Source organism: Podarcis raffonei, chromosome 3, assembly GCF_027172205.1.
Source record: "Podarcis raffonei isolate rPodRaf1 chromosome 3, rPodRaf1.pri, whole genome shotgun sequence".
Classification (NCBI taxonomy): Eukaryota; Metazoa; Chordata; class Lepidosauria; order Squamata; family Lacertidae; genus Podarcis; species Podarcis raffonei.
The window spans coordinates 34,537,304-34,800,347 of NC_070604.1; the positions used below are offsets into that span (position 1 = coordinate 34,537,304).

The 263,044-nt window shown below is 42.8% G+C and overlaps 4 protein-coding genes and 1 long non-coding RNA gene across 14 annotated transcripts; 3 read left to right on the forward strand and 2 right to left on the reverse strand.

Moving 5' to 3' along the window:
• Positions 1-12,229: 12,229 nt before the first annotated feature.
• KLHL31 (kelch like family member 31) lies at positions 12,230-30,540 on the reverse strand. 3 transcript variants are annotated; one of them, XM_053381055.1, is made up of 3 exons: positions 30,485-30,540; positions 24,770-25,973; positions 12,230-14,354 (listed from the first exon to the last, which is right to left on the reverse strand). In XM_053381055.1, exons 2-3 carry the CDS (start codon positions 25,939-25,941, stop codon positions 13,622-13,624), a joined length of 1,905 nt encoding a protein of 634 aa, XP_053237030.1. In that variant the 5' UTR covers positions 25,942-25,973; positions 30,485-30,540; the 3' UTR covers positions 12,230-13,621. The 3 variants fall into 3 exon arrangements, with proteins under 3 accessions (XP_053237030.1, XP_053237029.1, XP_053237031.1); XM_053381054.1 differs by lacking the exon at positions 30,485-30,540 and adding an exon at positions 30,380-30,478; XM_053381056.1 differs by lacking the exon at positions 30,485-30,540 and adding an exon at positions 28,381-28,532.
• A 32,401-nt stretch (positions 30,541-62,941) lies between these two features.
• Positions 62,942-138,983, forward strand: LRRC1 (leucine rich repeat containing 1). 3 transcript variants are annotated; one of them, XM_053381049.1, is made up of 19 exons: positions 62,942-63,373; positions 81,320-81,437; positions 88,839-88,917; positions 91,589-91,678; positions 97,644-97,700; positions 97,958-98,021; positions 100,676-100,750; positions 102,390-102,534; positions 105,791-105,909; positions 107,935-108,018; positions 115,911-116,026; positions 116,945-117,117; positions 117,820-117,956; positions 131,056-131,262; positions 132,023-132,277; positions 135,083-135,172; positions 135,806-135,883; positions 136,705-136,800; positions 138,812-138,983. In XM_053381049.1, exons 1-19 carry the CDS (start codon positions 63,215-63,217, stop codon positions 138,962-138,964), a joined length of 2,295 nt encoding a protein of 764 aa, XP_053237024.1. In that variant the 5' UTR covers positions 62,942-63,214; the 3' UTR covers positions 138,965-138,983. The 3 variants fall into 3 exon arrangements, with proteins under 3 accessions (XP_053237024.1, XP_053237026.1, XP_053237027.1); XM_053381051.1 differs by lacking the exon at positions 135,083-135,172; XM_053381052.1 differs by lacking the exons at positions 131,056-131,262; positions 132,023-132,277; positions 135,083-135,172; ... (1 more) ...; positions 136,705-136,800; positions 138,812-138,983 and adding an exon at positions 120,784-122,138.
• A 2,393-nt stretch (positions 138,984-141,376) lies between these two features.
• LOC128411621 (uncharacterized) lies at positions 141,377-143,764 on the reverse strand. Its single transcript, XR_008329849.1, has 3 exons — positions 143,550-143,764; positions 143,108-143,426; positions 141,377-141,848 (listed from the first exon to the last, which is right to left on the reverse strand). It is a non-coding gene; the product is annotated as an uncharacterized LOC128411621 (long non-coding RNA).
• Positions 143,765-146,375: 2,611 nt separating this feature from the next.
• On the forward strand, positions 146,376-198,374 carry MLIP (muscular LMNA interacting protein). Of its 6 annotated transcripts, XM_053381079.1 has the most exons (16): positions 146,377-146,696; positions 163,972-164,115; positions 165,996-166,346; positions 169,666-171,252; positions 175,602-175,673; positions 176,784-176,849; positions 178,832-178,915; positions 179,019-179,078; positions 180,310-180,354; positions 182,686-182,730; positions 186,377-186,505; positions 187,218-187,406; positions 193,311-193,364; positions 194,517-194,676; positions 196,221-196,258; positions 198,058-198,128. In XM_053381079.1, exons 1-14 carry the CDS (start codon positions 146,631-146,633, stop codon positions 194,673-194,675), a joined length of 3,051 nt encoding a protein of 1,016 aa, XP_053237054.1. In that variant the 5' UTR covers positions 146,377-146,630; the 3' UTR covers position 194,676; positions 196,221-196,258; positions 198,058-198,128. The 6 variants fall into 6 exon arrangements, with proteins under 6 accessions (XP_053237056.1, XP_053237060.1, XP_053237058.1 ...); XM_053381081.1 differs by lacking the exon at positions 194,517-194,676 and having other exon boundaries at positions 146,376-146,696; positions 198,058-198,374; XM_053381085.1 differs by lacking the exon at positions 187,218-187,406 and having other exon boundaries at positions 146,376-146,696.
• A 4,028-nt stretch (positions 198,375-202,402) lies between these two features.
• Positions 202,403-231,272, forward strand: TINAG (tubulointerstitial nephritis antigen). The gene is made up of 11 exons (XM_053381086.1): positions 202,403-202,854; positions 206,470-206,533; positions 208,586-208,675; positions 210,768-210,882; positions 211,954-212,077; positions 216,950-217,100; positions 225,615-225,792; positions 226,493-226,538; positions 227,149-227,272; positions 229,605-229,650; positions 230,989-231,272. Exons 1-11 carry the CDS (start codon positions 202,524-202,526, stop codon positions 231,103-231,105), a joined length of 1,386 nt encoding a protein of 461 aa, XP_053237061.1. The 5' UTR covers positions 202,403-202,523; the 3' UTR covers positions 231,106-231,272.
• The last annotated feature ends 31,772 nt before the right edge of the window (positions 231,273-263,044 follow it).

The following is a 263,044-nucleotide window of genomic DNA, read 5'->3' on the forward strand; positions in this document are numbered from 1 at the left end:
GGCAATGGCTGCTTTGCAATATGAAGTGTAAAGGTAAAGGTACCCCTGACCATTAGGTCCAGTCGTGGCCGACTTTGGGGTTGCAGTGCTCATCTCGCTTTACTGGCCGAGGGAGCCGGCGTACAGCTTCCGGGTCATGTGGCCAGCATGACTAAGCCGCTTCTGGCGAACCAGAGCAGCGCACAGAAACACTGTTTACCTTCCCTCCGTAGCAGTACCTATTTATCTACTTGCACTTTGACGTGCTTTCGAACTGCTAGTTGGCAGGAGCAGGGACCTAACAACGGGAGCTCATCCCATCATGGGGATTCAAACCGCCGACCTTCTGATCGGCAAGCCCTAGGCTCTGTGGTTTAGACCACAGCGCCACCCGCGTCCCTAATATGAAGTGTAGCTACCTACATTTCCACCCCTGCATTTCTCAAGGAGTTGTAGTCTGATCATCGATGAGAGGCAGGGCTCAGACAGGAACCAGACTAAGCTCAGGTTGAAGAAACAGCATCGGTTGTGGGGAGGTCTTGGAGAAAGGAGAAACAGGGTAGGACTTCTAGGTCAGCAAGATTACAGCTTCCCTAGTTTTGCAGTGTGGTTGGGAGGACCTAACAGACTTGCATTGAATTCCTCCAGGAAAATCAGTGTCTGCTGGGCTAAGCCCTGTGAACTGCCCTGAGACCTGTGGGTATAAGGTATACAAATTTAATAAATAAATAATAAAATAAAGTAAGCTGGGAAACTAAGTGGTGCACCAGCTGCTCTCTTTCCCTGCAGAAACAAAGAAGCAGCCACACCCTACCAGCCTGGGTTTAAAGTGGGAGACTTATCTGGCGGCTAAAGAGGGGTGAAGGGAGGTGACACAAAGCCTTGATTTCTTGGCCAGTGGCTTCATAGCAGCAAAGGATGCGATTCACTACCATATCTGTATCAGAGCAATTCCTGTTGAACTTCGGGGCACTTAACTTCCAAGTAAATATGAATCAATTTTGGGGTGTCAGGATGTGCATAAATTTCAATAATGACCTACTTAGGAAGTTTACTTTCTTTGATCAGTGTTTACTCAGAGCCTGGTGTCCTATGAGTGAGATTAGTGGTATTTGGAGAAGTTAACCCATAGTTTTCTCTTCTGACTAGCAGCTTGGCCTTTTAGGCAGTGCCAAGGGAGAAATCATTTCAGTACAGAATGGCTTTGTGTAGTTAGCGAGAATGCCTTCCTGAAAAGAAAGTCCAAAGGGTGAGTTCTGGAATGCAGGCTGAAGGTCATGTGAGTTAGCTCTCATATTTGGCTAATGGATATCTGAAAAGGACAATCAGCTCATTTGAATTTGGCAGAGATGAATTCATGGATAAAGTACTTGGGCTCTTACCTTTTGATCAAACCTGCAACATTTCAGTTCATGGGGAAACCACGAAAACAGCTTTCACAAAATGCTGGCAGGTTGTTCAGTGAGAACGAATGCATTTTTTGTTCAATGTGGTGGGTTGATAGGTAGCTACAAAGACACATAGCCTTGTGTCAATGCTCTTTGAGTGCGGCAGCTGGGGGTGCACATCTATACCTGCAGCCAGGTATGCACAATAGTGATCTGACCAGCCATTTTGTATCCCTTTAGGATGTCAGGCTGCAATGCTGCATGAACAAGGGAAGCCTCAGTTGGCAGCATTTCCCTGTCAGGATCGAGACCTAGCAATGCTGTGTTTCTTTGGCTTCCTGGTCTACAAACCACAGCTTTCCAAGCTCCCAGGCTCACCCGCCACAGCTCTTCCTGTCTCTAAGGCTTATGGTCAGTTTTGCCCCCCAGTTCTGTGTTCTTCTGATATTCTACTCCTTCAACTCAAAGTTGCCACCACAGTTTATTTCCTAAGGTTCTTGTGTTTCAGATAACTCTGCCCCTCTTCTGTTAGTCATTCTGTTGTTCCTTGGCCAGTTTCTCTAGTAATCAACACGGCCATACCATACAGTTCTTCCTGATCTTAAGCACAATGAAGTTTGATCAGAGTCCCTTCTCAGATTACACACTTCTTGCCTCAATGGAACATTATTTGATATTTGACATTTAACTTTCCTCAAGTCTCGTTCATCCAACCATCTTTTCTCGCACTCTCAATCCATCACGCACCCTCAGCGCTTCAGTTCCTCTGGCCTAATTGTTTGCTAGCTTCTTTATATCCCAGGAACCTCTTTGCCAATCCTCAGTCTGTCTCGTAAGGTTTTACTTTCAGCCATTCTGACCGATTTCCCTTCCCTCACAGAAGATGGACTTTGAACTGTTTGGTTCCCTGAACATGCCATGTGTGCGTGGCCCCAGCCAATGCATTTCAAAGGATTCTCTGCCGCAAGTAGAAATCGCTCGAATCCCATTGCTGCCCTCTAGTGCCAATTTCAGCAGAGACTTCGCAGCACATTTCTGTGGAAAGGAGTGCCATGCGTATTCATAGCACAAAGGGTTATTTGAGGTTAATAATCTAAAGGTCAGGCTCCATGGTAGAGGAGGTGCTGCTGACAATATGCTCTCGAACATGTGAAAGCTGCAACTGGCTTATCTTCATTATACGTTTTGCAGCAAACTTTTTTCCTTAGTGAAGGACAGACAGCAGCTGTCTAAGATGGCAGTCATCAAAGAGAAGAGCCATACCATTACGCTGCAACACGAACACAAATTTGTTATGGTGAACGAAGGAGAGGTTGCATTCAGTGATTGTGTCTCTTAAATGATGTTTTCCATAATAACCATTTAATGAATGGACCACGCTGGATAGCTCAGTTGGTTAGAGTATGGTGCTGACAATGCCAAGTTTGCGGGTTCAATCCAGCTGCATATTCCTGCATTGCAGAGGATTGGATTAGCTGGCTCTCAGGGTCCCTTCCAGCTCTAAAATCCAATGATTCTTTTCATTCTATCTTGAACAATGTTGGGGAAGCTCTGGCCAGAGCTGTCTTTCCCATAGGGCTTAGTGGTGCATCGCGCCAGGGTGCAGGCCTCCCAGGGGCGCCCCAGCGAATGGGGGAGCTGCGTGGCTTTGCTGGTGGCCTCCCCTTTTCCTGCACACCCGCCAACTGTGCTCCACTTACCATAAGGCTGGTGGGCATGCAGCTTCCCTCCCAAGCCTCTGCACAGATCGCTGTCCCGCAGCTGCATGGGGGAGAGTTGTGCCCCCCGGGATGGCAGGCAATGCGCAGCTACAGCCACCCCAACACTATCAGTGGTAATTTGGGGGCGCTGGGCGGATATTTGCACCCTGCCTCCACATCTGCTAAAGATGGCCCTGGCTCTGGCCTTCTCATAGTGGCTCAGACTGTTAGTCCATCCAGCCCAATATTTTCTACACTGGCTGGCAGGGCTCTTCAGACATGGGGATTTTCCAGCCCGAGTTGGAGATGCTTGGGATTGAACCATGTGCTCTACCACTGAGCTATGTCCCACTTGTTCTAAGAGTCCCAGATCAGAGGGATAATATTCTCTGTAAAATAAACATGTGGCTTTAATATTTTGAAGCAAAACATTGATTTTGGGTCAGAGAAGAGAGTATTTTCACACTTCACCCGTGCAGAAATGTTTGCATTTGTACTGCAAGGAGATCCAAAGTTCTTACAGCATCATGCGCCCCCAGGCATGTTTTGTTCTGTTGCCATTGGTGATGTGCAACTCCACCTCTGCTTAGGCAACATTCCTTCACTGCTCCCTGCTTAAAACCTGTTGTATGAATGCCCAGCCATTGGGGAAGAGGTTATGCGCTCCTATTGCTATTCATTCTTACTTTCCAGGACATGTACTCTCCTGTTTATGTGCTGAATCTATCCCCTCAATAATTCCCTCCCCCAATTGTGCATCATCACTCATGCATTCAAGCACTCCCCCCACCTCAGGCATGCTTCCCCAAAACATTATCAAGATGTTGTTGTGACTCCCCAGCAAGGCCAATGGTCAGAGATTATGGGTGCTGCAGTCTAACTACATCTGAAAGTCCATAGATTCCCCACTCCCGTTTTACGGAATGTATTGGACATAGCCTGTTGAGGCAGGTGACCCTATTCTAGTCAGGAAGAATTGGAACAAAACTGCATTTCAAGCTCTAAGAGAGAATTTACTGCTTTTGTCCTATACACAATTGGCTTTAAGTTCAAGAAGAAAGTGTTGTATTCTTGGTGTGAAATTCAAGAGCGTGTCTTCATGTCCTCCAGTTCCTTTATTCCGTCAGTTGTAATGTTGCCCCCACCACCACTGCAGTCTTTAAAAATTGGTTTAGACTGACAGTGTTCGGATTCATTGAAATTATACAGCTTGCTCTTAACATTGCAGGCTTGTGGTACCCTACCATTCCAAACACGGTCCAAGACGTAAGGTGGCCTGATTGCTCACTCTCCCATTTTGGCAGTCAATGAAAATCACCTCTCCAAAGCTGCTATTTGCATTTTAAGGGAAGCTCCCATTGATGCCAATGGAGGCTTCCATTGAAATGAAAATAGCAACTTTAGAGAGGTAGTTTTTTGTCAGCACTGGCAGAGAGAGAAGAACTCCCCACCCACAACCTGCAGGTGGCTCAAGAATCACGCCCCCCCTCTTATTTACATAACAAAACTGTGAAGATTAATTTCACACATGCAGTTAATATCACATCCCCCTTGCTCCCCCACCTAGGCAAGCAGCAAAACCCAGCAGGTTTAGCAAGCTCCTGGTGAGCTGTGTTCAGCTCAGCAGGTCAGATAGCTCAGGCAAACATGATAATTCACCTGAGTTGCTACCACATTTATTAGCAAATCACTTTACTCATCATAAGCATATCCATTGGTCTGATTTCAGTGGGATTTACTTCCTGGCAATATATTTAGACTTGGAACCCTATTAGGCTTCTCACGAAAGGAAAAGCCTGGTTGTGTGAATCTTATTTCAGCCAGAATTGTGTAAATTTGGATGACATTTTTCTCTCTTACAATTTCAGCCCTTGGCTGATACTGTATCTTTCAAGTGCACATAATGTATACTTTGTGTGTGTGTGTGTGTGTGTGTGTGTTTAAAAAATACAATATATATTTCCAGTTTTAATTACAATAGCATTTCTTGATTTGGTTTTCCAATGTGTCGGAATCATTTTACTCCTTTGCAGAGTTGTAGCACAGTCTCATCTTCTTTGTTTACCCTTCTTTGAAAGAGAGTTAGCACAGAAGCGCAAAGAATGTACAAAAAAAGTTAATATGAAAACATCGCTTGAGGATTGTATAATCACGTGGCTTATTGATGCGTTTTAAAAGAAGAAAATGCACGCATTTTATGTTAACAGGGCACTTTTAAGCCGAATACATATTTTAAAATGCAGTACAGGGTCTATTGCTCCCTAACCTGCCTCACAGGGTTGTTGTGAAATAAAATTGGGGTGGGAGAGAGAACCATTCATAATCTGAGCTCCTCAGATTAATAAGGTAAAGGGACCCCTGACCATTAGGTCCAGTCGTGACCAACTCTGGGGTTGCAGCGCTCATCTTGCTTTATTGGCCGAGGGAGCCGGCGTACAGCTTCCGGGTCATGTGACCAGCATGACTAAACCACTTCTGGCGAACCAGAGCAGCGCACGGAAATGCTGTTTACCTTCCCGCCGAAGCAGTACCTATTTATCTACTTGCACTTTGACGTGCTTTCGAACTGCTAGGTTGGCAGGAGCAGGGACCGAGCAACGGGAGCTCACCCTGTCGCGGGGATTTGAACCACCGATCTTCTGATCGACAAGTCCTAGGCTCTATGTTTAACCCACAGCACCACCCGTGTCCTATCCCCTCAGATTAATGGTGGTATACAAATATGACATCACTGGTAGAGAATCTGCTTTACCTGCAGAAGATCCCAGGTTTAATTCCCAGCATATATAGGTAGGGCTGCATCTTCAATTGTCCATAGTGGAGACATGACCTATGTCAGAGTTAGCCAGAGTGTTACCCTCCAGATGTTCTGGAGCTCCATCTCCCATCAGCCCTAGTCTGTATCCCAAAGCCTCGAAACAGCAGAAATGATGGACTGTACTTTCATGCAAGGAATCACAAAATTAAGGACTTAATTGACAATCAACACAGCTTTCCATAAAGTACACAGGGTGTGAAATAAATATTCCAAGTACTACATAATGGAGGGAAAAAATCACTGAGTGGAATAATACAAAGAATATTTTATGGTCAGAGTACTTATATTACTTCAGTGGAGATGGGTTTCATTTCAACAGACTTCACAATTTCCTTGAAGGTTTTATGAGTAAATAGAGTGGCTGGATCTAGACACATCAAAGAAGCGTTTCAGTTAAACACGTAAATTTAAACAGGGAAAACAAGTAGCGAAAAATGGGACTCCACTTCGCCATCTGGTGGCACATTGTTATATCGCACATATGGCGCATATAAATCGCTTTTCTTTTACCAGTCTAGCTCAGTCCGGTGTTTGCTGTGCTAGTAACATATTTACTGTTCCACCATAGTGCATCACATTTTTAAGTAGTAAAGTTCTCAAACTAAATTTGTGCACTGTCCATTAAGAAAGGTATGTGTTCCCTTGTCTAGCCTGAAAGTGTTTTCATTTTATAACTTCATCTTTTGAAAACAAGGAAACCTGAGCCCCTCCAAAAAGTTGTTGGACTCCCATCAGGTCCAACCAGTGGTCAGGGGTGCTGCAAGTCCAACAAAAACCTGGAGTGTTAGGTTTCTCATCCCTGTTTTTAAAGCACGTCTGTGGACGTCACAATATTGGAAACTGCTCAGTGTCGTTAATCTGTTAACTTAGATCTATATCTTAAGTGAAGCAGAGAAGAAAGAGGAGACGAGCAGATGTATACCAGACAACGTGTTTTCCCCATTCATATTTGTTAGTGAGAATATGAAAGCTACCATCATTTTATTCCTTACAATCTAATAAATCATAAATCAGCTGAACCATCAATCAGTTTATTAGTATAACTTTAGATTTTCAATGACAGCAATCTCTCTCTCTTTGTCTCTCACCGTACAATGTGGATCCAGGTATTTTGTCCAACATTCACTTACCCTTAGACTCGCTCATGTTTTTCCAGAGATAATAGTGCAAACGGCATCCCACTGTCTTATTGTGAATGACACCTTCCTATCCTCAGGCTTTATTACCATGCTTCAATCCTGTCAATGCATTGCAGGCTTAGTCTCTGTGGCAAGGTTTACCAACAACCTCCTTTTACTGCTGCAGCTACTGTGCTTCAAGCTCTAGAACAGGGGAAATGTGGCCCTCCGGGTACATATTGGATTCTAACTGCTGCCACACGCACAGAAATTAGCAGCTGAAGCGACTAATTATCTCCATGCCACTTATTTCAATGCCAGGAAGAGTATGTCAGGTTTCTGTTAATGACACAGAAACAGGGCTTGCATAGGAGGTAATAACCTTTAGTAAACAGTAACACACAATTATTTTTCCTTTTTTACATTTCTTTTGCTACAATCTCAGTTTAATTGAGAAAAGTATTATTAACTCCGCTGGGACATGGGTGGCGCTGTGGGTTAAACCACAGAGCCTAGGACTTGCCAATCAGAAGGTCAGTGGTTCGAATCCCCACGATGGGGTGAGCTCCCGTTGCTCAGTCCCTGCTCCTGCCAACCTAGCAGTTCAAAAGCACGTCAAAGTGCAAGTAGATAAATAGGTACCACTCCAGCGGGAAGGTAAATGGCATTTCCATGCGCTGCTCTGGTTCGCCAGAAGCGGTTTAGTCATGCTGGCCACATGACCCGGAAGGTGTACGCTGGCTCCCTTGGCCAATAAAGCGAGATGAGCGCCGCAACCCCAGAGTTGGTCACGACTGGACCTAATGGTCAGGGGTCCCTTTACCTTTACCTATTATTAACTCCAGTCACATGACTCTGGAGTTGCACGGACTGAAGACTGCTCATTTGGAAATTATTAGCTCCATGGGTGTTTTGGACTACCATGCCCATGAGTCCCAGCCAGCACAGTGAGGAACGTGATCATGGCCATGCTGGCTTGAGCAGATGAGAGTTTTAGTCCAAAACAAATGGAAGGCAAAGGTGGCCCGCACATGAGAAATTTTACACCATTTGTATACCTGTTGAAACTGATGGGACCAAAGGCCCATCAACACTTCTGCTTGTCTGTTGTCTAGAAAGCACAGGCCCAAGCAGTTTTCCTCTTGATCCACCATTTCTAGGCATAGGTTGGAGCGGTTTCCCCCCTTGACCCACTCCTTTGCCAGGGAAAACCCACTCTTTAGTGGTAGGTAAAGGTAAAGGGACCCCTGACCATTAGGTCCAGTCGTAGCTGACTCTGGGGTTGCGGTGCTCATCTCACTTTATTTGCTGAGGGAGCCGGCATACAGCTTCCGGGTCATGTGGCCAGCATGACTAAGCTGCTTCTGGTGAACCAGAGCAGTGCAAGGAAACACCGTTTACCTTTCCGCCAGAGCAGTACCTATTTATCTACTTGCACTTTGACGTGCTTTCGAACTGCTAGGTGGGCAGGAGCAGGGACCGAGCAACGGGAGCTCACCCCGTTGCGGGGATTCGAACCACCAACCTTCTGATCAGCAAGTCCTAGGCTCTGTGGTTTAACCCACAGCGCCACATGCGTCCCTCTCTTTAGTGCTAAATGGGAGCAAATGTCAATCTGGAGCAAATGTCAATCTGATTGCGACATCACGCGCAGGAAGTCGCTTGACTTCCTGACGTTGCAAGGAGCCAAGGGGTGGTGCCAAACTGCATCTGAACTTTGAGGGGGTCCAGCTCCCTCAAAACAAAAACATGTGGGTGGGGTGGACAAAAGTGCCTCGGCCATTAGGAGCTGGCACCTATGATCTGGAGAAAAAAGCCGAATTGTCATTTGCTCCAATTAAGCTATAAAGAATGATTTTCCCTGGAGGACAGCATCAGGACAAGAGGAAGCGAGGGTGAGTCCTAAGTGCAGAATCAGCAAAAGATGCCACCACACCTGTAGTAGCCATTAATACAAGACTCCTGGAGCCATGAACCTGTCACATTGGTTCTACAGTGGTACCTCGGGTTACATACACTTCATGTTACATATGCTTCAGGTTACGCACTCCGCTAACCCAGAAATAGTGCTTCAGGTTAAGAACTTTGCTTCAGGATAAGAACAGAAATCGGGTTCTGGTGGCTCGGCGGCAGCAGGAAGCCCCGTTAGCTAAAGGGATGCTCCAGGTTAAGAACAGTTTCAGGTTAAGAACGGACCTCCAGAACGAATTAAGTACTTAACCGGAGGTACCACTGTATTTCCATGTGGTCTCCCATTCATTGTTTTCCAAAATCTTACATTATGACACTTTAGGTGGCTTGGAGTTTTAAAGGGCCACTTGTTATGATGAGACGTAGGCTAAGATCCTAAGAAAAACTTGTGACGTTAGACCAGTAGTCCATCTAAGCCAGTATCCTGTTTTCCACAGTGGCCAACCAGATGCCTGCAGTCACCCACTGCTGTTGTTCCTCAGCAAATGGCATTCTGTGGCATATTGTCTCTAAACGTGGAAGTTTCATATAGCCAGCAATAACGGCTAATAGCTATTGATAGATGGGTCATCCACAATGCTAGACTTTTTCATCTGTTACTTTGAACACAGGTACAAGCCATCTCCATTATGCCTATACAAATTGTTTTGTGCAAAAAAAAAAAAGGTGTACACTTGTTTATTGGTACAGCGCCACTATTCTGTACACTGGTACACAGATTGTACATATTTTGAATTTAATGTGTATCTCCCACTGAAGTCTAATCCCCATCTGAGCCAGTAGCCATAACTATGTATTGTGGTTGCAAATTCCATATTTTAAATGTTTAATATTTTAACTACCGGTATGTGTTGTATGAAGAAGTACTTTCTTTTGCCTGTTTTGAATCTCATCAGAGTCAAAGTTGAGCAGATGCATCTCTGACTGAATTCCCTCTCATGCTTCATAACTGCATATCCTGCCTCAGAGAAAGCCACAACCCTACTAAACTTCAAACAGGATGAAAAGTCCTTCTTAAGGGCTCCACTTTGTGCAAACGGAGGCCTTGGCCAATTAGTCGAAAACTTGGAAAATAAAACTTTCTTCCTACCTGACAGACTGCCTTCTGTTCAATATTTCCCATCTCCTAATTTTTCATCCAACAACATGACCTCTGCAGGCAACTACCATCCTTTATATTAATGAAACTGCTATCTGGAAACAAAAGAGCCCAGTGAAAACAGCATCTTTTATAGGGTCAGGAACTGGACTGCGAAATTGACAGTGACAAAAAAATAAAAATGACAACATGCGTCGCCAAACTCAAGACCTAAACACAAAATCCAGCTTCCTTAACCTTCACTTTATCTCAATACATTCTTCATGTGCACAGAGGACCTATGCGCACTCTTCTCCCTCCCAGCTTGCATTCAATGTCACATCCAAGGGAGACAAACATGCGCTCATGTTTAATAACATGCAATCATTACCCCTCCGAACGAGGGAGGGTGTGGGAAATGGTGTGCTTAGGCCTTATACCTATACATCCCATTTAGATCATAGGCAGGCTGACCTGAATGGCCTACTTTTGGGGGGGGGTGAGGGGGTGTAGAATCCCCTTGATATGTCAATCACACCAAGCAAGTGTGTATACAGTGGTACCTCAGGTTACATACGCTTCAGGTTACATACGCTTCAGGTTACAGACTCTGCTAACCCAGAAATAGTGCTTCAGGTTAAGAACTTTGCTTCAGGATGAGAACAGAAATGGTGCTCCAGCGGTGCAGAGGCAGCAGGAGGCCCCATTAGCTAAAGTGGTGCTTCAGGTTAAGAACAGTTTCAGGTTCCATTAGCTAAAGTGGTGCTTCAGGTTAAGAACAGTTTCAGGTTCCAGAACGAATTAAGTACTTAACCCGAGGTACCACTGTATTCAGAAAGACCTCGTAACACTGAAGGAACAACTGGATTGTAGAAGTGACCCTGAGTCTGCATTCTTGCCAGGGCTGGACGCCACAATTGCCCACAGAGCCTGAGTTATGTAGTGTTGCTGCAAGGCATTGTGGGAAAACTACAATGGCAGCTGCCATAGGAACCAACTCCTAGTGGCAGAGAGGGCTTTGCCTCCCACTCCGTAAAACATTTGAGGGGCCTGCGCCCCGCCTCCCCAAGTTGATGGGCTTTGCCATTCAAATTGTGTGCGTGCACCATGTCATGTGATCGATTATGCAGGGCGGGGCTTACCTGCCCCCCCATATTTTATTCAAGTTGGCACCCCTGGCAGCTGCCCATCACTCATCCGTGTACTGAAAAAGGGGGCAGGGGGAAGTGATGTCAGCCACTGCTGTGCTTGACTTTTGTGTAAGAAATGCCTTGATGGGTCAAACAAAGGTTCTAGTCCAGAATGTTGCAAGAATCCCAGCAGACACCAGAAGGCCCACCAGGCTTGGGATGGCAGCCTGAATAATAATAATAATAATAATAATAATAATAATAATAATAATAATAATTTATTATTTATACCCCACCCATCTGGCTGGGTTTCCCCAGCCACTCTGGGCGGCTTCCAACAAATTATTAAAATACAGTGGTCTGTTAAACATTAAAAGCTTCCCTAAACAGGGCTGCCTTTAGATGTCTTCTAAAAGTCTGGAAGTTGTTTTTCTCTTTGACATCTGGTGGGAGCACATTCCACAGGGCGGGTGCCACTACCAAGAAGGCCCTCTGCCTGGTTCCTGGTTCCTAGCAGCTCTTGATTTTAAACCTATCAGAGCCTACGGTCCCAGCCCCCCGGCCATGATACTTAGCTTGGGGACGGTCTGCCCATAGAGCCACTCCTGATTTATTCTACTCCCCCCCCCTCTCTCTCTCACACACACACACCACACACACAAAAATAAATAAACAAAAAACCCAAAACAATTTGGGTCATTTTTTTCTTGCAGATTGTGAAGAGACAGAGATTATTTCTATTTTTTACATTATTGGTTTGAAATATGACTCAGCAACATGGATAGGGCCATTCAAGTATATAAACGGGAGGGGGGAAGCTTTTCAGACTCATCTAGTTAAAGCTGGCTATTCTTTTTCCATACTACATAATATAAGCAATTCAAGTGGTAATGCTTTATTAAATTAACAATAAGGTGTTGGATTCCCAAAGTTCCCCCTGTCATTCTACCCTAAACAATACTACTTAAAACTACCTTATTGGACCAAAGTGTTTTTTCCAATTTCAGCTTACCTATTACTATGAGCCATTAAGCTTATATTTTAGTTTTTGTTTTTTTTTAAAGTAATGTACAAACCTTTTCTGTTGTTGTTATAGATCTAATGCAGTAGTGTTTACAAAAATGCTGTAATCCCCCCCTCCCCCCCCCCAGTTTTTGGATTTTAAAAAATAGCTGAATGGTATGACCAAGATGAATTTCAATTCAAGCTGCAATCCTCTGCTCACTGCAACAGAAGTAAGCTCCATTAAGCTCAATGGAGCTTACTTCTGAATACACAGGTAGAGCATTGAGTTCTTGGAATACAATCAGGAGCTGTCAAGATCAATGGGGGCTTTGCCATTAACTCAGTAAGGGGTGTGTGTGTTGTATTATTACATTCCTTCACAGTGAAAAGGCTGTTTTTTAATAGCAGCTCCTACCTACTCTTCATCCTATGGCGTGGCCTTCCTTAACTTGGTGTTAAGGAAGATCCAGTTTCTCAGTCCACCAGATTTGCAGCCCAGCCTGGTGGCCTGTGCTGGCAAACTCTTTGTGGTACAGCCCTGGGGGCGCCACCTATGCTCCTCCTGCCCCAATATCAACCAGGGAAATTCTTCCAAAAGTGGCCCAAATTTGAGCATAAAGGCGCATGAGCTTAAGCCTATTTCCCCCCCCCCCAAAATAGCTCAACAACTCTGGTCAATCCAATGAGTATATCATTGCCAGTTTATTAATAGTGGGAGTAGATCATAGTCTCTTGGAAATTGGACGTGCCTGATCTATGTTAATTAACCTAGAGCAGAACTTTTATGTGTGAAAATGATGTTATTAAACTGGAGAAAGCTGGCCAAAGTCTAGAAATGCCAGAGTTGAACTTCTGTAGGTCTGCTGCCTCGCCCCTGCATGGAAATTATTGAAGGAAGGAAATCTAATGCATATGCAGGTAACATTTTGGGGACTCTGAGATGTTTGACATAGCCCTATGCATTGCAACCCAAAGAGACTTTAAAATATTAAGTGGGATACAAATTGATTAAAGAAAAGAATAGTCCTGGGATAACGGTGTGTTAGTTTTACATAGCAGGTGATTACTATATTTTCAAATATACCGTATGTTGGATGTCTTTGCCTATTCTCTTTTAGGCCGAAGCTCCAACTCTTGAGAACTTTATCCAAATAAGCTGTGCAACCTGGGAAACAGCTCTCGAAAGAAGCAAGGTGCTTTTAATGTTTAAAGGCAGAGGCCTGTGCCTTTGTCCTGACGTGGCAACTGCCTTACATTTTTTAAATTTCTCAGGTCACACCATGCATTTCCAATGACATGAAAATGGGCTGGTTTTGCAGAACCGAAATTCACCGGCAAGCAAAGGTCGCCTCCCCCACCCCGCCCCCACCCCTTCCTATAGGCACGTAAAAAAAGGGTTTAACCTAGTCTTTCTAAGCCTACGTTTTAAAATACTTAAATACTGACTGGCACTGAAGATACTGAGCTAGCCCTGGATTCCCGGGTTTTGGTATTGGGCATGGCAATGGTACAGCACGACACTCCGACAGTGGCCTCCGGCAACTCATCCTCCTCGGTCCATTCATTAAGACCAGGGTTGTAGCACTGAATACATTTCTTGTATTTCTTTTCTATTTCGTTCCAGCCTCCCACCAAGTAAATTTTCCCATTGAGGATGGAAGCGCCGGCGGTGCTCACGCCGGTTGGGAGAGGAGCGGCGTAATTCCACCGGCCAGGGTAAGAACTGTAACACTCCACAGGAAGCACGTCTACCCTTTCCCCTCGGCCTCCCAGTTGGGACCCTCCCATGACATAGACCTTTTCCCCAAGGGAAGTGGCGCAGTGCCACCCTCTCGGGGTACTCAGGCTGGGCTTGTCTTGCCAGCTGTCACTAGCCGGGTCATACATGCAAACCGAGCGGGAATAAGCGTTATTGATGTAGCCTCCGGTGACCAGGATCCTACCATCTATGACCGCACTAGCATGGCAGCACCTAGCCACCTCCAGAGGGGCCTTCATTTGCCATTGATTAATTGCCGGGACATAACATTCGACGGAAGAGAGACACCCTTCCGAGTTGCGGCCGCCCACTGCGAAGAGGAGACCATTGAACACGTTCAGGCTGAAATGGGTGCGCTTTTGATTCATGTTGGCCAGGTGAATCCATGTGTTGAAACGAGGGTCATACCTGAAAGAAATAGGGAGGGGGGAAGGATTACTGGTGCAATCCAGATACGAACTTAGTCTACAGTTCTAAGTCACAACATTTGTATTTGCTGTAGCTGCCACTCTCTTGTTTGCTACTTTTCTCAGAAATGAAGACTCCCAAACATTACCATTATTAAGGGCTAAACTAGATGCAAGACCATCATCGGATCTTAGCTTTTCCCAAAACTAAAAGCAACGATGAGCCCAAAGTGAATCATAATAATAAATAAATAATAATAATTTATTACTTATACCCCACCTATTTGACTGGGTTTCCCCAGCCACATTGGGCAGCTCCCAACAGAATATTAAAAGCACAACAAAACATCAAACATTAAAAACTTCCCTAAACAGGGCCACCTTCAGATGTCTTCTAAAAGTCAGATAGTTGTTTATTTTCTTGACATCTGATGGAAGGGCGTTTCACAGGGCGGGCACCACTACTGAGAAGGCCCTCTGCCTGGTTCCCTGTAACCTGAGTTCTTGTAGCAAGGGAACCTCCAGAAGGCCCTCAGTGCTCAGTCTCAGAGTCTGGGCTGAACAATGGTGGTGGAGATGCTCCTTCAGCTATACTAGGCTGAGGCCATTTAGGGCTTTGAAGGTCGGGGCCATGGTGTGGGCCAAAAAGGCTGTGTTACTCTCTTATCTCCTGTACAGTGGTACCTTGGGTTACAGACGCTTCAGGTTACAGGCGCTTCAGGTTACAGACTCCGCTAACCCAGCAATAGTACCTTGGGTTAAGAACTTTGCTTCAGGATGAGAACAGAAATCGTGCTCTGGCGGCAGCGGGAAGCCCCTTTAGCTAAAGTGGTACCTCAGGTTAAGGACAGTTTCAGGTTAAGAACAGACCTCCAGAACGGATTAAGTTCTTAACCCGAGGCACCACTGTACTGTTTTCCTAGTTGAAATCACCCCCTCCCCAAAACTGCTCATTACTTATATGTCAAACCGTCCAACTTTTCCAGAGCCCAAACAAAAAACGAGCATCTTCCAGAATGTGCTCCTGAGGGAGTCATGTGACCTACATTGTGCTCTCAACATGAAAATTCCCTTTTTTCCGGAGTAAGGTCTCACAGGGCATCCCAAAAAACCATGTTTTTGGACACCGTGGGAGGTCACGGCCCCCAAAAGTGCTTTTTCAGAGTGACAACATAGCATGAGATTGCAGCACCCAAAATGGTCGCTGCGATCTTGTGTGGGAAACGTGATGTCCCATTTTTTTCCTGGGGAACTTGGGAGGTATGATATGGCAGCTGGATGTTTCCTGCTATGGAGCAAATAGAAGTTTCAGGCAGGAGAGATGGTCGGCTGGAGCCCTGCACTACCACGTCTTTGCTCTGCCCCCCCCCCCCCCGCAGTTGGCAGTCGGTTGGGTAGCCAGGGAAGGGGCGGAGCAACAGTTAGCAACTAACGGGGTGTCACCCTGACATGGGAAGCTTGTGCAGGGTCACAATCCCCACCCACTGCTTTGATGAGTGAGTGGTAATTACATCCAGAAAGTAGCGTGTGGGAGAAGATAAAATCTTCCTTGCCTGGTAAAGGACCCCTGACCATTAGGTCCAGTTGTGGCCGACTCTGGGGTTGTGGCGCTCATCTCGCTTTATTGGCCGAGGGAGCCGGCGTACAGCTTCTGGGTCAAGTGACCAGCATGAGTAAGCTGCTTCTGGCGAACCAGAGCAGCGCATGGAAACGCCGTTTACCTTCCCGCCGGAGCGGTACCTATTTATCTACTTGCACTTTGTGCTTTCAAACTGCTAGGTTGGCAGGAGCAGGGACCAAGCAATGGGAGCTCGCCCCGTTGTGGGGATTCGAACTGCCGACCTTCTGATCAGCAAGTCTAGGCTCTGTGGTTTAACCCACAGCGCCACCCGCGTCCCTTTCCTTCCCTGGTACTGTGGTCCTATTCATGCTCCTACATGCATCCTCATAAGAAAGGCCCTTCTGGAACAGACAAAAAGCCTATCTACTCCAGCTTCCTGTTTCCCACAGCAGTCAACCTGATGCTAGGCATGAAGGCAATAGCTGTCTCCAGCTGTTTGATGCTCAGCAACTTGTAGTCAAAGGCATACTGCCTCTGATCTTCAATACGGTATGTATATAGCCATCGGGACTTGCAGCCATTGATAACCTTGTCCTCCAAGAATTTATCCAACCCCATTTGAAAGCTGTCTAACTTGGTGGCCATTTATCTTTGGGGAAACAGAACTTTCTACATTGGGGGGTCTAGTTCATAACCGCTTGTACCTCATGAAAGATGACTCATATCTCAGCTGGATAGCATTACCATGGTTTCAGGCATGGAGATACGTAAAAACAATGGAAAAGGGAGTTGGCAATGATAGAATGATCCCAAGGAAAGCATAAGAATTGCAATATTGGCTGAGCTGCTTGCTCAATAGGTCCATAGTTTAATCAACAAACAAAATGGGGAGGCAATGAATGACATTAACCATTTGACATCGATTGTGTTAAATTATTGTTGTACTAGTAGCAGGCTGGGCTCAGTAAGATGTTTGAATCTCACTTTGTAATAGCTCTGTAATAAAACTAGGTTTAATTATATGCACATTTCTTATTATTTATTATGTACTTCATTCATTACATATTCCCCCCCATTATGTTCCAGTGAGCGATACCTAATTAAGTCATACTCAGATTAGATATATTAAAATCATTGGGCTTCCTCTGAGTATGACTAATGTAGGGTATCACCCAGTAATGAGTTGCGTGTGAATACTGGAAAAAGCTTGAGTTTAGTATGCATATTGTATCTATTCTTTTGATTCTGGCATGTGGAAAATCAAATGCTAGCTCACTAATAAAACCAAACTGAATGGACATTTAATATAATCTACCGCTCTTAGTAAACTGATTTCATTTGTCCCTAGTTATTTCCCAGAAATGTTTGAAATACCCAGTGACTATTGTACATGAATGCTAAGACAAAACATATGCATATACACATACAAAAAGAGAGATGGAGAAAGAAAACTTCTCCCTTGGAGAATGTTCTTACTATTTGTTAATGTAGTTAAAAGTACATGACTCAAAATCTAATATTGGAAATGGCCAGAAATGGCACTTTGTGGAGTAACATAGTCTAGTTTCATTACATTTTATTATATTCTCTGTGAAATGAGCCCATCTGTTATTTGTATGTAACTACATAGAATTTATGTATTTATTTATTTATTTATTCATTTAATTTATAATAATAGTAATAATAATAATAATAATAATAATAATAATAATAATAATAATAATAATAATAATTATTATTTATACCCCGCCCATCTGGCTGAGTTTCCCCAGCCACTCTGGGCGGCTCCCAATCAGTGTTAAAAACAGTACAGTATTACATATTAAAAACTTCCCTGAACAGGGCTGCCTTAAGATGTCTTCTGAATGTCAGGTAATTATTTATCTCTTTGACATCTGATGGGAGGGCGTTCCACAGGGCGGGCGCCACTACAGAGAAGGTCCTCTGTCTGGTTCCCTGTAGCCTCACTTCTCGCAATGAGGGAACCGCCAGAAGGCCCTCGGCGCTGGATCTCAGTGTCCGGGCTGAACGATGGGGGTGGAGACGCTCCTTCAGGTATACAGGACCGAGGCCGTTTAGGGCTTTAAAGGTCAGCACCAACACTTTGAATCGTGCTCGGAAACGTACTGGGAGCCAATGCAGATCTCTCAGAACCGGTGTTATGTGGTCCCGGCGGCCACTCCCAGTCACCAGTCTAGCTGCCGCATTCTGGATTAATTGCAGTTTCTGGGTCACCTTCAAAGGTAGCCCCACGTAGAGCGCGTTGCAGTAGTCCAAGCGTGAGATAACTACAGCATGCACCACTCTGGCGAGACAGTCCGCGGGGAGGTAGGGTCTTAGCCTGCGTACCAGGTGGAGCTGGTAGACAGCTGCCCTGGACACAGAGTTAACCTGCGCCTCCATGGACAGCTGTGAGTCCAAAATGACTCCCAGGCTGCGCACCTGGTCCTTCAGGGGCACAGTTACCCCATTCAGGACCAGGGAATCCTCCACACCTGCCCGCCTCCTGTCCCCCAAAAACAGTACTTCTGTCTTGTCAGGATTCAACCTCAATCTGTTAGCCGCCATCCATCCTCCAACCGCCTCCAGGCACTCACACAGGACCTTCACCGCCTTCACTGGTTCTGATTTAAAGGAGAGGTAGAGCTGGGTGTCATCTGCATACTGATGAACACCCAGTCCAAACCCCCTGATGATCTCTCCCAGCGGCTTCATATAGATATTAAAAAGCATGGGGGAGAGGACAGAACCCTGAGGCACCCCACAAGTGAGAGCCCAGGGGTCTGAACACTCACCCCCCACCACCACTTTCTGGACACGGCCCAGGAGGAAGGAGCGGAACCACTGTATGACAGTGCCCCCAGCTCCCAGCCCCTCTAGACGGTCCAGAAGGATGTTATGGTCGATGGTGTCAAAGGCCGCTGAGAGATCCAGCAGAACTAGGAAACAGCTCTCACCTTTGTCCCTAGCCCGCCGGAGATCATCAACCAGCGCGACCAAGGCAGTTTCAGTCCCATGGTGAGGCCTGAATTCTGATTGGAAGGGATCCAAATGGTCCGTTTCCTCCAGGCGTGCTTGGAGTTGTTCAGCAACCACCCGCTCAATCACCTTGCCCAAGAATGGCAGATTTGAGACTGGGCGATAGTTGGCCAAATTGGCCGGGTCTAAAGATGTTTTTTTAAGAAGCGGTTTAATGACCGCCTCTTTCAGTGGGTCTGGGGAGGCTCCCTCACAGAGGGAAGCATTCACCACCCCGCAGAGCCCATCGCCCAGCCCTTCCCGGCTCGCTTTTATCAGCCAGGATGGGCAAGGATCAAGGAGACAGGTGGTCAGTTTCACTTGTCCAAGCAGCCTGTCCACATCCTCGGAGGTAACAGATTGGAATTGATCCCATGTAACAGGACCAGACAGAACTCTAGCACTCTCCCGCCCTGGCACTGCTCCCACGGTGGAGTCTACCTCCTTCTGAATCTGAGCAATTTTATCTGCAAAAAACTTTGCAAAAACATTGCAGGAGATCTTGGGGTCCCTACCAGGCCCCGGTGGTACACGTGGTTCTGATAGATTGCGAACCACCTGAAAAAGTCTCCTGCTGCTGTTTTCTGCAGATGCAATGGAGGCGGCAAAGAAGGCCCTCTTCGCCGTTGCCATTGCCACTTGGTAGGCTCGACGTTGAGCTCTAACCCGTGTCCGGTCTGATTCAGAATGAGTTTTCCGCCACTGGCGCTCTAGCCGTCTCAACGATTGTTTCATCACCCTCAGCTCCGGGGAAAACCATGGGGCTGTCCGGGCTCCATGCAATCGGAGAGGGCGCTTTGGAGCCAGACAGTCAATAGCCCTGGTTAACTCCGCATTCCAGCGTGCCACCAGGGAATCAGCTGAAAGGCCATCAACTTGGGATAAAGCATCCCCTACCACTCTCTGGAAGCCAATTGGATCCATTAAGTGGTGGGGGCGGACCATCCATATCGGTCCCACCTCCCTGCAGAGGGGAAGGGTTGCGGAGAAGTCCAGTTGCACCAGGAAGTGATCTGACCATGGCACTTCTTTTGTTTCGCTTTTAGTTAGTGTCAGATCACCAACATCCATAGAGGTGAACACCAAGTCTAAGGCATGCCCGTGGCTATGAGTTGGGCCAGACTTATTCAGGGACAGCCCCATGGAGGCCATGCTTTCCACGAAGTCCCGAGCGGCCCCTTGTAAGGTCGTGTTGGCATGGATGTTAAAATCCCCCAGGACAACCAAGCTAGGTGTCTCCAGGAGCATATCTGCCATGACCTGAAGCAGCTCGGGCAGGGAATCCTTGGTGCAGCGGGGAGGTCGGTACACCAGTAGGAATCCTGTACTGCCCCTATTGCCCAACTTCCAGAACATGCACTCAGAAAACTGGGTCTTCCCAATAGGACGCCTGGTGCAGACTAATGACTTCCTAAAAATCACTGCAACCCCCCTCCCCGCCCACATGACCTGGGTTGCTGTGCGTAAGAGAAACCTGGTGGGCAAGCAGCAGCAAGGACAGGCCCATCTGCTTCACCCAACCAGGTCTCTGTCACACATGCCAGGTCAAATCCTCCATCCACAATCAGGTCATGGATGGCAGTGGTTTTATTCATCATTGACCTGGCATTGCACAGCAACACTTTCAGGTCATGTGGGTTTCCCTTGCTGATTACTGTATCCTTCCGGTCAGGACCAGACCTGGAGACAGGGATAGTCCTCAGACAATGACTAAACCTGCCTCCTCGGTAATGACATGGTCTGTTCTTAGCATAACTCCTCCTCCTGCCCGTGATCACTGAGATCGGGTGTCCCAATACATCCCCCCCTGTGGAACCTGCCCCACCCAATCTATTGGCTGAGGCCCACTCCCAGGCAGCCATGACCCTTCTCCTTAAAAAGCAAAATACAAACTATATAATAATTTAACAGAATAATAATAATAAAACAGAACAGAACAGAACAGAACAAAGCAAGAAACAATAGCGCTGACTAAATGCTTATCCCACCCCAAGCAAAAATAAAATAATGAAATAATATAATATTATAAAAAACAACAACCACCATTTAAGGTGCTGCAAATTAAAAGCGATTAAAACATTTAAAACCATTTTGTCCATTGCTGCCGGTAGCTGATCAGGCCTCTAAACTGTAGTGGTAGTGCAGGCCCCGCCCCCTAGGCCGGATGGAGTTGGCAGGAGAGGGAGCGGTCTTCCCAGCACTCACACAAGCAGCAACAGCCGTGTCCCGGAGGCCTTGATGGAGGCCCTCAAGCTGTATTTTATATGCTGTATTTCTGCCAAGGCACCTAAGGTGGTTTATAATTTACTGTAAAATTGGGAGGAGGGGCAAGAGAAAGAGGCTGTCTGGTTGGATCACACAAGAAATGAGGGAGTGTTTTCTGTTGACTTTCTGGGATCAGAACTTCAGTCCTGGCATTCTTGTGGCCACTGTAAACAAGTTCTGGCTTCTCAAGTCGTATTTACAATACCTTCATCCCTTTCCTAAAATGTCCAATAGCACTACTCATAATGCTTCAGATAACAGTGAGGAAATGGTAGGATTAAAATCTTGGCTTTATAGTAACTTTAGCCCAAATGTTTAGAATTTGGGTAACAGAATCTTCCAATTGCAATATAGTTGCTGCTAGCCAGTCTGATTTGTAACATTTGCAACCTACAAAAACTTAGGTTGCAATGAACCTGTTTGTTATTAAAGGGGCCACAAGATGGTTTGCTGTTTTCTTGGCAACAGATTAATATGGCTACATCCTTAGAATTTGCCCTGTGAGAATAGGAATATTTGTTGCACTGCTATATGTTGCTAATTCTAAGAAGCAGGAAAGAAAGTATTAATTCAAAAGAAAATAATATCAGCCTTGTTGTTTAGTTGTCTTGCAAGGGCCTACAACTCTGTAATACTATAAAATAAAATAAGGTTCCTCAATCTCTGTATTCCTCTCTTTTCTGATTCTGCTTTCAGCTACAAAAAGAAAAAAAGTTTGTGACCTGCTTTAATTTGGACATAGTGGTTGTTTCCAGACAACCTGTTTGCCAAGCATTTGCCAGATTTGTTTATACAAAGTTGATCAAGAGGTTAGACTATGTCAGCTATTTATTGAGTGTTCATTCTAAGTTGCATGTGGGGAGGTTATACAGGGTTGCATCAAGCAGTTGCTATCCCATGTTTCCAGGGCATTTTCCCATCACTTTTTATAATCACAAAAAGTCTGATTCTGGGGAGAAGCAGCAGTTCAAATATGCCAAATGAACTTTACTTGCTTAACGTGCATTTGACAGTATGTGACTGAATCCCCCCCCCAAAAAAAAATACTCTGGATATATAAGCCTATAAAGTATTCTAAAGCATATAAATATATTTGCAGGTTCAAGTTACGAAATATATTATTTATATCCTGTAGCCACAATTCAACAGAGATGTTAACATTTATAATTATATGTTTTATACTGGATTTACAAAATTAAAATACGGAGCGTTCTTTTAATGCTTCATCTTTAGTGCCTATTGAATGATAATTTTACGACCAGAAGTAAATAATTTAATTTCAAAATTATCAAGCCTAAGCCTGGCTTTGGGACTGATATAAAGGAAGAGCAATTTGATTGCCATTATATTCCCCTCAGTACATGATAATACTTAAGATTAGTGCTCACTAGTCCTTTCAACAACCCTGTAAGGTATGCCAATATTATCGTCCCCATATTTCAGAAAGAGGCTGAGACAGAGAGCCTTGTCTAACCATAACAAGTGAGTGGATGGCATAAACTCAGTCTGTGAGCAACTGTGCTGCAGTTGCTGAAATGAATAATGGCCATGACAGAGAGATCAGCTTGCTTCAAGTTACCTGTTGAACTAATGGCTGAGGTGAAATTTGAAGCACAGATGGCCTGCTAAACAATCCCATCTCTCCTGTACAGTTGCTATTCATGTGCCACTGCCCCATCCCAGCAGACCTAATAACAGCTGGAAGTGTGTGACTTACAGTGCTGGAAATGGCATGGGAGCAGCACTGGATGGTTTTCATGTTAAGATTAACACAGTAGCATCCCAGCTGACTGGATGCTGTGCTGAGTGGTTGGCCAGGCTAAGTAGATGGCCATGCGCCGCCCCCCCTGGGCCACCACGGATTGGCTCATTTGAAGGACGGGTTAGGCGGGAACCCGTGAGCCTCAGCGGCTGCAGGAGCAGACAGGGAAACAATCTAAATCTACTCATCTGGGGTAGAGAGGAGATGTCATGCTGGGCTGCAACCGCCGCTCACTGGCAAAACAGTAAATGGCCATTCTGACCCAGCTCTGGCTGCCTGTTCATAAGAGGCTCCCAGTGCAAAAATTTCCACCGTACACCATATGACCATCAATTACAGAAACATGATATATAGACCACAAAACTATCTGGGAAACACAGCCATTTCTACACCCTGTACAGTTCCCAGTTTAGTGTTGATGCAGTGCATGTTGGGAAATCAGTGAGGCCATCACACGATCACCACCCCTCACATTTGAGAAACCCAGATGCACTAACCCCACACCTCTGTTATCATCGGATACTGGCTCCCAGTGTGTTTGCGGTTTTCTGTGCGTAAAAGATTGTGTGTGTTTATTCTCCTGAGCATGGCCCAATGACAACTTTAATATTGGCTAGATAACCCAAAGAGAGAAAGAAGATAAAGGGTCCTTATCCATGTTGTAGGCCAGGTGAGGGGTACCTTTGTCCCTCCACAGGTTGCTGAACTCCCAGCACCCCTGTCTTGATTGGACTAATGGGATAAACATCTGCAGCCCCGTTCCACACCCCAGTTGTAGGGTAATAAAGCAAATGCACTTGATACCTTACACCATTTAGAATTGTAGAGTTGGAAGGGACCCCAAGGGGCAACGCAATCTTTTGCCCAATGTGGGGCTCAAACCTGTCACTCTGAGATTAAGAGTCTCATGCTCTTACATATAGGCCAGTAAATATATTACTATGACAAAGAAAAGGAAAACGTGCCTGTCTAATCCTATTTCAAATTAGTATGCCAACTGTGAAGCACCAACAGCTCTCGGGTGGAGAAGCATTTGAGTCTTATCCAACATGCATATCATCCGAGACATTTGAATTATTCAGGCATTCATAAGGGGACTTAAACACACAACGAATGGGGAGCGTGCATGAGCCTGCTTGCGTTGTCCCCATTGTCTTCCATGGCTGCAGGAGGCTTTCCTGCAGGAGACAGTCACCCTTGAACATACAAATGTCAATGGAAACAGGGAGTGGAGCTAGCATGCTTGTACCTGTTTTTTCCTCTTTGCAACATCCCTGTTGTAAACATATAAATAGGGACGCTGTTAATCTAACTTTGTCACAAAGGCAATTTTTTCTGGCTGTTTTTTTCCTTCCAAAAATAACAATCGACCTTTGCAGATACAGTGGTACCTTGGTTTAAGAACAGCTTAGCTTATGAACAACTTGGATTAAGAACTCTGCAAACCCAGAAGTAGGTGTTTTGGACTGTGATCTTTGCCTTGGAATCAGAACATGTTTTACTTCCTGTTGAGTGTGTTCCATTTGTAAATTGAGTCCCCCGCTGCTATGGGAAAGCATGCCTTGGTTTAAGAACGCTTTGGTTTAAGAAAGGACTTCCGGAATGAAGTAAGTTCGTAAACCAAGGTACCACTGTATTCCCTTTCGGCATGGCTTGGATGGTGTTTGTCAATCACAGGCACCTATGCTAAAAACAACAACCTCAATCAAGATTGTTCTTCCGTTGCTGTTTATGCATCTGCATCTCCCTCTCCCTCCCTCTCCAGAGCTGTTATGTGCTGAACATACTACCTCTATAAATAACCAGTTACCTGCAGAAATTGCTGACCGCATGCTTAGCCTGATTCCTGGCATCATTCTGGTCTTCTCCACCTGCCACGTAGAGGAATCCATCCATCACGGTGACGCACTGGTTGAAGCTTTTAGCAGGCATCTCAGTAAGCCTCTTCCATCCATTGTCAGGGTCTCTGTATAAAATGTCTCTGCTAAGGGATTTCTCTGTTAAAGCTGGGCGTCCCCCAACCGTAACCAGGACCCGTAATCCTCCACGAATCCTTGTTCTCCTAGACTGCAATGTATTCTGGTGGTAGGGAAGCAAATGGTAATTCATGGCATCTACTAGAAGTCTATGGCAATCTGCATCTTGCATCATTCTTGGTACAGTCTGAACATAATTCACCAGGTCTTGGGCAGAGATGGTACCAAAGCGAATGTTGCTCAACAGATCCGCAGCATATTTTGCTCTTTTTTGGTCAAATTCCAGCCATCTCGTTGCAATTTGGAATGCAACGAGTTCAGAAGGCAACTGCAAGTCATCGTCTGCAAGAAGTTCATTGATCCGGTCAAAAGTGAGCTTTAAGAACTGATCCGATTCGGAAAACTCAATGAAGTTGTCTCTGATGAATTTCTGAGCTGCTTCCTTGGTGGTTTTGAGTCCATATGTCTCTGCGATGTTGGCAACATACATGCAATTCTCCACGTTGATTTCTTGCATCAAAAAATCACTGCACATCTTCACAAGGGTATGAATCTGAAGGTAGATGGCTGTGGAGATGATGCTACCTATAGTATACAGCGAGAGAGTGAGCTTTCCTGTGTAGGCATATGCAATGACAGTAGCTAGGCCCAGGGGAGATACATCGTTGAGGTCCACTCTCTGAGTTGATGGATCTTTCTTCAAGATGTTGTGGAAGTAGTCACTGCAGGAAGCCATCACCACCTTGTGGACATCAAAAGACTTTGTTTTGGTACCGATGACTAAATCACAGAGAAAGTTCTCCAGTCTCATCCTGCACAGCCCTTCCAAAAGGTTGGGGCTGTAGAGAGCATCGGAAACCTCAGTCGAGACACAGCTGAAGCCATTCCCCCCTTCCAAAAGGCCGTTCAAGCCGTTCAGCTTGCTGAGAGGACCATCTTCCACGATGATGGTCAGCTCATTGATATCCACCTTGCTCTTTTTGACGTTCTTCTTCTTGGGCGCCATGACTGCAATATAATATCACAGCCAGGAGCTAGCTAGAAGAAGGAGAAGGAGAAAAGGACAACTTTTAGACCTGTATTTCAGTGCATTGGTTTTCAGCATCTCACTGAAAACGACTGCAATGCATCCTTGCAGGGGGCAAACGGAAACAGAAAAATAAGAAAAGTGGAACAGCAGGAGATTACGGAAAACTCCGCAATCACACACATCTGTAACCTCATGCAAGGTGAATAAATATTGCTTGGTAAATGGTGGTTTGTATCTACTCAGTGTCTCGTGTCAAACTCGTACTCCCCAAGTGGTTTGTAAAAATATAATGCCAAAAAGAAAAACCAGCTGAAGTTACAAAATCAAACATCAATTTAAATGCCTGCTGAAATAATAAAAATATATTCAGAAGTTCAGTAGGGAGTGGGCCTGTCTGACCTCAACTTGAAGGGAGTTCAGTAAGCTATGATGCTTACTGAAAGGCTGACACACCCCAAGTTGGACACTGAGATCATGGCAGGGAGCCCTATTAGTGGTTTGCTGTGGGCCAGAATCTGACTCACATGTTGAGCTTTTAGTGTTGTGGGTCCAACTCAGCGGAACTCCCTGCCACAAGAAGTTATACATGGGCACTATCCCTACAGAGCTTCAGATGCCTGGTGAAATCAGGTTTTATTTTGGGAGACTTTTGAAACCTGAATGCTTCCGAGATGTTTTGCAGCATTATTTTATATAGGCGGTTTCAAAATTAGGTTTAATTTCTGTCTTATGTATATCATATATCATGATTGTAAGCTGCTTTGGGACCTACATAAAGAAAAGGGGGTATATAAAAATTTAAAATAAATAAATAAATCTCTCAGACCAATCTGCTTCACAGGGTTGCTGGGCCCATAACACGAGAAAATTGTGCATTGTCCTTGAGCCCCATTTTTTTGTTTTTTGTTTTTTTGTAGTGTGGACAAGCTGACCAATAGATAGGATTCACAGCCCAATCCTAAAGCACATTTAGTACGAAGCAAGTCCTACTGGCTGAAGTTCCAAATCAGTATGTTTCGGGATTGGGAGTGTGAAGACTTATTCACTTAAACTGGAGACTGCCTCTGTCCTTCATATGTAAGAACAGACTGCTCTTCTCTTTTGTAGATAGATTCAGTGGCCTGCTAAAGCCTGAGGGAATTATTTTCCTCCAAAACAGCATGACTAGACTAAGAGATAACAGTGAAAAAGGAACATACAATTTTGAAATAATAAATCAAGTTGAAAGTTGTGGCTCTTTTACACCTAACTACTACTGAATTAGATAGAACAGGCCCACTGTAGTCTTTCAATCTGTTTTGTTGTATATAAAAAAGAGTTTATTGTATTTTTAAAAAATTGCCTGGGGAGAGGGGAGATTATTGGGGTTTTTTGTTTTTATTATGTATTTTGTGTTTTATATTGTGTAGGGCAGAATACAAATTTACTTACTTACTTATTTAATAATAAAAATAATAACCTGTTTTAATTATTGTCAGGACATTTTATATACAGCTTAACATCTTTGGTCAAAATCCTTAAGCAATTTACAGAAATTATGAAACCAAAATATAGTAAATGGTATACATTAAAATAAGGTGCAGAAAGATAGTAATACAATAAAAGCACTGTAAGAAATCCAATAATAATACAAGAACAGCATAGATGAATTTTTAAGATGGGTTCACATGACAGTTTTCCTCATGACAAGTAATGGTTCTTCACTCCTTGCCCATGTGGCAAGTGCCATACAACACTGAGTACAGCACATGTTTAATTTGCATTCAGCTGAAATCGACAACCTCCCTTCTTTTCAGACCATGTAGTATTTGGGGATCTGAAATGGTATTAAATTATATAGAGCTCCACCAAAGGAGCAGGAGTAAAGGTAAAGGGACCCCTGACCATTAGGTCCAGTCGTGGCCGACTCTGGGGTTGCGGCGCTTATCTCGCTTTATTGGCCGAGGGAGCTGGTGTACAGGTTCCGGGTCATGTGGCTAGCATGACTAAGCCGCTTCTGGCGAACCAGAGCAGCGCACGGAAATGCTGTTTACCTTCCCGCTGGAGCGGTACCTATTTATCTACTTGCACTTTGACGTGCTTTTGAACTGCTAGGTTGGCAGGAACTGGGACTGAGCAACGGGAGCTCACCCCGTTATGGGGATTCGAACCGCTGACCTTCTGATCGGCAAGTCCTAGGCTCTGTGGTTTAACCCACAGTGCCACCCGGAAAGCAAAACCAAATCCTACTTGTAATGGCAGGAGAATGGTTATGGATGACCTCCATATTTATTTACATCTGCCACACTGAAATCAACAGGATTTATCTTTTGAGCAATTGCAGACAAGCCTAATTTACAGTTTGTCCCCACAAAGAACTTGCAGATTTGTGCATTCTGGTTTTCACCAAACCAGCTTTCTGGTCAAAACTCTCACCATGAATTGATCCAGACTTTTCCAGCTGAGTGCTCTGTCATATGACATAGGAAAGTTTCCTGAACAATTCAGCCGCTTCTTCCTCCTCATAAGACAAGTGCTATGCCAACCTCAAACAGCACTGAAGGGCACCAGCCTGGGTGAAACTGTTGTAATGCCAAAAGCAGAAAGCCAGCAACCCACATTATCACCCACAACTCAGGCCTGTAGGGTTGGTAGAGGACCAATGAGAGAACAACCCTCCAAGTGTCCCTATTTTCCAGGGCTGTCCCTGATTTAGAGAAGTCATCCCGGTTTCTGATTTGAACCCGGAATGTCCCACTTTTCCTTGGGATGTCCCTATTTTCACTGGAGAAATATTGGAGGGTGTGGAGTTATGCAATCCCTGAGCTGTCTGAAGACAAGCCTGTATAGGTAAGTTTTTTTAAAAAAAAGTTTAATGTTTTATTTTGTTTTTATATATGTTGGACGCTGCCCAGAGTGGCTGGGGAAACTCAGTAAGATGTGTGGGGTATAAATAGTAAAAATTATCATTATGGAATGGGACATCCCTATTTTCACTGGAGAAATGTTGGAGGGTATGTGACAGAGTGAAGCACCACCTACAGGGATTTGGATGCTCTAGATAAGGTAGACTAGGACCTGAGTTTAAATCCTCTCTAAGCCATAGAGTATAACTTTGGACTCTGTCTCAGCATAACCAAACTCCAAGAGTCAGTCCAGAGGATAGACTAGCAAAGGGAGAGGACATTGCTGTATACCACATTTGATCTGCTTGGAGGAAGAGGAAAATCAAGATGTAATGAACATCTTAGATCAAGCGAGTGCATCAGCAGCCTGAAACAAGCCCCTGCGAGTCCCCTTCAAAGAGCACTGCCAAATGTTAAAACAGGCAAGGGTTAAGGAATGCTGTATAGTGGAGTACCATCTGCATTAGCTCTTTCTTGCACAGAGTTTTTAAAAAGCATGAACCATTCAGCATTTTAAGTATAGAAAGGAATGGTTAGTTCCTCTTTCAGGGGGTATGGCGTCCACCTGTCACCCAGTCCCTCCTGCTAGGTGGCAGCTATGTGCAAGCGAGCGAGATGATTGTGTGTGTGTTAGAAGCATCAGCCATCGCCTGCGTACCAGAATGAGCAGAGGTCCCAGAATGTCACTTTGCCAAAGTGGCGGGTCAGCTGCTCCCCCCCCCCAAGCTGCATTCCTCAAGCTGCATCTGTTGAAAGCTATCAGGGACGTTTCCAAGAATAGCATCGCTCTCTGGGGTCTCTCAAAGCCACTTGCCATTTTAAGGCAGGTCCAATTTAAAGTGCATTTCGTGCTTGGGGTTTTAATTCTTTTTAAGGGAGAAAAAAAGAAATATTGCCAGGTATACATTTGCAGCCCTTTCTGTTCTCCATTACTAAAAAAAAAATTCTGTTTATTTCACCGGTACAGGTTGAAAATAGCCAGCATGCTTTGGATATGTATCAATTCTCTCTTAGCTGGCTATGCCGATATTCCTTTGGCAAGTGCAATGAACATTTAAAGACAGCCAAGTATCCTTTACATATTTAAAGCTTAATATGAGATCTATGTAAGGATTTGTAGCTCAGGTTTTTTAAAAAATAATAATTTAAAAACAAATTTTATCAATATTTAAAACCGTTGTTTTTCTACGACATGCTAGCAGGGAAGTGCCGCCAGCCCTGTGAAATTTTAGCAGCAAAAGTCCTTGCGGCTTTTTCTTGGAGCAAACTTTCACCACGTTACTTGTCAAAAACTGTACAGGAAAACACGCAGTTAAAGGAAAGCCTTTGCCAACTTCATTTTCCTTCGGGCCTCCACCCCTCCCCATAGCTATAGCTGGCCACGTTAAGTTTGTAGCCTGGAGGCAATTCATCCCAGGGCATTTTCAGCTCTTAAATAGAAGGAACACCACCACCCCACCGCCTAGGAACGCTCAGAAACCCAGAAAGCTAATCAGCTCAATAAGAACAGGATTAGAGAGCAGTCTTACCCTTCTCAGCAACAGAGCCTTCCCACGACTGACCAGCACAATGTCTACGAGAATATTTCTTGAAAAGAATGAGAAAAGGCAGGGGGAAGGGGAAATGGATTTCACCTGAGAAGTCCTAGCTAGCCACAGAAGTTTCAAGTGTGACCCTGCTGCCACTGTGGATGAGAGAGTCTGGAGCCTGCGCTCTGGGGCACTTTAAAAATGACCCCTCCCTCCCATCCTTTCCTGTCACCCAAAAGGGTTTATGTTTCCTCTGCTTGCTTGGCTTTGAATCTGAAGTCAACTTAACTGGACGTCTACAGGATAATAAAATGAGGGTTAAGCTCCTAGAAATTACATTCCTTCCATCGCTGCTGTACTACGGCAGGGTTACCGTTCCACCGTAAATGACTAAAAACATTGTCCTTAGAATAACTACATTTTAAAAAAACCTTTACCCCTCTGAACTTTGGTTAACTCCTGCTGAAAGTTTTCCCTGCTCCTCCCTTCCAGCAGGTTTTCATATACACTGGTACCTTGGGTTAAGAACTTAATTCGTTCCGGAGGTCCGTTCTTAACCTGAAACTGTTCTTAACCTGAAGCACCGCTTTAGCTAATGGGGCCTCCCACTGCCGCCGGGCCGCCAGAGCACGATTTCTGTTCTCATCCTGAAGCAAAGTTCTTAACCCGAGGTACTATTTCTGGGTTAGCGGAGTCTGTAACCTGAAGCGTCTGTAACCCGAGGTACCACTGTACAGTCTGTAACCCGAGGTACAGTGGTACCTTGGTTTAAGAACAGCTTAGTTTATGAAAACTTGGATTAAAGTTTGTGAACTTTGCCTTGGAAGCAGAGCATGTTTCGCTTCCTGTTGAGTGTGTTCCATTTGTAAATTGAGTCCCCTGCTGCTATGGGAAAGCATGCCTTGGTTTAAGAATGCTTTGGTTTAAGAAAGGACTTCCGGAACAGATTAAGTTCATAAACCAAGGTACCACTGTAGACTGAAAGGCTGTAAAACTTTTTATGGGTTTCGTTGTAAATTGGTGTGTATAGGGTATTAGGGTATGGGTAGTATCTCTGGTGAGGGACACATCATGCTTCTCAAGTCCCCTTTTGGTCCCCACCCTGCACTCAGCTCTCACCTGTGGCTACTAGAAGCTGTCAGCATGTGACAATGGCCACACCCGGGAATGGCTTCAGCAGGCTGGCTAAACAGGGTGAGGGCAGCTGATGGGTCTCAAACCCTTGGTGAGTTAGGGGCTGGATCTACAGTGATTTGTAAAAACACTAAAAAAACCCACACATGTAATATAGCTCTCAATGAAGTTTTACATTGGCGACCGATCACTGCTCTACAGCGCCCTCTGGTGCCACATTTTTATAAAACATTTTTATCATTTTCACTGACCAATGTAGATTAGCCCAGGACTTTCTCTGCATGTAAAGACAAGCTCCGACAGATTGAGCAGACGAGACCAAAAGTGGGTCCAATGGTCAAGAAGGTGGTTTATGCACATGCTGGAGGAGAAAGTGAGGGGGAGATGGGGCCTGTCAACCTAGGAAGGTAGCCCATCTAGGAGAAGGAAAACTCTGATCCTAAACCTCTGATGACTTGTGGGATATATTTTGGAGAAGAAGAGGCTATGGAGAAAACCCTACACAAAGTTAGAGTGGAATCCCTAAGATCGTGGGTAGGCAAATTAAGGCCCGGGGGCTGGATCCGGCCCAATTGCCTTCTAAATCTGGCCAGCGGACGGTCTGGGAATCAGCATGTTTTTACATGAGTAGAATGTGTCCTTTTATTTAAAATGCATCTCTGGGTTATTTGTGGGGCCTGCCTGGTGTTTTTACATGAGTAGAATGTGTGCTTTTATTTAAAATGCCTCTCTGGGTTATTTGTGGGGCATAGGACTTCATTCTTCCCCCCCCAAAAAAATAGTCTGCCCCCCCACAAGGTGTGAGGGACAGTGGACTGGCCCACTGCTGAAAAAGTTTGCTGACCCCTGCCTAAGATGGATGCATGGTGTCCCCTTCTAGCAACTCCTTCAGTCAAGCTAGTGTCAAATGTATTGCTCTGCTTTCCTTTGGACCACATTAGCAAGGCCAAGATATAATCTGGGCAGCCTTTCCATTGCAGACCATTTGCCCTGAACACTTTGCAAACTGTTCCCCTTCTGCAGCATTTAGCCCCATACCCTCTAACATGTCCAGCCCCCAACCCAGGCTGTGTGTCTTCCGGGCCATGTTCTCAGGGGAGTCACGTGACTTGCACGTGAGCCCGGAGCCAAAAAACAGGACGTCTCAATTTAACCAGAGCAGTTGAGGGGTATGTAGTCCTCCATTTGTTTGTGTTCCCAGCTCGTGTAGAAGAATTCGGCCTTGAACCACTTTAGTTCTGATTCTGAAAACGTTAAGCCAAAGGGAGGTTTATTTATTGACAACTGTTGGTGGTGCTGGAAATTGTTGGCGCATGATGCCAAGGCCTAAGCAGCTAACAGAAGCCATTAAGATATAATCACGAGGTCTCTCGATAGCCAAGGGTGTGAGCCAGCCCTTAAGTAGGTCTTGGCAATGCCTTGTGTTTCATAGGTCAATATAGGTCAACTGCACTTTTTCTCAGTCCACAACCGGTTTTTTGCGAGCTACTGAGGACTGTTTATTTTCTCAGCAACGGCTGTAAACTGAATTGGATTTCCCGTGCGGACATGCGTCTGAAACATAAACAAAGCGCACTTAGAGTTGACATCAGGCAGCAGTTTTGTACACTGAATGGACAGAGAATCTCTTCACCCAGAACATCAGTCCTCAGAGTAAGAATGATTTTGCTTGTCAGAGAAATGCTGGTTGGCCCGCCATGTCCCCACGATGAGAAAATAAACTTCCTTTCCTTCTTATAACTAGGTTTGTTGTTGTTGTTGTTGTTTAGTCATTTAGTCGTGTCCGACTCTTCGTGACCCCATGGACCACAGCACGCTAGGCACTCCTGTCTTCCACTGCCTCCCACAGTTTGGTCAAACACATGTTGGTAGCTTCGAGTACACTGTCCAACCATCTCGTCGTCCCCTTCTCCTTGTGCCCTCCATCTTTCCCAACATGAGGGTCTTTTCCAGGGAGTCTTCTCTTCTCATGAGGTGGCCAAAGTATTGGAGCCTCAGCTTCAGGATCTGTCCTTCCAGTGAGCATTCAGGGCTGATTTCCTTAAGAATGGATAGGTTTGATCTTATAACTAGGTTTACTATGCCTAATTTTTCCTAGTGGTCTCTTGTGCATTTTAGAGCTGCATCCCTCACAGAATAAACATAGTTCAAAAAGGATAATGTGAAGCCGGGGGTAGGCGGCATATTGTACATAAGGATATGGGGGAGGGGGGGAGGGAGAAGGATTAGCAACAAATGAGGAATGCCTTTTGAAACTGATGGACTATGCTGAAATGGCGAAATTCACTGCCGAACTAAGAGGACATAATGACGAAGTGTTTAAGGAGGAACAGAGACCACTGATGGATTATCTATCAAAGTATCACCCATACATGAAGTTGTGGGCAGGATTTGAAATATAAGCGGTGGATTACTGATGTGATCACCCTCTGTTCTCTGGCAGGGAGGGAGGATGACATTTGGTGGTTCGCCTCAGGTGCCAAAATGTCTTGGGCTGGCCCTGCCACTAGTCAATGTGGCCTCCAAGTTCAAAGGCAGCGAGTTCCAAGGTCCTCATGCCCAGTTTGTGGGCTTGCCATGAGGCATCATACAGTCATACCTTGGGTTGCGTGTTTTCGGGTTGCGCTCCGCGGTGACCCGGAAGTAAAGGAACGCATTACTTCTGGGTTTTGCCGCTTGCACATGCGCAGACGGTCAAAATGATGTCACGCGCATGCGCATAAGTGGGGAATCATGACCCGCACACACGCAGACGCACAGACGCAGGTTGTGTTCACTTCAGGATGCGAACGGGGCTCCGGAACGGATCCTGTTCATATCCAGAGGTACCACTGTATTGTCATATTGTCTACAGTAGGAGACCAGGTGCTTGAGTCAATAGGCTGGTCCGGTGGGCTTTTTCTTATGTTCTTATCAGCACCCGGAATTGCACAAATGCTCTTCATAGCAAAGAAATATAGGAAGGTTTCGCCTGTCAAATGTCTGGCCGTCATACAGCTCATAAAGCAGGGGGAAAACTGAAAAGAATATGAAGTTGATGCTGAATGTCGGCATAATACATCAGAGAAAATTGCACTATAACCTTGTTAGGGAGTTGTGCCCCAAAATGGTATATTAGCTCATGCAGGAGATACGGTAGCCTAATAAGCCCATCCACTGGGTCCCTGGCCTTCCCAGGTTGATCAGGGAAGGTCTAGAGGGAGCATCTTCCTGCATTTCCTTGAATATGAATATAAGTCATCATTTGATTGGAGATCCTGCTCGATCAGGGTTCCTGGTCATGCACTGGGTTCTTCTCATATCCAAGCAACACAAGAGGGCCAGAAACAGAGAAGGCAGGCCTGACATATTACAGAGATGTTGCTGTGTAGCTGGTGTGCATGACCCCTCACCTCCAAGTGTTGGTGCTGACCTTTAAAGCCCTAAAAGACCTCGGCCCAGTATGCCTGAAGGAGCATCTCTGCCCCCATCGTTCAGCCTGGACACTGAGGTCCAGCGCCAAGGGCCTTCTGGTGCTTCCCTCACTTACAGGAAACCAGACAGAGGGCCTTCTCGGTGGTGGTGCCCGCCGTGTGGAATGCCCTCCCATCAGATGTCAAGGAAATAAACAGTTATCTGACTTTTAGAAGACATCTGGAGGCAGCCCTGTTTAGGGAAGTTTTTAATGTTTGATGCCTTATCATGATTTAAATATTCTGTGGGGAGCCACCCAGAGTGGCTGGGGAAACCCTGCTGGATGGGCGGGTTATAAATTATTTTTTATTATTATTATTATTATTATTATTATTATTATTATTGTTGTTGTTATTATTATTATTATTATTATTATTATTATTATTATTATTATTACTATCATCACCTCCCACATTTATATATATCATTGTAGAGTCAGAAGGGATCATGAAGATCATCAACTCCCTACAATGCAGGAATTTGCAGCTGTCCCTGACGGGGATCGAACCTGCAACCTAGGCGTTATCAGCACCAACTGAGCTATCCAGGCTTGCACATGGGCAGAGATTTCTTGTAACAGGGACTTGTGCGGAAAATTATCGCCACGGGGAAAGTCATGTTGTCGTGACTGAAAGCTCTTTCAGAGGACTCCCAACAGCACCACTATTATTCACAGCCCTGAAGTGCTCCTAGTTCTCCAACAACTGTATAGGCAGCCAAATGCCTTATCAGGGATGAAGGTCCATGGAAGGGCTGCATGCAGTTCCCTGCAGGGAAGTGGGTTTCTGTGTGGGGAATGCCTGTGAATTGCTGTTGATTGTGTTCAGGCTTTGGCCTCTCCTGTGTGTTGGGAGAGTGAGGTCAGCCTTTTTTTCGCCCAGTCTAGCTACTGGCATTTACACTGCCCATTTATAGTACAATGTAAATGGAGCTGTCTGTTCTATGGTATTCCCATACATAGCAACTGATCTCATTGCCAACTCAGCTATTCCATGCTTTCTAGAGAGAGAGAGACTGCGCACAGGAGGCACTTTCCATAAAAGGATGGCTAGGGAATCTTGCATTATTCTGTGTGGGGCTTACTGATTCAACTAGCAAATCAGTGTGATTAATGAGCCAACTGGGTATAATAGTGGGAAAAGATTTTTCTGGCCCACCACAAACCTAACTGCAGGAGAGGTGGTAAGGACTGATTATCAGGGGGTTTAAGTCAATGTGCTCAGGGAACTCTGATTTCAGGAGAGTCATAGAATTATAGAGTTTGTAGGGACCCGAAGGGTCATCCAGTCCAACTCCCTGCAATTTAACAGGGCAGGGGGGAATGTTTATATTCTAAATAGCTTTGTTCCTGCTCTACCTGCCTCTTCGTTTTGCTGGAGGGTTGCTTTGAGAAAGGAGAAAGCAGCAGGTGTCAAAGCCTTTCCTTCCCACCTCGACAGACTGTTGCCAATAATGTTATTATTAATAATCCTCCTCTTCTTATTTAAATATACAAAAAGATAACCAACCATTATTCACACGGCCACAGAGTGAATACAATGAACAAAATGATCCTAATAGACCTTCTGCAATTTTTATCTCTGGGTTTGGTAGTTCTGGGGGACCAGATGAAGCTCATGGGCTCCCAGTTGCCGATTCCCTCATATCTTCTGACCTCAAGCATGTTTCGAAAGAATGTGCTGATTTTCCAACTAATCTTACCAATAGCACTCTTTCTGTCTGCTCAAAAACTAGCAGCAGCACACATTGCCTGCTATTACTTTTTAGAATGCAAGTTGCATACCTTCCTGCTCTAAAATTAAATTGCCATCTATACCTGGCACTTCTGCTAGCTCTGGGAAAATTGTATTTATATACTGGAACTAATTAGAATTTCGGCTTTGTTTCTGCAGCCACTGCAAAAGTAATTGCATCCAGGAAATGCTGGTTCCTTTTATGAGTCTTGACTCAGCAGGCCTTGAAATAAATGCAGGTATCTCACCTCCCCCCCAGGCTGCTTGCTTCTGACATTTTATACAAGTTGTTTTTCTGGGGTTGTTTTTTTCTGCCTGCCTTTATTTTCATTCTTTATTTATTGTGTGTTAGGGAGTTTGGGAGGGGGAATCTATGCAGAAAATATTCTTCTTGTGTATCACTAACCCATTTAAAAATAGCTATGCAAAAATATGATCAGGCTGAAATACTGAGCAAGCTGCGAATATTTCCTAATACTGTACATGGAAACTGGTATTCCAATTAAAAATATGGGGCTTTGTGGATCTCTGCTCCTGAATTCCAGCAACTAATAAAGAAACTTTATTTTAGCATGCTGGTGCCAAAGTTTAGGGGCTTTGTTTTTGATAGACACCAGGTTTCTGCCATCTAGATCCTGCAAACTGGCATTCTCTTGGGTTCAAAATACAGTCGTACCTTGATTCTTGAACAGAATCCAATCTGGGAGCCTGTTCAACTCCCAGAACCATTCAAAAATCAAGGCGTGGCTTCCGATTGGCTGCAGGAGCATCCTGCAGCCAATCGGCAGCCACAGAAGCCACATTGGATGTTGGGCTTCCGAAAATAATTCATAAACCGAAACTCTCACTTCTGGGTTTCGATCATTTGGGAGCCGATTTGTTTGGGAGCCAAGGTGTTTGAGATCCAAGGTACGACTGTATGAGATAGGTAGAAAATACAACTTTAAAATCTGAATGAGTTGGTGACATTCCATGTAACCCATCTAAATGATGGTGACAATAGCCTTGCTTAAACCATACCTATAGGTAAAGGGTAAAGGGGACCCCTGACCCTTTGGTCCAGTCACGGACGACTCTGGGGTTGCGGCACTCATCTCGCTTTATTGGCCGAAGGAGCCGGTGTACAGCTTCTGGGTCATGTGGCCAGCATGAATAAGCCGCTTCTGGGGAACCAGAGCAGCGCACAGAAACGCCGTTTACCTTCCCGCCGGAGCGGTACCTATTTATCTACTTGCACTTTGATGTGCTTTTGAACTGCTAGGTTGGCAGGAGCAGGGACTGAGCAACGGGAACTCACCCCGTTGCGGAGATTCAAACCGCTGACCTTCTGATCAGCAAGTCCTAGGCTCAGTGGTTTAGACCACAGTGCCACCCGCTAAACCAAACCCAAAACTGGCTTCAGGGCAAATTGTCCTCTCGAAGGCCTCCTCCACTCTTGGTGTGTCCAGTGGGTCCTGGTGTCAAGGAGCCAACAGGGAGAACAGGTCATTTACAGAACAGAGAAAGACAATGACACGCCAGCTAACTTACAGTTGGCTTCTTTATTAAGGAAGCAGAATAGAGTACACACACAGACCTCTGAGGGTTGCTCCTGTCTAGATGGAGCAGTTGCCCAGACTGTCTTCACTTCTTATCCCTCTGTGTCAGGCCACTCCCTCTGTCTATGGTGAGCCCCAACCACCCCCTCTGTTTCTGCCTGGCTCTCTGCTCTGTGACATGCAATAGATGCCTCGTTCTGGGAGTAGCATCTTGCAGGCTGTCAGCAGAGAAGCTGTCAAGGTGACTCTGTGGTGGAGCTGCTAAGTCTGATTCCTGCTGCTGCGCTGTACTGGGGCACCTGCCTGTCTCCTCCTCTTCACCCTCCTCCAAACTCCCAGCCTCCAGCACTTCCCAGCTCTTCCCCTCCTCTGGGATGTAGCTGATTTCCCACCACCAAGAGCCCAGATCCAAATCCTCTCACTCTGTGCTTTCCCTGGGGGACTCTTGGTCAGGCACCCTCCACCACTTCTCATCCTGCCAGTCCCTGACATCTGGTAGACTTATACCTAGCTTTGTGGGCAGTGCCCCAAGCAGTTCAGAGTGGCTGTCTCCAGCCACCCTTTGAATTTCACAGTGTCTGTTATGTACTGAGTTGAATAGGATTCAGAATGCAGCAGTCTGATTGGTCCTAGAACAGTAGGATTCAGAATGCAGCAGTCCGATTGGTCCTAGAACAATAGGATCCAGAATGCAGCAGTCTGATTGGTCCGCAGGAGCCACCCAATCCAACTCCAGGTGGAAGTGAATCCGCAACCTGATTGGCCTACAGGAGAATCCCGGAATTCGCCAATCACGTGGGGCCCATTGTGTAAATAATGTATTTAAAGCAGACATTTCAGGGGAACTTCCATTCCTCCTCACTACTATGAGCTGAATAAAGAGCATGAAATACACACTCGACTCCAAGTATATTTCAGTGTCCCAATCTGGTTTCATTCTAGGGAAACTTTCCCCAAACTGGCTGTCTTCTGGCTGGGGCCATTGGGAGCATTGGGGGAAATGTAAATTGTGCTTTTAGCTCTCCTCTGTAGCTGCATCTGGGTGGTGGGCCAGAGGGTGTGAGGTTGTTTTTTTTCTAAAGGAGGCCCAGGCTGGGATCAACAGTATTTGGGGCCTTGGCAGCTGTCAAAGGATGCCAGGTGTGGATACTGGCCCTGACCATATTCTCCGACGTTTCAGAGTTGAAAATAGGGACACATCTGCTCGCAGTATCTCTGTCCTCACAGCAAAGATCATTGCTTGAGCCACCTGTCCCGTCCTTGCAAAGTTGCAGTGCCTCTCCTCTGCTGGCAGATTATGCTGCAGCAGCTTGCAATTTATCCCGCAATGGCTTCAGAAGCCGGGCATTGCGTTAAATTACTCATAACCTTTTTTTCTTTCTTTTAAGAAAGCAGCAACCTCACATGTTAGCCATTTTTAATCGAGCAAATACTTGCAACTTGCACCTTCCCATGTTTACTGGGAGTAAACAGAAGAGTACAGTGGTGCCTCGCAAGACGAAATTAATCCGTTCTGCGAGTCTCTTCATCTTGCAGTTTTTTCGTCTTGCGAAGCACGGCTATTAGCGGCTTAGCGGCTTAGCGGCTATTAACGGCTTAGCGGCTTTAAGAAAAAGGAAACAAACTCGCAAGAACTCGCAAGACGTTTCGTCTTGCAAAGCAAGCCCTTAGGGAAAATCGTCTAGCGAAGCGACGCAAAAACCGAAAAACCCTTTCGTCTTGCGCGTTTTTCGTTTTGTGAGGCATTCGTCTTGCGGGGCACCACTGTAAATATTGCATACCTATTAGTAAGGGACGCGGGTGATGCTGTGGGTTAAACCTCAGAGCCCAGCACTTGCCGATCAGAAGGTCGGTGGTTCGAATCCCTGCGACGGGGTGAGCTCCCGTTGCTCGGTCCCTGCTCCTGCCAACCTAGCAGTTCGAAAGCATGTCAAAGTGCAAGTAGATAAATAGGTACCGCTCTGGCGGGAAGGTAAACGGCATTTCCGTGTGCTGCTCTGGTTTGCCAGAAGCGGCTTAGTCATGCTGGCCACATGACCCGGAAGCTGTACGCCGGCTCCCTCGGCCAATAAAGCGAGATGAGCGCCGCAACCCCAGAGTCGGCCACGACTGGACCTAATGGTCAGGGGTCCCTTTACTTTTACCTATTAGTAAAACAGGAAGTGTCATGATACCTTCTTCACTCCAAAATTAGGCAGCCATAGATGTAACATCATTCTTTGGTCATCTGTTGCATTTTCTCCCAGTCCTTCCTGCCAAACGAGCCCAGGGGGGAAGGACGCAAATGATAAAACAGTAAAAACATCAAATAAAATTATTCAATGCTCTCGCAGACTGGGAAGTAACATTATGCCTTCTTGCTTTGGGAATAAATCCCAAAGTCTCTCCCTTTAATCAATGGACTGGCAACATGACAACACTTCCAACTTATGAACAGACTGCTTATAGATGTAGACTTCCTTTGGATAAATATGACAACATTTAGAAAGAGTTTATACAGAATGTAGTAGGGTATTAACATCAATATATGTATTAGGATAATAACACTTTATCAATTTATATACGTATGTATGAGAGTATATTACATTGCATTTTTGTATATTTCCCCCTTTCTTATACACATATTTGCTCTCTTTTTTCCCTCCTCACTTCCCCCTCTTTTTCATTTGTATCACTTTATTTCTTTATAATTGTAATTCTTTCAGTAAAAATATTAATATTAAAAAATGTCTTCTTGGTGCAGCCTTATTTTGGGGTACAAGCTTGGCGAGTATTCCATCGCAAGAGATGGACAAAGGACAACCTCTGTAGAACTTATATAGTCTATTAAAAAACCTCGACAAAGGAATCACAAAGAAGACCAAGTTGCTGGTGGTGGCAGCAGTGTCATTTTCTGATGTTCCCCACCCTGCAGAGAATATATGCTTATAATTTATAAAACGCCAAACCTTAGGTGCTGTATAAAAATGAATGGAACTGTTCCCAAGAGATAGCAAGAGAAGAAAATGAAAGGATATTATCAGACTAATGTTGAGGAGATCACAGTATGAAAAGGCTTTAGGTTATTAGTGGCTTTGCATTGCATGATTATATTATTATCTAGCAAGTGAATAAGCACATGGTGCAATAAACCAGATTAAAACAATGGAGGTTTGTCCTGTTTCGTTCCTATGGGAATGAGCAATGGGTATATGGCTGTAGCCAGAGGGGCAGGGGGGCAGCTGCCCCCCAATTAAGTAAAACAAAATAAATACTTAACAAACTGACCAATCACATTGGTTCTGCGCCCCCTGCCCAACAAAAGTCCTGCTGCCCCAACAAAAATCCTGGCTAGGCCCATGAAGGGGTAAGTGCATACTTGTTACCATGAAGCCCTAAAGTTACAAGCTCTTGCTCCTTCTCAAAGGCTGCTTTCAAATGGGGGTTTTACATTGCAAACAGGTTGTTCAGATGTGCCACTGGCAACAGCTTTTCAAAACTTTATTGGATTTTTCCTGGAAAGGGAAATGCCAGATTCAATGGGGGTGGGGTAAGGGATAAAGGTAAAGGTAAAGGTACCCCTGACCATTAGGTCCAGTCGTGGCTGACTCTGGCGTTGTGGTGCTCATCTCGCTTTACTGGCCAAGGGAGCTGGCGTACAGCTTCTGGGTCATGTGGCCAGCATGACTAAGCCGCTTCTGGCGAACCAGAGCAGTGCACGGAAACGCCGTTTACCTTCCCGCCAGAGCGGGACTTGCACTTTGACATGGTTTCGAACTGCTAGGTTGGCAGGAGCAGGGACCGAGCAACAGGAGCTCACCCCGTCGCGGGGATTTGAACCGCTGACCTTCTGATCGGCAAGTCCTAGGCTCTGTGGTTTAACCCACAGCGCCACCTGCATTCCTTGGGGTAAGGGATAGGGGCTGGCATTTGACTGTGTGGATGCTTGTGAAAAACTTGCATGCACAAGTAGCACCGTACTTTAATAAACAACCACCTGAAAGCACCCTTGGACTGTAATCCGAACCCCATCTGCCTGGGAATAATTCCCATTTGATTCAATGGGATTTATTTCTGAGTAGACATAGTTAGACTTGTGCTGTTACTTACCTTGGTCACTGCAAAGACTGCACTGAGATTTGCAGAGATCAGGTAAGGATATAATTTAACGGGAAGCTCTACTGATTCTTGATAATTTTGTACCACTTAAAGGGAATATATTTGTTTTTCCCCAAATTTCAACATTTGCTTGATTTATTTTCTCTCTCTTATTGTTAAATTCATGGAATAGGGTGGCGTTTTTTGCGAGAATCTTATTTTGAGCAAAATAAGAGATGACAGCAATAATTTGTGTCAATCACATTTACAAAAATATCCTTGCTCAGAACAACTCCATCTGGTGTCTCCTCTGCTAAATCTTTAAGGAATACTCTATGAGGAGAGGTCTAGATCAACCATGAGAATGAGCTTGTAACTGACTTTTACATATAAAGAATGGTTTTCATCCATGCTGTTTTGTCAAAAGACAAAGTTGTCGGGACTGCCTGGTCGGGGCATGTCAGAACTATATACTCTAAAGCTCTGTAGATGCCATAAACATTGATCTGTTTATCAATGCATGTTGCACACTCCGCATGAGTCAGAGAATAGGAGGAATTTGGCTACTAAACCTATAAAGCTGCAGCTATAATGAACAGCAGATACTACTTGGCCACTGCTGCCCTCTGTGGGAAATAACTAATTTTTGCCAGACTTTCCCTAAACATCTCCTCCTGCGCTGTGGGGCCTCCATTGGGAAGGTCAGGATGAGGTTTCCTATTAAGCCACAGCTCAAAAATGCAAATTTTTCCCACAGGCATCAGGTTGGTCACTGTGATAACAGGATGTTGGATAAGATGGACCATTGTCCTCATCCAGCAGCAGCTTCTTCTTATGAATGAGAGTAGAACCTTCTCATTAATTACACCCCATGCTTTGAACTCTCTCTCTATTTCTGGAATGTTTGTGCTGTTCTGCTTTAAAGAAAATTGTAGTTGGGCTTCAGAGTAGGGTAATGGATTCCCCCCCCAGTGGCTTGAATATATGGAATGGCTTAAACTTTGACCCTAGTGATTTCTAGCTACATGGACTTCTTTGCTTCCTAGATTTGTTGTTGTTTAGTCGTTTAGTCGTGTGCGACTCTTCGTGACCCCATGGACCAGAGCACGCCAGGCACTCCTGTCTTCCATTGCCTCCCGCAGTTTGGTCAGACTCATGCTGGTAGCTTCGAGAACACTGTCCAACCATCTCGTCCTCTGTCGTCCCCTTCTCCTTGTGCCCTCCATCTTTCCCAACATCAGGGTGTTTTCCAGGGAGTCTTCTCTTCTCATGAGGTGGCCAAAGTATTGGAACCTCAGCTTCAGGATCTGTCCTTCCAGTGAGCACTCAGGGCTGATTTCCTTCAGAATGGATAGGTTTGATCTTCTTGCAGTCCATGGGACTCTCAAGAGTCTCCTCCAGCACCATAATTCAAAAGCATCAATTCTTCAGCGATCAGCCTTCTTTATGGTCCAGCCCTCACTTCCATATATTTGGCTGCAAACACACCATACATTTAAAGCCCATGGCTTCTTCCAAAGAAACTGTAGTTTTCACTTCACAGAGCTACAGTTCCCAGCACCCTTAACAAACTGCAGGATTATTTGGGGGCAGTCATGCATTTTAAGTGTACACAGCAACCTCAAAAAGTGCAAATCAACTCTCATGTCAAGACATCTTATTTCCACCTAAGCAGATCGTAAATTGCCATTCCTATGGAGCAGAGAAGGGAACTCCTTGGTTTGCCCTTAAAATCCACAGCGAGAAGTTGGGGGTCAAGCTTTTGTGCTGTAGGGAACTTGGTTCAATTTTTATAGCTGGTGTGCTGATCCATCCTTCAGCACGACTACTGCTGGATCTGCTCCAACACGTGCCTCACATTGCCACAAGATGTCGCCGTTTCCAAGGCTCACCAAATTTGCTTTATTGTTAACTAACAACGTCTACACGGTTCCCTGCAATGGCAATTAATTTGGAAAGATTTGTAGCTAAAAAATTAGCAAAAACTGAGCAAGGCCTGGTTTCATTTATTTATTTTTTGGCCACTTTTAAATGAAATATCTGAGCAGGAAACAATATTGAAGCACGTTACCATAAGAAACTCATTTTAAAACAAGTAAGAACCGTAAATAAAGTCACGAAACAGTTCAGTGAATCTGAAAAGCGCATCATTAAATAAATCAATGACATGCCTGGGCAAATTAAAATGTCTGCAAAAGATGCCTAGCACCCACTCAGGACCACGCCAACCAGATCTGTGAGGGGAGGCCACATGAAACTGTGGACCATTAACATCAAGCAGGACCCCTGCAGACATATTTTTAATTTTGCATCCAGGATGATTTCTGCTCATGATGGTACTGGGACTGCCAATTCGGCTTGTGCCTCCAAAACTTTTGGGACATCCACACCTACAGCCTTTCTCCTTAGCTGATCCATGCAGGGGAAGGGGTAATTAATTAATTAATTAATTAATTAATTAATTAATAATCCCCAGCCACTCTGGGCAGCTTCCAACAAAATATTAAAAATACAATAAATCATCAGACATTAAAAACTTCTGTAAACAGGGCTGCCTTCTGCATCCACCAAATGTTCCCCTGTCACTTAGGACAAGGGGAAATTGCAGCTGAAATTGCATCTGAACACTAGGCTCTGCCTACCTCAGAACTGTCTACTCCTTTATTTCTTAATTATTATTATTGCTGCCGCTGCCAAAATCAGTAGGGATTTTTTTTGGGGGGGGCAGCAGAAACATTTTCTTGTGGGGCCTGACCTGGGTTAGCTACCCCTGCTGTATAGGATCCAAGTTCTTGAATTACTTGAATTACTTTGTGAATTTGGCACTTTCTCGTGCACAGAAATGTGGGGAGCTGCTTCAGATCCAACTACTTCAACCAGCTCCATCTTGCTAACTGTCTGCGACTCTTTCGAGTTTCAGGTGGGTCTTTTGTAGCAGAGGTAGATTTAGGGCAGCACGACCGGTTCCACCGTACTGGGTCTAAGCAGGGTGTCACAACTATGGTGAGCAGAATGGAAGGTGAGGGGGGCATCAAATTTTGGCCTTGTACAGGGTGCTGCTGAAATGTGAAAGTCCATCCCTCTTCTCAGTCATCTTCAGAGATGCCAGGAATCCATCCTGGGGTCTGGTACGTGCCAGACATCTGCTCTGCCTGGTTACAAGGCCCTGCATTGGTTAGACAGGCTTTTTCTCCTATTGGGCATTCCCCTTCTGTGTTAACAGCAGTTCCATTGTGAATGATTGTGCCCTCCATTCTGAGGCCCTTTGAATGTATTCAGTGCAGGGATTATGCTTAAGCACTGATTGTGTCCCAGGTCAAAAGAAGGTTCTGCTGAGTCAGCAAAGTGACTGGTCAACAAAAGCATGTGTAGAATTCCTTTTAATACTGCAGCCATATAGCTGAGCCGGGCGGGGAGGAGGAAGGAGGCAGTATTCATAAGCAGGAATGCCGTGTAGCCTAGGGTTGCCATATTTCAAAAAGTAAAGAATCAGGAAAGTTGTTGAGCTTTTTGACTTGTCCTGGTAATGTCTGGGAAAATCTGGACATATGGCAGCCCTACTGTAGCCCTGTGTTATGTGTTGCTGAAGGATGTGCTAATTGGAGGAAGAAACCCCTGAATGCTAAAGTTCCCTCCCAACACATTATCAGGTAACTGATAACTATAGGTGAAATGAAGGTTTGGGAGCAATTGGCTTCCATGCCTTATTCCAGGGCTGAAATGATGGAGGTATCGTATTTTTCGCTCTATAGGACGCCCTTTTCCCCCTCCAAAAATCAAGGGGAAATGTGTGTGCGTCCTATGGAGTGAATGCAGGCTCCTTGGCTTCAGCGATAGCAACGCAAAGCCTCCAAAGTGCAGAGGGAGCGCTCCCTCCGTGCTCCGGAGGTTTCGGGTTCCTTTTGCTGAAGCCGTGAGAGCAAGACTCTCCTGGCTTCAGCGAAAGGAACCTGAAGCCTCCGGAGCACAGTGGGAACTCGCACTGCACTCCGAAGGCTTCGGGGATAGCTGCCTGAAGCCTCCGGAGCACAGTGGGAGGTCCCACTGTGCTCCGGAGGCTTCAGGTTCCTTTTGCTGAAGCCAGGAGAGCAAGACTCTCCTGGCTTCAGCAGAGAGACAGAGCTGAGCAGCGTCCCTTCAGCGAAACAGGAGGAGAAATGGAAGGGGCTCCGTTTCTCCTGCTGCTTCGCTGAAGGGGTGCTGAGCAGAGAGGGGGAGATTATTTTTTTCTTGTTCTCCCCCTCTAAAACAAGGTGCGCCCTATGCTTGGGTGCGTCCTATAGAGCGAAAAATACAGTAAATGTTGTGGGGAGCGCAATGAAATCCACATGCCCCTATCTTCTGATTTCTCCTCAACTTTAGTCAAATCACACCCAACCTGCAACTTCCCAAAATATAACCTGCTGTAACAAAAGGTGAGGAGCGTGAGTCTCCTTTGTCCACCCCTCCACCCCCCAAAACCTTTGCCTTGAGCTATCTAGATGCTTGTGAGCATCGCTCAGGGATCCCACTAGCGTTGATAGTGCTGGTTGGGCTTCTGATACAGTAGGGATGGAGGGAGCACTGTCACTTTCAGGTTCTTTCAGGTTCGAGATCTGGAGGTGGTGCCCTGCCTCTTCCCCCCTTCCATTTAAGAGAGCACATGATCATCTGTTCAACTGCAGGAATGAATCTCAAAACTTCATCTGGAAAATAAATTCCACCCATTCTCAAATGGCGTTCACATACACCTTAAGACAGACCATAAGATTCAGGTAAATAAAATCTGAGTATCAGAATCTGGACCCCACTGCCCTGCTTTGCCAGTAATCTACATTTTTATTCCTGCTGTTTTTAATTGTTTTTAGGGTGGGGGGGCTCTGCTATTTTTTGCCTGTTTCCCATCCGCTTCCCCTTTTCATGATATCATAGCTCTTTTCTTATTTCTGTTAGCTGCCTAACAGAAAACTGGTCCTAACTGCTAAAGGACCTTCCCTCAACAAGCATTTTGCACCACTGTTGTATACATCGTTATTCAAAACCCAAGTCCTGTTGTGTTCTATGGGGCTTCCTGTGAGGTAAGTGGGTGTAGTATTGCCATCTCAAATGAAAAGCATCAGAAGTGGCCCTGATTAGGGGCTACGAACTGCTATTTCTGGTTGAAACCCCAATTAATCGCAAACACTAGTCAAGGAAAACTGAGCCTTGCCCCCCACCTCTCAGTTCCCACGCCCTTTGACAACTGTTCATATCATGGCTAAATATGGACTCAGATATTATTTAACTGACAGGTAATAATCCTACGTAGGTTGCTTCTTTGTTCCACATAGAACATATTCATGACTAATTTGAACACTGCTGATTGTAGTTCCTGTAAGGCAACAAAGCAGCCATAGTTTTCTTAAGGTTGTGGGATTCCCACCCGCCACCCGCCCCAGGAATTGAGAGGCTTGAAGGAAAACCAGGACAGGAAAAAAGCTTTAGTGGTGATACACTGGCCCTTCACAAAAGGATCAAGGCTTATACCTGCACCGGAAATGGGGTGAATATCTCAGCATATTAAGCAGAGAAATGAACAACCTTTTTGCCCAGGCAGATGGCCTCTTCACTTCTCCCTTTGCAGGAGCCAGCGAACAATCAATGAAGTCTTCATTGCTTCAGCCAAACCAGGAAACTGTAGCTAATGGCTTCAGAAACAGCCACAATATTAAACCCCAGTTTATAGTGGGTTTAGAATCTTGGCTAATTCAGACACAGCTAACCACAGTTTCCTGGTTTGTATGTGATGGGAAACTAGACTTAATGGAATACTTCCTGGTTTGTTCCCTCACCTGCACAAAGGGCCGTGTGAGGACAGAAGGCTTGTCCATATCTCAGCTTATTATAGTGAGACATGGTTATCCAAATGTTGCTTCTTTCCAGGTAAGTGTGTATAAGGTTGCACACCCTTAGAGTCAGTGCTGTTTTTCTAGGGGTGAGGAAAAGGTGCTGGAACTCATCACGAATGCCTCCCTTGTTTTCTTAGAATGACAATGTCGCCCACCTGAGAGGTTCTGGAACTAAGTTCTGGTGAGTTCTGGCTGGGGAAAAAAAGCCCTGCTTAGAGTGTCTTTAAGTCATTTATTTGCCTCCCTCCTCATTAGACTCAAGGCAGGAGTTGTGGAGGTGGTACCTCAGGCTCCCTGGAGAGAATTCACCACCCTTCTTGTGTCTTAAAATCATGAGCATTCCTGTTTTGCTTTCACAGCCATTCAGCTGAAAAAAATGACCCTTTAAAAAAAATAAATGCAAGCAATTTAACGAAGCATGGAAGGGGTGTGTTAGAGGCATGCTTCTTGCTTTTCTCCAGGAATCAAATTTAGATTCAAAGAAATACAAAGCTGGCCACCTGATGTGATTCGAAAATCTCCCCCCTCCCCAACACAAAGACCAGGGCTGCGCATGAACAATCATTCTCTGTATGGCAAGGGCAAGGAAAGAGATGCCTTGCAGCAGTTCAATACCCCCTTCCTATTTATAGCCTTAAATGCAACGGTTAACAGCACTGGTCACGCCAGTTTTGCTATGGGGCCTATTATGTCACCAGGATCCCTGCATGGATTTCTTTAAACGCAGTGTACACAATTGTTACATTTCGCACACAACCTGTTCAATTAAGTGCTGCCTGGCTTGTGTGTGTACGTGACCTTTTGAAAGAGGCTTGTGGAGGACTGTTGATTGGACTCGCACACAGTTGAAATACCAGAGATCATTTCAGAATGAATGTTTATTGGCAGGGGTAGGTTAGCCCAGGGTAGCTATTCACACCTCGTTTAATATATCAATGTATGCTTCTTCTTCTTTTTTTGCAGGGTGAAGCATGGGGAAGAGTGCCGAAGGTCCCTGATTCAATCTCTGCCATCTCCAGTTAGGGCTGTTGCAAATCCCAGACACGGCCAGTCAGTGTACACAATACTGAACTAAATGGGACCAGTGCAGTGGCGTAGCGTGGTGGGTGCAGGGGGGGCCGGCCGCACCAGGCGCAACATCTGGGGGTTAGGGTTAGGGGGCGCAAATCCACGGGTTAGGGGGGCGCAAATCCACGGGTTAAGGGGCGCAAATTACTTGCCTTGCCCCGGGTGCTGACAACCCACGCTACGCCACTGGACCAGTGTTCTTACTTGGTACACAGCAGCTTCCTGTATTCCTACAAATCACTGCATTCAGGCTGCCTGTGTTTTTGCTGCCTTTATTTCCTGTGCCTTTGACAGCAGCGCTATCTGTTGACATTAGCAGGAGATATTGCTCACCTCTGCAGATCAAGCTGCTGTTAATGGCACATGAGTCAGCCAGGCTGTCCCCTCCCCCCATGGTCAGCTAGCAATTTGATTCTGTATACCTAAGACAATTAGCAACCTATTGATTACAACAGACATCTGGGGTCAAACAGAAGCAAATTGGGACCTCTAATGTTCTGTGGGCTTTTTCATTTCAACCTAGCTTTATATTACCCATTAAAAGGTGCAATAGAGGGACGCGGGTGGCGCTGTGGGTTAAACCACAGAGCCTAGGACTTGCTGATCAGAAGGTTGGCAGTTCGAATCCCCGCGACGGGGTGAGCTCCCGTTGCTCGGTCCCTGCTCCTGCCAACCTAGCAGTTCGAAAGCATGTCAAAGTGCAAGTAGATAAATAGGTACCACTCCAGCGGGAAGGTAAACAGCATTTCTGTGTGCTGCTCTGGTTCGCCAGAAGCGGCTTAGTCATGCTGGCCACATGACCCAGAAGCTGTACGCCGGCTCCCTTGGCCAATAAAGCGAGATGAGCGCCGCAACCGCAGAGTTGGTCACGACTGGACCTAATGGTCAGGGGTCCCTTTACCTTTACCTAAAAGGTGCAATGAGAACATCTCCACCCAACTACTGTCATTTCTGCAGACCCTCTTCTTGTACAGCAGAATTGGGATTACTAGGGAGTAGCGATGGGTGGATTTGTCCATTTTGGTTCTCTATTTTCTCATCTTACTGTAAATCTAGTCCTTCACATTTCTGTAGCAATGTGATTTAAGAAAACAGCAACACTAAAGATACCCTCATTAAAATTTGCAAGCATTTTAGTGTAAATTTCTCCCAGTAAACACATTTCTATTTTTCTTGATACAAATATTTTTGCAAAACAGTTTCTGCTAATAATAAATTTTTATGCATACTCTGCCCTAGCAATGCAATTATTATTATTTTTTGCAAACATTACTTGGTTGGGGAACTGATTTGCAAAATTCAGAGAAGCGGAAAAGTCTTGGAAGGATGGCTGTCCATGAAGACCAAAGCTCAAAAAAGAGAGAAAAAGAGTCAAGGCTAGCTTTGTGCTCCGATTCATACAGAGCAATTACACCCCCACCACACCCCAAAGGAGATGTATTTCATTCCTCTGGGAACTCTGCAAACTTTTTTTTAAATAACAAAAAACAGCAACACAATGGTGGGCAGGCCGGGTCGTCCTCTTATATACCTGCTGGGATTGACAAGGCACCTGACCCTCACCTGAATCTCATAGCTCTGCTGTAGCTGCCTCTGATTAGTTATCATTTAACTCTTGGGGAAAATAATTAGCATCACACGTCATGTGCATGGAAGTTGCCAAACCAATTAACCAGCTAGAAGGATTACTGTTAATAGCACCAGTTTTCCTATAACTTGATATTGCTGGATAGTTTTGATGAACTGCAAAAGCATTTTTAGTTTGCTTTCTGTTGCCACCCTGGAACTTTTCTTTATTAGTGCCATTTTGTTTTGAACAATTCCTTGCAAATGAAGGAAAACAACTTTTCTGCTTGTATATGTTGATAATATAATTTTGGTTACTGAGGACAAACAAGATTATACAAAAACAAGATTGGGTGCAGGCCTGGCCAGGACATAGGTGTCCTGACTGTGACCAAGGTGACCTCTGTGCTTGCTTGCTTGCTTGATCAATAGTTGTTGGGAACTTAAGGTCCCTGCTCTCTGCTCCCTGCTCTCCCTTCTTATGCTTTTTGTACTAGACCTAGAGACTCCAATAGAGTGCATTCCATGTCAAGAAGGAGGGCAAGTAGGCACTCTATCAAATGACAGGGCAGGAGTTACATGGAGCAGGGCCTTTTCACTGGTGGTGTCCATTGTATGCCTCTCTCTTCCCAGACCTGGTATCTTTTGGCCTGCATTTTGGAGCTTTATAATTTAGGAAGACTTTGGTATAACTGGTTGACAAGTTTTATCAGTTGCTGACATATGAGCGGATTTTATTTGCTGCTATTATGTGCTTCTGGTGCACCAGGGTTTACACCAGCATAATAGAGTTCGCCAGGGTGCCAGAAGGGATACAATTTATGAGCTTTCTCCATTATCTGCACAGCTGGGGGTGTTCAGTCAACAGTGCAAAGGCTGAGCTGAAGCATTCCCTGCTGGTTACCTGCTTTCAGCAATAGGGGGTCACTGTTTGGTAGTACCCAACTGGTTAGCTGTCAGATTCTAGAGCTCCCCATTGGTGGCTCTTAGGTAAATCATAGAATACAGAATTCAGAATACAGAGTCCATTCATAAAACAGTGTTCATTCAAAAAGCAGTAACATAAATCTCCTTTGCTACATATTGGGTGTATATTTCAGCAGTTGAACGTACAGGTTTATGGCCATGCTGTAGTGTAGTGCTTATGCAACTGTGAATAAAAGTGACTGGGCTCATTGTCTCGGGGTATGGGGGGGGGGGGAGGTGACAAAACTGATTTCCAATAAGTGCCCCTCCTTTATTTCCATAACAAGTCCTTGAGTCTGTACTCTGAATAGTGACACCAGGGACCTAGAAGGTGCAGGTCTTGTCAATCCAACCCCTGCACAGTCTCTGTTAGAATTCCTGCTCCATGATTGCAGTCATGGGATTTTTGTCTATCACATGGCGGTGTATGTTTTGACTCCACAAAGTGGGAAGTGACAGAGACCGAATGTTTGTGTTACTGTGTTCCATGAAGTGGGACTATTGTCCTTTGTTCTTTTTCTCTTTGCTGTCTGATGCTAGAGAGAGAGGGAGCCATGTTGCAGTGCTCTGTGTGTGTTTATATGTAAATAAAGTAGATTAGCTGAGTTGCTGAGGTCTGTTACACAAGCTGCAAAGACTCTGTGGATCCCTAAGTGTGCCAATGTCTGTTGACATCGGTCGCTGCGATGTTCAGGTTGAAGAAAGCTTTTGAAGCTCCCGAACGATTGGCCAGGAGGGAGAGAACATGCCAGTCAGGCATGTGTCTCTGCCAGGGTCCTACTCGAGTGTAGGACAAGCTCCTGACAGTCTCATCAGGGCTGACCTTAAGGCAATTGGAGCAATTTGGCAAAATTGGGACCTGTGTGCTGCTCCTAAGGGGGCCCCCTCACCAGGGCAATCTAGATGGATTTTATTTATATCTAAAAGATTTTGCAAACTTTGGCTGTGAACTGGGGCCCTACCAAAAAAAAAAAAAAAAAAAATTAAGTTGCGCCCCACTGCTTCAAATTGGGCCCCACTGGCTAGCCCTGAGTCTAATAGTTGCTCGGCTTGAGTTACCCCGCCCTTGCATGAATTCTTGGGTTTGCAATTTTGGGAGAGGGGAGACTGTGGCACTGGGGAGAGGGCAGGCTGGTGAGGCCCCCTAGACTTAGAGGCCCGAGTTGCCCTGCCCTCACATGAAGTCTTGGGTTTGCAATTTTGGGAGACAGCCCCCTGGGGAGCGGGTGGGCTGTCGAGGCCCTCTAGATTTAGAGGCCCTAGGCTTCAGCCTACTTAGCCTGTACATAAATCTGGCACTGCTTCTCATGCCATCATGAGAAGCAGCTACTGAAATGATCTTTTCCAATTTTCCTGCCACCCCACCCTGCAGAGGCCTTGCCCTCTTGTTTTACATCTGGTCAACCTGCTACAATCCTAAAACAGCTCCTGGCTGGACATGAACAAATGATGTGTATTAAGGACTTGATGCCACAGGGTGATCTATCCAGCACTCTGCCAGCCAAGTAGTGGGGTGTGGGTGTACATTAAAACTGCTTGTTCTGCTTTCAGAGCATTGCACAACAAGCGGGGCAGAAATGGTCAAAGTGGTTTTCGAGCAAACTTCTTTTCAGGGGCCGGGTGGAAAAGTAAAGAAAGAAGATTATTGTGCGTGCTAATTAACTCTGGAAGGCTGCCAAGCTGGGCCTCCAGCTACTTCCAAGTTTCTTATCATGAAGTTTGTTTGGTAAATAGTTTGGCTCAATCTGTTTGGAAGGATTTGGCATCTCCACACTAGCATTCTTTTTATCCACATTCGTTTTCCCACTCGCCAGATCACTGGTTAATTGATTAGCGTGCCTCTTCCTCTGCTAGTTCCCATTCTGAGTTCGCTTTGCTTTGCTTTCCTTATGTAGGTCGACCTGTCTAAGTCTTCCTTACCGTGGTTATGCTCTTCATGTTATTACTTTAGTCAAAAATAATCACAATGCTGTGGGTTTTTAACAATATTGTCAGCTGCCTTGCAGACTCACTGAATTGCAAGATGGGGAATGAATGTTTAATGAATAAATAACAACAGATTTCCTCCCCTATCTGTTGTTGTTGTTTAGTCGTTTAGTCGTGTCCGACTCTTCGTGACCCCATGGACCAGAGCACGCCAGGCACTCCTGTCTTCCACTGCCTCCCGCAGTTTGGTGAAACTCATGCTGGTAGCTTTGAGAACACTGTCCAACCATCTTGTCCTCTGTCCTTCTCCTTGTGCCCTCAATCTTTCCCAATCTTTTCCAGGAAGTCTTCTCTTCTCATGAGGTGGCCAAAGTACTGGAACCTCAGCTTTAGGATCTGTCCTTCCAGTGAGCACTCAGGGCTGATTTCCTTAAGAAGGGATAGGTTTGATCTTCTTGCAGTCCATGGGACTCTCAAGAGTCTCCTCCAGCACCATAATTCAAAAGCATCAATTCTTCGGCGATCAGCCTTCTTTATGGTCCAGCTCTCACTTCCATACATCACTACTGGGAAAACCATAGCTTTTACTATACGGACCTTTGTTAAGAATGGTTAAATGATCAGTGAGAAGTGGCAGCATTATTACAGACGGTGCTTATGGCAAATTCTGCATCCATCAGGGATGGGAGCCTGCAATGAAGTAAACAAAATCCCATTGATTTTCATATAATCATTTGCTTTTGTATAAATTGATTCAAGCCTATGATAGGCAAAGAGCTGTGGAGGGCACTGAACCTTTTCCTGTTTGGGCAGAGGAAACTCAAGTCAGTTACTGTCTGGTTTGTGAGACTTTCCTAGGTCAGGGATAAGAAACCTGGGGTCCTCAAGATGTAGTTGAACTCAAACTCCCATCAGCACCAGTCAGAATTGCTGGATGCTTAAAGGTAAAGGGACCTCTGACCATTAGGTCCAGTCGTGGCTGACTCTGGGGTTGCAGCGCTCATCTCGCTTTATTGGCTGAGGGAGCCGGCGTACAACTTCTAGGTCATGTGAACCAGAGCAGTGCACGGAAACGCCATTTACCTTCCCGCCAGAGTGGTACCTATTTATCTACTTGCACGTTGACGTGCTTTCGAATTGCTAGGTTGGCAGGAGCAGGGACCGAGCAACAGGAGCTCACCCCATTGCGGGGATTCGAACCGCCGACCTTCTGATCGGCAAGTCCTAGGCTCTGTGGTTTAACCCACAGCGCCATCCGCATCCCCAAGTCTATGTTTGCATGGCACAAACGATTGCAGAATTGTGCCCTGCCCTCGTGGCTTCCTTATCCTTTTTTTTTTTTTTTTTTTGAGCTCTCTCTCCAACTCCCGGCCGTACAAGAGAAATCCCTGGGCATGTCTGCACATATGAAATGGTTTTATCTGTTTTGTGAAATATGCAATTGTTTTAGGTGTGCTTTTATTGCCTTGTGAAATTGCTTTGAGAGTTTTCATGGGAAGCAAGTCACAAATGAAATAACAATAGTAAATGGTGTCGTTTCTTTTCACATGGGACCAAAGGAACCTGCTATCAGTCCAGAGCTTTCCATGACAACCTGTGGACATCCCAGGTATTTTTGAGCACTTTCAAGCCTCATTTATTTCTGTGGGACTGTTTGAGGGCGTGATCCAAATGACTGACTTTGAAATGAATTTGACTTGAAAGTGCTTAAAAATTGGCTCATATGTTTTAACTTATATTTCACAAGATGGTTAAAATATTTAAAATGTTTTAACATGTGTAAAAAAAATTACAAAATTGTGTGTGTCTAAAGGACTGCTAAAGATTATATTTTTTTTTTAACTTTGCTGCCTCCTAGTCCCACCTACTGAGTAGTAAGTCCCATTAAACTTAGTGCAGCTTACTTCTCGCTGAATAAACAAGATTAGAATTGCACTGCAATGCTGCAAGCCTATATGCACTTATGGAAAAATAAATTTATATGAATTCATTAGGACTTAATTCTCAGTATATGTGCATAGGATTGCACTGTAAACTAAAGTATTCTCCCAAGTAGTTCAGTAGTGTTTGAAGCTACCAATGCTTGCTGCTCGCATGTTATTCACTCCGGGTTTATGTCCTGCATGATAAACCCAGAATAATATCCTTGGGTGTCTTATAACTTAAAGGTTTGAGCCAACTAAAGTGGCGATCCCCGTTTCAACTGGTGCATCTTAAAAAGAGTGCATAGCTACTGTTCTGATCCGCATAATGCTCTCTTAACATGCTATTAGCAAAGGAAAACAATACTGCAGACTCCCACTACCCCTGGCAACTTACCTTGTAACAACATAATGGGCAAATGCTGATAAGCAGAAAACAGCACGGCAGATTTAAGTGCAGGGTTACATTCCCATAATACTGGAACACTCTGAGAACAATGGGCTATAAATAGTCACACACACGTTGTACCAACTCGGGCACATTCAAGTCTTTGCTGCGGTGGTACCGAAATTAACACTTGCTCGTTCAAAATTTAAACGAGGTACGTGGCGAAATATTGTGGGGCTGACTTTGGCTGGTGCATGAAAGCGCACTTCAATTGGAATAAAAGTGAACTTAGCCTCATCCATGCAAAGAAGGCTATTTTACAGCACCTGGATAGCTAGTCTATAAACAGTGCACTGACTTCTCTGTACATCTAACTCAGGGTTTCCCAAATGTTGGTCTGTAGCTGTTTTTTGGACTACAACTTCCATCATCCCTAGCTAGCAGGACCAGGATGATGGGAATTGTAGTCCAAAACAGCTGGAGACCCAAGTTTGGGAAACACTGATTAAAGATGTCATTTTCATCCAAAGAGATGTATGAAACTGGGGAGGAAATTGCATTCCTTTTTATTGATATAAATTGAAGCCACTGGTTCCACTCTCCTAAAATCACATACTAGAATAGCTGCATTTGGTTTGGTTTGCCTATTTTATACTCATTTTCTCTCCGCAGTGATGGCTGAATGTAACAAAATAGCAGCCTAACCTTAAGCAGGGACACGGGTGGCACTGTGGGTTAAACCACAGAGCCTAGGACTTGCCGATCAGAAGGTCGGCGGTTCGAATCCCAGCTAAGAGGTGAGCTCCCGTTGCTCGGTCCCTGCTCCTGCCAACCTAGCAGTTCAAAAGTACGTCAAAGTGCAAGTAGATAAATAGGTCCCGCTCCGGCGGGAAGGTAAACGGCGTTTCTGTGCGCTGCTCTGATTCGCCAGAAGCGGCTTAGTCATGCTGACCACATGACCCGGAAGCTGTACGCCGGCTCCCTCGGCCAATAAAGCGAGATGAGCACCGTAACCCCAGAGTCGGTCACGACTGGACATAATGGTCAGGGGTCCCCTTTACCTTTACCTTTAACCTTAAGCAAATTCATTCAGAAGCAAATCTCCTAGAGGCCACTGGGGACTGCATCCCGAGAAATGATGTCTAGGACGGCAGCTCCAGGATTGTACAGCGAATCTTGGGAAGAAGTCCTGCTGAACACAGTGGGACCTGCTTCTGAGTAAGCATCCTGATGGAGGGAGGACTCTGAATGCTACATTTGATATACAGTTGTTACTAGATGTTGTCGCAGGAAGCAATAGATACAAAATGTCCTCTCTCCTGCTTTGCAACTGTCAGGCTTAGCACAAAGGAGTAGCGGGAGATAACTCTCCTCTTGAAAAAGTTACATTCGATGCAAGCTACCTCTCATACTGGAAGTCTGAGAACTGTTCAGATACAGTAGGGAAGGTGAGAAGGGTTCTGGCAGGAACTGTTGCCACTTGTAGTCTCACAGGTCCCACACAAAAAGTACAGTAGGAATATTGACTAAACGTGAATTGCAAGGAACTTCTGGTCTTGTCAATCCTGTGCTCCCAAGGATTGAGAGGAAAATGTTCTTGAATGGCAAGGCATTGCTGAAAGGGAGAAGAGTGTGCTTTAGGCAGATACATGGACATCCTTCCTTTAGTTAGAACACAGGAAGTTTTCTTATGCTGGGGAAAAACCATTGGTCTACCCAGTTCAGCCTTTTCCGCACTGACTGACAGCAGCTCTCCCAGTTTTCTGACAGCAGTTTCTCTGGAAATTGAACACAGGTCTTTCTGCATGCAAAACAGGTGCTCTAGGATAGTTGCAAAACTGCTACGTACATGTGGGTTAGGAAGCCTTTGCTCTTGCTGCTGCTGCTGTAAATAATAAAAAAAATCAGAGCATGACTATGCCATGGAGACTGGTAAAAAAAATCTAAGTCTGAATCTATTTTGCAAATGTTGACTGCAGAGCAGATATATTTGTATTATTGCTTTTTATAATTTGCAATTAATTTGAGTAATTAATAGGCTGAGTTAAAGGTACCCATGACTATTATATTAAAATATGCATGTGTCTGTTGTAGAAATCCTGATTGTGCTGTCTGGGTCTTTTTAAATACAGGGGGGTGTTTTTTAGAGCACTGCAGGTACAAAATCAGTTTGGCCAGTGACCACAGCAGGGCTTGGGTGGGGCATGAATATATTTAATGAACGTCTGAAATGTGATGACCTTTAGATCTGACTCTTGACAGACTAGTCAAATTTTGTGAATGTCCAAAAGGTAGAGAGAAAAAGAGAGAGAAGAGAGCAATTAATGTTGACTCTCATCTTCAGCTCCATTCCTATAGCTTCTTACCTGAGACTAAACCTGATAGTAATTGCTTCTGAGAAGACATGACAATTAGGATTCCAATATCAAGATGATTGTTAGAATTAACTGGTGTATATCTCCAAAGACATTGCAAAATTCATCTAGGATTGTCAGCGAAAACATGCAGAATATGAATATTTACCCATTTTTGGAATATTCATTGCAACACTGCAGGCAATAAAAGGTCTATACCCTGAGTCCAACTCTTTGAAATGCCACCATGTGTGGACTCAGTCTCAAATCAACAGCTGATGTCTTGAGCAACATCTGCATGTGTTTCATGGGCTGCATTCAATTGCATTCCAGAAAATTTTGAGGCAGAGGCCCCATCCCCACTTTTGACAAATAACTATGAGTTTTATTAATTTATTGCTTCTTGTTGACTGGTCAAATTTTAAAGCTCCCTCTCTATATTATGTCACTGGCTTTATATAACAAACAAGCTCAGCATTCCTCGCATGCCTTTCAGGAGAGAAGAAAGGAGTTCTTCTAACAATTTTCCACAAAGGGCAGGTGATGGCTTAGATTATGCCCATTCCTCTCCCACAGCTTTCAGATAGCAAGCTGAGAATTGGGCTGCCTCATTTTATCTATAAGGAGATCAGCTCAGTCTCTCGGGATTTGTGACTGAGTTTTGCGTTTGTTTGTTTTTGTTTTTCAGTACTTGGAGGAACACAAAAACAAAAAGTGTATACATACCCTACTGGGAATTTTTTTTTTTTTTGCTTCTTTCCTTTTATTATCCTTACATTTTTCAATGCATGCATTGTTAGAAATATAAAGAAGATACAGAACTTTATCTTGGTTAATTGAAACTAATAAAAATTTTACTGGTACTGCAATTCAAAGCACACCCCATGGAACTCAGGGAGATTTATAGCGCAATCCTGTACATGTACACTCAGAAGTAAGCTCCACTGAATTCATCATAACTTACCCCCAGAAAATTGTGTATAGAATTTCAGCCTTACTTTTGGATAAATAACTCTAGGGACATGTCAAGGGTAGGAAATGGGTGCATCAAGGGCAGAGGGAGGAATAAACAAAGCTGCAGTATGTCCTTCCTTCTGAGAATGTGGGCCGACCTAAACTACCTAAAATGTGGACGTACGGTAATTAAATTCACCTAACAGGAGTTAATATAAGCACAAAAAATGAAGGTTAACGCTGTCTGATTCACTCATGCCTCCTGCCACCCAGAAGCAATTAGGATGCAGCTTAATTTACAGAGGAGATGCGCCCAAGTCCCCTCTGGGAATGGTGGAGCAGAATGCAAGGAGCCTCATTCTCTATCTACTTATCCTTCAGGGTCTTCTTTCTTATTCCTTTTGGGTAACTTCTCCCTTAACTTCCATATGCAGTCCTCAGCCATCCCCCAGATGAACTGACAGCGTTCATTTCCCTCATATTTGCTAGACGGCAAAGCTGTTTACTTTCCTTAGCAGTGGAATGTTCCATGCCATCATGTCGTTTTAGCTGTTCATTGGCAGAGACTCGTTACATGCAATACGATATAGACATAGACACTTCTGCAATGAGTCAGTGCGTTGCAGCTAACCTGGTGCAATCGCACTGCACAAGGCCTTGCATGAGTCATATGACAATGTGATAGCAGAGCATGGAGGCATGCCTGCACTAATCCTAATCCCAGCCACATTATTATTAGGACCTAGAAGCCCCCTGTGCAACAGTTTGACAACAGACATGAGTTTCAAGGTCTGTAGCTCAAACAGACTATGAGGTGTTGATGAGCTTCTGCCAACAATTACTTTGAAGGACCTCATTAAGACAGGTCTGTGAGTACTTCCAGATATGGGAAGCTCTGGCTATCATATCACCAACACAGGATGCTGACTAAGAAATACCTTGAAAAAGAGATGCATGCGAATTAGATATGCAACAAATCAGATTTTGAGAGGGGTGGTATGTGTTCTTTAGATATGTATGGTACAAGCACGTAACACACAGTGATCCTGCTTAAATTCCTTCGAACAGGGTGTGTGCTGTAGCTGCTTATGCCTTGGACTTGGACTGGAGAAGGTAAAAGGTAAAGGTAAAGGTACCCCTGACCATTAGGTCCAGTCACGGACGACTCTGGGGTTGCGGCGCTCAACTCGCTTTATTGGCCGAGGGAGCCGACGTTTGTCCACAGACAGTTTTTCTGGGTCATGTGGCCAGCATGACTAAGCCACTTCTGGAGAAACCAGAGCAGCACACGGAAACACCGTTTACCTTCCTGCCAAAGCAGTACCTAGTTATCTACTTGCACTTTTGGTGTGCTTTCAAACTGCTAGGTCGGCAGGAGCAGGGACCGAACAACGGGAGCTCACCCCGGCGTGGGAATTCGAACTGCCGACCTTCTGATCTGCCAGCCCTAGGCTCTGTGGTTTAAACCACAGCACCACCCGCGTCCCATTGGACTGGAGAAACTCAAGTTCAAATCCCTGTTCAGTTGCAAAGCTTATTTGGTGATGTTGGTCTGGTCATGGAATGAAGATTATATCTATGGCAAGAGAGTTGAAAAAGATTTTTTCTTTGAGGGTTTTTTTATTTTAAGTATTGTTAACGTGAAGAGTGTGAAAGTTGGGGGTGGAGTTGGGAGTTTTGGGCAAGACAGCTTGTGTTCTCTAATTATGCATATTTGCTAGGGAGGTGGGGATGTTGTTGCATTTCTAGATACATGTAGGGACTCAGACTTGTGTAGGAGCCACACCATCTTTCCTAGAAACCTGTCTCTTTAATTCTGGTGAGCACAGAGGTACTTTTACTATATTTCTTCTGGCTAGTGGGGTTTTATTTTTTACTGCCAAGCCTGGACATAACTGGTGGCCCCTTGGTCTCAGCCTAACCCACCCCGATGAAGTGGCACTCCAGATGTGGCCCTGCTGGCTGCTGCTGACAACTGGAGCACCTTAGGCTCCTCACCTATGAGAAAGGAAAAAGCAAGTCTCATAGTAGGGCAGGGCTGCTCTCCTTTGTGCAACTTAATTCCAAGTACGGTGGGCAGAGAAGGATGCTGTGCCTTGCAGAATGCCTTTGATTCCCTGACTTTGGTTTGCAAAATGAATGTGGAGGGGGCTGGCTGGGATGCCATGTGAGTGGAACCCAGTGACAAAAATTTTATTTCGTAGGAGAACAGTTAGGGCCAGAGGTGCCAGCCTACGACGGCAATTGGGGGGGGCAGGCAACATTGCTATCATGAGACATTACAGGTGTCAGCAACACACCTCCCTCCCTAAGCCGGGCAGAAGCATCCTAGACTTGGGGAAGGAGGTGCCAGACTTTAACACTCTAATGTACTGGGAATATTTAGGGAACTAGCCTAGTCCCCTTAGTCCACATGCCACTGGTGGAATCTTTCTCCTCAAAAGAGGAATCACAGAGGTGGAAGCAGGGCCGGATTTAGGTTTGATGAGACCCTAAGCTACTGAAGGTAATGGGGCCCTTTATATGTCCAGCTGTCCTTTGTCAACAACAAATTGTTGCTGTTTTCTGTGTTGATTATATGCTATATGGTAATTTACAGACCTAATAGGTATGTAAAGCCATTTGCACATAACAAATAGGAACCTACACAACACAAATTTCTGTTGCTGTATGTAGGTTTTATTTGTTTATCTTATATTTTGGAAATGTACATCAAGTTCCCCCCCTTTAAATTATTTGCCTCCCCCAAGAGAGTGGGGCCCTAAGCTATAGCTTATTTAGCTTATAGGTAAACCCGGCACTGGGTGCAAGGGACCACGAGGGTCATCTAGTCCAACCTCCTGCAATGTAGGAATCTTCTGCCCAACATGGAGCTCAAAACCCACGACCCTGACATTAAGAGTCTCCTGCTCTATCGATTGAGCTACCCCTGGCCAGGAAACTTTGGGAGAAGCGGGGGGTGGGAATCATTCCCTCTTCTTTTCGCCACACTTTCTCCCCGTCCCCGGGATTTTCTCCCCGCAGCCGACGGAGGCGAGGGGCTTGTTCTTTCTCCCTTCTCCCTTGCTTGGGTGTCGCACGCAGCACCTCGGGGTCAGATCCCAGAGTCCCAGCGAGGGAGAAGGGGAGGGACCAGCGGCTGGTGATGTCAGCTTGGGAAGAGCGAGGGAGGGAGAGGAGGGAGAGCGCGACGGAGGAAGGGAAGGAGGGAGGGAGGGAGCCAGAGCGCAGAGCCAGCGAGTGTTCCGGGTCAGGCGCAGGAATGAAGAAAGGTGCTGCTGCTGCTGCTGCTGCTGCTGCAGCCTGAGCGACGAGCGAGCCGGGCTCCTTGGGAGAACTGGGGGACACTGATTGGACAGCGGAGGCCCAATAAGAGACAAAAGCAGCAGGAAGGTTTTCTGTTTCTTTTCTTTTCTGCGCGTAGTAGTCTGGAGCGGCAGGAAAGAGTTTTCTCCTGTCCCAGGCGAATGTTTGCAGGAGCGGCTGCCGCCTCCTCCTCCTCCTCCTCCTCCTCCTCCTCCGCCTCCGCCGGGACTTGCTGAGGAGAGGAGAAGGCGAGGGCGGCCTCGAAGGCGGCGGCTTGCAGACCAGCGAAGGCGACGTGCCTGGGGAGCCGGCGTCGGCGGCGAGGGTTGCTAAGGGCCGGGTTTGGAGCCGCCCCCCTCCGCGCTCCTCTCCTCTCTCTCCCCCCGCGCGCTCGCTGGCTGAGGGCGAAAGAAGCCTCGCGCGCGCGCGCCTGGCGCTGGAACTGGAAGCCGAGCCGGGCAGGGGGCCGCGGGGAGGCTGAGGCGCTGCCCCGAGTGGCCGCGCGAGCCTCGCGCAGCTTGCCGAGGGTTGGGCTGCGGGAGGCAGGCAGAGGGTTGCCGCCGCCGCCGCCGCCTTTGCTGCTATGTTTCATTGCATCCCGCTGTGGCGGTGCAACCGTCATGTGGAGATTATCGACAAGCGCCACTGCTCGCTGGCCGCCGTGCCCGAGGAAATCTACCGCTACAGCCGCAGCCTCGAAGAGCTCCTGCTCGACGCCAACCAGCTCCGAGAGCTGCCGAAGGTGAGCGAGAGAGGGGGCGAAGAGACGGCGGGGTCGCCGTTGGGGTGTGTGTGGGGAGTGATTCATTTTCGCAGGTGGGTCAGGAATGGAGCGCCGCTCTCGCCTCTCCCCCCCTCCCCGACCCTAAAGGTGAAAGAGTCCGCGAGAGGTTCCTTCACCTCGGCTGGGACTTGGGAGCAACCATTAACAGCAGTGGGGGGGGGAGGGAAGGTGGCCCATTGAAATCAGTGCCGTTTCTGAAACTTCTGAACTTCGCGGGGGGGGGGAGTTCCGCTCTTAGTGCTCTTCTCGAGCCACCTACCAGCGCGGGTGACTGGTAGGTGACCCCCGTTCTTACGACGGCATCAATACATTCCGAAGGTGGTCTCTTTGGCGCATGGGCTTCTGTCGGAGCGCGCTAGCAAAAGCCCCCGCCCCCCCACCGCTCGCTAGTTTGGGATGGAACCACATTGGACAAGAGGAGAAAGTGTGGGGCGAGGAGCTGGCTAGGTAGGGAAAGGGACCTGAAAAACAGCTGTCTCTGCCTGGGCGCCAGCCTTCCTTGCCAACACAGCCCTAAGTCTCAAGTCTTGCAAGACCTGCTTTTCCATTTGTGTGATGGCCTGTTTGCCTTGTTAAAAAAAACAAAAACTGTCCTGCTTCACAGCCAGGTACGAATGAGATTTTAGAATAGCATCTTGTCAGGAAAGAATAAATGAGGAGCAAACTTAGGACCCAAGATAAAGGAGAATAGTGAAAGTGGTACTGGGCTCTTGTTGGGTAGCCCCTGTCTTCCTGATGTAAATTAACTTCTGGATTCCCCCCGCCCCCCCCCCCCCCCGGTTAATACTTAAAGGTGAATTCCCACTAAAGTAGTGCTGGAACTAACCTTCCATTTGCAGGTATTACTGTGGAGATGGAAATTTCTGCAATTGTGGTATTGTGTTCAATTAATGTGGTCATGAGGGTGGCCACTTATAGATGTTGAACTGGCCCATGCACAGGTTCACCATGGAAAATAGAACATTTGGATTTACAATGCGATGGAGAAGACCATGTAAACTATACCCTTAACACAGGAACTATTGCAAACATTATTTTATAAATTCCTAGTCTCCTGCTTTTTTTTTTGCTTTTTTTTTGAAGGGGGGTTGTGTTAGCCTGCCCAAATAAAAAGATTGTGAGTGGGTTATTTTATGTTTTAAAAACACACACAGTATAAATAAAGCAGACCCTGTGACTAAAACTTAACCATGTCAGCTCGAATTACTTTGCATCTCTTCTGAAATACTTGGGGTAAGTCTGTAGTGAGGCCTCATTATAAGTGAGCGATATAATCCATAGATGCAGCAATGGTATTGATATGTGCTGCTTTTACCAGTGGTTCTGAAAAGGGTCTTTAGATGGATTTAAGATATGGGCAGAAAGCATTATTATGGCCTCAAGTAAGTCTCCTTCTGCCACTGTTCCCCCCCCCTTAATGTACCAGTAGATATTTCCCCTTTCACTGTAAAAGTTTATGAATCAAGTACCACCACATCTACATTTGTGGTGGTGAACAGCCTGTGGCTGAGTTGCTGTGGTTTCTTGGGGAACTAAGCCCTTTGCAGTCCAGTTTCTGTGAGGGAAGAGAAGGTTTTTGGTATGCCTAGATTAAAGTGGAAACACAGGGTATGTCTGAGAACTGGGATACAGGGAAGCTAAGCGGCAAGCTGCACAGAGGACAGAGGCTGAAATAGAAGGACAGAACAGGCAAGGACCTGCCAGAGTAACCTGAAAGAAGCATAGGTGGAGAATTCAGCTTGAGGAAAGCTGCTGCTTGCTGTTTTAGCTACTGGATTTTGGTAAAAGTTTCCATGTGATGTGATGTACAAGCATGTCTGCTGAATCAGCATGCGTGACACTTGGAGAAAACATCACCCTTATCTAGCTCTGGTCATGCTTAAGAACCCTCCCCACCATTTATGCGTGGGTAGTTGTGTCAAAATACTAATGAGCATTTCGATGTGTATTTGAATCTGCATCTCACTGGAAACAATATAATGAAGACAGGTGTGTATTCTGAGCCACATTTGGTTTATAGCAATGGTTCCTGATTCTATAAGACAGGGATGGGATACAGCTGGACTTTCAGGTCCCATTATCCCTGACCGTTGGCTGCACTGGCTGCTGCTGCAAGTTGGAGTCCAGCAATATCTAGGTAATTCCAACATCCCTGCTGTAAGAGATGTGGAAGTCTGCTTTCCCATATTGAGCTTTTTAGCTGCTTAGGAGTGCAAGCCTGGAGTGTACCCCTTGGTTCAAGTAGCTACTAGAATGGAGCAGAATCATCACTTTTGGTAGGTAGGCCATTTTTTAAGTAGAAAGACTGAGAATTGTCAGTTCTCAATTTATAGGATGAGTGTTGTTTGTTTCCTTTTGCTATTTTCACTCTTAGAACCCGCACCCTAGGGGCAAAGCACTTTAGCACCTATAAATTGTCAGAGGACTTGAAGTATTCTGTGTGATGATTCATTCCATCTAGGATATAAGGAACTGTCTTGAATTAAATCAGGTTAGCTGAATTCCATGGGAATGATATATGCAGTATACTACTTCACTGCCTGTGCATTGATTTGGAATCAAACATTCTGTAATAAGAAGACGAATCAACTCTCTCTAGTACTGGCTTTTCAAAATCTTAGAAAATGGTATTCTCAGTGCTTCCCCCCAGGGGGTACTTAAAGGTACACAGTACCAGCACCTCTTTTTTGATTGTTAAAAATGTAGCACTTACTGTAACAACTTCATGGTGCGTACCAGCACCTATTTTTCTAGAAAAATAGGTATTTCCTAGTCCTGCTCTCTGATATTATTTTACTGGAGACCACATTGCTCTTTCACTGAGCTATGCCTCTGCCCTATACAGTTTGTGCTTCCCCTCTGGAAAGGGAACTTCATTAGAAAAACTCATTCTTCTTAGATTGCCTTCTTCCAGGATTCAAAGGCACAGCTTCATGGGTGCAGACCTTTGTGCGAGTCATATGCCAAATCACTGAGCCATACTGTGTGTGTGTGTGTGTTTGTAGCTGCTTCATGCTCAAATATCATGCTGTGGTCTGTCAGTTTGTTTCTCTGGGTAAAGTCATTGAACCTGACAACATGCTTCTTAAAAGTGATAAACATGTTTGTCTTTCCATTCTTGAATTTTTCCTTTAAGAAATACAATACCTTCAGCTCCTATATTTGGTATTCTAAAGAACTAACCTTATTTCTATTACACTCTCAGTTTACAGTGACTCTTCTCAGAGCAAAACATGGTTAAGAAAGTATAACTGGTTCGAAGTGGATGTCTGAACTAGGGTGGGGGAAAGCTTATGAGTGATCACCAAACCAGAATAAGAAGCTATGGTTTGAAGTTGTTTTCAAACCATGGTTTTTGCCAACTCTGATTCAAGCCCCCTTCAGAAGTTACTTGGGTGAAAGGGACTGTATGAGTAGTAGGCACAGCAAGGCAGGACTACTGCCCCCCAAGTCACATTGCTATCTGCCCACACACCCCTCTATCCATGCATTGTGTGGATGTCTTCATGGGGGAAGCCTGTCTACACACACAGGCACTCACTCATTCTGGGATCCTGATCATGCAGGGTCTAGTCCTGCTCACAGTAGACATTGAAGCTCCTCCACATGCAGCTGCTGGGTGACCTTGGGCTAGTCACACTTCTCTGAAGTCTCTCAGCCCCACTCACCTCACAGAGTGTTTGTTGTGGGGGAGGAAGGGAAAGGAGAATGTTAGCTGCTTTGAGACTCCTTCGGGTAGTGATAAAGCGGGATATCAAATCCAAAACTCCTCTTCTTCTTCTCTTGATGGGCATGACTAACTTACCGGTAGGTTTGTTGCTTTCAGTGGTCTACTCTGAGTAGGACTTAGTTGTGTGTGACCCATAGGGTTTCTGAATGTGTGCAAGCCTTTGTGCGTAGACACTGACTCCCCCTACGCAGACATCAACATGCACAGCCTGAGGCTTCTTTTATGTGAGGAGCCCACTTCAGATGAGTAAGACAAGAAGGGACTTTGGTGTGATGTCCACATGAGCAAAGGAGTTAGTCATCACTCTTTTTGCAGAGATGCTGCATCCTGGTCAGGGGAGTGAACTTGTTGTACGTTTGTGTTTCTAGTCTATAGTTACCACAAAGTATGGCTTGGTGTGTTTTCTGAATTCAACAAAAGTCTTTCTTTCTTTCTTTCTTTCTTTCTTTCTTTCTTTCATTCAATCGTTCGTTCATTCATTCATTTTCATCTGCCCTTGCAAGAGCAGTGCCCAGTGATGTATGGTTAGTAACATGTCAGATCCAGGAGGTGTTTCTAGGGCTTGAACCCAGGTCACATTCCAGCATTCCACTTGCTTCTCCCCACAGCCAAAGAAAAATAACCACCAGCTGGTAAATAAAGGTTGCATTTTATCTGCGGCCCTTGCTTCCGTTGAAATTGTTTTAGGGAATATTGTTATTTCCAAGGGTCGTAAGGCAGGAACTGGCAGGCTTTAACACTTGAGGGTTCTATTTTGTGTTTTGTTTTGTTTTACTGTAGCTCAGCCAGTGGCAACTGCAAAATAGAGGCTTGACTGGGTGGACTTGATTTGAAGAATTAGAACCAAGCTGCCTCTGAGCACATACTCAGCCCATAAATGATCAGTACCAGAAATGAGCTCACAACGTTTTTCACATGAAGGTCCTAGTCTTGATTCTCCTCCCGACCCCTGAACTTTCATTTTCATAAACCTAGTTGGGCATGGGGGTTGGGAGAGCTTTTTGCTGACCCATGTTTTGAGCTGCTTTGAGTAGTCCATAGGTATTAAGAAGGGAAGGATAGAAATTTCTATGTAAACAAAAGAAATGTGGTTCCATTAAAATAAAGCCAAAACTTTTATTTACAGGCACTGTGATGATATCTATCTATCTATCTATCTATCTATCTATCTATCTATCATCTATCTATCATCTATATCTATCTATCATCTATCTCTCTATCTATCTATCTCACACCTCTGCCAATACCTCTCTCTGGTCTAAATAACATTTTGTGCAGTTTACCAAACATCTGAGTGTACATATTTTCATTTTTATGGTCTTTGTTTTGCACCTTCCAGTATTTATTATTATTTATTGAATTTTATATCCTGCCCTTCTTCCCGAAGGAGCCCAGGGTTACCCACAATTTAAAAATGAAGATTTTTTTTAAAAACCCTACTATAATTAAAAGCACTCTAAAACCAGTAAGTCTGAAGCATTCTAAAAGCATAGAGTTAAAAATATTGATTCCACTTAGTGGTCTCAGTGTTGCCAGGAACAGTATTCTTTAGCTATCAAATGCCTGGGTAAAGAGGAATGTTTTCAAGTTTCTCCTGAAAGTTACTGATGATAAAGATGGATGCATCTTCCTAAGGAGATCATTCCACAAACAGGGGACCACCACTGAAAAGGCCCCGCAATGAGTGAATACCAACTGAGCACCCATTGCTGACAGCAGCACCAAGGCATCTACTGCTGAGCATAGGGTTATCTGACATGGTTGATATCTGGGAAGGTACTCCCTTCACTATATTTTATGCCTTCTTAAATGCATGGGCTACACAGTCTAGCAAGTGACTACCAGGAACACATCTTTGTCTTTCCCAGTTGTTGTCATTGCCAGCAGGATAGCTTACAATCGTGGATTCATAGCTAACAGATTTAACATCAGGTGTAGTTTGGCCCTCAGATCCAATGTCCAGAACTCTGCAATTCCATAGTATAGATATGGTCTTAATAAATAAAGAAATTGCCCAAGGTGTGAAAACATTGAAGGGCTGCCTAAATTAGCTCTCTGAACATTTGATAACTTGTGCAAATAAGGGGAGGAGGGAATGCAATGTATAGTAGAGACAGAAAACAATAACCCCACACACCTGTCCTGATAGGGGAAAACTTCCAAAGCATAATGGAAATCTCTTTGCCACCCTGATTATGTGTAGGAAGAACAGATCGAGCAACGTGTGGGGGCAATGCAGTGTGCATGTTTTTATAGCTATTTCCTTTCAGGAAATATATAACAGAAGCAGTCTTTTTCAACCTGCTGTCCTTTGGATGTTCTGGTCTACAGCTGCCCCCCCTCCCCAGTCCTGACCATTGACGATTCTGGCTAAGGGCTGATGGAAGCTGGAATCCAAAACAGGTTCTAGAAGGCTGCCTTAGCAGTTTAGTATAAAGGGGAAGGCTAATCACAGTTAGGCAAGAAACAATGTGTTTTCATTTGCTAGCCTTGAGACTTTAAAGCAATTCATGCCTTTCCCTGAGAGATGACAATATAGGGTGTGTGTGTGAGAGAGAGAGACAAAAAGAAACTAAATGGCAATTGGAGGATTGCGAATACATAATGGAACTGACATTTCTTTATGCTCCAAATAATAATAATAATAATAATAATAATAATAATAATAATAATAGAATTTCTTTCCACCCAGCAAGTTTTATCGCTGAAGTGGATGGCTTGTTGCCTGAACATTCTCTTTTGAAATATCTAGATTCTCTGGAACAGCAGGTTTTAAGGCATGGCATGGCTTCAAGTCAGCTAAGGTATGCAGGTGATACTGTACCATGAGCAAGGCCAGACATATGTGAAACTGGATAATTGAGGTTCCTGCAATGCTTCCGTATATATTGCTCTTCCTCCAAGGAATTTTCCTGTGGTGGAGGAAGGGGATCCTGTGTGGGTTGTCAGTGCCCGCCTCTCCACTGTCATGAAGTCAGTCTTTCGAAAGGGTACACCTGTGGTGGGCAAGGCATTCTTCCCACTAATTCACTTCTTACTTAAGCAAGTAACTGCATGGGACAAAAAACAAAACAACATTGTTCCGGTTTAGTTCCAGTAGTAGTGGAACTGTTTTATATGCCTTCAGACTGCTCTCTGGACTTGTGTGGACTGTGAATGGCAGCGCTTTTTGGGATGTAAATGTTTCTGACAATACTGCTTGCATAGTTTCTCAACTATCCCCAGGACCCACAAGAGAATATCTCCTGTCTCGTGCCTTGTTGATGCCTTAACAGTCCCCAACGTTGTTTTCACAGGTGATTAGTCACCTTTTGGCTTCTGTTCTTACAGGATGTTACTGTGTCCTGTTCCCACACTAAATGTGAGGCGATTTACAATTGGTTCTGATTCAGCCATGTGATAGTGTCGATATGAAAGCAAGTTTTCTAGTTAGGGGTTGCAATGAAGCGAGGATAGCGCAAGTTGCTTCAAGGTTTTGCACACAGTTGTGTGAGAAAACAAAATGCTGGATTAGGTGGTCCGATCCAGTCAACTCTTCTTGTGTTCTTATGATAGCAGCAACATATATATAGGTATTTGAATTTTCAGTTTAAAATATGAATTGGTACATCACCTCCTTAAATTTCTTATTTTTAATACTTGTGATGAGTTTTTTTTGGTATTTCAAGCCAAATTTGGTTTTTTTTAAATACTTGCAATGTTCTAAAACAAATATGATACTCTAATTCTGATTCAGTTATCTGAATGCCATTGTTTAGGTAGCCTGAATTGCGGCGCACTTGCACAAATGGGAGGTAGGAGCAGGCATGGGGTACCCCTGATATATTCAGAGATACAAACCCTACAAAGGCTGTAGCAGGGAGGATGTTCCCTCCAGACATCCTCATGGGTATTGAGCAAGCCCAGGGCCTGTAGAATGCTGACTGAGGGAAAACACCCTGAAAACTGGGTGGGAGGGGAAAAAATGGGATGGAGGGGCTAGAAGAGCAGCATGGAGGTAGAAGCACAGAGATATAAAGATGCTCGCCTGTTTACTTGCTCTGCATCGCCTTCTGACTGAATTCAAAGGCCTGCCTCAAGCACCCACCCGCCCATGTTTGCATGTTACTTTTTGTTCCTCTTATTGTAAGCTAATATGATCAGAATATTTTCATTGTTCCTTGAGGCTCTTCAGACTGCTTAGCTGAAAGAGCACCTGGATTATTAACATGCATTTAAAAAATAATAATAAAAAATTGCACTGTAGTGGCTAAATGAGTCTCACAACTTCTTTAATTTTATACTTTTCTGCAGCCTTCTTAAATTTTGGACACGTTGTCAAAAGGAGTGTAAGTGCCTACAGTTTAGACTGCAGGCTAGCCAATGACCCGGCAGTCTCCGTCAAGGAACTTTTATCCAAGCCTTTGGGAAGGCTTGATGTTGGGAACTACTCAGAGAATTTTTATCTCCTGCTTTTGTTTTTAGCATTTACAACCCATCTTTCCTCCAAGTGTCTCAAGGTGGTTCTTTTCCTTTTCATTTATATCCTCACAACAACCTTGTGAAGTAGTTTAGGTTTTTTTTAATATCTTGCTGACATTTCTATTTCTTTTATTGTGAACATTTTATGGTGTTCACTGTGTGGTATCGGGTGGCCTCTAAGTTAGGTAAGTAAACTCCATCCTAGGATCCTCCAAAGCAATTTGAAGACACTTGAGGCACACCTCTGATGCTAAGCCAGATAGACAGAAGTGCAGGTCTTCAAAAACCTGACGAAACTCTGGATTTAGCTGTCACGTCATGTCTTTCTTCCCTGTCACAATGTTTTATGACAGCCTTTCCTCTATAAATTTGGAGTGGAAAACCTGGTTTGAAAACGCCTTAAATCAACAGGGTGCAGGCCTGCACTCAGTTACACCCAAGTGCTTCCAGTAACACTTGTTTTCTTGCAATGTGTAGACATACTTTGGCAAAAACCTTATTCTCAACAGTACAATAGGGATTTTCATCTGTCCTTGTGGTGAAACCAATGTGTACGGTACAAGACCCAGCTGGAAAATGTGGGCTTAAATAGTGGAGTTAATGAGGGAAGGGATGGGTTGCAAAGATGGGTGGGCGTATAAGGGACACAACTAGAAATGTCCATAGCCCAGTAGGACCAGCTTATGTGAGAATTAGTGGGAGGTTCATTGCATTTTTCCTGTGTGACCCCTGTGTTGAATTCTTCCCTCTCCCAAATAGGTTTGCATGTTTATACAGAACCGCTTAGCATCATGTATTTGCATTCTTACAAAAATTGAAATACATCCTCTGCCATTATCTCAGGTAATCTCTTAGGAACCATACTGTTATACTTTTGGTGCATCTTACTTTGTATTGTTGATACTGACTTGAAGATGCTCTCCAGGGTTTCAGCTAGGGAGTCTCTCCCAACCATACCTGGAGATGCCAGGGATTAAACCTAGGAGCTTTTGAATGTTTTACCACTGAACTATTCCCCTTCCCCAAATAGTCCACATACACACTTCTTCTCTTCACATGTTTGCCGCCTCCAGATTTGTGTGGACAACAATGTGTAGATTAGCGGTAGGAAGGGAGTGCAGACCTTTCCTTCTTGGGATGCGACTTGAGATTTCATTCTGTACATCATTAGTATCTCTCTCTCTCTTGTTAATCCCAAGTGCTTTAAAAGTAGCTGCAATGAGTGTGGCGTACTTCAGATTTCAACAACTGCTGTAATTACTTAATGCAGAGCACTAACTCAGTAATTGCTAATCTTCATGAAAGCTTTGCAATTACGGGGGGGATATATTTAACAAAATTCATATATTGCTTGTTTTAATAAAACTTCTAAGTAGATTAGAGTAGACACATGTAACTTCTTTGCAATGTTAGAAATTAGCCAGGCACCAGGTGCATTTTGTGACTGGTGTGGGTCCAATTGCAACCACATGGAGATCTCTGGATGCCAGGTTGATGACTGGAGAAAGCAAAATGTCACTTACAGAAGGACCTGAAATAGTTTCCTTTGAATTTGTTTTATTCTAGATTGTTTTATTTGATGTTTTAATGTGTTGCAAACCACTTTGATGTATTTTCTTTAAAATATAAAGCAGTGTAGAAATGAAAACAACAACAACAACAAATCTCATTGCAAACCGCCCCCCCCAAACCACCTAGACATTCCATTGTGGCAACCATAACCTAGGTCTAAGGTGCCATTTGGCAATTAGATTATATATTTAAGTTTCTAATACTACTTCTACATGTCTGGATAGGCTTGTCCTAAACAAAAATATTTCAAGCAGGCACCAAAAAGAATACAGTGTAGAGGAAGGCAGTTCCTAAGTGTAGATGCAACAGCCTAGAAGCCCAATTTATTGCAAGCTTGGAATGAGTATTATGTGGCACCTGGAACAGTAACAGTGCTGCAGATCAAAGTGTTCAAGGGGGCATCCATAGGGTAGGGCAATCCTGCAAGTAAACTGGTCACAATACAGTTTTAAATACAGATAGTGATGCCTAGAATGTGGCCCAGTAACAAATCAGGTTCTATATGCTGATGGGGTCTTGGGAAGCTTCTCATAAAGGGCCAGTGTGGTGTAGTGGTTAAGAGTGGTGGACTCACAATCTGGTGAACCGGGTTTGATTCCCTGCTCCTCCACATGCAGCTGGTGGGTGACCTTGTGCCAGTCACACTTCTTTGAAATCTCTCAGCCCCACTTACCTCACAGAGTGTTTGTTGTGGGGGAGGAAGGGAAAGGAGAATGTTAGCTGCTTTGAGACACCTTAGGGTAGTGATAAAGCGGGATATCAAATCCAAACTACTACTACTACTACTACTACTACTACTACTACTACTACTACTCTTCTTCTTCTTCTTCTTCTTCTTCTTCTTCTTCTTCTTCTTCTTCTTCTTCTTCTTCTTCATTGTAGTAATCTAGTTTCAAAGCCACCACTGCCTGAACTTCTGTGGCCAAGCTCTCCAGGGGTGGTCATAGTTGGTGCAGCTGGTAAAAGGCGCTTCTAGCCACTAGGGCTACCGGGGCCTCCATTGACAGAGCTGGTCCCAGAAGCACCACAGGGCTGGGCTGCATACCTGCACTAGCCAGTGTTTAGTTGGCTTTGGAGCGAGATTTGTGCGCTTGTCTTCGTCCAGCATGCTTCCTTAGTCTGAAGTTCCCCAGAATGCCAAGGAGTTGGCAATTGTGTCGGCTGCCCATTTCATCTTTGCATTGCATAGCGAGAGCAGAATGGCCAGCTTCTCCCACTGCAAAATATCCCTGAGCATTCGGGAACACATCAGGTTCCATCAGTCTCAAACTAGGTAGTTCCCTCACTGATAACTTCTGAAGGCTTTTTAAAAAACAACAGCAACAGCACAGACCTGTAAAACTCCAAAAAAATATTGTTTCTTAAAGGGAAAGTTTGTATCATTCAATTCACTTTCAGGGGACTATAAGGCAAAGTCAAGGTATTTAATGTTTTCCTTCTTTTGTGCTACATTGTTATGTTGTTCAATTTTGTGGTTGGTTGTGCAAGAATTACTTATACAAAGTGGCAGGCTGGGTTGTTTACTTATTCTCCATGGCACTGCTGGTAATGGAAGTAATCTGTCTACATTCTCTCTTCCCCTTTCCCGCTGCTGAGCATGACTATCCAGCTTGCTAGTGTATGCCCCAGTCCTTGTTTCTCTGTTTCCAGTTAAACTGGCCACAGATTCGGTAGCATCCAGTAACAAACTATGATTATAGGTTTCCTCTGCAGCAGCTGGAGGTGAAAGCTTTCTCCCTCTGCTGTGATCTGATGAGTCTCGCAGCAGATGCTCTTTAATCTTCGCTGCTTTTGCTGCTCATTCTACATGTTGTGTGCGTGTGTGGGAGTAAATCTGTGCCCACAAGAAAACAAAGCAAAGCAATGATTTCAGTGCATTACTGAAGTGAGCATGTGGAAGTTAGGTTTTGCAGTAACTCTGAATTGTCTGTGACAGAAGGCCCTCGCTTCTGTTGAGTTGCTTCCCCATTCCCTCCTCACCCCCAAGTGGGTCTGCAGTAATGTAGACGGGCTCAAAATTGGCCTCTTTGTAGGAGTGTAGGTCACACAGATGAGAAGCTTTTCTGAGCACAGCTGCCACGACTAGACTGGCGATGTCAGAGGGACGTGCCAGCATTTGCTGAGGGTTCAGGCATTCTGCTCACTCTACCTCTTGTCTACCTTTTCAATCTTCTCATTTTGCTAACCCTGTTAGACTTGAGATCACCTGCCAGATCTCAAGTGGGTGAGCCACGCCCAGATTTTGTGGATGTTTTGGTTTCAGCATGATCCTGCAAAGGTTTGCACTCTTTAATGCCTCCCCTACCTCTGTTGTCTAACCTGTGTTACTAATTACGAAATACCATTCTGTGAAAGAGTACAAATTGAACCAGGCGTCTATTAAAGACTTAGAAGCATTAAAAGATAAGGCGGCCAGCTTTTTTGTATTATATGGCTTGGTTGTTTGCCACTCTGCACTTCTTTTGGAGAAAGAATGAGACAGAAATTTAAGGGGGTGGGAGACACACAGTGAGAACCATGCTTATAACACTTGCCATGTGTTAAAAAACAAAAAACACCTAAGGTGTTAAATCTGCAATTTCTGTGAGATGGTTTTACACCCTTGTTTGTTGGCAAAACTGTCTACATGTGTATAATTAAGTAAGAAAGGACTACTGTTAATTGCTCTATGTGGCATCTATTACCGGCAGTGATAAGCTACTGAAAGTAGAAGGTCATGATGTAGCTGGTGTGATTTCGCCCCTCCACCACACTGGCACATAGCATTTTCAGATGCTTCCACTGGTACAGAGAAAATCACCAGGCTGCATGAGGTAGCTGCTGCACACTATCTGTCTACCATGAAATAACAGCTGCAGTGAGGGTGATTTGAAAGTGATCTCTATTTGGTATCAGTAATGTTTAGACTGGCTAGTGGGTAGCCCTTGATTAGTATGCTTTAGTTCAATTTTACATGATTGGGAATGACCGAAAAATGTTAAGAACATTAATGTAGCTATAAAAATATTTATATGCTGCTAAATCTTAAAGAGAATATCAAAACAGTTCACAGCAAGTTTAGATAAAACCAATACAATAAACTCCATGTAATGTGTTTGAAATCAGAGAACTATTGTGGAAAGGTGTTGTTGTTTTTTTGTTGCCAATTAATTTTTATTGAATTTTACAAACTTTTAAACAAATCAACATCAAATTTAACATCAAACCATTTAAAAGTTGCATTCTTAAGTGCCTAAAAAAGCCTGGTGAAACAGAAAAGCTTTCAGCAGGCATTTCAAAGTTGGAACAGAAGGAGCCTGTTGCCTCTCTATCGGCAGAGTTTTCCGCAGGACTGTGTTTATGAAACTAAAGGCTAGGTTGCTTGTTGTTGTCAAATGAGCCTCACCTACTTGGCTGATGACCAGTGATGCACCGGCAGATAATCTCAGTGATTTTGTTAGAGAGTGTGTGCAGAGGGTGAGTAAGTGATCCTTGCAGTGAGACCCTGTGCATCCCTTCTTAATGCACCACAGCAGCAGATTGGTGTTGTGTGGCTGGAAAAATCCTAGGCACTTTGAAAATTGCTCCTGGTGCTTGAGGAATTTGAAATATTTTCCCTTGATTCTGTGCTGGGCTGCCTCCTAAAACAGCAACTCCACTCCCTGCCAGGTTGGTGTTTGGATGTTTTGTATGGGTTTGGTCCCATTTATGTTAAACAACAAAACAAAGGGCTGTTCCTGTTTCTGTGACTACATCTTTTAAATGGATGGATGTCCAATACAAATTGTGGGAGGGAGGGGCAAATGCTCATCTTTTTCAGTTCTCAGCTATTGGCTAAAAGCTCATCTACTTATCAAAACTGAGGTGACTTAAAAGTGGATGACAGATCTGGTTCTCCTTCAGGAAAACTGCTGTATTAATCACAGAGGTGTGACGGAATATATTCTTAGCTATATCACATAGCTGCACCATATGGACCATAACCACTAACCCTGGAATCCCCAGCATCACACTCAAAACCTCCCTTGGCACCTGCCAGGATCTTCTGTCCCAGTTTCTTAAAATCATTGCTTTTTGGCTTGCAAGGGGTGTGTGTTACCTGCTTTTATCTATCTTTTTGGTTGGAGGTGGGTGTTTTGCCTGTTTGTGGGGTTGGTTCTGAGCACCGCCAGTTTTTCTTCTGTGAAATGGGTATTTTTGGTGCCCGCAACAGTTTCTAAAATTTCCAAATGTTTCCCTTGGCTCTAAAAGGGGTGTGTGCATTTGTTAGGAAACCTCTGCCCTGATCTACCTACTGGCCCTTAGTAAATGGAGGAAAACAGTCCCAAATTACTAAAACTATACTTGCGTGCAGTGTAACCACTACATCTTTAGACTGAATAAGGGAAGCTTACAATCATTGCTGTAACATTTTATAAGATGCATCCATTGCCCACAGGGACATGGGTGTAAGTACATTTTTAAAAGTCCTAAGCAATGATTACAAAAAAAGGCTAAAACCACAAACCACCTACGTACAGGTGAGCACTCCTTTCAGTAATGGGTAGTGGTTTTGAAGCTGAATTATATGCTAGGTTGGAGCAGCCCAAAGGTTCAATGAAATGGCAGAGGACCCTATGAGAATGCCATGCCAAGTGTTCTGAAAAAGTGGGTCCTGTCTCTGGGAGTCCTTTGGGATCAGATTCAGGGTGGAATGGGAGAAGGAGGAAGAAAGAGCAGTGAGATTCCCTTCCTTTTTTTGTTCAGGGTTTTAATTTGAATCACCACATGAATCTCCGTAAAAACGGTCTTCATGATCAAAAGCTGTTTGCACACAATGAGTAAGATATTGCATACCTATTCTGTCCTCAAGCTGCGGAGGATTGCTAGCGCGAGGGAGACTTCTCAGAAGTTTGTTCATGTAAGACTTCCTCATGTGACATGTGTGGGATGCAATATTTGAATAGGTTGTTGTATACAGAATGCAGGTTTGACTAGCACAAGTGGTATCCCAGGTAACATTCAGGTGTCAACAGTGTGATCTAAACCTATACACGCCAGACTTTTATGCATGCACACCATATTGAAGTTACTGTATATGACTTGTGGCTTTTGTAAGCAGCATGCTGGAAGGAAAGACAAAGTCAGGTGGTAGTAGCTTCCACTTACTGGAGGTGTGGTTTATGGCTTTGCCTGTTCATCTCATCAGACAACGTGAGAGCACTTGATATTATTTCTGCAAGGTGGTAGTGGTAGGAAGAGGGAAGGTAAGCAAAATAAATGTCTGATGTCAACGTGCCATTTCACATTATGGATTTTTAAGTTGTGCTTTTTAAAAATTATGCAAATTGGTTCTTGTGCACAGAACATATTTTCTGGACTGTCCTAAGTTACTCATTCTCCTTGTCTCTTTCGGTCAGGCTGCTTCTAAACTAGCTTTGACTTTACAAATGTTGACCTTTTTTTGCTAAGCTACTGCAGACAGCTTGGGGTCAGCACAAAGTACTAATCACAGGAGGATTATAAGCAAAACATTTCATTGCATGCCACATAGAAACCTTAAAATGGGCAGTGTATGGTACCAGCAAATTTCTAATACTTCTATTGTATGTGGGTGTCAGAATCACTACATATATTCACTGTTCAATCATAGAACAAAACAAATGATGTAGAAGTAGTGCATCTTACTAGCTTCATTTTCAAAACATCAGTTTGGATGCAAGTTCCCCTGATTTACTGTATCCTTCTAAATATTTAGAATTTGTATCACTTAATTCAAAACATGAATGCTCCATTCAGCTTAATTAAAAGCTGTCCACAATATTTGCATATTTTTGGGTGGTGGTAGGAGGCACACTTTCTATTCTGCTACTTTTAATAATATCAAAACACACGTGGGTTAAAGAAGGTAAGGTTTGGCATGTGGAGGAAGAAGCAAGGAAGAGTGTTTTCTTATCTCTTCAGCAACAGCAAACACATCAAGTTGTAAGTTTGCCCCTAAGGGATACAGAATCTTTTGATCCTTATCTCCAGGAATCCCCAAAATGCACCCTTCTGATTTGCAACACAGTGTTGTCGACTCTACTTTAAAAATTATCATAATATATGTGTTTAAACAATTTTCTTTCCTCTAGAGCAGATCTGTCCAGCCTGTGGGCCCATCAAGCTGAACGCAGCACATTAGCTTGCCTCTTGCCTGCCAGCACAGCTGTTTTTGCAACAAAGAAAAGATTTATTAAGCCACCCCACAGCTTGTGATCTACTCTGGTGTGTCACAAACTGTGCAGATGTGCTCTAGATTTATATGACAGGAATGAAATATGCTTGTACCTTTTTCTTCTACCACCTTGTTAGAAAAAATGCTTTCTTCTCCTTCCTGGTGCCTGAATTCCTCTGGAGAATTGTGATGAGTTCCTATGCATTTACAATGGAATTCCCATCCATTTCAATGAATGGTATGGTTTTGTGCTTGTACAGTGGTACCTCAGGTTACAGACGCTTCAGGTTACAGACTCCGCTAACCCAGAAATAGTACCTCAGGTTAAAAACTTTGCTTCAGGATGAGAACAGAAATTGTGCAGCGGTGGCGCGGTGGCAGTGGGAAGCCCCATTAGCTAAAGTGGTTAAGAACAGGTTAAGAACAGTTTCAGGTTAAGAATGGACCTCCAGAATGAATTAAGTTCTTAAACCGAGGTACCACAGTAAAGGGAAATGTATGCAGAACCACTTCTCTCCAGCTGAATAGAGATGTGTGCACTTACACTGCTCCAGAACTAATTATTTATTTATTATTTATTTATTAGATTTATGTACCTTCCATCATAAGCTCTCAGGGCAGTCCACAGAATAAAACAAGTAAATAAGTAAAATGAAACTGCAAAACAATAACCCCCCTCCCACAGGCACATTAAAGAAAGGCTGCAGAATATTAATCAGCCAATATTAATTAATTAGATGAATGTCCAACTATGTGGAATGCTGGAAGTCATCCTGTGTGCCTTACTGTTGCAGCAAGCTGTGGCGAAAAAAAGGACAATCTAGCCATGAATTTCTGACCCCATTTGAATAAATTAAAACAAGGCAGCAGCACCCTTTACGTGACAATTGTATGCTACCACTGCACAGTTTGTAATACCCAGTTGGAATAAAAAAGGAGTGAATTTGTTCAGATATACTGGTTATGAGGACAGAGCACTGTTATATAGTGATATAAGCAACTTAGCTTGCAGAAATAGGCAACCTGACCAAGGGAGTGCCTGCCTGGGAGTGAGACGATGAAACTCTATTGTCTTTTCAATGCATGGGGATCAGGAGAGTGAGAGCCTTATCATTGGTTGTGCAGTAGTAAACATGAAACGTGTTCGGAGGAAGGGCTGATGCAAACAATTTTGCCCGCTCCTCCATTCATTCAATTGATGTGATTTAGAAGGTAAGAATAGTTTTTGGGTGATGAGACAAAGTCTTTGTTGTTGTTGTTTAGTTGTTTAATCATGTCTGACTCTTTGTGACCCCATGGACCAGAGCACGCCAGGCACTCCTGTCTTCCACTGCCTCCCACAGTTTGGTCAAACTCATGTTTGTGGCTCCGAGAGCACTGTCCAACCATCTCGTCCTCTGTCGTCCCCTTCTCCTTGTGCCCTCCATCTTTCCCAACATCAGGGTCTTTTCCAGGGAGTCTTCTCTTCTCATGAGGTGGCCAAAGTATTGGAGCCTCAGCTTCACGATCTGTCCTTCCAGTGAGCACTCAGGGCTGATGTCCTTAAGTCTGGTGAATGAAGTAATGAAATCTTCATTGTGAGTAATTGAAAAGATGCTTCGGATGAATTCACTGTGATCACAGTTAAATATTTAACACTATTTCAGGCAAGGGGAATTTTAGCAGCAAAGAAACACCATCAATGTTAGCTTTGGCCAAATTGGCTCACATGTTAATGCTGTCATTCAGACTTGACCCCATGCATGCATACTCACAGGGGATATTCCACACTGGGCAGTCTTTGTCAAAGAGTGAGACTTAAAGTGTCACAAACTAGGGAGCATTAAATGGTCTTTGCTATACCACCTGGGTTTATTTTTTAATGGACTACTAACATGACTACCTGCAGTTTTTGTATACGCACTTAACAATTGTTTTCTCTTTCAGCCTTTTTGTATACGCACTTAACAATTGTTTTCTCTTTCAGCCTTTCTTTCAGCTTGTAAAGTTACGAAAACTCGGGCTTAGTGATAATGAAATTCAGCGGCTTCCTCCAGAGATAGCAAACTTTATGCAGCTGGTAGAACTTGATCTGTCTCGAAATGGTAAGCCTGACTATATGAATACATACATTTTCTATATGGAATTGTTTTAAGGATTGTTCATGGTGAGTCAAGTTTAAGTACCTCCATGCAAAACTGTTTAGCCAAATCGAACTGCATTTACTCTCTCCCTACTTGGATGTTTGCATGTTTGCATCCCCCCCATACCCCAATTGAAACCCACGCAGGTGAAGGGCTAAACCAGCACATAGGCTCTAAGCATTAGTCTTGTTTCCTTCCTAACATGTTGGCTTACATGCATCTTCACATTGCCATTATCGTGTAATAAGGTTTCCTTCCTGGGTGATGAAATAGGCTAGGCTACAGGTGGGCAACCTGGGGTCCACACAGGCCTTTTCTGAAGCCCACCATGGAATACCCATCCCCACTGCCACTCCTGAATGCACTGTGCTTCCCTCAGCCTGCCCAACAACTGCTTGGCAGATTGCTGGGAGCACAATTTGCATGTGCAGGAAGGTGCATGGCAGTGGAGTGCAGTGAAATTTTTCATAGGGGAACAGTTTGGGCCAGAGGCACTAGCTTGCAAGGGCCATTGGGGGGGTATCAATGTCATGCATATGATGTGATGTCACACACATGAGCATCGTGCCTCCAGGGCTCTGGGGGGATGCTGGAGCCCTCCTGCTTCCTTCTAAAAGTTGGATGGGCTTTGGGAAGATGGCAAGCCAGATCTTGGACCCACCAGAGCCTCACACCTCCCTCCGTAAGCTAGGCAGAAGCTTCACAGACTTTGGGAAGGAGGCACCAGGGGAACATTTAAGACACTACTCTAGTTTCCTTAGTCCAATGACCGTGAAGCTTTTAATATTTGATGAATTACTGTATTTTAATATTTTGCTGGTAGCCGCCCAGAGTGGCTGGGGAAACCCAGCCAGATGGGCGGGGTGTTGTTGTTGTTGTTGTTCCACTGGTATATGGTATAACTCCCCCTTTTCACCTTGCTCCCCATCTCTCTGCCCATTTCACACATCTCTGCTTCCCAGTCTGTGGGGAGAACTGAGAAGCTAGGCAGGGAGAGAAAGGCGCATGATGGGATTGCTGAAATCCCCCCCACATGCCTCTGGGCCAGAAAGGTTGCCCGCACCTTGTCTAGACATTCTATTGATTGCACTGAGGCCCCTTGAAACTGCCTCTTTGAGCTGCCTCACTTGTCACTGTGGCATGTAGAGGTTTTGCCACTTCCTGTGGAAGACCAGCTGCTAGGAGGTTGAAGTGCCAGAAGAATGGGGAACTTTCATGTGATGCCCAAATACAATGCCTTGATTGTTCTGTGTGCTATGGTAGATAAGAAAAAGGCAAACCATTATGGGAATGGTAGTTTTAAGCTGTCTCCATGAAGCATATAGTGCAGACAAGCCTATAGTATCAACATTTTGGCACTGGGGAATAGTGTTCTAGCTGGAAAAATAACTTGGGTGGAACATTATTGGGTTGAAGGTGCCAAGTATCTGACAGTGGCAAAGATTACCTTCATTGAGATACTCCAGCAGAGCGCGGTACCTTAAAAAAAAATTCTGGTGTTGAAACTACATAACATGTTTCCAGTATCTGTTTTTGAAAAGACTTTGTCAAGAATAGTTTGACATTTGCAGAGGTCTGTTTTATTTTTTAAAAAAAATTGTATGGAGAGGCATCACTCACATGCTCAAAGGGTATGGATAGACAGAATGATTGGAATTAGAAGTCTGAAGAGAGGCTGCCATGAGAGAAAGGAAAGAGGCATGGTAATAGTATTCTCTGTAACTGGTATAAACACAGCTAAGGAACATAGCTGTGGATCAGGAAGTCCCTGCTCTAAAATCTGAATCTATTATTAACTTGCTAGGCAATATGGAAGATAATAGTACTGGCTTAGGGTGGGGAACTAATCATTATTTTCCCTACCCTTCTTGGGCCAAGTTAGACAGGTGAGCTGTTGGGTGATCATTTGCCAGTATAGGACTTGCAGAGCATTCCACAAGATGGAGCTTTGTAAGGGGCTTCTAAAGACCTGACAATTAGGAAAAAGCATTTCAGCTTAGCCGTGTTTTTACCTACCCAGCAGATGATGGTGGATGGCCATGGCTTGACTTGAAATGGACTTGCGAGCCAAGTGGGGAGGCCATGTGTGTGTGTGTCTCACTGGGCCTATTGGGTTATTGTACCCCTATTGAGTTATTGTAAGATTTACAGCAAGATAATGGAAGCGTAGCACATTGGGTGTTTAAAAAAGCTCAAGTCAAATGACAACATTGCCATTGCTACTATTCTTTTGTTAGTTCCACATAGGTATTAGGCTGTCACATTGCAGGGGTCCCTTCCTTGAGTCTGGCAGAATAAGTCAAAAGTTTCTAAGCCTGCATGTTCAGAGGACCATGCTGTGAGGGTCCCTCCAGACTTCAGTCTTGAGCTAAGTCAAGCTAGCTGGAGACAGCTGCCACACCCCTCCTGGCAAAACAAAATAGGTCTGGTTTCTTTCTTGTTCTTGGCAGCTTACTGCTGCTGCTTAGGGAAGCAGTGGCAAAAGCAGGGGTTGCACATGCAAGAGCAGCAAGGCCTCAGACCTTGGAAAACCCTAATTATGGGGAAACAGAAGCTGCTCTTTTGATTCTTGGCTGTGCTTCAGTATCTCCAAAACAACTTCTTCCTTACTATTAAGTGTCTGTAAGGTTTAAGGATGTGTGTTATTCTTTTTCAGTGTTGTCCTTTATGCTTGGAGTTGTAAAGTGTTTGTCTAGCCTATCTCTCCCAGAGCCCATATTGCAGCAGTTTTAGTTTTTTTTTAAAATTTATAGAATTATTTAAAGGCCACCCTTTTGAGCACAGCTCACCCAAACAGACTTCCATCTCATAAAAACAACACTAGAATGTGTCCTTCCCACTCCATAGATGTTGGGTTGCCCATTTGATCATCTAAATGTCTACTTTCATTGTCCCTTCTCTTCCAAAGTGTTTACATCAAGGTGGGAAGCCAGTCACAAACACTATGTTGGGGCTTTAAAGGCCTGAAAATGAGTGTCCTGTCTATTGTGAACAGAGTGATACCTGTCTCCTAAAAAGTTGAACCTATTGCTTTCCCAAGCACTATTTGTCTTTCAGTATTCTTGGTGTTTTGCTGCAGAGTGATAAGGAGTGAGTTCAAGAAAAGCTGAGTGAGCAGCTAGGATAGACTACTTTTTGTTGAGCATTTGCTATATTCCACACTCTCACTGTAAGACTTTCCCATTGCTAAGTGACTCTTTGATACTGTCATACTGGAATCATTGGCTCTTTCTAAATTACCTGTCTTTTTAAAGCATCCTGGTTTGTTGACACAAAGTTTCTGGGGCAGTTATGCAATATCCACCCTTTGTTGAGCATTCATTCTGATTTGTTTGTGGGGAGGTTATACAAAGTCACATGAAACACTTGTTATCCTATGATTTCTAGTGTTTCCCCCCGGGACTTTCCAATTTTTATTTTTGGAAGTGGCTTTGTTGTGTATCGTGGATTTGCTGGTATGTGGTTGACTCCTACTGCAAAATAACAACAGTCTAGAAGTGACCTTCAAAAAGCCATCACAAACTCAGTCACTTTTCCCCCCTAATTAAGTGGGACTGCTGTTGTGTGTTTAAGGGTTGTAGTAGTATGTTTCTTAACAGGTCAACTCCACAGCTGAAGTGTGATGGAGTAAATGTTGATTTATAGGTTTACTGTTCAATGTAAATATAAAGGATGAAGAAGTAGGTAATGCGGATTAATTATTTCCTGCACCTCCCACTTTTTAAAAAACCCTGAAAAAAAATCTTCCTTTACAGGTTTCTCAGGTAGCATTATGACATATTGCATGCAAGGGTGTGGTATGAAAGTTAGCTATATTTGTTAATAGTGAACTACTTTAAAATTATGCAAATATTTACACACATTTGCAAACATCTAGAGGAGTAACTGAAATGTTCAAGTTCTAAGTTCAACACCTGGTAGAATGGCTAACATTATCTCTTCCATCTAGCTTTATTGATTTAGAGTTTGTTGACTTGCTTTCATTGTTCTTAGAGCTTGTGTTTTCTGTTTTTATTATGCACACTCTTTTGATGGTTTTCCCCCCTGTGAAGTGGCCTATAAATTTGTTGCTTAAAATAAATTTATCGGGACTGCTACAACATCTATATATCCTGAAGAACAGGGTTGGAGAATTTCTGACCAATGAGCCAGACGTGGCCATCTCTGCCTTGGATTCGGCTACACTTTTCCTTCCTCAGCCCAACTCCCATGCACCAATTAAGCTTAGAAAACAGGACCCCATTTATGCAAACAGGGACCATTTTATCTAAACCTAATTGCCCTAGGATGGCAGTGATGATTTTCAGGGTGGCAGCCAAAGGGGAGAGAGGAGGGTTAAGCCTTCCCTGCACACAGTGGTCCCCTCTGAAGATTTCCCCCTGTTAGATATGGAGGAAAAGGTTGCATTTTTGCCAATGGAAGTTTTCATGCTGAATCCCCTTTCCCAACCAAGTAGGCTGGGGGGGGAGTGTGGGTAAGAGGAGGAGGGATGGTGTGGGCAGGGGAAGGAGAGAGAGAGAGAGAGAGAGAGAGAGAGAGATATGACTTGGCAGTGGATGAGTGGTATGTGTGAATGTAGCAACGTGTGTGTGTGTGTGTGTGTGTGTGAGAGAGAGAGAGAGAGAGAGAGAGAGAGAGAGAGAGAGAGGCCCCATTAGCTAAAGTGGTACCTCAGGTTAAGAACAGTTTCAGGTTAAGAACAGAACGAATTAAGTTCCTAACCCAAGGTACCACTGTAGATGAATGTGGCGTATGTATGAAATCATATGAGAAGGAGACAATGAGTGGGGTGACTTCGAGTCCACACACTTGTGGCTTTTGCTGATTCATCCATCTAAAATTGTAGAACTTGGAAGTTGTTTGGAAGTGGTGCAATGCAGCTTAGGACGGGCATTTGGGGAGGTGATACTCATACAGGGCACCTAAGCTGGGTTAGTTTTTTTGTACGGTTACCTATGCTGTTAGTTTTTTCCTAAGCCTGTAAAGCCCATACACCTTTCTCCTCTGAAATACATAGCCTAATAATGATAGCTTGGCAGAGTCTACAGGTTTTTTGTATTTTTTTTTGTTTTAAATTGCTCTCATTTGTCCTTAATGTAAACGCAGTAAGTCTTCATGATCCATCATTATGTAATTTCGCTGTACAAATAAGCCAACATTTTAAGCGCAGTTTCAAACTTCTGCCGGAGCAGAGTGGCTGTGCAGAGAAAAGAAAGCTTCAGCCTCTGCTTATAGGAACCTCACGGGAGGGAGGGAGGGGGGTGAAGAATATGAAGCACAATGCATCTCTGTGCACACAGCCATATTTACACCCCCCCCGGTGTCTCCTTCCTTCCCTCAGTGCCTCAACTCATAATGTCTAGCATTTCACTTGCAGTGATTAAAGCAAAGTTATATCAAATTCGGTAGCATTTTAGTGAAGCAGTGTAAATAACTAGTATTACATTATGTTCCTAATTAAACTTGTACACTTCTTTAAGATTAGACTTTAAGATCAGCTGTGGATGCAATTCATATTTGAAGCTGTGGCAGCAAATAATGAGAAGACAACCGTGCCTAGAAAATAGAAAAAGGCATAATCTTAGGCCTTGCCTGCTGTACACCCACCCCTATACAGTGGTACCTCTGGTTACGTACTTAATTCATTCTGGAGGTCCGTTCTTAACCCGAAGCACCACTTTAGCTAATGGGGCCTCCTGCTGCTGCTGCGCTGCTGGAGCACGATTTCTGTTCTCATCTTGAAGCAAAGTTCTTAACCTGAGGTACTATTTCTGGGTTAGCGGAGTCCGTAACCTGAAGCGTATGTAACCCGAGGTACCACTGTACCATTGTAACAGTGATGGTTAAAATGGCACATTGACTCTTGGCAACTGTTGTTCAAGGGCGATGGAAACTGTAACTCTTTGAGGTGTCTCTTAACACCCCTTAACAAGCTACAGTTGTCGGGATTCTTTAAGGGGAAACCGTGACTATTAAAGCAGTACAAGAGCGCTTCGAACATATGGTGTGCATGTGACTTTACATGCAGGAGGCTGCTCGCTTGGTTTTCTCGCTTCAGCTGGCCTAACATTCACTGACAATGCGCCTGTTTGCGCTGTCCTGTGTCACAGAGTTTATATAGCCTTGTTGTTCAGCAGTGTCTGTGTACTGACTGCCAGAGCATCTGTATGTCACATGTTTATAGAGCAGCATTCATTGGTGTTCAGGGTTGGATATTCCAGGGGATTTGAACTGGTTAACAATGAGTGTTAGAAATTAATCTTCATATCTAGCTATCATGCAAGCGCAAACTTAATATAAGTCAGACTAAACATTCAGGGGAAAAAACCTTTCTGACCACAAGAGCTGCTTGGCAGTGGAACAGACTCCCACAAGGGGGGGCTGGACTCTCCTTCCTGGGAGGTTTTTAAGCAGAGGTTGGATGGCCATCTGTCATGGATGCTTTAGCTGGGATTCCTGCATTGCAGGGGGTTGGACTAGATGACCCTTGGGGTCCCTTCCAGCTCTCTAATTCTGTGTTTTTTTTCTCCTTCAGCAATATTTCATTATGTTCCTATCATATGCTACTTCTGGTTGGTTGGGGGAGTTTGTGTGCGTGTGTAGATTGATATTGTCCTGCCCTGCTTTTATTGTCCAGTGTATTTTATTTTGCAATTAAATTATAATGGCAATCTAGAATATATACAGCTCCACCTTTTTAAACCTTGTCGAGAATTTCCTTGCCCTTTGCCTCCCATTCCACCTCCAACGAATCTTCAGTGGTGTCCCTGAGTGTATATTGACTTTTCTTTTGAGGTCTGTGTCAGAAACTGACTTGGTTCTTCATGGCTGTGATTATGCTGCATTCCTCTTTCCAAGCTACTAAAACAGTCAGTGGCTTGTTTTCCTTTTCACCTACAGTATGTGTGTGTGTTTTAAAAAGAACGAGAATTGCATGCAACTTTAGCTGTGTTTAACACTGCCAAGGGTGTGTTAACATGAGGGGAGAGAAAAGGGTGATGTAAAACACAATGCTAGTGGAGCCATAACGGTTCATTTTGCATTCCACTGAAATCCCTAAATGATAGATATTGGTTTGCATTTATATATAGACCTATCATTGCTTTTATTTACCAGACAGTATCTTACAAAGTTGTATTGCTTTGTAGTATCTTACAAAGTTGTATTGCTTTGTAGGTGGTATTTGCTCATCACTCAGAGCAAACCCATTGAAAATAATGGTCCTAATTTAGTCATGTTCGTTCATTTCACTGGGTCTGCTCTAAGTAAAGCTGAGTTGAATACCATTCTTTGATTTTGAAACAGAGATGGTATGGTAGATTCTTGGTTGCTGTTTCTTACTCTTTGTTTTCTCCCTTGCAGATATTCCTGAAATCCCTGAAAGCATTTCCTTCTGCAAATCATTACAGGTAGCAGACTTCAGTGGGAACCCACTCACTAGGTAATCTTCATAAAATGGAATGAATGGTAAAATTGCAAAAAGTGTTCAGGTCTTAGAAGTGTTGTGTGTAAAGGTAATCTTCTATTTGGCTTGAACTTGGCAGTTTTCTGTTGTGCCCTTCCTCTGCAGGAGCCCATGGTGGCATAAAGAGATAACAAAATGCAATAAAAAAACTTGAGGGCAGAATCCAACACATTGCTAAAAGGAAGCATGCATATGGGGAACAAGATTCACTTGCAATACGGGACTTGCACCCCTCTCTTCCTCTCACACCTTCCTCAACCTGCTCTGGGGTCCACTAACTTCCTGATTGAAATAGACTTAGAGGGGTAAAGGGGGGTTGAAGTCCCGTTGTGCAAGTGGATCTCATTCTGCATACAAAACTGCTTTGTTGAATCCCTTCAAAGGTAGCTCTATGCAGGGCTACCTTTGAAGGTGACCCGGAAACTACAACTAATCCAGAATGCGGCAGCTAGACTGGTGACTGGGAGCAGCCGCCGAGACAATATAACACTGGTCTTGAAAGACCTACACTGGCTCCCAGTACGTTTCCGAGAACAATTCAAACTGTTGGTGCTGACCTTTAAAGCCCTAAACGGCCTCGGTCCAGTATACCTGAATGAGCAACTCCACCTCCATCGTTCTGCCCGGACACTGAGGTCCAGCGCCGAAGGCCTTTTGGTGGTTCCCTCACTGCGAGAAGCAAAGCTACAGGGAACCAGGCAGAGGGCCTTCTTGGTAGTGGCACCCGCCCTGTGGAACGCCCTCCCACCAGATGTCAAAGAGAAAAATAACTTTTAGAAGACATCTGAAGGCAGCCCTGTTTAGGGAAGCTTTTAATGTTTAATAGGTTATTGTATTTTAGTGTTTTGTTGGAAGCCGCCCAGAGTGGCTGGGGAAACCCAGCCAGATGGGCGGGGTATAAAGAATATATTATTATTAATAATATTATTATTATTATTATTATTATTATTATTATTATTATTGAAAAATATGAAATGAAAAGTGGATGGACCACTTTCTGAAACACATAAACCCAATGACTGCTACTTTAAAAATAGAATTGATGAATGGTGGGAAGGCCATTAACCTTTTGGCAAAAGCCAGTGAAAAATTCGACATTTCTGTGCTGCTTAATGCAATCTCTTTTTGTGGCAGTGAACTGTTGGTGTGTGTATTGGCAACTGCATTTCTTTTGTCTGTGCCAAAGACCTGCATCCCCCAGAATAATATGGAACACTGAATCAGATGAGCTTACACAGAAAAGAATTGGGGGGAGGGAATGTGAGAAGCCGCTCAAGAACTATTAATGATTTGTGAGACTGCTCAGGCATGTGGGCACACACCACCTCTAAACCGAGGCCATTATTTTTTTAAGACTGCAGCAGCTGGTGGAAATTAATGGCTGAGCGTGATGCATAAATGCTGAAGGAAAGTGGACAGATTTCTTCAGGAACCTCTGTGCTACTTTTTGCATGGCGTTGTGTGCTTCATCACAGGATGCAAAATACGGGCACCTCATGACAATTATGAATGGCTGCTGTTTTTCTCAGCAGAATGCAAGCAATTATATATGTCTGGGGGGATGTCTGCTTTGTGCATTTTATCAAGGAAAAATGGCAGTTTAAATGTGCAGCACGTGCTGCTCAGAACGATGCAACGATGCAAGGGATTAATATTTGTTACCTGTTCCAGAATACAAAATCTCAAATGAGAATGGGGCAAGCTGATCATATTCTGCCTTGGGTGGTCCATTATGCTGCCTCAATGCTTTTTCAGCGCCTGAACATTTGCACATTATGACTGAGGCAAGCAGTGCAGCCTTGGTTAAGCTGCAATACTTCCTATTCTGTTTATCGATCCCATCAACAACTAACTGCTTCCTGTTTAACACACAACATACATTTAGACAAGAACAGACGCTGTTTATCGCCTCCTAAGGGGCTAATTATTTACATGGAGAAAGTGATGTTAATCTTTCTTTCACTGCAATTAAGCCTTGATTGAACTAGAGGATCATGAGAGATGATATCTAATCTGCAGCAGATTCTTGTATTGAAATGAGCTCCTGTGAATGACAGCCATCTTCCTCACATGCAGGGCTAAGAAAAGAAGACACAGCAGCTGATTGATGTTTGCCTTTTGTCAGTCTAGTTGGATTCAGTGTTGTGGCTCTGTTCCACTTTAATGAACTATTGATTTGTTTTTTTTAAAAAAAACAGCATGTGCTGTGTGCCTTGTTGCAGGCCAAGCTGCCTGGTAGTAAAGAGAGAGAAGGCTTTATTTTTTCCCTCTTTGTCCTTGAGAAAACAGTTGTATGATGAAAGCAATCCAAAGGAGGTGGTGGGAAGAAAGGCCCTTCCAACAACAACACATTGGAGAAGAAAATATATGTACACACACACACACACACACACACACACACACACACACACTTAACAAAACTGAACCACTTAGCACAATTTAGATGATTTACTTTTTCCATTTGTGTTTGGACCAACTGGCATTTTGGTTTTAAGGATTGCACTGGAAGAATAGCAGAGCAAAGTTCAACTCCTAGCTGCTGCAATGTAAACCATGCAGTGCTTCTCCATGGCAAGATGCTGAGGAGAGAGAGAGGGAAATGTCCTTCTCTGCTGTCCTTGCCTGATCTGTACTTTCCTTTTTCTAGGTTGCCTGAAAGCTTTCCTGAGCTGCAGAATCTAACATGTCTTTCTGTAAATGATATCTCTCTACAAGCATTACCTGATAACATTGGAAAGTAAGTTCATTTTAAAATATATATATATATATTGTCAGTGGTGCATTTTATGCACAAGCCTAAATACATATGAACATGGTATAGAAAACTGGCTGTTTTTTTCTCAGAATATTTTGCAAGTATCTTTAGGTCATCTAGAGCTGGGGTAGCAGGGCTATCAGGTAAGCTGGCAAGTCTCATTAATGACTTTTAACCCTTATTTTAATGCAGAATCCTCCTTGTATGAAGTAAGTCCTCTCTCTCTCCCTCTCACAACATATGTGTACAAATACAACACTTCAGGCTGGAAGAATGCCTTGTATAAAAACTCCCCTAAAATTCATAACATTCAACATCTCATGGAGATAGTGTCCCAGTTCAGACAAAATGAATGCTCATGATGATTTAGAATAATGAGCTTTCCTCTCTTCTTCCTGCATGTGTGTGAGGAGCAAGTTTTAAGGCTTCCTGTTACAATTTTTAATGAACCATAGTTTTCTGTTACATCCAAACATGGAAAACTGTTATAACTGCATTTGGTTCAGGCTAATCAAACTGTGGTTTCAGATTCTGGTTGATTAACTGCCTAGAACAAACCAGTTTCCAATATTTGAATGTAATGGAAAACTATCTAAATCTGTTATTGGAAGCTTTACCGACACAACCCGCTGGGAGAGCAGAGTTGAAGACCACCTTGTTCCAACAGGCTTTTGGGAATTGATTGCTTTAAATGAAAGGGCAACTGCTGTGCTGTTTTTATTGCAATTATGTTTTAAACAGCTTTTATGTATGTATATAGTTTTTATTCTATCAAATTTTAATTGCCTTTTGATGCTTGTTTCTTCTATGTTTCTTTCTTTTTTTTAATCTGTAAGCCATCTTGAGTCCCATCAGGCAGAAAGACAGGGTATAAATAAATATATAAGAACTCTATATAATAGTTCATAACTAAGCAATGCTTAGTTGATCAGTTTTATGTGGACACTAGTATCTTAAAGTCTTTGAACAGTCTCGAAAATACGAAGTTCCATATCTTAAAAGCAGCATACGTTTCAAAAAAAATTGCCCTAGATTTATATAAAACTGCCCAATAACTTGTTTTTCTGGGTGGCCAACCATATAAAATGCCACAAGACAATTAAAAACCTTTCATAAAATAAAAGCATTTAGCAGAGGGTTTCCCAAACTTGGGTCTCTAGCTGTTTTTGGACTACAATTCCCATCATCCCTGACTAGCTAGAGATGATGGGAGTTGTAGTCCAAAACCAGGTGGAGATGCAAGTTTGGGAAATCCTGATCTAGCACAATTCAGGATTCCAGTATCTTTTGGATCCCATTTCCTGGGCCTTTTGATCTTCATCTGACATCCTCCTCCACTTGCCCCCTTAGGGAAGTTTGGAGGGTGGGGACAAGAGGAGAGGACCTTATCAGTTGTGGCTTCTCACTTGTTGAATGTTCCTCCTCAGTTAGATCTGCCTGGGACCATCATTAACATTCATTTGGTTACCTGGTGAAAAGCCTCTTTCTGCTCCCAGCCATTTTATGATAATTTATGATAAAAGTTCTATTGTTTATTGCTAGATGTTGCCGGCTGCTGAAGTTTTATTTCACTGGGTTTATATAATAAAAGCAGAGCAAACAGCCCCCTTAACCTACACATATGCACAAAAAGTATCTATAAATACACTTGGCTAATATTTTAAATCAATAACACCTTCAAGAAAAAGATTACTGCCTTTGGGAACTCAGGGAGTCAAAGCACTTTTTAACTTCCCATTGCAATTGTTGATTTTAGTACTTATTGAACCGAAAACAGAATTCACTTCTATAAAATTAGAGGTTCTCCATAGGTAGAACAGAGGGAACATGAAGCTTAAAAAAAACTTTTGTTCTTTTTGCTTTCATCTTTTGATAATTGTTTTCTTTTACATAATGGGCACGTAGTTATGCCCACGTACAAACTGAGGGGGCCTGATTCAACTCGCTGTAAAAATAGCGCAGTCCCCTGACCTTCAGGAAGCACTTAAAATCTACTTGGGAACTTTGGTATCACTTTTTGTTGTACAATGAATATGAGTCAGTAGTTTGTTCTGTGTGTGCATGTGTGCGTGCACACACGCTTATGGGCTGGCATTCAAAAACATGAACCAATTATGTGTAATGTATGTTAAATACAAATGACACCTGCAAATAAGCATACAGAATTGAATACAGAAAAAGGGGAAACATGGCAAGAAACGTGATTAAAAAGACTAATTCTGTGGGTTATATACGCAAAATATATCCCATACATTATATTCAGTTATTATATCTCATGCTCTAGCTGCAGTTCCCTGTCTATTTGCAGAGGAAACTGGATATGGTTTAAAATTAAGTGGGTAGGACCCTTGGCCTCCCTCTGCTATGTATGCTGGAACTGCTTGTATGATCAGGTTTCAATACATTATACGTGACAGATTATTAGTAGAGTACTGGTTAAGTTGTGTGACAGCTTGTTACAGATATCTGAAAATCTGCCTGTACTGCAGAAGAGCAGTACAACTGATGATACAAATTATTCTTTTTAAATCTGCTGCGACCCACAGCAAGTATTTATCAGGATTCAGTGCTCTGACAGCTAGGTATTCAGGTGCAGTTGGGCATGGTGGAAGCTCCCACTGTTTGGGGGATGCAGAGATCTTGCTCTAAAACAGCTCTAGGTCTCCGGGAGTCTTCTACCTTTTCCACTTCTAGGTACTGAATCTGTTCTTTTAGCCCCTTCCTCTATTCACTTTGCACTTCACAAATTTCTCAGGTGCATGGCAGGCTGATTGTTATCGTATTTCCTAGGAACTGGGGAATTCTCAGGATGTTGATTCTTCCTGGGGAAGGTTGCATACTAGCTATCCCCTGGAATGCCACATGGAATTTTGCTTCTGGGGTTCCTGTGAAGCCTGGAACTTTAGAGGTCTATGGTTCTTATCACTGGTAGCTTTTTTTGATAGTGCTATAGAAGCAAGAGTTTTAATGTCCTATTCGTTTATTATAATAATTCACAGTTCATCTCTGTTCCCACCCTGCTTTCTTCCTTGTAGTAATTCTGGAACAGAGTCGTCATTCATTCAGACCAGTCATTTACAGGACTGCAATACATAAATGGGGAAAATAAAGACAGCAGTACAAATAGCAAAGGCAGCAAGTATATGGGGATAGAAAAACATACAATTGTAGAGGCACAGTATATTATAATATACTTGCTTCATACACCACACAGTACATTTTGCTTGACTTATGTGTTTCATGCATACCTACAGGACAGCTTTGCTGAGCCACAGTAACTAAAGATACTGCTTGCTTCTTCAGTTTCTTGTATCGGACAAACTGAATTCTCACCTACCAGAATGGTATAGGAAAAACGAATTATAGATGTCTAGCAGGAAATAGATAGGACTGTGCACTTCTATACATACCCAGGATAGGTGGACCTCAGCTTCTAGTTATGGTTTAGCTGCATTAATAGATAGTTACATTACTTTCGAAATATTTGAATGAAGCCAGCATATTTTAAGCACTGCTCTGATTTGAAACTGCGCCAGCAACTTGGTTCTTCTGAAAAGGGCATGTTTTGGAATGTAGCCCCCACAGGCTTCTAATTGATCCCATACTTAAAAGTAGAAAAGACATCTGGAATGCCGAGGGAGAAAAACAACAATTGTAATTACTTCAGAAATTGCATACTCCCTGTGTTGGCTTGGCAATATTTCTTGCATGGAATTTATACTTGAACACAGCTTTGAAACACTGGACGTTTGGTGGGAAAACGTTGGGGTTTTGCCTCGCAAAATGTGTACATACTTTGCACCCCCCCAAAAAAAGAGGCAATAGTGAATGATACACCTATATGTTACTGCGGAACACCCCGCTGTTCTAAGTTCACAATCCCATGGCGTGAACTGGAATCTGGGCCCAGGGAGTTGTGCCAGCATAGCAGGCCGAGATTAACACCACTGTGCTTTCAACAGAGGTAATGCACAGTTTGAAGGACCCCATGTGAGAGACAGGGAAGGGGAGATATCCCAGGGTGAGAGACGGGGAGAAGAGAGGGATGCTCCCATGTGGGAGCTGGGAAGACACATCTTTTTCTGTATGAGACAAAAGTTAAGGTACATTGTGAGAGAGGATTTTGTATTCTTCAATCTCTTCCATCTTTTTTCTCTTCTCTTCTCTCCTTTTATTATTCTTTGTGTAGATTAGCTCGTCTTTTATTGTATAGTGAAAAAATGCAATAAAACATTTAAAAAACAAACAAACCAGAGGTGATGTCGGGATAGTGTCTACTCAGCTGTCACATGACACAAAAATGACCAGAGGGAGGGCAGAGCTGGAATGTGACTAGAGAAGTCTCAGATGCCATTCTGAGGTTTCCTTGGCCACCACTGAGACAGCTATGATAATGTAACCCTATGTGTGTCCAAGTGGTTTCCGTGGAATTCAGTCTACAAGGAACGTAACAGGGCATGGCTGGCCTAGACATATTCCTAACCACTGTCACTTTTGAGTGCAGTGACAATGCATTTCAAAGGGTGGCTATAGTGTGAAATTGCAACCCAAATATATGTGTGAATTTGACTTTATTCAGTAGCGACAGGGAGGTCTCTTTCCCGCTACGCTATGCAGTTAATTCTCTTTACGTGGTGTTAGCATAACAGTGCTGCAGACCAAACTTCTACCTTTGCATCTCACAGGCTTATGGCTGCAGTGTTGGTGACCCCTCTCCACTTTTACCCGTGTATTTATCTGCTAAGTGAAGTAATATTTCATGCATCTGACCAGCTTTGGCTGTAGCCCATGAAAACCTACGCTTACAATAACATTGTTGTTCTTTACAGTGCCACAGAGCCCTTTGTTTTGTCTTTCTGCAAAAGTGACTAGCATGGCTGCCCCTCTGGAATTTAAGGCAGAGGCAGCTATGATGCAGAAAATATGGGCATGCATTTCTGTTTTTTGTTTTTGTTCAGGGAGGTTGGAGGATTAAGGCAGATTACAGCGTTGGGATAATGTCCGATACCTTGTGTTCCATTTGGTCCTAAATAAAACCCTGGCCAGGGTGGGGGAATTGTTTGTTACTATGGTGATGATAGGCTTTTACTATGATGGGAAGTGAGTGGAAAGCTTAGCTTAGTCGTGTAATGCCACTTACAATGATGAACACTCCATAAATGGGAAGTTATGGATAGCTGGAGATGTGCTGAACCAATAAATGCAGCTCGTATACCAAAGGCATGTTTTCTTTAATTGAAAAAAAAAGGGGGAAGCTTTACACACTGACGCCTAACCATTGCGTGACACATCCAGGCAACTCATCATTTTCTTCTTGTCTCTACTCCACCACTCATTCAAAAAACAAACATTTTCAACTTTGAATTTAAGTGTGTGTGTTTTCATCCATGGTCTGGGTACTCATTTTAAAACCACCAGTTTTGTTTAAAATAGGTTCTCATGCTTGCCTTAACACATTCTCATTGCAAGAGTTTGTCCTTATCTATGTGTTCCAGATTTTATTAATCTACACAGATTCACTAATAGCATTAGTTTTCTTTTAGAGTTGAGTTATTGGTGTCTAAGCAATGTGAAACATGAAATGGATCAGTCTTTTGCAAGTTGTAATAGCACTGTAAGGGGGTGAAAGTCCAATTTTCCTTAATGTTTTTTATTGATCTCCGTCCCAACAGTTTGAGTGATGTGCCTTTTTTTGTTATTGTGATATGTGGAAGCTCTCCCTACACATCCATATAAGTAAATGATCTTGTATTTGCCATTTACTCTTCATGGCTTTTGAAGTGGGCATGAATCCATGAAAAAGATTATGCCATAATCTTTAAGATGTGCCATAAGACGCTTTATTTTTCCTGCAAGAGACTAATATCGCTACCCCTTTGGAAATTATTTTTAATGTTCTTTTTAAACAAAGACAAAGGATTAATGAGGACTGTTTTATCTTTTTTAGCCTTTATAACCTGGCATCACTGGAATTAAGAGAGAATCTGTTGACATATTTACCTGAGTAAGTTGTTCGTTTTAAGTTTGTTTTGCATTCATGGCATGAATTGCAGCATTTCTGCCTCCCTTTCTTTCTCCAACCCCAATCTTTAAATGAGTCATTCAGTACAAAGAGATGGCGCTGGAATGCAACATTTTCATTAGCATCTTTTAATTTAATTTGTGTGAATGTTATTCAACAATTAAGAATGTCCTAGCCCTAATGCTAATAGGCTGCTTTTAAAGCCATGTGTACAAAATACACTATTCTTGTTTTCCTAGGTCAGTTGCCCAACTGCAGAGACTAGAAGAGCTAGACCTAGGGAACAATGAACTTTATAATTTGGTAAGCTTCCCACACTTTCCCCTGGTTTATAGTGCTGGTGTATTAGTATGCAAATTCCCAAACTGGCAACAGTGACATCTGAAAAGAGCAAGGCTTCCAGAGAGTGCTTTTGTACTGATTGCAATTAATGCTGTTCGTTCCAGTAGCATTTGGAACTGTCTTTGCTTATTGGGACCCGAAAGCATCTGTGTTCGAAGGGCTACCTTATGGGCTGTGGACGTAGATAAGGAACCTCTTGCAGGGAGACTATAGAAGGTTATTGGGGAATGTAACCCCATCTTGGGTACACAAGTGCAGCACCTGTTGCTCATGCTTTATCAAGAGAAGAGGATCTAATCATGTGGTCCATGGATGTGAAGCTTTTATGAATAACAAGGGTTTGCAGAAGGAGCTTCCAAGCAGCCATCCCATTCAAATGAAATGGAGTGAAAACAGCCTCTCGGAGGAAGGCTGTGGTTTGCTTCCACTTCCTGAAGCAGAATAACCAACAATCTGCTGTTGAGACTCACTGCCCTCCAGTTGGCACCTTCTCAACATCTAAGAAGGAAAGCTACCACATCTCTTATAGGACAATGTTAAAACATGGACAGTTGGTCTTAAGATGCACTTTGGAGAGAGCTTGAAAAATCCCACTACTCTGCTTTCCCACTTTGAGTTCCATGGGCTATTCACACCATTGTCTAGTCTAGGATGATCATCTTCTTCTTTTTAAAAAAGTTAATACTACAGTGGTACCTCGGGTTACAGACGCTTCAGGTTACATACGCTTCAGGTTACAGACTCCGCTAACCCAGAAATAGCACCTCGGGTTAAGAACTTTGCTTCAGGATGAGAACAGAAATCGTTCTCCGGCAGCAGCAGGAGGCCCCATTAGCTAAAGTGGTGCTTCAGGTTAAGAAAAGTTTCAGGTTAAGAACGGACCTCTGGAATGAATTAAGTACTTAACCCAAGGTACCACTGTAATGAAATGCAAACTCACTGAAATTACTTATATGCCCACTTGTTCTCATCCATACGCTTTTCTTGGGTTAAATGGAGAGCACTTAAAATTAGCATTACCTTTCTTCTGTTTGACTTCTTTTTCCTGCAGGTAATGTATAAATGCACACATGACATGTATCCAGCCATAGAAGAGTGAAAGGTTGTCACAACTTGGTGATGCTTCCTTGTATAGATTATTGTTTATGTAGACTCGCCCATCATGTTTCCTGTATAGATTGTTTTTGTAGGCTTGTCCTTATAGTCATCGCCTCTAAACTATTCTTCTCCTTACTTCATTCCTCAGCTTTCAGCTTTCCAAAACTATATTTCCCTTCCCCCATTTTGAAAATTTGCAAATTCTTTTTAAGACTTGCTTTTATGCCTCTCACAGTTTGTAGTGTTTTTCTTTTTAACAGTCCTCACTGGTGACAGAAATGGCAAGCACATCAAGAGAAAATCCCCACCTGCCCTCCTTAACTGCTTTAATGTTTAATTCATGTTTAAAAATACAGATACACTCACACACTAAAATAAGCTCAAACTGTACAGTATGAAATCACAAATTTAATGCATAGATGATATATACACAAAATTAAAATTCTCCCCAAAGCTAGACAAGATTAACATTCCAGTTGCTTCTCTTTTTTACTTTCTTTCCCTCATCCACTGATGTGGCACTGAAGGCAGAGCATGAAAAAAAATTAAAAACAGTGCAGGCTCTCATTTAATAACCACAGAGAATGTGCATTGAAGACAGACTACAGCAACTAAAAATATTCTGAGGTTAAATTCTTAATAATGGTAGTTAATGTTATAGTGTGGTTTTGGAAGCTCACTGTTAAAAAGCAGGGGGGAGGAGGGGTGTGTGTGTGTGTGGCTCTATTGCAGTATAGAGTCATTGCAAGTTGGGGGTAAGTTTGCTTAAGGGCATTAAGTTGCACCGTTTGTCTTGGCATTTTGCTCTTCTTGGCATGTTCCTCTTTCAAGCGGGTCATATAATTTCATTTAAAGAGAAAGAAAAAAATACCAGGTTTTTCTAGCAAGAAATAATAAAAACGTAACTTCTCAAAATAGTGGCCCGTCAGAATAATGTGAAACTCTTAGATCCCAGCACTTTAGAACATAGGGAGATGGCCCTTCTGTCGTTGGTGAAAATGAAGCGCTTCTCGTTGTTTCATGTACATTATAGGTTGTGGTTGTAATCAAGAAACTCTGTATCTGCGAATGTTGCCTGGAAAAGATTTCACTTCCATGAACTGAAGAAAGGGCTGTGGAATGTCGGCTGGAGTGTTTTGGGATGTGGTTAGGGTTTATCAGGAGTTGACCCTGGAAGTGGAGTTGTTGCAACATGTTGTGATACCATTTCTCCTCCTCCTTGAAGTTCTGAACTGTTAGCAGTGTTAAGTAATGGCATGATTGAGCAGCCAAGAACCAGGAGGAGACACAGGTTCAGTGCTTATTCCTTATCAATGGCTGCACCTATTTGTTGAGATTTCTTTGCAATGGGACTTTGGATATAGCAAACACAAGCATAATGCTTGCAGGAGTTCTGCATTCTTGATTTGGCTATAAAGGATACTTAGCTGAAGAAATGATGTTATTTTGGATTCCCCTGTGTATTTAAAAGTATTTTGCAATGGTATTCATGATACATTTTCTCTCACGTGTTGCAGCCAGAAACTATAGGTGCACTTTATAATCTTAAAGATCTCTGGCTAGATGGGAACCAGCTGGCTGAATTACCTCAGGTAAGAGACAATTCTCATAAATTTTTAAATTACACTAAACTACATCGAACATTATTATTATTGGATGACTGAAGGGGAAATCTAAGCCCTTCATATCCTGTTATTTAAAAAAGACAAAGTGTCCATTTAAAGATTATGTAATATTTGATTTCCGCCTGTAAATGCCTTTTCATCTTTGTATGTGTGTTTTGAAGCTGAAGAAGCACAGGGGAAGGGATGTGATGTCGGTGATTCCTCCAGAAACCCATTGCTAGGCATTGATCGGTTTCCCTCTCTGCCTCACAGTGGAGAGGTCACTTATGTGTCATGCATAGCTGTCAATGTTTCCCTTTTTAAAAGGGAAATTCCCTTATTCCGAATAGGATTCCTTGCAAGAAAAGGGAAAAGTTGACAGCTATCGTGTCATGTAACTGCAAGGAAGTGGAAGGGGCCATGATAATCTCGAGGGGGAAGTAGGTGACTCTCAAGGATGTTAAGCCCCCCAAAGAGTGGTGAATCCTTTTCAGCCTGATGGATTATTTCCTCATGGTCGACCTTTTTTGTGGGTGGGTATGGTCACATGCCAGGGAAGGGGGTCAAAGGTAAAAGTGGGTGTGACCAGAGGCAAACATTAGGGCAGGTGGGCAGGGACTAAAATGGGCACAGTAATGAATGGGGCACTTACCTTTGTAAAATAGGCTACATTTCAGCTACTCAAATGCCAGATGTTTCTGCAGCTCCTCACACACCTCTATCCAAGCAAGCAGTAGACTTATCAAGTCAAGCAAATGTATTTAAAGATGATGAGAGGTGTCGCTCAAGCAGAGGGGGTAAGGCCTGGGGAATGCTTTGGAGCCTAAAGGGCTGCATTTGACCCTTGAACTCCAGATTGCCCACCTCTGCTTTTCACAGTTTTCTGTTTGGAAGATGAGGAACCTGAGAGATGCTCTACACAGAAAGAGCGAGCTGCTGTTTTGGAATGTCTGCTTTCTGCTATCTTTCCACCTGTGTCAATTCAGCAACACGAGTGTTTTGATAACTTGGAAACTGAACTATGAGAAAATGTGTGTAGGTGTGGATTTTATAGTGCGGGTTCGCTGGCATGTGAGCAGAATTCAACATAAATGTCGTTGATTTTACAATCGGAACATGCACCCATATCTTTGGCTAACTGTAATCCAAACATTGATGGTATAATGGCAAAACTTGGTATACAATTCAGTGAGATTAAATAGTTAAAATATCCCCCTGTTAGACATATTTCTTCTTACAAGGAATGCAGATGCAGGTTCCCCATATACTGATACTGAAGCTTTAGTCAGCAAGGACTGATTTGACTAATTGTGTGCCTAAGCTTTTACATGTTTAGCCCTTTCACCTTGAATAGTATTCAGAATTGGGTGTTGGCTACTGTTGAATGAATGACTGGCTGGCAGTGCTGGGCTGCACTCATAAGTCAGCAAATTAACTTGGACTGTTAGCACATGCTAGGTATTGCACACAGAGATTTTACTGGTGAATCACTTGTGATATCATCAGAAATGAGTTGTCGTCTGGCAGAGAGGAATTGCCCTTTTGCCGTTAAGCATCTTGTTATGGGGCAGTTGTCAGATCTCTGGGTGCTGCATGTTGAGACATGACTTAGATGTTTGTCTTGTAGGAAATAGGAAGCCTGAAAAACCTGCTTTGCCTGGATATCTCCGAAAACAAACTGGAAAAACTGCCTGAAGAGATAAGCGGTCTGCTGTCTTTAACTGACCTACTCATCTCTCAGAACCTTCTTGAGGTGCTACCGGATGGCGTAGGTAAGTGAAAAGTGTTTTTTTAAAAAATAAAATAAAATAAAGAGCAACAAGAATTTAATCAAGTCCAAACATTTCCAATGAAACAATTTATTTCTCATAGAAATTTCTGCTTTGGACTAATGCTGGTAAAGGACAGCACAGTACATTGGCTACATTTATACATAGCACTAGCCCTTGGTTTAGGGTTGCAAGAATGAGTTTGTGTGACTCTTGGACTCATGTATTCTCCAGCCTCTTTCCTCCTCAGGCAGGGCCATAAGCAGAATAGTAATAGCTTCTGCTTTTGTCTATCCACAGTTTAGTATTGTATCCAAACTTTAAGCTGTGATGAGAGCCTGGGTTGTCTAGTGGTTAGAGCAGGCTTCCTCAACCTCAGCCCTCCAGATGTTTTGAGACTACAACTCCCATCATCCCTGGCCACTGGTCCTACTAGCTAGGGATCATGGGAGTTGTGGGCGAAAAACTCCGAGGGCCGAGGTTGAAGAAGCCTGGGTTAGAGAATGTCTGGCCCAGGACCTGAGTGAGATCAAGGTTCAAATCCCTACTCAGTCATGAAGCTCATTGGTTGTCCTTAGGCCATTTGGTCCTTCTCAGTCAAACCTACTTCCTGCAGTGACTGTGAAAATAAAACAAGGGAGGAAAAAGAATCACGTACGCCACCCTGAGATCCCTGGAGGAAAGGTGAGAGATGAAAACAAACTAGTATAATAAACCACAGCTTGCTTCCGTTTTAGTAAATTGGTGCTTAAGACTAATGTTAGCTAGTCTGGACTCAGATGGACTTGTAAGCTGTAATTAGTCACTCTCTGCTCTGCTATCTCATCTGCTCAAAAGATTTCTGTGTATTCCATGATACAGGCTGTTAAACCTTTCTTCCACTTCAGCCTGTAGCTTTGTTCTGGAACACCAACATGGTTCTCTCTCTCAAATCCATTTATGTCCTGTGGTCATTTTTAAATGAAGTGTGATAGCTGCAAATTCATTTGCTTGCATCCATTTCTTTTGCGACATTTCTTCCTTTCCCACTATTGCTGGCAGGCTTCCTGGGGCAGGGACCTAGTTTTATTTTTTTTGCTTAAGTTAAGGCACTATACATATTGATGTTGCTATGAAAATAGTAGTAACTCAAGTACAATGGTTTTCAAGTACAGTAAGGGAATACTCTTAAGAAAACATCTCACATGAGATTCTTCCCACTGTAATATCTCTATTTTCGCAAGCTTTATTTTGATTGCCTTATCTTGTCTGGTGCTGCCCAGGCCTCTCCCTCTTTGTCCTTGCCTTCCTCCCACTTGCTAAACATCCTGGCTGCTGCCCTTAGTACTCCAACTCTTGGTGATATAGCCCACAGCAGTCAGTCAGCAGTTTCCTTTTTACTCGCTGTGCCTTGCCAATTTTTTATTGGTACATAACCAATTACCTATTACGGAGAGGGCAACTGGAGGCTTATGAATAAGGCCATTAATTACCTTTCATCAGATTCTCTCACTGTGGCCACAGCATTAAAAAATGAAACTGCCCCCCCCCAAAGCAACTATCCTGAAAATGCATGAATTTTACACCTGTGTCTTATATCCAGTGGATGGAAATATGGAATTAGACCAGAATTCAAATCCCTGCTGCATTATGAAGCTTGGTGGGTAGCCTTGGGAAGCCAACCTCTGTTGGCTTAACATACTTTACAGGGTTGTTGAGGATATATTGAAATCAAGGCTGGAAAAAGGTGATTGGGGGCACTGGTGCAGTTGTCTCCCCCCCCCCACCGAATACACAAAGTGAGTTGTGAAGTATTTTAAAGTGCCTAACAAATTTATTATGGCATAAGCTTTCATAAACTACAAAAAATAGTCTCAGCAACTACAATTTTACAGTAGTCAGCTAAAAACAAGCAAAAGACAGTTTGCTAGCCTTGCTAAACGAAAAGAAATTACTCTGAAAATGGGCAGTGTCACATTTTAAACTCACTTAACTTACCATAAAATGGCAGAAAACAGAGACTTAGTGCTGGTATAATATGCATCAAATGTTGCTTCCTTTAACCTGAGATGCAGCTTTGTACTATAAAGGACTCCCCCCACACGTACACACATATGCATTGGTACAGCTCTGTGGCTTTAACCAAACTTAATTTGGCCTGATTATTGTGTTTGTTGGATGCATAACTCCCACTTGCTCTCAGTTGAGCTTACTCACAGATAAGTGTGCACAGAAGATTTATTCCAAAGAGGAGGTGTCATAAGGAAGGCATGTCCAACTTTCAAGAGACTGAGATCTACTCCCACTATAAATTGTTGATCTTTTTGGGGTGGGGGTGGGGGGAGGGTCCCATGATCTACCGTGATCTACCACGGACACGAATAAGGGACTGTGGAAAACAGAGTAATCTTCCTTCATTTTAAAAAGCTTTTTACTATTTTGCTTTTACAGGTGAAATAGTAAGGAAAAGCATACGGTCAGCATTTTTCCTAATTGCTTAGTTAAAAATAAAAACAAAGCCTTTCCCTACTTTTCAGTGTTTTGCTGCACAGCAGAACCACTGAAATAACTAACATAAATTTAAAATGGAATTTGTTTTCTTTGAATAATGTAGTTGTGTTACAATTATTTGATTTTTAAGACGTTTTAATCAATTTAGTTTAAACATAGTGGTCTACCTATATCTGCATTGATAATGACAACCCTCTTTCTATCGTGAACTGTCCCGTTGCTTTCTCACAAGAAATCTAAGACTAAGCCCCATTAAACCCCAGTGATTCCTATATCCTGATATCTAAACAACTCACTCATCCATCACTGCTATGACTTCACTCATTGGCTAAAAACATAGCAAGCCAGGTGTAGCCAGGCTTGGTCATCTTACATAAATCACTTAGAAGGTTGTTTGCACATTTTTGTTTCATAACTTTTATTCTCAATTTATCTGAGGGAAGACGTACCTCAATGGTTCTTGACTATATTGTCCTTTCTTGTTCTGCAGCAGCTATCGTTAAAGAACTTGGGTGATAACACCACTTAGATAAAAGTCACATGGAGTTTTGTTTTCTCATTTTCTAGATTATAAACATACCTGAAATAATTATCTTTGAAATTATTAGAAACAACAACACCACAAAATTTTGCTGGCACACCTCAAGTATTTTGATGTATTAATGATGTAAATTAAAGTATTAATGATGTCTGGCAAGTGTTTTATTCCACATATTTGCTACTGGTGCAGTTAAAGCAACTAGCATAAACTTCTCTCTTCTGCTTGTAGGTAAATTAAAAAACCTATCCATCTTGAAGGTCGACCAGAACCGGCTTGTTCAGTTAACAGAAGCAGTAGGAGACTGTGAAAGCCTTACTGAGTTAGTTCTCACAGAAAACCAGCTGCTGGTAAGTATGGCTGCAGCTCTTCAAATGGGTGGCAGTAATTAAGCCTTTTGCCATATCCTGACTCATTTTCACTGCAGCATCTTTGTTTTTCCACCTTATGACTACTCCAGTAAAATATAAGACAGTCGAATTAGTACCCTTCAATGTGCATTCTTAAACACATACTATGCATACCATGGAGGCTGTAGTCTAGGAAAAATATGGGATTATCAGAGAGAATGAGAACAAACTTAGATTTCAGTTTTAAGCAGCTGTTACTTGTATCTAGCTTGCTACAACAAATTATTCAGAAAACATCTGTGGCATATATGAAAAGTGCAACAGAAATGAGAACACGCCCCCACACAAAAAATGGAACTGGATCTTTATTTCCCCAAAGAAGGGCCAGTAGGGTCCAAAGCACATTTGATTAATAAATATGTTTTGCCTACCCTGCTTATTTATATATTTGTTTATTTTGCTTGCATATTTAAGAAACCAAAGGGATGGAAAAGCTACTTATTACTTCTTTGGGTGAAATGTCCCATCATTACATTCTAGCACAGTGTTTCCCAAACTCGGGTCTCCAGCTGTTTTTGGAATACAGTTCCCATCATTCCTGACCACTGATCTTGCTAGCTAGGGATGATGGGAGTTGTAGTCCCAAAACAGCTAGAGGCCCAAGTTTGGGAAACACTGCTCTAGTGTTAGGAACACCTGTTTCAAATTTAAGAAACTTGCCAAGATTGGCTGGTAGGACTTCACTATTGTGTCATTCTATCTTTCTTCCCTATCTTTCTTCCCTACCCAATTTATCCTAACATGCATTCACCTCATAATGGAAAGCCTTGATTAAAAGGGTTTGGGTCCACATATCTCCCCAAATGAATATCTGATTGTAAATGCTCTTTAGTAAGCTGATGGTTATATCTTCAGAGGGAGAGAGGCTTTAATTTAAAACCTCCAACATTTTGCATTTGCCCAGTGTGGTGGAGCAGCAGCAATGGCCTCCCAGCAGTGTAGTCACTGCTACTTACTGAGAGCGATGAGGTTGGGGTTGTGCAAATGCTATTGCTGCAGCTCCACCCACCCACTCCTGTATCAGGGGATCTGCTCCTGCATATTGCACAAAAGCTCGCCTAATAATTTGGCAAGTTTCTTAAATCAACTAGATGATTTAAAAGTATTGGAACGAGGAGGTAGAAATCCATAGTGCACAAAAGGTATTTTCAGTTTCCTGGTGCTGGAAATAGAGGCAGTGTAGAAAAAGAAAATGGAAACAACAACAACAACAACAACAACAACAACAACAACAACAACAACAACAATTTATTATTTATACTCTGCCCTTCTGGCTGGGTTTCCCCAGCCACTCTGGGTGGCTTCCAACAAAATATTAAAATACAGTGGTCTGTTAAACATTATAAGCTTCCCTAGACACGGCTGCCTATGTTGCAGCTGTTTCTGACACTTCCAGGTGGGTGCCCAAGTTAGGATGGTGTTGGATCTTGGGATGTTGTGTTTTCAAGCAAGGGGAGGAGGAGAAGGCAAAAGCAGTAATGGCTGGAGAGGTGAGGAAGCAAGGAGGGTTCTGAATGACACAGCAACATTTTGATTCGCTAGGCAAGACGCAAACATAAAAACAGAGTGCACACCATAGTTACTTAACTCTGTTACATACGGCTTCATCCTCAGATTTTTCATATGTAAATTTGTATGTGGTGGTGAGCATTCCTCTTGGCATTGCCATCACTGCTCATTACCTGGGATGGGGTTAGGTTTGAGTCAGCAGTGAGGTCATAGTCACATGGTTGTAGCAGAGGATTGGTGGCAAAGGTCATGTTAGTGCAAACATGACCTTGCTTTGCTCTGATCTGCCCCACCACGTTCACCCCGAGAACTTCATTGAGCTCACACACCTTGGAATCTTAAGTCTTTAAATCTCAACAACCTGTATCATCTGGAACTGCTCTGAAAGGTAAACACATATTGAAAAGCTGGTGGTATTGGTAATCACTGACATTGCTCTGCTTTGATCTGAAACAGACTTTGCCGAAGAGCATTGGACGGCTAAAGAAGCTGAATATACTGAACGCTGACAGAAACAAACTAGTGTCTTTACCCAAAGAGGTAAGCAATATCCCTGTTGTTTGTCTTTGCAGGGGAAACTGGACAGCATGTAAAAAGGTATGTCATTTCCATTCAGCTAGCAGCCTTGGGTCAGGGATGATGGGGTTTGTAGCCTAACAACAAATGGAGAGCCATAGGTTCCCCATTTCTCAACTAGAATGAAATGTAGTAGGGCGAGAGCTTGGACTGCACTGACTAGTAAAACCTGAAATAAGTGGACCTGGGTGGATGGAAATAAATGCACGTAAGGAAGTGTGTTAGAGCAGTCTATAACTGAAATGGTAATTTACTGTCCAATGTGCTGTGGCTGCTGTCTAGTGGTTTAGCCGAAATGATTTCGCTTCTCATGGTCTTGGACATCCCAGAACTGAAAGGAGCTCTTAATTTCCATCAAAATCCACTCAACACAGCAGATGAAGCATTTTCAAAGTTAGAAAAAGGAAGAATGAAGGCCAGTTCCTTTCCCAGGGCAATGTTTTGGAACACTAATTGCTGATGAATGTGTGGTGCTCTATCAGAATACCCTTGAAAATCCCAAGCAATTATGAGTATTACTGGTTAGCCATTTAGCTTTTTATGGTTAAAAATTACTATGCAGAAGTTCGTCTCAAGGTCACAAGATTTGAAATGGCATTGGGTGCTTGTAACAAATGAACTGAAGAACACTGCCTTCTTGGATATCTATACAACATCTGCAGGGTTTTTTTTGTTTTTTTAAAAAAACGTTTTGTATTTAGCACACTGATGAGATTGCATTGCTGGCAGTCTTATTGTCACAGGCTCTTGTCTGTGGCAGGTTCTGACCTGCAGAGTGCTTGTGTCTTTCTGTGTGAATAATTTACTGAGGGGTAGCTGTGCTTAGTCTACTGCAGCAAAACAAAAAGCATTGCAGGAAAAAAAAGATTCAATAGTTTTGCTATCGCAAATCTGCTGAGAATCCTCAGGAGACCTAGATTCCTCATAGGAAGCTAGTCCTGTGATCTGTTTGAGCAAGCATGTACCTTGCAATGTAATGTTTCTGGATTTCAAAGCATGGTGTACCTTGCAAATGTCCCCTTTAGTCCTTGGGAATTGCAACTTTTGGAAGTAAACGTAGGCTTCAGTTCTGCCATCTTAGTCTAAATCAGTGTCCTTTAAGGCTAACAAATGTCACTGTGGCATAACTTTCAACAGACACAATTACTTTCTTACACATGTGTCTTCCATTCTTCATTTTATGCAAAAACTTGTGCTGGACACATGTAATCTGCTTGGTTTGCTTTTAGTTCTGCTTTGTTACTGAGTGAAACTGGTTTTGGTTTTTAAGGAGGGTGGGAGGGGGGTTGGAATGACAGCCGACAGGCTTCTGGTGGTGTTTTTTTTGTTGCCAGTGTAGCTGTTTGATAACATTTGCTTTCAGCAAAATATGAACATGTGCTATAAATAAGAAAAGCCACACATGGTGTGAAAGTCAAAATGACAAGAAGAAATTTAATTTAATACATCCAGAGACTGAAAGACTGCAGGGATGGAGCAGTGTGGTAAGGAGTCTGCCAGCTGACAGCCTTACAAATTCTGCAGACTCAGCCTCAGACCCTCGCCACTCAATGGGATTACTGCTACATTGCAGTAAACATTTCAAAAACAGTCTTATTAGCCCTTGAAGGTCAACATAGGTTTGTTGGTTCAGTTGGCTACATGCTCCTGAACTTTTAGGCTTCCAAGTCAGAGAGGTCTTCAGAATTTTCCTTTTCTTTGTAGTTTGGATGCTGATTTTTCTGGCCTCTCCAGATACATCTGGTATCTGTGAATAGGCATGATGGATGGGGGCAATGAGCACTGAGGATCACCAATCCTGAGCAGTTCTACATGCTAGAAAATGTGAAGGGGGGGGCAGTATAAAGAGATAGCCTTGGATAAGTGTACTCATACCCTTTTATATAGGATTACACCAAATCAGACCAGGTCTCCATTTAGCTCTGCAGGGTTTCAGATGAGTCTTTCTCAGCCCTACTTGTAGATGTTGGGACTGAACCTGGGTGCTTCTACACTTGGGTAGGGAACCTGTGGCCCTCCCTATGTTCCCTATGGGAAACCCATTCCTTCAGTTGGACTCCAGTTCCCATCAGCCTTAGCCAACATGACCAATGATCAAGGATGATGGGGGTTGGATTTCAACATTTGGTGGGTCACAAGTTCCACACCCCTGTCCTACATTGAAAGCATGGGGAACGTAACCAAATGTGGTTACTCTCTAGATTCTCAGCCAACAAATATGTTGACAATTAAGTGTATGAGAACAGTTAATTGAAAGCAAAGCAAATCAGCATCCTTAATTGGATGTTACTGCAGAATGAAGATTGTGTTCAACTAAGTCCTACTCAGAGTACACCCATTGTAATTAACGAACCTAAATTGGTAATTTCCATTAATTTCAATGGGTCTGCTCTGCATAGGACTAGCATTGAATACCACCCTGAGAGTTTATTCTACAGTTTTATTCATACAATAGTAGAGAAGTTTGGTGGTTATATGATACTTCATTGATTAGAAAATGTGAGTTCAGGAAGCTGACTGTTTTCTTCTGATGTCAGTGATATTTAAAACTGGAGATAAAATTAAATTATAAATAGAATTTTGTCTTTTACTGAGTACCACATGTATGGTAGGGTCTGATAAGAAACAGTTTCTTGCCTGGTGAGTTTAACCTTCTTTCTGTGTACCACTTAATTTGTTACAAATATCTGAGGGACCTGAATTGTGCCTGGGGGCCTGTAGATCCAGCCTGTCATTTTACTGTGAAAGCTTCAGATTATACAGAATGAGCTGCTACACGAGGTTGACTGTTGTGTTATAGTACAGAGATAACTGCATGCTGAGTCAAATAGTTGTCTTGTTGAGAGCAGGAAAAGAAATACTGGAGTTCAGCTTCAAATGTATCAACATACTCTGTACAGAACCTTAAATATGATAGCATGTGCTTTATTTGTTTTTTAGAAGCAGAGCAAAAAGCTTGGGTAATTTTTCTGCTCTGTAGTGCCATGCAATTAAGTGTTTGGCTACAGACTAAATCATTGGTGGCCAATTTATTTTTGGTTTAGTACAGAGGCAGGCAATGGTATAAGCCAGACCCATAAGCCCTTCTTCTCCTGTCCAGGGATGTCACAAACACCAGCTTCCGGTGTCACTTCTGCTGCTAATAGGTCGCTCCTTTTGCTTCCATTAACTGTTCAAAAGTCCAGTTAGTTTTGCTCACTCTCTGGATCTTCAATATTCACAAATTTATTTCCCTATACCCTCTTTGGTATTTTTCATGATGTCATAAGTAGCTGTTTGAGAGCTTCAAACCTCATATTGCCAGTGGTGAACTGTGTCTGGTGTTACATAAACCAGCTATTCAGGCTGCTCCACAGCTAATCATAGCCATCAGTGCCACCTACAGAAATATGACAAAGTGAACTGCCAAGTGTGATAATGAGAACCTCTGCTGCACAGTGTTGGGATGGAACCTTGACAAAATTCTGACAGGTGAGATCAAAGGAGGTGGGCTTGCATTGCCTTAATAGCAAAGGGGTTTGACATGGGGAGATTAGTGGGTGGATTTCAGCAGGCAGCTTCTGGCAGGCAGGCAGGTTTGATGAAGTGACGGTCAGGTTCTTTTATTCCTACCGGTTTGAAATCATTATATGAACTAACAGCTGATTCATACACAGTGATTTATTTCATTGCTCTGTTATTCGGCATTTGATGTGGGGCAGCCTGCTTTGATAAGGTATTGTCTGAAATGATGTGCACTGATATAAAAACTCTGGTGCTTGTTAGTGGTGGCTGTTTTACACCTGCAAATCATCACTTAATGTTGAAGTTTTGGAGTTCTGAGATCATAAATATATATACATATATACGAATTTTGTCTGTCGTATTATCACCTATTTTCTTGTTCCCTTTTTTGCAAATGGGCATCTTTAACAAAGTCTAGAATCAGAGCCCCTGAAGATCCTTGGTATGCAACATAACATGCACAAATGAATACAACACTCTTCAGTCATACCAGGTTATCCAAAAGGGAACATATATGCAATTCAACTAACCAGATTCAAACGTCTGCTATTTTTGACTTTTTTTGGCATTTGTGTTGTGTTTTTTTGTCCGGCACTTGAGCCATGTTTTGAGATATATATTAGGTATCTATAAATACATAAAAATGAAATGGTGGTTAAATATATAAATTGGCAGCTGGGACTAATAAAACTGTTGGCAAATATGATATGAAGAGAGTCACTGGCTATTCATCACTTGACTTAGTCAGATGGCGAGAGAATATTCTGGATTAGTGTTGTGGCACGGATGCTTCGGAACGTGCATGCCGTTTAGAAAATAATGTTAGTTCAACTATGGAACTCACTTCTACAAGATGCAGTGATGGCCACCAAGTCGGCATGGCTTTAAAAGAAGATTAGGCAAATTCATGGAGGAGAAGGCTATCAAGGCCACAAGCCATTGTGGCTATGTTCTCTACCCACTGTTGGAGGCAAGATGCCCCTGTATGCCAGTACTGCTTGTGGATGTCCCATAGACATCTGATTAGCCACTGCAGGAATAGGATGTTGAACTAGATGCACTCACTCCAGCAGACCCTTAAGTTCTTATGCTCTTCGAACCCTGTTTATTTGGCTTGCCACAAAAGTAGAATGAATTCTCCCACTAAAATGCTTTCCCTGGTAATCATTGTTTCTGTTAATTGTTGCATGTAAGTAAATGTTTCTGCAAACTCTCCTTACCACTATTTGTAGATATTTCCCCCCTCCTCAAAGTGTGAAATATTTTGGCAGCAAGATCAGTAAACCTCAAGGTACTGAACAGCCATCCTTTTGAACCCAGTGTGTCCCCATGTTACAGAATGGGATACAAAGAAACCCTAAGCCCTTGTCTCCATTCAAATTCCTAAGTGTGCACATAACACCCGAGAACTTCACCGGAAAGTTTCAAGACCAGAATTTTGTTTCACCTAGGGATTCATTCATGCCTAGGGAACTCTGTAATTTTTGAAGTGGAGGTGTAAGTTTCACACAAAAAACCAGAGGTGATTATTTCAAGAAGGGCTATTAGTTCACAGTTGATATTTTACAAGTTTTGATTGGATGCTACATCTTCACCTATTATTTTTGACAGAGCTGCATGGTAACAAATGGTTCAACCTTGTCAATGTTGCTCAGCTGCAAACTATGGCATTTTTAAAGTAACTATATGTGGTAGATATTTAGAATGTGCTGTGTGTAGCCAGCCATTAAATGTGTAGCATTTTTGTGCTCTGAATAGTCAACTTTCCTATTAAAAAATGAAAAAAGAGAACCCTTAAGGCATTATTTGCATCTCATGATTGTATCCTCCATATGAGCATGAAGTGTAGATAGCAAGCAATCACTTATTGCATAGTATTCATTTGCAAAACTCACTCTAGGATGTATGCAAACACATGGGGAACTGGTCATTATTATCTGACCCTGTGGTAAGCAAATACTTTGCCATGTTTTGGATTAGGTCCACAAAGCTCAGCATTATGGACAACTAGCTTCTCACATGCTTTCATTTAGTCAGTTTACAGATTTATTACAGTTCACCATGTAGTGGTCAGTTCACCAGGCAAATTGCTCAAGGCTGTTCAATGCAGAACTAGCTGGAAGCCAGTTTCAGTGAAGGAGCAGAAATGTTGAGTTCTCCGGTAGAGAAAAAAAATGTCTCATCATAGTATGTGTGTGCTTGTGCAAGACTGGTATTGTCTTGTCCTTTGAAATAATAGTGTGTGTTTATATCAAACAACTGTCTTTTGTGTTTTTCTTAATTGTTAGCTGCTTGGAAAAATTGAGTCAGGTAAACTCTTGTAACCTTGTAAGTATTGTTCTGTCCACGGTTGCACTGATTCCTTTCATCCAAACTGCTTTCAATGCATGATGATTCCAACTGGCTGCACTTTCATTGCCCCCAAAAGTCTGGGGTTTTCCAGCTCAAGGGGTGGGTTCCTCTCAAGAAGGCTGCATGGCCAAAACTCATTCTGCTTGTTCTCGACACAGAACCATTCAAAGAAAACACTCCTTGTGTGCTACAGGGCATCATTTGCCAGCTCATCTAGCATTCACTAACCAGAATAATTACGCTCAGTTTTTTCATTTTAGAGATGCACCAGTTAGGCAGACAGTGGATACTTTTGCTACGGTTCCTCATATCCTGTCAAGAGTACTTAGAGAAATTTTAGTGCATGGTTTTTCACTCCTGGGGAGGCTCTGCAACTTAAAAAAAAGACAATATATAATCATCTTGCTCATGCTTTTTTCCACTACGAACTCCTTGCATGAAAATAGGAGGAAAGTATGCCTGTTTCTAATGGAAGGGAATACGATGGAAATATTTATGTTGGCAAAAAGTTTGCATAAAGATTAAAATGTGATGAAAGGAATACTTTTTTTGGTGGTTACTGGGGGAAAAAGATTTCAGTTGTAATGGGGGGGAAATGAAAATGAAAATTCAATTCAACCAAAATTGAATTGACTCCAATAGCTAGCTAGCATTTAATGAGTTGTTTGAAAAAAGTATTTTTAGATTTATAACCAAGGCTTAGAGGGGGTTTTAAAGTGGCTTGTTGATACAAAGATTGTGGTCTCCTTCAAACAGTACAGACTCTCTTTAAGTTGGTGGTTAGCATCAGTGGTAATGACAGTAGAAAACTTTTTATCCTTTTAAAAAGAGAAATGTGATGATGGAAATTCCATTCATGTTGCAAAGTGACCATCTTAAAGATGCATGTGCTGTTGAAGTTCTTTATAATAGAATGCTTATTCTCTTGAAATGAAGCTTTGAACTTCACAGAACCTGGGTGTGAGATGATATCCTGAGTTCAAGATGCATAGTGTTTGCTACGCTGAAATTTAGGTGAATGTAAACAGAAGCTTATATAGAATTTCAGAGGAAATTGGATACTTGACATAGTAAATTGAAAAGACCCACTCTTAAATCCTATACATGTTCATTTAGAATAAAGGCTTGCTGATTTTAGTGGAACTTACTCAGTCTTATTACATTTTAAAACCTACTTAGAATTGCTAACTTAAAAAATGGCGATTGTGATTTTGTGTAACTTAAAAAGTATGCCTTAAGTGCTTTTGTTTTGAATCTATTGCTTGAATCTATTGCTTTCCATTGTGCTGTTGAGTTAATCATTGGGGTTCGTGTAAATTATGGCTTTTTTTTTGAGCGCAAGATGCCTTATAGTGCACTCTTACATAAGTACTGAGTTTTCAAGTTTGCATAAGCACAGTCTCAATAATTGCTATGGAGCGACCTTGTGGGTGTTTTACTTAGTATAAGCAACTGCTGCTTTAAAAACACCTCAGCTGCAAATAGAGCGAATTGAAGATGCCGCTGCATTTGACAATGAATCTTGCTTTTGTCAAGCAGGTTTGTGTATTCCGTTGTTGCTTTGCAGGTGTGCCAACATATACAAACACATCCCTGAGCACCTGATGCAGAGTAGCATGTAGGGAAAGGAAATGAGATCAGGAAGCCTAATTTTAAAAAGCAGTGGCAGAACCATCAGACCAGGAATTCAGATGTTTTGTTGAAGCTTATCAACTTTGTTCCCAGCTGCTCTCTTTTAGTCGCTAAACAGAAGAACTTTAAATGCTGTCTCTGAAGCATCCATCGTCCAATGGGTTAGCTGAGAAGGAATCAGAATGAGTGTCCCAAGACTGCCCCTTAGTGGAGCAAGTTGTTGTTGTTGTTGTTGTTGTACAAAGCAACTACTAAGGCAAACATGAGCATTCTAGTGTGCTGGTAACATTAGTACTCACAATCCATGTTCTACATGCATACTGTGCCTCTGCAACAATAATGCATTCTTTTCTCTTTTCATAAAACAGATTGGTGGGTGTTGCAGTCTAAATGTTTTTTCAGTACGTGACAACCGGTTATCTAGGATTCCTCCTGAGATATCACAAGCCACAGAACTTCATGTCCTAGATGTAGCTGGAAATAGGCAAGTACTCGTATGCACAACAAATCCAAATGATTTTTGTAATGTATTCAAGATGCATAGTGTTTGCTACATTGGATGGGGTATGTGCAATTTGGTAGCTGTTATAAAGACAGTTTTAAAAAATCACATTAATAGTTGAATGTTTAGGTTAGTTCCCAATTTAAGTCAAATGAAGAGATGTGTTGGATTTAGATTTATTTTAATTTTTTGCTGCTATTCCACTGGGATACAGCTGTACAGAATGGTACTGCATCTGTAATGAGATTGGGGCATGTTGTTTTTAAACACCAGATATATTAGTATCATTTTATTATCTTTTCCATGCAGAAGAAAAAATAGGTACTGGAGGTTAAAAGCTCCCTTCCTTAGACTGTTGTGCTGTGTTAAGATACAGCAGCTACTGTAATGGGATGTGAGTCTTTATGCTGTCTGGCTGTAATGTAGTTCACAGCAATTAATCCCCCCTCCCCCCAGTTTGGAGAATTTAATTTTCCCCCTTTCCATTCACTTACAGCAATACCTATACCGTTCTCACAACGCTTTTAGGGAAATGCATGGCATATGAAGAGTTAGTTGGGTGGGTGGAATAGTGCAATTTTCAAGATCAGACACTACCTATGTATACTTGTGAAAATGCCAAGCTCTTTCCTGATCACATCAGATGCTTCTTGCATATTTGCCTGCACATAACAAAACCAATGTGGTAAGGCTGATCTTTTGTTGGAAAACAGTAAGTTACATAAAGTGCACAGAAACCATGTAATAATTTAAATTTGTATGATCTTGCATGGGGAAACAGTTGTTTGGGGCACCTTCTTCCACCTCTTTGCAGACATAAAAACAAGACTTTTTCATAACACTGAAATGCTTTATTCTCCGTAGCAGTTTAAGAACTATTAGGATTGTTTTCTCTGCCAGGTTGCTACATCTTCCCATGTCGCTCACCAGCTTGAAGCTGAAGGCGTTGTGGTTGTCTGATAACCAGTCCCAGCCTTTACTTACGTTCCAGACAGACACAGACCCTGAAGTAGGGGAGAAGATTTTAACATGTGTTTTACTTCCTCAAATGCCTTCTGAGCCCGGTTGCCAAGGTAAATACATTTTACAGATCAATTTCACTTGAAGCAAGATGGCTTCAGGGTAATGAGAAAAGCAAACAAAACTCCCTTGGCTGCATAGTATCATGTAAGTGTGCAATGCCTCTTAAGAGGTTTTCAAGAAATTGTAGTTTTGAGGTGATGAAGTGTTGCATACCTTCTGCCGGGTGATGATAATAATGGCTTATCGGCTCCCCATTCCCTGTAGTTTTACTTTTAACTTATTGAATAAATGCAAATCATTAACTTGATCTTGGAACAGCTTTTCTTGACGATGTTTAAATACATTGCATGTTCTTAGCTCAAGCAAGTACAAGAGTTACGTACATGAAGTGATTTCTTTGCACTTGCAACTGATGACAATCTTGGGCATTGGGGAAATTTACATTTCAGGGAAACAGTCTTAAAGAAAAGCGTTCCAGAAAGTTGATGTTTCAGCCTCTGTCTGCTCATATATGGAGACATGAACCAAATTTCCTGATAAGACTGTATCATTGCAAATGTGATGTAATGTCTTTTCTAAACATAAGCACAAGATCTTTGCAGCTGACCTCTCAAGTGAATGTAGTATGGAATTGTCAAACGTGTGTTTTTATCAGGGGGGGGAAAAAAACCTTGACATCTGAACTGTTGGATATATGTTGATGTTGACTTCTCTAACAACCTTCTATCTCTGTTTGTTATCTCTCATAACAGATAACCTGCCCCGATGTGGAGCACTGGAGAGCTTGGTAAATGAAATGTCAGATGAGACATGGAATGAACGAGCAGTAAATAGAGTCAGTGCAATCCGCTTTTTAGAAGATGAAAAAGATGAAGAGGATAATGAAATGGTATGTTTTCTTGGAAAGCGAATGAAAAAGTGGGGCCGTAAGCACGGTTTGTTGGACTATTGATGATTCGGGCATTAATTTACACGGCACCAGCAGACCATTACTAAATTGCCAATTTTGTTAAATGCTTGTAATCAGATACTCTTGCAGAAACCCCTGGGTAGCAAAATATTGCTACTTAATCCTAGCTTTAATTGACTTTTATTGTCTTTTTTGGGGGGGTGTTCCCTTCAGTTTTCCAAAAACAGGATGGAAGTATCCATCTTCTGTGGAAGATCTAAGATTTGGAACCAACATCCTGTAGGCAGCAAAGCCCTTGGAGTTATCCCTCCCCCATTGGACTGTCTCCTATCCTTCCATACTGTTTGTTGTCATTGCCACAATCCCTTCCATCGCCCTGCCTTCATTACATGATCATTTGTATTGACACCTGAACTGGCAGGAAATGTTCAGTGTTCTGCTCAAAATGAAGGAGGGCCGAGTGGGAGCACCTGTCACTGTACTTATGAGACCTCCACTAAAGCACATCCCCTCTCCCTCCAAATACGCCCATGAAGTAGGTCCACTTAAATGATTGCTTTTTACTCACAGAAGATGTCAAATGGCAGGCAGGCAACCATGGCTTCATATAGGAGTGTAGCAGTATGAGACGCCTGTTTGCGTTCCCACTTAAAAACAAATACCTTAGGTATACACTTAAAGATGCCATTTGTGAAATTGTCCACAGTACAAACCTAAAATATGCATTAAAGGAATGTTCTTGCTTTGAATAGTGACTACAGCATTTTTGAGAGTAAGAACAAAAGTGTTTCCTTGCAATTAAAACTGAACTGAACTGCAAAAGGCCCCTTCTACCGTCCTCATATATTGGAGCAACAAATTGACTCCCAGTCCTTCTGACTTTCTGTAACTGGTGAAATTGCACAGTTCATATTAAAATAATGCTGCTATAAAGCAGTTAAAATTGCTGTGATTCATTTAATATCATGGTTTGTGTGTGCACGCGCACACCTTCTGCATCATGGGACAATAATTTAATTTTGCTCAGTGCATAGCAGGCGCACACAGCCTGCCACCCCCCTCACTTTCACTTATTTTTATTCTTCAGAATCAACTAAAATTAAAAGCAGGGAAAAGATTCATTGCATAACTAACAGCAGCTGCCGTGACTCAGAATGCATATGGTGGTGGATGCTTTTTACGAAGGTGCTACAGTCACTTTTCTGAGCAGAATTGCATTTCACAGCTGCATATGTAAACTAGAATTATCAGCTGTCTTTTTGCAGCTATGGCTGCTCACAAGTAAATGTATGTTGACCACATTTCCCACAGTACACAAGTTTGAAGAACAGATGCTTCTTGAAATATGTATCCTCTGTGTTTTGATGAACATCTCATCTTCAAACATTAGTGTTGACAATGTGGGTGCATTTTTCACATAAAGCATGAAGTGTCCCAAAAGTAATGACATGTAATTCCAGAGGTAAAATAGATATAGAGCATGACTACTTTTAAATGCATGGGACTGCAGTGGTGGACTGAGTCCCTTTAAAAGACAGTGGTGGGTCCATTTATTAAAAAGCCAACTCTGGACACAGTGGAGTGTAATATCTATACACCAGTCACCAACACCCATTTCTTGGCAAACATAGTGGAAAGGGTGATTGTGGAGTAACTGCAGGTATTCTTGGATGAGATTCATTATCTAGATTTGCTGCAAGCAGACTCGGTTTTAGAACCCAATCAACCTTGGTTGCCTTTCCTTGTGAGACAGGGGGAATGCATCTCTGTTACTTATGCTCTGTCTCTCAGTGGTTTTGGATACTTCCTGGACCAACCAGTTTTTGAAACTCCCAATTGTTCTGGACGCATTTTGCGACAGGGAATTTCGTTAGTGCAATTAGTTTCTCAGCTCTGGGTGCAGCACCCCGCCTAAAATTTCAAACTAAAACTGCAGAGTGGAAGGAAAGGGGGACCTTTTTCTGCCTCCCCACTTCCAGCTACTCTCTAAAGACTGGAAAAGAGACCCTCTTAAGAATATTAGAGGGTGGGCAGGGAAAGGACTTGACAATGTGAAAAATGAACATAATACTTACCTGCAGTTCATTCATTTTCAGCTTTGTATTCTTGTTATAAGAAAGTGCACCTAGACATTCAGTTGTTGCACCCATAGCCTAGGTTTAAGGTGCCATTTAGGTCCTAGCTTTCATATCTCAGTTTCTAACACTGGGACCAGTCACGGTGGGATGGGTATCGGGGGCACTGTATTACAATGGTTCCATTCTTACTTTCAGGCCTATGTTTGGAGAGCAGCGTTGGGTAAGTGCTCTGTGGTCCTCTGGCATCTCTGCTATGGGGTTCTGCAGGGTACTATCCTGTCCCCAGTGCTATTTAATCAGGCTGCTGATGACAGGCAGTCCTATTTTGCCATAACAATTAAATCAGGAGAGGCAGTGGAAGCTCTGGATCAGTGTAGTGGTGGACAGGATGAGGGCCAATCAACTGTATTTGAATCCTGGGAAGATGGAAGCACTTTGAGTGGGTTGTCCCCTCAATGCATGTTGCCTCTCTGCATCACGGCAAGCATGCCTTCAGCTATTAGGTCTATCCCCTGCCACATTTTATTTATTATTATTATTATTGTTACTATTATTTTTAAGCAGCTATTTTAAAGTTGACAGCACATTTCCTGGTAGACTCAATCACTGGTATTTGATTGCCAAGCCTGAAAAGCCATTTTAAAGAATATATATAGTTTCTTAACAAGGGGGGGTGGTGGGGAGTCACAAGAAGGAGAAAAATCATTTATTCCACTGTTTGTTTTTAGAGGACACTTCTAAGGCGAGCCACTCCACACCCTGGGGAGTTAAAGAATATGAAAGTGAAAGTGGAGAATTTACGGAATGATATGAACGCTGCTAAAGGACTGGATTCAAACAAAAATGAGGTCAATAATGCCAATGACAGAGTGACCACTTCTGTGTAGAGGCTCGCCTCCCAGATATTTGCCTCCTGTGTCTTCCCACCTGCTGTCGAACCGTTACTGTTGCATCCTGGGAATACCATCCAATCAACCCTCATGTGTTTTAACCAGAAATCCGACTCATCTTGTCCTTGTGTCATTCCTTTGGAAGGTGCTTCTCACTGGAAGAAAAGTGCCTTATTTCAGTCCAGGCATCTGAGCACAGGGGGTGCAGCGCACTGAGAACTGCTCCCCCACTGTGGTTCTTTGCTTGAACAACTCCTGCTTGTTTGCTGGCGAATTGTTCCCATCAATTCCAGTGTTGTTGTTTTTGTTTTAAAAAAGGATTAAGAGGTCTGTTTTGTTTTTGTTTTGTTTTTAACAAGGGGAATATGCTATTATACAATCATGCATCTCTTTTACCCAGGGGTGTTGGTCTGCTGCTGTTCTCCTCTGCCCTTCCCCCAACCCCAGTTCAAGTGATGGGGTATTTATTCTGCCCTGTTCTGGACTGTGGTGGCGGGGGAAAGTAGTTTTATTGCAGAATTGATACTTTTTAAACCTCTCTGGCAGCTCAGATGGTGTAAATTTTATAATTTTTTGTATAGGAGTCGAGTCTCATAACAAACCAACAAAATGGATGTATTTCATTTTTTAAAAAAAGAATTTTTAAGCGGTACATTTTACTATTTGTGGAGGGTGAATTCCATTGACACATTCATGCTTGTCATATCTGCATGTGCCTTAATGCAGCCTAATGAGATTAGTTAAAGAAGAAAAAAGCCTAGGAGACAGCGAGATTAGTTTGAAGAAGGGTGCCTCCTCAGATGTGCTGCTTTGCAAACAATTAATGTTTAACTTCCTCCCTTTGTTTTAAGAAGAAGAGAAAGCTGAAGTTTTTCTGCAAAGTGTTTTACTATGGTGACGACACTGAATTGCCACTGCCTTATAATATGATGCACTCACACACTTTTAAAACTTGTTCATGAAGAAATTACTTGGGCTGAAGCAGCATTGCAGCCATTAGAATTTCAGGTGTCCACTTTTAAATGTGCCATTTGTAAAAATAACATATATTTTAGAAATGGAACAAAATACACAACAGCAACAGCATAAGTTGTGAAAACGAATGTTATGTACTGTACAGGCATGATATTCTCAAACGTACTTGGAAGGTTTTATATCTCTATAAAACCTTAATAAAACACTAAAAAAACAAACACCGTAGTGCCTCGGTAACTTTTTATTCTATTACTTATAAATGGATGTATAACTTTAATTCATTTGCACTGTATTTCTTACTAAGTACTGCTCAATGTCAGTCCCCAATATTACTGCTCATAAATGTTACTTCACATTTGCTTTGAAATGCAAACAACAAATGCCATAGGGTGATACCAAATTTTTGATTTGCTGGATGTCGATTCTTTCAGACCTGCAGATAAATATAACAGATGTTGCTTCACAAGGTAGTTTTGTTAGTTCCAACAGCCTGGCCAAAGAATGTATAAAAGGTTTTCGGCTTCTAGAGGAATGTAAATTCTTATGTCTGAGTCACAGAAGTTCTGTGGTCCTGGTGGTGAAACATTCATGCTGAACTGTCCCTGTTGATCAGAACACATGCAAGTGATGGGAAACCTGTAGCTCTTTAGATGTTGGTGAACTACAGCTCCCATCATTCCTTGACCGTACCACCTGAGGCTGATGGGAATCCAACCACTTCTGGAGGGTCACAGATTTCCCATCCTAGGCAAATGGAAACCCTTCAGACATACTGTGTAGTGTGCTGCAAACCTGGAAAACACCAACCAAATGACTTTTATGACTTGAAGTAGGAGTTTTCTAACAAGGGTCTTGTGTTTTGCAAAAGAGAGCCCTCCTGGAAAATGTATTTCTAAAAATCTGTAAGTCCTTCATGAAAACATGTGTTTAGAAAAGATGTGTAGATGTTTTAAGCCGAGTGACACTGTTCTGCGATGGAGAACAGTTGCATTTTGGGGGTGGGGGAAAAGCCTAACATTGTGGGTTCATTCTCAAGAATATGTAGGTAGAATATTGTTACAAAAGCATCTGCACAAAGGTTTGCATGTTCTGCAGAAGAACAATGTTGGGGCAGCCCTAAGAGGAGAGCCTTCTACAAAGATCCAGGTTTGCTCACTGCTAGTAAAATAATAATAAAGGAAACTACTCAGTTCAAGGGAGACAAATATTCTTTCATTGTTTTCATTACTCTTGCGGTAAAATTCACCGACTTCACCAGTAAACAGGCATATAGTTTTCAGTTGGCCTGTTAAAACTGTTAAGGCCTGATTCATCGTTGGTGCCATATAGATATAGATCACTGGGTTATGAAATGTTTGTGCTGACTGCACTGAAAGGTTTTGGCTTGGATCCTAACATAATTTAGCTTAAGGAAGTTCATGGAAGGAAAATACTCTGCCCCCACCTCGCAGCAGCAGCCCCTGCACCCTGTCTCACATTGCTCAGGAAGGTACCTCCACCCACCCTACCGAAATGCTTTTCTGGGGTCACAGATGGCCTGGAGGAGGAATAGTAAACTTTCCTTCTAGGAACTTCCTTGTTAACACACTTCATAATCCAAGCGATTGTGGTGGACCTATTATGGAAGCTTGCTAGCTGGAGACTCATTAACAAAGCTTACCAGTTTATCTTTGAACAGCCAATTAACCATCCCTATCAGTAAAAGGAAAATAGTTTTGCAACTTGCGAACATGGTTGTTGTGGGATTAGAGTCTGCAGCGTTTGGGGCAATTCTTTAAATTGCATTAAATAATTTACCACCACCGGTCGTTTCTTTTGCTAGCACTAGTTTATATGGGCATGCCTCAGTGCACTGCTCCTGTGTAAGTAACATCCCCAATGCCAGAACTGTTTATCTCTATTATGGAAGAAATACTTTCTTCCCAGTTTAAATGAAATCATTTTACTTAAATATGGCTTGTGCTGGGTGATCAGTTGAATGGCTGCTGTCATTCAGCAGAGGCTGCAGTGTGTTCTGAGTGGTACAATGTTTTTTTGCTAGAAGATTGCAATCTGGGCATTGTTCCCTTGTAGATGTTCATGGGTGAATGATGTTCCAAAGCAAGAATATATTTTTCTTGTCTTGTTGGACTATATTTGCACTAAAGTGTGTTCATCAGTGAACAAGAATGGGAGAAAGCAGAATCCTGATCAAGTTGCAGTTGAAACACAAGTGTGAAGCCACAGTATTTGAAACTTTGCGTCTGATATTGCGCTAGAATATATCTTGCATATTTTCACTCCCTTCTTGGAAATAGATAGAGGTTTGATCTGGTGCATAAATATCCAAATGGAGAATTATGTTGGAATCCTATGCATGCACCCCCCCAAAAAAAAAATTCATATGGGTGTCTACATCCATGCCTTTTACTTTTGCAATGTAGCAAATAAAAACACCCTTCTAAAGTACTGCAAGTACAGTGCTAGCATTGATGGACCATTGGGAAGAAAATACAGGGGAAGCAATACATGAAATCTAACTGCATGTGTATATCGGTCAGAGTCTCTTCATGGCTTCATCAAACACAGTTTTCAGATTTAACATCACTGCATTTCTGCCATAGGTTTCTTATCACTTTAAAATCGCAAAGCAATGCGAAATGTATGCTTAGAGAAGTGCATATGAAGTCGACCGAAAGGCATGCTGTGTTGCTAGCAAAAGAAAAAGGTCAGACAAACACTGTATGCACCTGTGGGGTATTGATTTACTAGATAGGAGATATGTACACATATAAACATTGCCCGGTGTCACCTGCCAGCTCATTACATTGGAAATGAATGTCTTGAAACAGATATACATGATAATTTGGCATCAAAACCCTTCCTATACGGAGCATTATTTCAGCACTGCTATCTCTTGTGCCTTTTCCTGCTGCTTCAAAGCACCTGTGTCTTACATGGTTAGCATTTTTAAAAATAAAAATACTAAAGAGATATATATATATGTTTGGAGTAAAACAATGAGCAACCACCTGGAAGATTTTCGCCCAGGCTGAAATTACAGAACTCAACATTTCTGCAAACATAGCACCACTGTAAATGAAATTAGGTTTAACATTATTTTTGAAAGTTCTGAAAACATTTCTTTTGAAGCATCGTTCTTACCACTTGCATTAACTGACCTTCAGTTCTTATTCAAAAGACTTTTCCCAGAGGATTTGTTGCCAGTTGCCAGAATTTCTGAAAAGATTTTATCCACAGTGTAGATGGAATTCCATCACCAGTTCTCTTGAACGACTGATCTCCCAAGAGAATCCATCAGGCAATAAAGCATTTGGCCGGTTCTTACTGAACTTCTTTCCTTCATTATTGTTTATTCTTCTAACCAAAGGCCATGGACATTGGTGCACATGAGAGTACTTCTATTTTCTGCTGCAGCTGTAGAACTGCTGCCTTGAGCCCAGGTTGCACAGCGGGGTTAAGAGACTCCTAAAGTTGCAGAACATCCTAGTCATTCCTGTATGTCTTTTACTTGAAGTCTCACTGCATCATGGGAGTTGTAGTCACACTTCCTCTCCAGCTTTGAGAGGAAGCTAATACTTCCAGTGACAGAGGAGGAAGGAGCCAGAGCAACAGGGTAGGTTCTCTTTCTTTATGTCTAGTAAAATACTCTTTATCTTTCCATCTTTCCCCACTTGCTCTCTTTTTTGATAGGAGGGAAGCAATATGTGTGGTATGCTTTGCCCAATTTGAGACTTTATGCAATGCATGAGCAGTTTGTTCACTGTTTTCCCTGTTCACTCCTTTTCCTTAACTCTTTCCCAGTCGGCTATTTGGAGAGGGATGGGAAGAGCTGGGCATGCATATGGAAGTTTCAGTAACCAGTTTTCATTCTTCAAGAACACTTTTCTTCTCCCTTTGCACACACGCTTGGCTAATTAGCTGTGGCATGATAACAATCCTAGCTATGCCTCCCAGAAATCAATTAAACTTACTCCCAGGTAAGTGGCGTTCAGATTGCAGCCTGATTCAGTAGCGAACAAGGGCATGGCCAATGCAGCGTAAACAATGTGCAAGAATATTATTGATCACCGCAAAACTTGGGTTGGCATAGCATCTAAACAAGGTTGTTCCACCCAGGAGGGCTATTTCATTAATGCCCTGTCTGTGGGCTTTCTGGACGCATCTGATTGGCCAATGTGTACTGAGATTGAGTGTATGCTGGCAAGATGTAGTGTGCTGTGTGGTCCTGACACTGAAAAATGGTAATACCCTTTCAGATCTGTTACAGGACGGGGCTGAGGAAGCTATTGATGTGAAGACAGATGTGAAGACAGCATTTGCAGGTTAGAACATCTCTTCTGCTCCTTTGCCTTTGCTTATATAGTATTAATATTTAGGCCACTGATGCCATGATGTAACAGAGGAACAGGATGGTGTAACTCTGCCTTGCTTGGTTCATTTTCTCTTTGACTATATTTTCAGTACATTTTTTTTTCTGCACATCGCTATTTGGGCCAGAGCGGGCCCCCAACATTTCTGTAGCTACTTCTCTTCAAGATGCACTTAAAACTGTCTTCTAGGGAAGCACAGCTATCCTAGTGTGCTTATTAACTCCACACTGTGCAATTTTGGGGCTTGTGCCAGCATTCCTCGCTTTTTGCTATCCTAATTCTTCCCGTTTTAATTTCTTTGCAGACCAAGATCTGAAGGAGTTCCTGGTGCAGAGTTCCCTGGTTGTTGTTGTGAAAATGTTAATGTCTAATAACTAGGTGTTTGTAAATAAATCATCATACTAGTAGAATAGCACTAGAATTAATATTTAAAGCTCAATGATTTTTTTTATAATGGCTAATAAAGTTGTTGAAATAAAGTGTGCTTGTTTGCATGATGGTGGTGGCACTGGACGAGGCAAGCTCCTTTTGGACTGCTTTTTTGTTTTTGCTAACTGAGAGAAGTAGCTTTTATCTCTTACACGCTCTGACAAAAGTGGGATATGAGGTAGCTGCACCCGCCCTGTCCTGATTCTTTCTTTGTCATTAAAGCGGGGGGGGGGGGAGGCCAAATGGGGCTTCAAATTTGATATTCTATGGGTGTTTGTTTGAGGGCGAGGGGTGAACCAGACCAGGACATGAAAGGGTGAGAGACGTTATAGCTACCTCCTTGCACTTTTGGCAGCTGCCAACGCCACTCATTTCCCCCACACATCACATTAGCGGGAGTGTCGCGTTGAGCTTGTGGGACCCTGTCCCCCTCTTGCATATCTCTTTCTTAAAATCATGTGTTAAAATCATGTGTCAATGGTATTGGATGGCTGACGCTTTTGCTCGTGGTTCCTTATCCTTCTGCTCTGCCATCTGATGCACTAAGCTCTCACCCTCTGCTTCCAGATTCCATTGTCTGCTTCAAGGTACGGCTCTCCTGATGTACATATAGGTGACATTCTGGCCTTTATGGAAAGAAAGCTCAGTGGGCAGAGCACACGCGGAAGGTCCTTGGTCCAGTCCCCAGAAGCCCCACGCTGGGCTTGGAAATAACCCTACTGGAAGCTCCAGAGAGTTGCTGTCTGCCAGTGTAGATGATATTGAACTAGATCGGCGGTTCTCAACCTGTGTGTCTCCAGATGTTGTTGGACTACAACTCCCATCACCTCTGAGCTCTGGCCTTGCTAGCTAGGGGTAATGGGAGTTGTAGTTCAACAACATCTGGGGACCCACAGGTTGAGAAAGGCTGAACTAGATGGACCTAAGAGCCCGACTCTGCTTCCTGCCCTGAAGCCATCTTTGGGATTCACAGCCCTGAAGGAGTTGCAAGGGTGTGCCTTATTTCTGCTCCTCATGCTGCATGGCTCCCTCTAGCTTGCTTGTGCTCTTCTGTAGCTTCTACAGCAGGGAGCCTTTGCTACACACGGAGGCTCCTTGCACTTTTGAGAACCCCAGGAGATCGGGGTTGTTGATCACAGCCCTCATTTTGTGCTTCCATGACTGTAACACGTCTGCGGGGGACCTCGGGCCTGAGAGTCAAATGTAGCCCTTCCAGCCTTTATCTGATGCTTGGAACTTGCTCACTGCTTCACAATCTAGCTTTTCTGCTTGACTGGAATGTGCCTCTGATTATGCCTCTTGCTTGTCTGGATGTGTGTGTGTGTGCAGAAATGACACTACTGCACAAAGGTAAAATAGCCATCAGCTGCTCCACACACTTTTCCACCTGCCCTCAGAATGTTGCCCAGAACGGAATGTCGCCCTCAGGCTGAAAAATGTTCCCTACCCCTGCTGTAATGTCTGAAGGCTCACATCAGTCTTGGTTGCAGTGTCTCCCTAATACCTGCTAGCGAAATAACTTTCCACAGTGTTTAGTTACAGCACTTGCACTGATCATCTGTGTTTGTCTCAGCAGTAATAAGGAAGCTCCTTACCCACCTCCTGCTTCCATAGATCTCTAAGCTGGTATAGCAACATACTTTCTTTCCCAGCTGGTCTGATGATACAGATCATGGGCTTGCCAATTGGTTCCATGCACACTGTGGAACACGGCTTGCTTGCCAGATGGCTTGTTTCTCTGCACTGGGAAGCAAAGGGGAACTGTTTGCCCTGATGAAGGATAAGCATCCTGTAGCTCAGTGTCTACCCATCACAGGGCTTCTCCCTCGCCTTGTGTAAGGGGAAACAAACTGTGCTTGGCTGGCTCAACAGCTGGTTTGCTTGCTTCCAGGTTTCTCATCATGGTGATTTCTGTTGCCGCTGTGAGATGACTGTATGTTCTGGTTAGGTCCTGAACAACAGCTCACCTTAAGCTTGTAGTTACTGGTTCCTTTGAGTCTCTTTTTGTTCTGTCAGCAGGCATGCTTAGGCACCCTGTCTGCCTGGGCTCCTGCCTTGCAGGAGGGGTGAGGATGGTGGTGGAGGAGGAATTAGGCTACACCTGCTAAATCATAGTTGTGGGCCTGACGTATTTCCTTCCTTTGTAACCAGCGTAGGTTTCTGAAACGGCTGTGTCTTGTGGTTGAACCCATCTCTTCACGGGTGCCATTTTGGAGCATCTCATTTGGTTTTTCCCAACTCAAACTTGAGTTTAATTCATAAACGGATTACTTCAACCAGCTCCAAAGTTGCTTGAGCGCCACTCCTTGATCAAACATTTCCTCTTATCCTGACAAAATCTGATGCCATAACACAGGGATGGCTGTGTTGCTCCCATCATTGCCAAAAGATTTTGCATGTCTCTGCCCCAACCCTGTTCCTCTCTCAGCTATATCTCATAATAATCAATCAAAATATTTATTACTGTCAACCAACCATTAATGAAAATATAATAATCCAGAGATGGACCATCAAAGATCTTGCATGGCTATCAGTTGTGTGAATGCCATTAGTATAAATTACTTAGTACTGAACAGAGCTGCTGAAGAACCAGATTTTTCATGAAGTGTGTGAATCTTTTAAACACTTAAAGAGGTACTAAGAAAAATAACCCGCAAATCCCTTTTTATGTATTTTGTGTGTTTAAACTAAGTGTTCTGTTATGTCAGCCCATTTGGCTTGAATTGCTGTGGGCAAACAGTCTGTTTTCTTTAGAAGACGTTGGCTAGAGACAGATTCCTTTGACTCGCACTAGAGTCTGCTTACCTAGTGTGAAGTGTTTCACCATGCCACTGTCTCTGGCTATAGAGATAATAAATGTTTCATAGGATCCAGCAATTGGAGACGAACTAGGAAAATCTGTTGCGTTTGTTTCTTGCAACAGAATCCACTAGATGGTGCCATAACAGACACATTGCTGGAAGTTCCATTCATTGTTTGTGTATCACACAATTACACATCCCATATGTGTATATATGTGTTTGTGTGTAGAGTTTGCATAAATATGTAATTTGCATAAATTAAAGATATTTAATGATCTGATCCAGTCCTCAGTGAAGATAGTGGAAGGGCTGTTGCTTTGGATATGCTTGCCATTTTTTTGTCTTGTCACATGTCTGGAGATTTCCTGAGTGTTTGCCTTATTTATAGAGATTAAGACCACCTATATACTGCTTGTAGTTACCAAATATCCTAGATTTTTTCTATAGCCCACCCATTCCCAAGAACTATGAGTGGATAAAAAGAAGAAATGTAACATGCTGAAGTTATCACTCTGCTGTTTGAACAAGGCTTATGTATTGTTAAGACAGAGGTCTTAACTCAGTCTCAGGAAGACAAAATGAGGCATAAGTTATGGGTCTAAGGTGTACAGAGCTTTATAGGAGGAGAAACAAATTAATGCTCCTGAAATATGTTGTTCTACCTTTGTCTTTATCATCTGGATGTTTTAGGCAGTCATCAAGAATGGCACCACATATGGCCCAATAGACTATTAAGTCTACCATAGTTGATAAGCCTATTGATAGCAGGTGTTTCTTATGAATTTCCAAGCACATTTGTCATCAGAGGCAAAAGTAACTTAGAAGTTACTTTTTCAACTCTTTTTGATCCAATCAGTCCTGTAAGGCTAATAAAGGTTCAAGAGGCTTGTGAAGAAGCTGGACTTTGTTGCAAAGTCCATAGCTCTTGTACAAATTTGGTAGATTGGTTTTAAGATTAGATGTCCCCTTCTTGGGGACATGTCTGTATCTGGGAAGTTCCCTTGAGCTCATCCATGCCACTGCAACCCTCCCTCCACATATTGTGGATGGAAACATCCAAACTTATGTTTCCATTTATGCATTGTGTGAATGATGGGGAGGGATAGAGCACATGGGAAGGGTAGGCTAAACAAGCCTTGAGATGGGGCACATAGCCCAAGTTTCTGGATAGGCTCATCTCTGCATGGCATCTCTCTGTCCAACAAAATAAGAGTTTACCAATAGCTACTGATGAAAGTGAATGTCTGTGTGTGTCCCCCTGCCTCCAGTGGTCCTATTGTTCTGGCAGGCAACAGCATCTTCTAAGTTGCTCACTATTGTCCAACCTTTTTGTCATCAGATAGTGACTCCATTCATTTCCCACAGCCAATGACTGGCTGACTTAGCAACACACCTGATAAGCCTGTGCTTGACTGGATGCCTGGCAAACTTGAAGTCATCTGTTCTAGCTTGTGTCCAATTAGCAGGCATCCTTTTTGAGTGCCTGAACTCTGTACTGAATTAAACTCTTGTGCTTTTGCTCTTCCATGCAGGACTCTGTTAAATGGCTTCCCAAGTCTCCTAAGCTACATGGCAGTCATAACTGGAATTCCCAGGGTTCTCGCTGGGGCTCTTTGAAGGGAAAGGAGAATGTCCAAGGGTGCAGCCTGTACAAATTCAACTCGTCCAACAAAAAACGGAAGGAAGGGCGGATCAGCCCCGAACAAGAAGCTGAGGAGCTGGAGGATCCTGATGAGGATGTAAGTGCCAATCCAGCAAAAGATATGCTGCACCCTCCTGCAGCCATATTCAGGCTTGAGGAAAAGAACCAAGGAGAGAAAAAAGAAATTATGCTGGCTAATGTTGTAGATTCTGAATGTTATTAGGAAGTAATAACATTCACAGATTTTCTAGCAGTATGATAGCCCTTGAACTCATTGAAATCAGTCCAATACTCATTTACATGATTGCTGCATATCAGAAGTGATAATGAAAAGTTTGAAGGGCAAAAGAACAAGAGATTCTGGAACAGGAAATAGAGGCTTTGGTGTGTGAGAGAAACTGGATGGTATTCATCTAAATTTTACACATTGAAATTAATTGACCTAACTTATGTTCATAATTTCAATGGGTCTATGCTGAGTAAAATTCACTAGTTTATTTTGACGTATATCAACTATCCCTAGTGTATGTCCAGAACAGACAATTTTGTTCTTCAGATTTTCACAGGATGAACTGTACAATGCCAATCCTCACTGTTGACTGATAATCTTGGGATTTTCACAGCAATGTAAATTTGCACATAGACATCTGAGTTGCTGTCAGAAACTGTTGATTTCAGAGCTTGAGCTGAGATTCTCTGGATTTGTGGAAAACATATAATCCTGGCTGTACCTTCAGAAGTGAGAGTGAAGCTACACAAGCAGCTCTGTCTGCCTTTCGTGCCTTTTCACATTTACTGTGGTCTGGTTCACACATAAAGCTAAGCCATGGTTTGTTTGTTTGGTTAAATTTGCACAGGAGCCTATATCCAAATTCTCTGGGAGTCTCTTTGACTCTGGAGACAACCTTCGAGATCAAAGAAATGCTAGAGTCACTTTTCAACAGGAAAGGCAAAAAGTGGCAACCAAGTCAAAACCCTTCCCAGTGGCCAACAGCAAACCACAGGTTCCAGTTGCAGCTGCAAACAGCTTCCCGACGGATGGCAACAGGTTTTCAAAGGAAAGCAAGGAGCAGATCCCAGGAGCTGCAGATACAACACAGTCACCCTTGAAGGTAACCCATGAGCAAGAAGAAGCATTTGCCTCTTGGTTCTGCTTTCTAGAATGGAATGCTAATAAATGGAACAATTTGTATTCATTAGCTCCCGCTCCGGCGGGAAGGTAAACGGCGTTTCCGTGCGCTGCTCTGGTTCGCCAGAAGCGGCTTAGTCATGCTGGCCACATGACCCAGAAACTGTATGCCGGCTCCCTCGGCCAATACAGTAAAGTGAGATGAGTGCTGCAACCCCAGAGTCGTCCGTAACTGGACCTAATGGTCAGGGGTCCCTTTACCTTTACCTTCCTAGGTCCCTAAAGTAGGCCCACGCTCTCAGTTACTTTTATACAAGGCAATGTGTGTGAGGGAAAGGGACTCTTTCTAAGTGGAGGTAAAGAAGAAGAAGGCTGAGAACCCAAAGTTGGTGAATAACTCTGGATAAGCTTAGATGCTGTTGGAGAAGTTTCCTGATGTATGTGTTTTCGAACTGGCTTAAAATTTATCAGTGGCTTGATCTGAACAAATTGGAAGATGAAACTGTTCAGGGCACAGAGAGATGGCATGCTTATCTTGCTTATGTCTGGGAGGACTTTTCTACTTCTGTTCTTGCACCTGGTAAAGACCCATCATTGCTTCTTGAATTAGTAGTTGCAAATCTTAGATTATGAAGCTCAGATCATATTTCGCCCCAGGGATTCCTTGTTGTACTCACCATACTACATATTACCATAGGCAAACCTTGATTGAACACTCCATCTTCAGAGCTTACTATTCTAGAGTGATTGTTCTGAGGTAGCACCTTTCTGCATGGGTCCCATGTATAGGACCTTTCTTGCAAAGGTCACACGTTTAAGCATCCCATATTCTTAATTTTTTTTGTAGGGAGCTTGCCATTCTGCAGCATAGTAATGTTCTCTAGCCTAGTTTGCACACCATAGTAAGCTTAGCAACTCACCCAAACCTGGGAACATGGTTAAGGTCTCTCCTTCTCAATCACAGCCTGTAACCACAGGACAAACCCAAACTGTGGTTAAAGAGAAGAGACCTTAAGCTCACCCCTGGGTTCGAACAATATATTAAGCGAACCTTAGCTTGGCGAAGGAGGAGTAAGATGGCCGCAATCTCCTCCTTGGGAGTCAGCACATTACTGTGTTCACGCTAAGCCCTGGTTTGGCTTAGCACGATGTGTGAACACAGCCTACAGTATATATGACATTTGCTACAATGAAAGTGAGGTGGATCAATCTCTGACTTTAGACTTGTCAAACTCAATCCACTTGCACTTTTGATTAATCTCTTGGAAGTAATAAATTAATAAATACTGCTTTGGCAGGAGAGGTACGAAATAAATTTGATACATAAAATGAACAACAGAAAGTTGATAAATAAAAAATTAACCCAAGCCTTCCTCCAGTGTTGCAAAATACAGGGAAATAAAGATGTGAAGTGACGGGCTGGTAGTTTAAGAGCCTGGTTTTCCAGAGTACTAAAATGAAAGGACAACTTCACAGATAGAAGAAGCCTTTGCCCACTTCAAGACAGTTGCCTTAAGTGTTGGTGGAGGAGGGCAGAGCTAGTGTGCTCATCCCACCCCTATGTCTTTATTCCCCTGTATTTGTAAAGCCTGGAGAGATCTTCCATTGATTTCTGATGTTGCTTTGTTTCCTCCTGAGTGCTTGCAATGCTTCCCAGTGGAGGGGCATCATCCTCAGAAGAAAAAACCCAGATGTGTTGTGGGAGTGTTGGGACAGCTTTGGGCATGCAGACCTTACTAGCTTATTTTAAACTGCATCCTATAGCCACATCCCTTGAAGCAAGCCCCACTGGGACTTATTTGGAGTAGATCTGTAGAGGATTGTGTTGTTGACTAAATTAAGGGGAAATATTCATGGATTAACATCCCAGAAATTGTGACTTGTCTTATGTTTTCACTAATTACATTTTCTAAACAGACAAGATAGATGTAAACTATTAAAAATAATTGTTAGAGACGTGAGTGCTAGAAATCTGTGCTTTAAACTTATGCAAAGGAATAATTTGACAGCTTCTTGGTCAAACAATGCATTTTTTAAAATTGAAGCTGGCTTTGATAATTAAAAGGATTTATTTTTTTTACATTAGGTAAAGGTAAAGGGACCCCTGTGTAAATGTTGTGTTTTGAGCACCTAATGGTATACTACTTTGTACTGCCTAATGGCATAATTCATTTTAACTTATTGTTAAATTAAGAGGCTAACTAATAATATGGGGTTGGATCCAGACTGCCCTGCTTGATGCAGAACCGTTGAAATCCATAGCCCTGATGACTAATTCTGAATCCAGACTGCCATCATATACAGCCTACATTCATTATGCCATCCCAAAATTAAGCTGTCACATTGCAATTTGTGTTGACAGTTGATACAGGTTCCATTGCATTGCATCCCAGATCACAAGATGGAGGAAACTGGAGGGAGAACAGGTGGGAGGGTCAATGCTGGAGGGTTTGGGTGAATCTGCTGGGGTTGTCTCCAATTCCTTCGCACTTCCTCAATAACTTCCGCCTTCCAGGAGTCATAAACAAATATATCTTAGAATTTATTTAATGGGGCTGCCATTTATGTTGTATAAGTATTCTTCCGGTTCTGTGCCACCATGTTTAAAAAGGTAATTACTGCAGCACAGGCACTGCTGAGATCTCTGTTCATTTTGAACAAAACAGCATTTTCCATATGTGTGTGTCGTGCATGAGTTTCATTACTTGTTGCTTGTCTAATAAGAATGAATAAGTGTTGTGTTTGCTTGTTAACTGCCTATTCAATATGAACTACAATTCTCTTCCAGATAACGATTACTGTGTGCAGTCAAATGGGGAGTCTTGGTATTAGCATTGCTGGTGGAAAGGGCTCATCTTCATGTAAAGAAAATGATGAGGTGCATTTCATTACTCACACATTTTCCAACTACTAATTCTTTGTTGGTGAGAGACCAAAACAGTTGTCCTCCTGTCTTGCCATTGTCTCGTTGGAAGTCATTACATGGCAGCAGGTCTTAATAAGAAAAGCAGAAAGATTAGCTTAGGCTGAACCTCAGAATAATCACATGAATTTCAACTTCTTGAGGGATGACTAAAATAATATTTGTTTGTTTGTTTGTATACAAAGCCCATATGTTGGAAATGCCATTACCAGTATCATTTCCCACCTTGATTCAAGGTGACTCTACTTGCTTCTATTCTAATGCAAGTATCACACCTGTTCATTTCACAATTGCTCCTTGCTCTTGGGGCAGTGTCTCCGTGTCATCATGCCACAAAAACATTTCTGTTCATGGTCTCAAATCTCTTCCCAACCCAGCACACCTGATTCTGGCCCTCTTCTCTCCCAAGTCAATTTTTGGTTTGATCTTACTAGCCCGGGAAGGCTGGCTTCAATTTTTGTTGTTGTGGCCACCAAAATAACTGGTGTCCGTATAATTTTTAAGGCAGTTTTTTTTCTCCCTGTGCGCTTAGTAATGCATAGCTAGCAAAATAAACTCCCAGGTCTGAAATGTCTTATTTCTCCCCAGGGAATCTTAATAGCACATGTGTCCAAAGATGGCCCACTTGACTTGGCTGGGGTACAATCCGAAGACAAAGTTGCGGAGGTATAGAGTCTTTGCTTTCATATTTCACTTTATGAAATGCTCTCCTGGACTGCAAGGTAGGTTAGGTGGGTTATTAAAGGACACTTAATACTGAATTGGCGTTTCTGTGTGCTGCGCTGGTGCCGGCTCGCCAGAGCAGCTTCGTCACGCTGGCCACGGGACCCGGAAGTGTCTCCGGACAGCGCTGGCCCTCGGCCTCTTAAGTGAGATGGGCGCACAACCCTAGAGTCGGACACGACTGGCCCGTACGGGCAGGGGTACCTTTACCTTAACCTTTAATACTGAATTAAGCTCATTAGTTGTGGCCTACCCTCTTTCAGCAGTGTATTTTAGCAGGTGGCCTGTACTGAAAGAAAATTGCTCTCTTCTTCTGTGAGAAAATTTTCAATTGTAAGTTGCTCTTGGTTACTTTTTGTAAACAAAAAAGGTGACTAAAATGCCAATGCTAATAATAATATTATGAACCTAAGTCCAGGGCTGCCGAAGACTTAACTTTTGACCCAGACCTTTAGATGAATCTGGTGGCATGCTTCAGTTGTTGGTTGTTAGGTTCTGGGCTGTACCTCTATTTATTTTGTCCTTTCATGACGTCTCTGGTCTGTAACGTTTCTACTGTAACTTATTCTGAGGTGACTTTCAATAATGAAGAGTGGGTAAGAAATTCTTTGAGTAAATAATGGCCGAGAGAGAGAGAGAGAAAGAGAGAGAGAGAGAGGTGCTTTTTCCACTTGCTGAATAAACATTATGGTTCCAGGTTTCCTCACCTGTTTTAATAATGCCTGAAAAGTGAATTGGCTATTTTTCTTCTTTTTCTTTTTAAGGATGCCCTTATATCAGAACCCAGCACACCTGATTCTGGCCCTTTTGAGATGCCATCCAAAAGTGGACCATTCCAGACAGTAAATCATGTTATAACAGTAAGTAATGATGGAGGAAGATATTTATGCATTAATAGTGTCTGAAGAGGTGTTACTATTATGTTTTGGTAAAATATAGCTTAATCTCCCCTCCCCAGAAAAAAAAAATCCCTGTTCTTTTTATTTATACCTACCCCTGAATGGTAAGTTATCTGTCTGGTTCTTGTACTGAATTAAAAACAACCCACCAGATGTCAGTGTTAGCCTGGGCTCTTGTCAGAAGGTTTCAAATGCATCATCGACTTTGGAGAATGAATACTATTTACCAATAGTTAGAATTAGTTAACATTCTGCTTCTTCTCCCACCCCCGCAAAAAACCATAGGAACAAATTTAAAGTAAAACAGTTGAATAGATAGTAGTGTGGAAAATCCTCCAGGCACACAGCTCTTCTCCAGAAAAAAATGGAAATATGCCCTGTTGCAATAGCATTAAAATACTTGCTTCAGCACTTAATAGTTTAGCAAAACAGCTCAAATCTTCTCTAACTTTAATTCTGATTTATATTAGTAGATTAGCAAATATTAATACAGTCGTATCTTGGATCCTGAATGCCTTGTGAGTCAAATGTTTTGGCTCTCAAACGCTGCAAACCCAGAAGTGAGTGTTCTGGTTTGCGAACGTTCTTTGGAACCCAAACATCTGACAGAGCTTCCGTGGCTTCTGATTGGCTGCAGGAACTTCCTGCAGCCAATCAGAAGCCATGCCTTGGTTTCCAAATGTTTTGGAAGTCGAATGGACTTCCAGAACGGATTCCATACAACTTCCAAAGTACGACTGTATACCCTAATGCCTAAACCATTCTAATAAAAAATGCAGTAACTGCTGAAAATTATTGGTTCTTTACATTTAGAGAGACAGTATTAAATATCAGTAGATATCAATCCAATGTCCCTCTGGTTACTGAGAAAACCACAAGAGAGAAAGAGATAGAGGATGGATGTTGTAGGCAGTTTCTGCAAATAATACAGATCCTGAAAGGGACCGCTGTGGCGCTGTGGTCTAATCCGCCGAGCCTCTTGGACTTGCTGATCGTAATGTTGGGAGTTTGAATCCACATGACAGGGTGAGCTCCTGCCAACCTAGCAGTTCAAAAGCATATCAGCAAGAGTAGATAAATAGGTACTGCTGCAGTGGGAAGGTAAACAGCGTTTCCATGCGCTTTGGCACTTGTCACAGTGTTCTGTATGCCAGAAGTGGTTTAGTCATGCTGGCTGCATGACCCGGAAATCACCACTCAAGGTGTCTTGTAACTTTCTAGTAGTAGTAGTAATAGTAACAATAACAATAACAATTTCATTATTTATATGTCGCCCATCTGACTGGGTTGCCTCAGCCACTCTGGGCAGCTTCTAGCAAAATATAAAAACACAATAAAACATCAAACATTAAAATCTTCCCTATACAGGTTTGCCTTCAGGTGTCTTCTAAAAATCATATAGTTGTTTATTTCCTTGACATCTGATGGGAGGGCATTCCACAGGATGAAGGCCATCTTCTTGGTTCCCTGTAACTTCGCTTCTTGTGCTGAGGGAACCACCAGAAGGCCCTCGGAGCTGGACCTGTGTTTGGGCTGAAAAATGGGGGTGGGCCGAGGCCATTTAGGACTTTAAAGGTCAGCACCAACACTTTGAATTGTGCTCGAAAGTGTACATTTTAAAAAATAGAATGAAAAAACCCAGCAATATAAAACCATCTATCAAAACCCCATATATAATCTGAGCACAGACCCTCTCTGGTCCTACCCCAGCCATATTTCCACTGTAGGTGGGCCTCTCCTTCCAATCTGAGGAAGAAGGATATGAGAATAGACTATTCCTAAGCTATCCAACATTTGGGGAACAGTTAAGCATTCAGAGAATATCTGGAAAATGCATGACATTAAAATTTGCAAGGGAGATCTGTGTCAGAGGAGAGTTCTTGGCAGCAAACGAATGTTAGCTTCCAGATTCTCTTGTGCAATTCACTTCTCTTCCCTCCCCCCTTCCCTGCATTCTTTTACTGTATCCAAGATACCTCGAATCATCCTAACACGCCCTTCCACTTCAGACGAAGACACGGACCAGTTAGCGCAAGACCCTGATGACTTTGAGCCCGAGGAGACGGACAATTCAGAAGGCCACCTCTATTCAGACTGTTTAAACAATGCTTTTTACCCCCCTTAATAAATTATTCTTTTTAGAAAAAAAAGTTTTTCTGTTGCATTGAATATGGTTTGTGAACTGCTCAGATTTATTCATATTTTTAAAGGGTAGAGCTAGGTAGAATGAGATAGCCTAGGGAGCTTGCTGGCAGTAGATTCAGAGGTTTGATGAGCTAGATTACATTTGCAGGCCAGATGTTCTCCATCTCTGATTTAAGCCAATACAACGGAATTGAATTTCAGCAGCCCAAAATCTACTGGTATGCTCAGTTAATATGCCTTGAATTGTGCTTGGACTGGGATTTATAAAAACTGAAATGCTAAGTGAAGAGAATCATAGAATTGTAGGGTTGGAAGGGACTCTGATGATCATCTAGTCCAGGCATAGGCAAACTTGGCCTTCCAGATGGTTTGGGACTACAAATCACATCATCCCTGACCACTGGTCCTCTTAGCTAGGGATGATGGGAGTTGTAGTCCCAAAACATCTGGAGGGCAGAGTTTGCCTATGCCTGATCTAATCCAACCCCCTGCAATGAGGAATCTCAACTAAAGCATCCATGACTGATGGCCATCCAACCTCTGCTTAAAAACCTCCAAGGAAGACGAGTCTACCATCTCTTGTGGGAATCTTTTACATTGTTGAATAGCTCTCACCATCAGAAAGTTCTTCCTGGTGTTTAGTTGGAATCTCTTTTCTTTTAACTTGAATCCATTGGTTTGGGTCCTACCCTCCAGAGCAGGAGAAAACAAGCATGCACCATCTTCCATGGGAGCCAGTGTGGTGTAGTGGTTAAGAGCGGTAGTCTAGTAATCTGGTGAACCGGGTTCGCGTCTCTGCTCCTCCACATGCAGCTGCTGGGTGACCTTGGGCCAGTCACACTTCTCTGAAGTCTCTCAGCCTCACTCACCTCACAGAATGTTTGTTATGGGGGATGAAGGGAAAAGGAGATTGTTAGCCGCTTTGAGACTCCTTAGGGTAGTGATAAAGCGGGATATCAAATTCAAACTCTTCTTCTCTTCTTCTTCCATCTGACAGCCCTTGAGATACTTGAAGATGGCTCACATATTACCTCTCACTCCCCTCTTCTCCAGGTTAAACATACACAACTTTGCTTCAAAATTCAGCTTCAAGTGCATTTTAAAATGAGCTATGCTGTCATACAAAAACTTATTTCAAAGATGATTGGGAAATAATTGAAGGAAAGGCCAACAGATTTTTCTTTCAGTCATTTTATCCAAACTCTCATTGATTTTCATGTCATCTTTTATGGTAAGTTTTTTATCTTACCAAAATGTTGGCGTAATCAAAAATATATATAGGTGGCCATATTTTCACATTGTTTATGAAGGGTTCTAGTAGAGAAAAGATAACTGTGAATGCAGAAGACAGAGCCCCCAACATTCTTAAGAAGATTTACTTACACAACAATCTCTCTTCATTTTCTCCAAACCAAAGGGCGATGTTCAGAGAGCTTCACAAAACACAAAAATTAAATTAGCCAATTTCACCACTAAAATGACTAGATAAATACCAACATAATTCAATACTGAAAGCTGCATTTAAAAAAACCCATAGCCCAGGCCCCAGAGACAAGACATTAGCAATGCAATTGCACAGCAACAGAATTAAAGGCTCATTTCAAAGGAAAATGGTCTTCAAACTCTGGTGGAACTGAGATAAAGAGAAAAGTGATCTAGACTCTGAGGACAGGGAGTTCCACATATGCGATGCTATCCCAATGAAAGTGTCAGAAGACAATGGTACACGCAGGAGAGGCTCCATCAGATAAATGGGTGGATTCATATAGGTCTTTCAAGCCCTCGTGGCCATCATACCTGGCTGGAGGCTCCTTCTCATCCACCCTCTATCTTGATAACACAGGGTTAAAAACTGGGGTTGCCCCCTGTTGAAAATTTATGATTTCTGGAATATCATGAGCAGTCCTTGCTCCTCGCAAGTAAGTTTGAGACACTTAAGACTGCCTGCTGTAAGGTTCTTTAGAGAATAAACGATTTTCTTTTTTATGCTAGCTGTTTTCCCCCTCAGTTCTTTTCCTCTATCCCTAATCTTAAAAACAAAGTCCATAATTTGGAAGCTGGGATTCTTAACTGTATTCTTTTGATGATGAACAGAACATCTCTACATCCTGCACTATAACAAACCTGATTGTTCTAAAGCCTCTTCTCAAAACAGGGCTGATGCAGGCATTAGGTGAAGCCAGGGCCGGATTTAGGTTTGATGAGGCCCTAAGCTACTGAAGGTAATGGGGCCCTTTATATGTCCAGCTGTAATTTGTTAACAACAAATTGTCACTGTTTTTTGTGTTGAATATATGCTATATGGTAATTTATGGATCTAATAGGTATCTAAAGCCATTTGCACGTAACAAATAGGAGCCTACACAACACAAAACACTGTTGCTTCATGTAGGTTTTATTTTATTTGTTTTTTATCTCATATTTTGGAAATGTACATTCAGTTTTTTTCCCTTTAAATTTTTTTGGGGCCCCCAAGAGAGTGGGGCCCTAAGCTATAGCTTGTTTAGCTTATACATAAAATCCGGCACTGGCCTTGTAGCTGCACAACCATCCATAAAAGAAGCTGAGCCATCCATCCATCAGTCCTCTGAGATGGTGGAGACTCTGCTTTTAGCTCCAGTGTTTTTCTCATTTTGACCTTGTCAGCTACTCCAACTGAGAACACCCCGGGCGTCCACAGCTAATTATTTCTGAATTCCTCTGTTTGGCCCTCATATTTCTGCAAGCATAGTCAGACATCTTCCTTCGCATACTCTTCTGCCTTCTATCCCCAAGGCAGTTACAGATACATGCATATTCCATACTTCAAGCCTGTTGTCGATCAAAAAAGGCTTGGCATAAAGCCGTGGTCAAGTGGTTCCTCTCTGAAAAACATATTATGGATGTTTAGCACTCAAGGTTCCTGTGTTTCTGCTCCTTAGAGGCAGACGTAGTATTAGTTAGTATAAGGCATGTGACACTATTTCCCCCCACCCATTTCCCATGGCTGGTTATCTCACCCTACTCCATCGTATTTACAAAGCAAGCAGTATTGTCTGCAGAGTGATGGCAGCAGGTGCTGCTGTCGGAATGTGGCCTGTGATCCCTCACAAGATTAGCTTCCCCCTCGTCCTCCGATTCCACGCCAGCTGAAAGGGAAGAACTGTGACGATAACAGCAGGCTCTCCAAGTGCGTTTCATTTCCAGTGGGATACCTCTCTGCGCAGAGTTTAATTTCAGCCAAGGGGTCACCATGCCTCTGCTCAGAAACATGTTTTTGTGTCCGAAGCATGTGATGTAACGAGAAATAAACGGGTCTTTGAGCACGTTCAGAGTACATTCCCAAAACCATCCCTGGTGCTTTCAGGATCATGGAAGAGTGGTTCTTAGACACGTGATGTTTCTAGTCATTCTGAGCTATAGCATTTTCCACTTTAGAAAGTTACCACTGGCTATACTTAAAATGTTCACAAGAAAACCACAAAGCGTCAACTTGCTATTGGGTTTCTGTGATGTTTGTAAGGGTAAGAACATCCACCCAGAGTTAAGAGTGGGGAAGAAATCAAACCACTATTTGCAGATAAATGCAGCTGCCCTTCAAAAATCCACAAGCTCCAAATTTCACAGTGCTGTTCTCGCCCCCCCCAGCAAAAAAATAATTAGACAAACTTGTGGATAGTCCAAAAAGATGCACACAAAAACAGATATATTAGTGAATTTAGTGTACCAAGTACAATATTTGTGAGTGTACCCATCTCAGGTGCTCAGTGGACACAGACACACACTCCCCAACCCAGCTTCCCATTCTTCAGTTAAAGCTTTGGAGAAGAGAACCTCATGAGATAACTTCTCCCACAGGGATTTTTCAGAGCAGGAAGTAGAGGCAGCCAAGGAGGTTGCACAGAAATGGAAGAAGTTTAATGGAAAGAAGGACACAGTCACTACTCACAGGCACCTCACAAGAATAAGGTAAGCCCACCAAAATTCTTAAGTGCCCCAAGAAAGAGGAAAAATAAAAATAAAATGGAAGACTCTTTGGCAGGGGAAGAAAATTTCTGAGCAATTGGAGGACAGGATTCAGCACAGCATTAAGGGATGATGATGATGATGATGATGATGATTTGCTTTTTGTGGCAGTACTCACCGGTACGGAGTATGCACAAACTTTTTTTCACAGCCCAGGATAAACATTTTGTGCCAGCACCACAGTCCAGTGGTCATTATATGAGTACTGGCACCTCATTTTCCACCGGAAAATCTGTTCCTCTTCTTCTGCAGATGTATTAGGCACTTGTCACCTAAAAGGTCTCTAAGCAGCTGACTTTTTAAAAGATAACAACATTACACCTTTGCAAATTCCTAGAAAACATGAACATGCTCATAGAGACACCCACAATCCAAATTCATGTCCAAAAACAAAACACTGCCAGGTTGGGTTTTGCAAGAAATAGCAGGGAAGTGACCTACCCAAAAAGAAAAATGAATTATTTCAATGAAAGCATGTAGCTTACTGCACATTAATAATTTGAGGCATCATAATATCTGGAGTGAAGCTATGGGGGATTAAAAACAAAAACAACACACACACACCATGATTTTTAAAAATTTCTTTTTGAATTGGCATCTAGTAGGCTCGAATGCACGTTTGGTTTAAATATGACACTGTTCACTTTTCACTGCCCTGTTAATAGCATTCATAAGTGTACAAAAATAGGGCATGAGAGACTCGCAGGCGCTTTTAGTGCGATGTGTGAAAACATCCTCAGACAAGTTGTTCCTGCTACTGGGCATGCTCTCCTACTACTGGCTGCTAGCTGTTGCCCAAATGGCTCTGAACCACATCCAAGGCAGCCCTGCTTTCGTTGGTGTAGCAACCAAAGGGTGTGTTGTTGTTGTGAACCTAGGAATCTCGCTCTGTGCGCCAGGGAATGATCCCCCTCCTAGCAGAGTTACTAATATTGGACTGCTGACTTTTATCAGCCATGAACTGCTGCCAGGTTATTCTTCTACAACTAACTAGACATCAGAGCCTGCATCCCATGCTATGCAAAAGGCTTTGCGTGTGTGTCTGTACATATTCAATAAAATACTACTAAACCAAATCTCAAATGTTTTTTTATTGGTTGTCCATATACAGAGGGAGATGTTTTGTAATGATGAAGTGACCTTCAAAAGATTTGGGAATGGTTTTCTAAGATTTAAACTTCTGTTCTGAAGTGTAAAAGACATTTTTTTAAATGTAATTAAATCTTGTTTTTTTATTTATATAGCACCATTGATGTGCCACCGTGTTTTAAAGAATGACAAGTCCTTGCCTTGAGCTGCTTGCAGTCTAACATTCATTACTAAGGAGGCCAAGAGTGGGAGGGAAGCGCTTTGGATATTAGGATAACGGAAGGAAGCATATTATTTTCATTTCAGTTAAATGGACCTCTGCTTGGGTTGCCTGCATCTTACAGCTTGCTAGCAATTCTGAAGCATTGCTTTTCTCAAGCATCTAAAAGCAGAGTTTAAAAGGTGGTACTTGAAATACAGACAAGGGATGCACGTGGCACTGTGGTCTAAACCACTGAGCCCCTTGGGCTTGCCGATCAGAAGGCCGGCAGTTTGAATCCACACGACGGGGTGAACTCCTGTTGCTCGGTCCCAGCTCCTGCCAATTTAGCAGTTTGAAAGCACACCAGTGCAAGTAGATAAATAGGTACCACTGCAGCGGGAAGGTAAACAGCGTTTCCATGCATTCTGGCTTCCGTCACGGTGTTCCGTTGCACCAGAAGCAGTTTAGTCATGTTGGCCACATGACCCGGAAAGCTGTCTGTGGACAAACGCCAGCTCCCTTGGCCTGAAAATCGAGATGAGTGCCGCACCCCATAGTTGCCTTTGACAGGACTTAACCATCCAGGGGTCCTTTACTTAAAATACTACTATATTCTCATTAAATATCCAACAGTGCCCATCCTCACAAACAAGGTCCTGATATATGTTTTCTCAGAAGTAACTCATATTCAAAGGTCTGCTTCTCTCTGCAATTGGCCTTTTAATTAGCATTGTCCTCCTTTCACCTTACTTTGAAATAGCATCTGCTTCTCGTCTTCTAACTGGCAGGTTTCCATTTTCATGGTGTTCCTGAAATTTATTGATCTATTTCTATTCCCTGCAAGTGTGTGTGTGCACACACGTGAGCCTTTAATTAATAATTTCCTTTTTACAAGAGAGTGAAAAATTTTTTTTTCAGACTGCCATTTTGCAACGAGTACTCTGCTCTTTCAGTACAGTTAAAAGACACCTGAAACAAAAATTCTGAAAATTGTGGCTACTTTAAGAAATTGTACGTGCTTCTCCTTTCAGGTATTGCACTGGTATCATGCAGTTGCAATGAATAATGGGACATTTCAATTAGCTAATTCGTTTGTGAGTGAATGAATAGCATATCTGCCTATCTAGCCAAAAATTCAAATATAAGACACTTTGGGACTAGAACTTTCTCCCACATCTGGGAAATTTTAATTACTTTGGTTCAGTTCTCCATCACTTTTATATCCACTTCAAATGACTCTTTTGATAGCTGCCTCGCTTGAAGTTGTAATCAACACATTTACATAGCTTTCATGCAACTTCCCCCCAATAAAGAGAGTGGAAAGTTTTGCATATTGCTTGATTGTAATAATGCCTGAGTGCACTTGCTTGCATCATACTGTAAGATGTGGAGCAAACTTTATCATCTACCTTAATGAGCAATGTGGCAATAATGATTCCCGGCACAGCTTTGGAAATTATCAAAAAATATTCCCACATGTTCTGTGGCGTCAAGTGTTATGGAGAACCTGCTGTTAGGAAAAGAGTCAGAAGCAGGCAGCTCTTTTGAACCTGCCCTGTGGATGATGATGGTGTCTGAGTAGGGGTGCCAACTTGAATAAAATATTGGGGGGGGTTAAACAGGTAAGCCCCACCCTGCATAATCGATCACATGATGTAGCACGCACACACCATTTGAATGACAATGCCCTAGTCCCTCCCCCCAAAAAAGCTTTTGCTTTTTAGAAGCTGCCCTCGAGGACAGCACCAAATTCTAAACTCACATTCAAAACATAGTTTGGAGGTTTGAACAATTTAAGTGAAAAACTGCTGCTGAGTACTCTTTTCCCTTAACAAAGCTCTTAAGCCAGATCCCCAAACTAGATTTTGAGCTTTAAATAACAATTTGGACCGTTCTTCTAGGAAAAGTATGTCTTAGGTGTTTGATGTCCCTCTGGGCTGCAGCCAAAGATTACCCAGGGAGGTGGCATTTTGTTGTCTGAACTTCTATTGCAAACTTGTAGCTCTGAGGTCCTTCCTGTTTCATCAGGGAATCCTTAAGCAGAGTTCATTTCATGATCCCCAGGTAATCAAAATTGTGTGGTGCTGATAGTGCCGAATGCTAACCAGCTTTTTTGATGCCAGCCTGGCATTTATTGTTATCTGAAGCTAGTTGCTTGCCTTCCCTCCAGGGTTCTATTTGTGAATTTTCTACGTCTATAAATGGAAACCCTAGCTAACAAGAAATTATCGCCTGGGCAGCCTGATACAGTTCTGTCTCACAACTTGAGTATGTGATGTGGTAGGGTGTCTAACATGTAGCCGGCTAAGGCGCTGCTTTGTGAGATCTGAATCCCTTCTCTTCCTTGGAAATGGAGTTAGGAAAGCACAAACCAGAAGCTTCAACAAGAAACATTTTGTGGAATGAGAAGCTAAAGGTAACAAGTGGTTTACCTTAAAATAAGGGGGTGGCTTGGAGTTGTTGAGGACATGGAAGAAATGCAAAGTACGGTAGCTCTTGCATGGCTGAGACGTTCCAGTTACTATTTTGATACTTCCTCGAGTCAGTGACCTTGAAGATTAACAGGTTCAATAACAGTGTGTAGAAATTAATTCTGCTGTTATCTCTCAGTCGGAATGATGGGGGTGGTGTTACACGTTTCAGTACTTTGGAGTTGCCTGTTAAAATGATAAAGCTATAGATCTGCTCCTATATCTTGTGAAGTATTCTGTATATATTTTAATAAGTCTTTCAACATGGTGCATGCCTTCCACTATGTGTCCAATACTGCATAAGGCAGAGAAGAATCCAAAATCCCCCAGATTTGCTTTTGTTTACAGTATATGTTGACTTAGACTCCGGGGTGATAAATGGAATTTGCGTGTGCCAAATTTGTTTTCCTGGTAGCTGCATTATTCTTGACCCTGGGAATGGGTAAGCTGTGTTGCCTGTCGCTTCCACTGAATGATGAATTAGAAATTGCATCGCGTTCTTGAGAAGGAAGGCAATGCAATTGAGGGATCAGTTTTGTTGCCTTCTTCTAATTCACTGTGAGAATTGCTAGTTTTTACTTTGCTGGCTTTGACTTGGAACTTCCCCCAAATGCCAGTGAAAGAAATAAAATCATTTGTGGACAACAGTGCAAACATTTTATTCTACTCAAGGAGTCTTTGTCTGAGGCCCTGTTAGTCTCAACCCTTCACCTAGAGATTATTTTCTCCATTATCATGGGGTTTTTTGTGCTACATTATTTAAGTTCTGACACAGAGATGTGTTCACCTAGTAACCTAGGGACAAGGCCACTGCCACCCTCAGGCTGGACCTAGAATCCTTCGTTAGAATTAGTGTTTACTTGATGTAGGCGTACCTGTCAATACCTGGACCTGTTGGTATGCTGCAGTAAATTGTATACATAGAGTTCCATAATATATACAAATTTATCAGTTCATTTTCTCTATCTTTTATACAAAACTACTATACATCATTATGAACATACGGGTACATACAATACTGTTACCTAGATTTTACTATGTCGTGTTATATAATTTTCTTTCCTACATATTAAAAAATGCAGCTCTATATGTAAGTCCACCTATTTTTCCAACCTTGCAATAATATATTTCTTTAATACTTTCATTCTGAATTTTAAAGCAAAAATAGGACTTTAAGCTGTGCAACAAAGTCCAACATTTATTTTCCCATTTTGCTGCAGTAGGTACTTCCATTTTTATTTTCAGTTTAAGGGCTAGCAACCTATTTGCCGCTGAAAGCAAAAATGAAACACTATGTCAACTGCCTCTTTACATCCAACTTTTAAAAATAATAATACAGTGGTACCTCTGGTTGTGAACGTGATCCGTTCTGGAGGCCCGTTTGCAACATGAAAAGCCCGCAACCTGAAGTGCCATATTTGCGCAGGTGCACACCGCGATTTGGCGCTTCTGCGCATGCGTGAGTGGTGAAACCCAGAAGTAACCCTTTCTGGTACTTCCGGGTCGCTGCCGGATGCAACCTGAAAGAACGTAACACTTGGCTTCTGCAAGATCTGGCCCTGAAAGACACACGTCCCAGTTTTCCTTTGGGGCATGTTGGTGGGCATGCTTCATGCATCTAAAAAAGTGGCCTTGAGTCCACAAAAATGATACCATCATAAATTGGTTGTTTTTAAGGTACCTAGGATATAAACCTCACCAGACACAATGAGACGTACTTCTGGGTAAGCCTGCAAAAGACTGTACTGTGAAAAGCCTAGGAAATAAATGTTCATTTGAAGCCTCCTTCCCATTTCTCCTCAGTTGTACTGTTCTCCAGGACCTCTTCCAGGCCAGTTGCAATTGCCTCCCTTTCTCCTTCACAGCTTATTTGATGCTGTGAATGAAGACATGAAGTAACAGTGGGAGTAGCAACTTGCCCCTTCATCAATAGCGTGTAAAAAATTGTTTTCAGAAGACCAGGCACAGATCCACTACAGCTCTATGCGCAAGAGGGAAAATGTAATGGGGAGCCTCAGTGCTTTAGCTGGTTTTCTTCAGGACTGTGACTGCAAGTTTCTCATTCTTTCTCTTCTCAGGAAGGAGAGGCAGGCAGGCAGAGTGCCCTGTCTGGTAAAGGGCATTAGCCATAGCACTGCTTGTATTTTCCTCCCCAAAGACTTCCTCACCTTTTAATGTGCCCTTTCGTTTAAAAGTACTCTATGTTACCGCTACAGCTGCTGCGTCAGTGCTTCAGCTTTGCCCTACCTGAATATTTTGTCATTTCCCTGGCCCAGCGAGAGGTGGGAGATGATTGATACGAAGGGGTAGGATCAAAGGCAAACGGACTTGCAAGCCCCGCATCTTTAGTGTGACATTTGTTACATACAGTACATGCAGTAAACATATTTTCCATCTTCGCTTTGCACTGAATTTCACGTACCTAAATACGTCAGGCTCCCTTTGCCAATATAATATCCACAGGGAGAAATTGAAATAGATTCTTGCGGGAGATAAGATTACCGTCTGGCACCTCAGTCCAAAACATTTTCACGATGGCATGAGATGTTGGGAGTCCCCACAACACGCGGCTAGCTTCATGTTTTGAGATGTTGCACTGGTGTGAGAGCTTATCAATGAATTTCCTTCCCTTCTCTTTATTCGCCTTTACTTAAAAGAACATTTATAAGCTGCCAATTCATTAAGAATCATGGCTATGTACATGAAGACGTTGTAAGAGTATAAAATGCAGAACCAAATGACCACTGGCTCCTATTAATTCTCTTTAAAAAATGGTTGGCGAAATGTTTGTGACAGGTGTCAAGATGACAGAATTGTAGGTGCCCAACTTCAATATTACTTGATGCCCCTGCGCTAAAAAGCCCGAGTTCATGTAGACACTAATGGAATATCACTTACTGTAACTGCAAGACAGTCAGAAGAGCTTCTCCAGATGCTTTCAATGATGAGAGCAGAAGTTTGCTATAGTGCAAGGATTCCCAAGCTGTGGTCTATGGGCCACCAGTGGCCTGTGAGCTTCATTCAGGTGGTCCACAGCATGTTGGTGGATTTGTGATTGAAGATGGCACATATATTGCATTAGATAGTCATATCCATTTTTAAATGTATTTCTTGGCCATAGATTCATAGAATTATAGAGTTGGAAGGGACCGTGAGGGTCATCCAGTCCAACTCCTTTATTACTTCTTTTATTTATTATATTATATTGTATTACAATTTGAATCTGAACACACTCAAATGCAATCTTTAAGAAACGATCTATGAAACACACTTGAAACTCCCACAACACCTAGTTCAGCAAATTGCAATTGCTACAAGAGGCAGAAAAATCAATCGGTGGTCCACCAGTACTGTACCACCAGCAATTTCAGGTGGTCCATGGGGGAAAATCTTTGGAAGCTGCCGTAATAAGTGTATTCTAACCACATAGCTGTTGCAGAAAATCTGTGGACTGATGTGATTTTACTCTTGAATCTTCACAGAATAGCAGACCCATGGATTAAGTTGTGAGAACTTGTAATTTGTGGCACTTGGATGGTTTTGCTCATCACAGGTGACTAAGTGTGTAGCTACTTATGAGTCTGCAGTAAGTAGTCTAATTTCAGACTGAATTTCAAGGTAGCTGCAGTACTTCTGAGATCAGCACCAAGCAATAGATTTGAATTCAGAGTACTTCACAATCTGGATCTTGTTCTATAATACAGCTTTATAAGATGATCCTTGACTGTTTCCACTTGATGGAGCTTGAAGCATTACAGACTCATCTGAACGAGAGACTGACATTAGATAAAGGCTTTTAATGCCAGTCTCTAATTATCAGTACAGCAACAATGATGTTGACTTTCCTTACAGAAAGACGTTTCAGAATGCCATAGACACTCCTGACTTGCTTTGATTAATCATTCTCTTACTATCTGTTGGCAGCTTAGTCAACCTCTGTTGGCAGCTTGGTCAACTTCACTGATAGATGTGTCACAACTTGATTCATTAAGGGCTAGAGGCAACTGTATCTTATTTCTTTCTGGTAGTTGGGTAGGACAAGGTACACTGACCTCAAGTAGCACCACACTCCTTGGCTGAAGGAGAAGTCAAAGTTCACTGCCTTTCAGTTCAAACTGAACACCCCCAGGTTGTGGAAATGATAGATAGGAATGAATGCTGTTTATTTTGGACCAGGGTGTTTATTGCAAGGTGCTCTGCTAAGTGGGAAGCTCACACTGAAAGTAAACTGAGACATCTTAATAGCATTCCTTGCTAAAAATGCAAGTTGCAGCCCAAGATGGACTGGATTTTTGTGGTGCTTTCTCAGGAAAAGATGGGCAAGCCCAGCTTTACATCTGAACATTAGCTGACTGATGAAAAGGGAAAGGAGGAGCCTGGGGAAGAGGATATGGGAAAGTCTGGAATATGTGGTGATAAGTGAATTCTGGAAACCAGCCCTGCTGCTGTAAAATGCTGGTAATTTCAAAAACTGCCTCATTCACCTGAGACTTATGCTTCCAGTGTCTTATCCAAGGAGGGAAATCACGTAGGCATGGGCATCAAATTCACATGGAGCACACATCACTCTCAACTCTTTGGACTTCACCCTGGATATGGGAAAAAACTTTACACATACCCTCCACCTTCCAAAGCTACTTGTTAATTACAGTGGTACCTCAGGTTACATACACTTCAGGTTACATACGCTTCAGGTTACAGACTCTGCTAGCCCAGAAATAGTACCTCGGGTTAAGAACTTTGCTTCAGGATGAGAACAGAAATCGTGCTCTGGCGGCCCGGCGGCAGTGGGAGGCCCCATTAGCTAAAGTGGTGCTTCAGGTTAAGAACAGTTTCAGGTTAAGAACGGACCTCCGGAACAAATTAAGTACTTAACCCGAGGTACTGTACTTATATAACTGATTTCCTTCAAAGCAACACATTTTTACAAAAGCAAATGAAATACTTGGTATCAGGCTAGGGATGTCAGAGAATTCTGAAGAAAATAGGAGCAGAAATTGCCAAAGTTCATTTATTCATCTATGTCCAGCATGCAAATCAATCCAGTGAATCTGATTGGTATTCACAATTGTTTTCAGTCCATAAATTATGTGTACTTGACGACTCCTACCCTCCAATCTGCACTGAATCTTCTTTTTACTGAAACAATGTGGCCTAATGTCAGAATAATGCAGTTAATTATGTAGAATTTTACCACCATGGGCAGAATGGAAATCGATGCCTTCTTACATTCCTAACTGAGACTGAGCAACGATTTGCAAAGAATCTCTGCTTCAAACCAGTCAACTGTCCCAACAGCAAGCTGACCCCACCATGCATCCAAATAGTATATAAGCTGTGATTTTTTAATTGATTAATATACCACTTAATCAAAGGGCTCATTAAAACGGTAGATAAAATACAGCTAAAACCTACAAAACTATTTTTTTAAAAAAACCCCAAATATACATAAAATCTTTGAAACACAGATAACACCAGTAAAACTTTTAAAACAAATGTAGGTAGCTATGCTATGTTTGAGTAAGGTTGCTGAACTAGAAAGGTTTTCTCCAGTTGTCTAAAACAAGGTAACAAAGACACGGAACTAGTGGAATTTAGTAAATTTCATCCTGTTGATTATCTTACTAGTTTAAATCATAATTAGTAGTTAAAGGGGGCAGAAACACACATGCATCACACAGATATTCTGTCTGTTTTCCCTTTCCCTTCCAGCAATGAAGTTGGTTTATTGGTTAAAATTAGTAAGGTAGAAGCCTAGCCCTGCCTTGATGTCATCTGTATGACTCATCAACAGGATAGCATGTTAACCCTCCACCGTAGGGTGTGGTCCTCTAAGAATAGTGACAGAACTTGACTCCAGCAACAACAGCTATTACATGACTCTCTCTAGTTGACTGAACTGTCACAGTGGCAGCACTGAGGAGAGAAAGAAGAAGAAAAGACTTGCATATCAATAGTGTGGGGGGGACGGACGAAAAGGAAATACAAAACAGAGCTCTTCCTGTCCTCAGTGGAGAACATTATAATGTTAACTCTATGGCAGTATCCACAGGACCTTGGGAATTATAGTTCTGCACAGAGGGCAAGGAATCTCTAACAGAATTCTTGACATCCTTAGCATTCTGTAAAAAAAAGTGAAAGTTGATTAGCTCTTGGGGGGGGCAAGTTATTGACCCTTTAAAAAAAAGTTTTACCTATTTTTAAGGAGATTTGCCAAAATCTAGACTTCCAACATCAGTTGCCATACGTCCGGATTTTCCTGGACATTTCAGCGATTTCCACCCAGACACTGCTTCCGGCTACAGTATTCTGACTATATCTGGGAAATTCCAGACATAGGGCAACCCTAGTTGAAGTGAAAGATGCCAGAAGAGAAAGCAAGCAGTCAGAGGCTGCTGTCTGGCCAGGCAACCCATCACCACTGGGATCTGGCTAGGCTAGCAGCTGGCTAGAGTGCCAGGCCTGGTTTTAGCCACCCAGCTGAACCTCTGTTACTGGATCACGAGACATTGCTACAGGCTCAGTAAAATCTCCCAGGACTTGAGGGTGCTTCTCTGTAGTGCCAGCAAGTAAGGACAGACTGCTGGCAGTCCTGGGGGAGGGTGGTAGCAGGTGCCCCTGCTGCCCCTGGTAAATTGGCTTGCCATGACCCTGATAATGCTTCTTTCGCTAAAGAGAGAAATTTGGATATGAAGCAGGGATTTTAAGTGGGTGGGGAGAAACTGAGGACAGAGTGGTGGGGAACTGCAACAAACTTTTGGAGTGTGACTTGCTACTCTGCAGGATACTCCATTCCACCCCAGACCCTGTGATCATCACCTGAGGACCTTCTTTGTTTTCCTCCTCTGAGAAAAGTCTGGAGGGTGGAAACATGAGAGACTTTTCTGAGGTGGTTCCCCACTTGTGGAACACCTCCCCCTCAGGAGGCTTGCCTGGCGCCTTCATTACATATCTTTAGGTGCCGGGCAAAAACATTCCTCTTCTCATCCTTTGGGTAATTAAACAATCCATGGCCTTTAAAACTGAGTTTGTGAGGGGTATTATTTTTGTTTGTTACTATGATATGCATTTATGTGTTCTTATATTGTAAATGACTCTATGATCCTTGGATGAAGGGTGGAAGAGAAACTAATAATAATAATAATAATAATAATAATAATAATAATAATAATACATAAGGAACAAGCAGGGATTAATGATCTACATTGAGAACAGCTGTCCCTATATATCTTGCTGCCTGAGGCTGTTACCTCACCTTGCTTCATAGATAGGGTGGCCCTGAGTTTAGTTGCCCCTTATACATGGAGTGGGGCATCATATTATCCATTATCAGCAAAATATCTTGGAGATGCTTACTTTTATACACCTTCAGTTGAGACCTAGGGTGCCTCCAAGCATGTGCTCAGCTCCAGAATTTGTTTTCAGGACCAAAACTCATTTCACTCCGTGCTTGGTTTCCCTCTCAGTTGTCTTACTTTTTGGCAAACTCCCCCCCCCCCCCCGAGGCTTTTGATATTGTTAAATGGATATGAGTAAAACTAAAAATCCACCTCTTGCTGATCTACTGCAAATCACCTCCAAGATCTACCAGTAGATCACAATTTTCCTTCTTCTTAGCCCTGGGAAAGCAGACGGGCTGTTAGAATTAGCATATAAAATGTATTCAGAAATTGGCCGTGGCTTCTTGTGAAAATAATGTTTCCTTGTATATTGATTATCCCTGGAGTACAGCTGGGTTGACTCTAAGCCTGCATGTGAGACAATTACAAAGCCCCCAGCTTTGCCTCCATTTTCAGATGTTAATCTAAAGTTACTCCCTCCCATTTTAATAACTTTTACTGCTGGATTCCAAATTCCTCCTCATTGAATTACAGATTTTATAGTGGCCTATTTAACATCCCTGACACAGCTCACATGATTTTAGAAAATGGCCAGACTGGGGTAGAAAAGAGTAAACAATCTCCAGCGACTCAGCTGTAGAATAATAATAACGTTTTAAATTAGAATCAGTTGGCTACTTTAAACTGAGGAATTGAATGGGCATATGCTTTCCTTTTACATCAGTTCATATTAATGTTTTAAAACTTTCCAAATGTGTTGTTACCCTCTTGCCTCTTGTAAATGAAATAAAAGAGCTACAGAAAGCAGAGGAAAATTTAACAATGTCTCGGTTCAGAGATGCTTTACAGACGAAGTCTCTGATGAACATACAGTGTCCCTTACTTACAAGACTACAGTCATATCTCGGAAGTCAAACACCTTGCAAGTCAAACATTTTGGCTCCCAAATGTCGCAAACCTGGAAATGAGTGTGAACGTTCTTTGGAACCCAAATGTCTGACACAGGTTCCACAGCTTCCAATTGGCTGCAGGAGAATGCCAAATGGGTGAGCCCTGTGAAGAGGGCAGGTGGCGGTGATGCTGCTGTGGTTGTTAAAGGTGGCGGCTCTTTCTAGCACCCAGGATAAACACTGAGCTAAAGCTGTGTGACATTTTCAGCTGAAAATGTTTTTGGTTTCCCACTGGGGCTGTTGTCAATTATTTGTACTAAGTGGATCTATCCCAAAGGGACTAATTACACTGCTCTTTTCTCAGACATAACTGGTAAATGCAAATTTGTGGTATTCCCTTGTTATATGTGTAAAGAAAAGGGGAAAAGATGTTCCAAAAACTTCGGGAAATAGAAAACAAGTCTTGGAGAGTTAAGTGACAGCTCTCCCATTGATCTTTCTCTTGTTTCTAAAAGCTCCTTATGATTTGATGTAGGTACTGTGCTGTTAACAGAGGTAATTAAGATAAAGGTCCTGTTCACACGTTCAACCAGATGTGTGGGAAATGCTTGCCGCTGGTGCTGTGTACAATCAACCACATAACTATCTTCCACCTAATTGGCAGCCCTCCAGAAGGGAAGTTGCTGATTGGCTAGGAAAACCATATGTGAGCTGCTCTTCTCACATGGATGCTTTACACACAGAGAGACACAGGAGCAATACTGTGATAGCACTGGTGGAAATAAGCTCCTTCAAGGCTGGGTGAATGCGTGAAGCTGAACAATAAGCTCTCAAAACCTTGGGTTCTCAGCTTCCTTAAAACAGGAATAGAGACTCTATGCCTTCCAGATGTTGTTGGACAGTAAACTCATTTAAATTATCTGAGGGCATTCTACTCACGGCACCAGACCCTACAGAATAGCATAGGGTGGTGATATGAAAATAGGTTTTTTTCCTGCTTTTGTTCCTGTACTATGGAATGCTCTTCCCTCGGCCATTTATAAAATGGCAACCACCATTTGCTTCAGACATCTCCTAGCGATATATCTGTTTGCTCAGGCTTTCCCTGACCTAGAAGATTGAACCATGCTTGAATCCCTTGAATTCCTAATTTGTTTTTCTATGCTGTTATGTATGCTGCTGTTTTATTGGTTTTGGGTTGTATTTTTGTTCTAATGACGCCAGTGGTTTTTATATGGCACAATGCTTAGAGATTTGTAAAACATGAAGCGGTTTATCAATGCTTTTAAGTAAAATAAACATCAGACCATTCACCATACTGGTTGGGGCTGGTGGAAGCTAGAGTCCACAACATCTGGGCAAACAGATGTTTCTTATCCAAGTCCTAAAGGGAGCATTAGCATCCTGTAATCAGCTCCTCATCCCCCAAACCAGTTGCTTGTCTGAATGGAACCAGTAACATTTGACCAATTGGCTCCGGGACAAAGCTATTATTTATGATGTTTTTGAAAAGCAGGTAAAACATAGATTTCTAATAAGTGATAGAGCATTAGTCCTTGTCCAGTCCCTGACAGCATCACCAGGTAGGGTTGGAAAACAATTTCGGCCTAAAAAACAGAAGACCTGCTTCCATAAGTGTACTGTAGTCAATACTGAGCTAGGTAGACCAACAGTCCGAATCCGTATAAGGCATTTTCCTGTTTTCTTAAGTAGAGACCTGAGTGAGAACTGTCTCAATGTATTTGAATCAGAGATCTTGTTATAATGCATTTTAAATTGTCTTAGCAATTATGTTATCATAATGGCAATTTTATAAATTTATAAATATATCATGAAGAATAAGATATTCTATTATAGTGTCTTACATTACTTTCAAAACTGCATTTTTTCTCTTGTGCAGATTCCCTGAAGCCAGCTAGGCAAGACACTTTAGGGCCATAATTTTAACCATCAGCTTATTTGGGGTCTGGTACACTGTAGCATAATCTTTGTAGAAGTGTTTTGATTTGGAGCAATTTTCTTTAAAAACACCAAAATGACTTTGCTAGGCACTTTTTTTTTTTTTACTTTACAATCACTTGAGTTTTGTTACAGTAAAGCAGTTTTTTTGTGGCTGACTTCCATTCTGAAGGGCATTCTCAAGCAGTTGGGCCAGCACCATGCGCCTACACACGAATATTTTAAACCGTTGTTATTCATGCTATACACACACATTTTTATAGGTCCGCAGCAGCAAAGCGAGAATTCTGTGTCTTAAAAGAAGCAACATTCACTTGCGTTGTCTCCCTCCCTTTCCCCATTGTAGGTAAAATAAAATGCATCCTTTGTAATTTCATATGGTCAGTGCTACAGACTGCTGATGTTCCAAGTATTCACTTAGGCAAAGCTGTGTGCCTTTTCTAGGTAACACGATAATCTGTGTCATTATCTGTAGAGCTGTCATCATGTGCGAGCAACAAGCAGGTGGCACTTGAATCCTTCAGCGGAATAAAAAAATATAATAGAATAGGTTTCAAGACAATGAATCCACTTAGTCCTAGAGGTCTAATGTGGCTTTGGTTATGATATGCCTCCTGATGTTGCTGAACTACAACTCCCATCAGCCCAGACCACAGGCCACAATGGCTGGGATAGATGGATGTTGGAGTCCCAATGCATAGGAATGGCCACCCTCTCTGTCCTAGCAGTAAGTTTAAGAATTAAACATTGTGGCCTGTTTTATAGGGTTGCCATACATCTGGGATGCGGGTGGCGCTGTGGGTTAAACCACAGAGCCTAGGACTTGCCGATCAGAAGGTCAGCGGTTCGAATCCCCACGACGGGGTGAGCTCCCGTTGCTCAGTCCCTGCTCCTGCCAACCTAGCAGTTCAAAAGCACGTCAAAGTGCAAGTAGATAAATAGGTACCACTCCGGCGGGAAGGTAAATGGCATTTCCATGTGCTGCTCTGGTTCGTCAGAAGGGGCTTAGTCATGCTGGCCACATGATCCGGAAGCTGTACGCCAGCTCCCTCAGCCAATAAAGCGAGATGAGCGCCGCAACCTCAGAGTCGGCCACAACTGGATCTAATGGTCAGGGGCCCCTTTACCTTTACCTATACGTCTGGGAAATCACAGACATGTCCTGGGGGGGCAGCATGCCCATGGGGGGATTTTAAAATTTAAAATGAAATGTCAGGTTTTGGGGGGGGTATTCATTTTTTAATTTTTTTTGCTTGGGCTTGGGCTCGGGTGTGGGTGGCGTGGGTTGCTCTGCATGCCACAGAAGCTGCCAACCTGAGCCAGAAAGAGAGGTGCATGGGTTCAGTGGCCCCGTGTGCCTTTTCCCTGGCTCAGGCCAGCAGCGCCTCGGGCTGCCATCTTTTTTGCTCTTCAAGATATGGCAACCCTACTGTTTGGAACCCCAGCATAGGATTTTACCATTTGCAATAAAGTGCTCCTGATCTTCTTTGAAAATCAAGGCATCCATCATTTTCTTTTAAACTGTCACCTCTTAAATTATATCCCATTGAATGACGATAACTTATTTTCCCCAGTGAAATGTTCAGAAATCTATCTTCCTCATCTCATAGGATGCTTAAGTGCTTTTACAAAATTATCCATAAAACCTTCTGGTTGAACAAACAAATAAATGAATTTCTGTTGAATTTCTGCATTGTAAAAGTTCTAACATCTATTCTCTTCTCTCATTTTGCTATTCTGAAGTATTTTCCATTATAGGTAAAATGCATTCTTAGTAGTTCAGTATGATAAATGACTTTTTGATGTTTGAAATAGTCACTTAGGCAAAGTGCCTAGCTTTTTTAGGTAACACAATATTCTGTCTCATTGCAGAGCTGCTACGTGCAAGCAGTGAGCAGGTAGAACTTTAATATTTCAAAAAATTGAAAGGAAATAAAAGGATAGATTTTAAAACTTTCACAATACAGAACATTCAAGTGCTGTCTAAGTATGTTTCATTTGATTTATTTGTTCACCAGAATTTTTTTATTGATAACTCTGTGAAAGCCCTTAAGCCTTCTATGGACTGAAATATGTCAATTGCTGAATATTTAAACCAAGAAAGATAGGTTAGCATCATTCAATGGGATACAATTTAAGAAGCAATACTTAAAAAGAAAACCATTTTTGCAATATCTTAAAAAGATAATCATAAGCGCCTTATTGCAAATGTTAAAAGAGAGGACTACAAAATCCTGGGATTAAAACAGGACACAACTTTCATTTGACTCCAAAACTTATTACTGTGGCTCTTTAGATATTGTTGTCTCCAATTCCAATCACTCCCTGCTATCATGGCCTGTGGTCTGGGATGATGGGAAGAAGAAGAAGAGTTTGGACGTGATGTTCCTTTTTATCACTACCCTAAGGAGTCTCAAAGCGGCTAACAATCTCCTTTCCCTTCCTCCCCCACAACAAACACTTTGTGAGGTGAGTGAGGCTGAAAGACTTCAGAGAAGTGTGACTGGCCCAAGGTCACCCAGCAGCTGCATGTGGAGGAGCGGAGACGCGAACCCAGCTCAGCAGATTACAAGTCCACCGCTCTTTACCACTACACCACACTGGGAGTTCAACAACATCAGGAGGGACACCATAACCAAAGCCACATCAAACCTCCAGTAATAAGTGGATTCATTGTATTCTATATAATGGATCCAGCATATTTAATATTGGGAAAATAAAGGTTTTAATTATCTTAACAGTTTCATATAAATATCTTGCCCAGTGAAAATCTTTTGCTGACACCTCTGGCCCATGACTTTAGGAAGCAGCCATTTTGCCTTTAACAATGTCACATTTTAGCAACTGGATGTAGCTGAACAAGCTGAGCCTTTGTGTCCCAAATTCTTCCTATGCCCACACAAACTGCCTACTCCTAGAATATCCCATTAATGGAATCTCTAGCTAGAAATATATTAATTCCCTAAGACACAGGCATAAATCTACAGCATTATTTTATTTGGTTTCCCCCCTCCCTCTTGTAAATAGCAACCCATACAACATGGAGAACAGACTGAGGCAAGAAATGTGAGAGACAGTTCCTCCTTTAATTTCCTTTACAGAGAACAGGTATGAAGTCTTTTTGAATGTAATGGCCTATTGTATATTTTAAAAAACATTCTAGGACTTGAACACTGCTGTAGGTATAATGCTGTTCTGCTAGGATGTTAAATTTTTTAATCATTGTATTGGTACTCCTGGTATAAATGTTTCATGTTTAAGATGAAAATCCCCATAGCATAGCTAGAGGAAGCAAGCCCCTTTTGAACTCACACTGGCTTGCTTCCAGGTAGATAGGCTTAAAATGAGGCTTTAAATGTTGTGCTGGTTTTATGCAGTCAAAAGAGGTGGGTTCTGAAGACAGACTGTTATTTTGGATGCCTGTTCACATGCTACCCGTTTGCAGATGCAGATAAGTCCGTTCACCCCTTTTGGTGCAGCAGCATTGGAGGATGGCAAAGGCTTTACTGGGGCCCTGAGGGGGGAACTGGGACAGTGGTGCCCTTCCCGATAAGCGGTGGGGGCTTATCAGGAACTGGATCCTGGCCTGCACCCAGCTTTGGCTAATGGGGATGCAGGCTGGGGACTTGGGCTGTGCCAGGGGGCAAAGCCGACAGAGCAGGTAGGCTTCCTTTGGATCTGCCCCTTGCCCATTTAAGCAGGCCACACCTGGGGCACTACCTGTTTGTTCCTTCGCCAGTTTTTTTTCCCTGCCCACCCACCCTCAGTTTAAGCTTATAGTCGATGACTTTGCTGTGGCTACGGTGGTTGCCGTTCTTTAAGGGGCCCAGGTAGGAATTTCCCCACTGGGCTAATTGCCACTGACCCAGTGGTTTTGCCTACCTCATAGCAATCGTCACAACTGGTTGAGCATTGGGGCAATCCTTTGTTTTGGATGCAGGGGAGGTTGTAGTTTCCGCCTGCCCCTCCATCCAAATGCTGGGGTATACCGTTAAAGGGATCTGGGGGGAGTGGCCATGTCTGTGTGCCTGGGGGAGAGGGCAGGACCGAAGGCCCTCCCTCAGACGGTGGTCCCTGAGGGGGGGGTCACCCTATTTGATGTAAGTCTTAGGAACCCCCATCTGGATTGACCACATCTCACTTCCGGCGGGCAGGCTGGAAGTATTTTGATTGCCCCATGCCCAAGCCAAGCCTCTTTCATCTGTATTCAATAAAGTTGTGGCCTGTTTTGACCCCAAACCCAGCCTCATTCGTCTCTTATTTGCATGGGTTGAGGTAGGGGAACCTGATGCCTGGTCCTGCAAAGCGACTCCTTTGCTCTTCATCTAGCATGGAAGCGCACACCCAGTGAGCATCTGAAAGAGGGAGGGAAGCCTCTGTGGTGACTACGCGGGGCCAAATATGTGGACTGCAAAACTTAAACTGATTCCCTATATCTGTGCCACGTGTTGCTGGCTAGAACACCCTGCAATTCCAGATGGTGAGGCTTTGGGAAAACTTCTTCATGCTCCAGATAACCCCAAATGAGAGTGATCTGAATGGACCCGTAAAAATGTAAAATTGTAGCATGTGGGCCTGATAGATCTGTGAAATCTTTAGCTTGGTGCCCTCCAAGTGACTGACAGCTGTCAGCCATTGGTACTTTCCCAGAGGAGTGTGTCGAATCAACGTCTTGCAGTACTAAGCAGTACCGAACTCACTCTCCCGCCTTTTCTGCCTGTATCCCTGACACTTTGAGATTAACATCTCACGCTGATGGGTGACATGGGTCACCCATCACGCTACCAGCTTAAAACACAGCTAGGTGGTTCTTTTTCTCAATTCAAATCAGTAATAATAATTTTTTATTTATATGCTGCGCATCTGACTGACTTGCCCCGACCACTCGGGGTGGCAGTATGTGCACGGCCTATATCTCAAGAAATGTGGTGTTCTCTAATTTACCACAAGACTGCTATTGAGTTCCCCTTTGTTTACAAATTTGTGATAGACTGTTGCCACACATGTCCTGCCCCATATATTTTTTTTACCGGCTGCTATGGAGGCCAAGCATTTTTATTGCTTTCTGTACACAGACAAGCAAACACAAGAATTATATAATATCTGTGGGACAACTCTCGCCACATAATTAGTGGTTAGAAGGACTCAGTTTCAGTATAACACATCTTGAAAGTCTGTGGGTGGTCTATAATCAGCAGTTCTTTTCATGAAAAGTTTCTCGATCATGTTGAGTATTAAAAAAATTAAAAAACCAGTTTTGGGCCATAGAGTATTCTTCTGCTAAACTGCATAGGAATGTTGAGTTGGCTCTGGCTATGTAGCCTCAACTGTAAAACTGCATTCTTTTTACAAGGTAATGAAAGCATCTAACTGAAGGCTTTATTTGCTGAGGGAGAGCTTGGCTTAACATTTTCCAATATGCCAGTGGTTAAACTGATGAGATACTTTAAAATGAGTCATATGTCTCTCTTGTAAAATGGTGCTGCTAATTGCAAAAGCATGGAGTGAATCCTTTCTATCTGTTTAGTGTGCTTATAAAACGGAGTATTCCCACTGGAAGCATAAATGCTGATCAGATTATGGCACCACCCCCACAATTGAAACTTTAGATTGACTAGTAAAATCCTGTGGTGTGTGCCGCAGGAAAAGTGGGGGGGGGGGGGGAGAGAAAAAGAAAGTATTGTGGACTGCTTGAACTGTTCCAACTCCATTTACTTGCTTTCCGGCCTATGCTTCTAAAAGACAGACAAACAGCAACAAAAACAGACCATTACTTTTCCAGTTCACAGTAACATGGCAGGAGCTTGGGGAAAACATAGTTTCCCAGGCAAGGTGTTCCTATTACAAGAGTATAAGAAGGATATTGACAAGCTAGAACATGCACAAAGGAGGGCAACCAAGATGATCAAGCCTTATGAGGAATGGTAGAGGGAGCTGGGTATGTTTAACTTGGAAAAGAGGAGGCTGAGAGGAGATATGACTCCCAGTGGTGAAGCTGCATGCTCTGCTACTGGGGGCGGAGAGCAGGTGGGGGTGGCTGGCGCACCCTGGGGGCATGACGTGCGCCCCGGGGGCGTGACACACTGCCCACAAGGGCATGGCATGCATTCTGGGGGTATGACGCGCTGTTTGTGGGGGCGTGACACCCAGCACGCGGGGTGTGTGTGTGCATGGCGCGTGTCCGGGGTGGGCGCCACGATGGCACCCTACCAGAATAGTGGTGCCAGGGGTGGTCCGCTCTCTCCGCACTCCCGTTCCTCTGCCAGTGATGACACCTATCTTCAAATATCTCAAGGGCTGTCACATGAAAGATGGAACAAACTTGTTTTCTCCTGCTCCAGAGAGTAGGACTTGAATCTGTGGATTCAAGTTACAAGAAAGGAGATTCCAACTAAATATCAGGAAAAACATTCTGACGGGAAGAGCTTTTTGACAGTGGAGTGGACTCCCTCGTGATTTTTGTGGGCTTGTTTTCAAGGCTGATTCTTTGAAACCCTGAATCTAACTTTTTAAAACACTGAGGGCTGCTACACAGTTACGTTCCCCCACACTTTTCAGGCAGAGGTCTGCACTAATGCTCCATATCCAAGCATTTGTTCTGTATGTTTTGCTTTTGCCATGAGCTTTCCCTGAAAAAACCCCCACTCTTTTAAACTGAATTGGAGCAAACATCAAATCAGGTTTTCCAAGAGTTGCCATTTGTTCCAATTGAGCTTTAAAGAGCAGGTTTTCAAAAGGGGAGGGCTTGAATATGGACTTCTAAATTGTGGACCATGCCTAGAAAGAGCAGAGGGAAAGTGTGGATAAGGCCTGAGGCAGCAATTCAGCCTGGGTTGACTAGGAAAAGCTGATATAGATGAGAAAACATGAACAGTAAAATAGTCAGAAGAGATGATCCTCACCCCAGTTCGTCAGAGAAAATATTCACCTGAAGTGAAATGACTGCAAGGTGGTTCAGACATGGTAATGGAGCATTACTATATGTTCTTTGTTAAATATCCTCTTCAGACGCAAATATATATATTTTGTAGGTTCCTTCTGAATCTGAATTTCTGAGGTTCACTTTTGTTCCTTCGTTTGGAAGGCTTCCAACTCAGTTCTACATCGCTGATGCCACAACATTTCTTGCAGAGGGACTTGTGGATAGAAACTCTCGAGAAATTACTGGGCACAAGGTAGGGTTTTTTCCTTTTTTATATTTTCATACTGATTTATGTTTGTACGGAGATAGTCTTTCAAGCTGTCTTGAAATAGGTTGGCTGCCATCTGCATAGGCCCTCTAATCTTTACTGTTTGCTTGTAATCTTTACTGTTTACAAGCAATATCAACTGTAGTTATTTTCAGGTTGGATTCACTCACATGCCAGCAAACCTAGTTTTATAATTAAAGTTTATTTGGTGCTGTAGTGCAACAGACCCACTTTCTGACACTCCCCCCCCAAAAAAATCCTGAACATTTTGTGAAAAGCAAACAGGTGGGGAAACATACTGGAAAGTGTAGGATAACTGTGATTGATTTAATGTCAAAAAACATCTCCATAATCAAATCAGATGAATGTTCAATAAATCATGGAAGTCATCTAACCCTTCCCACAAACTTTGTGCAAACAAATTATGACAAAATGCTCAACTTGTGGGTTTCCTGGAAGTGATCTTTATGTGAGCACTGCATTAATGTTTGAACCTTCTTCAAAAATGTTTTTAGCTTTGGCTGCATTACAGCTGTCCTTTGTTCTTCATCACACCTTGATGACATCACAACCAGCCAGGAGGGATAGGGAAGGCCTGCCCATTTCAGCCCACCTTTGGGAAGCCTATTCAGCTCATAAATTCTTTGGCAACCAGTCACCTGTACTCTCTTTAGTCTTGCAAAGAGACGCTTAACAGACTTGGCTAGAACCACTAACTTAACAGAGACAGGTTTGACCATATGGGCATCCTCATTTTCTACAGAACCCTGTTTTACAGATATAAAGCCATAGGCTAATCCATACTAATCCCAATCCTATAGCAATGTTCTGTAAGTATGCTATGCTGGATTAAGCAGAATGTCTTTCCAATCATGCCTTCAGTTGTGCTCTTTAAATCCCCAATGGAGGTGACCTTAAGGAGTGCCGACCCTGCTTCCCCAAGCCAATGGGTTTACACAAGAAGTTCCTAGGAGGTATTCCTGAATGAGCACAATGTGTACTAGGGTTAAGTGTACAGTCCTTAAGAGCTATTCCCTTGTGGAGTCCTACCTTGTGAAACAAGCTAAGACATTGTATTTGTTGTTTAAAATGCATGGTGCCTTGTTGGGGACAGCCTCCAGTCTCTCATTCAGGAGCCACAGCAAAGCTGTTTCTGGCATTTGAGGGGTTAATGGCCAAAATCTGCAGGACCACTGAATGGGTCCCTGTAACAAAACAATGATGCTTTGTACTAAAATGCCCACCCTTAACAAGTACAGTCAAGCTCCCTGACTGCAAATCCTTTTGTTTTGTCTGCTCAGAGAATGTCCTGGTTTTTAAGTCCTTTTGTGGCTTCAATGTCTATATGGGGCTTTGCCCCAGATTTTTCCCTCTGAGGAGCGTGGGAGCCAGTCTTTTGGTTTTGTGCAGCCCACAGCCAGAACCCAGTCTCCATCGTGCCTGCTTTAAAGGGGTCTCGTAGTCCATTCTGCTCGACTGCACCTGCCTCCACCCCAGTTCCTTTATTACTCCTAATAAAATGTGAACGATTTCTTCTGGAGTCTACCCCCCTCACTGTTTTGGTGCTGCTTGAAAGCGACAAGTGTCTTCCCTTGTATCAGGCCATATTTATGGGAAAGTGTGTTGAGGGAAGAGGGAAGTCGCCAACAGTGGAAAGCTCATTATGTCAACAATACAAGCCCCACTTTCTTTGTCTGTGACCCTCCCCATCTTTTCTGGTGCCTGAGACATTGGACATGTTTTCCAATGGACTGTAACATTAGCTTGTAGCACAAATTCTTAATTCTTTGGCTGGTAAAGAAAACGAGCTTATGAAAGTAAAACAATTGACCCAAGTCTGGTTTGTTTTTGTTATTTTACAATAGGCCGAAGCAGTTCCTGGAGATCAGGTCGTAGGAAGTGGAAACGAGGGAAACGGAGGCTTTGCCAGTTGCACAAACAGTCGCCACAAACTTTTCCAAGCCAAAGATCACAAGGCAAGCAGAGGGGAAATGGAAGGGGATGACCTTTTCAAAGCTGAATTTGTCTTCATTACGGATTCGGATGAGGACAAAAACACTCCACTAGGCAACGGATATGGACATGGAAGATCTAAGGGTCTGGATGCATCCTGTTTGTCTCCAAGTGGCGAATCCAGAGGACATCCGACAGCCCCACAGTTACCACTGCACACTGAGATCTCTTACAGTTCTGTCAGCCAACAGAAACAGTCTCAGGTATCTTGTTTTCCTAATTGTGAGCGTGCATGGGAAAGGAAATATTGCCATCTCTATGAAAACCTGTCTGTTTGTACTATACTTGGTTAGACTTGCTGTTTATTCGTTAACCTGCTCAGTTACGAATTAGTCCCTCATATTGCCTTCCATGGCTGAGAGAAGTTGCTTGTCTAGTGGAGAAGATTGATGTGGTGGTGGAAAAAGCACATGGCACGGCAACATTTTTTGTACTTTCAATGACACGTGGCAGTTATGGCAAATGGGAGTAGTCCAGCCTTCCCCAAGCTGGTATCCTTCAGGTGTTTTGGGCACCCATCAGCCCCTACCAGCATGGCCAGAGATGGTGGGATTTATAGTCCATAATATCTGGAAATCACCACTTTGGAGAAGGTTGGTGTAGACTGTTACTATACTACTTCACCTAATGATGGCTGAAACAACACTTAACCTGAGCACACATTCTACTTAGGACTACTTTACACAGGACAAAAATCCTTTCTCTCTATATATATATATTTGGGTAGGGGCCATTAAGGAAACAAAGGAAGGGAAGGGCTGTTGCTCAGTAGCACAGCACAGGCTTTCTATCCCACAGATCCCAGGTTCAATCTCTGCCATTTCTAGGAAACTCTGGTAAAGATTCCTATCTGAAACACTCCAGAGCCACTACCACTCAGTGTAGACTGTGCATGATGGACCAATATAAGGCAGCTTCGTCATTCATTTTGACGTAGGAAATTGCAACTCTCTTGCATGTGGATCATCATGTGTAAATTGCTTCCTAGTGTGTGCAAACAAAAAATTCACATGACTTATTTGAATATGAGATTTGCTGGCATTCTGTGTAGGCATTGAGTGAAGTGTGAAGCATCCTACAGATCAATGAACAACTGTTTTTAGTCTTCACAGTATTACTCTGAAGCAGCCAGAACTATTCACTGGACCAAGCAGTCTGGGAATGTCATCAACAAAACTAACTTTTGCTGATAATCATGGGCTGGATCCAGCGGTTCCCTTCCTCTAGTGGAAGAAGCTGGATCCAGTACCAAATCTCCAGGCTTCTTCATACGTTATGTTTTTTAGATTGCTGTACACCTACGTTTATTTTTAACTGTAGACATGAAATGGTAAAAGATGAATGTGGCAAGCATGTGTTGGTAAACACGGGGACTGTATTAACCATACACACTTGTTTCAGAGCTGAGATTGGCTGCAGATCTGTCTCAAATCCATTTGGGGGGGCTGCCTAACTTGTGGCACTGTAACTTGTAAAATAAAGGTTTTGAGGGGGTGGGGAATGTTTCAAATGTAGTTAGTAGACTCGTACCTTATCTGCTTTGAGATATATGTGTAAGGATTGCTTCCTATAGACCAGGACTCTTGCATCTTGTGTCTACTTTGTTTTTTGTTTTCGTTTTTTGGAAACCTGAGGTTCATCATTGAGAGCTGGGTGCAAAATTGGGGCTCAGCTGAGCAAACATACAGTAAGAATTAAAGGACAGGGTGCTTCTGAACACATGTCCAAGCCAAGATTTGTGATCAGCACCAGAACCAAGTGTACAATCTCTCTCTCTCTCTCTCTCTCTCTCTCTCTCTCTCTCTCTCTCTCTCTCACACACACACACACACACACACACACACACACACACACACACCATTCCTGGTTGCCCCTTTAAAATTCATTTTTCAACAACATAATTTAGGAGCATAATTTGTTCCTAATGTCAAAAACTCTTGCTGATTTACTGAAAATCAATACCCCTCACCACCCCAGTTAAAGGCCATAGGTTGTTTAAATAATTAAAGGCCTGGGAGAAGATAAATGTTTTTGCCTGGTGCCTAAAGATATGCAATGAAGGCACCAGGTGAGACTCCCTGGGGAGAGCATTCCGCAAGTGGGGACCACCACAGGCCTCTTGTGGAGGAGGCACACAAAGAAGGGCCTCCGGTGATGATCACTGGGTCCAGGGTTAGTTCATATGGGAAGAGGTGGTCCTTAAGGTGTTACGGTTCTGAGCTGTTTAAGACTTTCTATGTCAAAAACAGCACTTTGAATTGGGCCCAGAAATTAATTGGCAGCCAGTGCCATTGGGCCAGGATAGGCGTCATATGCTCAAACCGTCTTTCAACAGTGAGCAACCTGCCCACTGAATTCTGCACCAAACTATCTTCAGATGCAACCCCACGTTTAACGCAGTAATCTAGCCTATAGTAGAGCATAGATGACAATAGGTAGGCTGTCCCTGTCCAGACAGGGGTGCAGCTGGGCCACCAACCAAAGCTGATGGAAGGCACTCTGCACCACGGAGGCCACCGGAGCCACAAGCAACACAAATGGACCCAGGCATACCCACAAGCTGCACATCCACTCCTTTTAGTATTATTCAGCTGCACTTTACCTGGAGTCATTCTTAAATGTATAAAATGCTGCTTATATTGTGCTCAGCCAACCAAGAAGAACCTTATTCTTTTAGAGAACTCTGTATATATGGAATTCCATATGTATATAATAGGTACTAGTTTGCATCCCATGCCAGTGGGTTAGTCATGATTAATAATAATAATAATAATAATAATAATACCCTGCCCATCTGGTTTCCCCAACCACTCTGGGTGGCTTACAGCATATATAAAACATAGTAAAACATGTTATACTGTATATGTTGGTGTGTGTGTGTGTGTGTGTGTATGAGATTTGTAAGCTGTTAGAGAATCCCTCAAGCAGCAATTGTTTTCATGGGTAAAGTGTTTAGCCAGATGGTGCTAAGGAATGTGCTTGGTGTCTTCAAGTCAGGACACAGCAATGCTTATGTCTTCACATCAACTTCTTGGGGAGATGTGCATGTATAACTGTGAGCCCATTTGCAGCCATTGGGTCCTTTGCAATTCCACATAGCACCAAGGTGTCTGCTAATAAAATCCTTTTTGGGTTTGCATTTTAAAAACCTGAAGCTTTTTACATCTTCTGTTTACAACCCACAGTTGTGAATGGCATTTTTTATTATTATTATTATTATTATTATTATTATTATTATTATTATTTGTGGGAAAGGGGGAAGCAAATTAGTATCGAATCTAGAACACTGATATCTTTCTTTTATGTAAAGCAAAGTGCCAACAAATTATGTGCATGGATTATTTAATATTAAATAGCAATCACTTAGCAATGCAGCACACAATATAATCACTGGTAATTAAAGGAGGTGTTATGCTGTTAAAGCACATGGCAGATGTAGTGAATGGAAATAGGATGCATAATTTGAAGAACATCATGGTTGTTGCTCTGTATTAACATTTCTTTTTCTTTTCCCCTCTCCAGTTAACTTCTCCTCTGTCTACCTCTGATCATCCTTCTTATAAGCCACTTGTTGCTCATTTGCTTTTTCCAACTAACCTGACGGTAGAACAGGACCCGTCTCCCGCTGTCCACCAAGCCTCTTCTCTTCAAGAATCCCACAGCCAATGGCAGTCTGCAAATGGGTCCTCTGTACGCCAGACATCTACCTATTTACAGTCTACTGCTTCTTACAGCCTCCCTTCTCCCATATTGCAAAGACCTTCTTTCCCAAGTCACAGCCTTTCAGATGGGGCTCAGTTGCCCAGTGGTCTCCAGGCTAGGAATCTTCCCCAGAAATATGAGCTCACCTCATCCCCTTTATCAAGCAAAGACTCGTGCCCTTCTTCCCCACAGGCTCACAGTTCAGCAGACACGCTTCAGAGCTCATCTCCTCAGGCCGCTTCTCCTCTCCCGCCCAAGAGGTTTGCCCCCTTGTCTGTGGTTCCCATCTATATCACGACACACTTATTATCCCCTAGTCCAAAGCCTCTGTCTTCTCCTCTTCATGGTTCCTCCTCCACCATCTATAGTGTCAACAACCCTGGTAGCCAAATGTCTTCCAGTGGGAACCTTCTGAAATCCGGAACTAAATCGCCACTACCAACCAGACTCTCTCTTCTGACTGCTATTTTGAAGTCAGGATCCACTCCGAAAAGACCCTTTTCTCCTGCATCTTGCCCTGCTACATTTTCTCCCAATTCCCTGGGCTCTTCAACGCTGGCAATAGACCAAAAGTTTAAAATGACCCCTCCGACCCCTAAGAAAGCTGCCTCAGAGTATTCAATTAGGTCCGCCTCTCCTAGTCAAGAGGAATTTCGTCTTTCGGTGTTTTCTACCATGCCCAATCGCATGGCCTCATTTTCAAAATCCAGCCCTACTCTTAGAACCAGGTCCCCGTCTCCTAAAAAGCACCTTGACACCAGGGCGCTTTCCCCTGACAAATTGTGCCCTTTGTCACCCACCATTTCTTCCTATAGAAAAACAGTTGTGTCTCCTCTGTTACAGTCAAAATCTCCCACTTTCTCCTTGCCTCCCCATGCCCCTAGGAAAGGGGCCCACTCTCCTGCCCACAAAGCCCGAGGGCCTGAAAAGTCTAAGAAGGTGCATACCTATTCCCCCACTTTTACCGCTAAGTCCTATCCACTGTCTCCTCCCGGTGTTAGCCAAAGGGACGCCATTTCCCCCACTGCAGACAAGGGCTCTCTCTCTCCAACCGTAATGCATTCTAGCTGCCGGTCAAACGGATGTATACCGCAAGCCATTGTTAAGGACCCAGCTACCAATTCGCCAGGTCTTTCACCTCATTGGCAAGCTTCTCATACAGATTCGACTTCACCCACTCTTCCAGGCTATCGTATTAAAGCCCCTTCTCCACACAGAGAGTCCTCCTCTGTTCATTCAAACTTCCGAGCTTGCCCTCCATCTTCAAGACCCAGGACCCCAACAGTACCACATCACAGATCTCCTGCCACGGTGCACTCACCTTGTTCATTGTTGTCAGGCTCCAGGGAGGTGACTTCACCGCTGTCTTTCTCGCTGCCTTCTGCCTCTGAGAATAAGAAGCCCCAGGTATTCAATATTTGCTTGCTTGCCTGCTTGCTTGCTTTCAGGAATGGGAGAGTCCATCCAGTTTGGTTGTTTCGGTGTCTCATTTTCCCGGACTTAAATTAAGTTATCCACATTATGCAGCAATTAGCATTTTTTAATATATATATTTAAAATCCTCATGGAAATCACCAGCATTTTAGCACTAATTTCTTCTAATAATCACATGTAGTTTGACACATTTTTGCAAGCAATTTATCCTAATGCTTCTTTGCATGTTATTTTACTAATACGTCCAGTTTTATGCCTACTTTCCACTAATAGATGCATTTTTGTAAACACTGGTTGGAGAACAGCACTGCTGCAAAATTTGGAGAAGTGTGACATAACTGTGTTTCGGTTTGCATGTGGCTTGGAAGAAATGGAAATGTGATAGATTTGGCTTTAAATGTGCACTGAATCGAATTTCTCCTCCATCCCTACTAGCTTCCCTGCTGGTCTTCCCTTTCTTCCCCACTGCAGGAAAATGGTGCCCAAAGAATGAAAAACAGAGAGAATCAAAGTTCTGAGCGATATGAATTATATCTTTGATCATTGAGATAATCCTCATCCACCAATGTTTTCCAAGCACCTTGAGCCAAGTATAGAAAAACTTTGCATAGGAGCAGTGAGGGAGCCAAGCTAACTGCTGGTGTCAAATTGCTCAAGGTGGTTAAAACAAAAAGATATTGTGAGGAGCTCCTAAAGGTTCTCTCGAAACTGAGCGGGTGGGCAGGAAACTGGCAAATGCAATTCAGTGGCCTGGTTTGCTCATCACAGTATGGCTTCCCATGACTGTGTGAATATGCCACCTCCCAGAGATGCAGGGTGGAAGCTTGTTTGTTCCTCCCTGGGTGTGGGGTGACAGCTAAGCCAAGGTTTAGCTCAGCTCAGATTGTGGTTAAGGTCTCTCTTCCTTCACCATGATCTATCACCCTAGAGTAAACCTTTATAGCGACATTCTCCCTCCACTGTATGCCTCTGAATACCAGTTGCACCAGTTGCAGACCAGATGAGCTGCTGGCCTGATCCAATAGGGGTCTTCTTAGGTTTTTCTCCATATCTTTGACTAAATGAAAATAATGCAAGACCTCATTATTTTGCATACATGGCTTGCACCATTGATGAAGGAACTGAGTACCCATGAATTTCTGCATCATAGGATAACTGTATTTGTGGTTTTGACACCACATGTCATTAACAGTGTGCACCAGATTGCTCAGCAACTACTTTTAAGGCTTTGTTTCAAAATCCCTTCAGTTGAACCAGTGACCATCTACACACACAAAATCTTTTGGCACTGTTGGCACACATTCCAGCTTGTTAAAAAGAGAACTTTCCCCCCTTTCTGCTTTGTTCACGATATAATGACAGTTCTAATCTGTGCTCATCAGTAAGTGGAAATAACCGTGAGCTGCTCTGGACCAATTAATTTTGAAATTGAATTTTTTTGGTGTGATGTACCCTGTTTTCTGAAGCAAGTAGGGCATTGTCTTCAATTCCACTTTTCAGTCCAATCAATTGCAGCACGATTCAAACTTGCATCAACAATAGGCTGATTTGCACATGCTGTTGATGGATATTATAATTATTGTTGGCGGGAACTAACTTTGAGGCTGGTTCCATAGAAATAGCTTTAATTAAATTCAATTAAAAATGCAGCAGTTGTGTTACTGGATACAAATATTTATAAACCATTGTCCACATAAAACTCAAGCATGGTTCATTTTGTGAGGAAGTGTTTCCCCACACAAAAGCAGAGAATGCCTTCTTAAAGGCTGCTAATAATTCATGGCCTGCTATTACTGCAGTCATCTCATTGTGCAAGGGATTGAAAAGCATGTGATTGTATGCAGTTTGCACAAAATGCTTGAATAGATTTTGAAGACATTACAGGACAGAAGTCTTTCTGCCACATTCATGTGCGTGCAACACAAACACACACCTGTGGCTACCTGCAAAATAAATATACTGTATGTGCAGCCCACAGTTCTCTCACACATCTTATGTGCATCCCAGAAATCACTTTAGTGCATGAACATCCACAGTGGGGTAGTGGGCAGGTGAGGGCAGCTGGTTTAACCATAATTCCCAGATTCCCAGATTTTCTTTTTTTAAAGAGAGGGATTAAATTTCTGCATTTGTAGAACCTGATATATGAGGCATAACAGACAGGTATCATTCATATTTTTTTGTGATAAATTAGCATGTCTTAACACATGGACGTAGGGGATGCAGTGGTGCTGTGGTCTAAACCACAGAGCCTAGGACTTGCCGATCAGAAGGTCGGCGGTTCGAATCCCCAAGACGGGGTGAGCTCCAGTTGCTCGGTCCCTGCTCCTGCCCACCTAAACAGTTCAAAAACACATCAAAGTGCAAGTAGATAAATAGGTACCACCCCGGTGGGAAGGTAAATGGCATTTCCGTGCATTGCTCTGGTTTCGCCAGAAGCGGCTTCATCATGCTGGCCACATGACCAAGAAAAACTGTCTGTAGACAAACATCGGCTACCTCGGCCAGCAAAGCGAGATGAGTGTCGCAACCGCAGAGTCATTCGCGATTGGACTTAACTGTCAGGGGTACCTTTACCTTTAACACATGGACTTAGGTTTCATGAATAAACAGCATCTCTCATAGGATTGGTATTTTGAGTACATGGAACTGCTCTCTAGAACATTGTGCCTTCAGAACTTCTAATGAGAGTCAGGGTTTCAGGGGAACAGCTTATTGGGAGGAACACGGGGGAAATCCTCATCAAATAAAACATTTATTCATAGAAAGAAAGAAAAATAATAATTTGATGCCAGCTTTATTGTTATGAGTCACTGATAACTCTACACAGTGCAAATTCATGAGCTGTCAAATCTAGTTTGTCCCTTAAGAGCTTCTCTAATCTGACTCTGATAACTATGCATCCCATGATGCTAGGGTAAAGACACTAGGGAAGGAGAATCAGGGGGAAGGAATGGACTACGAGGAATTAAGAAAATGAAACTTTGTATTTAAATCCTTCCTGATGTGTCAGAAAGAACTTCCAAAGCAGTGATTTGGAAGGAAAAGTGCTTTCTTGTGCATTGTAACACTGACTGTTTGGACCATGTGTGTCACATGCTAAGAAAAGCACTGGAACTTACAGCAGGGTAAAGGTAAAGGTAAAGGGACCCCTGACCATTAGGTCCAGTCACAGACAACTCTGGGGTTGCGGTGCTCATCTCGCTTTACTGGCCGAGGGAGCCGGCGTACAGCTTCTGGGTCATGTGGCAGCAGGACTAAGCTGCTTCTGGCGAACCAGAGCAGCGCACGGAAACAGCGTTTACCTTCCTGCTGGAGCAATACCTATTTATTCATTTGCACTTTGACATGCTTTCGAACTGCTAGGTGGGCAGGAGCAGGGACAGAGCAACGGGAGCTCACCCCATCGGGGGGATTCGAACCGCCAACCTTCCGATCGGCAAGCCCTGCTGTCGCTATTTTTGGGTGGGATTCAGTCACATACTGGCAAATTCAGGTTGAGCAAATAATGTTCGTTTGGACCCCTTACACAGCAAACCTGCTTCCCTAAGAGATCAGAGTTTTTGCCCTAAGGAAAGTGATGGGGAGATGCACTGGAAAGTGGAAGGTAACTCTTGTTGTGACACAAAGTCATATAGACTCCCCACAAACAAATCTGAATGAATGCTCATTAAATATTTCTCTAAGCTCCCTGCAAATCAGTTGTGATGAGTGCTCAATATACAGGTTGTCTGGAAAAGCGTTCCTAGTGTGTTTAACTTTTCCTTGGGAGTGAAATTGAGTAGATGAAAAGGTACTTGCCATCTGGTCCAAGGGACTTCACCACCTGCATCATCTAGCAAACAGAGCTAAGGAAAGCAACTGCAAGTCAGAATGGAGAAAGTCACAAACTGGCCTCTCCACCTCCACTTCAGCGCTTGTCTGTGTCTCAGCTCCATTATATTTGTATTATTATCAAACTACAAGTGTTGACTCTCTTTGCAAAGCAAAGAGTTATCGCTATTGCTCTGTGAAAGTGATCACCTGTCTCTATCACTGACCTGTCAGCAAAAGGGCATCCTTTCACACATGTGGGCTGCATGGATTGTAGGTATTTGCAGGAAAGCATAAAATGAATATTGTGTGCACCCTAATAGACAAATGAATGCATGCCAATGAATAGTGAAATGAATGTGTGAGCTACTGTTCTATAAAAGTCAGAACAACATATTCACGGAGCATGTAAGCCCCCTTAATGTTGACAATATTTATAGTTGAGATTATAATGTATAATGTGTTTTCTCTTTCCATTCTCACCGCCCCCTTTTGTTTATGATTTGTAGTCACACAAGATCAAGACAAGCTACAAGGCTTTTGCAGCAATCCCTACAAACACACTACTTCTTGAACAGAAGGTTGGTTTATTTAAAAAAATATATTCCAGTGATAGTGGTAATTTTATAATTAGGAGTATCCTGATAAAGTCACTTATTTGGGGTACCAAAACATGTGACCAATGCTCTGCTGTTTGTGGTAGATGATTGCTAGCTGTTTAGCCCTAAGCGTAGATGGTCACTCTAAACTACTGGCTACATTCACAGAGCATCCATCTTCAGGGATACTTGCCACCATTTGTGTGTGCTGTCTTGAAGAACTGGAGATCTGGATTGGTTTCTGTTAGTCTTTCTAAGGAGCTTAACATTACAATAATCCAGGTTCCCCACCATAAGAATTCTGTTTGAAACCCTGGACAAAGGCAAATTTGGGAGAGCGCATCCGTGCCACGCCAGTAGGGTGCCACAACAATGACAAACAATGGAATGTGAGAGGAAGGGGAGCACCACATTTTGGCAGCACACAGGGTGCTGCTGAAATGTTAAAGTCTGAAGTCTTTCACTGCCCTGGAGAGCCACTGCCATTCAGCATAGACAGTGTTGTGCTAGATGGGCAGGATGACTACATTCAGAGCAAAAGCAGCTTCAAGTGTTCCTATGGGAGAAAGTAAACATCAGTGTGCATGCTCCCTCTAGAGGACAGGTGGGCATAGTGCATCAGAATGGCAGCATGACTAAGAACCAGAAGTCACATTGGCTGTGCCCAGGCCCTGATTGTGGAACATGGCTGGCAGAAATTAGCTTAAAGTAACAAGGGAATCTTAAAAAACACAAAAATAATTTAGGAGAAACTAATGTTTTCCTAAATTTACTCCTTAGATTCTACTGCTTCTACAAATGTGTGCATGGAGATTAAGATTATAATACTACAAGTGTGGTTTATTTTTTGTTGTGGTTCCCCTGCAGTACTTTGCAAAATGAGTTGGGGTTACGGTAACAGCTGATTTGATGGAATTCTTTTCTTTGGGACTTTGTATGCATGTTGCTTAGGGTGCTTGAACAGATGGGTGCAATCTCAACAAAAGAAAGGAACAGGTTAACAAATGAATAAAATTTGCATTGTAGTTCTGCCTTTGTTTTTTATTTTTCCAATGCTACCTTGATCTCAGAATATTTTGAATTAATCCGTAGGCACTCGATGAACCAGCCAAAGCAGAAGAAGTTGCAGAAAACAAATCTTTGGATACACATTCAGAGGTGACTCTATTCTTCTCTCTGAATTCAACCCATCCCTATGAAAATCCCTTTATTTCTGGTCATATCTCCATTTGACTGATCCTGTCCACAGTGAATAAATGCTAGAATTTGCACTTTTAGGTCGCATCCACGCCATTCAGTTGGAGAGCATTTCAAACACACTCCTTCCTCGAAAGAATCTTGAAAATGGTCGTGTACCTTTCAGAGATCTACAATTCCCAGTCGCCTTAACAAACTATAGTTCCCAGGATCTTTGGGGGGAAGCAATATGTTTTAAATGTGCTTTAGATGTATGATGTGGATGTGATAGTTGTGGTTCCCAAAAGATGCAGGCTATTACAAAACGCTGGTAGTTGTGTTTTTGCCCACTTCAAATGAAAACTTTGTAATGGTAACAGCTGTCTGCCAGTGGAAACAATAACCATGGGAGATGGCAGACTCTCCTTCACTTGATGGCATTTAAGGAGATGCTAGATGGTCACTTGCCAAGGATGCCATGGTCCAAGGGAAACCAGTGCTCTCCAGATATATATTTTTTCAATTTTTTTTATTGATTTTCACATTTATCACAAGGAAAAAGGAAAAACATCACAAAACACAAAACAAAGAAGAAGAAAAATCCTGCATTCTGCCTCAGGGTCTTACTGCCCACCCTCCTCTGTTTCGTTGCTGTGTTTGCTCAAACGGAACAAAGAGCAGGGAAAGCCCCTCCCCTCCAGGCAAGCAGAGGGGAAAGCAGAGTGTCGTTCCTTCCTCTCTGTGCTCCGGTGCTGCTGAAAACATGCAGGTTTGAGAGAGAGAGAGAAAGAGAGAGCTGGCTGGCTTGGGTGGGGGGAAACTTTTGCCTTTCTTTCCTCCCTCCCGTTAAATCCCTCTCCTGCATTCTTAGCCAGCTGCTTCTCTGCACACCCCTCTCATGCTCCTTTTCCCTTCTTTGTTTTTCCTTCCCTCCCCACTTAAAATGTGGTTACAAAGCATAGATCCACATGGATCCTCAGGATCTTTGCATTGGGTCACCCCAAATTCACCATCAGATCACATAGCATGTTCATGGCTACAGCCTGCCCCCCCAAAATCACGCACCCACTGTTGCCTGGGGCTGCAATGATGCAAAAACGTGGTTAAAAAGCATGGATCCACACGGATCCTCAGGATCTTTGCATTGGGTCACCCCAAATTCACCATCTGATCACATAGCATGTCCATGGCTACAGCCTGCCCCCCCAAAATCACGCACCCACTGTTGCCTGCGGCTGCAATGGTGCAAAAACATGGTTAAAAAGCATGGATCCACATGGATCCTCAGGATCTTTGCATTGGGTCACCCCAAATTCACCATCAGATCACATAGCATGTCCATGGCTACAGCCTGCCCCCCCAAAATCACGCACCCACTGTTGCCTGGGGTTGCAATGGTGCAAAAATGTGGTTACAAAGCATGGATCCACAGGAATTCTCAGGATTTTTGCATTGGGTCACCCCAAATTCACCATCAGATCACATGTCTGTGGCCACAGCATGAAGCACAAAAATGATACATCCACTGTTTCATTCAGAATGTTTTTCCCCTTGTTTTCCTCCTCTAAAAAATGATGTGCGTGTTATGGTCAGGTGCGTGTAATAGAGCGAAAAATACGGTAGATAATAGGATGTAGCAAGAAGAAAGAAGGAGCAGAAAATGAATGGAGGCTGAAAAGCCATATGTTGGGCTTTGCAAGCACACTGCAATTGACAACACAATGCGGTTTGCACTTGGTAAAGTCAAGAGAAGGCGACCTATTGTTGTTGATTATAGAAGAGATGCAAGTTGTGGAACAGGACTTGAACAAGACAAAGACAAATTATGAGATATTCATGGCACAAGCTAATCCCAGTAATAAAAGCAGATCATATGAAAAGGGGATGGTGAGCTGCAAATACATCCTTGGGGTGAAGTTGAGAATCATGTTGTAGGTAACCGTCTCTCTTTTAAAATCTTCTAGATGTGCTCCCCTGCGCAGCTCAGGCAACAAACTGAAGAGCTGTGTGCTGCTATTGATCAAGTCTTACAGGACCCCCTGTCTATGGTAACCAGATATTTAAAGCATCTTGTTTGTCTCTATGCTTTCTCCCCAACCCCTTTTGGTTTCTGCAACTGAGCACTTGCCATTTTCAACTCATTCTTTCCAGCGCCGTTGTGAATCTTCTCCAGGCTCCCTGCAGAACATCTTGGATTCAGATGCAGGCAAAGTAAGTGGGCATTATTCCCCATGGATACCAGAATGCATGTTGTCTTACCCAGATGTCCACAGCAAAACATTTCTTCCCTGAAAACATGAACAAAAGAAGCTAAGGGTGTTCAAATTCAAGTTAATATGAAATTGTACTTTTCCATCTGACAAATGCACAATAGTCTGGGGTCGTTAATACATCACATGCTTCATCTTTGACTCTAGTTCAGGGATGGGGGGGACTTATGACCCTCCAGAGGTGGTTGGACTGCTGCTCCCATCAGCCCCCAACCAGCATGGCCAATTGCCCAGGATAATGATGGGATCTGTAGTCCAACGACAATGGGAGGGTTACAAGTTCCTGCTCTGGTGCGAAATACCCTGAAGGTTTTTCACTCTGTGGGTGGAACTACATACACATAAGGCCAGAAGTGACTAACCACCAATTTGGGGGCCTCATCTGCCCCTCCCTCCCCCAAATTTTTCAGGGCCCCTAAGATCCTCCCCTGATTTTGGAGATGATAGTAATAATATTAATATTAATATTAATATTAATATTAATAATAAATAGGAGGGAGGACAAGATGGTAGGCACAGTGCTGTGGTGGACTAATAAGGATGCAATTTCCCCCTCTACCTTGCATTCAATGCCCTTTTAAAATGTGTTATTGGTTTGTTCTTGTTTTTATTTTGATTATGTATTTTGTGTTTCTATATTGTGGTTTTATCCTGTGAACCACCCAATTTGTTCTACCTGTCTACATTTACCAAATGGGGATAATTATGTGGTCCTTCTAGTTCCTCACGATGGGAGCGGTGTGGTAACTAACTCTGATGTTCTTAATTCCCAGAAGGAAAAATAAACATATTCCAGTGTAGGGTTAAATAATGTTCTGGATGGTTGACCGTGAATCACTTGCTACAGTGATTGACCACAATGGTCTCATTCAGCATAGTCCTAATATCTTAACAAGACACCTTTTTTAATGTTCAAATTCTGTGTGTATCTTAAGCAACAATCTTATATTCACCTGGGAGCAAGCATCCCTGAATTCAGTCAGACTTACTTCTGAATAGATGTGCATAAGATTGTGTTGTTACTCGTCTGCATTGCTGTTTGGTGATCACAACAACAGCAGAAAATTGCCTGAATGTTACAATGTGGCACAAAACCTCTCAGCACAATGCACACAGAACTGGCCAACCTATGTTACAATTACAATATCGGGCTGATTAATCTTTACCTACAGACATTGATGTCTTCACAGAGACCAGCTGGACGGGAAACAAGATTTGTAAGTAATTTCATAAATGGACTTTAAATTTCTTGCCTGCACTCAACCTTTGTATTTATTGGCAAGAGCACAGCACAGCCTTGGAACATATAAATGCAGAGTGCATTTTCTCATCACTGACTGGCTACAGCAAGCCGCTACAGATTAGGAAGAACAACTTCCAGACCTGGGAAAGGTATTTCCAGAGAGATCTGAACTCTGGGATCTCCTCTCTCTCTCTCTCTCTCTCTCTCTCTCTCTCTCTCTCTCTCTCTCACACACACACACACACACACACACACACATTAAGCACTGATCATAATACCTTTACAAGAATGCCACGTTCAAAATCACATTATTCATTGTAATCTCAATCATCTTTAGTCTATCAAACTGAATGACAGAAGCCCATCTCTGGGGAACTGAAAATAAGTGGCTTGAAGGCATTAGCATTTAATGAAGCATTAAATGGCATTATCCATCTCTTAACCTAGCAGCAGCTCCTTACAGAACAGGCACCTGGAACAGAAATCTTGAATCCTACTTGGAATTTTTTCATTAGCTCCTATGAGGAGCTATAACAGGGCACCAACTGTATTTTCTCTGATGATGATCATGATGATAGTAATAATAGTTGCCCCAGCCACTCTGGGTGGCTTCCAACATATATACAGCATTCCGGGATCAAATTAAAAATTGGGACATCTTCTGTAAAGCCCCGACTGTCCCTGGAAAATAGGGAAATGGAGGGTCTAGAACATAGATATTTGCCTAATAGCCATTACTGGCCTTTTTCTAATCATCTTTTAAAGCCATCACTTCCTCTTGCAGAGACAAATTTCATAGTTTAACTATTTTCCTCTGTGTAAAGTTGCTGATGTCGCTTAAAATTTCAGGTTTGGGGTGTATTGCAAATCTTGCACTTCTGTGTGTATATATTTTGGAATGAACGAACCACTTACAGACATAGACTCTGCTTGGATAAATATGACAATATTTGGAATGAAACATTGTAATTTTGAAAAGAATTTGTAAGAAAAATCACGAATGATTCCAACTAAGATGTTACTTTCTCACTGCAAAATGTATTCGTTTCTCCTGTTATACCATGGATATTTTGTTATAAGGTGGTGGTTAAGCACAGAGATTTTGATGAAAACATAGGTGGGGTTTTCCTTCTATGCACAATTAACTGAGGGAGGGAGTGAGTGAGGGAGGGAGGGAGAGAACATTTATTATCCAGGGAAAGGTATTTATTTCAAGACAGGTTGATGTTGCAATTTTAGTCTACATGAGAAAACATATTCATGGTTACTCCTATAATTCGTTTTATTTCCTCAGAAGTCTCACTGTAGGAGGTAAAGGAATAAAAATTCCCAGTTTATTTTTTATTTATATTTCTAAATCAGTGCAATAGATAGCTAGAGAGGTGATGGGGTTTTTTTTTATCATGTGCTGGCCCATAATGATTTGAAAAGGGATCATAGAAGTGATCATTCACTCTTCTGAAATTGTCAAACATGTTAAACTATGTTTGGGGCATTGTTCCAGTGGTAACTGCCTGGGGGCTTTCCAAAAGATCAATTTATTTAGTGCAACAAATATGCAGCTGATATTCATTTGCCACAAGTGCTAATAATGCAGTATTGAAACAGGACTCAAATATAACATGCCTACCATTAGGGAGAGGAGAATCTGTCAGTTTTTGTTCCTCTCAGTTTCTCATTTGTCTAGTCTTCAGTCATCATGAAAATTCACCAGCATTTGCTTGCAAATCCCTCCTAATATCCACATTTTATACAATTTTCCAAATATACACATTTATGCAAGCAATTTCCCCCAATGTAATGCATTGTTGAGTATGTAATTTTCACTAATATATGTATTTTAATGAACAATTTATCCTAGTGAATGTGTTTTTGTGTGCATTACTTGTCTGCAGAACTGAATTGCAAAAATCAGAGAAGTGCAAAATTTAAAATATAGCTGTGTTTTGGTTCACGTATTAATTAAGTTCATTTTTAAAGGTGAACTGATGTGAACTTTCCCCTCCCTCTATCCCTGGATAAGCTGCTGCTATGAGCATTTTGATTTTTGTGCAATTCATTTTGTTGCTTGTAGAAACAGATTTCATTTGGGCTACCTTTCTCCTTTTCTTAGTTCTTCAATTATTATGCACTATTGTGATGCTTATTCTCATTTAAAAAAATTAAAATCTGACACATCATTTGTTTTCAGGTTGTAAAGCCTCATACGTTCATACTTTTTCCAAAGTAAAACAAGACAGTATTAACATGACGGAAAATAATGTATGCTTCTAGTTGAACTGATATTGTATGTATTTTATTTCAGGCTAACCTTCGTTCATTGCAGTCTGCAGCACCTGAGAAGCAAAAGGTATGTTTCATGTCTAAACTAACACTCCCCACTACAATAAAATAAAATAAAATAGGTCATGGAGTTGAAAATGATTGCATTTAAAACACATCACCGGAGTCAAGGTAGTTTTATTTATTTATATTTATAGTTTCATGGCTTTGAAATCTAAATATGTGAACAACCAATTAAATAATAAAAATGCAGTGTCAGAGCAACCCATCGCTCAAGATGAAATTAAGTTGAAGGGCTCTAAACCAAACCTAAAGGCATGGAATTATTCTAAGGTAAAGGTAAAGGGACCCCTGACCATTAGGTCCAGTCTTGGCCGACTCTGGGGTTGCGGCGCTCATCTCGCTTTATTGGCTGAGGGAGCCCGTGTACAGCTTCTGGGTCATGTGGCCAGCATGACTAAGCCGTTTCTGGTGAACCAGAGCAGCGCACGGAAACGCCGTTTACCTTCCCGCTGGAGCGGTACCTATTTATCTACTTGCACATGACGTGCTTTCGAACTGCTAGGTTGGCAGGAGCAGGCACCGAGCAACGGGCGCTCACCCCGTTGTGGGGATTCGAACCGCCAACCTTCTGATCAGCAATCCCTAGTCTCCGTGGTTTAACCAACAGCGCCACCCACGTCCCATGGAATTTTTCTACCTAGGGCCAAACTGCATGTTGCATATAGCAGAGCTGTAGCTTCAGGGGTGCTAACTGGTTTTTTTTGACCCGGGTGAAGTCTCCAGAGGGGCACCACTGAGGCTCCCAGCCTTTGTGAGTGTATGATGCAAATGTGCATGCGTGTGTGTGCCAAACTTGGTCTTTGACCGGGTGAAATAAAGATTAGTTTCACTCCTTCATATAGTGCACTGCTTAGAAGTGGGTAGACATGTGCATGTGCATGTGCATTTGTTGGCATGTGCAAAACAAAATCTTGGAAGTGCCTCTTTCTAGAAGTAAAAATGAAGCTATAATAAATTAAATGCCTAAGCATTTGCTGCCCTGTCTCCCTGCCTGTGGGAGATGCAGCTATGCATCTGAGATAGTTTCGCAGAACAGTGCCCTGCATTCAGAATAGATCTGCGTGTTGCTTGAAGCTGGGATGTGATTTGTCAAGCAAAATAACTTTGGCCAAGTGGCTGACAAAGAGGCTTGCCAAATATATCGCTTCGTTAGGAGCAATATCAATGCAGCGGATTGCTAATACCATTGTATTCAAAGCTGCTTTGCAGTTATCTTCCATTGAATAAATCAAATGCTTGAGATGTCGTGTTTTCAGTCTGGTGCTGAGCCTCAGGGCTTGATCATTTTATTAACTGCAAAGCAATATTCAGCAGGCTGCTTATTATGATGTCAAGAAAGCAACGTGCTTATTTGGAACTCTAAAACGGATTTCTCGCTATTTTTGAAATGCCTTGCTTTCATTTACAGATCATGAGCATTAAGTAACAACTTGAACTTCATAGTACTGTTGGACAGGAAGGGGTTTGGGAAAACCTAGTCCCATAGCTCTGTCTATCCATTGACATGCAATGTAGCATGCAAGCCTAGAAATTGATAGTAGGCACAGCATTCAGTATCCTGAGAATCTCAGCTTTCTTTTCCTTCGACATCAGGTTTCTAGTCCTTATGGTTAAGAAAATGGACTTTGACAGTATAAGGGCAAATTGTCCCCTGGAAAAGCTTTCGTGGTCCTTTTTTTCGATATGAGAGATGAATTGTTGTGCCACCCACAATGACTTATGATGTGTTGGGGAAAATGGGAGTGATCAGCAACAGGACACAAGCAAATAAAGCAAATACAAATAAATATTTTCTTATTGGTTATGTATCTGGCTTTCCTAAGTATTGGCTTCCATAAGGCATCGATGAAGACCTGATGTTTCCTATAGAACAATGCATTACAGAGAAAGTATAGAGTGCTAAAAGAGAGTTCAAAATATTTAATTTATATGTTTTACATGTACAAATCAAGTAACTTGTATCTTGTGAATGTTCATGAGATTTGTTGCTCCATAAACATGGGCTCAAATAAAAGAATTTGCATTTCTGGAGAGCAGTAATTTAGTTGCCAGTGGGAGGGCAAAAATTAGACTTCTTAAATCCAAAGCTTTTGCCTCCTGTTCTTCTGATACATACATGAAAAGGAATTTTTATTACCCTTATGTGGGTTGTATGAGACCACTGACTGTCATTGCTTTAATTTTTTTAAGTATTGATAGAATACAAAATGTTCTATTAATATTTTCCTGAGTGAAATATAGCCCTGGTAGGAGAATGACAGAAAAAGCATTGAAAGTTATTTTTCTTTCCCTTCCTTCCTTCCTTCCTTCTTTCTCTTCCTCTTCCTCTTCCTCTCCCTCTCCCTCTCCCTCTCCCTCTTTCTCCTTCTCTCTCTTTCCCCTTTCTCTTTCCCTTTCTCTTTCTCCACCTTTTAAAAATTCCAATACAGATGCAAACTTTCCCTTCCTTTCTCTTACCTTGTTGGTAGTAAGTAGGTGCAACAGGTGGTCTGAGGTGTGTCTGTGAAACTGCAGTTAAAAATCACCCAGCATCTAGCACAGTGTATTGCTACAACAATTGCTACAACAGGCAGCAAAATCATTAAGAGATCTTCCAAGACCCCCATAAATTTTCAAAGTGTCCAGGGGTGGGGGTTCGGAACCACGGCACTAAGTGAAATATATTCCACTAGGGGAGCTTGAGAAAAAGCTTACCTATCTGGGACAGTGAAACAGATGACTTAAACACCTGTCATGCCACAGTTCACTTTTAGTAGGCTATATCCAGTTCGCGAGGTACCACAGCCTGCCTGAGTCTTCTTCTGATCCTCCACTGAGGCCCTGCCCCTGGTGCCTTCCATTTTTGGGCTGCGATGCTACAAAGGACAAAGCTTTTCAGGGGTGGTACCTGGTTTTGGAATCCCCTGGTAAAGAGGTTCCACTGGTGCCTACTTTGCAAGCCTTTAGATTCCAGGTTAAGACATTTTTATTTACCCGGACGTGTATGCATGTGTAAATAAGATAAATAAATAAATAATGCCTCAGCATGCCTTGTGGGTTGGGTTTTATACACGATCTTAAAAAGAAAAAGGAAGTTTTGACTCTCCAGTTGCTGCAACAACCGCTCAGGGATGATGGGAGTTGTAGTCCAACAATGTCTCATGTGCCAAAGGTGGTTTTCAGCTATGATTTATACTGGTTGTGCCACAAATGCATCAGGGTGGACGAGTGCAGCAGTTTCCCTTTCATACTTAACCGTTCTTGGCTTCGGCAAGAAGGGATGCTCATTGAGAAGTAACGAATGTATCTTTATACTTTATGACATGTAAGGGTGGCAAGTTAAAATCTAAGAATGTACAGTATTACCTCAGGTTAAGTACTTAATTTGTTCCGGAGTTCCGTTCTTAACCTGAAACTGTTCTTAACCTGAAGCACCACTTTAGCTAATGGGGCCTCCCGCTGCTGCTGCGCCGCCACAGGATTTCTGTTCTCATCCTGAAGCAAAGTTCTTAACCCGAGGTAATATTTCTGGGTTAGCGGAGTCTGTAACCTGAAGAATATGTAACCTGAAGTGTATGTAACCCGAGGTACCAGTGTATGCAGTTTTCCAAGACATGCACACAATTCACACACACAAACGTATCTCTCTACTTCTCTTTCCTGGAAACTAGACAAAGCCTGGTGTCATTCGTCCAACAATGGTGAAAGCAAAAATAATAACGTTAAAGGAAGAGGAACCTGCCCAACCAAACCCATTCAGAAAGTACCTAGAAGAAACCAGTGGCCTCCAAACTGAACAGGTAAAACTTCTTTCTTTTCCTAATTCAGCTGAGATTTTCTTACTGGAACAGTGTAGCTGAATTGTCTTAAGTATGCAGGTGGATATTTTTAACAATGGAAATAACAAACCATCCCTGAACCAAACCCTCTTCCCACATACCCCCAATATCTAATAAGAACTGCCCCCCTCCTTTGCTGATGTCATTGTGCTGTGTGCCTCCCCACTTTTGTGTCGTGGGTTGGTAAGAATGGGGAGACTTGGGCCCCAAACCCCACTTAGCCACCAGGCTCCAGGGTAACTCTGGGAGAATATTTGCTAGCTCTTAGATGAACCCACCTCACAGGGTTGCTGTGAGGATAGCATGGGAAGGTATCCATTTATGCCACCCTCGGATGAAGCAAATCAGACATTCACCAGCTACTCCTTGTCCCGCTACATTAACTATTTTTTCTTCCTTATCCAAACAACTTGTGAACAATTGTGTCCAATCCAACAGGAGCATGAGGCAACATAGTAGATTCTCCCTTGCTGATATGAGGCCATCTTTCATATTATAATAAACTGCAGTCCTTTACTGTATCTGCTGCAGTTAACTGTATTAACATCCACAAAACCATACAGAAATAACAAGTGAATTCTTAATCGTACAAAGTCAAGCGAACTGGGCATCCCCTCTAGGCCTCTTGGGTTGTCTTTTAACCAGTCTCTTTGTCTGCTTCTCTTTCTTCCAGGATTCATCTCTTTCCCATCCTTATTTATATACTAAACTGAGCTCTCCTACTAAGTCCCCATTGCACCCACAGGGACTCTCTCATGCTGACTTGCTAACTCCTGGTCCATTCAATCATTTGGGTTCCATCTTTGGCGACATCCATGACAGTTCTTATAGTCCTTACCGTCGCAATAATTTGTATAACAAGGTGAGAAATGTCTCTTTCCGGTGTTTCTGTTGTGTTAATGAAGGGCAAAGGTTTTTGAGGCAGCAATTCTAAAAACAAAGTAATTCTATGTACGAATGCATTGATATAGTGCCCTTTGGCCAAATGGTTTCATAAGAACATAAAAGTAGCCCGACTGGACCAGACCAAAGGCCTGGGGTCAGACGCAGATGGCCTTTATTGGCTCCCAAACCCTGCCCACTAGCCTGGCCAAATTGGCCAGGATTCAGATAAACAGATGGCGGGAAAGCCCAGTACTCCCTAGCGGCTGGCCTAGGAGTTCTCCAATGACTGACCGCCTAAATCAGGCACTGCTCCCAGGGGGTAGGTTTTTGGAGCTGCCTATGCTGTGACCAGGTAAGCAGCCATTTATGAACCAGATGCCTGTGTGAACCAGATGCCCATCAGCAGGGCCAATAGCCCTCTCCTGATGCTGTTCCCCAGAAACTGGTATTCAGAACCATACCTGGATGCTTCACAACAAATCAGGGCAGTTTCAAAAACATAGCACTTTTAAGCACATAAGAACGCGGGTGGCGCTGTGGTCTAAACCACTGAGCCTTGGACTTGCCGATCAAAAGGTCAGCAGTTTGAATCCCTCCAACGGGGTGAGCTCGGTCTCAGCTCCTGCCAACCTAGCAGTTCGAAAGCACACCAAAAAGTACAAGTAGATTAATAGGTACCGCTCCAGTGGGAAGGTAAACGGCATTTCTGTGTGCTGCTCTGGTTCGCCAGAAGCAGCTTAGTCATGCTGGCCACATAACCTGGAAAAACTGTCTGCGGAGCAGACAAACGCCGGCTCCCTCGGTCTGTAAAGTGAGATGAGCGCCGCAACCCCAGAGTCGTTCGCAACTGGACTTAACTGCCAGGGGTACCTTTACCTTTAAGGACACTTACTTGGCAGGTACTTGACATCAGTAGGTTATATGTGGCCTCTAATAAGCATCTTCAAATATTGTGAAATAATGCAAATGAAAAAGCATTAAAACAAGCGTCCCTGTGCTGTGAATTTCACTGCCTTCCTCAAGGCAACCTCATTGGCTGACAGGGATGTGGAAAATGCCCTATAATGTGGGGAACATTGCTAAATATTATGGGGTGGGAGGAGAAGTTACCACGAGGGTGCTATTTCCAGAAGCATCTTTGTGGAGTATATAATATGATCAGATTCAATACTAAGTCAAATTCTGGACCACATAGACCAGAATTAAAAATTATGTGAGTGTCCCAGAAAAGCTTGGTTGCTCTTATGTTGTCGTTTTTAAATTCACGTGCTATGATTCCATTCTTCGGGTGGTATTCACTCAAGTTTTACTCAGAGTAGGCTTACTAGATCTAACTTAGTCTTTTTCATTAATTTCTGTGTAATTTCTGTGTAAAACATAATTGAATACCACCCCATTCATTTTCAGACACTGTAGATATCCTAGCACGGCAGAGCTAAATTTCATTGATCTTGATCTAAATTTCACTTGATCTCTGATTAGCTTTAGAGATTTTTTTTTCCCAATAGAAAGTGCAGTCTTTCCAGCATCATTAAAAATAAATCCCAGGCATTTTCTCAAACTATCTCACATGAGTTGAATTTTAAATTAACCTTCTGCTGTGTCTACAATGAAATCTGAATTAACTAGGTAAGTTGTACTGTGATCATTCTACCACTAGAGAGCAAGATTCACTGAGCAAAATGACCTTCAGCATTCATGAAGCATTAACACACCTGCTTAAGCTGAATGGATTCAGGTATTTTTCATTTGCTTTTGAAAAAGCAATTCTTCATTTAGAAAGAATATATATATATATATATATATATATATATATATATATATATATAATCTCCCCTGTGAGTGCCATTGTAAATTAACTTGGTGAGAAAGAGTCTTTTTATGCCTTGTATCAGGGCCATCCTAAGCATATCCGGTGCCATGGTGCAAAGATCGCTCTGGCCCCACCCCCTTTCCCAGAGTTGTTTCCCCAAGCCTCTGTGGGGATCACTCTCCTCCAGCGGAGGCTTGAGAAGGAAGCTGCACGCCCACCAGCCATATGGTTGACGGGGCACAGCTGGCAGGCGTGCAGGGAAAGGGGAGGTCGCCGGCAAAGCTGGAAGCTGCCCAGAGTGGCTGGGGCAACCCTGTCAGGTGGGCGGGGTGCATACGTTGTTGTTGTTGTTGTTGTTAGATGTAACAGTAATGCACATTGTCGTAGAGGTGCAAAGGACTAATTTAAAAGTTCAGATTTACAGCACATTTGAGCCATTCACCCCAACATCCTTACATCAGTCAGAACCACTTCACAAAATGCACATTTCTACACTGAAACAAGTTATACATTTGCCTAGTTTGGATGTCACGTTGAATAAGTTGACTATGTTTAGCTTGGAGTAGAGTTATTTTCTGTTGCTGCAGAGGGCAGGACTTGGAACCAAACAGAGGGATCTGCAGGGAAGCAGATTTAAACATTACACCTATTTGTTGTGGGCTTTGTTCTTTTTAAAAACATTGTATTATTTGACCGATGGATTGTTTAGTTGATTGTTCCTGAGCCTGCTATGTGACCCTCTGTGGTGAAAAGCAATCTAATTGTTCCATTATTAAAACATACTTTTAGATTGTTTTTTCACCACAGATGGTGGTCTATTAAATCTATTAAAACATGCTTAAAACATTAGATCTATTAAAACATACTTTTAGATCCATAGTAGACCTGCCCCTGCTCCCAGGGTGTGTGTGTGGGGGGGGGGTATGGGTGCGCTGTAAATGTCTGGTGTGTAGTGAGATGGAAGTGGCTTTCATGTAAGAATTAAATAGCCTGCATAGTTTTGTTGTTGTTGTTTGCAGAGCCTTGAAAGAGCAGATGATGCAAAAGAGCAGCAGGTGTGGGGGAACCTTAGCTTTCCAGATGCTGCTGGACCACAACTTCCATCATCCTGAGCCATGCTCTTTAGGGCTGATGGGAGGAGAAGTTCAGCAACATCTGGAGGGTCAAAGGTTTCCCACACCTGCTTGCCTGTGTGGAGTGGCACCATTTTCTGCATATGGCATTTTTGTTTTAGTCTTGGTTAAAAAGCAGACACGGGCAAAACACCAGGAGAAATCTGGAAATGAATACAGTAGCACCTCGGCTTACGTAACCCTCGGGTAACATAAACTTTGGGTTGCGAAAGCACCAAACCTGGAAGTGTTTCGCCACGCACGCATGCACAGAAGCAGTCTACCATCTACCGCTGTGTGCGCATGAGCAGAAGCAGTCTAACTCTTCTCCTTCGGTTGCAAAAACCTCAGGATCCGGCCGGACCTCCGGAATGGATCCTGTTCCAGAGGTACCACTGTAAAGGTAAAGACCATTAGGTCCAGTCGTGACCGACTCTGGGGTTGCGGCGCTCATCTCGCTTTATTGGCTGAGGGAGCCGGCGTACAGCTTCCGGGTCATGTGGCCAGCATGACTAAGCCTGTAATATAATGTAAAAAGAAGTGCTTCTCATCATCATGATTAAGGCTGTGACCTCCTGACCAGGTCGTACTGACTGACTGTTGATGGGCTCCTTCAAAGTCTCCCTTAAGATGGTTCTTTATTTTGAAAAGGACTTGAACCGGACAGCTTTCAAACAAAGGACTGATTTCTGTAAGACAGGACACACAGTCTGAAAGAATTGAGTTTACCTAAGAAATAAATTGGATATGCCTTTCAAATTTGTTTGTAAAGTTTATGTTTTTGCATTCCTTTCACATCAGGACAAAACAGATCTGCATGTCTTAAATGCCTAGGGAGAATGAAAGTTTGAAAGAGATGTTAGCCTCACTAAATAGCATAGAAAATATGTGGGAAACAGAAGATGTTGGAAACAGTCTTGTTGCTATGGCATTTGCCAGTTGCCAACTGGTAGAATTTGATGTCAAGGGCACACAGTTCCTATTGGGAATGAAAAAAACCTCCCACAGCTAAAAAGACAGTCGTTCAAAAAGCCCCACGCTCCTGCTGTGAGTGATAGCAGGTGATCTACCATACCATTAAAAATATGGAAAGTAAACATGACTCATTCTCTCATGCAAGAGGAATAAAGGTTTAATTAATCTATTTTGTGATCGTCTGGCACTGCAGCTTAAGTGTCAAGGGTTTTGACATGGAATTGCTGGTCTAGAGAGAACAGCATCAGAAAGCCTTTTAAGATGCCCAAGGAGGAGAAGACTTGGGTTTATTGGGGCAGGTTAGGGAGGTCAGGGAGAGTGGAGCCACTGGTGACATACCTACACTCATATTACTCTCAGCACGGTCCTTAGCTGCATACAAATGGTATGTATATAGGTTCTACTCTAACTCCAACAATTTGGAGTTAGAGCTGAGAGTGGGTGTTCCCTGACTCTTCCCCCCCTTTTTTGGTGGGATTTAGTGACATGTTGGCAAATTCAGGTTGAGAAATTAAAGTTGATTTGGCATTCTTGCAAGCACCCCCCCTCCCCTTCCTACAAAATCAGACCTTTGTGAAAAGGAAAAGGCATTGGAAAGTATGGGTCAATGTTTCCTTGATGGAACATTATCTAACCTTCCTGGAAACAAATGGGTTGTTTGCATATGAATAAAAACTAAGTATTTCAAGCTGGCATTTTCTGGATATGGGGTTTTATTCTTTGGGGGGAATTGCAACTAAACTTCATCTAAATTAGCATCCTATTTCTAGCAGGGGACAAAACAGCTGGTTATGGAAAGCCTCAAAAGTGAAAGCTCTAAACATGAGGATTCAATGTAGGCAAGAAGACCCTCAGCTACAGACCAGCCTTCCCCATCCTTGGTTCCTCCAGATGTTGCTGTGCTACCGCTCTCATCATCCTGTACTTGATACCCAACAACATCTAGAGACATCCTAAGCCTAGGGAAGGCTGTTATAGACAGAGGAGCTGATCTAATTCCCTTTTAAATTAATCTAAGCTAGTGGTGATCACAGGGACGTGGGTGGCGTTGTGGGTAAAACCTCAGCGCCTAGGACTTGCCGATCGTATGGTCGGCGGTTCGAATCCCCGCGGCGGGGTGAGCTCCCGTCGTTCAGTCCCAGCTCCTGCCCACCTAGCAGTTCGAAAGCACCCTTAAGTGCAAGTAGATAAATAGGTACTGCTTTATAGCGGGAAAGTAAACGGCGTTCCGTGTGCTGCGCTGGTGCTGGCTCGCCAGAGCAGCTTCGTCACACTGGCCACGTGACCCGTAAGTGTCTTCGGACAGCACTGGCCCCCGGCCTCTTAAGCGAGATGGGCGTGCAACCCCAGAGTCGGTCACGACTGGCCCGTACGGGCAGGGGTACCTTTACCTTTACCTTTAGTGGCGATCACTATATAGCTAGCACTCTCTGGGGCTATGTGGGTAGCAGCAAACGTAAGGCTCAGTGGCTGAGGTCACCAGAGACTGAAAACTGGTTTAGCACCCATCCTCCAACAGTCTCCACAAGTGAATATGTTCCTTTATTTAATCCTGTGGAAAGGGTGAAGCACAACTTTTAAGGCTACTGTTACGGGGGGGGGGGCTCACCTTCACCACTACCCCAAACAACCTTTGGAAGATTGTCCACCACTGATGGGAATCTTGCAAAGTATCGGGGTGTGTCTGAGTGCCTGTACACAGTGCGCATTGAGATGCACTGCAGACACACACTTTCAAAATCTTCAAAGTACACAAACCCGCACATGCATGCTGTCTGCCTTAACGATGGGCATTCTGCTAACAACGCAGCGAGAGGAGTTTTTCAGACATCAAGCTGTCATGCAGGGTTCATGGGCAAAAGCTGAACATTTATCATCAGTGTAATTTGCAATACGCCAGGTGTTTACCCCTCATGAAATGCCATTAAGTGCCATTGCAATGTCTGCTTTGTAACGCTCTTGACATTTCCTCTCTTTGCAGCCCACTCATCCGATAGTGCCCATTCCAGAAAATGAAGCACTCAGCTCCAAAGAGGTAATGGTAAAGTATTCTGCATTTCTAAATGCATGCAAGGTTATGACTGCTCACTCAGATTTGTTCTTGTTGATGCAATGTAAGAATGAAAATCAGGAGAGGGTGTAGATGGGAAAAGGTTGTTTTGTATGACAGGTTCACATGCATGGGTTAAATCCTTTGATCTGCTTATTTATTTTACTTCTTTATAAAGGCATTCAAATACTTCCTATGACAATCGAGCTCAAGGAAGTGTACATATTTAAAAATATAAATGAACACAACAGGGAAACCGCAATGGTATGAGTAAAATGCAGCTGATAACCCGAATGACACCATTAATTAACTTTTAACAATAAAACACCAGGAAATGCTTTAGTGCACAGGTATGTTTTTAACAAGTGCTGCGTTTAACAAGTGTTGGCACTTGTTGGAGCTGCAAGGGAGGCAATTCTATATAGAAAGAGGGCCACCACAGAGAAGGCACTCCAACCTGGTTTCCTCCAACCAAGATAGTTGGTTTCCTGGTTTCCTCCAACCAAGATAGTGACACAGCCAGGAGTGCAATGCTTGGACAGGACAGTAGGGGCAGAGGCACTCCTCCAGGTATCCTGGTCACAAGTTGTTTTATAGGTTAAAGTCAAAACCTTGACTTTCACCCGTTAGCTTATCGGAAGCCAGTGGAGTAGCTTCAGGAACTGTGTAATATGTGTGAAAGAGAGCACTAAATGGCACACAAATTACACACTTGTGCCTATAAATGAAAATAATGGTGGTCACAGCATGGTGATAGGTGGGATAGAATTAATCATATAGAAGGGGAAGGAGAAATCCTGCCTGTACCTTTTTTGTGGTGGAACAAGGAGACTGCAGCCAACACTCTTGTTGCTGAGTGGATGGCTGGCCTGATGTAGACACAGGATTCTAATGTTATTCTCATGCCATGGCTGTCAGGAGCCTCGCCTACCAAACTTCTTCCTCAGCTATGGCTGGTATGGGGGCAGGAGGGGGAAGCTTGTTCTAGAGTGAAGCCTTTATTCTGTTTCCCCAAATTTAAAACTTCTAAAACTTCTAAAAGCTATGTTGTTTTTTTGAAGAGGAAAAAGAGAGAGGCAAACATACCTGTGTTGTGTTCAGAATAGCAATATTCTTTCTAACTGGAAACTTTTACAGCTTTGTTCTGCTAGAGCACAAAACAAGCTGGATTTGCTGCCCTACCAGGAAAACAAAGATCTAAGCAGAGGAAACGCTCCAGACAACGGCAGTCCTCACAGCAGAGCTCACTGTCTACCAAGAGGAGATTTTGAGAACGTTTTTGCAAAAACCACCTAAGGTAGATTTGTTTATTATCCTACCTTCCCCAAGGAGCTCAAGGTGGCATGCATGGTACTTCCCATCCCTAGTTCATCCTCACAGTGGTCTGTGAGGTAGATGAGGCCGAGTATGACTTACCCAAGGTCACCTACTGTGCTTTGTGGCTAAGTGGGGATTTGAACCCTGATCTCCCAGGATCTAGACCAGTGTTTCCCAAACCTGGGTCTCCAGCTGCGTTTGGACTACAATTCCCATCATCCCTGACCACTGGTCCTGCTAGCTAGGGATGATGGGAGTTGTAGTCCAAAAACAGCTAGAGACCCAAGTTTGGGGAACATTGTTCTAGACTAATACTTTATCCCAGCCTTTCTCAACCTGGGTCTCCAGATGTTCTTGAACAACAACTCCCATCATCACAGACCACTGGTCATGCTGGCTAGGAATGATGGGAGTTGTAGTCCAACAACATCTAGGGACCCAAGGTTGCGAAAACCTTCTCTGACCACTGCAATACTGTGTTTCCTGTTCATGACCCACATTTTCAATATGCAAAGCTTGCAAGGCACATGGCAGGAGGTCCAGCAGCAGAGTCTAGCTATCTTGCTCTCTGCACTTAGAACAGAAACATTGATGACCCTCCAAATGGGTTGCAGAAGTTGCCTAATAAAGACCTCGTAGACTCTCATCAATGAATTAGTGCATCAGTCTTTAGCCTCCAGGATCTCTGAAATAATTATAGGCTGTCTGTGTAAAATAATACCCTTTATTAACAAAAAGGGACATCGTCACAGCTGGATGTTTCATGCGATGTTAACAACACAGCACTGTAGACATTCTCTACTGATAATGGATCAAAATTATTTATTCATATGAGCATGCTTGCACTCTGGACAACACACCCCTTTCCTGTGTTGGTTAAGATGTGTTGCTTCAGTTACAATTCCTAGGGTAGACTGTAAGGAGGCATCCTGTTTTGTGTTCATCACAGTCGGCACTGATTCTGACAGCTGGGATAGCTCAGTCAGTAGAGCATGAGACTCCTAATCTCAGGGTTGTGTGTTCGAGCCCCATGCTAGGCGAAAGATTCCTGCATTGCAGGGAGGTTGGGCTAGATGACCCTCGTGGTCCCTTCCAACTCTACAGTTCTATGATCCACTACAATTTGACTTCCACTGAAAGCTATGTTGTTTGTCTCACTATCCACAATGGCCAAAAGTAATGAAAGGGAAACAATGCAGAAAACAATGTCAATGGCAGACTAAAAAACCTATGGCTAATGCTGCTCATATTCATTTGCTTGATCTCTGTTCCTGACCTCAGATGAGCATGTGAATTGCAGCCATTTCCACTCCTGATTCCAGCTGAATTCCCTGACATCCCTACTCATCAGCCATCACAGCATCCTACAGCAATAAATTCCACAAGGACAATTCATCAATCTTTATTACGGTCCAGAGACCCAACAAATCATTACAAAACAATACACAATTCATACAGGCTACCCACAAGGACAATTAGGCATTGTGTACTTAGGTCTTTTTCTTGTCTTCTCTTTCCTACCAGGGCTGTCACTTGTGGGATGTTCTGTCTGGGAGCTGGAACAGTTATTATGTTTTCCTCCTTAATCTCATAATTGCTCTTTTGTCACTTCTGTGTCTAATGAGTACAACAGGGAATTTAATACTACTGAATACATGCTATGTGGTACCTATTAAGCTTCAAAGTCACCAGCTATTATAAATTTTATTTATTTATTAAAAATGTTTGTATGATGCTAGTTCATTAAAAGAAACCCAAAGTAGTGTACAGCAATATTGTAGATAGTCAGATATTACAGAAAGGTGATTTCTTAACTTCTGGCATTATCTTGACAACCTGGAAAAGTTTTCATCCGACATTTAAAGGTTAAAACAGAAGTTGCCTCCTGAATTGCCATTGGACTGAGCCAATGGTATGAAAGTCTGAGATTCTTGTCACTGTCAGATGAGTCTCACCAACTTGATCTCAGTGATAAAGCTGTGCTGTAAATTGCCCTGTGATCTTCGGATGAAGAGCTGTACAGTTGTACCTTGATTTTTGAACAGCTTAGTTCTTGAATGTTTTGGCTCCTGAACACCACAAACCCGAATTGAGTGTTCCAGTTTGTGAACTATTTTGGAAGCCAAACATCCAACGGGGCTTCAGTGGCTTCCAATTGGCTGCAGGAGCTTCCTGCAGCCAATCAGAAGCTGCGCTTTGGTTTCTGAACGTTTTGGAAGTTGAATGGACTTCTGGAATGGATTCCTTTCAACTTCCAAGGTACAACTGTATATAAAGTTCCTATATAATAATTAATAATACAATCAAGCTGGGATATAAGGGTTCAGGGGCGCGGGTGGCGCTGTGGGCTAAACCACAGAGCCTAGGACTTGCGGGTCAGAAGGTATCATTCATATTTTTTGTGATAAATTAGCATGTCTTAACACATGGACTTAGGGGACGTGGTGGTGCTGTGGTCTAAACCACAGAGCCTAGGGCTTGCCGATCAGAGGGTTGGTGGTTCGAATCTCCGCGATGGGGTGAGCTCCCATTGCTCGGTCCCTGCTCCTGCCAACCTAGCAGTTCGAAAGCACATCAAAGTGCAAGTAGATAAATAGGTACCGTTCCGGTAGGAAGGTAAATGGCGTTTCCGTGCGCTGCTCTGCTTCGCCAGAAGTGGCTTAGTCATGCTGGCCACATGATCCGGAAGCTGTACGCCAGCTCCCTCAGCCAATAAAGCGAGATGAGCGCCGCAACCTCAGAGTCGGCCACGACTGGACCTAGTGGTCAGGGGTCCCTTTACCTTTACCTATAAGGGTTCAGGTAGTCCCTAATGTACGCTGGACCTGAGCTGTATTAATTGACAAAGCCCTGAATAAGGATTTGAAAAGGAGCATAAGATGCTCTCAAGTGCATCATTTTAGGATGGACAGGTGTAAGGCTACAATACTGTGTATTCTTACTTCAGACTAAGCCCAATTTAATTCCATTGGACTTACATCTGAGAAAATATATGCACAGAGGATTATGGTGCCTAAATCTAGGAATTTATTTGAACATACATTTGAAGCATTCCAAGACATAATTTTTTAGGGTTGCGCATATATATTCAGATCACTTTCCACTACACTTAAAATGTTAATGTGCCTTCCATTTCGGGTTCTTATAGTGAATTTAACATCCTTTTCACAAATATCCAATAGCTTGTGTACATGATTATCTGTATGTTAGTGGCTTAGTAAAATCTTACTTGGTAATCCAGTTCTAATTGTTTATACTGTAAATTGGAACATCAGTTGATGGAGATTATTAGATACAATTTCAGGCTGTGGCATTTATCTCTCTCTCTCTCTCTCTCTCTCTCTCTCTCTCTCTCTCTCTTCAGACATGATTTCGGATTAGAAGTTAATTGTAGGGAATGCTACTTACCAGTCTGCTGCGATGCTGACATGAGATCTATGCTGAAGTGAGCTGAAGTGTTGCAGCTTAAAAATGGCCTCTCTCTGTATTCGTTGTAAAATATCAGTAGCATACCACAAGTAATCAGGAACTCAACAGTGAATATACAGTGAAATGATTGTTGAAAAATTCTGTATAACTTCCTGAAGTGTTTTTAATGCATGTTGCCTAGAAAATCAGCTTCGGCTGATCAGAAAACGATTTACATTTTGAAATTAAATAAAGTTGAGTTGTATATTGTATAAAGCAATTTTCGTGTATGACTCATTTATGCCTGCTGAATAGTGGTGAGAAGGATTTGTTAGTTGTGTTAGTCTTTATTATTCTTTTTATTTATTATTCTATTTATTATAATACTATTCATTAAATTTATATACAGTACAGTGGTACCTCGGGTTACATACGCTTCAGGTTACATACGCTTCAGGTTACAGACTCCACTAACCCAGAAATAGTGCTTCAGGTTAAGAACTTTGCTTCAGAATGAGAACAGAAATTGTGCTGCGGCGGCGCGGCGGCAGCGGGAGGCCTCATTAGCTAAAGTGGTGCTTCAGGTTAAGAACAGTTTCAGGTTAAGAACGGACCTCCGGAACGAATTAAGTACTTAACCCGAGGTACAACTGTACTGCCTTTCATCCAAAGATCTCAGGTAGGTTCACAGCATAAAAATACAAAATGAGAAAACCAAATGCATAATAAAACAAAAATAAACCGGTAACCCCTTTCCCACAAACACATTTTAAAAGCTTTAGAATGTTCAATCAACCAAAGGCCTAGTTATTGAGAAACATTTTTGCCTGGTGCCTAAAGATATGTACCAGGCAAAGCTCCCTGGGGAGAGCATTCCACAAGTGGGGTGCCACTGCAGAAAAGGCCCCATCTTGTGGTGCCACCCTCCTAAAAAACATCCAGAAGGTTTGTACACAATAAACATCCAGAAGGTTTGTACACAATAATTTCTGCAAGCAGATTCAGGTGCCCAACCTTTTCCTCTTCCCATTCAAGGACTGTTTTTTCCTGACAGTATCAGAAAATGGAGAGAGAGAGAGAGAGAGAGAGAGAGAGAGAGAGAGAATCAGTTTCGAGAAGCTTCTAAAGACATGTAAGCCTTTAATTTTTTTATTTTCTTTCATTTATATCCCTGCACCTTTCATCTGACACGGGGTCCAAGGCATCATCCATGTTGTTCCAGGCACTAACCTGCTAACATTCAGAAAAGTGCTACACTCACCTGCTTTCAGACTATACCTTTGGAACTGATTATTACAGTATGTCACAAATAATTTCTTAATTTTCAGACAGCTTGTAAGAGTCTTTATTTATGCAAACAGCCCTCCAACAGTCAGTATTCTGAAAAAAAAACACCATTGGAAATGAGGAATATTGCAAGGGTTATGTTTGGTGTGTCAATGTGCAGGTGCTTTAGGTGCTTCATTAACCGCTGAAAATGTAGAAATATGTGTCATTACATTTTATGGCAATTGCTTAAGCGGTAAAGTCTCAGTGAGAATCCATGTAATATACTCCTAAAGCTAATGTAAAAATAACGAGGCTTCAATTAAACTACATGTGATTTTAATGGGCATTTAGCATGCTTAATTAGGTTGTGGCACAATGTTTGCAACAACTTGGATTTTTGGCTGCTGGCTGGCACATCTGAAAGTCCTTATTTGCACGAGAACATTTGTATGATATAAAATTTATGGTTGTTTTCCTTTTACTGGATTTATGGAGCTGTGGCATTACATAAGTTCCCTAGGCAGCTCACAGAACAAAATGCAGTGCAGAATGAGGTAGGCGCACATTCACAGTCTTATTTGAAGATGAAAAACTTCTTCCAGAGGGTATTAGCACGAGACGAGGTAATGAATCACTTCTTGCTGCCTGTCACTTATCCCTTCAGTGTTGCCAGGTATATCAGAATTGTCAAGGAATGCTGTGCAAGGTATGAGATGCTCTGTCAGGGATGGGGAACTGATGGACTTCCAGATGTTGTTGGACTCTATCTCCCATCATTCCCAGCCAGCATGGTCAAATGTTAATGGATGGTGGGCTTTGTAGTATACACACGGTGCAGGTTCCTCATGCCCACATTGCAGCACTAACCTTGGGCAGTACAGTAGTTCCTTGAGGGCCCTCCAAATAGGCAAAAATGCAAAGTGGGAGACTGCTGAATGGCCTAGATAAGGGGCAGGTTTTCTCTGTTTTGATTGCCCCAACCTGAGGTATTTGCTCTGCAAAAGAGGAGTTGATGTTTCCTTCACTTGCCCTTCCACATGCACCCAGGGACAGCAAATATGCTTGGGGTGTTCACATACATGTTCTTGGCTTGCATTGCTGCTGTGAGGAAAAAGAAGCCGTTTGCCAGGAGAGGCCCTTCAGAATGTCCCCATTCTGGCTGCTCCATGAGAGTTTGAACAAAAACTGGATAAATTTTGAGTTTGTGATATGAGGATTCGAAGCTGATCCCATGATGACACAACCTTCTCACCCTGAATGTGGCTTTCTCTCTCTCAAAATGGCTATGGGCCTAGAGTTGCATGCATTTGTGTGTAACATGTAGTTTGGCCAGTAAGCAACAAGTAACACTCGTGGGATATTAAGCTAGAAGTATACTAACCAAAGGGACATGGGTGGCGCTGTGGGTTAAATCACAGAGCCTAGGACTTGCCGATCAGAAGGTCGGCAGTTCGAATCCCCACGACAGGGTGAGCTCCCATTGCTCAGTCCTTGCTCCTGCCAACCTAGCAGTTCGAAAGCACGTCAAAGTGCAAGTAGATAAATAGGTACCACTCCGGCGGGAAGGTAAACGGTGTTTCCGTGCGCTGCTCTGGTTTGCCAGAAGCGGCTTAGTCGTGCTGGCCACATGACCCGGAAGCTCTACGCCGGCTCCTTCGGCCAATAAAGTGAGATGAGCGCCGCAACCCCAGAGTCAGTCACGACTGGAGCTAATGGTCAGGGGTCCCTTTACCTTTACCTTTATACTAACCAAGTGCTATTTTTCTAGAAAAAGAGGTGCTGGAACTCACCATGAACGCCTCCCTCCCTCTCTTAGAATGGCAGTAGAGCCCACATGAGAGGTGCTGGAACTGAGTTCCGGTGAGTTCCGGCTGAAAAAAAGCTCTGGCAGTATCTAAGAATAGTAGGCATTAGAACCTCAGGTCCATCCGACATAAGAGTGCATGTGTTGTGCTACTGATGTTGACTGTGATTAAGACTAGGTTATAATTGCCTGCCTTGAGGGTGACAGTAATCTGAGAAGTGTGCCTCAAAGTCAATAGGTTCACGGTAGGTATTCCTCTCCTTTTGGCAGGTAATCCAATATAGCAATAATGATCAACATTAAAATGGTGATGAACAGGCAGGACTGCCAGATATTAGTAGCAAATCTTATTCTGTGTTCATGTAGCTTTGCTTTAAGCTCTAAAACAGTTAACTTCTATGTTCTTGAGCAAAAAACCTTATTGTGAAAAATCAACAGTATCTGGGTTTGGTGACTAAAAATAATGTTGTCTGATGTGATGAAATGCTCTTCAATCAATTTTTGTTTCCTGTGCTTTCCCAGACACAGTTTTTCTGACTCATACAGCCATGTGAAATTTCAATTTCCATTGAATCTTTGCATGCCTAGCGAAGACTGCTGTCCTGCTGCTATATTTGAAGTTGCCTCAGGCAACGGATTCTGGGGTGTTCTAAAAGGGCAAGATGTTATTTATTTAATTGGCTGTATTTTTACTCCTGGGGGGGAGGGGTATATATGAGAGATTTTCTGCCTCAACTGTCAAAACATTTAGGCCAGCCTTGGGTAATTATCCACCTTGATTTGTTGTATATGTGTAGAGATTTCCTAACCTGTCTCAGGTATAAAAAATATATTGAACTAGCCTGCTAAGTAGGAGTATTTTCATGTATTTCAAGATGTGATGGCATCAGTGCAGCATTTAATCTTGCCAGAGATAGACCCATAAACTATCAAAGATACTTTATACATAACAATGGTGAGATCAGATGGTGAGTTTTCTAGAAAAGTATTTTACAGCTCAGCTCTATTGATGTGCCTAGTTGTTTATCGTTCCCATTATCTGAAAGGATTTCTGTTGATTTCTTCAGACCTTGTGTCCAGTATTTATGTGATACTCAGCGGCTTGTGTAAAAATCTTCTGTAAACAGAGCATTTTATAACATCTCTGACTAATGGTTAAAGTCCAAATGTTTTCCACATCACGGAGAACATTATTTTCCAAGCTTCTGTTTGGACTTCTTGTTCGAATCATGAGCATTTTTTTTTTTTGCTTTGTTTTGACCTGCACACTTGGTAGAGAACCATTCTGAAAGAGTCCTGCTCAGGGAGACCTATAAAATCTACCATTGGGAAACAAACACCCCAAAATGGAGATCTATACCTGCCTTTTTGTTTTTTGTTGCTTTGCAGTCATGCTTTGCATGGACAGATTATATGCCTCCAAGAATAATATTCTGCTGAAAGACCATTCGACGGAAAACAGAGCCAAAAGGACGCTATCCGGGGGAAGTTACTGTAGGCTACGAGGCTGCTGTCCAGGCAGAGATGATGGCTGCACCTTTCTGTACTATGCCAGGAATGCCACATGCTACTGTGATGCTTTCTGTTCCTCAGGCCCTCCTGGCTCTGTAGACTGCTGCCCTGATTTCTGGACTGTTTGCTGGGGCCACCCTATTACAGCTTCATCAGTGCTAGCGGGTGAGTGTTGAATATATCTCCAGCTGCATTTGGCGTAAAACCTATGTGTCCCCCTGAATGTATACTGGCCAAATGCTACAACGTCATTTATTTTTTAAGAAACTGTTATTGGCAAGTTAGCAGGTGTGTCCTCTACTTGGAGATGACAGAGATGGAATCTGGGACCTTCTGAATCAAAAGCAGACGCTCTATGACTGAGCTAAGAACTTTCCCCACAGATAGAATCTGTGAACTTGCAAAATTAAGCAATACATTTGGTAGCATTGCTCATTTTAAACACATTTTAATAGAAATCAAAATGTATCGCAAATGACATTTCTCAAATTTCATCGGAAGTTATTAACAAAACATGCTCTTAGATTTCAAACACTGCGCTGTGACAGATACCGTAAAGTAATTTAGCACACAAAATTATGTTATGCTTTTACCACCTGTAATCGTAGAGGCTAACATAAGCTCTACTCAGATTAGACCAGTTGAAATCAATGGACTTCAGTTAGTCATAGATTTGAAGATGAATTCAAATAATGTTTGGAAAGTCGATACCTGTTTCAGAAAAAAATATTTAAAGGCATCCTCTGAGATCTAATAAGGAAAACCTCCCTGGCAAATCTGGACTCCCCCTCTCATCTCTGAAGATGAGTCAGGGCTCTAGATCTATAGACAGGAATGTACAGCAAAGCAGCAACAAACAAGTGGCTTTGCTCCTATTTAGATGGAATCTGATCCTCCTTTTTTTTTCATTTGTCTTTTCGGTTCTGGACCTGGTGTTTTTGCTTCTAGATTCTAAAACCCTTGTGTAATTCATGGGAACAACAATGTAGGAAGCTGTCAGTCAGGCCATTGGTCCATCAAGTTAAGTACTGCACACACTGCATACTGCATACACTGACGCGGGTGGTGCTGTGGGCTAAACCACTGAGCCTCTTGGGCTTGCTGATCAGAAGGTCGGGGGTTCGAATCCTCACAACCGGTGAGCTCACATTGCCCTGTCCCAGCTCCTGCCAACCTAGCAGTTTGAAAGCACACCAGTGCAAGTAGGTAAATAGGTACCGCTGTGGCGGGAAGGTAAACAGCGTTTCCATGCACTCTGGCTTCCGTCATGGTGTTCCATTGCCCCAGAAGGGGTTTAGTCATGGGTCACATGACCCAGAAAGCTGTCTGTGGACAAACACCGGCTCCCTCAGCCTGAAAGCAAGATGAGCGCCGCAACCCCATAGTCACCTTTGACTGGACTTAACCATCCAGGGGTCCGTTACCTTTACCTTTTTTTTTTACAATGACTAGCAGAATCGCTCCAAAGATTTCAGATATCTGGAGATGCTTGGAATTGAACCTGTGACCTTCTGCATGCAAAGCCGATGTTCTACCACTGAGCTAAGGCCCAAAATCACTGGTAGACTTTAAGAGAGCTATACCAATTTTACACCAGCTGCTTCTCCTCTCCTACTCCAAACCAAACCAGACTCAAATAATATTAAGGACTATAGTAGCAAGAGTATCACCAGAACACGGATTACACATGGGACCAAAGGTCTACAAATTTCTGATATTGCATGTGTTCTTCATGGAATCCATTGCCAACTAGGTTGGGAGAGGGGGAACTGATGTCCCTCTTGGTATTGCTGGACTACAACTCCCATTATCCCTGACAATTGACCACGCTGGCTGAGGCTGATGGACGTTGGAGTCCAACAACATCACTAGCCCTGAATTAAGCAAGGCTATCCACAGAAATAATGCAAGCACTAACCTGGCTCTAGTTCCAGCAGAAAAGCATGAAAAGGAAATGCTGAAAGGGACAGGGCTCCGTTCTTGCCCTCCAATTTCCACACACCTCTGAAAGAAAAGAGAATCTCTGCTGAGCACCAATAGCAAGTTGGCTCCTTTCAGTTAAATTGCCGGCAAACAATTCTTCCAGCTGATAGCCTGGCGTGGAGCTGTATTTGCCAAGGAAACCCCATGGAGGAGAATATCTATTCTCTGCTAATGATGACAGAGGCTCCCTCATTTGAGGCAGCGCAGATCAGAAGGACTTTCTGTGAAGCGGCTGTGAAGAGTGGAATTCAGTGAGGCTTGTTCCTCCAGGAAGCTGGAGGAAGAGAAAGACACTTGGCATCTTCCCACCTCAGGCAGCATTCTCTTTGCCGCAGTGAGCTGTGCACATCAGCTCATTAAAGCCTGTTACAGATACAAACATCTATCATCTATCTATCTACCTACCTATCTATCTATCTATCTATCTATCTATCTATCATCATCTATCTATCTCTCTCTCTATCTATCATCTATCATCATCATCTATCACCTATCTATCTATCTATCTATCTATCATCATCTATCTATCTATCTATCTATCTATCATCTATCTATCTATCTATCTATCTATCTATCTATCTATCTATCTATCATCTATCATCTATTTCTGCCTCTATGAACTGAAAAATAATACTAAATCTATCTCCTACTTAGAAAAGAGAGGGGTGATTGTCTCCTGATCACAAAAAAGGTCTGTATAATTTTTTCGCCTGGTGGATTGGAGGCACCTTATTAACTATTAGTGGCCTCGATTCATAAATATTATCTAAAGCTGCAGTCTCTGCAGTTCTATTGATTCAGTGTCTATTGGTTGTATATGGTACTTTAGAGAATACAAGAGGACAGGTCCCTGCCCTGATGAGCTTACAATCTAAAATGAAAACATGGGGGAACAACGGAAGAGTGGTAGAAACATGTTTTGGGGTAAACATGGGAGTTGGGGTAAACATGGTTACATGTGAGAAGGGCTGTAGCTCAGTGGCTTAGCTGATGCACCAAGGTGAACTATAAAAAGACCAGGGAGGAGCAAAATGGCCATGATCCTCTCCTCAGGAACCTGTGTATTTGTGTGTTAATGCCAAGCCAAGCCCTGGTTTGGCTTAGCATTACTTCCAAAAGTGGCCACGGAGTTAGAGAAGATGACTCTGAAATATCAGAGATATGCCACTGGGAATAAGCCCTATCAAGCAGAGTTGCTCCTGAGTAAACATGCACAGGGTTGGCCTACACAATAAACAGAGGATGTTAGTTGTGACTAGCGTAAGTCTGTTGCTCTCAACAGGACTGTATCACACAATTATCTTTAGTAGGGTTTTGGCTAATATTCATGACTTCTTTTTCTTTCTTTTTTGGAGACATTCCAGATCCATTAGTTTTTCAACTATACTGTGTTCAGAATTAGCTGACAGGAAAATGCATGTTTCATTCCATGTTTATATGAATCTAATGATGCTTGTGTACTCTGCTTAAAGTGAGTACACAGCATAAATTTTTCAGATGGGGAAACAAAGGAATGATCATTAAACCTTCTTAGGAATGTGAATAATTATGCTGGAAGCAGAGGGATATGTAAACAGCATTACAAGAATATATAATGAAATCTTTTCTCAATTTGTACGGGCATGATTTGCTTATTCATCGAGTTCACTGATGCAGAAAATTAAAATGTCTACTTGGCAGAAACTGGGCGGTGGGACAGAATGCTATCCTCTGTCTTTAGGCAAATTATGTACAATCAATTACCTCGCTGGCATTTGGCTAATTATGGCCTCCTTTCTCTATGTACTGCATTGGCAGGATGCTTCAAAGGTGGTCGGTACTATGAAGAAGGAGGAACGATTCAAGACAACTGCAATTCCTGGTAATTGAGAGAAACAAATGGAACGTCTTCACTCTTGAGATCAGCCTTAAGAAACCAGCTCAAATCTTGTCTATCTCACAAACTCACTAGCTGGTTTTAGGCAACCCATTCATCTCCCACCTGCAATATAGACAGAATGTGTAGCAAGGATTCCAACAAGATAATGGATGTGAAACACTTCATGCATTTTAAGTCGCTGTATAGATACTGAGTCCTGCCAACCTAGCAGTTCGAAAGCACGTCAAAGTGCAAGTAGATAAATAGGTAGCGCTCCGGCAGGAAGATAAACGGCATTTCCGTGTGCTGCTCTGGTTCGCCAGAAGCAGCTTAGTCATGGTGGCCACATAACCAGCTGTACGCCGGCTCCCTCGGCCAGTAAAGCGAGATGAGCGCCGCAACCCCAGAGTCGGCCACGACTGGACCTAATGGTCAGGGGTCCCTTTACCTTTACCTATAGATACTGAGACTATTTGAAATAGGATTTGGTCATTATTGTACCAATGTTGTTTGGCTGATAGGTGATTCACCAAATTTATTAATTAGAGACTGTGAAGTAAGAGATCACAGACTCCAGTTGCCCTTTCAAATTCAGCTAAGGAATTTAGATGGTGTCGGGGTTTCTTTTGAAAGAGAAAAGAATACTGGAATCTCTGTCAGAAAAGCTGCTGGTGCATTAAAATCCATAATTAAAAGCTTGCTTAGTTATTAGTCATTGACCTTATACAGATCAATGTGATTGAAGAGGAGTAAAAAAGAAAGAGAACTGAAATATTGTCTCTTCTCTGCCCTTTAAATGTAATTCTTGATTACATCTTAAGTTAGGGCAACTAACAGGGTGAGCCTATCTATGTTCAGTGGGGCTTATTACCAGGCGAGTGGGTTTAGGATTGCAGCCTGAGGCAGCAGGAGCATATTTAAACTAAAATCCCACAGCATTTGCCAAGCAATACAGGAGAGAGAGAGAGCATCTACACCTTATTTTGAATGCATTAACAAGCCCATTAACCTCTCTTTCAAATGGATATTAATTGGGCAATTTTCAATGCATGACTGAATGCATTACAGAGAGAGCAAAGCACTAACATGACTAATTTCTTGATTAGATAAAATGATGTGTTGTATCTGAGGACCCGGCTGCTGGTCTTGGCCAGATTCCATTCCCAAATCCATCCTAACAATTCAGCAGCAGCATTTGGACTGTGAATGGTCTGGAAAGCAGAATGAACAACCCTAGAATGAATTCCATTTCTATCTGGGGAACAGGTCTGCAGGCATGTGACAGTTTATGATTCTTCACTTTAAGGACATTGTCACAAAGGTGAAAAAGGTAAAGGCCCCTGGACAGTTAGGTCCAGTCAAATTCGACTATGGGGTGTGGCGCTCAACTCTACTTTCAGGATACCATGACAGAAACCAGAGCTCACAGAAATGCTGTTTATCTTCCTGCCACAGTGGTACCCATTTATCTACTCCTGCTGGTATGCTTTCAGACTGTTAGATTGGTAGGAGCTGAGACAAAGCTACAGGAACCCACCCCTTCATGCGGATTTGAACTGCTGACCTTACAATCAGCAAGCTCAAGAGGCTCGGTGGGTTCACACCACAGTGCCACCCATATCCCTGATTCTAACAGGTTTCCCTCAACATAGTGCTTTTCATTAAGAAGCTCTGATGAAAGTGGTGTGGAAGATTTTTCTGAGATAGGGCAGGCATCTGTTCCAAAGAACAGCTATATTCTGGGGGGCAACTGTAAATCATAAACTAGATTTAGAAGAACCCATTCTTTTGTGGGGCCCATAAGAGTTACTGAATACCCACTAATCTTGATTATTGATTTAAAAAAAAACCTGTCACCAAGCAGATAAAACAAAGAAGGAATATACGACAGAAGCCCAAATGTTCTTCACCAGATACACACACAGAGAGGGAGAGAGGGAGAGATGAAAAGAGGATTATAAAATCATTGTTTCAGGACCACGTACTATGTGTTTGTAATTATTCTCCACAAACTTTTCCTATGTACGTCTTACTCTATCCTTTTATTCCTTTCAGCAAATGCACGAGCAGCAAGTGGAACTGCCTAGAAGAAACGTGCCTCGTGCAGCCCAGCTTAATTAAGCAAATCAACGATGGTAACTATGGGTGAGAAAAGTCCTGTTCTGCAGCACTAAGTTGGAAATAGCTCCCATTTTATTCACAGAGAAAAAGATCACTTGAGCCTTACGCAATTGCCTTGATATCTTTTTTTTTCAAGCACCGTGCCCACAGATGTGTGTGTATGCATTTATTATTACACCTCTTCTGTGAGCACAGCGCAAGATATGTGATTTTCTTCTTTCCTCTAAACAGCATAGAGAAGCAACCTCTCTCTGAAGCTCCGAACATTATTCCCCCGATGATTTACATACTGAGAGTAACGGCTTCACACACACAAATTGAATGCTGAGTGCCCCCATGAAGTTAGTTTCCATTTTCAAGAAGGAGCGCATTGATTTTTATAACTTTATGATTTGATGACACTTTATATTGAACATATAGGTCACTTATTCCACTAGGGATTTCTGCTCTGTGCAGCACGACTTGATGACTCTGTGTCACCAAGATTTTTTCATCTTAACTGAGCCCACGGGAGACAAAATGCAGAAACAGTATTACTTTCTGCTGTGATTCCCATATCTTGCTGCCTGGGCCTGGCAGGTCTATACATCACAAGCAGCAGATATGTCACAATTAAAAGGTGACTAAATTGAAACCCGGGTTTCACTTTGTAATAACTCCCTCTGCTCCAAAAATGTATGTTTGTATCCATGATTACACACACACACTATAGGAGGATAGCCATGCATAAAGTAGACCCTGTCCCATAATAACATTTGTTAATGTAAAATAACTCTGTGTTTGTTAGTGGGGCATTTTAAGTAATGTTCTTGAGCAGTTGCCGGGTGAAACCCTCAGTAAATCAGATCCTATTTCTTAAGATAGGAGGACCCCTGGATGGTTAAGTCCAGTCATAGGCGACTATGGGGTGTGGCGCTCATCTTACTTCAGGTTGAGGGAGATAGCGTTTGTCCACATAAAGCTTTCCAGGTCATGTGGTCAGCATGACTAAACCACTTCTGGTACAATGGGCCACCGTGATGAATGCCAGAGCGCACGAAAACACTGTTTAGCTTCCCGCTGCAGCGGTACCTATTTATCTACTTGCACTGGTGTGCTTTCAAACTGCTTGGTTGGCAGGAGCTGGGACAGAGCAATGGGAGCTCACCACTGTTACACTGACTCGAACTGCTGACCTTCCAAACTGCTGACCCAAGGGGGTTGGTGACCACAGTGCCACCCGCTCCCAGTAGATAAGACAAAGAAGGGATGTGTGTGTCTCACACTATGTATGTGTAAGTACTGTTGCAGCAAAAGACGACCCCTTGCATTTCAACTGTAGGTGAGATTACCATGATCGCTGTCCCACCACCATTTTTGTGTCAGCAAAGTTTCATGTGATAAACATGAGCTTGGAAATCTAAATCATCATGGTTCCTGGAAATGGGTTTGCTGTGGGTGATACCTAGTGTTAGCTGTAGAGTAGACCCATTGAAACCCATTGATTTCAATAGGTCTACTGTGAATATGACTAGCCTTGGACATCACCACATATGGATCAGACATTTCAACACTGCAGGGGAAAAATACCTATGGTGGATGCAAGGGGAACATTTCAAACAAACAAACAAATGTGAAAGAAACCTTCAAGATAAAATCTGAGTGATAAATCTTGAGAACGGATGCACAGAAATAAATCTTGTGGTTGTGCATATCTATAGCAAAGCTCAATCTTCTGTGATTAACTCACTGCAATTTTGCACATAGTACTAGCTGATAAGCAATATGACTAAGCTATAGCATGATAGTGCACTGAATGGTGTGAATTTGTGTGAATGATGAAACTCAGAATGCCATCTTTATGTTGAAAGGAGGGAAATGGCCCAGAATTATCAAAGTATTATCTTAAAAGGAATGGGCAATGTATTCCTTTTTATTGTACGAATGCAGACCCTGAATGGCAAGTTTAAATGCTACCATTTCCCACATCAGTGGAAGATCGTTTTCTATGAAGGGAAATCTTATGAAGGCTTCATTCAAAACTTTTTAAAAATGGCAACATCTATGATGTACTGCCCATAGAACTAAACATGCATGACTAACACACTATTTTTTTATTTTTTTATCACTGAGGCAGATGGAAAGCTACGAACTACAGTCAGTTCTGGGGAATGAGTTTGAAAGAAGGTTTCTATTATCGTCTTGGCACGTTTCCCCCATCTGCTGCCCTGCTGGACACAAGACAAGTCACGGTAGGTTTTCATTTTCTCTCTTCTCTTCAAACAGCAAACTTCAATGGAGCCTTTCTCCACAGTCATCCTCAAGCTACGCTTCAGATGGATTTGTCCAGCATCCTGGGCATGACACTGAAATAATGTGTCAAGCAGAGGCAATTGGCTAACCAGGTGAAAACCATGATTCTCTTATATGTGAAAATGAAATCTTCCTCTGAGGGAAAGCTGCTCACTCAGATTAGCACAAAGAATCACAGAATCAGAAAACTGTAGAATTGGAAGGAACCCTGACGATCATCTAGTCCAACCTCCTGCAATGCAGGAATCTCAACTAAAGCATCCATGACAGATGGTCATCCAACCTCTGCTTAAAAACCTCCAAGGAAGGAGAGTCCACCACCTGTCTGTTCTATTGTCGAACAACTCTTGCCATCAGAAAGTTTTTCCTAATGTTTAGTCAGAATCTCCTTTCTTGTAACCTGAATCCATTCATTCAGATCATACCCTGCAGTGCAGAAGAAAACAAGCTTGCTCCATCTTCCATGTGACTGCCCTTTAAATATCTGAAGATGGCTATCAAATCTCCTCTTTTCTAGGCTAAGCATACCAAACTCCCTCAACCATTCCTCATAAGGCTTGGTTTCCAGACCCTTGATCATTTCAGTTGCCCTCCTTTGCACAGCTTGTCAGTGTCCTTAAATTGTGGCACCCAGAACTGGACACAATATTCCAGGTGTGGTATGTCCAAGGCAGAAAAGGGTGGTCCTATGACTTCCCTTGATCTGACATTGGACTTCTGTTGATGCAGCCTAGAATAGCATTAGCCTGAAATAACATATAACAATTAGAAAACATATAACGCTTGGAAAAAGTGGTCCTTAGAAATTTACCCATGGGGTCAAATGGGGAAAGGCTGTGGCTCAGTGGCAAAGCATCTCCTTTGCATGCAGAAGGTCCCCATGTACAATCCCCAGCATCTCTAGTTTGGCCTGGGAGATCCTGCCATCTGAAACCCTAGAGAGTCACTATTGGTCATAATATGTATGTTTGAATATAGTTATCCAGTCAAATGCCTTGGGTTTCTTGTAGGAAAACCTGATCACAGGAACAGATTTCCCCGAATTTTTTGTGGCCTCGTATGAATGGCCTGGGTGGATTCATGACCCACTGGATCAGAGAAACTGTGCAGCATCCTGGGCCTTTTCAACTGCAAGTAATGTGTCCCCCCCCCCCGCTTTTTTCTTGCACCCTAAACGTATGAGAGAGGCTGTCCATACTTGCAATAGAATATTTCAGTTAGAAGTTCACTGCTTGCTAGAGGAGGTTTGTGCATGTCTTTACTTTTCCAAAAGTTTCAAAAGGGTTTACTATTTTATCTGTTTAGGGTAGTCTTTTTCCCTTTGGGATTATCCTTCTCTTATTTATTGCCTCCCCTCTAATGCCCCTTAAATAGGGAGGTGGATCGTAAGCTAGAATAAAAGACAGACCCAGACTGGACTTTGGGGTGCAGAGTAACATGCAAATGCAATCTTCCCTAACCACATCAGTAGAGTAAACAGCATGTCTATCATATGCAGCCAGGCATCCTCCTTAGATGGGAACTCTCTGTGTACACAGGCGCCCATGCAAGAGATCAGTATAAGACAGGGGTCAGTCAACCCTTTAGAAAGTAGGATACTTCTTTCAAGCCTAATTTCAGTGTGGAGGGGGGTGTCGGGATTCAAACCAGCAGAGCCTCCAGCTCTTAGGAATTTGTCCACCCTCCAGGTGCCCGGCTTGAATCCTTATGTTTACCTCCCCTGCCAGCGTCTGCCGGCAAGATCAAGGGAGGTCTCTTCGGCGATCCTTTTCAAACGTGAAAAGAACACACCACTCCTCCCCCAGGGAGGGGGAATGAGACAGACAGAAATATATCTACATGTCTTTATTTCTGTCTTTCAGCAGTACAGAGAAAACATGTCTGCACACTCTGCTTTCCTCTGCAGAGAGAAAATAAACTCCACCCATGTACTTCCAGTACAGGGTCATGTGCTGCTCTGAGGTAACATCCGGCTCTCAGAGCACTTTACAAACTGTCCCTGGTTCCCACGGTATAATCCAACAACACCCACATCCTGTTTACCATTCCAGCCACCTGGTGCTTGCTTCTGCATTGCTCCTTTTTCGTAACATCCTCCCCCAAAAGAATCAATGCGTGTTGCAGCAAGCAAAGCATGATCCAGAGAAGAAAACAAACAGTTGTTATACACATAACACTCCCCTGTTGTTTCAGTTCCACCCTTGGAACTCCCCGCCACTGGTTTCCCCAGTGTACCTCTCTGGTTGTCTGGTTTCCAAGGAATGAGTGCATCTGCATTACCTTGGCTAGCAACTCTCTGTTGTGTCTTTGTCTCTGACTTAGACACAGCTCCAACCTGTCCTCGGTTGTTTACAACAGCAACACATGCAACAGCTAAGTTAGCAAACTCTTTTGAGTACCTCTTGGGTGGTTGACCCTTTGTAACTCTCTCAGACCTACGTATGAGGTGCTGATCCTCTCTGCTCACTGGTCCAGTCTCAGGACTCTTTGGAGAACTAGTTCCAATGGTAAACAGTGGTTCATCCTTCAGTTGTGAAGGCCTATCTATTGTGTGAGACTTCCTCTCAATGACTGTGACAACTGAGCTTTCCGAGCTATCAGTGTCATCACTTTCTGTACAGCTGAAATCAGTGAAATCATCATCATCTGAATCGTCCTCAGTGGGAAATGTGTGTACTATCACTCTCTCCTGTTCAGGAGCACAGGATCACCTGACCAGATTCAGACAAAATTACTCTGTAGAGACCCTTTTCATACCCCACAAAAATGCCTCTGGCATTCTTTACTCCACCTGGAGCTTCTGTTCTCACATGAGACCCAAAAACCTTGAAATGGGCAACAGAAGGTTTTCTGTGGAACAGTTTCTCAAAAGGAGAACTTCCCAACTCTTTTGAAACCTTTCTCATTTTCGTATAACAGAACGACATCAGAGACTCGGCCCAGTACTCATGTGGCAGATGTGAACTTAGCAATTGCGCTTCCATCCCCTTTTGCAATTCTCTGTTCACCCGTACACAGACACCCCTGTTCCACGCTTCCGCTGAAACAGAAACCTTGTGTCTGATCCCCTTCTTCTGCAGGAACCTTTGGAAATCCTGTAAAAGAAAAATCTGCTTCTCATCTGTGAATAGACAATCAATGTTAGCATCATGCATACTCTTAACTTTGTCACAAAACTCCTGAAACCTCTCTAAGGCTTCCTGTGGCTTTCTCAACACATAAACCCAGACATAGTTAGAGAAATGATCCACACACACAAGATAATATCTTGCATTGCCTCTAGATGGTTCTAGAGGACCAATCACATCAGCATACACCCGCTGAAATACTCTGTTGACTCCGGTCTTCTTCTTGCTCACACCTGCAAGAGAAACTAGGTTAGACACAGATGAATTACATTCCATGTAATCACTTTGTGCAAAAGTCAACAAATAAAGTCCATCCTTCTCCCTGGCTGAAAGAAATAACTCTCCATCTTTGTAGATCTTGCAGCTCTCAGCATCGTAGGACAGTTTCAGTCCTTTCTTTGCAATCTGCGAAACACTTAGCAGATTGAACTTCAATTCAGGAACTAAGTAAACATTGTTTATTGTCAAGTCCAGACTCTTAAGATAGACAGTCCCTTTTCCGGTCGCTTCTAGCTCCTGACCGTTGGCCTGTGTCACAGTGAAGCTTTGCTTCTTAAACGTTGAAAAGAGTCCTCTGTGTGGGGACATATGAACCGTGCAGCCCGTGTCAATTATAAACGCGTTCCCAACATCTGGCGTGGTTCCTTTCGCCATCAAAGCTTTTCCAGGTTTCACCATAGGCTTGGTACGACCTTTGCCTGACGCCTCAGGCTTTGCTGAGCGGCCCTTCGCTCCTTTTGGCTGACGTGGCTTCTTACAGCTCCGCTGAAGATACCCAGCCTGTCCACAACTGTAACACTGGACAACGTTCAAAGCTACAGCTTCCTTTCCAGTAGCCTCATCGGTGGGGGAATTAGAACTCCGTTCCTCCCTCCCCCTGTCCTTTACTTCCAGTGCAGCATGCCGGCTGTGTTCTTCTAGAACCACGGCACCCAGGGGAGGTGGATAGGGCAACGCTCCCCCCTTCTTGGCATCCATGCTGAATCCAAGGGTCAGCTTTACACTCAATCTCAAGCCAGCTTTCACTTTTCAAGCCAGTAAACTCCAAAAGTCTCTCATCTTGTTTACTGCTTTCACTGGCAGGCAAACCGTTGGGCTGTTTTCAAAACCCTTGCACAGCTGCGCAGATTACTCTTTCGATTTCCCAGGCTCTTTTTAGGCCACTCAGTAACTGGCAGACGTTGCCTAGCAACCTGCTCAGGACGGAACTCCTTATCTAACCACAGGAATTCCTGGTATGCAAGCTTGCTCTTTCAGAGCTGTTTTTCAAACGCAGCTCTTTCTTGTGAACCAGAGAATTAAACCTTTCTGCGTTCACTTTTCTCTCTAGCCCAAAATGCTGCATACCTTTTCTGGCTCCGTTGCCTTGGAATACACTCCTCTCGGTGTCCAGCTGTCTGTTTCAGCTTTCTGGCTGCAGGCAGACGCTTTTCTTTATCTCCTTAGGTGCAGAGGATGGCAACGATTCATCGACCTCTCACCTCTCATGCAGATTCTCATAGATCAGATAACCAGGGAAAGGCTCTGTGGATACATGTGACCCTTGTTGGAAGAGAATGGACTACTCTTCTGATCTACAGGAAGTTGTGGATTTTTGCAAACCAATGAACTAATGCCTGGTTGATTTGGATAACATAGCAATATAGAAATCGGTGGAGGTGGAAAGATAGAATTTGATGAAAAGATGCTCAGAGGTCTCTTTCCCTCATCAGCACCAGAAAGTGGAAGAGCAGCTTGGCCCTAGCCATTGGCTGGAGACCAACCATGCACTGGAGTTGTCTGCTTTTCCTTCCCATCTATTTCTCTTGGAAAAACCTATCTGTAGCTATGATTAGTTGCCCTCTGGCAGCAGGAAGGAGTGGCAGGATGCTCTGGGTGGAATCCATCATTCCGCTTGCTTCATGGCTTTTGAACCAGCAGATGGCTCTGGCAATATGGGAGGAAGAGAGAGGAGTGTTGACCATTTCATCTTCCCTCTAGTGCCTCCTGTACCTCTCTCTCACACACACACAAAAATTGTCCCAGACCCTCCACAACACCATGGAAGTTGGCTCGGGGGGCCTCCAGGACAAAGGGCAGAATTGGGGGCAATCCCATCTCCTCTTCCATTAGTGGAGGAATCTGCTGGATCAAAGGTTGTTATGGGAGTGGAATAGCAGCACTGGAGTCTGCTCTTTGGCTCCAGTCACCATCCAAAACAGCCTGGGTACTAACCTAGAGAAGGGCTTCTCCCACAAAGTCACCAGTGGCAACTCTGGCAGTGGTGGGACACAGAGAAGGAGAAAGGTCATAGCTCAGTGGTAGAGCATCTGCTTTGTAAACAGAAGGTCCCAGTTTCAATCCCTGGCATCTCCAGGTAGGACTGGGAATGCCTCCTATCTGAAACCCTGGAATGTGGCTGCAGGTTAATGTGGGGAAATCAGAGCTAGACGGACCAATTGTCCGACTAGATATGGAGCAGCTTCCTGTGTTCCTAAGGGTCACTCTCAGAAGTGGATGCACATGTTTGTGTGGGAAGAAATCCCAGGTCCCAAGCCATACAGGGACCTCTCAGCTACGCTTTAGGTAGGATATACCCTGTAGGCAAGCAAATTGGGGCATCTTGAGTTTCTCAACTTCCCTTCCAGCTGGCCAAAGGGATTGATCACATTTGAAGATGCAACCTATCAAAGTCCTAGGAAGTGCATCTCCAATTGTGTGGGAATGTGAAACCTTAAAGTTGAGGGCATTCCCTCATAGCAATTTGCTAGAATTAAAGGACACTCTGTGGTTCCATATATATTCTGTGACACAGATTTATTATGTCTGGCACGGAGAAAATTCTAACCGTCCAAACAATATAGATTACTTAGTAATCCAACTGTTTCCCATAAAACAGGTGTTGCGGCAGACAGAATAGCAATTGGGTCCAAAGGCCGTTTCACAGACAACCTTTCCCCTCAAAATTTGATCTCTTGTGACACCAGAAACCAGCTTGGATGCAGAGGAGGAAGCATAAATGGGGCTTGGTCTTACCTCAAAAAATATGGGTAAATAAATCATTTACTTACTGTGCTTTTAGAGCTTAAAATAATCAACAGCAATAATGTTTAAGAAAAGCAACTTATATATGTGAACATCCTGAAGCAAAACAAAAACAAAGTCACCAAACTGACATATTTTAAATTTATGCAAAGCATAAGTGCAAACCTGATAAGATTTCCCAATAATTTTCTCAGTATCAATGAGAAGTGCCATATGAATTGCAGATCTATTGTCCAGAGAGTGCAACGTTAATGTATTCATATACTTAAGCCATGCCATTCATATGCAAGAAAGTGTACGCAGGAGATGTGAGTGCAAATATGACTTCCCTCATTGACTCAAGGATGGCCTTAGGACCCAGCTACATTAGTAAAGAACCAGCAATCTGAATGTGCTATAAACATGGCGCCAGAGAGCAGGAAATTTTAAAACGTGATTTTCCATAGAGATTTTCCCCCTTTTGTTAAAACGATCTAATTTCTGGCATATTTATAGGGGGGGGGGAATTTCTGTGTTTAGATCCACCCACAGTTTCTTGGACCAGTTACAGTGCGCCATCTGTAACATTTAAAAAGTAGCAACCTCCTCAGATTGTTACAAAGATGAACGCTATAATACTGACGCCACCTTAGAAATAGGACTGGTGCAAATATAATAGGATTGATTCCTGGGACGTGTCATGGTCATCAAGCTCTCTCATAACTGTCATAAGCAAATTTCAAAACTAATTTTGAATCAGATTTGACATTTGACCAACAATTCCTTGATTGTCAGGGTCTGTTTATTTGAATGTGGTAGCTAAATCCAGAGGGGAAGCTGTACTGGCCTGTTGCAACAAAAACAACTTCTGGTTAGGCAAGCAGTGGCAGCAAAGTGATGTATTCCTTGGTGGCTGGATCTGCTGCCTCGGTAGATCCTGCTGCCCAAAGTGTTTGCCTCACCTTGCCTCATGGGTGGGGCAGTCCTGATTGTACTGTAAGTTGCTGAAACAACAGTGAGGTCTGTAGCACCTTAAAGGCAAGCAAATATATTACAACATACATTTTCATTTACTAGAGTTTACCTCAACTCTATGATTCTGTGATTCATTGGATGTGTCAGCTACAGCGGTCCAACACTGAGGGCCTTTTGGCAGTTCCCTCATGGTGAGAACGGAAGCTACAGGCAGCCAGGCAGAAGGCCTTTTCAGTAGACACACCTGCCTTGTGGAATGCCCTCCTGACAGATGTTGAAGAGTTCAACACAGCAACTCTCCCTTTCTTTATTTCTCTCTCTCTCTCTCTCTCTCTCTCTCTCTCTCTCTCTCTGTTTGTAACCATCTGAAGACAGCCCTATTTCAGGAAGCTTTTTTATTGTTGTTGTTGTTCAAAGCTTTACTAACTTCAACTTCTTCAAAAACAGTTCCAAAATGTTCAAAATGATACTTCCAAATAATTCCATAAGACAGATGCCTGTCCAAGACATAGGCTCATCTACTTAGAAATAAAATGACTTATAATCACAGCTGACAAGCATAGTGCGCTCTCTCTCTCTCTCTCTTTTTATTAGATGATGATTTTATTTTGACAAAGTAACAGTACAAATTCTACAAACACCTTCCATATTTCCACAAAATCATTTCTCCTGCATGTTTCCCATTGGGAAGCTTTTGATGTTTGTTGTTTTGTTTTTCCTGTATTTTTGTTGGAAGCCACCCAGAGTGGCTGGGGCAACCCAGTCAGATGAGCGTGTTGTTGCTGTTGTTGTTGTTGCTGCTGCTGCTGTTAAACAATGTATACCCTAGTCCACAAAAGCTTTGTCAGAATAAATTTGTTAGTTATTTAGATGCCACTGGATTCTTTGTTATCTTAGCAACTTAAAGCACAATCCTATATACCCCGCCCCCATTCAGAAGTAAGCCCTGTGAGGTTCAGTGAAACTTAATGCCCTGATTAAGTGCATCCTACACTTACCTAATTGGGAGAAAGCCCAGTTGACCTCAGCAAGACTTACTTCTGTGTAGACATGTATTGTTTCATAAATGGCTCATTGCTGATTCATACATCAAAACCAGAATGTCACACGAAAGTGACTTTTCCCTGTAGCATATTCTTTTTGGAATGAAGGGTGTGATGGTTCCCTCAGGGCCTACCATGGAGACTTCTTTACATTAGGTGCATCTGTCACCTCTCAGCCTACTCTGCCCAGACTTGCTCCATTCTGCAGGCAGCACCACAGTGCAGTAATGAACTTCTCATGTTCCTAAGACACACCCTAGTCTCTTAAAGGGAAGAGCCATAGCTCAGTGGCAGAGCATCTCATTTGTACACAGAAACTCCAGGTACAATCCCTGGTACCTCCAGGCAGGAGTAGGAGAGACCCTCATCTGAAACCCTGTAGGGCTGCTGTCAGTCACTGTAGATGGCGCTGATCAGGATCTGAAATCCTTAAAGATGGCTAAGTAAGAGCTCAAATAACAATCATTCTACACCTTCCTTGTTCCCTAATGAGCCCGAAATGACAGCCAAAAGGGTGTTGCCGGTTTTCTTAAATAAAGGATTTGCGTAAGCGCAAGTTCTTTGCTCACTCACAGCTCAATATGAGTGGATCGTAGTCACCGAAAGTCATTCTCCTTGAGAAAATGAGAGTATGAAAGCTCAGTCTGCAGTGGATGTTTCTGAACATACAAATCATCACTTGCCATTATAGCACTTGAGGAGGGAAGAAGCTGGCATGGCCTCTCTTAAAGACAGCTCATCTGCCCAGAAGATCCTACCTTTAGGCCCTCATAGCTCCGGCAACTCTACTTCTCTTATTTTCTCGCTTCCACCCTACTATAATAATGCTGCTAGATTCAGAGACTGTACTCCATACACAGGTATAGCAGGGCAAGACACCAACTAGTAGAAAGTGGAATGGGTGTGGAAGCCTGCATTCAGCAGCCCCCAAACAGATGTGTAGAATCATGTGTCTTGTACTACAAGTCTGTGCAAGTGGTTCTGCGTCTGAGCAATTTAAGGGACATGTGCTGAGCATTCGGTTACTCCCAGAGTTCTACAGATTTAGGCACATGCTACAGTGTTTCCTCCAAATCAACATGGTGCCCTCCAGATCTTATTGGACACCAGCTCCCAGCAGTCCCAGACAACAAGGCCAGCACGATGGAAGCTGGAACCCGGCAACGCTGGGAGGGCACCAGGTTGACTATCCCTGAACTAAGGAATTTTAAAGCGAGTGCCATATTCCATTTGTAATTAAAAGCACCTTCTAAATTTCCCCTCTCTAGCTTCACTACCAGACCTCTTCCTTCTACCATTCCTTCCTGCCACCAGTCCTTCAGAGTAGAAAATAATTCTACCTACTGAGTTAAGTAATCCCCCTATAATCCTCCTTTAGAAAATTGTCAGAATGCTTAAAAGAATATTTAGAAGGAAAGTGCATTTTAAAAGAAGAAGCACTGTAGGCTTTTATCTCGGGGGGGGGGGGGAAATGTTGTCGCTTTTGTAGGACTTAAATGTAAAGTAATCCTGTGTTGGTAACAAAGCCTCATCAGCACTAGTAATTATGCATGTTGTGGCGATGTGACAGATCTCAGAGATGAAAATTAGGACTCCCTTTCACTGGAGAAACCTAAAATTTTACCTGCTTGTTCACTGTGGTTTAAACATCCTATTTACTTAAATGTGACTGATGCAAGACTCATTTGTCAGTATTGCACTAACTGTAGTTATTCTATGCCAGTGGGATGCTAACTTTCTAAATTGATTTGACAAGGCTCTTAAGAAAATGTAATAGGCTCTCACACAAATTTAAACATCTCAAAGCAGCTCCCTATATCAATATTTAATTATCTGTGGTGGTTATCCTATACCAATAAACCTGGAAGGGAATAAGCCTCATTGACCTCAATGGGACTTGCTTCTGAATAGATATGTATAAGATTATGCTGTAAGTCTGCCATCCTGCAGGAACAGATTTGGCTGCAGAGCTTACAGGCTTAAGAAGCCAGAGTGGTGTCCCATCTGGCATCTTAGGACATTACCATAGCTAGTGGACCACTGTTGTGCTGAGCGTTTTGGAAGGCCCATCCTACTAAATGGAAGGCATCTCTCCATGGTTTAGATTTAAGGCACCCAATAGCCCATTATTCTCCTGTTTCAGTAGCAGGGACATGGATGGGGACCTGGACAAGAACTGCCTGTTGAGATGCCCTGTTGAGAGAGAAGAAGGGCCTCCAATTAGAACAGGGATGGCTAACCTGGGGCCCTAGAGATGTTGATGGACTACAGCTCCCATCATCACTCACCATTGACCATGCTGGCTGGAGCTGATGGGAATTGGAGAGTAACACCTTGAGGACCACAGGTTCTCCACCCCTGATTTAGAAGGCAGTGAACCTGCTGAGATGCAGACTGCTTAACACAACGTGGATGCACCTACAAAGGCTTCTTATGAGAGCATTTTCCATGCCCTGCACCATTCATTCAGCATGTAAGGTGGACTCTAAGATACCTGTTGATCCCATAGATCTCTGCTGAATTTTGGTCACAGCCCATGTGGTGTAGCAGGGAGAGTTAATAAACTAGGACCTGGGAGAAGAAGAGAACAATGCCACATTCTTGAGGAAGCTCAATGGATGACTTTGTGCTAGTCATTGTCTCTTAGCCTAACCTACCGCACAGGGTTATTGTGAGGATAAAATGCATAGGGGGAAGGGGCAGAGAAGCATGTGTGCAACCTCGAGCTCTTTTGAGGAACGGTATAAACAAGTACAATTTTAATGAGTGGATAAGCCACAACATGGAGCTCTTTTTCTCCACCCCTTCTATGCTACCTTGTCTAGCATTATTTTCAATGACTTCCAGTGATTGAGAACTTCTACACAGAATGAGCAGTTCAAGCATACTGCTTTTCTAACAGAACAGTTGTGCTGACTAATACTTTAAAGTCTTTTAGAAGCACACTGGAAGCCTTAGAAGATATCTCAAATCCTGGAAAAGAAGAATCAGTAATTGACCTTTCTTAATGTCTGTTCTGGGACTTGTCTCTGCTTTTTTTGCTGCAGGGTAGTATTTTGTTATTAGAGGTTTTGGAGCACTACATGATTGTTGTGCTGATGATGCTCAGCTCTTTCCCCGAAATACCTAAATCAGGTGCGGCTATGAAAGTATTGTGCAAGACCAGTGTCTAGGTGGGTGAGGGTCATCAGACTGAGCTCGACTCATGAGGCTCCAGGTTGTATACAAAGTTAGAGCTACTCAGAGTATAATGGGCATGGTTAACTTCAGTCCATTAATTTCAGTGGGTCTTCTCTGAATAGGACCCAGCTGAATGCAATCTTTTCAGCCTGATTCTAGTCTTTTTTGAATTCAATAACTTGCCTTCCAGTCCCAGCTGCATTTCTAAATCGAATTAACTAGATGAAAGCCATAATACAGAAAATGATTTGGCATATTATTCGACAATCTTCTTTTGCCCTGAAAGGATCAAATGTCCTTACCGTGCCTTATTATTTGATTTAATGTATTATGCAGGTATTCTTAGGCAACTCTAAAATAATAGATGAGCCTCCCTCCTTCTGCTTTGCACCGGGCATCTTCTACCCTGCCTTTGGCACTTTAATCTTTTCTGCCGCCTTTTGCTCTCCCCACCCCACACTCATTCACCATTTATCGTCAATGACATGCCAAGGAATTAACACACAAATGCCTTGCATAGAAATAAAATGATGTGCAGTCTGTCCATGTGTCAAATGAAAAAGAAAGATCCAGCTGCGGCAAAGGGATATACAGAATAAACCTGAATTGCCAGGAGGCTGCTTGGCCTAAAAAACCCCTGTAAACCAAGATAGGGAAGATCAAAGAGGTGTATGTCCAGTCATAGATGCCCACAGGCTCCAACTGAATCTTTAAACTCACCACCACCACCTCCTCAACCAGCATTACAGCACGCCTGCCATTACCTGCGGCAATGGGAGTCTCATGAGTTCATCTCATAGTTCTTAGTAGCATCCACTGGTGTCATTTGCTGCAAGTAGGCTGTTCATTTTACAAGCAGCCTGTTTGCGAGGATTGCTGCATGCCACTCTGGCAGGGATGGGAGACCAGTTGGACTGCAAGTCAGTGGTGTCGTGCGGGGGACACAGAGGTGGTTGCTCCAGGTGCAAAATTGTTAGGGGTACAACATTTCAGCTCCTGGTACTACCTCAGTACAGCTGTGTGTTGGCAACCAATGCTAGGCTACTGCTACAAGTCCCATTAGATCCCTGACCATTTGCCATGCTGGTTGGAGCCAAGGAGAATTGGAGTGTGCATGGGCTTCCCTTTTCATGCCTGATGTGTTCCTGTGCGTGAGCAGGAAGGAAGTGAAGGAAAGAACTTTCCTGTAAAATTCCAAATCAATCAGACTTTATTCAGTAAAAGTCTATGTTGACCTTGAATGTGTATAATTTGTTGTTCATTATTGCTAGAGGCAGCCTATATCTCTTTTCTACAGTGAATTTGAAAACCAATGGAACAAATTATTCTTTACTGTTCTTTTCACATGGCAGAAATTAATTGACACAAAAAAGGATTAAATACAAAACCATGTTTTCTACAAGCATTTAACACATAAATTACCTTAAGCATTACTTCAGCAGAAGTTATATATATATATATATATAGAGAGAGAGAGAGAGAGAGAGCGCCATAAAATGGACTTCTAAGTGATTAGGGGGCAACAGAGCATGCTTATAAAATGATTAATATAATGTGGGAATTCAGAGCAAAATGTGAACAGGATGCTAAGCGGTCCTTCCTGAATAACTCACGGAGGGGAACAAAACAGGCTGATGAGTATATATGGAATTGTAAAATCAAGATGGTGAAAAATAGCAGCCCTCAGAAGGTCGTGCAGAAGGGGATGTGGACCTCAGACTGAAAAGGTTCGCCAACCCTGTCCTAAAAGCATCGGATTGACTAAGGTGGGAACAATCCTAACTCTACTTACCTGGATTTCTTTCCTTCTTTCTTTCTTTCTTTCTTTCTTTCTTTCATCTATCTATCTATCTATCTATCTATCTATCATCTGTCTATCTATTTACAGCCACTCAGTAATAAATTCTGAGTAGACATCACTGTGACTGCAGCTGTAGATGGCTTTGTGATGAGTCATTATCATAGAATCATAGAACTGTAGAGTTGGAAGGGACCACAAGGACCATATAGACCAGTTCGCTGCAATGCAGGAATCTTTTGCCCAATGTGGGTCTCAAACCCACAACCCTGAGATGAAGAGTCTCATGCTCTACTGACTGAGCTATCAGCAGTTCATCACCATTACTTCATTACTGCTTCATATCTACTTTGTTAACTCTGTCTTTATTGTGCCACAAGGCTCTTTGTTGTTTTTGCTGCAATAGGGCTTCCCCTCTGGAAAGGCAACACACAGGGAAAATTTGTAAATGGTTGATGGCTGAGATATGTGCATCTATCGTTGGCTCGATATATGTTTTTAAAAACATATGTTTCTGTATTGGCGGATAACAAAATAGAATAGAATTTATTATTTATACCCAGCCTACCTGGCTGGGTTTCCCCAGCCACTCTGGGCGGCTTCCAACAAACTATTAAAATACAGCAGTCTATTAAACATTAAAAGCTTCCCTAAAGAGGGCTGCCTTCAAATGTCTTCTAAAAGTCTGGTAGTTGTTTTTCTCTTTGACATCTGGAGGAGGAGGAGGAGTTTGGATTTGATATCCTGCTTTATCACCACCCGAAGGAGTCTCAAAGCGGCTAACATTCTCCTTTCCCTTCCCCCCCCCACAACAAACACTCTGTGAGGTGAGTGGGGCTGAGAGACTTCAGAGAAGTGTGACTGGCCCAAGGTCACCCAGCAGCTGCATGTGGAGGAGCGGGGAAGCGAACCCAGTTCACCAGATTATGAGTCTACCGCTCTTAACCACTACACCACACTGGTGGGAGGGTGTTCCACAGGGCGGGTGCCACTACTGAGAAGGCCCTCTGCTTGGTTCCCTGTAACTTGGCTTCACGCAGTGAGGGAACTGCCAGAAGGCCCTCGGCGCTGGACCTCAGTGTCCGGGTAGAACGATGGGGGTGGAGACACTTCTTCAGGAAGACCTGTGCAAAATAATTACAGTAGAATGGAAAATGGTGGATAAAAGTGCAAGTGGACTAAAGAGCAGTCACAGGATGGTACATCCACACATCCTTAGACCCTTTAGATGTTGCCCTTCAACTCCCCTTTGCCATAGCCAATATAGCCAACAGTCAGGGATGATGTTAGTTATAGCCCAAAAACATCTGAAGGGTCACAGAGTCTCCATCACTGCTCCAAAGCAATTGCTTCCAAACTATGGGCAGGATTCAACTAATGACTCCCAAACCCTGTGCAAGGATTTCCACTTGTGCAACAGGGGATTTCCCTCTCTCCCCATGCATCCCCAAAATTTGGCTCTGGCAGGTTCAAGAGGAATTAAAAATTAAAATACAGAATTGAAAAAATAAAATAAAAAATAATGTGTCTTTTGATCCCAATAGGCTGGTGTCTCATGCTTGCTACCCATTATTCTGGAATCAATCTGACCCGGCTGCTTGTGGGGTTTCAAGCGTGGCTGATGCTGCTGGGAAAAGGCAGGCTACGCGACCATGTCCAAATGCCTTAGAACCATCCAACCGCATTTATCAGTGCGGTTCTCCCTACAGAATCTCCTCACAGGTAAGTGCAGACAACAGGGACTCAGCTATACAGCTGCAAATAAAACGTTTTAAGTGTGCTTTAAGTGCAATATACAATGTGACACTAGATGGCGATGGTTAGCCATGGAAAATTCAATGTATTTTTAAAAACGCTTTGGGGGGGGGAAGCATTTTCAAAGCGGTTTTTATATGTGTCTAGATTCCACTTAGGTGTCTGGTATATTTCTTGAACTATGGAATGAACCATAAAGTTAAAAACAGATACATGATAATAAAATGCATTACTGCATTACAGGACTGCTATAACATATGTGAAGTTCTTTCAAAACTTTACAGCACTGTATAAAAGTTTGTTATTATATCATCACTGTGAAAGTAAACTTTGTGTCCCCTGAGAGGAAGCATTCGGGTAAATTTCCTTTAAAACAAGACAAACAAAACAAAACAAAACCCAATGAAATTCTAGAGATAAAATCTTTAGTTTGAAACAACAGTTGAGGCACTTCCAAATTCACTAATGCACCAATAAGCATGGAAATTGAAAAAGCATTAAGTGGCAGCTAGTCATTTACATTAGCCTGTGCAGCCGGAAGATTAGACCATTTATTGCAATAGTTAAATTTAGCCTGTTGTAAAAGCTTTATATCCAACTCATTCTGAAATGTTAAATGTGGGGAAATATATGCAAAATAGTATATGTCTCTTCCCTCGACTTTTAGGAGATGGACATAATGAATGAAATTAAGGAGAACGGGCCAGTGCAAGGTAAAGAAAACAAACGCTCTTGATTGCAAAACCAAAACCAAATTATTGCATCCTGCCCACACATAAAAGCAAGCACTGTGTAAGGTCCTTTGTGCCAACACCACACGTCACACCAAGCATCAAACAGATGTCTGTATCACTGATAGGGCTGCTTACCTCTGTTTAGAGGGAGGGCTCTGATAACATCCCCACCAGTACTATAATGGCAATGTCTTCCCTGCACATGTTGTCTTCCTTCCCCTGGTCCTTAGGAACATAGGAAGGTGTCTCAGACAGTCAGGCCGTTGGTCCGTCGAACTCATTGCCTACACTGATTGGCAGCTGTCAACCAGGATTTCAGGAAAGGCATCTTTCTTGACCCTATCTGGAGATGCTAGGAATGGAGAAATGAAAGAAGCTGCAGGAAACACCAGGAATGGGAAGACAGAACTGCTTTGCTTCCACTTACACCAATGTTTTACACTTACCTTATTTGCTTATGTTTCATACTTCGGACGAAAGCAGGGTTCCTTGTTAATCTATGACCTGTCAGCGATGATCCATAGGTAAAACTGGAAGAATAAGGAAAATGAATATTGACTTTGCTTGCTGGTTTCTTTTTTAAATCCAGCTCTCATGCACGTGTATCATGATTTCTTCCTTTACAAGAGCGGGATCTATAAGCACATTCGGAGGACAGGTGGCCAGCTGCAACATGAGAATCACAGGAGAACCCATTCTGTAAAGATTGTTGGGTAAGTGATGTCTGAAAGCTTAGCAGCATGGATCCCTGCTGAACCTCTGCCGGATGAGTATCCTGCCACATGGGACCATGGACACTAAATGGCAGACTTATAGTTGAAGTCATTTTGGCTTCTGAAGCACAGGGGCAGGGAATATAATATACACACCTTGTTTTGCTTCTCCTTACGGTTCAGAGCTATAGCCCATAAAGTGGAAACAGTGGCTGGGCATAGACCTGGGCCACACTCTTATACTACTTATTTTTTAAAAAATTAAAATAAGTTTTTACTCTTGCGCTACTTTAATAGCTATGACGTTCCCTCCAAAATCATAGGAATTGTAGTTTTTAAGGGTGCTAGGTATTGTAGCTCTGTGAGGGGTTTCCTAACCACTCTCAGCATCCTTAACATGCTACGGTTCCTAGCATTCTTTGAGGGGAGCCGCAACTGTTAAAGTGGCATAAGAGAGCTTTAAATGTATGTTGCGGTTATGATTCTTCAACATCTCCTCCTTTCCATTGTTTTGCACAACAACTTCTATTGCCCTGGTTGATGCTTACTTTTAGGACTTGAGAGTCTTCCAATGAATAAATTAAATGTATAAAACTCTACTTTAAAAGTAATTGCTTCTTGCCATTATTGATAAGCGGTAGAAGAGGAGGTTTACGGATCACTGAGTGGATCGTTAATGCTACAAGCCTGCAATTAAAATACATTTCCAGCTTAAAATACATTTAAGTTTCTTCACACTTGCACTTTAATAAGTGATGTTTCATGATCTTATGTATGAGTGGGTATCAGCTTCCCAAGAAATTGTCTTCTCTGTCTTTTTTAGCTGCCAGAAGGCCAAGAAAGGCTTTGTGCTGCTACAGCAGCTAAAGCAGCATCTTCTGTGAGGGCAAGCACTTCACAGCTGTGCCTTGCCTCCCTGGTAGCTTTTATGAATTCCCACAACTTTCTTGCCACTATTTCTCTGGTGCCAACTTGTTTCATCACTAGGGAGAGTTATCCCAACACATCTTGGGATAAGATTGTTGGAGGCCAGGCCACTCCGGTCAACCTCCATCCCTCCTGAAGCCCACGGTGGTTTGTGATGGAGTTGCATAGATGCTGCTTGGATGTGGCTGCGAGGTTGCTAGTGTTTTACATAACTGAGCAAGCATGTAAGTCTGGTCCTTAGTGAAACTAGATTTTCTAAAGGGGGTCATCACAAACTGGCTGCTATGGACACTGTACTCAGGAAAATCAGGAAACCGGGCTTTGCTGAAGTATGGAGTCTATTGAACTGGAACCCTTCATGCAACCAATTTCAAGAGGGATTCATCTGGTCAATGACAGCAGAAGGCACCATGGTATCTGCATATCTGGTTATTTAATCCTTTGTTCCCCTAGCAGTCGCTCCTTTATAGTTAGAGGCTGGTGATAATCCATTCTGTTGTCTAATCAGTATCTGTAAAGGTTTGTAGTCCCAATTCTGCTAATTTTATCCTGAGCCAAGGAATGGGTAGCTTTGGAACTGAAATAGACATGCAGAGGGCAGAAACTCAGGGGAAATGTCTTCACATTTACTTACTCTCGTTCTGTTTAACTTTGGTTCAGTGAGCTGGCAACTTCCCCACAGAAGAAAGCCCATTAAAGAAAATAAGAAGCTATTTCACTGACAAGAAGTCTAAGCTCTAACATTGCCTGCAATTTCCATGTTGACACTGAAAATACACTTCTCATCATCATAGCAATGAGCAATATACTTTCAGATTCACTCTTCTGTTATGATTTATATTGATTGCTCACCATTTAAAAAAAAATATCAGAGGGTGTATACAGACACACACAGCAGTAAAGTGCCTTCTCTGCCTTGTGGAGACACATTTTTTGGCCAGAGTTCACACATTGTAGTCTTCATATTGTTGGCTTTGGTGTTTCTAAAGTGTCTTTTGCTATAATTTTGCAGTGCATTCTGAAGTACTTGTGGAAACTGAGAGTGCCTTCTCTTGGGTTGGCAGTCTTCTGGACAACTTTTCTTTAAAAGGAGTGTCAGTGGGTGTTGAAAGGGGAGGGAGCAAAGAAACTAATCTGTGCTAGACACACCTTCTGTGTGTACAGATGACTGTGTTTCAACAGCTTCTCATGCTGCCTGCATAGTGTGCAGGTGTAGACAGTTGCAAAATGATGTCTGCAAAAGTGATTTAGAAAACACCAAACTGCAGTGCTTCAAAGCTTGTATGCAAAGGTGTACACAGTCAAAAGCTCCTCCTTTGATTATTTCATCACCCCCACCCTGATGTACGGGGGAGGTGGAGAAAAAATATATAGCATGTCTGATGAATGCCATCTCTTTGGATAGGTGGGGTGCACTGCCAGATGCAGATGGACAAAAGCAGAAATTCTGGGTAAGTGTAAGATAGATAGTAAGTAAGATAGAGCAAAGACAGAGGACCCCAACCAGAAAAAGTTGCTTGTGCTTAAGTCCCACTGAAAATGAATGGGTCAACTTGCAAATTAACTAACCATCCCTTTCAGTGGAACTTACTCGAGCATGACTATCTTTCTCTAGATTGGGGTCATAGCCTTCTAAATTTGTCTTTCCCTCCTCCCATGTTACTGTTTCACATTCATTGGTTGCATCAAGTCCATGTGATCTTCCATGGCTACCAAAACTGGGGGCTCACATTGTGGTTGGGTTGCCCATAATGCCAGTTGTTCCTAGCAAAATGTCGTGGTTTTCCTTCTGCTTTCTCACCTTATATTAGTATAGCAATGTTTGGTGGCAGAATGAGTGAAAGTTCTGCTGACTGTTTCCAGTGACTATCAATGGCTGCTAGTCACAAGGCCTAAATTCTTCCTCTACAGCTGGAGGCACAAATGCTTCTGAATACCAATTGCTGTAAACCACAAGAAGGGAGAGAATTCTTGTGTCTAATCTCACAGGCATCTGGTGGACCACTGTGAGAACAGGATGCTGGACTAGATGGGCCACTGGCCTGATTCCGGTTTAAGATATGGCAAACTAAGAGATCAGCTACTTTAACCTTCTCATACCACAGATATGCATGCCAACCATACCTATTGTCATGACCTTCAAGGTCTAAAACATCAGTGCTTTTTAATAATATCAATTCCCTTAGCCAGCATAAACAGGATGCCTCGTAATACCGTTCTCAAAAAGCAACAGGATAGATATGGATAACATTGTAAGCGAACTGCTTCCCAAACCAGCTGTGGGAGTGCACTGGATGCAGTGTGTACACAGCCTTAGACTACCACATGTCAAAGAGAGTTCAGGGTGTGTGTGTGTGTTGGAGGTTAGCCAGGAAAGACTGCAAGTTGGATTGGATAGAGAGAAGCTGCTTAAGCCCTCCCTCCAGCCATTCCCCAGCTCAAAATAACCATTGACAGCCCCATTGGACAGTGGACAGGAAACCACCCAGAGCAGGGAGTATTAGGTTACAAGAAGGAGACTTCATCTCATGACTTTTATAGCATTTAGTCTACTCTTGTAATGTCTGGGTGCTGTCAGTGTATGCTAATGGGCTAGATATACTACAAGTTTCACTCCATATAAAGTAGTTCTTTATAAGATATGGGGGCAAGTGGCAGACCTTTTGGAAGAGGACAGTACTATTATTGCCACTGGCGATATGACTCCTTTTCTCCTTTCACTACATCCCTGCTTCACTACGATCTGACCATTCACAGTAATAAAAAGTTATTTCTTTCCCCTCCTGTAGATTGCTGCAAATTCCTGGGGGAGCTCCTGGGGAGAAAATGGCTATTTCAGGATTTTACGTGGAGAAAACGAATGTGATATTGAAAAGCTGATTATAGCTACTAAGTGTCACCTTTAGTTGATTTTCATTTATATCATTATTACACTCCAAAAGCTTTTTATATACCCAGAATGTACCATCTATAATGTCTTTGTCCATCCTTATGTTTTATTTGTGTGACTGTTTTACCTTCACTTAAACGTACTGCATTTCTGTGTGAATTAAAACATGGCTGTACATCCAGCATGATCAAATTCTGTTACTTGCTTTGCTTCCAGCTCCAGGGATATTGGCGGTCTGGCTATCTTTTTCTTCATTAATGTCACAAATGAAAGGTAGCATACGTGTATAACAGTCAGTTCTCATTTCCTTCTCCTTCTGTAGCAGCTGTGTCATTACTCAGTGGGTGCCAATAATGACTGTGATGCCACAGGCTGCGCGTGGCATATATATGCCAATATACCTGCTGCTTGTGTACATGGTATCCAATTAAGGCTGTAATCCTATGCACTTCTACCTGAGAATAAGGTAAAAGGTAAAGGTAAAGGACCCCTGGATGGTTAAGTACAGTCAAAGGTGACTAGGGGTGCAATGCTCATCTCGCTTTTCAGGCTGAGGGAGACGGCGTTTGTCCGCAGATAGCTTTCCAGGTCATGCGGCCAGCATGACTAAGTTGCTTCTGGTGCAATGGGACACCATGATGAGTGCCAGAGCGCATGGAAATGCTGTTTAGCTTCCTGCCACAATGGTACCTATTTATCTACCTGCAATGGTGTGCTTCTGAACTTCTAGGTTGACAGAAGCTGGGACAGAGCAACCGTCGTATGGATTCAAACTGCCAACCTTCCAATAGACAAGCCCAAGAGGCTCAGTGGTTTAGACAACAGTGCCACGCGTGTCCCTTACTGGAGAGTAAGTCTCATTGAACACAGTGGTTATTCATGAGTAGACATGTATATGATTGCACCAGGGTGCCAACTTGAATAAAATATTGTGGGGCCCAGGTAAGCCAGTCCCCTCCCCCATAACTGATCATAAGATCCTGCACACGAATACTATTTGAATGACAATGCTTGTCAAATTTTGGTGGGGCCTGGCCCCCTCAAATATTTTACTTGGGGGCCCAAGGGAACTTGGCTCCTAGGAATTGGCTCCTATGTAAATCCCATAGATTTCAATGGGATGAAAAAATCAAACATGTCTATTTTTTCTCCTGAATTATGACCACTGGCTCCCATCCAGCTCTTGAAAGCAACTGGTTGTAAGGAGTGGTGGTTCTAGATATATCTACTTTAAAAAAAAAAAACCGCAGCCAGTCTGCTCTTTCTGACCCAATGAGCATCCCAATGCAAATATAGCCATGATTCTAAATCCTCTACGCTTGCAGAAAGCTACTTTGCATGGCCCTCTCTTGGAAAGGCAGGGTACATGTAATCAAATGATTCCACTCTCTGTTCTCCATATGCCATATTAGCAGCACATGCATGTAGGGGCTTGCGCAGAAGTAAGTCCTGTTGCATTCAGTAACACCCCCAAATAAGTGTGCTTATGATTGTCGCCTAATTCTCTGGGTCTGCAAAAGAATCTACAATGTTCCAATAGCATCTTGCCAAAATTGTATTGATAACTACAGATGCTTTTATGCAAGGACTAATCTGTTCACATTACATGTCTCTGGGTGAGAGCAATTATTTTCTTGAAGTAGACATGCTGGAAAACAGGTGAGTTTTCACACACACAAATGAACACACTGATTATCAGGCCTTGCAACACACACAGTTTACAGTTACAAAACTGCAGTATAGTCATATAATTATAACCTTAAGTTGGAACAAAAACCCTCTATCTTACTTACAGAGGTACTGTTCAAATTCCAAGCCAGTAAGAAGAAAGTATCCAGTCCATTCCAGGGTGCAAAATCCTTGCCACACTTTTGTACTTGCAAGCCTATTCAAATGACTTACTGGGTCATCAGAAGCAGGTGCATAAGAGGCTGTTGTTGAATTTCCTGTGAATTTCCCCACCTAGTGGGGTGGATTTTGGCCTTAATCTTTCCATCTTTTGAGGAGTGGCCATAATGGCCAAACTTCTGGTTTGTTTTCTTTCTTTGCACATAATGGCATCATAATTTTTATAAGAACCACTTGCAGATGCTGATTCAGTGTGATAGAGTTGTTATTGTGCATGCCAATGGCACAGTTATAATAAACAGTGGAGAATGATAGGTTTAGAAAGAACCTTGTATTTTGTATCAGGGATTTCTGATCCCAGCACCTTTTCCTAACTATTACCTTACACACTATCTCTCAAAACAGCCTTTCCCTTCGAAACAAACAGATAAGGAGCAACAACAAATCTTGCAGTTTGTGGACCCAAATGCATGCCATATTGACTTGAATCAAGTTGCTCTAGAGTCTAGACATTATCAGGATACTTCTTTACCAATCATTCTTAAATCGCATTTCAGGCATCATGAAGTGAAAATTCGCTGTTGTCAGTGTGAGGCAACCTTTGGAATAATTGCATATGTCAGTTTGAGTTTTACCTCTTCAAGCTTCTCAACTGCTTGAAACCAAATAGGCTCATTTCCTTCAGATGTTTTCAAATCCAATTGCATTCATATGCTTTATTTGGGAATATGCCTGAGTTAAACCTCTGCTTATAAAACCTTCCCCTAAGCTTTTACTGATATATTTGAAGGCTGAATGACCAGAAACATCACTATAATACAAAAGTCTGCCAAGTGAGGGGGGAGGGAATAAATGGGACTGCACACTTGGAAAGTAAAGAAATAAGACTGTCTCATCATTTCAAGAAAATGGAAAACTCTATCACTCAGAGATGGGTGTTAAATTGATCAATAAAACTGACTGTTACAAATAGTTGCAAGATTAAGGTTGCAAACTTCCCGAGTGCCAGAATGAATGTTATAGGAAGCCCTGTTTGTTTATTCGCATATCTACCCCATTCATAAAGCAGAAATCGTCATCTAATTATTATTATTATTATTATTATTTAAATCTATACTATCCTTCCTCCAAAGATAACGGGGTGGTTTACAATATACAAACACAAAAATACACACCATAGCAACAAACAAAAACAATAATTCCACACACAATAGTTTACAAGTCCATAGAATGTTAGTCAGCCAGAGGCCTGGTTGAAGAGAAACACTTTTGACTGTTATGTTACCTAAAGAAACACAATGAAGGTGCCAGGCAAGCCTCCTTGGGGAGAGCATTCAACAAGCAGGGAACCACCAGAGGAAAGGCCCATTCTCGTGTTGCTGCCCTCCAGAGCTCTCATGGAGGAGGCACACGGAGAAGGGCCTCAGATTATGAGGGTCAGTTCATGTGGTGTAAGGTAGTCCTTGACAGTGCCACAACACCACATAGGCAGAGCACCAGCCTATGGGCCCCACGCCTTTGAAGGGCCCTGAGACAATGATCAAAATAATATTGATTTGATCTTGAAAGAAAATTACAATCGAGCTTTCTTAGTTCATTATTATCCCACTAGAGCGCATGCACAATTCGTCCCCGTTCCCTGTCCCGCCCCCCAAGATTTTGTCTGGCTAGGAGCCTCCACAGGATTTAATCAGGACTGCCATATGTCCGGGATTTCAAAGGTGAAATTGATGAATGAGGGGAATTTCCTAAAGGCGGCGTTAAAAAAAAGAAAAATCTCAACAATTTTGAGTTCTTCCTAAAAAATGTTCAGCAACTTTCGGGGTGTCCTGGTTTTTATTTTTTGAAATAGGGCAACCCTAAGCACTGCTCCCTGAGGTATTGCAGTCCTGAGCCATTTAAGGCTTGGTATCTAATTTGGAAAAGACCCTGATGTTGGGAAAGATGGAGGGCACAAGGAGAAGGGGACGACAGAGGACGAGATGGTTGGATAGTGTCCGCAAAGCTACCAGCATGAGTCTGACCAAACTGCGGGAGGCAGTGGAAGGCAGAAGTGCCTGGTGTGCTCTGGTCCATGGGGTCACGAAGAGTCGAACACGACTAAACGACTAAGCAACAAATCTAATTTTTATAACAAAGAAATGGGTGACTAAGAACCCTTGCCTGAGAGCTGGACTGGAAGAAATGGGGCACAGAGAAGAAGCAAGGGAAGGGGTGAATTTGGCACCTCTTTGGGTGGAAAATCAAAAGCCTCCCCACATCAGCAGGAAACACGATTGCCTCTAGCACATTTAGTTTCTCAAGGAGTTTCAATGTCTCCATTAAGTACAAGCAGGCTGAAGATCACGACCATTGATCAAGGGGTAGAGAAACTGGTGGTGTCTGAGAAGGAGTTGTACTCTGTCTCCCATCACTCCCAGTCAGCTTGACCAAAGATAAGGGATGATGGGTGTTGCAGTACAGTAGCATCTAGAAGGCTACAGTCCCTCACCCTTGTCTTATGTTAAGTAGTGCTGCCTATTAAAATTCAACAATGAAGTACAAATGTATTATTTCTGTACCTAGTACTTTCTCTTTTTAAGCAGGTGGCTGTGATGAGTCACTGCAGTGAACTGTGCCCTGTGAGCTGGACTAAATGAGGGACATTTTGTCAAAAGGATACATACAAATGAATAAATAAGAAGGCACCTTCATGGAGCCTATTTTGATGTACTTTGATTGCTAAGTAAAGAAAAGTGTGTGTCTGTGTTTGTGAACACTTATGCAAAAAGCTTAGCAATTAGTGCCTATGCAAGTCGATGCGAGAGACAGGTACTGCTGGAAACAATAATTACAGAAAAGAGATGATGAATAGCTGTGCTGTGACATTTACAGATAGCACCTGCCTTCATGTGAATATCATAGGGAAGCTTATGGTATGAGAGAAGAACATGGAAATTATGTATTCCCCCCACATTCACCCCGATTGAGAGCACCTCCAGATTGCTAATATTCTGTGGGAGTATTTAATTTGCATACTAGAACATTGGGTTTGGACAGTTAGAGTGGATTAAAGCGCTCTGTTGCCTAGCACAACAAATGCGCGTGCGCACACACACACACAGCAATTTGGAAAGTTGCAGGGAGATGCATTGAAAAGTGTGGGATGAATGGCTGGCTCAAGGGTAAAAATGTGTAAAAACATGAAGAAGAAGAAGAAGAAGAAGAAGAAGAAGAAGAAGAAGAAGAAGAAGAGGAGGAGGAGGAGTTTGGATTTGATATCCCGCCTTTCACTCCCCTTCAGGAGTCTCAAAGCAGCTAACATTCTCCTTTCCCTTCCTCCCCCACAACAAGCACTCTGTGAGGTGAGTGGGGCTGAGAGACTTCAGAGAAGTGTGACTGGCCCAAGGTCACCCAGCAGCTGCATATGGAGGAGCGGGGAATTGAACCCGGTTCACCAGATTATGAGTCCACCGCTCTTAACCACTACACCACCCTGGCTCTCATTTCCAGTCCTTAATGTTTGAAACCACCTTTATAGAGAACTTTGCAATCTGAGCAAGAGTCATCAAACATTTGTTCAAAACATTCTGAGACATTATCTGAGGCCCTTCTTCATGTGCCGCCTCTGTAGGAGGCCTGGAGGGCAGCAACACGAGAATGGCCCTTTCCTGCAGTGGCTACACATTTGCGAAATGCTCTTCCCAGGCAGGCTAACCGGGGACCTTCATTAAATCTCTTTAGGTGCCACATAGAAATGCTTCTCTAGAATCAGGCTTTGGGCTGGTTGAACATTCTATGGCCTTTTGTGGGCATTTGTGGGAGGGGATTATTGGTTTGTTCTGGTTCTGGTTTTATTATGCATGCTGTGTTCTCATTTTGTATTTTTATGTTTTGAACTACCCTGTGATCCTTGGATGAGGGGCATCATACCAATTTAATAAATCATCATAGTCATAATCCAAAGTTTCCATTGATTTCAGGAGAAGCTACATCAACCATGCACTGAAACTTTGATTAGTTTATGGCACAGCTGATATGAGAGTCTTGTAGAAATGCCTTATCTATGGGTACACAGACACTAGCTAATTAATTCTGAAAGATATCTTGGGCCAACTGAAAATACACCCCTGCCCTAAATTTACAGTTACAGTTTTACAAGATGTGGTTCATCGTGCTTCATTGAAGAGGAAACTCCAATTATTTTTACAGGTTACTATGATCTTGGGTTGCTTATTTGGGCATCATCTTGAATGGGATAGTTCCCACACAAGATACTAAGGAATGCAGCATTGGGTGGCAGAAGATGAGACAGGTTTCAAAATTCCAAGCTAACTTCCAGAATGTCGCTAATTTGCATGTGGGATTCAACCACACATCAGCAAGTTAAGGTTATACAATTACTCTGGTTTTTTCATTCTTGCACAACAAAGCACAACATTCCAGCCAAGCAAAAGCACTTGAGGAGGAGACAGAGGAGAGCTGGTGATAGGCATGTTGTGAGATGGGGGAGGAGAGAGGCCAGGAAGGCTGTGTCTGGTCCCTGACATTCTCCACTCCTGGGCCAAAGGTTTATTCCATCAACCCACCTGTACACATGTTCACTTGCCATGCCAGAGACCCAGGGCCGGATTTAGTTTTGATGAGGCCCTAAGCTACTGAAAATAATGGGGCCCTTTATATGTCAAGCTGTCCTTTGTCAACAACAAATTGTCGCTGTTTTTTGTGTTGAATATATGCTATATGGTAATTTATGGACCTAATAGGTATCTAAAGCCATTTTCACATAACAAAATGTGTACTTTATCAAAGTAAGTGTTGAACTGAAATACAATTACGAAGAAGTATATTAATAGTGAAATACAATTAAGAAGTATATTAATAGTGAAATAATTATTAAGCTAGGGATGCGGGTGGTGCTGTGGTCTAAACCACAGAGCCTAGGGCTTGCCGATCGGAAGGTTGGCAGTTCAAATCCCCACGACAGGGTGAGCTCCCGTTGCTCTGTCCCAGCTCCTGCCCACCTAGCAGTTCGAAAGCACATCAAGTAAAAGTAGAGAAATAAGTACCGCTCCGGCGGGAAGGTAAATGGTGTTTCCATGCGCTGCTCTGGTTCGCCAGAAGCGGCTTAGTCATGCTGGCCACATGACCTGGAAACTGTCTGCAGACAAATGCCAGCTCCCTCGTGAGCGCATAACCCCAGAGCCATCTGCGACTGGACCTAACGGTCAGGGGTACCTTTACCTTTAATTATTAAGCTCTAACTTAAAATGATTTTTTATTCATAACATACTTAATAATGCAAACACATTGGCATTTGGCAATAACAAAAGTTCCTTTCGAAACACAATTTACAAAGACCCATAATTTGGGGGGGGCAAGAGAGTGGGGCCCTAAGCTATAGCTTGTTTAGCTTATGCAGTGGTACCTCGGGTTAAGTACTTAATTCGTTCTGGAGGTCCGTTCTTAACCTGAAACTGTTCTTAACCTGAAGCACCACTTTAGCTAATGGGGCCTCCTACTGCTGCTGCGCTGCCGGAGCACGATTTCTGTTCTTATCCTGAAGCAAAGTTCTTAACCTGAAGCACTATTTCTGGGTTAGTGGAGTCTGTAACCTGAAGCGTATGTAACCTGAAGTGTATGTAACCCAAGGTACCACTGTACGTAAATCCGGCACTGCAGAGACCACAAGCTTTGTGGGTGTTTTTACTGCCCTCCGCTATTTGTGCATTGACAAAGGGGGTCAAGGCTAGGAATATCCAGAGTAAAAACACACCATCAACAATGCATTAGCACATTCTCCTTCCATTGCCTCCCCCTTCTCACTTCTCAAGAGGCAGTCACTATGTCTTCTGGAAGTAGTTCACGGATCTAAGTATCCGTGGGGCACAGTGAATGAGAGCAGTGGAGCAGGGGCAGGAGAGGACCTGGTGCTTCACCCCTTCCACCTCCTAGAGGTGTCAGAGCCAGAGAGTGGGAGGAGAGAAGGATCAGGCTCTTCCTGCATCCCGCTGGCTGTTTACACAAGCATTCCTGTGATCTCTTGAGCCACTGTCTCCTGCTTTAATTGTTGTGTTGTTTAGCAGGATTGTTCCACCGCACATTTTAATCATGGCCGTTTATGTTTTAATGAGATTGCTTTATTGTTTATTTTAATTATAGTGCATTTTTAAATTATTCTGTATTTTAACAATGTTGTGCGATCGGGTTTTTTTTAATGCTTTGTAAATTGCTTAGGAGGCATCTGAGTATTAAGTGGAATATAAATTATCCAACGCCACTTCGTTCTCCCACATTTCCTCTACATCGATGGCACGGGGAAGATCTGTGCCAACCAGCCTAAGACCATAAGAGCTGAACATTGTTTCTTTGTTTCTTTGCTATTGACCCTCCGGTACCTGCTCTCACATTTTCAGGTCCATCTCTGCGAAGGGTCCTTGAGGGGTTGAACCATGTCACCATTATGTGTTTTTCTTTTAAAAAATTAAAATTGGCATGCTCTTAACACTAGGAGCATCAACTGGCATCAACTGGGCTCCCAATGAAATTTCAGTTTTTGGTACTTTATGATGCAGTCAAGTACAAAATGCAATCAATCAATCAATCAATCAATCCCAAAAGATCAATCAAATTAGTCTGCATCTGCATAACTGGCAATCCTACCTACCTGAGTGCAGCCCACTAGAGTCTCAGAAAACCCCCTGCTTCCTGCCTGGGACTTTTTGAAAGGGTATGTATGCATTCGTGGATCAAGTAACTGCCTGCAATATGTGGCTGAAAAATGATGTTCCAGTTTGTGCATTAACAAATAGTTCTGACGGCAGATAGAAGAAGAAGAAGAAGAAGAAGAAGAAGAAGAAGAAGAAGAAGAAGAGTAGTAGTTTGAATTTGATATCCTGCTTTATCACTACCCGAAGGAGTCTCAAAGCGGCTAACATTCTCCTTTCCCTTTCCTTTCACCCAGCAGCTGCATGTGGAGGAGCGGAGACGCAAACCTGGTTCACCAGATTACGAGTTTATCACTGTTAATCACTACACCACACTGGCTCTCCAAGTGAGCAAGTGAGCATTACTGCCTTGCAATAAAGTCCACCCCCAGAGAGATATCCACCAATGGCCCAGATATTGACCCTGGAGTTATTCCCTATTCAAATATCGATTGCCAGTAATTTGGCTGCTATTTAGCCATTTCTCCACTGATTCGATTTTGGCTGATTCATGTTTACAAAGTAGTCTTACATACAATTCATACATGTCATTAATGGATGAAGCACATAAAAAAAAGCACACAGATTGTGGTGGTATTGGTTGTTCAAACAGAATGTTATGTGTCTTTCAGGGAACTGCCATCGGAGCCAGGAGTGGAGGCAAGGCTCCCAAACGATGCCGGAGAAGGACCCAGCAGGGAGAGAGGAGACTCATCGGCCGGGGAAGGAAATCAGCGTGACACCAGGGAGAAAGGGGGGCAGAGGAGGGCTTCGGAGAGATGGCTCCAGGATTCTTCGCCAGAGACCAGCGGGGAAAGCACGGGTCCTCCGCTGCCCACACCCACCCTGCGCAGAAGACTTCCACGCAGGGAGGCTAGGCAGAGACTTGGCGTCAAAGAACTTTTATGCTGGAAGAAGTTCAGGAAATGCCCACTGACGGATTCTGCCAGTGACTGAGACAGCCGCGGAGTCAGGGCTGTCCAGCCAGGGAAAGGTTTAACCAGGCAACCTTGCCAAGAGTGGTGGCAACTTACCTACGAGCAACCCCAATTTCCATTACAGTGTCCAAAACACATTGTGGTTTTAGGTTCCAATCCTTTACACACTTACCTGGGAGTAGGTCCCAGCAAACACAGTGGACAGCCAGTAAAGGTGAATGTTTGTTGGAAGGTTCAAGGTGGAGAAAAGTAAGTGCTTCTTGATGCAGCAAATAGTTAAATGATGGAGCTCTCTCCCATAAGCGGTAGCAATGGCTGCCAACCTAGATGGCTTTAAAATTCCTGGAGTAGGAGAGGGCTCTCCATGGCTACTAACCATGATGGCTATGCTCTGCATCCATCCTTGAAGGCAATAATGTTTCTGAATACCAGTTGCTGGAACCCACAGGAGGGGAGAGTACCCTTGGGCTCAAATCCTGCTTGTGGATTTCTTGTTTGGCCACTGTGAGAACAGGATGCTGGACTTGGTGGGCCATTGGCCTGATCCAGCAGGCTCATTCCCAATAGACCATCATAAGATGGCACTACTCTTGATTTTAATCTCAATTGCTAAAAACGCCTTGCTAAAGACAGACTTCACACACTGGGCTTGTATGTTGTGCATTGAAATTTGCCTGGCCATTGTTATCTTCATCAAGTTATAGGGTTGCAATCAAATGATACACCACGGCATGGTAGCATTTACCCAAAATGTTCTGTTTGATGTGCTTGTTACCAAAGCTTTTTGATCATATGTCTTATTTAAGCACTAAAATTAGCATCTGGGGTAATATTGATAGCAGAATTAAGCTGTCTTTGATCTGTCTCATTGCTCTAAGCACAAGAGCAACTTTAATGATAGTTTAATCTGTTTTGCTGGGAAACCATTCATTATTTTCTTTCACTGTGTAAGCCAGTCTGTAATTTTGCACTATACTACATGTCTTCAGGGTAATTTGAAAAGGATAACATCACACTGGCCGTTGCCCAACCCCTTTGGGCTACTGTGTGAGTGGGAAAAACTGTAGTTAAACTTGAAGTTAGGAAACACACTGATTGCACATAGCAACGTAACTCCTGAATTCATTTTGCGGAACATTGATCAGTCTGTATTCCAGTACATTGAGAGTGAAACACTTTGCTTTTTCTAAGAAATACAGTCTGCTGTAACAAACGGGTGAGCTTTTCACAATAACAAGCCCAATTATAAAGTGTTTGACGTGTGTAATTCTTTTTCCTTTTTTATGACATTTTGAAATGCTACTTGTGTTATTACCCCATTATTTCTACTATTTTCAAAAATCACAGAAATGTAATAATGATTCTGTTTGGCAGGGAGGGGGAGACAGTTTGGGGCAGTGATGGTTATGTAGAGTGGTACCTCGGGTTACAGATGCTTCAGGTTACAGACGCTTCAAGGCTACCGACTCCGCTAACACAGAAATAGTACCTCGGGTTAAGAACTTTGCTTCAGGATGAGAACAGAAATCGTGTGGCAGTGGCGCGGCGGCAGCGGGAGGCCCCATTAGCTAAAGTGGTGCTTCAGGTTAAGAACAGTTTCAGGTTAAGAACAGACCCCAGAATGAATTAAGTTCTTAACCCGAGGTACCACTGTATTTTAGTTTAGCATAGTCTGACCAAACTAAGTCTTCTAGAGCAAATTATGCATCAGGATGCTTAGTTTGGTCAGAATCGAGTATACACTTCCAGAGTGTATAGATAAATTTAAATTATCTATGCGGTAGATAAATTTAATAAATTTAATAAATACTACTAATAAAACAAAATTAGACACAGGAACACCTATATCAACCTTCACTAGTGACAATATTGACTTTTCCAGGGATACACTTGAAGTTTCACAATGACTGTATGCCACATATTCTCTCTGTCTTTGAAATACAAAATAATGCAAATAATTTCTCTGTTAAAAAACACTTCTCTGGGGTCATTACAAAAGGCTAGTGAGGTTGTTTTGAGTGTTTATGCCTTGACACCTGCTTTCACAGCAAAAATAACAGCCAATTCACAGTCCCTAAATAATAAAAGAAGCCTGCACTAGATATCAAAACAGCAGTGAGAGAAATAAAAGGCAAATGTCATTTTAGAAACTCTAAACATGACATCTCAGGAGCTTGTCAAAACACTAACTGAATCGTAAAGTGGTTGTTAAAAGGGCTGTTTTTCATCTGTTTCCTTTATGTTTGCTAGATCTGTTGTAGCCTTTTCTGACATGTTTTGTGATTGGCTATTTTATTGCAATTTTTCATGGTTTGTTTGGTGTACTGATGAAAAAAGAAGTCAGGGAGCAGCTAAAGAGTGGGCGGGAGTTGAGTTCATCATAGATTAAGGCTATTATCCAATATTATGTATCTAGAAGTAAGCCCCATTGAATATAAGGAGGCGTACTTCTGAGAAGTAGTGTATAAGATTGCACTGCAATTCATTTGAATTAGGCTGGGTACACATTACTGACTTAAAATTCAGCCACATCGTTCTTTTTCTCAATTTGAATCGAAGCTGGTTTTGTGGAGGGAAACACATCAAAACACACTATTTTATAAGGAACGACATGACAGATACAAAATAGATATGGATTATGGTTAACATCATGTGTAGACCAGTTCCCAAACCACCAGTGGTGGGAGAGCAATAGTTGCAGAGTAAATGGGAGTGTGTCTAGCCACTTAGTAGCTGAATGGTGATGGCAGAGAAATTCTCCTATCCAAATTACTCCCTGGTTTGGGGTTGTGTGTAATGGTTCTGAATTTCCTGATCCCCATCCTAGTGATATCAATACATAAGTGACCACCTGAAGGAGCATCTCCACCCCCATCACTCAACCCAGACACTGAGGTCTTCCTCCGAGGATCTTCTGCTGGTTCCTTCACTACGAGAAACGAAGTTACAGGGAACCAGGCAGAGGGCCTTCTTGGCAGTGGTGCCTGCCCTGTGGAATGCCCTCCCATCAGATGTCAAGGAAATAAGCAACTATCTGACTTTTAGAAGACATCTGAAGGCAACCCTGTTTAGGGAAGTTTTTAATGTTTGAAGTTTTATTCTGTTTTTAGTGTTCTGTTGGTAGCCGCCCAGAGTGGCTGGGCAAACCCAGTCAGATGGGCAGGGTATAAATAATAATTGTTGTTGTTGTTGTTCACTATTTCCATATGCTACTCAGACTGCTGCGCATGTTCAATTTGCAGCAGTTTTTCTTTGATCTCTCTCCTCACCCTTTGTTGTTGTTGTTGTTGTTTAGTCGTTTAGTCGTGTCCGACTCTTCGTGACCCCATGGACCAGAGCACGCCAGGCACTCCTGTCTTCCACTGCCTCCTGCAGCTTGCTCAAACACATGCTGGTAGCTTCGAGAACACTGTCCAACCATCTTGTCCTCTGTCGTCCCCTTCTCCTTGTGCCCTTCATCTTTCCCAACATCAGGGTCTTTTCCAGGGAGTCTTCTCTTCTCATGAGGTGGCCAAAGTATTGGAGTCTCAGCTTCAGGATCTGCTCCTCACCCTTTCTGATTACTAATGTGTTGGGATGTGTTTGTACATTGATTAAAGCCAGTGCTATTTTTCTAGAAAAATAGATACCGGAACTCATAGGCATAGCCAGCACTTTTGTTAGGACGGGGGGCAAGACTTTGTTAGGGGGTCAGGGCTTTTGGTAGGGGGGAGAACTGACGTGATTGGTTAGTTAGTTATTTCTTTTTTTTTTTTTACTTGATCTAGGGGAGGCATGCCAGAACTTACCTTGTTCTCTTAGGCTAGATCTAGACACTTCAAAGAAGCTATTCGGTTAAACACGTTGTAAACTCATACAGGGAAATCCAGTAGGGAAAGACGGAACTCCACAATGCCATCTGGTGTTATATCACATATACAACGCATATAAAACACTTTCTCTTTACCAATCTAGCTGAGTCCAGAGAATGGCAATGACGTCCACCTGAGAGGTGCCAGAACTGAGTTCCAGTGAGTTCTGGATGAAACAGGTCTATGTTTTCTGGGGTTCATGGCACTAACCTGGGATTGTCAACACTGAATAGTCACTGTGTCATAAACAGGAACTACTTTGTGGTGTATTAGTGTAAGTATGTTTGTGGTCACTAGAGGGCTGTACAGTTAAAAGAGCCACATGGGATTAGTGTTGCTGAACTTGTCCTGCAGGCTGCAATCTGGCTTCTTGCTACCTAGAAAGCAAGTGTTTCATAATCCCACTATACTGAGCACTCCCACAATGTGGGTGAAAAGAGAAAAGAGTGGTAAAAGCAGCAATACAACAAACAAGAAGCAATACAAGACCACAGAGTCAGAGCATTTCAACAATGCACTATATTCATCCATGCCAAGGGGAATTTTGCAAACATTTCTGTAAGAAAAAATGCTTGCCAACCAGACCCAAAGGCCATCTTGCTCAACTTCCGGTTTTTTGCTGCAGCTGACTGGAAGCTTCCAGGAAAGAAAGCAAGATGAAGGCCATGGGCAACCCCTGTTCTCCCTTATGCAAATAGTATCCTGTGATACAGTGGTACCTTGGTTTAAGAACAGCCCTGTTTACGAACTATTCGGTATATGAACTCTGCAAAACCAGAAGTAGTCATCTGGTTTGCAAACTTTACCTTGGTCTACGAACGAAAACCGAATGGTGGAAGGGCACCGGAGGCGGGAGGCCTCATTAGGGAAAGCGAGCCTCGGTTTAAGAATGGCTTTGGTTTAAGAACGGACTTCCGTAACGAATTAAGTTCATAAACCGAGGTACCACTGTATATTGTTTCTGGACAAGGAAGCTCCATCTTAGCTAGCATACCTAATAGTGTTGACAGATCATTCCTCCATGAAGTGTTTGAAGTCAGCGGCAACCATCAGACTGATTTTGTGTTCACTTCTTGAAAGCCTGTTTTGAGCACGAAGGAAAAGGAAAATGTTTGTCAAGGCTGGGAAACCAGTCTTCTTCAAGAAGTAAAACATGGACTGCACAGAAACTGAATCTCAAAGCAACTCATTTTACAACCAAGATAAGCCATCACAAGTTACTTGCTGCTGTATGATGAAAACATCTCAGTCCTAACCTGCAGGGAGTGCCTTGGGTGTATCTCGAGGCCTGCCTCTTTCACATTGCTTAACCAGGCAGAAAAGTCTCTGGCAAAGAGAAGTTTTACCAGTTCTAAACAATAACAGACCCTCCAACACTGTTAATTTTTACAATTTATCATCCATTGACAATTTTGTTCAGAAAGTTTGCCAGCATCACTTCAGTTCAGATCATATACAGTGGTACCTCAGGTTACAGACGCTTCATGTTACAGACTCCGCTAACCCAGAAATAGTACCTCGCGTTAAGAACTTTGCTTCAGGATGAGAACAGAAATCGTGCTCCGGCGGCGCGGCAGCAGCAGGAGGCCCCATTAGCTAAAGTGGTGCTTCAGGTTAAGAACAGTTTCAGGTTAAGAACGGACCTCCAGAAAGAATTAAGTACTTAACCCAAGGTACCACTGTATTGGGCAAAAATGTGAGGGGTAGAAAATCATCAAGGAAATCGGAAAACAATGACTGAGGCTCCATCTGCACCATACATTTAAAGCCATATCATACTGCTTTAAGCAGTCACTGCTTCCCTCAAAGAATCCTGGGAACTCTAGTTTGCTAAGAGTTGTTAGGAGACGGCTGCTTCCCTCACAGAGCTACAATTCCCAGAGTAGTTTAACAACCAATCCCTAGGAATTGTAGCTCTGTCAGGGGAATGGGGGGGGCCCTCCTAACAACTCTCAGCCCTCTTAAACAACGACACTTCCCAGAATCCTGGAAAATCAGGTTTCTAAAATCTCACTGAGAGTCTCCATAAGTGCAGCTCCTCACTTCACAAGTTCAGCTTATGAACGCCAATGGAAGCAGCCGTCTGAGAGAGAGGCAAGTGCACGGCTAATGGGCTTCTCCCCAAAGCCCCCTCCCCACCACTGCTGCTTTGAGTGTCAATTCAATTCCTAATCAGGATGCCAAAGAGAGCTGATGCAAACACTCCATTATAAATTTAAACATACCTTATCTGGGATTGTGCAAAGTTTTGCAGAAAGAAAACCAGCCTTTCTCAGCTATCAGATAATTGCCCTAAAATATTTTGTGTTTCACTTCCATTACAGTGGTACCTCGGGTTAAGTACTTAATTTGTTCCGGAGGTCCGTTCTTAACCTGAAACTGTTCTTAACCTGAAGCACCACTTTAGCTAATGGGGCCTCCCACTGCTGCCACGCGATTTCTGTTCTCATCCTGAAGCAAAGTTCTTAACCTGAGGTACTATTTCTGGGTTAGCGAAGTCTGTAACCTGAAGCGTATGTAACCTGAGGTACCACTGTATATTTTTTTCCAGATTAAGAAGCAGGAATATAATGCCTTTGATTTCTTCCTGCCAGATGTCATACTCTCCAAATGAGTTGCAATTGGGAATTCAAACTATGCTTAAATATACTGCTTCTTATTACTTATCATCTTTCTTCAGATACGAGGGTTTGCTTCCCTTTATTTACGTTGGAGGCGGTGCTGATGTCTGACAGCTGCAGGTCTTAAAGTTTAAGACTTTAAAGCTTTCTCTGGCATTTCACAAAGGGCTGCTGCTCAGGGTGTAGGTTGCTTGCTTTGCATTCAGAATGTCCCAGAAATAATCCCTGGAATGTACAGGCCAGAGTCTGGAAGGAAAGATTCCTCTCTGAAGCCTTGGCAACTGCTGTTAGTCAGTGCAGACAATACTGAACTAGGTGAAGCAATGGTCCCTTATGCTCCTAAATTTGTTGCTGGCCGCCTTGCAACAAATCAAATGTGTCAGAAGCTGGAAGTCAGGGCTCTGAGCCAATAACACTTTAATTCCGTACTCAACAAAAGCAATGAGTAGCTTGGGAGCAGATTATTTGAATGGCCCTCTCTTCCAAGATGATACTGCCTGTCTAGGGAGAGACTTTACCCCATATCCTGCCACCATTAGAAATGGGACTGACTAGAACACAGAAGAGAGTCCTCTCCAAGGTTGTGAAACAACTCGCACCATGAGATCAGCCCCCTCCCAGATAATGCTGAGATGACCATATAGTGCTAATGTACCTCTGGTCCAATGGGCCAACTCTTAAATGGTTTCTCCTAGCTCTGTTGCTCTTGACCAAATGTCTTGTTGATTCCTTGCTGCGATGGCTTATACTTGTAACATTTATTATGTGATTTCTTTTTAAAAACAATTGTTGATGTTCATTTCCCAGAGTGCCTTAGGACTCAGCCACATGGACTAATTAAAACGTTATATGTGCATTATAAACATGTGACACCAGAGGGCGCTGTAGAGCTGCAATACGTCCCAAAGAGAAAATGCACTGAGAGCTTTTTTATAGAGAGAGTTTTTAAAAAATAGCATTTTCCAATTCAGTATAGGGCTGGATCTATACTGATTGTAAAGACGTTTAAAAAAGAAACATTAGTGCAAATTTACATTGACGATTTTACACTGCTCTACAGCGCCCTCTGGTGTCATAGGCTTATAACGCATTTATAACGTTTTAAGTCGACCAGTATAGATTAGTCCTAGATCTATCCTTAATCTTAGATGGAATATGGCATGTATATATTGGGGAAAGCTCTGTAGCTCAATAGAGCAAGTCCAAAGTTCAGTCACTGACATCTCCAGGTAGAAAACCCTAAAGTGTCCCACCACTAGTCAGTGTAGATAGAACTGAGCAAAATTGCTGGTCTGACTCCGTATAAGGGAACTTCCTGTGTTGGTATGTTTTGAATAAATACGATGTCAGGGACCGGGCAGAGGAGGAATAGTGGAGACCACCTCCTCAGCCCAACCCTTCCAGAGAAGAAGAAGACAGTTCAGAATCACAACAGGAGTTTGAGGGAGATCACAGCTCTGAGGCAGATGAGGGGGAAAGCTGGGAAATAATGGGAGAAGAGGAAGAAGAAGCACCAGAGGGGGGGACAGCTGATGGACACAGTGTCTTTAGAAAGCATTCCAGACCCCCCTCTCCCAGAACCCGGCAGGCATTGAAAGTAGGAGAGCAGAGAGCTCAGAGGCAGAAGGCACTTCTCAGCACCCATAGTGATGATGCATGAAGGGAGAGAGGGAGGAGGTGGAGACTCACTCAGGGCAACGCCATTACTCCAAGAGGCTGCATTTCTAAACCTCTCTCTGTGGATATTGAATAAATAGCATTGGTAAGAACTTTCCTTGTCTTATCCGTTCCTGGCAACCTGCTTGGGGGGTTGGATCCTCTCATGCCTGGCTTACATATATAAATAGCTGCAACTTCATCAGAATAAATAACTGATAACTGCTTTCATTTTATATAAAACAAAATAGATATAAATTTGCATTGCAATCACATTAGGGAGATTTGGGGGGGGGGGTTACTTCAAAATACTTCACGCATGATCTGAATTATAGGATTGCTGGAGGCATCTCTCTTATAGTTAGCAGGAACGAGGAGGCTCGTTCCTTTTTCCAGAAGAGAATGCCAGTCTTTTGAAACTGCAATGAAACTAAAGGAGGACGAGCCCAATGGTACCTAGCCTTACCTCAAGGATATGGAGACAGCAGCCAAACGAGTCAAACCTGTCTGCTTTCCCATGCTGCTGAGATTCATCTGGCAAGATGGGACCTCAGCATCAAGGAGTCGTCCGGATTCAGGGTTAACCTTCCACGTTAAGAGTTTGAGACTGTGCTAACAGCGAGGGCGATTGAGAACTAGTGTTTCAGTCCCATATCCACACACCCTATTCATTGTTGTATAATTCAGCTTAACTGGGAGAAAGACAAGTGCTGCTGGAATATTAGTCCAGAAATCACAGACGTTACTTTGCAGGTAACTTTTCCAACAGCTTAGTGAATGGAAACCCATAGAAACAGGCAGTCCCAGGTCTGTGGGGGCTTTAAAAATAATAATATTCTACTATGCACCTAGTGAAATTCTTTGTTCTTTTGCACCACAAAGGATTTTTATTACCGGCAACTCATGTGGCCTTAATTATGCTAATTTTTTTAATTGATGCATTCAATTCTCTTTAGCATTAATTTTAGATGCAGTGAAAACTGTCTCAATGGATTTTCTCCCTGTGTGGACTTAATTTCCTGCCTTCATCATCCTGTTCATAGATAAGAGAGCAGATGTGATTTTTTAAAGAGACTCTGAGAATCTTTATATTTTCACCTTACAAAGGGGGAGCTCTTTGATATGTAGAGGAATATCCTGAAAGAAGCCACGACTGGCTTCAGTGCTGAACAGGAACATTCTATGCTGCAACATTCTGTTGGAGGTCCCGCTTGTTACGACGTGTGTGTGCTTATTATTTGTTCCTCCTGCAAATACTGCTCTTTCTTTGGAAAGTTCAGAGCAATTTAGACAGGCTCCCAGGGCTTCCCATCTAGGCATAGATCAAGTTCTCATTTCCCTCTCAAATCATTCTCATGAACAGATGAAGGGAGTTTATGTTCTGCAATAGACTGGATATATACTTTGAACACCTTATCTCTGGTTGGGGGTAAATGCTAAAATAGATTGGTCTGCATTTTTTGGAAATGATTTTACATTGCTGTTATCTGTCTCTTTAGGGATAGTAAATGTTAAGGCAGGTTTCCTTTAAATAGTTCAGCTTTGGAGCAATTGGTTTACTCATGTGTAGGAGCCACTTATGAGAATAACAGCTGTTGAAGATACATGGATTGGCAACTGATCCCCTATATAAGAGCTCAGCCAAATGTCACTGTGTAAGGGTCAGTACGTGAACATTAGTATGAACAAGGAGTATTTGCTCCTTGCCTACAATTCAGAAATGGTTCACTTTTGGACTCCAGGTTTGAATTTGATTTTTAAAAATATACAGTATGTTATCTAAGAAAGTTTAGAGAACTTGTATTTGTGTATTGTAGTTTTGTATCTTATACATGTATACCTATATATATTCTTACACGTGTAGCTGTTTTTTTGTTTAAAGAATCATTATTTCTGGAAACATTTCATTGTCAGTTGGGTTCCTGTAACTTTGTCTTTTACTACCCGAAATAGACTGCAGGCGTATTTCCTTTTCCCAGAAGTTACTAATCTATAGTTCAGTATCGGCTACAGTAGAATAATTCTTATAAAATATATAAAGTCTGAAAGCTTTTATTGTGTTTTTTTTTTAAGATATAATGAACAGAAAATGATTCCAGCTAGCTGATTTGATAATTTCAACCAGGAAGTCTCACTGTTAAATAAAAGTTGGCAAGGATGACTTGAAATGAAGCCAATCCATGAAAATCAGACACACCCTTTAATCTATCGCTTCAACGTATTCAGTATTTCACAAAGTCCCTCCTTTAGTGCCAACAGACTCCAGCTCAGGTGATTACATGTTCTGGACATAAAGGGAACTTTTTTTTGCTTTGTGGTAGACAACTGTTTTATCTTGCAGTGTACTATGTTATTAAATAGCCGTATCCCAGGTATGGACTTAATTTCTGTTTTCTGATTCTATTATTTTATTCATTTGGTGGCTATAACAGCATTTGGATCTGTAGACGAAAGAAAATGAAAAGAAGCAATTTGTGTGATATAGACAGGCACCAATGGAAAAACTCCCTATGGGTCTGTACACAAACACACACACACACACACACACAACAGATGGTGAGTGCTGTTTGCTTTGCTATTGCCAGGCACCTGTTGGAAAGGAAGGGAGTAGCAAAGGTAGCAAACACTATCACAAAATAGATATGGCCCACTTTTGGCTGAGGTAAAGGATGTGGAGATTCAGCCAATGAGAATAACAGACGCATCATGTTTTTGCGTGTTGAGTTTCCATTATGGAAGGTGACCTAATTCAGTGCTTGGGTCATTCTTGCTGGACTAGAGTGATGGTGTCTAATATTTTGTTATTGGGGTCAGGAATGAGGAACTATTGTGTGAGACGATGTAGAAATATTGATGAAGTCATCTGACCAGTAGTGAAACTGACAGGCACAGAGCATCAGAATAATATTATTGGAGTTCTAGAAAAACAAATGATCCACTTCCATAACAACATGAAATATCATAACTTCCAGCAGGGAATGAACCACTTGGCAGTATGAAGCAATTTAAAATCCAATCAATATGACACAATATATCTAATGATGTGAACAGGAGATGATCAGGAATTATTTTCTGTTTTTCTTTAACAACTGCATAATCAAGTTTTTTAAAAAACAAACATTTTCTTCCTGTTTCTCAATCCATCTTCAGCCCATGACAAAATTTAGGAATACAGGAAAGACATGTTCAAATGACTAAGCAGGAAAATTGGCTATTGTCTTGGGGAAATTCTGTTGTTCTTTTACAATTGCAGCAACTAAGGTGGTGTTGTTTTTTAATGGTTTGGAAATGGTGAATGGTTTTTTAATGGTTTGGAAATGGTGAAGAACGCCTTTTGTGTCTATTTACAGTAGTTTTTATATATGGTAAATAAGAGTAATTTTATAAAATAAAATTCATTTTTGTAACTTTTCTTTACATCCTACAGCCCCCCCCCCCCCCCGCAATATTTTGTCAACCTCTGTGAAGTTGGATGGACAGATGATGACTGGCCCAAGGCCATTCAATGAGCTTCATAGCTGTGCAAAGAATAGAACTTGTGTTATGCAGATCCTAGTCCAAAATTGCAACTGCTACACCACGCTGCCCTCTCAATAAGCTTTATGGCCAGGCAATTTGGCACAGGATTGCAGCCCACATATCTTTTTTCAAATGTTTTGAACGGATGTTATACAATATGCTGAAATCATGCGATAGATCACTCCAAACTATCACAATTGGTTTATCATTCCAAATTAATTAATATTTTGGTGCTTTACTTCTTGATCATATTTACAAGAAGTATGTATGAGATGGAAGTAACCACACATTTTCTTTTTGATCGTTACTACTTCTGTTGCTGCTTGTTATATATATATATATATTTTAAAAGTTGCTTTCACATCACAGAATTTCTTGAACTTCACTCCTAAATTAGGGAATCGTGTTCTCTTTGGGATTCTGACTGTGAGGCAAGAATTTCTGCTTTTCATTAGTTTTTTTTAATGAAAAAAGCAACAACAACAAAAAGGATTGAAGTCTTTCGGTGATCACAAGTACCAATAATACTAGCAAGCATGTCTGTACATGAATGTTTAGAATAAAGCTGGCATAAAACTGGTTAATATTTGCATTTATCAACTTTCCTCTGTTTGCCTAAGGAGGAGAATTTTGCAAAATAGAGATAAGACAGCTTGAGCTTACATAAAAACAGAAATGAAAACAGGCAACTGGTATTTCTTTTAACCGGAATTTCCAGTGGCTCAGAAAAGCCTTATAGGATACATCTGAAACAGTCTTTCAGTGGTGGTTCTTAAAAATAAAAATATATGTTCTGCTACATTTCCAGATCAATCATAGGAGAGCAAGGATAAGTAAACAATGAACTGGTTGCCTCTCTTGCATTAGCTTCTACATTTGGCCTGAAGTCAGATATTATCTCTTTCCTCACTTTTTTTATGCTGAGAAAACAACATATGATTTGTGTCACTCTCATAATCATCCTGATTCAGGGCCCAATGAGATGGGGTGTTAGCTACCTATCTGTGTACCCTAATTCTCAGTGTGGGCCCCTATCAAGATCAAAATACTCCTGTGGAGTTAGGGGACTTTGACTCTCCCCTCCCCCTGGTCCTGATCAGCGGTAGTTTACATGAAATATTCACAAGAAAATGGCAGTGACATCAACAGATTTCAAAAGCATGTAGTCATTACAAAATTATGGAAATCTAGATAAAACCCACATTTTAGAAAACAAATATGCAAGTTGTTACTAATTTATTCCCAAATTGGTGGCATTAAAAAAAAAGCATTTGCAGCACATTTATCTCCAGTAATAGCAGGCAAAATGCCCCTGAGGCTTTTAGGGGTTCCTGTGCCTTTCATTGAAAGATTCTTGTTTATAAGACAGTCCACTTTATTCCATTGTGTGCTAAATAGACTGGGAAATTAAATTACTGATTTCCTTCCATTACATGTTCACTTATCTTATAGTTAAATACCACCATTTGTTTAAAAACAGAGCTCATGTAATGATATAAGGAAATAATGTAAGGAACGAAGTCATTACCTGCACCAAAGAATCTTGGAAACAATTCCCAGCACCCTTAAAACTACAGTTTCCAGGGTTCTTTTGGGGAAGCTGGATAATTTAAAATTATGGTGTAGATATGAGATATGTTGCTGAATGAGCACTCCCATCATCTCTGACCATTACCAGTACTGGCTGGGCTGAGTTCAACAACACCTGCAGTAAAAGGAAGGGGATGAAAGAGATAAAATGAGTTAAGCAATTGTGGATGCCATGCATTTGTTACATGAAACAATACAGCATGGGTGTTAATAAGTACAGAGTATTCGCCTTATTCATCTAATATCTTAGATTATGCCGGTGCGTCATCTTGCCTGCATTAATCTTTATAAAAAACAAATTAAAATAATATAAATGCAAATTAAGCAGGTAGCACCCATTAATTATATGTTATTAAGACTATTTTATCAGTTAGGATAGAGTGTGCATTTGCGATAGTTTTGTGTGTATTATGTGTATTTATAAAAAAAAACCTGATTTATCAGTGTAGGTGCTGGGCAAAAGACTTTATAATATATGCAATGCAGTTACAGCTATCTACCTATTTTTGCTCCAATCAAACAATGTTACCACAAATAAGCCTTGTGATCATTCTAATAGCTTCCCTTTGTATAGGTTCTCCTTTGATTTCACATTCCAATGGGATTTTATTCCCGATGCATAATCTATCCAAATCTTCATTACATTGGTTGTTAAATGATTGCCTTGCTAATCGACCAATAGAACAATAGTCTTTGGGGAGGCGACCCTATGGCGTACTTGCCATCTCCCAATGGAAATAGCTGTGGCTGATGTATGAGGTGAAGTGGAAGGTTTTCCTGTTTTTTTTAAAAAAAATATCCTTCCAGTGGGAGGTATATTACTGCCCTCTTGACCCATGATTCTGGGCCCCTTTCAGAGGCACATCAGGGGAGCAAAAAGGCTTGGGATCCTCGGGATCTGGACTCATAGCTATCAACTTTCCCCTTTTCTTGCGAGGAATCCTATTCAGAATAAGGGAATTTCCCTTAAAAAAGGGGGAAAGTTGACAGCTATGTCCTGGATCCATAATGCCGCCATTTCAGTCTCTGCTTACAACAGAACATTGCCAGCAGGACACGGTGGAAGTGGAGCTTCATACTGGTGTGTAAGGTTCTTCTGGCACCATAAGTGATGTTCTGGTGGCACCACTCCTTCTCCACAGGAGAAGTAACACTTGCACAGCTTCCTAGGCAGCTGAAAGTCAGCTGTAAGGTTGTTCTCCAGAATTCACTCATTTATTTAAAGGATTTATGTACCACCTTTCAGAAAAACTTCCAGGGAAGTTACCAAAAAAACCCACCACGATAAAATACAAAATCTTCATGCTTATAGATTAATAAAAATCTAGGAACAGTTACGGTTTTATTTCAGATGAATAGTCCAACATGTTTTTCATTCAGGCGATTCTATATCTTGCATATTTTAATGGCCTTCGATTTTCAGGCAATTTTGAAAGATACAGTTGCATGGTATTTAAATCCTTTCTACCAACTTGACATTTTGGTATGGTCTTGGTGTTCTAGATTTATTGATGTAACACCGTTTAAGCCCTGCAGCAGAAATGTAGCTGCTGCATTGTATAATACCCCTTTTAAAATGTCTGTTTCTTTGCTTATCTGTCTTATTAAAAAAACCCAACAACTGGATCTTATGATTCACTTATTATCCTGTTTCTCTGTGTCCACTTATTTACCATGCATTAAATAACTGGTGGAACATACCAATATAGTTTTCTGAATGAACAGAATGTTGATCCAGCGAAGGATTATTATTTTTTTTTGCCTTTTCCAAGGACCAATGTAAACATTACAGGCTCATAAAGTGCTCCTGTGTAGTGTCTCAGAGCCACTTAAATCATTTAGGGCTTTTTAGTTGTTTAATAATAATAATAATAATAATAATAATAATAACCGGGCTCAGGGCTGCTAACAGCAAATATAAAACATTGATTAAAATGTGACTTAAAAACAGCATAGAATACAACATAAAATGCAGCATCAATATCAATAAATTCAAAAATTCAGGGGTCATTTTTTGAAAGAAAAAAAACCCCAGTCAGTAGACATCGAATGATCACCAGGGCTAACTGGCCAAGTTGGTCCTACTAGGGCCAGCGAGGAGGTGTGTGAATAAGAATTTAAATGTGGGGTCCCAGAAAGGGTTTCTTCATAGAAGAGGAAAAGGAAAAGGGAATAGAGGATCAGGCTAATTCAAATTGAAGGCCAGGCAGAATAGCTCTGTCTTACAGGCCCTGAGGAAGGAGATCAAGTCCTGCAGGGCCCTAGTCTCAGGGGACAGAGCATTCCACCAGGTTGGAGCCGTCACTGAAAAAGCCCTGGCCCTGGTGGAGGATAGTCTGGCTTCCTTAGGGCTACTTTAGAGAAAAGGTAAGTGGTGATGGGTACAAAATTATTCATGGCAGGAAAAAAGAACGTTTTCCTCCATCTCTCATAACTGTAGGAGCTAATGCACCTCCAAGGAAGCTGAATGTCGGAAGATTCGGGACAAACGAAAATACTTATTCACAGAGGGCATAAATTATGGAACATATTTGCACTGGAGGCAATGATAAGCACCGACTTGGATGACTTTAGAACCTATACTTTGCCTTCATGGTTACAGGCAGCATGCTTCTGAATACCAGTTGCCAGAAACTACAGGAAAGGGTAGTGCTGTTATGCTCCAGTTCTGCTTGCAAGCTTCACATAGGCATCTGGTTGGCCGCTGAGAACAGGATACTGGGTTAGTTGGGCCACTGGCCTGATCCAGAAGGACTGCTATTATGTTCTTCTGTTGTCCCAGATGTCAATTAGATCATATGTCTTTTTGTAGGTTTTTTTAGTGATTGAATTAAATGGTGGAATTTTGGAGTTGGACCACGAGGGCTGTCTAGTCCAACCCTGTCCAACGGGGTATTTTAACCAACATGGGGCTGGAAGCCAAGACCATGAGATTAAGTCTCATGCTCTACCGACTGAGCTATCCTTGAATACATAGGAACCAACTCCTAGGGCCCAAGGGGTCTTCGGCTCCCCCCCCCCCCGGAAAACATTTGAGGGGGTCACCCAGCCTAAAGTTGATGGGCATTGCCATTCCATGGTGTGCATGCACTGCATCATGTGATCAACTAGGGAGGGCAGGGCTTACCTCCCCCCCCCGCCACAAATATTTTATTCAAGTTTGCACCCCTGCTTGAATGCATGATATTATATTAATTTTAGTTCTTTCTTGGGGAGGCAATAAAATCAGACATCCATCGCTATTGACCTTATTCACTGTGGATTGTACAACTCAAACTCTGTTATAAAAACTTTGTGCTAACATTTTTGATTCTTTGATGATCATCTTGATCAGTGCTTTTCAAGGGTATGCAGTACTGGCACCTCTTTCTCTCCCCCCCCCCCCAATTTTAAAAGTGTGGCACTTACTGTAACAACTTCATGAGGAGTACAGGCATCTTTATAAATGCTTGGTATGTAAAAACTGACTATATGGCGAATTATTCTTCAGATGCATGGGGTTGTAAATGTTGTATCTAAGAAAAACAAACTGTTGCATGTATAGATTAGCACAGGGGTCAGCAAACTTTTCCAGCAGGGGGCCGGTCCACTGTCCCTCAGACCTTGTGGGGGCCGGACTATATTTTGGGAGGGGGGAATGAACGAATTCCTATGCCCCACAAATAACCCAGAGATGCATTTTAAATAAAAGCACACATTCTACTCATGTAAAAACACACAGATTCCCAGACTGTCCGTGGGCCGGATTGAGAAGGTGATTGTGCTGGATCCGGCCCCCGAGCCTTAGTTTGCCTACCCATGGGTTAGCAGTTTCAGACCCCTATAGCTACGTCCGCCTGACCAAATAAATAAGTAAATAAATAAATAAATAAGCATAAATGGCAAATCCATACTCAGAATATGGGAGGAGTAATTCGTTTCTCTGATGCATTATAGAAATTCATTAACTCAGCTTCAGGCAAAAGTAAAAAGGAATGGTAAAATGTTTGGAATTTAGTAAAACATGTCTGGGCCAATATATTGTGTTGTCAAGAAGGAGGTATATGTAAGTGAAGAAAGCCAAGCAAAACTAATTATGCCGCCTATGAGGACAGCAAAAAAACAACCCTGAATGTAACATGAAGAAACCTTCAACTTCATTAACTGCATTTTAAAATAGAAGTGAAAAGTCAGTTTTCTCAGCAACTGCTGAACAAGAATGGATTATGAAATTTTATGCAGCCTAAAGGCATTTTTAAATGCAGGGAGGTTTCAGAATTCTGAAGGTTTAAAAAAACACTTTGGAGAGGTTTGTTTGCAAACATCAAACAAAACTGCCATGCCCTGAATGATGATAATGGCACCGAATTCTGAACCTAGGCAGGCTTGCTGTATGTCAGGAAAATTCCTGACATGTCCTGGTTTTCGGGTGTAAAAATGGCATGGGGGGGGATTTTGCTGAATCTGCAAAATGTCAGGGGAAACCCAGATCTATGGCAACATGATGGAAAAAGCAGTGGAAACAGTTCCCAAAGCTCAGAATCACTGTCTTGGGGGTGTCAGGAATTTTACTTTTTGAAATATGACAATCCTATATAAACCTGACCTCAGTGGGACGCAAGCAACCATCTTATATGCATGTAAAATATTTAGCCAAAACTAGCACACAGTGATCTGATCAATGAAGAGGGAAGCCCTACAGAAACAATAAAAATATCAAGAAATGAGGGGGAAATAGATGTCATCCACAAGCAACAGACTCAATATATAGTTAAAAAAATCTGAATTTAACTAGAAACCAATTGAAATGTCATAGCTTGTAGTGTTCTGTAGCAAGCTCCCTGCTCATCATCATCATAATGAATTGTTTATACCCTGCCCGTCTGGGTGGCTTCTAACAAAATATTAAAATACAATAGTCTGTCAAACATTAAAAGCTTCCCTAAACAGGGCTGCCTTCAGATGTCTTCTAACACATATTACATTTGATGATTCATTTAGAATGGCTTTTTAAAAAAAATAATCCCTGCCCACCCCTGTTTGTTGTGGCATATTTCAGTGTATGAGAGTTCCCAAGATGGAAGTGGGGATCTTTGTCTATGTTTAGCCACCAGACACCAATTTAACTTAAGATGGGAAATCAAATGTGACTTTGGCGTGACAGTTAAAAACAAGGCTTCCTGAGTTGGAGGAAATGACTTTTATGTATGTTTGGATGTCATAAGGTACTGTGTGTCAGTTTGTGAGTGTGTGCACAGCCCCAAACCTCACAAATCACACTTCCCATTTACACATTTTTTATGTTTCTTTAAATTCTTGTATTTCTTTGAATCCCCAAGGCATACCCTGGGCACACCCTGCTTAAAGTGCAAGATTTCAGGAGGCACTAAAGGGTCAGGAAACAACATTTTCTATCAAAGGATAACTGCTAGAATAAGAACGTTCCCATACAAAACCGATCTGAAGGAGACTACTAATTGTGACCTCCTAGCCTAGAGATAGGGACGCGGGTGGCGCTGTGGGAAAAAGCCTCAGCGCCTAGGGCTTGCCAATCGAAAGGTCGGTGGTTCGAATCCCTGCGGCGGGGTGCGCTCCCGTTGCTCGGTCCCAGCACCTGCCAACCTAGCAGTTCGAAAGCACCCCCAGGTGCAAGTAGATAAATAGGGACCGCTTACTAGCGGGAAGGTAAACGGCGTTTCCATGTGCTGCGCTGGCTCGCCAGATGCAGCTTTGTCACACTGGCCACGTGACCCGGAAGTGTCTCCGGACAGCGCTGGCCCCTGGCCTCTTAAGTGAGATGGGCGCACAACCCCAGAGTCTGTCAAGACTGGCCCGTACGGGCAGGGGTACCTTTAGCTTTAGCCTAGAGATTAAGCAGAATGGAGGGATCCTAATTGTGCCCATTTTGGAATTGGCCATGCTGTGCCTGCAGAGACCTCTAGTTGTCCGTACCACTATAAGTTTATGATGACATTTGCCAATAGCAATATTATGAGCTTTTGATAGATGGTATGCTAGAACTGAGCTTTTTTTATTATGAGCTTTTGATAGATGGTATGCTAGAAATGACAGACCTTGAGCCCCTACATAGGCTGTTTTATATTGTCATCCAATTTTATTTTGTAAAATGCTTTGAAAACATTTTCCTTCAGATATTCTTCCTAAATTCACGTTATGTGATTTACATTTTAGCCTTTAATATTTACTGTGTCTTGCACACATGTTTGAAGGCTCCAGTGAAGGGGGAGGAACCTGTCAGTCTAGGCTGCTGCCGACTTAGCCGAGATGCCACCATTGGTGGGAATATTGTTATTTATATGGCTTTGTAATGTCTTTTTTTATCTGCTTTCTTTTCCATTTGTCATGCCTTTGCCATGTGCTTCATTCTCTAAAATGTGGTCTGTTCATTACTGTTACAGTGGTACCTCAGGTTAAGTATTTAATTCGTTCCGGAGGTCCGTTCTTAACCTGAAACTGTTCTTAACCTGAAGCACCACTTTAGCAAATGGGGCCTCCAGCTGCTGCCGTGCCGCTGGAGCCCAATTTCTGTTCTTATCCTGAAGCAAAGTTCTTAACCTGAAGCACTATTTCTGGGTTAGCAGAGTGTGTAACCTGAAGCGTATGTAATCTGAAGCGTATGTAACCTGAGGTACCACTGTACTCTTTAGCTTGGTGTTTCCTTCGCTGACTGTGAAATGGGCTTTTGAGGTTGTTGATAACACAAACTTCTACCATACCCTAGGATTGCTCTCTTTGAGGCTACAATTTTATACCCATGTTCCTGAGAAGAAGCCTTACTAAACTAAAAGGGATTTGCTCCTGAATGAATGCATAGCAGTGAACCGTTACAAATTCTCGTTTGCTTGTTTTTTTAATTAAGAGAAGCGTTTGCTCATCATGGACCAAGAAACATAGAAACTGTAATTTATGACTTGTGTGTCATCTTCTGTGGCATGTAAGCTGAACACAGAACAAAGAGAGAAGGCATATATCATTAGAAAAAGGAGGAGATGGAATATAACAGGTGTTCAGGAAAGTAAGCTTATTAGTCCACTGTGTTTTGAAAGACTCTTTGTAGAGCAAATAACATAATAGAACTCTGCTGCTAGTTGAAGAATAAACAACCCCTTTGTGTGCTGGCCATCCTTCCTAAAGCAGAGCAAAAGAATGTCGATCAGATAACCAGGTAAACTGTATCTCACAAAGGGTTTTATAAACAGAAATCCTTCAGAAGCATATCCATAGTTTTTACCTGCCACTGCAAAATTCTGAATATTCATCCCTTAAAACTGTTAAAAAATCATCTGCAAGAAGCTTCCTAGAAAACCAGTAACACAGCTAAAAACCTGAGAATGACTGTCTTGCCTCCTGCTCATTGAATTGTTAAGCACCGCTTCCTGAAATTGGCATTGGAAATGTTACATATGCATTTAATTTAATTAAATGGTGCTAGTGTTTTTAATTGGATTGCTATGGATTAAATGTTCCTCTACACATAAGAATCAGACTGTTAGTAGAAAGTTGCTTTTCATTTCAACATCCTCAAAACTACTGAACTCTTCAACCAAATAAACTTTTTTAAAAATCAAATTAAATATTTTCCCTATTTCCTCCCCCTCTTCTTATTCCCCCACCTACCCATTGTTAGCTTTCACTTCTTTTTCTGGTGAGAGAGGCATCAAGTACGCTTGTAGAATGTTACTGTTCTAGAGTAAGAAGGAAGTCCTTTAAAATAAATCAGTTTTATGGAAGTGTCTCCGACTTCCTCAATCCAAAACATAAAAACTTCTATTGAGAGTCCATTTCCCTTGATATATGGTTTTAGGAACGTCATTATCTTTCAGCTTCAGTTTCCCTTTTGTAAAATGGAAATAATAATAATAGCCACAAGTGGTTACAGTTCTCTAATAAATAAAAATAATATGGGCAGCCTAAATTTCAGACAGTTAAAATCCACATACAGTGGTACCTCGGGTTACATACGATTCAGGTTACACACGCTTCAGGTTACAAACTCCGCTAACCCAGAAATAGTACCTCGGGTTAAGAACTTTGTTTCAGGATGAGAACAGAAATCGTGCTCCGACGGCGCAGTGACAGCGGGAGGCCCCATTAGCTAAAGTGGTGCTTCAGGTTAAGAACAGTTTCAGGTTAAGAACGGACCTCCGGAACGAATTAAGTACGCAACCAGAGGTACCACTGTACCAATAAAGTGCCCTTCTAAGGTGGCTTTTTTGCATAAACTTTAACTCCAGGTGTGCAAATCACTTGCATGTTTTGTGTACACATTGCAGGATTTTCGCATGAAAGAAGTTTTTGAGCAGTACTTACATGTGTGCATCATGAGCACAAACATAACCTGGGAAGACAACTTGTGCATGTTTCTCCATTGTTACTAGACACAAAAGAATTCTTGTGAGACGTCATTCATTCTTGTATGCAAATATATCAGAACTCAAGCTTGCTTGGTGCAATCTGCCAAAACTACGATCACAGATGAGCCAGTGCCTTGAGAGGACCCACAACTGCCAACTTATGACTAGTTGTGATTGAAAAATGCACCAATGCCAGTGTGAGAGAACCCACTGGGAGATTTGGGTCCTCACAGCTAGTCTTCACTCCACCTCAGAGGCAGAAGGCAGGCAGTGCAGTCACCATTTGCTTTGCTCACTCTTTGTTATCAGTCTCTTTCACCACAAGTCTTGGAGACACCAGATGATGAAGCAGCAGAGGTGGCTTTATTTTGCCATTGGCAAATAAATTACCATTTGAACTGAATCGATATAAACCAGTGGAATTTACAGAGCACTCTGAAGTGACCAGTGGTGGCCTGACCCAATTTTCCACCTGAAGCAAAACAGGAAGGTGCTGTCTGACCTGGCAATTGCCACCTCTGCCATTTTCTCAGTCCTGAACCCAAGGCTGTGCACAGGAATTATTTTTCAGCTGGAACTCGCAGGAACTTGGTTCTGGCACCTTTCAGGTGGGTGCCATAGCCATTATAAGAGAAGAAGGCAGGAGTTCATGGTGAGTTCTGGCATCTCTATTTTATATATAGAAAAATAGCGCTGGTTGCGCAGCTTCCAGCAGTGAAGTCACCACCAACACAGGAGGAATGATAGTAGCTTCTCCTCACTTCTCATGTAGCAAGGAGCATCTCCACCCCCATCTTTCCGCCCGGACACTGAGGTCCAGCTCCGAGGGTCTTCTGGCGGTTCCCTTCCTGTGAGAAGTGAGGTTACAAGGAACCAGGCAGAGGGCCTTCTT

Coding starts and splice junctions, on each gene's coding strand:
- KLHL31 (XM_053381055.1), bottom strand. CDS start 25,941: ATGGCGCCCAAGAAGAAGAACGTCAAAAAGAGCAAGGTGGATATCAAT. Junction 14,355..24,769: donor GCGGTCAGCAATTTCTGCAG/GTAACTGGTTAT, acceptor TATTTCTTTCAG/GTATGACCCTCGTTTCAACA.
- MLIP (XM_053381080.1), top strand. CDS start 146,631: ATGGAGTTAGGAAAGCACAAACCAGAAGCTTCAACAAGAAACATTTTG. Junction 166,347..169,665: donor GCCAACAGAAACAGTCTCAG/GTATCTTGTTTT, acceptor TCCCCTCTCCAG/TTAACTTCTCCTCTGTCTAC. Junction 182,731..186,376: donor CAGCACCTGAGAAGCAAAAG/GTATGTTTCATG, acceptor CCTGGAAACTAG/ACAAAGCCTGGTGTCATTCG.
- TINAG (XM_053381086.1), top strand. CDS start 202,524: ATGGAGATCTATACCTGCCTTTTTGTTTTTTGTTGCTTTGCAGTCATG. Junction 208,676..210,767: donor ATCAACGATGGTAACTATGG/GTGAGAAAAGTC, acceptor TCACTGAGGCAG/ATGGAAAGCTACGAACTACA. Junction 210,883..211,953: donor TGGACACAAGACAAGTCACG/GTAGGTTTTCAT, acceptor GGTTTCTTGTAG/GAAAACCTGATCACAGGAAC.
- LRRC1 (XM_053381049.1), top strand. CDS start 63,215: ATGTTTCATTGCATCCCGCTGTGGCGGTGCAACCGTCATGTGGAGATT. Junction 81,438..88,838: donor ACTTGATCTGTCTCGAAATG/GTAAGCCTGACT, acceptor TCTCCCTTGCAG/ATATTCCTGAAATCCCTGAA. Junction 117,118..117,819: donor TTCTGAGCCCGGTTGCCAAG/GTAAATACATTT, acceptor CTCTCATAACAG/ATAACCTGCCCCGATGTGGA.